This window comes from Rhinolophus sinicus, chromosome 12 (genome assembly GCF_057876585.1).
Source record: "Rhinolophus sinicus isolate RSI-liver-muscle chromosome 12, RSI-T2T, whole genome shotgun sequence".
Taxonomy (NCBI): domain Eukaryota; kingdom Metazoa; phylum Chordata; class Mammalia; order Chiroptera; family Rhinolophidae; genus Rhinolophus; species Rhinolophus sinicus.
The window spans coordinates 51,905,365-52,149,057 of NC_142512.1; the positions used below are offsets into that span (position 1 = coordinate 51,905,365).

A 243,693-nucleotide genomic window follows, 5' to 3' on the forward strand; every position below is an offset into this window, starting at 1 on the left:
ATACCCACATTCTATGGGGTTTTGCGTATGTCAGGGAGGAGTAAGCCCAGGCCCCTGCCCGAGGTGCGGTAAGAAACCTTCATTTTATTCCCTTTTTGCCCTCCCCTCCTTCAGCCTCACTGGCGTTTTTCATCCCCTTTAAATTATACAGAGATTTTCTCATATGAAAGCTAATTTAGGCGCCATAACAGAGACTATATTTAATGTAAATGGAAGAAGTAGAAGCAGAAGGATTTATGGTAACAATAAGCTGCTTGTAATAACATGGAGTGGGTCACCTGCTTAAGATACAGTGGATTAAAGAGAAAGGGAATTTACCTCCCCAAAGAACATGCTGTCACCGGAAAACTGCTAGAGCACCAAGTCATGGATGATCTTATTAAATCCCATAGATCTTACTACGTTTTCCTACGGGGAAGAGGGCTACTTCTTTCCTTGCTTCATACAACGGCCAACGTGAGACCTGATACAGAAATGGCCTAGAGTCAGGGCCTAGTGGATGGAGGGTCCTATCTGCACAGAGCTGCTGGGCATAGCACAGAGTCCTAAGGGTGGAAGGGGGATTCCTGGTTTGAGGAGCACGGGAGAGAACAATGCAGGAAGCAGGAAACAGGAAGCTGTCCCTTCTGAGGGATGGCTCTGACGTCATTCATCCAACCCCGGCCCAGGCGTGGAGCTGAAGCTGAAATATGAAGAGGGAGATTTCAGAAGCTGAGGGGCAACAAATGCCATGCCCCGATGGTGGTGACATGTAGCAGGAGACTGGTTAACCAGTGTGCACTGCACCTTTAAAAAGACTTCGGTTCAAATCCCAGCTCCATACTCCCGGCCTGCGTAATATTGAACAAATTGTAAAACTTGCTTCACCTGATCCCAGCACTGAGTCGGTTCTCCATCCAGGCTCCTTCCCCTTAGGAAACTGGCCCCAGGATCAGAGCTGCCCTAGCCTGGAGGAGGGCAGCCTCCTTGCTGCTGGCCAGTCAGAGACTGGATCTTTTCCCAGTGGTAGTAGCTACCTTCTTGCCTCATAAGGACCCTCAGCCCTCGCTTTCCCCCCCTCCATCCACACCTTGGAAAAGCAGGGGGGGATACTAAACTCTGTCTGCTGTTAGCCTGAGCTCTTCAGCTGGTTGTCCCATCCTCAGCTCCCACCCTCCCCCTTTCCCCTCCCCACCTCCTTTCTGTGTTAATGGTTTGTTAGGAAATGGGTAACCTGGGGAGGGTCATTAATGCAGTGAACAGAGCTATTGCACAAAAGGATATGGCAGCTTCCCTAGTGCTCTGCGGCTTTTTAATGTGTTTGCATGAAATCACCCCACTATGAGAATGTCCTCATGGGGGAAGATGGGGGGAAGAGGCTCCAGGCCTGGGGATGAAGGCAAAGCCATGTGTGCTGAAGGAAAGGGTTGGCTTCCAAGAGTCCCCAGGAACCCAGTCTGGGACCCCTTAAGTGACTGTGTCTCTGTCTGAGGTCTCAAACCAAGGTGGATGCTGTGACATTCTGGACAGGGGAAGGACCTGACCTGAGTTCCTTTCCCAGGGGGCTGGGGTGGGGGCATGAGGTATCATTTGCCCCGGGAAAAACAAAGCATGGGCCAGTGGGAAGCCACAAGTCCTCCAAGAATTGCTCCATATCTCAGCTGCCCAGCGAGCGCGTCCTCCCCTGAACACCTGATTTAATCTACAACCTCCCCATCTCCACCCGGTCGTCCCGTTCCTCTTTGTTCCTGTTCTTTCTTTCCATCAGCAGCACTCACGGCCTTCTGACATGCCACTAACTTACTAAGGTTTATGATCATTGTGTTCAGCTCCCCACTGGAACGTAAGCCCCACGAGGGCAGCGACTGTTATCTGTTGTGTTCACTGATATTTCCCAAACGACTAGAACAGTTGCTGGTAGTAAACGCTCATTAGCTCTTCTCAAATAATGCATGCATTGGGCCCCTAAGAGAAGAAGTGGGCTGTTCTCCCACCTCATTTAGTCCCATTCCACGTGCTGTTCCCACGGCTCCTGGAAATTTCTACCCAGGCGCAGAGTAACCCAAACCTAAACCTTAATCCCCAACCGACACAGCATAAGGCTTTTCCTAAAACTGGGTGGAACACCTGAGACAAGCCCACTGTTTTGCTTAGATTCAAAAGTCTGTCTCCTCAGAAGGTGATTGTGGGCTCCCACACTCTCAGAGGCCCTCTCAGGGTGCCTGTAGTTCTGGGGTGACCCTGCAGGAGGCCAGGCAGGCAGCCCCGCCCCGGTGCCACATTCCACTGACGGGTGCCCAGTTTCTCCTCCAGCAGGTTTCTCTTTATCCCAGATTTCTTTGCGCTTGTGAATTGCAATTAACATTAGCCTTGGAAGATCTCCTTTTCATTAGGGCTTCCTAATGAAGCCACTGTTGTCAGCACCACCACCCCCAGCCCCCACACCACCCGCCCTGTGCCGTGGGAATCGCTTTCTAGCTGGGCTCTCGGGCTGTGATGGAGTTCGTGCTGGAGCCGGAGAAAATGATCCAGAACTCCAGTGACCCAGTCACGTGGACAGGACTTCACATGTTCCCACGCTTGTCCAGGCCAGAGTGTTCCCTTCCTCCAGAGCCCTGCCTGGTCCAACTTCAAGTGGCCAGGTCGTGGGTCAGTCTCTGCCCCCCATGAGCTCAGGTCACCACCATATCCACTCTTCTTCCCCCTGCCCCAAAATAGAAGACGCCGGTAAGGTCACCCGCAGGTTTTGCCCGTTGCCAGCTGGAAGCTGCCAGCCAGCAGTGAGACCTGACCTGGGACCTCAAAATCTTATTTTCATGTTCCCCCTGGGGACCCTCTGAAATGTAGGTGTCTTAGCCTGGGTTCTCCCAAAAGCAGAGCCTGAGATGGAGACGTATGGTGGGGGGAGGTTACTTGGGAGGTGACCTCAGGGTGCAGGAATGAAAGAACCAGGAAGATGAGGCAGGGACAGAAGGAAGGCCATACAAGGCATGCTACTGAGACCGCCACTGTGAGCAGTGGAACGCATTTCCTCCAGGACCTCCTGACAACAGTGAAGAATGCCACCTGGGATGGCACCCTGGTGGCACTAGGGGCGGGAGCATTGGCCCATTGGCCCAGCCTTACCCCTGCACTTCCCAGCCGCACATGATGGTGGCCAAACAAGCACAGAGCTTCCTCTGGCATCCTGAATGCGAAGCAGCCCTGGGACAGAAATGAGGATGTGTGTGCCCCTGCTTTGGGCACTACCTTATCAACGCCGCGGGAGCCTGCAGGGAACGGTCTCCAGCTGGCCTAGATCACAGGGGGCAAGCGGATGTGGATCGGGCCACAGACTGGGGCTCAGTAGGTCAATTTCCCTGCAGACCTTTGAGGAATGACTCATCACGTCTACCCAGGTGGGGAGTTTGTCTTCTCCTTCCAGGTCTGGGTAAAGAAGGAAAGAGAGAGGGTGGAACATCTGAGAGCCTTTTTATGTTGTTTCCCCATGTTAGAAGCCCAAGGAAACCAGTGGCCAGAGGGCCTGCACAGGTACAGAGAAGGAGAGCAATTGGGAGACTTCCGGGGGCCTGGAGCAGAGCACTGAACGGCAGGGGTGGCTGGGAGAAGACAAGCCGTGCAGACACCCTCACTCACCTCTGCCCGTCTATTTGAGCCCAAAAGCCAGCACGGGCTGTCTGTCCCATGCCTGGAAATAGGCTGGGCTCCAAAAATGCTTTGGAAAATCTGCTGTTTGGAGCTGGAAAGCTTGGAGCACATCTTGCCACTGAAAAAATACTGTACATGGCTCCTCGGGCCTCAACCCAGCCCCCAGGAAGCCCAGTGAGCCAATGAGTGCTGGGCACCAAAGCACAGCATCCCGTGAGGACGTGGTCAACGTATCCTAGGGTCCAGGCAGAGAGCACGGTCCAGACTGCAACTCTGGGAGCCAGGAGCATAGAGTGCCCAGAGCAGGGAGGTCAGGGGGTTCTCCTCCCTCTCCCCCAAACACTGGGCAGTTTCCAAGCTCCAAATTTCAGACTGCCCCCATCCCATGCCAGCCCATCTGCTTGCCAAGAAGGGGAATAGGAGCTCGTGGTTATGGGGTAATGAAGGCTGCTCAACCTCTGCCTTGGGATGGTAGACGGGAGCATATCTTGGGGGAAATTACAGGTATCACTTTATTTTCCAGGGGAAAAAATAACCATGGAAAACATCTGCAATTACAGCTCATCACTGATGACTATGTAACTGCAGTCTAAGTACCTGGTAATCAGAAGACCGGAGACAATGAGATTTGGGCTTTATTTAGCACCTTTCCACCCCCCTACCTCAAGCCTTCCTGTGCGATGTGACAGAGGGAGCCGGGTTTGCAAACACTCAATGCAGGCATTTTCCCAGCCTTTCTATGTAAGGCCACTAGCCTCTGGCAGTCCAAAGAAATTTTGACTTATTTTCTTTCCCTAGAGGTCAGGCTGAGTGTCACTGGGCCATCTGGCCCTTCTCAGTCCCTCTCTTGTTCATTAATCTTGTCTTCGATATTTATTGAGTGTCACCTACATGTCACTCATGGAGAGAAGAGCAAATAGCACAGCAGTGGACAAGCCAGGCAATGCCCTGTCCTCAAGAGATTATAATCTATCTGAGAGATAGACAACAGAAAAGCCAATGTGTAACTAAAAGAATTACAGCATGTCACAGAGCATTGAAGAAACTTACAGGACAGGATAATAAGACAGAGGGCAACACTGGGAGAACATTTCAGGGTGGTCAGCGAAGGTGTCGCTGGAGAGGGGACATGGCAGATCCCAGATCCTCTCCCTCAGGTCCCTTCTTTGCTCTCTCTTGCTCCCTCCCTCTCCCTATCTCTCTTGCCCTCTTTTTCCATTCATTCATTCATTTAACAAATATGAGTCGAGACCCTACTATACACCAGGCCTTGGGGCTGCGACAGACCCAGCCCAGCTTCGTGAGCTCTCCATCCATATGAGGAAACCAGCATCCACCAGGTGCTCAGCCAATCCCCCAAGTCTTGCTTGATGCTCCTGTCCCTCACTCTCCACATCTAATCCATGAGCATGTCCATTCCCAAATCACCCTGAATCTGGCTTGTCCCTCCACTCCACCGATGACCGCAGACCCATCATCTATGACCTGGACTCTGCAGGGGTCTTCTAGATGGTCTCCCCCATCCCATCCTTCCCACCTAAAGCAGCCAAAGTAAGCCTCTTAAAAAGCCATTGTGAGTGAGGAAGGCAAATTAAACATCAGTGAACAAACGTAAAATAAACGCAAATCGGGTTACGTGTCCTGTGAGAAACAAATGAGGTGCTGAGACAGTGGATAATGCAGCGGACCACCTTGGAGACAGGTGGTCACAGAAGGTGTTTCTGGCACCTGCCTTGTACCAGTTTGGTCCTACTTCCTATTCCATCACCTGCTACGACAGCTGGTTCCACGCAGACCAGCCTCTTGCAGGTGTGATACGGATGCCTTACCTCAGCCAATGCTGTGACTCTTATCTTCCTGCTCCAAGGCTCCTGTGTCACTGGGGTGGGGACATCTGAGGACCCTCAGTCATGTGTAGTCCAGACAGCAGAGAACCAATGGGGACAGGAGCTAATGGACACCTTCCCTTCCATCCCCTTGGTGGACTAGTCTGAGACACACATCAAATGGTCCCGTGGGATCAAGGACCAGTGGCCTGTGGCTGTGACCAGACTCTTGTACTGGTTTTCCTTCTTCCCCACTTTACTCCATCTTCCTCACTCTCACTCAAGAGTCACATTCCCAAATAAACCATCTGCTCACAAGCCCTGTCAGGAGGATGAGAGGAGGGAGAAGAACATTCCATCATAGGGCTGAGCCAGGAGAAGTCACATGACCAAAGTTGTCTTTTGGTCAAGACCAAAAGGAAGACCGCTGCCTGCGTTCTTTCCGTTTAGTCTCTCTCTCTGGGTGTCTTGTATCCACCCCTTCTTGTCTTCTTTTCCCCTCTTCCTTTCTGAACCTGGCTCTCTTCCACTCTGCACGGTCTCTCTGCCTTCTGTGCCCGCCCCTCCCTCTTCTCTCTGTGCTCTCCCCAATCTCTCGCTCCTCTCACTGCGTGTCCCCAGCCTTCACCCTCAGTCAACAAGACAATGACGAGTGGAGCAATAACGCAAGGCAGTGGAGTGACGGTGACCGTATTTTTCTAAGCCAGTTCAGGACGGAGGGCTGAGAAATCAACTGCACTTGCAGGGGTGATGGGGCAATGTTTGAAATCAGAGCTGTTGGCAGAGTTCTCAGATAAATGTTTGACATGACTGCATCGTGCATCTGAATGAAGGTCAGATGAAGAAGAAATCACTCTCCTTGGGATGTGCCAAGGATTCCGAGATGAGCAGGGTGGGGAGAGATGGCAGCCAACAAGTCTGGCGTCTCTCCAAGGCCCACCACCACTCACTGAATGACCACCCGCAAGTTACTGAACCTCTCTGAAACGCAATTTCTCTATTTGGAAAAATAAGACCATAATACAAAATTCGTTAGGATTCTTGGTCACAAGTAACAGAAACACACACAAACGCATTTAAAACAAAGGGGAATTTACTCTCATAGAACATAAGGAGGGAGGTTTGAGCAGGCTTCCAGAAAGAGTAGGGCTCATTTCTCTTTTGCTCTTTGTCTCTCCAGAGCAGCATTTGTCTCCTTCCCAGCCAGGTTGGGGAAAGCCAGGACAAGGAGAGAGCTCCTGGGTTTATATGTTAAGACCTGGCTTCCTGGAGAGAGACTGATGGCTCTCCCGTCCCAATTACAAATTCCCAGGAGGTACCTGGCCTAGAGCAGGTCAGGTGACACTTGTGGGCCAGTCAGCTGTGGTTTAAAGTATCATCATGTAAGGAAAGAAGTCTGGCCTTCTGAATAAAATAAAATTTAAAAGATTCATCATCAGAACTCGTTATTGGGAAACCTTAGACCACTAAGGATAAAGAAAAGACCCTGAAAATTTCCAGAGAGAAGGGGAAAAGTTACCTACAAAGGAATGAGAAATTGCCCATGATTTCTCATCAGCAGTATTAAATTTATGAGATAGTAGCGAATGCCTTCAATATGCCAAGGGAAAACTCTTTTGAAACTAGAAATCTATGGCCAACCAAACTATTGATGAAAGAAAAATAAAGTCTCAGACACCCAAAAACTCAGAAAATTTACCTCCTGTACATCCATTCTAAAGAAATTACTAGAAGAGGTATTCTAACATAATGCACAAAGTACTGAGAAAGTGAAACTTGGATTCAAGAAAAAGCAGAACTCCCAGGATCATGGCTGGTTTGGACAGGAAGTCAGTGAAAAATGCAAATGACCAAGGTGATGGAATTCATGTGTGAGCTTAACAGTATGGAGAGCCTCTCACAAAATCCACCTGGCCACCACCTTTGCTGAATGCCCAAGCTAATAATAGCAGAGACCAATGCTGAGCCCTCAATATAGCACTACGATGGCCTGGGAGGGGCAGCCGGACGTGGGATGGCAGCTTGATTATATTGAAGGGGCAGCAATTTGCTCTCCGTAGAATAATATCTAGTCTGTATCTAGATTTGCCTTCCCTGCTTACAAGCTTCTGCTAACCCTATCATCCATGAATTCACAGAGTCTTATCCACCATCACGATACCCACATAACAACGCTTTGAGAAGTAAGGCAGTGGGCCCGTGCTAATCACTGGTGTTTGTTCCCACACACCCCATCACCCAGAAGCAGTTGGTCTGACAAAACAAGGAGATGGCTTACTGAAAACTCAGTTATGATGCCAGCAGGAAAACAACACCCCCAAAAGGTGGGTTTACAGGATGTAAGGATCTTGGGAATCAATGACCAACATACGGCAACATCTTCCCCAGAACACACAGGCCTGGGGCACAAGGAAGTGGGAGTGATTCCTCTCCCTGGTTTATCTAACAACTCTCAGAGAATTGTTGCCTCCTATCCACTCAACTTCAAACTCTGCTGGTTTCGTGTTCTTAGGAACCAAGAAAGGAAGGCTTCCACCAGAGACTCAGTAATGGTTCCACTGAAAGGGAAGCTGAGACTGACATCTGGTCACGTTAGGCCTTTTAGACGACTGAATAAACAGGCAAAGAGCGCACTCTCCTAATTACCAAGCAGAAACTAGGTTGGTGATACATGAGGGGGAACCCCGGAAATTCTCTGGTGAACCGTTTAGTACTTTCATGTCCAAGAGAAGGAAGTGCTGTGAATACAAGATGGGCAGCAGGCGAAGAAAATGCAAAATATCAACTATGGCCTCACAGAAACAAGAACTATAAAAACCATGAATATTTTCTTCCGTGCTTGTTATGTATATGTTATGTATATATACATGTATGTATTTGTGTGTAGAAGCTAACTTCTCTCTCCTTCCCCTTTCGATTTCATGTAAGGAAGGCAGTGGTTAACTTTATAATTTGGTCTTTAAGTTATAGAATATTCAGATGGGACTGTGATTAAAACTGAGGGGTGATCAACGTCACCCAGAAATGGTACCGTGACTGTCCCTCAAACACGGATATAGTGGCTGTTGGGATTTTGTCTACTGTTTTTGAGAACAAGGTGAGGGTTTTTGTACAAAGATAGTTGCACCTTGGCCGGTAAAACCATAAAACTGTTGTTATTATCTTCAGATGGAGTTCAGATACGTGTAGAAGGATGTGTGTGGATGCTGAGGGGCCAAAGGTGTGGACTGTGTCATTACTGTTCTCTCTCAACTCCAAGCCCGTCCTTCGAAACTCTTGTTTTCTGATGCTGGGGCTTGGACTCTGCAAATCACATTTCTCCTCTGCCAGCTGACTCCCTGTTAGCTTCTGTCAATAACAGGGCTAGAAGGCTGGAGGAAAGAGAAGGGACACGCTCTTTTTGTCCATGTCACTCTAGCCTTAGAGTTCTACCCCAGCAGTAGCAGCTCCTGCCAATATCCAGGTTTTTATGGCATAATATCGTCATGCTCCTCCAAACGTATCAGCACTAGTCGGCCGGCGCTGCCTGAGCCTAGCTCCATGCAGCCGCTTCTTCAAGCTTCTAGGGTCACGTAACCCCAGCCTCCCCCCTTTGCTGTGCCAGCCCTCAAAGGAATGGCTTCTTTCTGCAGCTACCACGTCCATGCGACTACAATGTTCTCTTTTTGCCCTTTTAGTCTCCCCATGCGTGTTCAGCCCCTTCTCTATATTACATTCTCTCTGTTAAAATAACTGATGCAGTTTCTATTTTCCTGACCAGACCTCGACTGATGCAGGCAGCAATTGTCATTTTTTATTTAAGCCTCCTATATAATTGGAATTTTTTAAAACTCTGAACATGTAGTACTTCTCATTAATCTCACAATTCTGTGATACAACCGTCATGCAGAACAGCAGCAGAACGCAGGACCGTCTAGAAGAAAAACCTCCTTCCGTGGGTCATGGAAGACACCCTGGAGGAAGTGACATCTGAGCTGAATTTGAATAATTAACTGGGATTTACCAGGCAGAGAGTGTGGGATAGTGAACGAGGAATAGAGGGTTGAGTGCAAGTGCAAAGGGGAGGGGGCGATAAGACCTCATTTCACACTCCAGGAAGAATTTGGCTGAAGAAGAGAGTGTCAAGGCCTGAGGATGGAGGGGTGAGAGGCCAAATCAGCAAGCACCTGTAACCTTGGTGAGGAGGTGGGACATTTTCCTGAGGAGATGGGGATCGTTAAGGAGTTTTCAACAAAAGGATCGTATTTACTGGCAGCAGGCACCCAATGCCTTTGTGCTGACCTTGAGCACACTGGCCCTTGCTCTTAGTCAAGTGACATCTTCCCCAGGCGCTTGCCCTCTGTCTCCCCAGGCACCTCCTCAGAACACATCTGTGCTGAGTCTCTTCCCCTCGGAAACCTTGTTAGGGCACTAGCTAGTGTGATCAACTAATTCACACTGAAGTGTTAGCAAACGAAATGGTTTATCCCTCCTCAGGGTGTTTTCATTTTAATAGAGACTCAGTTGACAAATATTTACTGAACGGTGCATTACATGCAAGAAACTAAAACTCCGAGGGGGCGTCCTGGCTTGACCGGAATAAATCAGTCTGTAGAGGTGGAATTTTAGGTTCATAGGGAACGTATTGGAGGCAGCAGATAACTTTCCTTATCTCTGGCTCAACCACATAAGCATCCACCTCAATCTGCCTTGAGGCACCCCAGCCCCCCTCACCCCTCTCCCCTTCCCTGGAGGTGAGCAGAGGCTGTTAACCATCACCCTAAGTGCGGTGGAGTGGTCGCTGTCCTGGGGGCTCAGGGACCAGTCCCTGCTGCATGTCCTGGCGTCCCCAGGTCTGCACCATGCACTGGAGCTCCACTTCCCATTCTTGGCCACCCTCTGCCTGCTCCTCTACCTCTCAGTCCCCATGACCTCCACCCAGGCACACTGATTGAGCACCTGGCACTGAGCCGTGTCTGAAGGACATGGGACCAGGGGCATGGAAGGGTGACGGCCAAAGAGGAACGGTGACAGTCTGCACTTCAGCGTCGGATGGACTCTCCTTTGAAAAGTGGGGCCTGTCAGCCTGGCTGGCCTCTTTTCTCTCCCGCTGCCCTCGTAGGCAGGCAGCAGGCTGAATCAGAGGCGGCCACGAGGCAGGAGAGAGAGGAGGAGGAAGGAGGACCTGCCAGGGAAGGAGGCCCGGAGCCCTCCCAGCTTTGGACCTCTCCAAGTCCTCCCTCTCACCCCGTCTTGGTGTCACGCCCTGAGACTCCCTCTGCCCTTACCCCTCCCCCCTCACCTGTGCACCACAGGTGAAGCAGATCCTGGAGGAAGAGGCTGAACTAAGGAACTGGGAGTCAGAAGCCCAGGCTCCTTCAACTGATTCACTGCATATTATCCAGGGGAATCCGTACCCAGGCCTCAGCTATGTTCCCCGATCTCATTCTTCCTATCTCTAGAATGGGCATGACCTGGAAACTTTTATCCCCCTAAAACGGTCCACAACTTCCCTCTCCACCATCCCTTCTCCAGAACCCCACTTTCCATCCATTAAGAAACACCGACATCTAGTGGTTCCGTTAGAGACCTGCAGCATAGACTCACCCTCCAAGAAGAGGGACTACAGAAGTATCTAGAAAGAGGGAGACCCCCACACACACACCCCGTGCTTCCCTCTGCTAGTTTCCTCTCTCCCCGTGCAATACCCTCCAAGCGCCAAGACAGCCTGGGAGTCAGGAACCACTGTTGAAATGGCCGCAAGTGCCTGATTCTTGCTAGAGATGTCCTGGAAGCATCCTGAATGGCGAGGGGAGAGACGTTGGATAAAACCTACCGGGGATAATCCACAAAGTGAATCATAGGAGCTGAGTACAAGCCCAGATTCCAGGAGCCACAGGGGGCCCCACCCCCACTGCCAGGGTAGGGAGGAGCGCAGACAGCAAGATAAATGGAGGAAGCTTTCTGCCAATCATTCATCTCCCAACTACTCTGTCATGTGGATCACAGATGCTTAGTCAGCATTCCAGGTGCCCAGCACCACACCAGGCAGCTGACAGTGAGTGTCTGTGTGTGTGTGTGTGCACGTGCACGTGTGTGTGCACACACACACCCATGCAGGCTTGGGGGCAGGTGTGCAAAGGAAGGAGAGGATATACACAGTGTGAATCATTGGCAGACACAAGCAGATGAACCGTAAAATAGTCTAAACTCATTTATTCAACAAATGCTTCCCAGACACCTGCTGTGCACCAAGCACAGGGAGCGGCCTCCCAAGCTGCAGGGGGCTCCCCACACCCTGCCACCTGACAGCTCCCTGAGCCTGTCCCCCCCTCCCTTCTACGCTCTAACTGACCTACTTCACGTAGATGCAGGGCAACTTCACCGTCTGTCATCTCTGCATCCCCAGGACCGAGCAGAGAGGAGGTGCCTAAGACATGCTTGTTGAAACCATTAGTCCAGTCCAGACCCCTGCCCAAAATGGGAATCCCTTCTAATGACGTCACCGACGGTTGCTCACCCAGCCCTCCATGATGCCACCGCTGACGGCTACTTACTATTTCATGTGCTGTTTATGAGTCGGGGCTCTGTGACAGGTGACGGAAATGAAAGAGGGTTAATGGCTCCCACAGCTATAGGGAAAGAGAAGGTGGAGTTGGGTGCGGGCAAGCCCGGATTCCAGGACGATGGCATCAGTTTTTCCCCATTTCTCTCATTCTGTCCTGCAATCCAGCTTCCTCCAGGCAGCAGGAGGGAGAGGCCAGAGCCCCTCCCCCACCAGGTGTGCGTGAGCCTCGCTCAGGGTCCCAGAGGGCTCTCTCTCCCTCTCCCACTGAAGATGCCCTGAGGAATACCTAGATCTCAGGGGTGCCTGTGATCGGGCTGCTCAGACGCCTTACCCCCCAGATCCATCAACCTAGCCTGGGAGACAGGTACGTTTGCCCAAATGAAGGAGGTGCATTACCAGGCAAAGGGAGGGGGAAATGCTGCAGAGGTGAGGTGAGTGGAATAGTGTCCCCAAACATTATGTCCACCCAGAACCTCAGAATGTGACCTTATTTGGAAATAGGGTCTTTGCAGATACAGGTAAGGTCAGCAGTGAGATGAGATCGTACCGGGTTAGGGTGGGGCCTAAATCAAATGACAGTGTCCCTTTAAGAGACAGAAAAGCACACACACACAGACACAGAGGGCCAGAGGTCATGTAGAGACAGAGGCAGAGATTGGAGTGATGTGGCCACAAGTCAAGAACTGCCAGGAGCCGCCAGTACCTGCAAGGGGCAAGGAAGGATTCTTCCAGAGAGCTTTCGGAGGGGGCGGGGCCTTTGGCCTGGAGAACTGGCAGAGAATCCATTTCCGTTGTTTTAAACCACCAGTCTGTGGTCATTTGTTATGGCAGCCATAGGGTGGTTAACTGAAACAAGAGGCAAGACCAACACATGCCATCTGCTGGGTGGCAGGTGGGGCTGGGGGCTGGAAAGCCCCTGCTGAGGAGCCCAGGTCCCCTCCTGACGCCGTACCCACTGGTTCCTGTTGTGCTGCTGGAGCCACAGCTTGGGGACCCCATCCTCAGCTGTGTGTCCAGGGTGTGCACACATGTGTGACACGTAGAGACGGAAGGGTCCTAGAGGTTTCCTAGTCTAAAGCCCCCACATCAACACCACCCCCTATGAATAAACTAAGGCCCAGGGAAGCTCAACGGCCTGCCCACCTCCAGGTTGTTTAAAGGATTTCTGAATAAAGGGACACATTGGAATTGTCAAGAAGCTAAAAGCTTCGGATAACATGGGAAGCACTGGAAATATAACTGCCAGTTTTTTGGCCTAAAATGATGGCAGGGTCAGGAGGATGTAAAACCTCTGCCAGGTCTTTACCCTCCTTGTTTGGTTTAATTATTGGGAAGTTAGAAAGTGTAGTCGCCCTGTGCTCTTCTCTTCTCCAGCCTGAAATTCCCTAGAAACATCCTTCTTTCCTTCATAAGGTTTCCAAAAACCTCCACACACTAGTTGACAATGTCTGCACGCCCTCACCGCAGCCTCCGTCCCTGCCACTAGCTAGCCAGCCAACCGGCCAGGAAACCAGGGCCAGGGGTAGGACAGCCCCTCAGGCACCTGCCGCCTCCATCTTCTCCCTCAGCCCCCCGCCCCAGGAGCAGACGTGAGCAGCCCAGCCCTCGCCCCTGCCAGCAGTACCACAGCCCTCCCGTCCCCCTCCCGGGAATTCAGAACCCCTGATCTACTCCAGGTCCCTAGTTCCTGGGACCCTGATGTGCTGACTCCTGCCTCCCACCAGGGAAGCTAAGAGGAGGGGTAACCCCTCAGAGTTGTCCCCCCTCCTTGCCCACAGACTTGGCAGAGTCCAGGGCTGTTTTGCAGGTGATTTGAGGGCCTTCCTGGGAAACCCTTTAAAGCTTCTTCAAAGCCTGTGGCATTGTGTACAGTCACCAATGACAGCAAGGCTCTCCCTGTACCCCACGCCACCTCCAGTTACCACGCCCCACCTATGGACTAGGGGCTGGCCCCACTCACCCCACCCTAACCCCATGATTACGAGGCTGGGGGCTGAAGTCCAAGTGCAGGGGCAGCCCCTCAGGGACAAAGCCAAGGCTGAGAGGCCACAGGCTCAGGAAAGCACATCCATGGACCTTCCTCTGTAGCCAAGCTCTCCATTGTCACCCCTTCCAGCCATCACCCCTCCAGAGCAAGAAGAAGGAAGGTGTTCTGTGCAGGGACCTTCTTTCAAATAACAACGAGCTTCCAAAAGAACTGCTCTGAGGAGTTCTGTCTGGAGCCACCCTGGAGCTTGGGGCCGAGAAAACCAATGCCGCTGACCTGGTATTTATTACGCACGGGTGATGACCACATGCTGCCCGTGCACCTAAAAACGTGGTGCAAGGTACAACCTTCCCTCTCCCCAGCTTCTCTCTTCTGTGCTTTGAGTGTGGCCGTTGAGCCCCCTCCCCACGCGGTCTCTGCTTCCTGCAGCCTGGAGAAGGGGCACAGCTCATTGATTCCGCCACAGCCAGGCCCCTCACGCGGCCTCTCCCCGTCTCTGCCTCATTCCCCCAGATCCTTAGTTAAGAAGATGCAAATGTTCCTTCTCCATTAGCAGGATAATTTCAACAGATGCCCGCAGAGCCAGGGACCCAAGCCTCCCCCACACCCCAGCCCCATGCCCTGTAGCTTTTACTCCCTCCCCCACTGCCCCAGTCCCCACGGCGAAGGCTGGTGTGAGGCTGGGACGCAAGGTTATCAAGGAGCCCAGCCCTGGAGAAATCACTCACCCACCTGCCCTCTTAAAAACCTGAGCCCCCTCCCCACCCCCGGCCTTGGCTTCAGAGTATGGGGCTGAATCTCATCAACAAGAAATTTGAAGCCATTAAAATATAATAAAAGAGAAATTAAATGTAATCACTCTGTAAATTATAACTAATTGAAACATCAATTGTAATGTTTATGATCTGCATTGGAGTGAGTGACGCCTTGGAGTCACAAAATGAAAGTTAAATGATGGTGGAGTGTCCTGGAATATCCTCTCCCACCCCCAGCCTCCATCCCTCTCCACTGCTTCCTTCCCTTCTCTTCCAGATCCTGCTCAAAAGCACTTGGGCAGGAAACTTCCCCCATGTCGCTGCTCCCCACGCCCTCTGAGGCCTCAGTTTGCCCTTGACTGGGATACTGTGTGTATATGGCCTCAGCATGCCCACCTGTCCTTGAAGCCCCAAGAAGAACTGCGTCTTCTATGTCTTTTCTGGTTCCCCACATTTGGACCAAGACCCCAGGGCCCACCTAATACATGCCCGGTATCCAGACCCCCAGCATGGAAAAGTTAAAAGAGAATGCCAGAAAGCTATGGTATCTTCCAGAACTTCCCTCAGGTCAGCCACACATCAGTAGACTCATGAGTCTGGAAGGACTGTAGCTCATCTGGTCCATCGTGTTGCTTCCCTCCCAGCTGGCCCTGGGATTGTACAGAACTGGTGCCAGCTTTCTTCCCATTGGTCTGTCCAAGCAGGGCCACGATAGGGAAACGTGAGTGTCCCTCCATTGGCATGGGAAGCCTATCCCATTCAGGTGGCTCTTCTGTCCTGTTTGCCTCTGTGGGCTTTGTTTCCCTCTATCAGCCCCGAGAGCTTCACTCTGTGTGTGGGCAGTGGGGAGGGCACAGGGTGTGTATTGGGTAAAGACAAGCAGACCTGCATTCAGAGCTTCACCGCAAGGGAGCTGTGGGACCCGGGCAAGCGACTTAGCTTCTGTTAAAGACTTGGTTTCCTCAGCTGTAACCCAGAAACAATAACAATACCCACCCAGAGGTTCGGGGGTAGTGACAGCGTTTGTAAAGTTCTTAGCATGGAGCTGAGCATGGAGTGGGTGCCCGTTCAACTCTAGTGATTCTCGTTGTTATGGTTGTCATTACTCACCCTGGCTGCAAACTGCTTGTTTCACTCTCAGACCAGCAGACCAGGTGCTTATCAGGCAGGTAGCCCTGACTGTTGGTGCTGCCCACACCTTCTCATGGCTGCAGGTCCCCCTGGATTTTGTGGGAATCAATGGAGGCCCCTCAGGGCAGGGAAAGAAGCCCCGGGTCTCCACTTCTGTGGGCAGAGGCAGACTGGTCCTAGCCCTGGGTCCCAGTAGCCCAGCACACCCTCTGCGTGATAGAGGGAACCCACTCTCTGGGGTGGTCATTCCCAGCTGAAGTGGAAGTAGAGACAAAGTCAGGGACGCCCGTCTACTCCTACCCTCTTCTAGAAAAAGTCTTTTCTTGGAGAAGTTTTATGTTGAGGTGTTTGGGGGAAGGTGAGGACACTTTCAGAGTTTTCCAGACACCCCCCAGTACCCCATTTCTCATGAGCTGGCTGATGTCAAGAACTGCCCGTCACAGAGCACAACAGACATTTGGCTGATTAACCTGAGGCTGAGTTTGCTGGCTGGAAGTGGGAGACCTGGGCCCTGGGCCCCCGGCCTTTATACCCACTGGAATGAACCTGGGTCACTCCTCCTCTGGCTAGAACTCAGTTTCCTCATCTGAAGGGGAACTGGGTCGATGTTTCTCAACTACCAGCCACGCATAACCACTGTTTTCTTTAGTTTCCAGTCAATGGGAGATCAGTACTTCTAAAAATTTGTTTCAGATCTAACTTACATACCATAAACTTCACTCTTTTAAGGTGCGCAAGTCCATGCTTTTTAGTATATTCACAAGGTTGTGCAACCATCATCTAATTCCAGAACATTTTCATCACCCCAAAAAGAAGTCTTGCAACCGTTAGCAGTCACTCCCCGTTCACTTTAAACATAGAGGCCACATGTTTAACATTTTTAGGAACTGCCCAACTGTTTTCCAAAGTGACTGTACCTTTAATACTCTATAAAGATGAATTATTAGAAAAAAATGAAATTTAAATAACTCACAAAAAGAAGCCTAATTTTGATTACTAATAAATCAACAGACATAAGATTACTTTGTCGATTGCTATGCTTCCTCTTATTTTCCGCACTTACCAGGTTGAGGACAGGTTAGGAACAGTTCTCCGACTGGCACGGGCCACAGACCACACCCTCCATCACAGTTTCCCCAATCTGGTTTCATGTCCATCCTGTCCCCCGCTGTCCTCATGGCCCCCTCCTGTGTAAGTTAAGGTCTACACCGGAACATTTTTTAGAGTGAAAAAATGGGGGGAACCATTAATTATGACACCAGGACACATAGGCATCAATCAGAACTGTCCTGGGCACATGAGGACATGTGGTCACTCTATGAAGGAACCTCAGTCACAGGAGAACCTATGGAAAGGACACAGGGACAGGAAGAGATGAGAAAATGGGGGGCACTGGCCAGGGCTAGAGCAATAGGTCTCCTGACTCAGAACCCAACAGGTCTTCAACAGGCCCTTGTCAGAGCATCCTCCTTGGAACTTGTCCTCCTGCCACTGTCTCTACAGGTGGAATGTGTCACCCCCACTGAGCAGTCTCATCAGGCCCCAGCTCCTGGGCAGATGACCTTCCCCGAGTCTCATCTACACAGCTGCTGTTGGCTTGATGTTGACCCTGGGCTCCAACCATCACAGCTGAGTTTTCCGAGTCATGGAGAGCCCAATATGAGACAAGAGGGCACCCCTCACTTCAGATGGAGGACTTGAGTGGGTCACGTACTTTCGAGTCTCACAGACTGTCTACTGGAGCTGACTGTTTCGTCTTTGTGGCCACAGCACCCTACCTGGTAGCAGGCCCTGAGCGTTGGTGAAATGAATAAAAAGACGTAAGCCTCAGGGCCCTGCAACAGCCGATTAGATTTCCCAGAAGCCAAAGATGCTTGGCTTCCCACAGGCTGGAGGCAGGCAGTCAGTCAGCCCGAGGGAGGGTCATCTTTCCCTGCTAAAAACTGGAGCAAAGAGCGATGAGACGCAAAAACTGTAAAGCCAGTGGCTCCCCATGTTCCTGGGCTAAGGAGCGGCAGGGTCTCCTGGGGCAGAGATTTGTGGTTCCTGGTTAAATGCCGGGTATAATGGGCTTGCTAGGGAAACTATTTTTTAGTGAGCAATAAATGGCTCTCTGGTGGCTGCAGCAGCAATTACTTTAGTGGGACAATCTCTCTTTAAGGTGCTCTTGGCCAACAGGTGGGGAGGGGCTCTGCACAGAGAAACCAGGTCTGGAAGCTGTGGCCGGCCGAGGGCATCTTTTTGAAGAAGTGGAGGGAAGGAAGGAGGGAGGGACACAGTGGAGGGAAGGAAGGAGGATGACAGTGGCCTGGGGAACCAGGGTACCGGGCAGCCAGAGCGGGGATGTGCTGACATGTGTGAACGCTTCAAGTTGGATTATTTAGTCACTCAACAAACCTTAACTCGGTCGCTAATAATAATACAGGTCAAGCCCTAGGTGTCAGGTGCTGTGCTAAGTGAACACTTCACAGGCATTGTTCAATACAAAAAGAAACATTTTAAAACTGTATGCAGCAGATATCATTATTATCATCCCCTTACAAAAGAAGGCACCTCGGGTCAAAGAATTCCACATTAACAACACCAATGACACAGAGATAAAGAAGACACACTTTCTACCTGGATGAGTTACAATCAAGGGCAGGGTGGGCCAGACCAAGCACAAACCAGGTGGTTTTTAAAAATACTTTTCATTGAATGATAACATATATGCATACAATGCACTCATCCAAAGTGTATAGCAGGGGACATTTTCACAAAGCAGACAAGATTATGAACCAGCTCCCAGGTCAAGAGCTAGAACAGGCCCCCAGAAGCCCAGAAGCCCCCTTCTCCTCCTTTCCTGTCACCACCCTTCCCAAAGGTGACCATTGTCGGACCTTTGTCATCATGTTTTGCCTGAACAACTAGATTATATCAGGGATGATAAATGCTAAGGGAACCACACGTAAGATTCTGGAGGGATGTGTTACGCAGCCCAGGGTGTGGAGATGACTCCAGGAGGAGGGGATAGCTCCTAACCAAGGTGACAAACCAAACTTTGAAGAGTGAACAGGAACAAAGGCAGAGATGGAGAAAGGAGTGTGTGTGTGTGTGTGTGTGTGTGTGTGTGTGTGTGTCATCATCCACATGTTTTGGTTTCAAATCTCTTACCTCTGATCTTCTTTCTGTTCTACAAAGAGAAATGAGTTCAAGAAGGAGTTAAGTTAGTGCCGAGTCTCTTAATCTCCACATTATTGACATTTTGGTCCTGGTCATTCTTTGCGGGGGGGCCCATTCTGTGCACTGAAGCGTGTTTAGCAGCTCCCCTGGCCTCCACCCGCTAGACGCCAGTGGAAACTCTCTTCCCAAGTCATAACACCCAAAACTGTCTCCAGCCGTTGCCCCGTGACCCGGGGGAGGGGGCAAGATCTGCCCACCCCCTCATGGAGAACCAGTGGGTTAGATGATAAGAGAATGGCCAGGTGGCCGGCAAGAGCAGCGAATAAAGGGCTTGTGTGTGCTCCCAGGGGCGTCCTGGCAGAGACTGGCCTAAATTGTGCCTGGAGGCAGGAGGATCAGGTTTAGCTCAGGAGGTTCCAGCACTGGTCAACATCTCCTACCTTAAGAGGGAAACTGGGGACTCCCGGCGGTCAGCCCCAAGCCAAGGGCAGGATCTGCTCCCCGCTCCTGGGAGGTAAGAGGAAGATGCCACTCAGCGGCTCCTTCCCGCTGCTGGGCTGGGAGTTCTATTAAAATGATTAGCACCGTTTATTTAGACTCTACAGTGGCCTGTAATCTACTGCGCGTTGTTGTGAGTTTAAAGAAATCAAGGAAGGGCGTGAGGGGAGGGGAGGCAATCAGCCCAAATTGAAAAAGTTGCTCCTGTAATTATGAGATTGGAGCATATCCACCGAGGGGATCAATAACCGGAAATCTAAGTGCCACTGTTGGCCGAGATTACAGTTTTTGAATCGCTCCATCTCGAAGTTTAATTTTCTCTCTCATTGTCGCGTTGCCTGCCACTCAGTGATCCAGCTCCAGCTCCGAGCTTGAGTGAGGCAGGCCGTGAGGCTGGCTCCGTGCAGGCACGTCCCACTTGCTGTACGAACTCTTTATTGCTTTGCAACAAATTACCAAAAATGTAGTGGCTTAGAACAACACACATTTATTATCTTACATTGTCTGTGGGTCAGGAGTCTGGTCACAGTTTATCTGGGGTCTGCTCGAGGTCTCACCAGCCTACATGCAAGGTATTGGCTAGGACTGGCGTCTCCTCTGGGGCTCAGGGTCCTCCTTCAGACACATGTGGTTCCTGGCAGAATTCATTTCCTTACAGCTGTAGCCTCCTGGCGCCTTGCTTCTTCGAGACCACCAGGAAGGAGAGTCTCTGATTCCCAATCCCTCTTTTAAACAGCTCCCCTGATTAGGTCAGGCCCACCAACATCGTCTCTCCTGTGATTAACTAACTTATAGTTAACTGTTTAGGGACCTTAATTACATCTGCAAAGTCCCTTTGCCTTTGCCCTATTCTACGGGTTAGACGCAAGTTACAGGTCTCACACTCAAAGAAAGGGAATTGTGCGAGGGTGGGGGACGTTGGAGGTCATTTTAGAGTTCTGCCCACCACACCCCCCATCAGAACTCACTCTCCAAGCTCTCCTCCCCAAATCCACAGAACCAGGTGTCCCTTCTGGAGCCATCCTCGGCCTGATTGCCTGCCCCAAAAAACAACCCAGCAGCAAGCTGCGATTGACTGAGAGCCTTCCCACATGAGACAGGAAATGGAGAAAACAACCAAGATCTGACACAATCTGACTCCCTGTCCAGTGCTCTTCCCTCCAGACCAGGTTTGTGCTCTTTGGTCTCTGGTCTTCTCTCTGCCCCAAGCCCCGCGAGGATTCCTGGCTGCACTGACCTCACAGCCTAGACCAGCTATACCTTCCTTTTCCCAGGATGCTGAGCAAGGGCAAGATGCAAGCAGCTCCTCCAGGCTGGATGAGGAGAGAAGCCCAAGATTGGGGAGCTCAGTTGCCCTTCTAACAATTACCCCAACACACTGCTCCTCATGCGCCTCCTCCCTCCTTCAAGACCTGCTTTAGAGGTCACCCCGGGTTAGCCTCAGGCAACCCTGCTCAGTGCTTCCCTGCTCAGCTTCCATGGGTTGCATTGTACTGATGGGCCCTTCACTCTTATGTTTGAGTCTGTCTCTCATGGTGGTTCATATATTACTTAGGATTAGGTTCTGCTGAGCACCAATGCCTAAAACAACAGGAAGCAAAGTTAATTTCTCTCCCCCATTGCAGGCTGGATGTTCGCAGCCCAGGGCTGGTCTAGAAGCTCGGTTCTGCACCGTCCTCAAAAGACTCACTCTTTTTCTACCATGTTCCTCCAAGTTGGCTGGCTGCCAAGTCTAAGATGGTTGCTTCAGCTCCAGCCATCAACCCCACTGTTCAGCCAACAGCCACAGGTAACTGCAAGGAATACTGGCATGTGTAGTTTTTATTCTGGATAGCCCTGTATCCTGGAAGAATGGGGGAGTAGATGTGGGAATTTCTGGAAATCTCTGTTCTAACCCTCTGTTCTGTCTGTCTTTTGTATGCAGCCTAAGGGATGGGATATTTCCAATATCCAATATTTGCAATCCCCAATTTCCTGGCCATGAATCTATATCCATTTTTGTTTCATTAAACACGTTATTCATGGATTCTTTCTCTCACTCTTCTATCTACTCCTCAACAAATTCTACGCCGATCCCTTGACAGGGCATGGGGTCAGCATTCAGGACATGGAGAGGATAACACTCAAGTTGCTTACAAACTAGTAGGAAAAATAGCCAAGGAAACGTAGCATTTTAGCACCTGACACAGTTGCTATGAGAATGTGCAAAGGTGCAATGCAGACGCCGTGGGCCCTAACCCATCCAGGGCTGTGTGCAAGGTTTCCAAGGGGAGGTGACGTCCCATTTGAGTCTTGGAAATATAAACATTATCAGGGAGCAAAAATTGCAGACAGGACGTTCCAGACTACGGGAAAGTAGAGCGAAGCTGTCCCCTGTCCGTGGTGCTGACCCACAGGCCCCCGCTAGGAGCCCCATTTGGCAGTGAGGTCAAGCCAGCCCCTGCTTCCCGCCTCCTACCCACTCTGGGTGGGCAGGTGGGATGGCAGTGGCATGGCATGTAGCTACCACTTCATTTTCTTAACGACCTTCCCGTCTCTCCCCCTCAGTCTCACTTGTCAGTCTGTGACCATTAAATTCCTCATTAGCAAATGAGATTTGGATGAGCTCATTAAGATGAGGGATGGCCCTAAGGTGCAGCTCGCTGGGGGTGAGTCAGGACTCCTCTTCTCCCTCTTTATTAGAAAATAATGCATCTCCCATTCTGTGCACCCCTCTCCAGGCTTGAATAGACACACCCCCGCCCCCCGGGTTATTCAGGGGGACCAGTGTAAAGGGAAGCCAAGCCACAGCGGACAACAAACAGCATACAGCTGTTGATCCACACACACCACCAAAATGGCCCTGGCAGGTCCCGGGCTTCTGCCACTGCGTACTGATGCTCGAACTCCGAATGTGACATTCACAATCCTTCCTGGCCATGACTCAGTCCACCTGTCCAGCGCCCTCTACTGTCCTCCCCACGTCCCCTGCATTTAGGCAACAGCAGGTGACCTGGTGTGTGTCCTAGTGGGACTGGTTCATCCCAGCTCATGAGAGCTGCTTGTTACATAGTCAAAAGTTGACATCACGTCAGCAGCTTCAGCTTGGCCATGGGAGTATTTATACCACAGGAATCGGCAAATGCTACAAATTAAGATTTTTTTTGTCAGAAAGCCAGATTTTTAACATTTGCCACCACACCCCAGGCAGGAGGTCCCTGAGCATGTCATGTACTTGGGTGTCTCCCCATCTCTGCTCCCTCTGCCAGGTTCATCTCCTACTCCCCGAAATGCCTCCTGTGTCTCTTTTCTCTGCCTGGTGAAATCCTGGTCATTTGTTGAGGTCCCTGGAAAGAGCCCAGTGCCCTCTTCTGTGTCCTGCCGTGTGGGGATCATAGGCCCAACCAGACTTCTACCTTAAGGATCATTCGGCTTCTAAAAATGGAAACCAACTCAAGCCAGTTACAGGAAAAGGCAGAAATATGGGGGCGTGGGGTGGAACCTCACAGTACCCAGGCACAGAAGGTTTAGCAGCTGTCACAGTCTCTAGAAAGTTGTCCGACAGGAGCCACCTAGTCTCAAACTCCTGCTTACACACACCCATTGTGACTTCCCAGAAAAAGATGCCCCTCGGCCCCAAGTTTGCGTGAAATCCAAGGCCAATTAGCCACAAGCCAGAGTCCCTAAGTTCCGGTTCCAAACCCAGGATTGTCCCAGGTTAGTCCAAACATCTAAGGCCATGGGATGTTATAGATCATGGAAGGGCTGGGGGCAGGGGGGGTGTCCCACAGCCACTGCCTCCTCAGAAAGAGCTGTGGGGCTGGCTCTGGAGGGGTGTCGGGCAGAGCTGGCCCATTTCCCAGGCTGAGGACAAGCTCCATGAGGACGGAAATTATGTTTATGAACCTCTAGACCCCCAATCCTAGAACAGAGGAGGTGCTTAATAAATATTTGTAGATTAAATAATCACCTCACAGTTTGGGTCCTTCTCTCAGCAACCCGTGACCCAGTTGGTCCCTGGAGAGGGAAGCAAAAGGCTTTGAGGAATTCAGTGAGGAAACACTCACTGCCCGAGTCGTGAAGTACCCTTTCCCCCCGGCTGCTAGCTGTGTGGCCTTGGGCAATTCGGGGCCTCAGCGGTAAAGATGGAGATTGCGATCTTGCCTAATTTAGGGCTGTGAGGATTACAGGAAATAATCCTCATGGAGCAGCTGGGGTGGCACCTGCCACGTAGTAAGTAGGCGATCAACACAGTGGCAGCTTTTGTGACTGTTCTATCCTGAAGTCACAGCACAGGGTCCCGCACTGCTCTCCCAGCAGCCTTCCTCTCCCGGTCTAATGTGACTCTGGTCAGACACACACAGTAACGCTCTTCCAATCCCACCTAGGCCCCTGCTCTTACAGGGTTAAATCCAAGTCTAGGGCTATGTTGACAAGCCGGCAGACACTTCTCCCCTGGCCTCCCAGGAGGTCTGGGCTGAAGACTTCATCTGATGTAATTAACAGGCCAACTGCATCTGTCGTGCTCCATTAATAGCACATCAGCCTGTCATGCGAGGGCTGAGAGGGAAATTATGAACAGGAAGGTGAGAAGCAAGTGGACAGGAGCAGGGCACCACCAGGCCAGCGTCCAGCCTGCCCCTCCACCTGCACCCCACTTTCTTTCTTTTCCTGTCCCTCAGCCCCTGGAGCTGTCTCCAAAGGCCACAGGCCCCATCTAAGGAGAGTATGACAGAGGAAGGCACCAGCCCATGTCACCTCACCAGATGTCACCACTCCAGAGAGCAGTGGGATTGAGAGGGGAAGCAGAGCCTTCACGTGGAGGAGCAGCCAGACCCCCTGTGGAAGCCCCCCTCCCCAAGACTCAGCCAGGCAGGAGGCTGGTGGGAGATGCGTCTGCCTCCCTCCCTCCTTCTCCAAAGATGCTGCGATCCCCGCGACATGGAGCCATACAGCTGCCCGTGAGCCTTCGCAGAGGAGGCGGTGGCAAAGGGACCCCGGCCAGTTTGCTCCTCCTTGCTCACAAGCAAGCAGCCTCCTTCCTGACCCCTGGGAGCGAGTCTAGATTCCTACAAATTGTTCCTCCCTGCTCGCATACACCAGAGAAGGAAACAGGGAGGACATGGGAACCGCACAGCCACTGGCCTCCACGGCTGTGCCTCCTCTGTAGTGCGCACGTGCTCAAAGGGAGGTACTTACGTATGCGCTCGGTGCCTCCCGCATTGGCAGCCCACAGACCCCGTGGGCCCCTGCTTCCGGCCATGTGGCAGCCACAAGCGTTCCCTTTAATCTCCTCACCTCAGGGGCCATTGCAGCACTTCGGTAATTGCTTATGGAAGCGCGGTCACCAACGTAATTGGTAGAAGTTGTCCTGGGCGATGGAGCACAATGAAGCCATCGCAACCTACCTGTTTCTCTGGAAGCACAGGCGGTGCGTGGTTGTGCATGCGTGCGGGCTCGCCTGGGTGCAGGCTCACCTTGGCTCAGGATGCCAGCCCACCAGAGTGCCTCTGTCCCCACTGACAGGCGTATCAGCCTGAAGACACGGCCTGAGTCTGGGGGACATTGGATGATGGACAAGACAAGAGAGCCCACTGAGCCCTGGGGGACTTCTCTGCCTTAGGACCACGAAAGGGACATGACACGGCCACATTAGGTAATAAGGCCACCCCAGAGTGGAGGGGGACCCACTGTGTGAAGGAGTGGGTGGACCGGATGTCTTCCATTGTCTCTAGGCTCACGCCTCCATCCTGCTCAGTGCTCCAGGGGTGACCCTCCTGAACCTGTTGGGTTCAGCCAGTGGGGTGCCCTGGCAGGAAATCAGAGGGATGGAGGGAGGGAGGGAAGCTCAAGATACTCGGTCCCAGCTCTGTCCCTGAGAGGTTGCTGCAGGCCAGGTGGGTCCTTTGGCTAAAGGTCTCAGTCAGGTGGCCTGCCCTCCACACAGCCTGGCTATCCCGGGTCAAGTGACACCCCTCCTGCCCTCAAGCCCAGTGGTAGGTCTCCCTTCTGGTTTCTTGCACCTGCCCATACCATCGCAACCAGTCCCTTTATTATATCGTCCTCCAGTCACCCACTCTTGCTTTGTCTGCTTCCTGTCAGGACCGGGAAGGGCCCCCAGGCTGGTTGGTGGGAAATGGAGTCTAGAACCAACACTTTCCTGCCTTCCTCACTCCAGTGTGGGGCTGGCTCTGTTTTTCCTCTCTGCTGGCCCACCCTGGGCAGGTGGGTCCTGTGGCAGGTGGGGACAGGCAGGATGGCAGGCACTTCACCCACCTGCACATGCCCTTCCCGGAGTCTCCATACCAGAGGGCCAACTCTGGGAAGGACACGGGGACCACTCAGCCTCCCCCACAGGGGTCACGGGCTCAAAGGAGCGGCTGAAGAAGACCGTCAGGCCACTGATAAGGGGGCAGAAGGCAAGAGTCTCTGGGGTTGAAGAAAAAGCAGAAGCCCAGTGGGCAGGTCGCAGATTCACAAACGTGGAGATCCAGAGAAGCAGAGAGGAGCAGACAGACAGACAGACAGACAGAGAGGAGAGGCAGGCAGGGCCCGGCTGGAAGAGGCTGAACTGGGCTGGTTCTCTGCGGGGATGACAGACGGATCAGGTACTCAAGAGCCTCGAGAGGCCAGAGCTTCATGGGAGGGAGCAAAGTGCCACCTCCCCACCCAAAGGACCCCGCTCACCTACATACTGCAGGTTATGAGGTTATCGTTCATTTCATCCGGCTCCTCCACCCCCACACCCCAGTTCAGCCCAACCCTCACCCCCATCCAGCATCAACACCATTAATACAAGAGGCCTGCGTATGCTCTCCCCTCCCTCCCGGGATGCCCACCTGGCAGAGGGAGCCCAGGAACCACGACACCACTGCTGCCGATCAGGGTCTCCTGTCACTCACACCCAGGATGCTCTCTGAGCCTCATGATTTATGGACTTTAATTTTCTCAGAGCCTCAGTCGTGTCCCTTCCTTTCCTCTGGTCTGTCAGGGTGTTTATCTCCCACCCCCTTCAGTTCCTCTCCCCCTCCCCTGTTTTTTAATTTGAAGCATCCGTCTGGAGCATCCTGAGATGAGGACGTCTGCAGTACTGAATGCATTAAACCACTGACAGCTCTATTGATTTCCTCTCCTCCACTGCATAATGCAAGACATATACAGGCCGGTAGGCTGGCCCCTGTCCCTTATTTAGAGGGACCATGTCCTTTTCCTCTCACTGTAACGTCCCTCACCCTGGCACACACTGATAGGAGGGGTGCTTGTCCCTTACCCAGGAAGAATTCTCGTCTGCTGGCCCCGCTGTGATTTCCCTTACTGCTAGAGGACACCGTCGATCTGTAGCAGGTTGGACACCATGACAGCAGCTCATCCGGTGAAAGGGGCCATGGAGGGAAGCCGGGGGTTTGAGGTGGTGTCATCTGTCAAAACGAACTGTGCTCCCGCTGGAGAAGACCAGGCAGGCTTTCTGAGGGGTCCCCTCTCCCTGCGTCACTGAGCTCTGGGGAAGGGGGACGCTCTGCTCTCCAACCCGCCTCCTCTTCTCCAGGTGGCAGGTATCCAAACCCATTGACAACTCTCACCCTGGACTCATATTCAATTAACAGTCTCAGAGGCAACTGCTGGGCTAAGCACTTTCTATTCCTTGTGTCTCCTGGTTTCTCAAAAGCAGGGCAGCCACAGACAGTTGGGCAGGCTACCCACAATTGGCACAGTGACCTGGAAGGCTGAAAGAAGGGATTAGCACTTCTCCACAGAGACTGAGGCTCAGAGATGCTGGAAGACTCGTTCCAGGTATCTTAACCAGACACAAGATTTGACCCCCAAGACTGGCTATCTCCTGGAACAGTTTTCTTCCCACCCTATCACAGTGCCTCCTCCAGGAAGACCTCCTGGATTGATGCCACCCAATCCGATTGCTTCTTCATTCTGGCCCTCCTGGAACATATTTGCTGTGAGGGTTTGCACGTTCAAGCAGGCTGCTCTAAGTGTGCTGCGTGGGTTCTCTCCCTTGTGAATCAGCACCATTGTTACTTTCTCCTGGAGGGTTTCCCTGGGCCCACCCCATCCCCAGCCTGGATCCGTCTCCCACAGCCCCCATCTGTTCTCACAGCGAGAAGCACTTTTTGCACATACGGCCCTGCGTTATCACTGCCTCCCCTGCTAGTCTGAGAGTTCCTTGAAAGGGACACAGAGATGCAGACAGGATCTTATCTCTGTGTCTTTACCACCTGCCCAGGGCCTGGAACAAAGCCAAGAGCGACAAAAAGGCGTGTGAAAGGATATTGCTGTGACAGGGAAATCACCTAGCACAGTGCCTGGCGGACAGAAGGAGCTCTCTAAAAATGGGTGGGAGCCGTTTAACCAGTCAGTGAGCTGTCTGGGCAGCTGTGTGTGCCCCTCAGGGGCAGCTGAGCTTCTCTCGGACACTGTGGACGCTAGAAAGGGGGGTAACCTCCTTCCTTTAGTCTCACTGCTCTTGGGTTCCCAAAAAAAGCGCCAGCCCCAATGCCCACACCCTGCCTTCTTCCTTCCTTCCCCATCTTTTTTCCAGCTTGCCGAGTTCAGCAAGAGGGACTCCAGACCCTCCCTCTGCTGAAAGCCTTCAAGGTTAAATAAACAACTCCCTTCCAAGATGATTAAAGGCAGCCCTGCTGACAGCCAAAGGCAGGGCCCTCTTGGGGGCCTCTTGGAGATTAAATGAGATGGTAGATATGAAAGCACCCCGTCAGGTATGAAATGCTATACAAATATTACTTCTCATTTATATAAGTACTCTAAGCCTGAGATTTTAGGATTCGAGGAGGAAAAGGCTGGTTCCTTTCTATTCCACTCACGGCTTTGGCGCCTCCGTGTGGCCATTATGGGACACTACACCCAGGGCTGGGTGTTGAGGGAGGTTATTTCCAGACGTCCTGGTGGAAGTCAGGATGGCACTGGCTTTGGCTTTTTAAATTATCCCATTTAGGCTTCACAGAAGCTCTGTGAAGAAAGAGAGGAGGTAGTATAACCCCACACACCGCGCTCTAGAAGACAGTAAGTGAAGGAGGCAACACTGGAACCAGCCACAGGCAATATTGCACAATGATGCCTTCAGTGGCCCAGCAGAAGGAGCCCAGACAGACCCACAGAGCAGGGGAACGTGGGAGAGGCAACTTGGGGTGCCGCTCCTCTCTACCCCTGCCTCCCGGTTCTCATTAGACAGTATCTGAATGAATGGAATAAATTGAAAGAGAGAAACCGTGGGGGCTGGGGAGGACTTCTCAGCCCCTTCAGACCATGCCATGTACCATACCACCCGTTTGCCCCCCTGTGGGTCAGGTGCTGGTTTGGGGGCCAGTTCTGGTGTCCTGGAAGCTGACGAGTACTCTAAACCAGTTAACCTTCAGGGGTGGCCGGGGCAGTGCCCGTGGGGGTGAGAGGGAGGCTGTGTGCCTCACCTGCTGTGGACCCAGCCAGGGGCATCCCTTTGCCCAGCAGGTTGGCGGAAGGGAAGGGAGAGGACTGGGTGGTTCCCACAGCCCCAAACATGCCCTCCATCCATCTCCAGCTCTCTGACCTCACTGCCCTCCATCCATCTCCAGCTCTCTGACCACACTGGCACTACCCTGGTTGAGACCCTCCTCCCTGGCCCTTGGACGATGACAGTAACCTTCACCATTCCCACGGCCACCAGTCTTGGACATTCCAACCCACCCTCCACACTTCAGAGGCGGAGTGACCTGTAACAGGCAAACTGGACCATGCTATGCCCAGCCCTCAAGTCTGGGACCTTCATCTCCTACAGGGTCCACCCTGGGCACCTGTTAGAATTTTCCATCTTGCGTGTGTATCAGCATCGCCAGGGATGCTTCTGTCAAATGCAGCAGCATCCTGGGCTCTGCGCTGAGTCACAGGCTCTTTCAGTCCAGCTTTGGCCCCCTGGTTGCCGGCAGTCCCTGGGGCTCGGCTTCCCCTGAAGCGAGGGAGGCACTCCCACCAGACTCCTTGTTTCGCCTTTCAGTAGCTGCCATTTATTTTGCTGTTTGTCCCCCTTGGGGAGCTGGAGAAAACCCTGGTACTTGAACAAATTTGCCTCTGTGTTTTGTTACTACACATCTATGTTCTCTTATAATACGATGCAAGAGGGTGAACATCTGTCTCTCTGGGATCGCTGCCAAAAGAGAGGTACAGCCCCTCCCGCTGTCCCCTGTCCCTGTCCTGTGGGTCCTGCAGTGGGGAGAGGCACCAGTCATTCACTCGACAAATATTTTTATGGACCTACTATGTGCCCAGCACTGCTTTGTCCAAATGAATCCCTCCACCCCTCACTCACTTCCTCCATTCATCCCTCCATCAATCCATCCACCCTTCGTGAGTGATCTCAGATACTGTGTCCAGCTTGAGAATCCTACAGTGTCAGCATTGAGCACCTACTGTGTGTGTGTGTGTGTGTGTGTGTGTGTGTGTGTGTACTGCATTTCAAGAGTTATCAACAGAATGTGGAACCCCATTCTTGCCTTCAAAGAAAAGTTGGTACAAATGTATGGAAAGTCCAACACTGCTGCATAGTCTACCAAAAGGTATGTGCAGGTAACCGCTGTGTGAGTGACAAGTGACAGGAGTTAGAGGTGAAGGGCCCTGCCTGAAGGAGAGGCGGGAGCTGAGCTCTGGAGGATGAGCAGGAATTGTAGCAAAGCGGGGAGAACGTGCCTGGCGGGAGTCAGGAAGTGCCCAGTGCATTAAGGCCGGTCGGTTGGCTAAACGGCTGATTTGTCTACGGTGGAGCCGTGGGACGGAAAACAGCAGAAAGGCATCAGCCTGAGATGGAGGGAGGCTGGCAAGGTCAGGCTAAGGGATTTGGCAATGTCCTTCTCGGGCCAGAATTCTCAGTTTGGACTCTGACCTTCAAACAGTCTAAAATTAAGCTCTTACCAATTAACTTTCCCACCGTTAACACCTGGATGCATTTGTCGTTACAGAAACATAGACTGGCTTCTTTTAAAAGGCTCGGTAGCACAGTTAGAGGAATTTATGATCTCTGTTGGTTTATTCTTCCCTGTATGCCCAGCACCCCTTGGAAGATGCCCAACCTGGGCTTGTCCAATGGGAGGGAGGAGAGTGAATTCAAAGTAAAGTTCATGGTAAAGTACTCTGTTCAAGTGTAATAATGCGCACAAGGCAATTACATTCCGTTGTGCAGTTATTACATTTGGGGAAAACAAATATAATAAAATGTAGACATTTGTAGAGAGGTTAAAAATAAGATAAAAGCGGAGGATAAAAATAAAATCGATAACCACAGGTTTCCCGGAGCCTGCCTGAAGAGACGTTATATAAGAACTGAGAGTAAATGCATGGGGGGAAAATTACATCAGGCCTGGAAGGGAGGCGGGAAGGAACCAGAGGCCCAGGAAACGCTGCCCTCCCAGAGCAGCCGGCCCGTTTTCGCTGCGCAGCCTCGTCCAGAAGTCAGGAGCCTGGGCTTGCGGAGCTGAGCCGTGCGGAGGCTGCAGGACCTAAGTGTTTGATAAAAATCAGCTACTGGAAGGACACACATACTTTTATTGTGCACCAATCCTTATAGGAATTGGAAGGGGCATGTGGAAAACCTTCCTTAAATGGAATAGAGGACCCTGCTCGTGACAGATTAGATATCCATGGAAAAGGAGACCAGAAGGAAATGTGAGGACCCCCCTAGAAAGAGGTTCTAAAATTTACATGGAGAGGTTCCTTCATTTAAATCAGAAAATCTCTACGTAGATGCCCAATGCACAGGTCTAATGAAAGTAATAGATATAAGTCTTAAGTCTTCAAACTAGATGTGAAATAAAGCCTATGAAAGCCAAGGGGTTTGGGGGGCATTGTGGGCGGAAAAGGAGAGAGACTGGAGGAGGGAGGCTGCCTATTACATTCGTGGAGCTGCTCTATTAATCTACGCCAGAAGGGGGCAGAACTGCTACAACGGAAGGACAAATGAGTACATGATTTTTGACCCTTTAAAGACACCGTACCCAGGTTCCCCTGGGGGAGGGTTTAACTGACCGGAAACGGAAGTGTCGTCCTTTCTCATCCTTCTTGCTTCTTGCCGCGCGCTGTGAGTGTCTCTCGGCAGGTTTGTGGGGATTGCAGGGGTAATCCGAGGTAATCCTTGGCCGGGTGAAATTTGCGGACCCTCATCCTGGGTCAAGGGTGCGGGTAAGGAGGATGGCGTGCGATGGGGCCGGCATTTCGGAAGGGGCGGGGAGGGGAAGCGGTGGTCGCCGCAGGTCCCCGCGCCCTGTCAGCGCTAACGTTTGTCTTCCCCGCAGGTGCCGGCCGCGCGTTCTCCGCGCCTCGTAGCCATGGTGAGTAGGGCCCCGGCCTGGGACCTTCCCGGGGAGGCGCTGGGCTGCTGGACTTGACCATCGGCAGAAAAGGTCTGTCTCCGTAATTCATTCCCCGTTTCTTTTGTGTTGCAGCCTCGCAAAATCGAAGAAATCAAGGACTTCCTGCTCACAGCCCGGCGAAAGGACGCCAAATGTAAGGAAGCGCTGTGACCTGCAAGACGAGGAAACGATAACGACCCGTGTGCGTGGAGCGGGCCCTGCGCTGGTGCCGCTCCTGGGGCGTCGCCCCCAAAGTGTCCGGCGGGAGGCGGGAGGCCGCTGAAGCGTGTGCCTGGCTGTCGGGAGAGCAGCGATTTTGTCCTCCTTCCCGGGAGACACTTCGGTGGCCAATGCCTTGTCTTCCTTAGCTCATTGTGAATATTTTAAAAACTGCCCCGGGTTCGTTGTGCTTTTGGTTTGGCGCTTTGGGAGAAGCCTTGACTGGGTGCAGGTCTGGAAAGGCGAGTCCCGTAAGCCCTGACTTAGCGCCGTGCGTTGGGTTCCGTTGTGTGCTGGCCCCAGGTGCCCCTGCAGGCTCGTTTTTCACACCAGCTGCAGCAGAGAGTTCTGTTACCCCTTTATTGTGGTTGAAGGAGGTTTGGGGGCTTAATACACGATAGAGCTGAATTCACACGTTGCGTTACTTACCTCAGTCATAGTCATCTTTTCTCTGCTACATCAAACACCCCGTGTAGCTTCCTGTCCCGCTCACAGATTTGTCCTAAAGAGAACAGCGGCTCATTTGTAAAAGTGGCAGGGTCTGGGTGACATTGCTTGGGCTGGGACACTGACCGTGTCAAATGCTCTCTGTCGGTCATAGAGGGGTGCGTGGGGAGAGCCTTTTAGAGGGTTCACGAGCCCAGGGAGGATCGTATTTGTGTCCCTGTGACTTGAAACAGGCTGTTGCCTTTGAGCCTCTGGTACTGGATGAACTGTTGACCACCTTTGGGAACAGGTAGCATCTGGTGAGCATGTCTGCCCTCCCTGGTGGTTGTGGGGACCACAGGTGACAGTGTGCGTGTGTTGGTGGCTGTCGTGCTACTCTAAAGAGATCTTCATGTCAGTTTGAGTTCAGACCAGGGAATTTGGGGTTGCTGCCTGGGTCGAGTCCTAGCTCTGTCAGTAGGGAGCTGTCAAGTTAGCTGACACCACCGATTAGTCCAGTTGAAGGGGTAGTAATAGGATCCGTCTCATGGGATTGGAGCAGGGATCGCACCAGGTGATCCATTAGAGACCTTAGTACGTTGAAGAAATGACATTGAATCCATCCAATCATTTGCGTTGTAATTCTGTTTGGGAGCCTGATTGGAGTCGGGGTGTCCTATGTGGGTGGGGGTCGTGGTCCCCTGGATGCAATAGGGTGTCCAGTAAGTGTTAATGTTTTTGATTCTAAAATATACCTAACAAAATTTACAGTTCTTGAGTTTACAGTTCACTGGTATTAAGTGCATTCACATCGCATCTCCAGAGCTCTTGATCTTGCAAAACTGAAACTACCCATTAAACAATAACTCCCCATCCCTTCCAACCCCTGGCAGCCACCCTGGTACTCAATCACTTTGACTACCCTAGGAACCTCATAAGTGAAATGATCAAGTATTTTGTGACGGGCTTACTTCATTTAGCATAATGTCTTCAAGGTTCACCCACGTTAGAGCATGTGTCAGAATCGCCTTTTCAAGGCTGAAGCCATTGCATGGAGGGAGAGACCTCATTTTGTGGATCTTTCATCTGTTGATGGACATTTGAGTGACTCACCCTTTGGCCATTGCAGATAACGTTGCTGTGAACATTGGTGTACACACATTTTCTGTCCCTGCTTTCAGTTCTTAGGGTGTATTCCATGCCCCTAAGTGGAATTAATCATTGTGTAACAATCTTCTATGCGATTCATATGCTTAGGAGTGTCTGGCTCGATTTATAGGTGTGTGACAGCTGCTGGGGACAGTGCAGCGTGCTTAGCTTCAAGAGGAATATTAAGAGAGCAAACTAGGTTGGTTTGAACGAATATCCAGGTTCAGGATTTATTAAAACACGAGCCAAGGCCGCCAGAGCTGCTGCTTCCTATCTCGTGCCTGTCCCTTTAACAGTTACTGGCAGAAATGGATCGTGGGTTGAGTACAGGTTAACCTTGCGCTGTTTCTGTGTCTGGTCAGGTAATTGGGCTGAGGCACTGGAGCCCCCTTAGCCACCCGACTCAGCTGGCACATCACTGCTTTTATGGTGTTTTTAAAGAGATTGGAATGAGGGGGTTGACAGGTGCATGAAATGACCGGCTTACGGAGAAGCACGTGACTCCAGTGGCCTGGAAATGCACTGACACTTGTCCGTAACCAGACTTGGAAAACTTCAAACCCTGCACTGCTGAGTTTGAGGTACACTTGGGGCTCTTTGTGAGCTGTGGTCCTGAGATAGAATTTGGCAGCAACAAAGAGCCCCAAAAAAGGATTCCATATACATTTTAGGAAGAGCTTCAGCGCGTACTCACTGCGCTTCACCATTGTCCCGGCATGTCATCTCACATGCAAAGAACTGCTTTCCAGAAAAGAATCAGTGGTGGAAAGTTCTTGATCCCGGCATATATCCCATCTCCTTACTTTATGAACTACTTCCATTCCTTTAAAAAAATAAAATGGGTACAGAATGTTCTCAGGTGTGTTCAGTGTACTGTAGACCTATGTTTTAAATGTAAACCAATTAAGAGTAAGCCCCAGGCTCCTGAGTGTCGATACAAGGGAAGTGTGGATTTCTGGCACTGATTATAAATACTGAGATTGTAGAGGGACAATCTGTTTGGAGGGACAGTACAGGGAGCCAACCATGTCAGTGGTTGCAGTTAGAAGTGCCACTCTACAGAAGTCTAAAGCAGGTGAGCTGTGTGGCATCTTTTCTGCGATACAGTTAAATTACTGATTCTGGTTTCTTTGGTAGCCGTCAAGATCAAGAAAAACAAGGATAATGTGAAGTTTAAAGTTCGATGCAGCAGATACCTTTACACCTTGGTCATCACAGACAAAGAGAAGGCAGAGAAACTGAAGCAGTCCCTGCCCCCAGGTGAGTGAGCCGGAAAGCAAGGGGGGGCCTAGAATGTACAGGGTGCGTGTGTCACCATCTTGTTTCTTGAGTTGTCCCCAAATTGAGGAAAGTCCATTTTGTGGTCTCAGTATGAGCTCTTGCTGTTAACAGAAGCAGTAATGTTCCTCAGAGGTCAGAGCCCACCCAGAAACGCTCCCTGGTCCAAGGGAAATTTGTTTCGCTCCCTTCCATGCTTTTGTTTGCAGAATAGTGACAGGTAACACTTAACTCCGTGTGTGCCAGGCTGATCCTGGTTTTGATGATCTTCATTTTTACTGACTATAATAGGCTATGAGCATAGGTTAAACAAAGGGCCCATCCTGGTGAGGGGGGGCAGCTGCCCATGGGGCACAAAGCGGAAGGCCACCTCTTTTGTAAAGGCTGAGAGGGGTATTTTTGTTTTGTTTCAATCACTAACAATATTTTAAGCAAAGCCTCCCTGATGGGCTTAAAATCTGACCTTTGTGAGATCTCTTCAGCTTCGGTACAAACTCCGGACAAGCAACAGTAACTCAAAATACATCTTCCGGTGACACACTTTTATATTTCTCTTCCTCTAGGTTTGGCAGTGAAGGAGCTGAAATGAAGCACACATGCTGATCTGAACTGTATTAAAATTTTAAAAATTCCTAAAGTGTCTTGTCTTTGAGTACCAGCGGGAAGGGAAATGTTACTTAGTGGTGGCTTCTGCTAAAAATAGGATAGGGGTCCTGGTTGCAGCCTCCTTGCATCCCCTATCTTGGGCTGTGGACAGATAAAGCCATCCTTTTCTTAGTCTAAGTTTGAAAATAGATGGAAATAGGCAGCTAGAAGAGCCAGATATTTGAGGACGTAAGCCAGTATGCACTCGGGAGATTTAAAAGTCACTTAGGTAAAATGAGCTCCCTGATAATGAAAATGATCGTTAAAAGGAGGAGTTGATTAGCCTTCTTGGCAGTGGCTGCAAGCTAAGCCGGCCACCGTGGAATGCAGCAGCCTTTCATGTCCCCGTCTTGAAGTATTGATGCAGAGGTAGGCGTAAGGGATTTTTAATACTAAACCACGTGTGTTTCCTAGATACGGGAGTTCAGGAACAGTAAGGGGTGCAGTGAGATTAATGCAGGTGAAAGGACAATTTAGATGGAGGGCTCAGAGAAGGAACCTTAAAAGCTGAGGACATAAGATGTAAGCCTAGCAAAGTGGGCCACGCGTTTCCAGGAAGAGGGAACATCCTGAAACAAACAGGAAAGGAGACAGACCTTGAAGACCAGCTATAAAATCCAAGTGACATTTAAAGGGAGGAGCTGGAGTCTCAAGGCCGTGGGATGGGGACTGAGTTCACTGGGGTGGGTGTGTGGATGGAGCTGCTACTAGAAGGGCCAGAAGGGCCCAGATCCTAGCTTGAGTGGCAGATTAGGTCCCGGCCAGGCCTGACTCCTTGGGGATAAAATCCTGGTTCTACCGCTCGCTACCCTGTGTGGTCCTGAGAAATGGCCTCACCTCTGCGTACCAGATAACAGTCCAGGGCAGGACCCTGAACACTTCTGTCCGCTGCGTCTTGGGAGTCACCGGGGAAACCAGTGCAGGCCCGTTGGGACAGTGCTTGCTTGGGTCAAAATCCGCGGCCAGCAGTGGGCTCCCTGCTCAGTGGCAGGGCAGTCCTACACACATACCTTGTTTCCCAGTGGAAAGACCCCTCCCCTCAGAGGGCAGGCCCAGGACTGTCCAGAGGGGTTGGCCAGGTGCCATGTGATGCACATGTTTGAAACAGACAAAAGGCTCATTGAGCCTAAACCAAGGGTCCTCCTGCCTGTGGCAAGCCTGGCACAGGCTGTGGGCTCCTAGGCCCTTGGCAAGTAAGTGTTCCAGGCCCAAGGCCCATTTTGTGGCTGACTGGGGGTTGCCTCCGGTTCCATATGGTTTTGGCAAATAACCATAATACCATGTTTCCCCTAAAATAAGACCTAGCCAGACAATCAGCTCAAATGCGTCTTGGAGCAAAAATTAATACAAGACCCAGTCTTATTTTACTATAAGACCAGGTCTTATATAATATAATACTGCGTCATATTAATTTTCGCTTCAAAAGACGCATTAGAGCTGATTGTCCGGCTAGGTCATATTTTCAGGGAAACACGGTGCATGGTTTGTTGTAAGGGTTAAATGAGCTATTTTTAAAGGTTGAGAAGGGCTCTTGGCCCCTAGCAAATTTGGGAAATGGGTATGGGGTCATGTCAGAACAGACCACAAGGTGGGGACATAGCACAACAAATGAACAGTCGACCAGGAGGGTCTGGAAATGGTTCGCAGGATAAAATCCAGCTAAGCGCCTGAAACCATTAGTTGACTTCCTTGTTCTATAAGAATTTTAAGGGTGAAGGTAGTTTTTGAATCTGGTCATGAGAGATGGTTTGGATTTTTTTTCCTCGCGGAGAGGGGCCTACGGGCTCCTAGTGACCGTTGACAGACCCAGATGGAGCACGTTCAGCCTTCCCCATTCTCTCTGCTCTATTCCCAGGAGCAGGGAGGGTTTACCGCTTGGGCCGCCTTTGTCCCAGCACATTGTCCAGAGACTAGCCCCAGCTCCTAGGAGACAAGCCCTCCGTGTCTAGAGAAGCATCCTTTGATGCCGAGGTTCTCAGCTCTGGCTTGTGCCTTGGAGTCTTTGGGACGCTTTAAAAATTGGTGATGGTAGCCAGAGATTGCATAGATTATGCTTAAGCTGGTCTAAGACAGGTCTGTTTTTAAGCCCGTTTCGTGGCCAGAGCCAACCGCTGCCTTGCTGAGGCAGGCCAGCTCGTCAGCTTGGGACAGCTTGTTCCCAGCTGCGCCAGGTGAGTGGCCACTTGTATGGGCCACAGCTGTTAGTTTGGGAAGGACAGGGGTGCTTTTCTCACATCGACTCCCTAACGAGTCCCTGGGAGGTCTCCTGTTCAGCCTCATCTCCACGGGCTCAACTGTCTAGGTCAGCAGGCCTCTGTGGAAACAGCTAGAACGCTCGGCTTGCAGTCTGCCTGGGTGCAGACCGGCCAAGCAGGTTTGAGTATTCCAAGCTGCACCCAGTGTGGCCCTGAGGGTGAGCTTTTGCAGTTGACGTCTTTGAGTGCGTGTACAGCCTTCCCCTATCCCCCACCCACTGCCTCTCTGGGGCCCAGCCCCAGCTCTGGCAAGGCTCCCCCCTACCACATTCAAGGTCAGTACTGCAGGCGTGACTCCCTACCATTTCCCAGGAGGTGGACCCCCCCATGTGGGGTCTCTGGTATTTCATCCTCCCTTCCCTCCTAAGGCACTGACAGTTCACAGTTGTAACTCTAATCTTCCTAGAAGAATGCCAAGTACTCATAACTTCCCAGGACTTTGGGAGGCCTTGTGGCAAGAACCAGCAGCTGTCACCTTCTGCGGTGTTGACGTGGAGAAGGAGGGGGAGGAATGACGTGGAGACGATGGGGGAGGAAGGAAACTATGCATGGGCCCTGTCCCGGAAGTTCCAGGGAGCACAGGGTACAGCTCCATGGTCATGCCTGTTATCAGTACCCACTGAGGGCCCCATAGAATTGCTTCAAGGCCATTTTCCTCTGCGACCGGCCGTGGCCGCTTCAAAGACCAAAACACTTACCAGGGTCTATGGGGCCATGTGTGATCTGGCTCTTACCCACTTTGCTTAAAGATCTGGCTCTTGCCTCTTCTCCTTAAAGAATGAAGGTATTTATTTTAAAGTAAGGCTTATTGAGGTGAAATTCACCCTTTTTGGTGTACAGCTCTATGAATTTGACCAAGATTCACAGTTGTGTAACCACCACTGCAATCGAGAGAGTATTTCATCACCCTGGAAAGTCCTCTTGCACCCCAGCCCCTGGCAGCCAGCTGCAGATCTGTGTTCTGTCTGCAGTTTTCCAGTCTCTCCTTGTCATTCGCACTCGGCTTCGCACCTGCCCACTGTGGTCCCTGATCTCACAGTTCCTGTCCCTTTGCTTAGAATGCTCCCCAGGACGACCGGAGTTATCTCCCCGTCATCCTCAGCTCTCACCTCATGCGTCATGTCCCGAGGCACCCCCGCCCCCCCACCCCCAGAATCCATCCCCCCTTCACATACCAACACTGGACCCTTAAAAGCAGTGAACAGGGTTAGTAGTTAACCACTGGGATAAAAGGCTGCTGCCGTCACCTTTGCGACTCTAGATGCCATGCAGACAGGAACCTGTATATTTTATTCATCACTGTATCCCCTAGAACAGAAAAGGTGCTCGATCAAAATTTCTTGAATGAAAGAAAACCCCTATGAGAGAACAGTGGTCTCCAGCCTTCTGTGTCCCGGCTGTGCCTCAGGTTTGGGCATGCGCAAATGAGACGGCCACAGGAAGACTCTGGGAACTAGGCCCTGGCCTGTGCAGACCCGGAGGAGAGGCCTGGAGCCCAGGACAAGACTCTATTCAGGCCCATTGGCCTCTCACAGCGCCTCCGTGGGCCGATGATGCGTTTTTGCAGGCCTTTTCAGGACTCCTACATTCACCCAATTCCTGGAGCCAGGAACCTGGGAGTCTCTCCCCATTTCCTATGTCACCCATGTCCCTGCCCCCTAAACCCCCCTTCTCCCCCGTGGCTACCACCCAGCGCTGCAGTCTCCACCCACGACCCCTTAACTCCTCCACTCCCACCTCCCCCCCACCCCCTGCATCCCTTAACTGCCCTCGACCTTCCCCCTCCCTGCCCAGTCCACGTCCTCCGGTCACACCACGCTATTTGCAGCGGCAGAACGGCGGCCCTCTGATGCCCGGAGGCCTCTGTAGGTGCTCAAAGAACTCAGGGAAAGCGCCTGCGAAGCTTTATCCGATTTGTCGCTGCCTTGCCCGGACCATGTCCTGTCCGCTGAGACTGCTCTGCTTTTCCTTCTTGCCAAAGCACCCCTAACATCGCTCGGTTTACGTCCTTGTATGTGGACTGTTGTCATCCGCCCACTGAAGTGCCATATCCTCTGGACAAGGGTTTCCGTCTGCTTTTGTTCACTGACACCAGTGGCTGGCACACAGTAGGTGCTCAGGAAATAGAGTATATTGCTGACGGCTCTTGCATCCCTCCCCCGCGCTCCAAGGGTCCTCATCCCCTCCTCTCTGGATAGCGAGCACAAGGGGCCCTTCCTCCAGGAGGCCCTCCCTGTCCACTTGTCCCTTATTCCACGATGGCTAGCTGCACTCATTGACACTATATCCTTGACTTGATAGCAAGTAATTAAGGAGAAGCCCGGGGATTTAGAGACTGCTATTAAGAAACAGATTTAGGAGCGTTCTGGGAGCTTTCACTTCTCCTTCCACCTCTCACCGGTGGAGCCAGGACAGATCCCAGACCACAAAAGGGCGTTGAGTTCTAGGGCGCAGCGCGTGGTAGCTAGTGGGTGTGTCCAAGGGGCGGGGGGTCTGGGGCGGGGCGAGGCCTGGGCGGGGCCTGGAGTGGGCGCGCGTCCTGGGCCAAGTGGCGGCGGCTGCAGCGGCCGCGGCGGGCGTGCTCACTCGAGCCGAGCAATGCCGGCCGCACGCGTGGAGTACATCGCGCCCTGGTGGGTGGTGTGGCTGCACAGCGTCCCGCACCTCGGCCTGCGTCTGCAGCGGGTGGACAGCACCTTCAACCCCCGCGAGGAGAGTTACCAGGAGGTTAGTCCGCGCCGCCCCAGACTCAGGCCACCCCTCTCCGGCTCCCCAGCCCGCCGCTCTCCGCACGCCTCTCGGACCTCCCCTCACCCCTCTTCCCTTTTTTCCCCGGGATCCTTAGCCCACGGCCATCCGGTCTGGGAACCGCATGGGCTGGGAAAACGGGAAAGATAGGAGTTGAGCCTGTGGTAGGAAGAGGAGGAGGGGCGCGGAGGCTGCCGGCGGGGGTGGGGCTGAGCGCCGGGGGGGAGGGCCGCGTGGGGCGGGGAGGGGACGTCTGTGCCTGCATCGGGGTAACTCCTGCGCTCCAGCGGAGGGGCTCCCGGCGTTTTCCTCCTTGTGCCGTTCCAAGACGAGCGCTCTCTTTACGGGGCTGGGCGTCCGGGGAGAAGTTTGGGCAGAAACTGACTGGAGTCTCCCGAGTTCGCCCCTCAGCACCCCTCCTCCCAGCCTCTGCCTGCAGGGTGGGAGCCGCTACCAACACCTCTTCCTGGGCTCCTCCTGGAAGGCTTCAGAGCTTGGGGAGGCGGCGAGGGGTGACTTCCCTCGTGTACGCTGAGAACCCACAGTCACGTGTGGGTGTTTGAAGAAGGAAGGTGGCCCCGGGTCAGCCCCATCTCACACCAGCGTCACCTTTCCAAGCACCCGCCCCACTACATACACACTTTCTAGACCCTGGAGTTTTGGGGTCTTGGTTTCTTGGCCAGCCACTCCCCTCCTTGCATTTCTACTCTTTCCCTGCTCTGCTGGCCTTTCCCTCTGTGGTCTCTGCACCCCAGGGGTGGAGGGTTTCTCCCCAGGCCTCCCAGCCCAGGCAGAGCTACAGAATCTCCCAGTCTTCTCAGTTCTGGCCAAGCCCCGGTGGCCCCACTGAGTCAGTTCTCTGCTTGGTCAAAGATTCAGGCGGGGCAGCCTGGGACAGGCCCATTTGTTCAGAGCTTTGCACCCATCAGGACTTTGACCCCGGCAGCCTCTGCCTGCAGTGTCAGATTCTCAGGCGCCATCTCCCAGTGTGGGGCTGGTGCGGCCCTTGGGGCAGAGTGAGAGGCTGAGCCAGGAGTCAGCTGGTCGCCTGGTCCCCTCTTCCGGGCCATGTCTTTTCTCCTGCAGGGCTGGTGTATCCTGATCCGGTAGGGTGTGCAGTGCACCCTTGATCAGTGGTCTAATAATAGCCTCTAGTGTCCCTGTTGCCCTCAGGCCCTAGGCAGATGGTGCCTGCCGTTCCAGAAGGAAGGAGAATCAGGACCCCTCCCTGCTTTTAGTCAGGGATGGAGGGTGCCTTTTGGAGGGTTTGTCTGGCTGAGCTCCCTCCTAATCTGGTTGCTCCTCCCTCTCCCAGAGCCCGGTCTGTGGAAGTGAGTGTCCGTGAGAATGCCGATGTCTGGGGACAGCTCCAGGGAATCTTCCGCTCCCTATGAAAGCATGAAGAGAGGAGGATATGATTTCATAGACAGCTGTGTTGTTATTGGCGTGTGTGTGTGTGTGTGTGTGTGTGCGCGTGTGTGTGTGGCGCGGCGCCCCAAACCCTCTGCCCAGATCCTGCACCTGGAGTCTCCAACCACAGTTTTCTCCTCTCCACCGGAGGAAATCTAAACTCCTGGCTGGGTCAAGAAGACTGCCAGGTTCAGGGAGTGGTGGTGGGGCCCTCCCCCCATGGCCCCCAGAGCCAGCACCTGTCTGGCCAGCAGCTGTGGCTGGTATGGCCTGAGCCCCTTAGTCCCATGGAGTGGTCCCATGAGCCAGAGGAACCACTCACAGCTCTACCCCTCTCCCAGGGTTTGGAGCCTGGCACACTGTGTTGGGCATCAAATGACTCCAGAGGGCATCCCCTTCCCGTGGGCCACTGCTCCTGGGCAGCGAGACATCCAGCTGCCCAGTAGGAGACGAATGCGGTGGCCCAGGCTGAGATGGGAAGTCTGGCTCTGGGTGTTATTTAAGGCAGCTCCTATTTTAGTAAGTTCCCCTGTTGTCTGACCCTGGGGTCTCTCATAGGCATCTGCTTTCTCCTGAGGGGCAGTCCCTGCCAGAGTCAGGTGGCAGGTTGGTTAACACCATGGATTGGGCACCTTCTGCTGTCGGGCATCTTAGTACCCAGCACACTTGATTGGAGACAAGCTCTGTGCCAGGCTTGGGTGACATGATGACCAAAGCAGCCAGGGCCTGGGTCTGGGGCTCTGCCATCCGGCTGTCTGGGTTAGAATGCTGGTTTTATCACTTACTGTGTGACCATGGCAGGTTTTTGTACCTCTCTGAGCCTCACTTCCCTTACCTGCAAGTATGAAATGAGATGTTCCATGTAACATGCTTAGTACGTAGAGGGTTCCATAGCACATAGTACATACGACCCCGTGATACGAATCATTACACAGACTGGCCTTGACGTTCAGCAACTTGTCCAAGCACATACACCATATGGGATAACAGAGGGAAGAAACCAACTGACACAGACCAGGGAAGACTGAAAACACACATGCAAAAATGAACAGTGCTGGCTTGTGGTAGTGTGTGTGTGTGTGTGGTGTGTGTGTGTACCAAAGACTAAGTGGCCATGGAAACAGGCAGGTACAGGCCTGCAGGAGCGTTCAGGGGAGGGGATGAGTTGTGCAAGGATCTAGAAAGCAAAGGAATCTTTGAAGAGTGGAGGTGACAGAAGAGCATGTCACCTGGTAAATGGAATAGCCTGAGCAAATTCAGTTCCCAAGCTGCCCTGAGGAAGCAGGGGCTCCCACGCACTTTCTGGGATCGTGGGGAGTAGTGGAAGCCCCCTAAGCATGTTTGCTTCTACCCTTCTCCCTCGGTGTACTTGACCCCTGAGTCCTTGCTCAGGTGCTGACGAGGTCTCTGAGGTCAGCAGAGGCAGGTGAGCTGAGTTCCCAGGTGGAGCAGGGCGCCCTGACCCCCTGGGCCCCCAGCTTCAGGCTGCCCGGTGGCTGTCCAGAGGGGAAGCAGCCCAGAACTCCCACCTGAGTCTTCTCCCCTTTGACGGGAGGAGTGGAGATGGAGATGATTCCTCCTTCAGAGAGGAGCCGAGAAGTCAGTGGATGTAAAGCATGTGGCCAGTGGCTGGCACGGGGTAAATTGCCACAGGTGCTGCTTGGGAAGGAGGTGACCCCAGCTGGCCCGGTGTCCAGAGTTGGGGACAACAGAAAGGGCGCTGGCACTGCCTCCGGCTGTGTCTACCAGAACAAGCCATTTCAGTGTCCTCCTGATGCCGCCGCCGCCATCCACCCCTCTCCTCGTGGGGAGACCAGACACTGATGAGCTAATGGCTGAGGTACTTGAAATGTCTTACTCAGCTCCAAGATGTGCAGATGTTAATTGTCGCTACTGTCAACATGCAGGAGCCACATGTGTGCTTCCTGTCCCGCCTCTTGCATCAGTAGACCAGCCATTCTTTTGGGACATGCGTGGAGCCACAGAGCTGGTGTTTGAACTTTTTGTATTTCGCCATGTGTTTTCATGTGTTAACTTTGAGTGGTTCAATTCCTAGATTCCCCAGAGATTCCCAAGTATGTGTGGAGAGGGGACAGAGGGGGGTTAGACCCGGTTAGACCCGGAACTACAGGCTCCCCCCACGCCCCTGACTTGGGGGCAGGCCTCAGGAGGAAAGACCAGGCAGGGAGCCCACAATCAGATCTGAGTCTGAGAGGAGCTGAGACCGAGATGAGGAAGCCTGAGGAAGCCCCATTCTCCCAGCCCCTGAGTCATGGTCATCAGACCATCACGCTGTCCCCCCCACCCCTGCCCTGCCCAGCCCCGGGAGGTCTGGGAGGTAGGTACTTAACCCTTCCCAATCCATCGGTTCCAGCTCCCCTCCCCCTGGCCTCACCCTTAGGCTGGCTCCCTGTCTCCTGCTGTCTTGGGGTGAGGGGGCTCAGGCTGTTACCCGCTCCTGCACCTATTGCAGAAGCCCCTTGGGGTTCAGCTGCAGCCTCTGGATTCCCAGAGTACGAATCGGTCACGGCTGCCCCCACCTTGGGTCCTGATTTTCTGCTCTGGGTTTCTCATCACAAAGTGAAAAACCAGAACTAACCAAAGTCACTTTGATGAGGAGAGAGGCTGGAGCTTGAGCTCTGATGTGGGGGCTGTGGGCACTGTCGGGGTGGAATGGGGGAAGGTGGTGGCTGCAGGGCCCTGGGGGTGTGGGGTGACATGGTAAACGTCCTTTCCAGGCTCTGTTAGAGCAGGAGGGTGTGTAAGCAGAGCTCCCCCCCCCGCTGGATGGGAGTTTCTTTCTCTTCCATCCTCCTCCCACCCCACGCACATGGGGATTTGCAGTGTTAATTAGAAGCAGGAAAATAATTGCCTATTAGAAGGTGGCAGGGGACACTAAGGTGGTGGCTGTGGGACATGGTTCTGCTGGTTAAGCCTCCGCTTCCTTCCCACTTCCTCCCCTCCCCCTCCTCACCTTCCTTCTTTCTTCTTCCCTTCCCATGTCCTCTCTCCCAGCCCCTCTGCCCCTATCCCAGCCTTCTCCTCCCAGCCCCTGGAGGGAGCCGTGGGAAGTCCCCAAGGTGAACAGCTAACAAAGTGCTCAGCATTGGGGTTTCCCGGAATGGCCTCCCGGGGCTGGACTGCAGCATCGGTAACCTCGTTGAGACCAGCTGCCCAGCTTGGAGGGGCCTGGGCTGCAGAATCCCAGGGCCCTGCCCGTGGGACTGGGCTCACAGGAGGCTGGAGTGGGCTTGGGACAGTGAAACAGGGGAGCCAGCACAGGGAGCAAGGGGGTGGCACAGGCTGTGCTTTGGAGAGACTGAAATGGCACCAGGTGCATCTTGACCTCGTCTTGGAGGCCCTTCCTTGCTGAGTGGGGACACGGGATAGAGTCAGCGGGGTTTCTGGTTTGGGACAGACTGAGAGAGGGGCTATCTGGGAGGCAAGCTAGAAGTCAAGGGTGGCTGGGAGGAGGTCTGCTTGTTTACCAGTCTCTAATCTATTCAAAAGGTCTGTCTGTGTTTTTGTTACTTTTTTTTTTTTCATTAGGCATAACGTGTAAGAAACTGCACAGTGCACCTCAGTACGTGTGTCTGTGACACCATCCCAATTATGTTCCTGGCTCCCAGGAGACTCCCTCGTGCTCCCTCCCCTACCAAAGGCAGCTACTATTCTGACCTCTCACTGCAGATAAGTTTCTCTGACTTTGTGCTTTACATAAATTAAACCTCACCATCTCTGCTGTTTAGTCTGATTTGTTTCCCCCAACATTACGTCTGTGAGATTCGTCAATATTGCCGTGTGTCGCTGAGACATGTAGCTGGAAAATTCTTTTCGTGGCTACATAGTATTCCATTTTGTGACTGTCGTCCATTTTCTGTATCCGTTCTCTTGTTGGTGGACACTTGGGTTGTTTTGAGTATTTAATATTACCTCTGTATTAAGCTGCTGTGAGCATGTGTGTATGTATCTTTTGGGGGCACACTGGCCCTCCTTTCTGTAAGGTAAACATTCAGGAGTGGCATTGCCAGGTCGTGGGATTGTTGCACAGTGGTTTGCAACTTGCTCAGGGGATTTCCTGGGTTTTCACAGAGGGGTCTCAGGCCTGCGCGGGGATGGCCAGGACAAAGCGTGGCATCTCCGCCCGCTCCCCTGTCAGAGCAGGCTCTGTGTATCAATCTATTTGAAGGAAAGCTTAAGGTGCTAGGAAAAGTTTGAGGTAGTGTGTTCGCACTAATCACTGCTTCCCAGACTCGAATGGCGTCCAGGTCGCGGGCGGTGTCCCTAGATGCAGTTCTGATTCATTAGGTCTAGGCTTGGGAGTCTGCGTTGCTAACAAGATTCTGCATTCCGTAAGACGTCGGTGCCAGGGACCGCAGGTCGGTGAACTTCAGTCACTTTGAGTAGCGAGGCTCTAACCCCCTGCCTGTTCTCAGCCTCCTTTCCCTTGGCCTGGGGGTGTTGGGCTGGGCGCGGGAAGGTGGCAGCTCTTCTGTACTGTCTCACAGAGCAGGGGCCTCCTGGGCCAGCCCCTGGGACAGGCCTGGTGGTCCAGGCTGGGGACCCAGCCCTTGCCACACCATGAGGACTTCAGCAGGCTGATGTGTTCAGGTCTCCTGGGCCTTTTCAGGTGCCTGGAGAAGGGCTTGCCATCCACTTTGGAGAGTCAGGAAGGTGAGTTCCTGGTCACACCTGTGACATATCTCTCCCAGGGGAAGGTGAAAGCCACACTTTAAGTCACGTTCACCTCCCCACTCCCGAATGAGCCATCTCTCCTGTCCTCTTCTGGGCTGTCCCCACCACTTTGGCCATTTGTTCCTGAGGCTCGGAAGCCTGTGGGTCCAGGTGACCAGCAGCGCAGGTCAAGTCGGGTCCGAAGGCCACCCTGAACCCTCACAGGGCCGAGCAGCTGAGAAGCTGGGGCAGGGCGGGGTGGACCCGACAGGGACCCTCACCACTGAAAAGGGCCCTGGGCCTTGGGCCTGCAGTCCCAGCCTCTGATTTTCAGAGTTGTCTCCCAATGTGTCTCCTGGCTGTCTCATGCACAAGGCGTGTCTCCCCCTTAGACCTGAAGGGTGCTGGAATCTCCCTCACTCTCCGATCGCCACCACCAGCATGCGGGTTCCCCGAAACAGGCTCCAGCCCTGACAGCCCAGACTGCAGCACCGAGGGTTCTGGACCAGTTGCCACTTGAGGGCACGTGGGGAGCTGGGTGAGGCTGCAGCTCAGGGGCCTGTCTTAGAGCCAGGTCCAGCCCTGGCGGGCGGCCACAAATCCTGGTGCCATCTGGTGCCCATCTGGCTAAATCAAGAGATTGGAGGGCATGCAGTGGGGCACGGGCCTTCTGACAGATAACAGCTCCCTTCACAGGACCATGAGGGCTTGGTGGGCCTGAGGTGCCTGCTGCCCCCTTCTACCATTGGCACCTGGGGGGTCACTGTCCTGTTCAGGATGCGGTGAAAGGGGCTCCAGGGGTGCACGTCCTAACAGCTCCCTCTCCCCTGGCACAGAGCTGGCTTCTCGTTTCTGTGGATGGACCCCAACGCCTAGGACCAGGCTTGGAGGAAGCAGATAGGCCAGGCCGTCCCTTCCTGACCCTGTCCTGGGTCCCACTTAGTTTCTGAGATGTCGTGCCCAAGCCCCGTGTCCTGCAGGAGACCCGATGCTCTGGTCCACGTGGATGCCCCTCTCCTCTGTGTCCCTCAGTCACGCAGCTCCTCCCCCACCGCCCTCAGGGTCAGCTGACAGCTCCCGCCTTATCTCTGGAGCAACTCTGAGCAGCTCATCAGTCTGGGTCTTCATCCAGGTGTGTCAGCCACACACTTGGGGGCGGGCCTTCAGCTGCTCCTCGTCCCTGATCCCCCTCAGCTGGCCACAGCCCGTTCACTTGTTCTTGAGTCCCCACTGCCACCCAGCCTGAGTGCCGGGCACGCTGTGTTCAGAGTAGGACCTTCAATCAGGAGGGATGACAGACGTACAACTCAGTCCTGGCTGCGGGCCTGGGGACAGGGCACCTTCCCAACCCTCCCCCTGCCCTCAGGGACCAGTGCTGACACCAAGCCTTTCCCTCTTCAGTCACTGCTGTTCCTGGGGCTGGTGGCCGCCGTCTGCCTGGGCCTGAACCTCATCTTCCTCGTGGTTTACCTGGTCTGCGTGTGCTGCTGCAGGCAGGATGACACGGTGCAGACCAAGCAGCGCAACTCCTGCTGTGTCACCTGGACGGCCGTGATGGCCGGGCTCATCTGCTGGTGAGTGCCCCTCGGCGCCGGGCCAGATGTGTGCAGCTCAGGGGCTTCTCAGTGTGCAGAGGAGTGAGGCGGACCCAGTGGATAAAAAGTGGGCCTGACCAGCTGTGTCTTGCCAATGGTTAGCCTATGACCGTGACCCCCCGCTCCTCACCCTCTGCCAGCAGCCCCCCAACAAACCATAGGTGGTTAATCAGCTTTCTGGCCACGTTCTCCTGACTGAGCTCTGGATACCTTGATGAGAGAGCCTGTCCCCAGGGTGAATGTTGTCCCTTTTCTTGCCAGGCAGTAGGAATCAGATGCCCTCCTGGAGGAGTAATGGGCGTCTCTGTAGTGTGCCCCATGCCCTTCCCGAGTGTGGGCCTGTCCAGCCCAGCAGCGCTGTGCCTGGCAGCCCCACAGCCCCTCCCTGAGCAGTGTTCCTGGCGGCATTCCCAGCCAGAGGGCATCTCTGCCCTCTGAGTCCCTGTCCCCTCCCAGCTGCTGCCTGGAGTCTGTGAGGTCAGAGAAGGTCAGACTCCATCCCAGATCAATTCCATCTTCTCGTAAGATCAGTAGCTGTTAGTACCACCAGCAGACTTCTTCACTTTGGACGAAGAAGTGAGGGTTTCTAAGCCCAGACAAGAGCCCTCACTGCCCGGGCAGAGGCCATGCACAGCCTGGCCCTGTTGTGAGGAGTTGTTGCATATTTCTTGTTTTTGTATGAACAGAGAGGTTTTCCCAAAAGCCTCAGGTCCACCCGGAGACCTCCTGGGGTAGTCACCCTTGGGGGCTAGAGTCCCTCATTGCTTAGGGTCTGTCGCATCCAAGAACCCACAGCACGAGTGACCCACTGTCTCAGCAGCAGGATGGTAGACAGACGGGACACGGTGAGCCTGGGAGGGAGGGGTCCTGGGTTCTCATCCCAGGAGGCTCACCTTGCCGCTGCAGTTTTCTTCTCCATTAGGGCACGTTCACACTCCCGCCCTGCCGACAATGTAGGGATAGTCTCAGCCAAAAGTTAGGCAAGCACCTGAGGCAGTGATACAGGGGTGACGAAACACTGAGCACATCGCGGGACCCCCAGGCTGGGTGAGACAGGCGGCTGGGCTCAAATCATAGGCTTCAAGGAAAGAGTTCTAGCCCAGGTCAGGAGTGCAGAGACCAGGATCGGTCCCTGCAGAGAGGAGCTCCTGGGAGGTAACCGAGGTTACCAGGGTCTTGAAAAGCCTTCTCCTGGGACTAAGCAGCACGAAGGTGGATGAGAGGGGCCGGGGGGTTATACAGACGCCTGAAGAAACCAGCAGTGCTGGCCACATGGGGAGCCCTGTCGCATGAACTCAGATTTGTTTTTTAAGACACGACAAATGACAAAAGAATACTATGGAATAGTAAGAATGACTTTGGAGGGTCAAATCTAATAAGGATTGTTTAAGGAAATTCAAAAAAGAAGGAGTGCGTTTGGCATGACTCATTGTACAAAATTCCAATGTTATTTGTGCCAGCCAAGAGGAAGCCAGAGATAAGAAAAAACAGGCACCCTTTCTGCCTCCTTGTAGCTCTTGATCTACTGGGGAAAGCACGTTCCCAGACGTGCACGGGTGGTCGCCCCTCACCTATGCTTTTAACAGGTATCCTAGGTGTTTCTGTCCTGTGGTCCGTGGACCACTTCTGGAGGAACACTAGACTAGGGGTCGAGAATACCTGGAAGGAGGTTTCCATAACGGTCTCCCAGGGAACTCCATCCAAGGTCCTATCCTATTTAAAGAAAAAGCGTAAGTGTATGTGTGTGTGCATTCATCTTTCCCCCCAGGATCAGTGTTTCAGAAAGCTGCTTAATGACTCTTCAGTGACCCCCCAATATAATGGGTCAGATAAAATATGAGAGATGACAGGCAAGATTTGAGATGATTTGTTCAGCCTGGAATGTTGGACTCAAACCAAGTAGATGAAATTTCACAGAGATAGATGTAAAGTTCTGCTTTTGGTTTAAAAAAAAAAAAAATCAAGACAACACTACAGGAGGAGAGACTGGCCTTCGTGGCAGTTCCTGTGAAGAAATCCAGGGTGTGTGTAGACCACGCGGTCGGTCAGTAGTGGGGAGAGCAGGATCTCAGGGCGTTGGCCCCCCACTGTGCTCGGAGCTGGATGGACAGCCTGGTCCTGGGCGCTTCACTCAGACGCCCCGTTGAAGGGCGACCCTGACCAGTTAGGCAGCATTGAGCCCAGAGGATGGCGATGATATAGTCACAGGTCTGTAGGACATGCGTCTGATTTGGAGAAAAGTAGTGACACGGAGCCACATGGAGATGTCTAGTGGGGTGTCTTGCAGAACTGGAGCTTATTTCGGGCTGCCCCAGAGGACAGCCAAGAACCAGTGGGTGTGTGATTTAAGGAAGTGGGCTTTGGCTCAGTCGAATAAGGAACTTTCTACAAGCTGGAAGTTTTCAGTGGGTCAGGCTGCCTTGTGAGGGTAGAGAATGGAGGGGCAGTCCTTCATTCCTGGAGGTGTCCGTCACTTGGGGAGCTGGCAGACATACGGGGCCCTGGGCCCTGCCCAGACCTACAGCATTAGAACCCCCGGGGCCGGGCCAGCAGTCCTCCACGTTCGTTGTCACAGGACGCGAGTGCAGGAGTACTTTCCTGCTGCCTAAATGAAGTGTGCGGTAGAGCTAGTCAGCCAGGCCAGAGCTAAGCAGGCCCTGACCAGTCACCTCCCACCCCCGCCTGCCCCCAGGAAAGCGCTCCCCAGCTAGAGTCAGAAGCCTGCTCTTCGCGGACATTTGACCCGCTTTATTCATAATCGCCAAAACCTAGAAGTAACCAAGATGTCCCTTAGCAGGTGAATGGGTAAATAAACTGGTCCATCCAGACAATGGAATATTATTCAACGCTAAACAGAAATGAAGTATCAATCCATGAAAAGGCAGGGAGCAAAGTTAAATGCATATTAGTAAGTGAAAGAAACCAATCGGAAAAGGCTCCATGCTGTATGATTTCAACCATAGGACATTCTGGAAAAGGCAAAACTATGGAGATAATAAAAAGATGAGTGGAGGGAGGGAAGGAGGGCTGAGCTCAGAGGATTTTTAGGACAATGAAAGAAACTACTCTGTATGATACTTAATGGTGGACGTTACACATTTGTCCAAACCCATAGGTTGTACAGCACCAAGAGTGAGCCCTGATGCAAGTTCTGGACTTTGGGTGATTATGAGGTGTCCACGTAGCTCATCCATTGTAACAAATGTCCCCCTCTGGCAGGGCCTATCGATAGTGGGAGGGGAGTCTGAGAGGGGGGCAGGGGGTATACAGGCGATCACTATATTTTCCATTCAATTTTACCTTGAACTTAAAACTGCTCTAAAAAAATAGCATATTAAAAAAAATTATCTTCGGGGTGTCACCTCTAACTTTGGGGTCTCTTGCCCGTAGTGCTGCGGTGGGCGTTGGTTTCTATGGAAACAGCGAGACCAATGATGGGGTGTACCAGCTGATCTACTCCGTGGAAAACGCGAACCACACCTTCTCTGCGATCGATGCACTGGTAAGACTCCTGGGCAGCTGGCCGGGCCACGCGCGGCCCGTGAGGTCCGTGTGGTCAGGTCCCAGCCAGCTCGGCTTCAAGGGGGTTGGACTCCCCTTGGGGCTGCAGTTGACCCTGCCAGGAGCGAACAGGCGATTTCTGCTCCCTGGGCGGGAGCGGTGGCAGGAGTGAGAGTGAGGCCCAAAGGAGAAAGGAGGATGGGTCCTGTGGGACGAGGGGTGGCCGTGGGGTCAATCCCTTTCATCTCTAGGAGAGCTGAATGCTTTCCCGTTTGTCTGAGGAGACGCTGAACATGGAAAGGGAGCCCTGTCCTCTGGTGCTTTCACGGTCATTTTATGTGCTGTGTATAGAGATTTGTGAGGTCCTGGAGGCGACCCGCGAAAAGCTCTTCAAAAATAAGTCAACGCCCCATGGGGTGGAGGGACTGCCCACTACCCCCTGAGGTGTCCTGCAGGCTCTGGCTTCTGGGTGCCCTGAGTCCAGCTGGGGGCCCAGGGTGAAGGATTGTGCTGGGCTGGCCAGAGAAGATGCTGGATTTTTAGGGAAGGAAAGAGCTACTCTGCTGAGCCTTCGGCCGAGTGACGGACACTGAGAGGGTGGGGAATTGGGGCTTTGTCAAGTGCTTGTCGCCTTCGCTGGAAGCACCAGATCTTTTCAGCTAATTTGCAAGGCAGCCCCATGGCAGCCCCGGTGCCCCTAGGAGGCTTTCAGGGAAACCAGTCCTTAGACGTCCACATCGTTCCCAATTCCTTCCCCTTCCCCCCACCAACCCCCCAGCCCCCCAGAGGGGTGACCTCGGTAAGTGGCTCTTTGTGGCAGACAGTCTCAACCACAAAATGCAGCCCCAACTGGACCCTTGGGCACTCGCTGGAAGAGGATTGCACCCCATTGCCCCTCCTCCTCCCTTAAGCTCCCCTAAGGCCTTAATCCCACAGCCCGTCAGGAGGGACTCACCTTAAAGAGACAGCTGTGCTGCTTGCTCATCAGTGCCCAGATGGCTGGGTGCAGTGGCTCTCGCCTCAGAGAGAGCCCTTCTGAGGAGCTGCGGGTCACATGCCAGACCAGGGCCCAGCTCCCCTGCAGACCTCATCCGTCCACCCCTTGTGTCCACTGGGACTCATCCCTGGGGACTGAGAGCTCTCTGGACACTGGGCTGGGTAGCTATGTGGGATAAGGGAGGGAAAGCTGAGGGCAGCTGTCACGTCCAGCGCAACACGGGCAGTGAGGGTGCGAGAAGGGGCGGCTTTGGGTTAAGTTTTAAGAAAGAAACATACAGAGACTTCACGCAGTTAAATCTCAGAAGGCCAGGGGTCTCACAGTTCTGAAAGACTGGAGCCCAGAATAAAGCCTCCTGGAGTTTTTTACTGATAAGTATACAAGGGAGTAGTAGTGTTTTTCTGGCACGGTCTGTGGGACTCATTTATCACGTTATAGAAACAACCCAAACCAATTATGTTGATCTTCAAACAGTCGAAGCAGAAAGTCCTTGAGGTGAGATATGCAACTCTTTTAAGGGACATATATAACATGTTGAAATTATTTCACAGAGCTGAGCAGAGCGAGCTTAATCTAGGTGAGAGGGAAAAGTCAGAGCCAGCAGCTGGTTTTCCCAAGCAGGGGAGACAAGGCCCCTTCCCAAGTCTTTCTAAGGCAGCTCATCGGGGCGTCTCCACGGGGTTCCGCCTGGCTTGAGTTGCCCCCCCCCCCCCCCGTGGGGAATCTTACTCGTCATTGGCCGCAAACCCTCTTTTGGAGACTGAATAGAGAGAAATATACAGTCCCAGAGATGCACAGTCTCACAGATTATTCTTTCCTTAAGGAAAGACACGGGGGTGGGGGGGAGGGCAGTCTGCTAGGCCGCTGTGTGACAACAGGCAGCCTGATCAGCCCATGGAGGCCCGGGGGGCGCTTACCCTCAGCACCCCCACCCTCACCTCTGCCCTGGTAGGGAAGGGGTCCCAAGGTTACTGCCTCTGGACTCTGCCTCCCCCTCTTCCTCCATCTGCCAGTACCAGCACCCCTGGAGGAGGAACCCAGCCCCAAATGGAGAATCCCCTACCCAGGGAAGCCCCAGAGCCATGACCTTCACTAGCTGACCTGTGACCATTATAAGGAATGGCCCTTGTCTCCCCGGGGGCTAAGGAAGGGAGAATGTCCCAGAGCTGTCCTGATGGCAACTCTGAGTTCCTCATGTCCTTATCCCATGGGAGGAGAGCTGTGCAGGGAGACGAGCTGGGAACAAGCCCCCGGCTGCATCCATCCACCTGAGCGAGGGCTGAGTGCCCCAGGGCCAGGTTTGGACGTTTCACAGCAGGCCGCATGTCTCTAAATTCCCCCATGTTCCCAAAGGGAAGGGTTCTGTGTGTCCCTGGAGTTCAGCCCCTCGTCGTCTCTCCACCACTTCTGAAAAGTGAGGACTGGAGCGCCAGGCTTTTGTGGAGTCCCCCCCAGGTCCCCCCAATGGAGCTGCTTCAATCCTGACAACCCCTTCCTGCCTCCTGAGTGAGCCCTGAGGGCCCTGGGGGCCCAAGCTCAGGCTGTATCCTCCAGGCTCTTGCGGGACCGACAGGGCTGGTTTGGGCCTTGGGGTGGGTACCCAGCAAACCCATCCCAAGGGCTCCAGGGGAGGCAGCAGATCTCAGAGGGCTCCCATATCCAGGGGGTGAAGGCTGCATAGCAGATAAATGATGTTAGATGAGACAGTGTCTGTGAAAGTCCTCAACATGGCGCTGGCCACAATAATGAGGGTCATTATTATAATTGCTATTATTATATGTATTAACTATAATCACCACGAAGGAGGGGATTCAGACCTGAAGCAGAGCGAGATGGACCCTCCCGGGGCTCTTTTCCTGGATCAGAGGCCTCATGCTTGCGCCTTAGTAAATGGGGGCTGCGGCTCAAGGCTCAGGCCTGGCTGGCAGGGTTCTGGGTTAGCTACACACTGTGATTTGGGGGGGTCAGAAAGGGTCACTTGGGAGTATGGGATGAGTCCTTTCTCTGGATCCAGTGCCCCAGTGAAGGGGGCCTGGCCTCCAGTTACCAGGGGACCAGGGACCAGGCGCACCTCTCACCCCTCAGGGTCTCAGTTTAACTTATGGGCCTCGGGCTTTACAGCTCCCAAGAGGTCGACCTACTCCAGCTTTCACGTTCCCTGGGCCCGTGTGGTTCCTCTGGGCTCTCATCTGGGCCAGCAGCAGCCTTTGGGTGGGGAAACGGGGGCTTAGGGAGGTTGTGTTCCTGTCCTGGGTTTGAAGCTAGTACATTTCAGAGCAAGAACTGGAACCAGAACCCAGGTGTCTGGGCTTGCCCTGCCCTTCAAGGATCTGAGATGGGGCTCCTCCCTTCAGCCTGCTGAGGCTCCACCCCTTTAACTCTAGGCGTGGCTGCCCTTCTAGAAAGCCTCATTAAGTGAAGCTTCTTCCCCCTCAGAGCGTTTCAGACTTGAGCTTGCGTCAGAGTCCCCTGGAGGGCTTGATGACCAGTTTCTGATTCCATAGGTGTGGGTGCAGGTCCCACCCCCCAGTTTCTGATTCCATAGGTGTGGGCGGGGCTGAGAACTTGCATTTATAATGAGTTCCCAGCTGATCGCCCAGGGACCAGCTGGAGAACCAGGGCTCCTTCCTAGGGAACAACAGCTTCCCCCACCTGCTAACTCGCCCCTAACCCTACCCCAGCCTGGGGAGCTGAGTTGCCCCTCTTGTTCACAGAGCTTCTTTTCCTGGTGGGAGAGCCCTGTTGCATCTCTGGGGCGTCCCTGCCTGGAGTTCTGTCTGTATTGAACCTCTAGGGAACTTGGGGAAACAGGGCTGTTAAGTAGGTCAACATTGTGCTTTTTATTTCTTTATTGTTTTGTTTCCTATGAGAAGATGTCAGGAGGAAAGAGAGGACCTGGCAGATGTTTACTGTCTTTTGTTTTTTCCGAGGAAGCGTTTAAGAAAATAGAGAAGTTAAAATTTTAGAGCTATGGAACGGGGAAAATGTGGGCTTACAGAAAGCGTTTGCAGATCATTTTTAAGAGCCATTGTGTCTCAAGTTTATTAGCTATGATAGAGGAATATGAAAATGTCACATGGTACAAGGTTTGCTCCCAATGTTAGCCATGAGTAATAGTGCCTTTTAGATAAAAGGCTACAAAGCACTTAGACATTGATCTAATTGAGTAGAAAAGGAAAGTTTATCAGGGTGATGTTGAGTTACTGAATTTACTTTTACATGGTTCCCAGCCTCCCCCCTCCCTTCCACCCCACCATGAGAAGCTACAAGCTGCCAAATCCATTAGGTACAGTGTATCTATATCTCACAGCCCTTAACCAGCTTGTAAGAACCAGGAGCAAGCCTGGAAAACGGAACAAACCAAGCTACAAGCTGCCAAATCCATTAGGTACAGTGTATCTATATCTCACAGCCTTTAACCCGCTTGTAAGAACCAGGAGGAAGCCTGGAAAACGGAACAAACTGCTGACATTGAAAAAAATAAAACAAAACGAAACAAAGAGGGCCATTCTGTTTTCTGGAACCAGGAACTCAGAGAGTGGTGCAGGCGTGAAAGCCCAGGAAGTTGCTGTCCCATCCCCCTAAACGAGGGGTGTCATCTCCTCTTCCTCTTGCTAAGCTCTGACTGTGGGAAAGCGCAGGCCCCTTCTCCTGTGTCGTGTTGTCTGCCTTCCAGGCCTCAGGGAGCTGAAGGCTGCCCAGAAGAGGATCAGCCACACACACCCCCTCCCAGCCAGTTGTGCTTGTGGATTTAGTGTGACAATTTCAGAACAGCAAAGCCCTTCTTCGCCCCCTCGCTGCCCACACACTGGCTCAGAGCTGGCTCGGAGGGACATGCTTGGGGCTCCTGGGCTGCATCCCTGTGTCCCCCGGGGACCCTGCATCTGGGCTGTTTGAGCGTCTTTCTCACCCCAAGCCCTGCTTGTGTGTTTGCAAGCCAACAACAGTCACTGCCGTCATTCTTCCCTCTCTGCCTTGGAAGAGCAAGTTGCTTCCTTCAGTCCCTTAAGGCTGGGACAGGATCCTGTCCGGACAAATGTGCAGGGCAGGGCACAAGCATTCCGACTCCCTCCTCCCATCAATGTCCAGGCTTTGGGGAGGCAGGATGGGGCTATTTCAAAGTTCCATTGTTCTGCCTTCACTCAGGCTCAGGCTCTGTGAGCTGTTGCTAGCTCCACAGCGAGGACTTTTCTCTTGTGAGGCATTTAGAGATCCTATTGTGGGAACAAAAGGTCAGGTAGCAGCGGAGGAACTCTTCGGCTTAAACGTCTTATTCCTCACTGTGAAAAAGAATCCGTAAACCACAGTGTTTAAAGTTTTAAGAGAATCTGCAAGGAAGAAACATGGGTGTTTGTTTGTTTCCCCATCTGGGTCTCTCTTTAGAATAAGTCACTGGATCTTGGACCCAGGTCCCGGTTCAGGCCAGATCAGGGCCTGCCCCCTGGATGGAGGGACATGAGGGCTAGGTGGGTATGGCGGGGCCTCTGTCTTTCATCCTTCCTCTGGGCAGCAGCCTCCTGAGATTTTCAGGGCTGGGGGCTGCGTGCGCAGTGTACTTGTTCAAGCCCGAGCAGCCGTCTTCTGCTGTTTGCAGACCTTCTCCTCCAGAGTCAGAGTCAGGAGCTGGGCTTCTGGCTTCCTCCACCCCAGGGTTAGACTCACAGCCCCAGCCCCTCCCCAGGTGTCCAGAACCACCCAGAAGATGAAGGTGGACCTAGAGCAGCACCTGGACCGGCTCAGTGAGATCTTCGCCACCCGGGGCGACTACATCCAGACACTGAAGTTCGTGCAACAGATGGCCAGCAGCATCATTGCCCAGCTGTCAGGGGTGCCCGTGTGGAGGGACGTCACAGCTCAGCTGACCGAGCTGGCTGACCAGACTGGCTACGTGGAGTACTACAGGTAAGGGGCTGGGCGGGGTGGGGGGGTGGGGGCGGCGTGCGGCACCAGCTTCCTTCATCCACGCCTGTATCTCCGGGCCTGGGCAGGGAAGTGCCACCCCAAGGCCTTCATAAGCCATTACCTGAAATCGGAAAACATGGGAGCTTGGGGGCCGAGTGGTAGGCATGTGGAACAGCCTCTTGATACAGGCAGGCACCAAGGCGCAGAGAGGGGGCAATGATGTACCAGGACCCCAGCACTGGACATGCTCGGGCCTCCCCCCAGAGCAGCATGTTCTGTGACTGGTGCTGGGTGAAGGGCGAGTGGTTTACGGGTTCCTCGCCTGCCGGGTTTATGGGGCAGGGCTCCCTGCACCTAAGACTCAGCGACAGGGGTGCAGGGGGTTGGGGAGATGGCAACCTCTTTGCCTGCACGGAACCTTCCCTAATGACAACTTCTTAGCAAGCCCAGAAATGCCTTCAGCGTGAGTGATGGAGCCTGCAGGACACTGTCCCCACCTTTGCCATATGTAGGTGTGCAAACTCATACCTATGTCATCTAACCTTTGGGAGTCCGTTTACGTGTCCACTACCTCCCCATTCCCCAGACCCCATCCTAGTTGAAGACACCGGACACAGGTCAGCTGACCAGGGACCGGCTGCCCTCCCTCCAAGTGCAGAGTCTAATGAAGGTCACTCAGGAGAGCCAAGGTGGGAGGCAGCAGTCTGGGCTCTGGGCGGTTCCTGGCTGCAGGGCGACATGACTTGTGAAGTAGCCATCACTGCACCCAGGGTGTAGGACACAACACGCAGAAGGTGTGAGGGATACATGAGTCCTGATGAATAAGTATGAGTGATTTGGACCTCACACACACACGCACACACACACACACACTCACACCAATTTGTTGGCTCCTCTTCAAGCCCTTTGCGAAGGTCAGAGCCACAATTTACTCTGCTGTTCTGAGTTCATTTCCCCTTTGTGAGAAAACCCCAGCCCAGGCTGAACAAATAACTGAATCCAGAAAAAATGTTCCTGGTGGCCTCTGGCCAGAGATCTCCTCGCCCTGGGCTCTCGTCTTCCCCACGAGAAGAGATGGCAGGGCCCTGACGAGGGGAAGCACGTGAGGTCCCCGGCTCTGGATAGCGCTCGCCGTCCTCCCCTCCGCAGCCCGTCCAGCCCCTGCATTGCCAGGATGACACGGGATTGAAAGGGACCTTGGTTCAACTTCCCATCAGATGGATGGCTGCACACGTGCAAAAGAGCCTTTCTCCTAAGTGACGGAAAGAAACTGCCAACTCGAAGGATGGGCTGTGACCTGTGACCCAAAACAGTGGCATTAATTAGTCCTGTGACATGAGGACCATTCATTGCCTGAGCCTTCAAAATCTTTTTGTCATGGGGGTTTAGGGCAGGTAGAAAGTGGGTGTCCATTTTGACCCTGCCGTTCTCTCCAAGTGGACCTAGGATAGGCCCATGTACACTTGGGGGCCTCACGTGGGCATTTTGATGATGACAATGATGGAATAAGTCAGAATTTACACATCAAAAGGGGCTTATTTGTAAGGTGATTTCATTAAAAATGGGGAGGAGGTGCCAACTACACAGCAGCTGTTTCAATCTGGGTGAGGGAAGGGGTCCCCTAAGACCTCCATCCCCAACTCACACCCCTTGTTCAGGTCAAGGCAAAAAAGGTCTCGTCCAAGGTTAACACCTGTGGTTCCTGAACATTGCCGGTGATGTGTCCCTTCCCCCCATGCTGTTTGCTCCCTCTCGCCTGAGCTGCTCTAGAGCAAGGCTTTATTTAATTCTTGAGCTAACCAGCTTTAGGGGCTGGGTCTCCTCTGGACAGCCTCCCCCCATCTTTGCTTTGCAGCATAGCCATCTAGAGCATAGCCATCCAGCTAAGCAAATGTTTTTAGCACTTTTGTACAAGGCCTGGCAATAAAAACCCAACAGACTACCCTCTTGGAAAGGTTTCTAAGGGACATAAGGGTTAACAGAGGCTGGGTAGGGGAGGAGCCGTGGGGGTACACCCCGGGAGCGGCTTCTGTGAGAGCCAAGTTCTTGGTTGGAAACACATCCCAGATCATCCCTGGGCTCCTCTGGGAAAACGCATCTGCCTTGCAGAGCTGTTTCCAGGAACCCTTCACAACATGAGGCTTGACTGCAGAAGGAGGCGTTGAAACACAATCCTGGAGAGTGAGTTAGAAGCAATTCTAACTCGATTTCCTGGTGATGTGTGGAGGAGAGGAGAGAAGTAACAAGAAACCTTTAGGTCTGAAACATGAAACCAGGACTTTGAGAGGTGCCTGGTGGTGGTCTGTGCGTCTTGTAGGAAGGCTAGAAGACACGGAGAGTCTGGAATTCCTGGGCCAGGCTCTCCTGCCACGGGCCTCAGTTTTCCAATCTGTGAATGGGATCCTAACCGCAGATGGTCCCTGCGGTTCCTTCCAGCTCTGACTGATTCTAAGAAAACTGACTCCTTGGTGGCCTGTCCTCGTGGCACTTTCCTCAGAGCCCCCAACTCCATTCCTGGGAACCTGAGAGTCCTCCAGTTGGGCTCTCTGCTGGGGTTGACGGTTTTGATCAGGCTCTTTTCGGGGGCGTCTATTCACAAAGGCAGAAAGAGCCTCACATGGCTGCCAGGTGGCCTCCAGCGTGCTCCCTCCCCTTCAGAGCCCCTCTGTCACTTTCTTCTGGCTCCATCTCACTTCCCACCCACACTCCATATTCTCCCTTACCTTCTTGATGGTGTCAGTGAAGCAGAAAAGCATTGCTAAGAGGAGGGGTCAATGAGTGTATTTGCTCCTGCATCGAGAAAAATAATGATCACAAACTTCTCTCTTGGGGGGACTGGGACCAGTCCCTCCTCTGCCCCTGCCTCCTCTGTCCACCAGCCCCCCACTGCTCAGACTGGTCCCCCAGCGCAGGACAAGTGGACGTGGCTGCTGGGTGAGGACTGCCTTGGGAGAGAAGGAGGTTGCTTTGTTTGGGGGTCTTCTCAGTGCCCGTGGAATTCAGGCAGTCCAGGTCCTGTGCTTTGGAGAGCCAGAAAGCAGGGACCTCGATCGCTGTCTGCCTGCCTTCTTCCCCTTGCATTCAATGAACGCTATCCTCCCCTCCCCCACATCCAGATATCAGCTTCAGCTTTTTTACGGATATGGAAACCAAGTCTCAAAGGAGTGAGGCAACTTGCCAAGGTCTCCCAGCTGCCTCCCTCCATCAGCTCAGCCTGGGGGGCAAAGGAGCTAGAGGAGTGAGGGGCTGGGAGCCTGAGGTGCATGGTGCCCTGGCATGTCCTCGGCTCCCTGCCCTGCCCTGAGCTCCCTGGTCCTCTGCAAATGAGCTCTCTCGTCCAGGCATCCCTGGCACTCAGCTCAGTGCCTGACACAAAAGCTGATTAAAATGAATCTAAATGTGCAAAGTGGTGGGTCCCAGGCGGCTGGTGGGAGCGAGATGGGAGGCCTTGGGGTGGGGACGCCCAGCCGAGAGTTCATCAAAGAAGTGGGCGTCTTAGGGGCTTTCTTCGATCTGTGGATATAAATGTCAGGCCTTGTCTGGTCTGATGCTGTGTGAGAGTTCTAGAAGCAATGGGAACCACGGTCCAAAGAGATGCTTGCTGGGAGGCTTCAGAGAGACCATTTAGACCTTCTCTGTGCAGTTTGTGGCCGCTAGCCATTAAGATTTAAATGAATCCAAATTAAATCATGTTAGAAATTCATTTCCTTAGTTGCACAAACCACATTCAAGTTCCCCATAGTCACATGTGGACAGGGGCAGATAGAGTGGGTGGCCCCGGGGTAGAACATTTCCATCACTGTAGAAAGTTCTAATGGACAGCCAGGACAGGGGGAGGGGGATTCCTTTGTCCAGGCCCCAGTAGGGGTGCAGGCCTCGGCTCCCTTGGACGGCCTCCCCACTGTGCCCACTGGGTTCTCCCAGCACAGGCAGGGACACACCTTCACAGAGGCTGCTTCGCTGCTGGCTCTGGGCAGTCGTTAATAAGGAGGGGCCAGTGGGCCTGGGGGCTGCTGGCAGGCCTCCCTGGTGGAGAGTTCTGCTCTCCTCCCTCTGACCGCCCCTCCCTCTCCACCCAGGTGGCTCTCCTACCTCCTGCTCTTCGTCCTCTACCTGGCCATCTGCCTCATTGCCTGCCTGGGACTGGCCAAGCGCTCCAAGTGTCTCCTGGCCTTGTGAGTAGCCCTGCCTATGGGTCTGGGACAAAGATCTGGGTAAGCATGTGGGGTGATGGTGCCCCCATCAGAGAGACATGAGGGCCTGGCTGGGCTGGGAGGATGTGGGGGGACAATGGCCCGAAGTCGCCTTCGACCCCCTCCTCAGCAGCCGACCAAGAAGGGACAGCAGCTAGCGATTCACCACCTGGATACCAAACAAGGACCGGCCTTTCCCCCACATGTCCCCTCCCTCCTGAGCCTGCCTCTGTTGAGCAGCTGAAGAAATGCTGCCCAAGCATTAGAGCTTCCTGCCGTCTCTAAGCAGCACCTCCTCCTTAGCTTGCGCCCTCCCAGCTGCGTCTCCTTGGCCCAGGGAGCTCTGCTCGAGGCACTGAGTGCCATCTCCCTGGCCTGGCACTCAGCTGGGCCAGTGTTAGGGCAGGGACCAAGCCTTCGGGGCTACTGCGAGAGTCTCGGGCCGGGGAGGGAAAGATTGTAGCTGAGAGAAAGGGCACTAAGGTTGGTGGGTGACAGCTGTCATGGGGTCCCCTGGGCCTGCCAGCCTTTGCTTGGATCCCACCAGAAGCTGCTCTCCCCTAGGATGCTGTGCTGTGGAATGCTGGCCCTGCTCCTCAGCTGGACGTCCCTGGCCGCTGACACCGCTGCAGCAGTGGTGAGTTGGGGGAGCGGGTTTTGTGGGGGCGGGGGGGTGCAGGTGGTGACCAGGACCATCTGTAGGTGGCATGTCGATGTGACTTGTCCATAGCCCCAGGGCAGGGTCAACTTCTAGTCTCAGTCCCAAATGCAGAATCACAGACCGAAGCGGCTTAGATCTTCTGCACCAGCCTCTCACCTTTCAAGTGGGGACACAGGCCCAGAGAACCAGGAGGCATTTAGGGCCAAAGCCAAGATAAAACACCTGAAGCCTCTCCCTTTCCTAGCCCACTGGCCCGTTCCTAGCCACCTGCTTAGTGCTTGTAAGGACATGCATGGATGACCAGGTGACTTCTGTGTGTGGGAAGTAACTGGGTCTGGGGGGATGGCTGAGGTCTGAACCTGGAGCCGTCTGGCATACTTCCTGGGCACTGGGAATGTGGGCTGTGGCATTTAGCTTACCTCTGACCCTTTGCCCTTTGACTCACACAGTCTGACACACTGGTGCACGTTCAACCTCAAAATGTTAAAAACAAAAACAAGGAAAAGCCACAAGGTGGGGGAGCTTTCCATGTAGGTGTTTGGTCCTTAATAGACCTAATACTTGTGTAAAGCTGTGTGCGTGAGTACATTCATTCATTCATTCATTCATTCTGCTGATGTTTGGCCCTATGGCACTCAGTGGTACCAGGTATCTGGGGATGTGAAAACCAGGACAAACGTAATGTTTGCTCTTGACCTAGTCGCAGCCTGCAGAACAAACACTTCTAGGCAGATCATTGCAACCCCATGTGAATCAGTACAGTGGAGGTGCCTGCCCTGTGTGTGTGTGTGTGTGTGTGTGTGTGTGTGTGTGTGTGAGCAGGGGCAGGATTTACCAGTGGATTTCAGGGACCCCCTAGCTGCTTCAAGAGCCACAAACTAACCCTTGCATCGGTTCTGCCCTAGCGACCTAGAGATAAAAGAATGGGACTCCTACTGGAAGCCCTCTACCCAAACCCGTGCCTTGTCCAGTGACCTTGGGGCTGGTCAGGAGCTCCGGCCCTGGGCAGTTTGCCCCCATGATGCCCACGGAATGAATGGACCCTGGTCTGCTTGGCTCATAGCAGCTTTTGGCAGAGCTTGTCCGGAAGGGAGAGGAGGTTGGCAGCTCCTGTTTTATTTCCCTTCCCCAACCGTGCAGTGTCCACTTTGGGCAGGAGGGAGAACTGGACAGGCATGAGCCTGCATCCCAAGGGTGGGGGCCCCTCTATATACAGGGAAGGGCAGGGTAGGAGGGCCCATGCTGTGCTCAAAAGCACCCTGATGTCATCAGGAGCTGGGTGGGCTGCATGTTGTCCAGGGGAGTGGCTGCTGGCCAGAGCAACACGCACAGCTGCCTGGCCAACAGCCTCTCCTCCAGGGACAAGTGTAAGCGCAGGGAGACTCACACATGGTGTGCTTTCCTGGGGCTTTGTCCTGCCCACCGCGAGCCTCTGCCTTCTGGAAGCAGCAGCAGCGTCCAGCTTGCCCCCATGAGCTGCCCTTCGGGAGACAGCCTCTTCCTGGCTCCTTCTCACCAGGCTTCAGTGTTCAAGGAAACCAGAGGCCATTTAATGTCCCAGCTGGGTGCCCTGGAACACGAGGGAGCCCCAGAGAAAGGCCATTTCCCTAATTCGTTTAGTCAGGCCCCCCTGTGACAGAATGAGTCTGAATGGGCCTTTGATTGGGCTGCAGATACTGCTGCATTTTAATAGGAAGTGGGGCTGGGAGGGGAGGGAGGCAGGCCTGCGAAGGCTACTGTGGGGAGCTTTTGTGTGGCTTCGCTGCCCCTGCCCTCTGAGACCTGGCTTGTTTTGAGAGCTGTGGGGCCACAGGACTAACACTGCCCTCTCCCCCCACCTGCCTTTAGTGTCCCCCAGAAAGGACCTCCCCGTGGAAGGAGCATTGCCCCTGAGTCTGCTATGAGTGGGAATTAAGGGGGCTGAGCTCTGGGCTTTGGGCAACACTCTGAGCCTCCTGGGACCCCCACAGCGGCTACCTACCTGCTTGACCCCCTGCCCCATGTGGTCAGGAGTATAAGGCCAGAGGGTGAAGGGGGGAGGGCAGAGAAGAGAGGAGGCACCCAAGAAGGAAGGGGGTAGTGGGGGGGGGGAGGAGAGAGGGGCATCCAGGTGTGTGGGCCGCACAGAGCGGTGCCCCCTATGGTCTGGTCATCCCTTCCCAGCAGGGCACCCCTGAGGAAGTCACTGACATTCTCAAGGCCTCGGCTTTCTCGGGTATAAAATGGAGAGAATAGCCCTTGCCTCCGAGAGTTGTCGATGGGATGACATGGGTTGGCTAATCCATGGAAGGCATATAGTACCTTCTCAGTGGACAGTAGCCATCACCGGTTTACCCCACTTATTATCATGTGAGAGTCCCAGGGTGACTCCTTCAGACCATCACCACGGCTGTCAGGAGCTGCCTGCAGGCTAGGCCGCCAGCTGGGAAGGGCACTGGGCAGCTTCTGCACCTGCTCCAACTGTGCTCGTTGTCCTCTGCCTCCCCACCTCCTCACCCTGCTCCCCATTGCGTGAATAATGCAATACAGGCCCTTATCCTCAGGACAGGAAAGTTGAGTCCTCATGGAAGAGTCTGAAAAGCAGGCCTGGCCTGAGGGGGCAGGAGGGGACAGGGTGGCCACATCCCTGGTGGAGCCTCTGACAGAGGCCTCCGTCCCTATTTGGATCCCAAACTTCTTGGGAGTAACCCAGACCAAGATGGCGGCCTCGTTCTTTATTTTCCCCAGGGCCTCCCCACCCCAACTCGAGCCTGGCTCCCTCTCTCTGCGCCTCCGGAGACATGCTGTGGGTGCACCTGGGCCTGCTGGTGCAGTTCTCCCAAGGTCCTGAGCGCGTGAGAGTATGTGTGTGTGCTGATAGGTCTCTGTGGAAGCTCTGTATCTAGAGGGGCATTTTATTCTCCTAACCCTATCCATTACGTACATTTTCTAGACTGGAAGGTGCCCCAACAGCTAGCCACTGTCTCCTGTGCCTAGGACAATGCATGGTGCCTCGTAGGTACTTAGTAAATATTTAGCGACTCAATGAATGAAGAGTGATGCACCAGTGTGGGCCCCTGAGCTAGCCATTCCCAAAGGAGGACAGGGCACTGGGGAGGGGTCCCCTGCTCGGGAGCATGCACTGGAGCAGGGGCAGCTCCCAGGAACCAGCCAGGGGACCAGAGTTCACCCTGGCTGCTCTGAGAGGTGGAGGCTCCCTTTACCCAGTACCCCTCTGCACTCCAGGCTGGATCTGGGGTGGGCCTAGCTCAGAGGATGGCATGCTTGCTGCGCCCTCTCCCAGGCCCGGACCTGCTCTCACTTAGCCCCATGGAGCCTTGGTGGTCACCTAGCCAGGTAGTGCTGCAGGGTCCAGGTCCCCCAGCTCAGTGGCAGAGGCTGGAGCTGGTGTCTTTTAACCTCCGGCCCTGTGCTCTACACAGCCCCCCATCTCTTTGTGAGCAGGACATGCCCCCAAAAGCTCAAAGATGGATTCAGCAGGAATATATTAATAATTCTTTAGAAAGAGAGTCCAGCAAGGCTTCATAGATTGATGTACCTCCAGAGCATGTAAATCTTGATAACAAGACAAAAAAGTAAAACAGAGCTGAGCCAATGAGGCCATGGTACACATAACTCCCCGACACCCGTCCTGCAGCTTCCCCATGGCCCAGGCCTGCCGAGGTCCGTCCCAGAAGAGGCATCAGAAACAAGAGTTAACAGTACATGGTGCTCGCTCTCTGCCAGTCATTTTCCTGGGTGCTTTACGTAGATTAATTCATAAGCTGCGAGTGTTTGTCTCTCCACGTTATAGATGAGGCAGCTGAGACACAGAAAGAATAAGGTATTTGTCCAGAGTTACAAAGCTAGGAACGGGGCAAAGCCAGGACTCGAACCCATGGAGGCTGGCTCCTGACTGTTCTTGCCTGCTTGGACTGAGCTGAGGGCTCCCAGTGGCTGGGGCCGAGGGCGCCTGGCTCCTCGCAGGGCCCTGGTGTGGTGACTTTCCTCCACCTCTGCCGTCTCTCCCTGGCTCAGGGCACCAGCGACTTCTGCGTGGCTCCTGATACCTTCATCCTGAACATGACAGAAGGCCAGCTCAGCACAGGTAATGAGCCCGCGCGTCTCTGTGTCAGCCAGACAGTGCCTCTACATACGTGTTTCAGCCCTGTAGTCACCCAGTCCCTCCCCACCCCACCACGTCAGGTCCAGCTGGACCCCCGGGGCACTTCTTAGAACCTGGAGGCTCAGGCAGTGGCTTGGCCACTGAGGGTGACTGAGCGTCTGGTCACTAGTGAGCTCCTGCCTGACGCCAATGTCTTTGCTTTGCAGAGGTGACCCGTTACTACCTGTATTGCAGTCAGAGCGTAAGCAGCCCATTCCAGCAGGTACAGCCCACCCAGCCCAGCCCTCACCCCGCCCACAGTCCCCTTCGTCAGCATGCTCCCTCTTCACCCCAGCACTGCACTGACCAGAAAGGTGGACGTGGCTGGTGTTCTTTGCTTCACTGTGGTCCTCTGAAGGGGGCGGGGCTCTTGGTCAGTGTCTTCAAGATCAGTGTTTCTCACACGCCAACGTGTGTACCCATCACCTAGGGAGTGTTAACACACAGGCGCTATGCAGTGGGTCTGGGGGGGGGGCCCGAGAGTCTGCATTTCTCACAAGCTCCCCAGCGAGGCCCAGGCTGCAGGACCATACTTTGCGTAGCAAGAAGCCTGAGGGGTGAGAGGAAGTCTTGCAAGCAGGAAGGGCCACAGTGAGGGATGTGACTGCAGCTGCAGCCACGGGGAGGGGCTGCAGGGGAACAGGCCCTCTGCATCTGAGGGGGCTCCTGGGAAGCTGCACCTGACGGCAGGGCTGTGGTCTCTCCTGGTCCAGGCGCTGACCACCTTCCAGCGCTCGCTGACCACTATGCAGATCCAAGTCACAGGCCTGCTGCAGTTTGCCGTGCCCCTCTTCCCCACGGCAGAGGTAAGGCGACCTCCCCCAGCATCCATGATGGAAGGGGGATCCCTGGGGTTTTGGAGACCCAGGCTCCCCATAGTCTGGCTCCTTCCTTTGGCTTTAAAGGCCTCTGTGCACCAGCTGCCGTTTGTGGTTTTATCCATAAGCCCTGCTCCCACCGCTCAGTCTGTCTGCGCATTTGCTTCTTTCCTTCTTCCTGCTCCAGAAAGATCTGCTCAGAATCCAGCTCCTGTTGAACTCTACAGAATCCAGCCTTCACCAGCTCACAGCCTTGTTGGATTGCCGAGGGCTGCACAAGGTGCTGGGCTTGCCCCGGGGGCTGAGTGGGGAGCCAGCAGAGGCTGGCCTGGGCGAGGATTGCCTGGGCTCCCTGCAGGCCCAGGGAATGGGGAGGAAGCTGACCACAGGAAGATGGAAGAGGTGCCTGGCTTCTTAATTCTCTCCAGTAGCTGAGACAGGGGGACAATAAAAGGTACCAGGCGGTGGGATAGCAGGATTGGATCCGGTTACCCCGAGAACACTGGAGACGCTGATTTATATAAGGAAGGCTGTTCCCCAGTGTCCAAACTCCCAGCCATCTGGTCAACCCATCCGTCTCCCTGGGTTGCCATCTCATTGCCAGCATCTTCTCTCCAGGAATGTGGACTATCAAACACCAATGCAGGGAACACACGAAGTATGTGAGCCTCCCACCCCATGCAATAAACCAACGTTTATCGACAGCTTTCACAGCCAGTCTGGATTTAGAGCAAATAATCATATTAACGATCGCTTAGTTTTGTGCTTGACCTTGTTCTGTGCACTTTATGTCCAATAGGTTATTTAGTCCTCACCGTTAAACTATGAAATGCATGTTAGTTCATTGGAAATTTTACAGATAAGGAAACTGTGTGTGTGTGTGTGTGTGTGTGTGTGTGTGTGTGTGTGGATGGATGTCTGTAGGTAGGTAGGTAGGTAGGTAGGTAGGTAGGTAGGTAGGTAGGTAGGTAGATAGATAGATAGATGATAGATAGATAGATAGATAGATAGATAGATAGATAGATAGATAGATAGATGATAGATAGATAGATAGATAGATAGATAGATAGATAGATAGATAGATAGATAGGCGTGTGTGTGTGTAAGATTCCAGAACTGGCAACTCAAAGCGTAGGCTTTGGGCCCTGGCAGTCTGATTTCAGGGCTGAGACCTTGGGTGTCAGCCTTGTATCCTCTCCCTTCCCCTTAGCAAGTCCTGGCAACTATACTCTCAGATGTGTCCTGAGTGTGTCCACTTCTCCCTCCACAGCTTCCACAGTGGTTCCAGCACCATCCTGAGACCTTGGGTGACAGCCCTGGCCTCCTAACTGTTCTCCCAATTTTTCTTGCCCCCTTACCACCCATGACCTTTCATATACAACAGCCAGAGAAGTCTTTTGAAAAACAAATTGGATCACATCCCTTCCATCCCAAACCCTCCAGTGTCTTCTTGTCAACTTACGATAAACTGCAAACTCCTCGCTTGCCCTGCAAGCCCCAGCGTGACCTGGTGCCATCTCATTCCATCTCCTACGGCCTTTTCTCTTTCCTGAACATGCCAAGCTTGTCCCTTTTGCCTCAAGGGTGCACTCCTGGCCTCAGAGTAAATTCCCCCTATGTTCTGCTCACGCCCCTCACGTAACTTTGTCTGTCATGTTCAGAGCCGAGCCTCCCATGCCTAGCACACAGCAGGTGTTCAGCAAATGCCTGTGTAGTGAAGCCAGGAAGCCCCATTGTGTTGGGCTCCAGAGCATGGACCCTTATGGTTGTACAAGGTGCTTGGGATGGGAAGGGAGGAAGATCCAGGTCCAGGCTGAGGGAGAGGGTCTTCCAGAGATGAGCTCAGACCCCAGGCTGTGCCCCACTCTCCTCCAACTGTGTGTCCCTCCTCCTCCAGGACTACCTGGACGCCCTCGCTGGCGTCTGCTATGACGGCATTGAAGGCTTGCTCTACCTTGGCCTCTTCTCCCTCCTGGCCGCCTTCGCCTTCTCCACCATGATTTGCGCGGGGCCTCGGGCCTGGAAGCATTTTACCGCCAGGTGGGCTGCCTGGAGGGGGTTCCTGGGAGAGCCGGTGGGAGGCTCTGCTCTGCCCGAGCTGAGAGCTGATAAGCCAGATGGACAAGGGCAGCAGAGGACCCAGGTATTCGGCCCCAATGGGCCACCTGGATGTCTGCAGAAGGTTCCCTGAGAGTCTAGACAGACGCCCAAAAGTAGGTTCCGTGGGGCCAGGGCCAGAGTGGAGCTGAGCATGGTGACCGCGTCTTGCCATGACCGGGCATCCCTTGCTTGTCCTCTCTTCCTTCACAGGACTCTGTGGCATGAGATGATGAGAGCTTTGGGTGCTGGGAGGGGTGCCCCCAGAATACTGAGAAGGACAGATTGTAGCGCTGTTATCAGGGCACCTGCAGTCTCATTGAGGAGAGAGACAGAGATGAGATGGTATTTCAGCATCTCAAGAATTGGACAAGAGGAAGCAGGGAAGGGAGAGTCAGTTTGCACATGGTCAGCGTGGTGGGCTGCCTGGAGGAGGTGGATGTGAAGTTGGGAATGGGGCTGAGTGATCTGTGCGAGGCAGGGCTGAGGACCATGTTTTAGAGGAAACTCAAGGACAGAGGGCGAGTCCTGGGAGCAAAGATTGGGAAGCAGGCTAGGACCCCGCTGCCTTGGAGCCTCCTTCACCCCTCGCAGTCAGCCGTACCCCCCGTGTCATTCTAGGGGCAGAGACTATGAGGACATCGATGATGATGACCCCTTCAATCCCCAAGCCCGGCGCATCGCTGTCCACAACCCACCGCGGGGGCCGCTTCACAGCTTCTGCAGCTACAGCAGTGGCCTGGGCAGCCAGACCAGCCTGCAGCCCCCGGCCCAAACCATCTCCAACGCCCCCGTCTCGGAGTACATGTACGGCAGGGGATCCCGGGGACTCCCCTCATAGTGCCTAGCCCTAAGGGAGATGGGTCTATGGGTAGCACGTTTGGGTCCAGAGAGCCAGGTGGGGAGGAAGGCATCAAAGGCCAGCTGTGGTCCCCTCCCTGCAGCCATGCCCTGGGAGGCCTGGCGGGAAGGCCCTGGGGAACATCTAGTCACCCCAGCCCATCCACGTGTGCAGGGGAAGAGCCCACTGTAAATGCCAGGCTTTTGGCCACAAGCCCGCAGGGTGGGTTTCAAGGCTGAGAAGCTGCATTTGTCCAAGCCTCCCTGCTCCTGGCCAGTCTCCTATCTACTGCTTCTTCCCTGGGCCACCCAGAGCCCTCTTTGCTTGTCTTCCCGCCCACACTCCCTCTGCTCTACCCATGGTCGGTTCCATCCCCCCACTTCCCTGTGTAGACCCACGGAACCCTCCTGTAGAAATCTGAGCGCCTTCCCCTCCTGAGCTCTCCTCTCGGCCCCGCAGGAACCAAGCCATGCTCTTCGGCGGGAACCCACGCTATGAGAACATGCCACTCATCGGAAGAGGCTCCCCTCCTCCCACGGTACCCTGGGCCCCCGCAGCAGGGTGGGCAGCAGAGTTCTTGAGCCAGGGTGTCTGTCGGGAAACTCTGCCCTTTCGTGTTGCACCTGCCCCATCCTGGTAGCTTGGAAGGGCTGAAGCTCGGAGCACTGAAGACCCGAGGACATGGGATCAGTGACTTAGGCCTGGGCCCTGAGGACCGTGGTGCACACGTACGCTCGTGGGTGTCCAGCAAGCGCTCTCTGTGAAAAGTGCCGGACCCTGGGGAAAGAGAGACGGGACCCAGTTCTGGTCTTCAGGAAATATGTAATCAGCAAGAGGGGAGACACAGGAAAACTGCTTGTAATAAGTGCCACATGGTCCTTTGGGACCTGGAGGGAGGAACTGTCCCCACTGCTCTGTGGGACCCAAGGAGGTCCTTTGGAGTAGGTGGCATTTGAGCCTTACCTCGGAGCAGTGGGTCTCGCCCTGGGCGATTTTGCCTCCCAGGGGATATTTGGCCACATCTGGAGGTAATTTTCGTTCTCACAACTGGAGGTAGTCACTGCTGGCATGTAGTGGGTGGGGCCCAGGGATGCTGCTCAGCCCCCTAGAGCACAGAGGACGGTCCCCATCTCAAAGAATGACCGGCCTCAAGTGTCCCTAGTAAGATGGTTGAAAAACTGCTCTGACCCATCCACGTCTTTCCCTGCCATGACCCCACCTTGCCGGTTTTGCCCAGACTCCCTGGCTGCCTTTTTACAAACAGCTCCAGACCCAGACCCAGCTCTTGTATCCAGTGCCCTCAGGTCCTCAGGTCGGGAGAGTGGTTGGGTCAAAGCCTGTGTTCAGAGTCGGTACCTTTTAAATCCCTGCCTGGCTTCTCTCTCTACCCGGAAGCCTCCCGGGTGCCTTTTCCTTGCCACTAGCTGCTGTGGACCCAGGAATGCAGATTGATTTTAACATTAATCTGAGCACAACATAATTAGGGGAAATCTGCTGTGAAAAACGAATTACTCAAAGCCTCGTGATGCCAACTGAAAATGATTTTTGGATTACCTTCTGTTGTGAAAAATCCAGGCCACTCTCCCTGCCACTAGCAGAGATAATCAAGAACTGACCTTATTTGCAAGGCTTAAGGACAGCATAAATCGTCCTCCCTAGAATTAAGACCTACCCAGAAACCCTAATTGCTTTGGCAGGGCTGACTGCCCCCTGTACCCAGGAAAGCGCCCCCTCCACCCCACCCTCCTACCATGGAGACAACTAACGCTGCTGACCCAGGAACCCCCAGCAGGGAGGTGTGGACATGTGCCCCAATGATGACCACACAGCTGGCCGCTCCCCACCCCCCCACCCCCACTTATGTCTGTTGAGCCCTCACTTTGAGTTAAGTCACTGCTTCACCAACTTGGCTGCCCTTGGAAGAGCTTCTAATGCACAGCCAAGTTTGAGAACCACTGTGTTAGGGGTCTTGCCTGCTTTGTATCATTTCAGCCTCCATGTAAGAGCTGAGTGCTCTTAGGTCCATTTTTCAGGCTTGGAGGGATTGGAGAACCTCAGCCAAGGTCATGGGATGAGTAAGATGCGCAGCTGGGATTTGAACCTGGCTTCTGAGTCAGTGGGCCTGCTGCCATTTGGGCCGAGTGCATTGGTGCCCCCTGACATGTCCCCAGTGTCGGTGTCTGCACCGAAGCGGATGTGGGGCCACAGTGGATGGAGAGGGGTGTGTCAGTGTATGCATCCTGCGCTTGAGGCTGGGAGCCAGGTGTCCTGATGGCCCTGGGGCGGGAAGCATCACCAGGAAGGAAGCCTGGCACAGACTAGAGTAGGTGCCACTCTAGTCTCCTCCAGTCCCCATGGTGCCCTGTCATTAAAACTTGGTGCAGCTGGCCCAGCTCTCGCTGAAAACGTCCCAGCACCGTTGCTAGTACAGGGTCCGGTTTGACTGGTAGCATGGTATGACCCTGTCCTGACTGTCCCCTGTCCTCTCTCCCACAGTACTCTCCCAGCATGAGGGCCACCTACCTGTCCGTGGCTGATGAACACCTGTGGCCCTACAGGAATGAGCTTCCCGCCTAACACACTTTCAGAGGTCCCTGCCTCCTTGATCCGTTTTGGTTTTTAATTAATCCAAATGAAAGCTGCGTTCCTTCCATGGAAACCAAAGGCATCTGGAGGCTGCATGCAGGACTGCAGGACTGGAAGGCTCCTGCTGCCACAGAGGACCGGCTGAGGTCCAGGAGAAACAGCCCGGGCCAGGCTGCGATTCCTGACCAAAGCCTCAGGCAGACCGAAGACCCACACCTGGAACCAGCCTCTCCTGCCTCGGGCCTCTCCACACCAGAAATGTCCCTCAGGTGCCTGGCCACCCCTAAGCTGGGAGCCTGGTTCAGCTCACCCCTACCTCCCACCCTAGCCAGGTGAGGAGGGGCCAGGTCAGGCTCCAGGGTCCCATTGCCAGGACTGTGCCTCCTGCTAGCACAGCCAGAAACCCAGGTGACCACTCTTTCTGAGGTACCTCTCTCCTCCTGGCTGCACAGATGGGTAGCATTTCCCTGCAGGTAAAGGTGGAAGGGCTGATCAGGAGATGCTTTTAAGGGAGGTGATATCCCTAAATGAGACCAGACACTGTCCAAATCAGTCTCCCGGGGCCAGATGGCCTCTTCCTGGGCCACAGAGGGAAGGTGTTGGAGGGCTCTGTCAGAGGCTGTGGTTCCAGGGCCGGGGGACTGCAGCCTCGTGCCTGGTGGGCGCCTGCAGTGAGACCCGTTGGGAACGTGGATGGAAGCCTGCCACGTTCTGCCTGCCTTTCTGCAACCCTCCTTACTGCAAACCTCCATTCCAAAATCCATGCTGTTTGTCCTCTGCAGATAAAGGCCATCTCAGGTATTAACAGACACTTGGAAAGCAACCTTAACTCTTTTTGTTCCAGTCTTTTAAGTATTTTGATTATCCAAAGAATTGAAACTCATAGCACATCCAGTCTTTACAGTGGATTTGGGGCTCCTTCCTTACACCTGATTTGTATCCTGTCCCTTTTCAGAATTTGCTGACACGGGCCAGTTCTTTCTGGATCTGGAGGTGGGAGAGGGGGGATTTTAAACAAAATAGACATCAGTGAGAGATCCTGTCCCAAGCTGCTGTTCAATGGGAATGTGGGTTCATCCCACTCGGAGGGAGGCCTGTTAAGAGAGGAAATGAGGGAAACCATGAACACAGTCCCATTCCAGGGGAATGGCTGAGGGCTCAGGTCAGCTTTCCCTTCCCTTTTGTCTTCAAGCAAGTTTGTCAGGAAAGCTTTTAGCAAAACTAAAAGGGACAGCTGTGTCTTGATGTGAAGGCAGGCATCTACCCAACCCCCCCGCCCTCCCTCCCCATCCCGACCCTATTGTCCCAGGGCCCCTGTGCTGTACCTGCTGGGTGAGAAGAGCTTGTTCAGCAGGAGAAAATAATGACCCATCCTTCTGCCCGCTGAGGATCCAGGGTTAGGGCATTTGGTGCTTCCAACATCCTGCCAACTCGGGGTGCATAGCACAGAAGCCCCCACAGCCTCTCACACCAAAGCAGGGACATAGGGTGGCATGGCTTTGGACAAAAGCTCCATTTCCGTTTCTGAAGAGCCACCTTTGCATCAAAACACTGACAGCAGAGTGATTCTCAGCCTCCAGCCAAGCCCCTGTGACAGAACAGGGCCACAGGGCAACCAGGACTCTCACCTGCATTAACCTGTATGTACCATGTACCATAAACACACCTTTCTATGACCACGTCGTGTGCAGGTAGGAGCTCTGCGATGTCAAGGTGTTGCTTCTTAACGTTTCCTTGTTGGTAACTAGGGAGTTGTTCTTAATGCATGTAAACTAAACTAGACCCCTTGGGTGGTTCCTGAGGGAGCCAGGTCGGCACACCTCTGCTTGGTCCAGGTGCGGCCTCACCTGGGGGGACAAATAAACACTTGTACTAAAATGTGCAGTCTGTCTCTAACTTCCTCAGCTGTGGGAGTAAGGAGGGGGCTGAACGGTCCCTTCCAGCTCGGTTGTGTGATGGGAGGGGTTCCAAGCAGATTTCAGTGTGAGGATTGAAAGATAAGGATACTAACTGAATGTCACAGGGCCTCTTGTGCGGCCACTAGCTACTCTTGCACTCAGACCTTGTTTCTACTCGTCTTTCTCCAAGTTCCCCCTAACGGGATGGTGGTCACACAGTAGACTGCCCCCCCCACCAGGTTTGCCATGGGTCCTTGCTGCACTGTCTTCCCAAACTGCACCTCCATGGGGTGCCATTCGGGGCAGGGGCACCTGAGATGCACTGTTCCCTTCATACTTTTTTTGCAGAGTCTCGTTTGTCTGGTGAACAACTGAGCCAGCCTGGGATGGCTTGGCAGGGCGGACTCCAGCTCTCTGCCCAAGGCCCTAAGCTACTGTTTTCCCTTCTGTGCAGCAGCTGTGCTCCCAGAATTGACCGTTTCAAGGAGCTTCCCAAAGGGAGCAGCTTATGCATCCTTTGGGGACATTTGAGAGGTGAGCGCAGAGGATAGGCTCATACCTGCGCGTCCCCCAGAGCTGAGATCAGAACGAGGGCATCCCGGGAGTGGAAATGTTTTCTCCACCCATCCTTGCCCTCATCTCAGGATAGCGAAAGCAGTGGGGAAAAGGCATGAAGCAATGAGAAACCTATGACCAATCTGATTTTTTTAAAATAAATTTTATTGGGGGACAGTGTGTTTCTCCAGGGCCCATCAACTCCAAGTTGTCTTTCAATCTAGGATGCAGCTCAGCTCCAAATCGAGTTGCTGTTTTCAATCTTTAGTTGCGGGGGACACAGCCCACCATCCGTGCAGGAATTGAACCAGCAACCTTGTTGAGAGCTCACGCTCTAACCAACTGAGCCATCCGGACACCCCTCCGGAAGCTCAGCGGTAGCTCATTGTCTTCAATTTAGTTGTGGAGGGCGCAGCTCCCTGGCCCATGCGGGAATCGAACTGGCAAACCTGTTCAAAGCCCACGCTATAACCAACTGAGCCATCCGGCCACCCTGATTTTTTAAAGGTAACTGCAGCTCAGTACCCAAATGAAATTCTTTTAGGGGGGCTTCCATTGTCTCTGGGAGCTGGAGTGAGGCCTGAGCTGCAGGCAGGCCCTGCATGAAGTAGGAAGGAGGCCCAATGGGAGTGCACAAGCTCAAGGCGGTTTGGATCATCACATGTGTCACCCCCTCCCTTTCCTATCTTTGCCTGCACCAATCTTTCACCCAAAGGAAAGGGGTGCGGTGGGTAGGCCTCCCAGCCAAGCATGCCACTGCCAGCCTGCCGGCCTTGCCATCCCCAAACATCTCTGAACAGCCCTGATTCCAGCCCCAGAAACCTGCTCCCAAAGAGAAATTCATTCCATCAGGCCCCCTTGTAAGCAGAGCCTTTGTCAGAACAGGTGTGTGTTTGAGTCTGTCACTCAGGACCCAGTTAGCCATTTTGAACAGTCGACAGAGTGGTCCCTTCAAAGCTGACTCATCTCCAGTTGTCCTAAGCCAAGCTCTGCTATGCTTTTTCCCTCCTCCAAAGCTTTGAGGTCTTATATTTCAAAGCAGCTGGGCAATATCACTGCCTCATGACTCATGAACATTCAAGAGGCCTTGTGTCCCCACTGACGGATATATCCAGATCAGAAGCACTTGCTGCCTGCCTTTCTTTCCCCTTTCATTCATTTAACTAAAAATGCGTTGATTGCTTAGCACAGGGGCCAGCAAACTGTGGCCTGTAAGCCCAGCTCCACCTGTTGCCTTGTACGGCTAGTGAGTATAGTTTTTATATTTTTTATGTTTTTTTAATCAAATATTTGCAACTGATTTTGATGGTAGAGAACACTAACTTTGAGCCTCAATTAAGCATAATGTTATCCTCCTAAAGATTTCCATTCTTCTCACTAATGGACCTGTGTTATCAAAAAATATACTCAATATCTTTAATTTTGTTCATGAAAAATGTATGAGAATTGGTTTTGTCTCTTATCATATAAATATCTACAAAATATCTCTGATTTTGCCTCTTAACCTGTAGCCTAAAGTATTATTATCTTTTATATTAGGTTGGTGCAAAGGTAATTGCAGTTTAAAGAGTTAAGAAATTGCAAAAACCGCAATTACTTTTGCACCAACCTAATAGCAGTTTACAGTTTGCTGGCCCTGGCCTAGCAAATCCCCTTCGCTAGGTCCTGGGACCACAGCAGCATCAAAGGCAATTGTGGTCTTTGACTTCATGAAGTTTACAAATAGGCAAGGAAGGCTTCCTGGTTCACAGACAGTACCTTTTCTCTGTGTTCTCACTTGGTGGGAAGGGTTAGGGAGCTCTCTGGAGCCCCCTTTATAAGAACACTAATCCCATTCAGAAGGCTCCACCCTTGTGGCCTAATGACCTCCCAAAGGCCCCGCCTCCAAATATAATCACTTTGGGGGTTAGTTTTCAACATACGGATTTTGGGAGCACATAGCATAAACATTCCAGCCATAGGAGGGGTATATGGGAACTATTTGTACTATCTTTACAACTTTTCTATAAATTGAAGACTGTTCTAAAACAAAAAGTTTATTTTAAAAGGGGGTAAGGCAGCAAGTGCTTTCACGACTTCCCTTCGATATAGTACTGGAAGTCCTCGCTAGGGCAATTAGACAAGAAAAATAAACACATGTTATTAAAATTGGAAAAGAAGTAAAATTATCTCTGTTCACTGATGATATAATTTTATATGTGGGAAACTCTAAAATACCACCAAAAATTATTAGAACTGGGTGGGGAGTGGGAGATAAGGGTAAGGGGGATCAAATATATGGTGATGGAAGTAGAACTGTCTCTGGGTGGTGAACACACAATGGGATTTATAGTTGATGTAATACAGAATTGTACACCTGAAATCTATGTAATTTTACTAACAATTGTCACCCCAAGAAATAAAAAAAAGAAAAAGAAACAAAGTGAATAAAAATGCAATAAATAAAAAAAATATTAGAACTAATAAATGAATCCAGAAAAGTAGCTGGATAGAAAATGAACATACAAACTAACAATGGACAATCAGAAAAGGAAATTTTAAAAAATTCTCTATGTAGAGAATATATATAGAGAGAATATATATAGTATATGTATATATATTCTATATAGAATATATATATTTTATAATAATATAAAAAATACTTATGAATTAACCAAGGAAATGAAAGAATTGGATAATGAAAACTACAAAACATAGCTGAAAAAAATTTAAAAAGACATAAATAAATGGGAGCACATGCCATGTTAATAAATTGGAAGACTTAATATTTTTAAGTTGAAAATACTACCCAAAGTGATTTACAGATTCAATGCAACCCCAATCAAAGGACCAATGACTTTTTTTTTCCAGAACTAGAAAAACCCACCCTAAAATTCACACAGAATCTCCAGGGACCCCAAATAGCCAAGACGATCTTGAAAAAGAGTGAATTTACAGGACTCACACCTCCTGATTTCAAAATTTACTACAAAGCTTCAGTAATCAGAAGACAGTTATGCTTGTTTAAAGTCAGTCATATAGACCGATGGAAAAAATAGAGCCCAGAAATAAACCTTCACATATACAGTCAAATGATTTTCAACAGGAGGCCAAAACTATTCAATGGGAAAAGGACAGTCTTGTCAATAAATAGTGCTAAGAAAACTGGATATACACATGCTAAAGAAGTACACTGGATGCTTACCTAATAGCAGATACAAAAATTAACTCAAAATGGGTCAATGACCTAAAATATAAAACTCTTAGTAGAAAACATAGGGCAAAAGCTTTACAACATTGGATTTGGCAATGACTTCTTGGCCATGATCCCAAAGACACAGTCAACAAAAGGAAATACAAACAAACTGGGTTTCATGAAAATTTAAAATATTTGTGCATCAAAAGACACTATCAACAGGGTAAAAAGGCAACCCATAAAATGGGAGAAACTATTTGTAAATCATATATATAATAAGGGGTTAGTATTCAGAATACATAGAAAATTCAACAATAAAAAATACGTGATTCAAAAATGGGCAGAGGACTTGAACAGCGATTTCTCCAAAGAGGATATACAAATGGCCAATAAGCATATGAAAATATGCTGAATATCACTAATCTTTGGGGAAATGCAAATCAAAACTATAATGAGATACCAGCTCACATCCATTAGGGTGGCTCCTATTAAACGAACAAACAGAAAACAAGTGTTGGCAAGGATATGCAGAAATTGGAACCCTTGTTCACCGTTGGTAGGGATGTAAACTAGTAGAGCTGCTGTGGAAAACAGTATGGTGGTTCTTCAAAAAATTAATAAGTTCTATTAAGCAAATAGAATTACCATATGAGCCAGCAATTCCATTTCCCAAAAGGATTGAAAGCAGGGTCTTGAAGAGAGATTTTTACACCCGTGTTCATAGCAGCATTACACACAAGAGTAAACGGTGGAAGCAGCGTAAGTGGCCATCAAGAGACTGAAAGGATACACAAAATGTGGTCTATGCATATGATGGACTATAGTATTATTCAGTCTTAAAGGGGAAGAAAATTCTGAACATGCTACAGCACAGATGAACCCTGAAGACATTATGCTAAATGGTAGAAGCCAATCACCAAAAGACAAATAATGTGTGATTCCACTTATATGAAGTGCTTAGTCAAATTTATAGAGACAGAGAGTAAGATTGTGGTTGCCAGGAGCTGAGGGAAGGTGAATGGGGAGTTAGTGTTCAATGGGTACAGAGTTTCAGTTTTGCAAGATGTAAAGAGTTCTGGAGATGGATGTCAGGATTGTTACACAATGATGTGAATGTACTGACTACCACTGAACGGTACACTTAAAAAGTGGTTAAGCCAGCCTGGTGGCTCAGGTGGTTGGTGCGCCGTGCTCCTAAGGCCGAGTTCCCGGGTTCGGTTCCAACACAGGCCAAACAGCCGCAAAAAAAAAAAAAAAAAAAAAAAAAAAAAAAGTAGTTAAGATGGTAAGTTTTGTGTTATGTGTATTTATAACCAAAAGAAAAAGGGGGGGGGGGGGGAGAGATGGACAGCAGTGCAATACATTGTGGACTGGCCTAGGGGGTGTCCAGGGCCAGTGGCTGCTCCCAGAAAAGAATTTCAGTTGCCAGTTCTGCTGTGATTGGGCAGAGAGCTGAGAGACACTGCATTTTTTTTTAACTGGATCCCTACGCATACTTCTAATTATATGACCTCATGCCGGCTTCCCAGGGCCACTGAGACAGGCCTGCCAAGAGGTGACGGCTGTTTTGCCAGTGAACAGAGCCGCCTTCAGTGGTTAGCAGCATGCAGGCTTTTTGAGTGAGGGTGGGGGCAGGGAGCCTGTAATAAGTCATTGCAATAATATGAGAAAGGTGGCTGCAGCTTTCTTTTCAACTTTCCCCCATTTGCCCCTCTTCTACCCATTCCCCCCACTTTCCCACCCAGGGAATAATGTGAGTGCAGAGGGCCTCGACTTCCCAGAGCTGGGGGTATGTATCTGTGATTGCAATCCCAACGCCCCACTGTGGGGCCTATCTCTTTCTTACTTCTGGATGCTTTGTCTGGATCTGATTCTCCTCGGACCATACAAAGCCAGTTCAGTGGGGCTTTCAGACTCTCCTCCGCCCATCCCCCATCCCCCCCTTAGCGCCCACCCCAAGGGATTCCTTTGCTCAGAGAAGCTGGTGGGAGTGGGAGCTGAGGGGGCAATGGTGGCAGCAGTCATTTAGGAGCTTTTCTTTGGTTAGTGTGCTTGGGCAAAGTGCCATCTCATTGGGAATTTTGTTCCCCCTGCCCAGTTCAAGCTAGTGGGTAGAAGTGAAGACATGTTTATGGAGAAGTTGGGGAGATGCAGAGGAGGGAAATAGTTGCCTTCTTCCTGTATTTTCACAGTTCCAAAAACTTCTAGGGCCCGGAGCCTGCCTCCGTAGACCCCCCACAAACTGGCCCCAGCTGACCTTTGCAAATTTCCTCTTATTTTCTCCCTTCACAGACTGTCAATTCCAGCCAGACTGATGCACCCACCATCCCCCCGCATGCCTTTCTTCCATGACAACCACCCCTTCTTTGCTCACACCATGCCCTCCCCCCAATCTAGAATGCTCTTCCCACTCCTTTCCCTGCAACTCACAGCCAGTTTTCAAGGCCCATTTCCAGCCCCAAATCCCACTTCTTGGATGACACATCCCTTGTCCGCCCCAGCCCAGGACTCCAGTGCCCAGGCCTGAATTCGGGTTTGCCTGAGCCCTTTCGGTGGGATGTACAGAGCTGACATTCCACGCGGCCATCAGCGCGAGGCTGGGAACTCTGCAGTCATTTCAGTTGATCCTCCCAATTATACTAAGTAATAACTCCCCACCCACCACACACACACACACACACACACACACACACACACACACACTTTGCAGACCAGGAAGTTTGAGTCTTAGAAAGGGAAAGTAACTTGCCCAAGGTCATGCGATTGATCAATGGCCGAGCTGGGATTCAAACCCATGTCTTCTAGCCTCAAATCCCCGTATTCTAGTTTACATTATCAAACTTCATTGCCTGAACCCCATGAGAAATTTAATTGTATTCATTCATTCATTCATTCATTCATTCATTCATTGAACACTTAATACATGTTTACAATGTGCCAGCCAAACCCCCAGCCCCTGCTCTGCAGCCCCTACTCTCCATTGCCGCGGTTCGGTCAGACAAGGTTCTTATATGATGTGCGGGGGATAAGGCAGCAGAGGGGAAGCTGGAGTTAAAATTCCCATTTAGTGAACGAGAATACTGAAGGAAGGAGTAAACGACCTGCCAGATCACAAGCAAACACGTCGCAAAGCCCCGCGTCACCAACCAGGGCTCAGGACTTCCCAGGCGCTGACTGCAATTTGCATTTTCTTCGGATCTTGCCCAGTGCATGTTTGTAGACTTGGATACGCGCCTTGGCAAAGGCCGGAGAAACGTTCATCATTACCGGTGTTTGGCTAACTTGTTGGTTAACTTTCCTCCTAATTCCAGAGACCTTCAGCAGAGGGAGGAGGGACTCGCGGCGCTCCCCAATTGTCAGAATGGGAGGTCACGTGCTCCGGGTCGCCTCCGCGTCCCTGGTCCCCCACCCCCCGCCAGAGTTGCTAGGCAACGGGCAAACTCCGCGGTGGGAGCCGTTTGAGAAACGCTAGAGCCGGCACCGCGGCTCCGGCGCTACCCCAGCGGCCCAGAGCAGGAGCGGACCCAGAGTAAGGGCGGGCGCCGGAGGACGTCCGCGGCTGAAGAGGAGAGAGGAGAGTAAAGGCGAGAGCCCCCAAGGGTAATAATAACCACCGATAGTGCAAGAAATTCCTGGTGGGGGCGTCCTTCGGTGATAGCTCTGCTGGGTGGTGGATGCCAGAACCAGCGGTCTTAGGGTCCCTGCCCCATTGGTCCCCGCTGTTCTCAATACCCCCGAGTCACAGGACCCTGCAAGTTCTATCTAAACACTTTTGCCGCCTGCACCCCGGTCAGTCGGGTCCTGATACGGGTCCTAATACGCTCTGTTTCCTGGAGGGGAAGGGACACCTCTAAAAAAGGGTTTACAGCTGAATGGATGGGAAATACAGCCTGGGCTGGGGTGGTGGGAGGATGGGCACGTGAAGAGAGTTTGCTGATGAGAATGGAGGGATGGGAACTAATAGTGACTGAGCACCTACTAGGTGGCAGGTCCTTGTAAATGCACCATTTCGTCTATTCTTCCTCCCAGGAGCTGCGGGCATTCTTATGCCTATTAGTGTATCACGCTCAAGTTCACACGGGTAGTTCTTCTTTCCAGCAACAACCTCAAAGTTTATCACATTCTCTTGAACCACAGAAATGCGTTTTTCTCCCAGCTTTCAGACCCGGTATTTTCTCCTCTCAAATGACCTTGCTGGGTTTTGTTTTTCAAGTCAGAAAAGGAAGAGGAGGACTGGGGAGAGAGCTCTAGGGGAGAGCCCTGGGAGAGGGTTGGCGTCACATTCACACACTCAGCATGTGACAAAGGGAGTACTGGGCCGTTGGCTGTGCCAGGCACTGGGAGTGGGGGTGAATAAAAAGACCACAGTCTTCGCTCAAAGGGACAGCGTTGTGGTGGGGTGAGCAGGTAAACACCACTCACAGACCAAAATAACCCTGCAGTGCTGGGGACATCTTCCCACCCTCCCTCCACAACCTCATCCTCCACCTGCTTGGAGCTCATCCCAGGTTGACCCCAGTGGGCTCAGCATGCCCTGGGGGGAAGCTCTGATGGGCGGTGGATTCCTGGGGACAACAGCCTCTTTTGAAGTGAATTCCAGAAGGTGCTTAAAGACTTAAGAAGGAGGGAAGGAAGCACTCCCCCTGCATCCCTGTCCTTCCAGGTGCCACAGAGAGCCCATCAGTCCATGGCACAAAGACCGGGCTGTCCCAGGGACCCGAGGAAAAGTTCTCATCTGTATACCACCATAGAGTCCGGTGGGGAGGGAAGGCAGCAACCCTGCACCTGCCTCCCTGCTAAGCTCTCGCGCGGAACTCCTGGTTCCCAGCACTCCCTTGCCTCACACCCAGCTTGGAATGTGGTTTTCATAATTGGTGAACATTTCCATCTGCCCACCCTGGGATGCTGTGTTTTTGATGTTTGGACTGGCTCATCTCTGGTTCTGGTATTCTTGTGTTTGAGTCTCACTGCAAAGTTCCTCACACGTCTGGGTCTCGAGGTTCCCACGGATAAACAATCTTCTCCCCAAACTCCCAGAGGGCAGCGGTACTGCTCCTGCCTCCCTCCGATGGCGCTTTGCAGACAGCACTGCTTGGGGAAGCCCAGTCTGCACCACGGGTCTCATCACCATGGGGAGAGATCCCTGCTCTGACTGACCTTGCTATTCATCTTCGCACCATGCTAGCTTGTGAGAAAGTGCCCACCCTGGGTCCTTGAATGAGCTGTCTTCCCGTCACCAAGCCAGCCTTTAAATGTCCCCTCTGTCTGCCTCCAGCTAGAAAACAATGCCTCTGTTCTGTTCTCGCTCCTGGGTTGGCTGCCTTGGGAAGCACCAAGAAGGAAAGCAAAGCTGTTAAAAATATGATCTGGGCTAAAAAGGCTATCTTTGTCTTCCTGGAGTTTCCTCATGCTCTTAATCTTCCTTGTATCCTCTAGGAGCCGGCCGTCTCATAGCAGTTGTCGTGTGTGTGTGTGTGTGTGTGTGTGTGTGTGTGTGTGTTAAGCAATTGTCTTTAACAGAGAAATAGGCAGCCCATAATGGCCTGAATCTGGCAGTTCTGTGGGAGCCCAGGTGCAGCCCCCTTGTACCTCAACAATGTGCTGGCAGGGGGGAGAATTTAATTGAATGTGATTCTGTCTCCCAAGGCCCTGCACTTGTCCATGTAGAATAAACAATCTGTACTTCTGCAATCTGTGCTTCTGTGCCCACCCTTTATCCTCCAATCCGTTGCGTCAACCCTTCCTGGATAGAAGAGTTTCCAAACTCCAAGAAAGAGGGGGAAATACTGCTTTCTGTGGTCTGGTTTGGGTTGAGTTGTTCTAGGGCTGGGAGTGGGATGGGGCGGTGTGGTCTTCAAGGAACAATATATGTGGATGTGAAGGGACCTAGGAGTTAACCCTCCCACCCTCACCCCTTCACCCCCGGCCCCAGCTGCTCCAGGACCCAAGACCACCCCAGGCACATGCTTCCAAGCTGTCCCACAGCTCTTGGCCCTATATCTCAGGGGTCAGCAGCCAGGAACACTGGTTCCCTGCAGCCCTGGAGGTAGAGCACTCATATGTCTCATCCGAATATTTATCTGGGGAGATTGTGAAAGACAGATTGCTAGGCCCTACCCCAGACATATCGCTCAGCATTTATGGGCGGGGGGCGGGGGGAGGCTAGGAATCTCTGCATGTTGAATGAACATCCAGGTTTGAGAAGCAGCACCTAAGAGATTAAGAGTCCTCACTGTAAACCCACAGTTCTCAGCCTTGGCTGGACACTGGAATCACCCTGGGGAGTTTTAAAAATACGGCTGAGAGATTCTGATTTTGTTAGTCTGTGGTTCAACCTGAGCCTCGTGATTTGATAAAGCCCGTCAGGTGTTTCTAAACGTATAGCCAAGGTTAAGAATCTCTGCCTTAGAGCCAGAGGTGTCCGGGCCCTGACTGCCTGCACTTAAGGACTGTGACCTTTGACAAGGTACTTGATCTCTCCGGGCCTCAGTTTCTTCACCTATGGAATGAAAATGGTGATGACTGTTTGGGGAGCTGTGGTGGACGTGCACTCAGAGTGCCCGTAAACTGCGTTCACAGCGCTGGGGACCCAGCAGCTCTTTCTAGATTCTGGATACAAGTCTTTTATCAGATATGTAAGTTGCAAACGTTTTCTCCAAGTCTGTGGCTTGTCTTTTCATTTTCTTAATCTTGCAAAAGTTTTCAATTCTAATGAAGTCCAAGTTAAAAGTGTTTTTTTGTTTTTTTCTTTTGTGGATCATGCTTTTGATGCTGTATTTAAGAAATCTTTTCCTAATCAAGGTCATGAAGATTTCCCTTTATGTTCTTCCCCCGAAATTTTATAATTTTAGCTCTTATATTTATGCTATTTAAAGTTAGTTTTGTGTATGGTGTGAGGTCGGGGGAGGGGGCGATGGTCATTCTGTTCCATGTGAATGTCCAGTTGTCCGGCACCATTTATTGAAAAGACCATCCTTTCTCCATTGAGCTGCCGTAGTACTTTTTATCAAAAAGCAGTTGACTGTAAATATAAAGGTTTATTTCTGAATTCTCAATTCCATTCTATTGACATATACGTCTATCCTTATACCAGTTCCACACTATCTTGATTATTTATCGTTTTAATAAATGTTTGCTGAATGAGTAAGTGAAATAATGAAACTATAATCAGGACAAATATAAAGCATGGAGTTGGCACTCATAAAACCTGCGAGTTTCTAGAGAAGTCTATGTAATTAGACTTTTGAAAAAATAGAATCATTTTGGGTGCCCCAGAGGCTATTCTTAGGCACAAACTACAGTACAAAATTGCTTGGTAAAGTGAATTATCACTGTAGCATTTCTGTTGCCCTTCTTTATCTGTTTCCTAAGTTTGGATATTTGTGTTTGGGTTTTACTTAAAGCAGGGGACACGTCCCCCAAGCATTTTCCTACCAGGTCTCCTTTTCATTCAAAGATAGCAACACCCACTTAGAGGCAAGAACCTAAGCCCTCAGACGTTGAAAGGCCTTCAGGTGTACGTCCTGTCACCTGAGGCTCTTGCAGTTACCTTCACCACATCACCTGCAGCCTCTTATCCAACAGCTTTTTTTCCTAGGGCTCCACGTAGGCCCAGGAGCCTACAGACCCACAACTCGAGCCCTTGGGAACTACCAAAGGCACATTTTCTGAGAGTTACAAGTGGGCAGCCCATGGACAGCTCTGCTCAGCTCCACAGTTGACAGACCCCATCAGATGACCAGCCATTTAAGCTACTGAAAAGCATTCAGATCCCACAGGGTCTATTGATGTGGCTAGGGTCAGAGGGGTCAAGGTCTCTTTGAGGGTAAGTTGAAGAGCAATCTGTGGGACCTTCCCACTGCATTTCTAAGACTTCCGGTTAGCACAGGTGAGAAACCAGTTCCTTGCGCTGCATTCAAACCCTGGCTCTGCGGCTGCCGGACAACTTGCATTTCACCTTCTCAGCTTCCTGAGTGTGTCAGGTCTCAGAACGACCGAGTGGCCAAGCCAAGGTCAAGCAGCTGGTGAGTGGCAGGGCCAGAATCCAGCCTGTTTTTCCATTCCCCACTGTGCCTTTCATGACCAGTAGCACAAATCAGAGGGTTTCTCAAAGGCTGAACTATTCCGCCCATTGAGGAAGTGGTCTGGCCGTCTCTCTTTCTTACTGGACTCCCAGCCCTGTCCTGGGATGCAGAGGGAGGAGTCTCAAGTGGGACCCCCAGACAGTGGTGGGGAGTAGAGTCCGGTAAACTAGAACTCTGGGAATGGGTGCCTTTGGACAATCAGGGGGCTGGGTGGGACAGTTTTCAGAGAGGCCTGGGGCTCTCAAATCTGCAGTATGATGAGGTGTAGTGCATGGCAAGGAACTGAGCCCAACATAATTGCCATTAGTACTTCCTCCTGCCTCACAATAAACATATTAGCTCAGTAAAAGCTGTATCATTTGGTGAGTAAGAGCTTTAGAGCCAGGCAGACCAGCTGTACCACTTATTAGCTATGTCATTGGGGCAAGGCACTCAGGGCATCTCCGAGCATCAGATTTCTCCAAAGTAAAACGCAGATTTTACCGTCCACCTCAGAGAGCAATTGCAAGAACTGAACAAGATAATGTTTAGTACGTAGTCATTACTCAATAAATGATTTTTTTAATGCACTCTCAGCTTCTGAACAAATCCCCTAGGACCCCTCCCCCCAACCAGACTGGGCACCTGGAGCCACCCCCGGGGAGGCCCACAGGGACCCAGAAGAAGCCAGGCAGGGCCCCTCACCACACGCCCGCACCCCGATTCTGCCCCTGCAGCAGCCGGTACCATGGAGATCGTGTATGTATACGTCAAGAAGCGAAGCGAGTTTGGGAAGCAATGCAACTTCTCCGACCGCCAAGCGGAACTGAATATCGACATCCCACCCAACCCCCAGCTGGCAGAGCAGTTCATGGAGCGGAACCCCGTGGACAAGGGCATCCAGTGCTCCGTCAGCATGTCGGAACACGAGGTGGGTCTCTGTCCCGGGCCAGGCCGGTGAAGTGTGGCCTGGGCGGCTTTATCCACCTGGAAGCCAGTTCGATGCTGGAAGTGTGAGGGCAGACTCGCCCCCAAGACCCACCGAGTCACCCCGGGGTCAGGAGGACGCCCCGCACCAACCAGTCCCTGGGCCCGGTGAATGTAAATCAAGATGATCTCTCTCCCAGGGGTTCCGGCCTCACCTCTGAGATTCTTCTTAGAGTCATTTTAGGCACTTGGTACAGGTGGGAGGAGTATTCCAAGGGAACAGAGGTTTCATACCTACATGCACCTGCCCAGCTGTGCAAAGGGAAGGGTGCTGTTGGCAGTTCTGGTCAGAGGGGCCTCGGAGGTAAGAGAACTGAGGGGTCATGTTATTGTGCGAACTGCCAGGGAGCTCCCTGCCTGTCTGTCCCAGGTGGTCAGCTCCTGACTACGCCAGGAACTGCGGAGAGAAAATTAGCTTGAAGGAGATAACCCCGCTGATCACATCCCAAATCAACAAAGTGAAAACCACATTTGATTTAACCAAAACTATTTGTGGATTGTCCTGATCACTCATAGTTCAAACGAACAGCGTGTCTTGCTTTCCCAGGACAAATTACTGTCACGGGGACCAGGGCAATTTGTCCATGGTGTAGCCAACTAAACAAGATGACCGCCATGAAGGCCACACCATGTTAGGGTCTCCTGTCATAACTCCTCCCTGTTAAGACTTCTGACTTTTGTGAGAGCTGGCTTATAAATGGAATGGAGAAGGGGGTGGTGACTGCTTAATGGGTACGGGGTCTCCATTGGGGTGGTGAAAAAATTCGAGACCTAGACAGTGATGATGGTGGCATGACTTTGTGACTGTCCATAATGCCCCTGAGTTGTACACTTTAAAATATTTGAAGTAGTAAAATTTATGTCGTGTATTTTACAACAATTTTAAAAATGGGAAAAACATTTAAGGGGTAAAACTTCACCTATGCCATCCTCCCTGTGACAGAGAATGGTCAAGGCACATCCAAACTCTTAATTGTTTCTGTGTTTCGATTCCTGTGACATTGTAAATGATCGGGAGGACAAGGATTGTGCCCTTATTTTTCCTCTGGGATCTCACAGAACAGATGGACGGCCCCTCTGGTCCATTAGGATTCACATAAGGTCAGAAGTAGATTTTCCATGACCACAAAGCAGCTAGCTCCACACGGTGGCACTTCCATGCCCAACTGTGACTTCTGAAGCCCATGACCCCCTTTCTGGTGCCTGAAAATATTGTGGCTATGGCCAAGGGCATCTCGTTGGTCCGTCCCTGAAGGCGCAGCACCCGGGATCCTGGTTTGCAGAAGTGGCTGAATGCTTCCACCCGGGGCGTGTCTTCTTACCTGGGGCTCTCTGTTCAGGCCAACACAGAGCGGTTCGAGATGGAGACCCGGGGGGTCAACCACATCGAGGGGGGCTGGCCCAAGGATGTAAACCCCTTGGAGCTGGAGCAGACAATCCGCTTCCGGAAGAAGGTGGAGAAGGATGAGAACTACATGAATGCTGTCATGCAGCTGGGCTCGGTGAGGCTTCCTTCAGCTCCAGCCACCACTCTGGTCCCCCAACTGCAGGGCAACCCCTGGTTGTGCCTGGCCCTGTGCTCAGCGGCTGTGGCTATTCGGGGGAAGAACACCAGCTACCTTAAGGAAACTTCTGTCTGCGAGCAGGCAGACAGGTCCACCACAGCAGACCAAAGGGGAAGGTGGGGTGGTGCAGGGGCTGGACAGGCTTTAGGAGGAGACTGAAAAGTGGCCCCTTTGGGCAAAGAGAACCCCAAAGAACCCCACCCAGCAGCTACCTGCCAATGGCGAAGATTCATTCATTCAATACATTTGGGTCAAGCCTCTGCCAGGCACAGTACAGATTGCAAAAAGTGAAATTCACATACATCTGCCCCAGAGAGTTTATAATCTATCAGAGGTCAAAGACAGATACAGAGATACCACCATATAATGTAGAAAGGGATGCTCTAAGAGAAGAGATGACATACCATTTGCCTTATAAGGAGGGAGAGTCAATTTCCTGCTGAAGGGATCAGGGAAGGCTTCCTGGAAGAGGTGGCACTTGAGCTTGGGCTTTTCCAGGCTGAACATTTGGAATAATGGGGAGGACTCCTTGGGGAGAGGAACCAGGAGATGGGTGTGGTATATGAAGTCATTAATACTTCTGTTTGGCTAGAGCAGTGTTTCTTCACCTTTTCTTCATTGTTGTTCCCCAATGAGCCTTTTTAGACAGTCTCTTATTAATTGCCCCATGAAATTTTAATGTCTCAGGCAGGTATACCGTATATCTGTTTGTGTACTGTATGTATATCTGTGCTTTATTTATAAAAAGGAATCTTATTTTACCAGTAAGAACCAATTCCCACCCCCTTTGAGGGCCATGTTGTCCCCATTGAAAATGCATGGGCTGGAAAGATGGGAAAAGACCACTAGATATTTCTTGTCCCTCCCAGACTCCGTTTCCGCCCTGGTCAGTCTGAAAGGACGTCCCTTTACTGCTAAGAACTCCCGATGTGTCCTCCTCAGATCATGGAACATTGCATCAAGCAGAATAATGCCATCGACATATACCAGGAGTATTTCGATGATGAGGAAGTGGTAGAAGTGACAGAAGAGGCGCCTTCAGCTAAAACCATCAATGTTTTCAGGTATTTCTATAGCTAAGCAAATGCTGGCCAGTCTCTGTCGCCTCTGTGGGCAGCCCAAACATGACTCCTTGCCCATCCCTCTGTGCTCCAGGCTTGATAAGGGAGAGCAATAAAGCATCCAGCAGACAAGTGGGCCCCACCCTGGGGACAGGCCTGGTTAGTGGAAAGGGAGGACTCTGGGGAAAGACGAAGCGAATTTGCAAAGCTGTGTAGGATCACTCCACACAATGTAGGGTGAGTACACAGTGCAGACCATCAGTGATCCAGCAGCCCTGTGGGCTCCAGGACCCTTATCCCCCACCCTCGGGAGGAGCGTACCTGGGAGTGACCTCTATAGATAGCAGTTTGATAACAGGAATGTATCGCACAGGTATGTGCGTGAAATCACTATGTGCCTGGATATTCACTGCAGCAGGGTGTGTACGAGTCCAAGACTGGAATCAAGTTAAATCCACCGGTAGGGGGCTGGTTCTAGCAATACTGGGACGCCCACACAGTGGAAAACCATGCAGCTGTCAAAAGGAAAGAAAGAGGCAGCTCCTCATAAGCCTAAAGGGAGTGTTTCCGAGATTTACTTTGTGAAACCAAAGCAAAACAAACAAGCTGTGTAGAGAGCACTGCTTCTTGTTTGAAATACATCTATGTATATGTGCATGGGTATGTATATGTGTATGTGTATGTGGGTACTGTACGTATATCTGTGCTTTGCATATAAAAAGGAATGCACGTGTATGTGCTTGAATATGGAGAGGATACCTGTGATTTTGAGTGTCTAGCCTCAAATGCCAAGCCTGGAGGTTCATTTTGCTACCATAACCCATTAAAGGTCCTGGGAAGTGCTTGGCCCAGTTCCAGAATGATCAAAAAGACCCTTTTCTGAACCCCGGCTTAGTCATGGTGTGTAGAGCAGGACCAATGGCTGCCAGTAGGGGGCGTGCAGGAGAGGGGCCAGGGTGGGGCAGGGGTTGACCTTCCTGCAGCTCCAGCCCTGCTGGGGTCTGACCTTACATATGGACATCTGAGCAGAATGATGTACTAGAAATCATCCCATCCAACCTCCACGTTTAACAGATAAGGAAACTGACCCCAGGAACAGGAAGTGCTCAGGGCACACAGAGAGTGGGTGACCCAACTAAAGATGGAACTCTGGTCTCCTGGATCCCAGCCCAAGCTCTTTCTCCTATAATAATGCTCCCAGGGAGGAGTGAAGGGGATGAATCATACAGTGAGAGAATTATTTTGTTTCCACTTTCATTCATTCCTTCTGATTACTTCAAGGAGAAAGTTTCAGTTTGGGGCCATTAAGTCTTTAATGCTTTCCTAACTTTTGCTCATTCTACCTCCCCTCCTCATTTTTAAAATTAATAGTTCATTTTTCAGAGCAGTTTTAGGTCCACAGTAAAATTAATCGGAAAGAACAGGGAGTTCCCACATACCCCACTCCCCCCCCCACCAGCCCCACTGTCATCATCCCTCCGTGCAGTGGGACATTTGTCACAATCGATGAGCCAACACCGGCACCTCATTATCACCTGGTCTTAGTCTGTTAGAGCTGCTGTAATAAAATACCACCAACTAGGTAGCTTATAAACAGCAGATACCTGTTTCTCACAGTTCTGGACGCTGGAAGTCTGAAATCAGGCTGCCAGCACGACTTGAGTCTGGTGAGGACCCACTTCCTAATTCACTGGTAGCTATCTCCTGCCTGTGAACTCGCTTGGTGGAAGGGGTGTGGGAGCTCTCTGGAACCCCATTCATAAAGGTGTCAATCCCATTCATGAGGGCTCTATCCTCATGACCTAATCACCTCCCAACTAACACCATCACATTGGGGGTTAGGTTTCAACATACATATCTGGGGCGGTGTGTGTGCTGGATGGGGGGGACAGCCTGTAGCACACCCCAAGTCCATAGTTTACATTATGGCTTACTCTGTGTCATACAGTCCGTGGGTTTTGACAGAATTACCATACAGAATAGTTTCACTACCCTAAACGTCCCCTATGTTCCACCTATTTATCCCTTTCTCTACCCAGACCTTTGGCGATGACTGATCTCTGGGCTGTCTCTGTGGTTTTGCCTTTTGCAGAATGTCATACAGTTGGAATCAGGATGTAGCCTTTTCAGATCGATTTCTTTCACCTAGGAATGTGCGTTGTTTCTACCGCGTCTTTTCATGGCTTGAGAATTCATTTCTTTTTAGTGCTGAATAATATTCTGAAGTATGGATGGATCATAATTTGTCCATTCAACTACTGAAGGACATTTTGGTTGGTTCCAAGTTTTAGCAATTAGGAATAAAGCTGCTGTAAACATCTACGTGCAGGTTTAGGTGTGGACATAAGTTTTTGACTCATTTGGGCAAACACCAAGGAGGATGATTGCTGAATTCTCCACCCACCTTTTTTATTTCAATAATAATGGGAAATCAAGCCTCAGGCTCAAAACTTTCAGCAAATGAAAACAGTAGACTGGAATTTACTGTTTTGTTTTCATTGTTTTAATTTTTATTATTAGCTTTTAGTTATGGCTGGTGAGATTGGTTTTCCAACTAAGGCAGTCCTGTCAACTTCATTTTAAAAATAAATTTCTCTGCATGAATGTTTAAGTATGCTTAAATATATTTGAATATTTAAAAGAAAAAATTTAGTAAATGAGAAATGTGGGAAGCCTTGCACCCCAGGCTTCTGCCTCTTGCTCTCCCCTTAAAGGGATCCCCAGGAAATCAAGCGATCAGCCACACACCTCTCCTGGCACCCCGATGGCAACAGAAAGTTGGCAGTGGCATATTCTTGCTTGAATTTTCAAGGGGCACCTGAAGGCATGAGCCATGAGTCGTACATCTGGGATCTGGGTGAGAAGCAGAGGGGCCCCCTGTGGCCAAGGAGGGCTGTGGGAGCAGGGCGGAGGCGAGCAAAGCATGAAGGCAGGGGAGAGGATGGTAGTAGCAGCAGGCAGGGGACTCTCAGGGGGGAGACCGGGGACCCAGGAGGAAGCCCGTCATCCCTTTCCTGTCTGGGTTTAGGCGCAGCCAAGCAGAGTCAAATTAGGGAAGCAGGAAACTCCATAATCAAGGCATTCGAGACCAGACCCCACCATGTCCCAATTCTGGGCCTCTGCAGAGCGAATTAGAGTCCCCCGCAGACTGAGAGGGGACCCAAGAGGGAGGGGAGGGGACTCACCTCTGCCTCCACCCTTTCCTGGTTCTTGTCTTTAATTCATGGCCAGTAGGGGCGGTGTGTCCCCCTGAGAGCACAGACCATTGTTGACAGAGGGGCTCAATCCAGGTAGCAGGTGATGGTGGACATTAGTCGCTCAGGCGTCCCTCATTATTGTCATTGTGAAAATAGACGTAAACCCGTGTTCACAGGTGCAGGTGCCAGGCACAGAACTAAGCACTCTACACTCTTGAGCAGCTCGAAGAGTTCTCACAGCCACCTCATGGGGTGGGCTCCGTCATTATCCCCAGTATATAGACAAAGAAACTGGTGCGCAGAAGTCAGGGGAGAGTGACTTTATGTAAAACCCTGAGGACCAAAACTTCATTCCATGCCAAACCTGGGAACTGGGCTAGAATTACAATTAAATACGTGCGCGCGCACACACATGCACACTCACTCCTGATTCCCCCAAATTAAGCCATTAGAAGAATAGATTCCAGCCACCGAGGACCAGAGATTGCAACCTAGAGAAAGGCTTCCGGGTCCCCCCAACTGTAGAAGGGGTTACATTGTTTGGCCCTGTCCTTTTCTTTCCAGGCCTGATGGGATATTTTTCTTTCCACCCCACCCCCACCCCCACCCCCCCACTTTATAGAAAACCCTAACAAGCCTGAGATTGTCCTGAAGCCGTCTTCTCCTCTTGTCACCTTGGAGTACAACCCCAAAGATTCCCACGTGCTCCTGGGAGGCTGCTACAACGGGCAGATTGGTAAGCGGGACAAAGGGACTTAGCCAGCAATTGCCTTGATGGAAAGACATTTCTCGCTGGGCAAGCTCTGAGTGAAGTCAAGTACAGACAACCTCGCAAGTGGGGTCTTCCAGGGAACCACCAGACAGGTCAAATAATGACAGTTCTTTGGACAGGAAACTGAAAGAGCTCCGGCCCCACTCCGCCCCCTCCTGTGGCTACCAGCTTACTGGTGTTCACTGGGAATGCAGGATGTCATTTTCCAAGGCCACCACAGAAGTGGAGAGTGTAGGATCTTAAGTAGGGCAAGTTACAATGCAACAAAACTCACTGTCCGAACTAAGATTTGGCTGTTTTTCTTGAATCAGCACTCTCCGGATTACTGCAAGAACTTTGGCTAATTTCCACAGTTCAGAAAAAGTTGACTCTGACCATTTTTGCCAGTTTGCTCATTGTGTTTATGGAGGAAGAGATTTTCAGAGGTCCTTACTCCTCTGTTTTTGCTGATGGCACACCCAGAAAACAGTGTTTTGATCACTAGTGAGCTTGGAAGAAACCTGCCCACATGGGCTCTGAAGGTCTCTGCCTGCCCTCCCCCTCAGGCCCCAAGGCAGCCAGATACACACCCCCTGTCTGCACCCCAGCCCAGGAAAGGGCTCCCACCCTCCTACCTTCACAGGCTCTCTTACCTCCCCTCCTTCCTCCAGGGCTGGGGGCCAGGATGGCTGGGTAACTTCTCTTCAGGAACGCTCTGTGGCCAGGCTGCTTCCTGGCTCTCTGAGGCCTCTCGTCTCCCTCTCAGACCTGCTGCCTCCTTCCTGGGGAAGCTGCCAGATTATGGAATAGATGTGGGCTCCATAAATCTCCCTGCCAAATTACCTGGGTGCTAGGGCTCTAAAAGACTGAAGCAGGATTTTCCATGATTTATTCAGGAGCCCTGCCTCACTCATTATTCATAACCCCTTTCGGTGGCTTTTCATGCCAGCTCAGACCAGCCCAGGCTCTGGTTTTCTGCTGCCTGTAAAGAGGATCACAGTGGGACCAACCCTTGAGCACTGCTTTGTGCAAGGAGAGCAAAGCTTAGCTAAGAAATTTCTGGGCCAGGCTGGTCCAGGGCAAATGCTTTAGTCTTGGAGTCCATAAATCACCATTTAATGGTCAAGCACTTTTGTTGTTGTTTCACAAAATCAGCTCTCCTAGGAACAGCTTTGAGTAACAGGATGGATCCTCGCTGTGCACTCGTGGGAAAATGAAAGCAAAATCTATCAGGACAAAGAGTAGATAAGCTTCAAGTCTTTCTTGGTAAAACAGGAGAGGTGAGGCACCAATGATGGGTCGGAGGAAAAAAAACGTGAATTTTTTTGTTTTTGTTTTTGTTTTTTCCCATCAGAAGCAGCAAAAATACAGAGGATAAAGGGGAATAGGTTTATGCAACACAGAGATTCACCTAAATGCTCTTACTTCCCGGAGACTTTCCCTGTGGTGGAAGCGCTCCTCTCTGCCTGGCTTACTCCATCCCAGAGTCATCCTCAGTCTTAGTTCCCTCTCACTTCTTCCAGGAAGCTTTCCCTGACCACCCCCTTGTGTCCCCCACTGAAGCAATCACAACACGGGCTGTACTTGCAGGTCCCCTCCTTGCCTCCCAGGGACCGTGACTCTCAGTGGCTTCCCCTGGGCCCAGGGAGGTGCTCCGCACGTGGTAGGGGTGCAAAGAATGAATGAAGCGTGCTCTCTGGGAGTCTTTCCGTGGAGGGGCTTGGAGGGCCGGTAGGAAACTCAGGCTGGTTTGAACCTAGCCCTGATTCTAAAAAACCACATACCTGCCAAATCAAGAGAAGCAGATCCCTTCTCTCCCCTGCTCCCTGCACTGGGGAATGAGCCTGTGCCCCCATTCACCTCCCTCTCATCTTCCTCCCTGCCAGCCTGTTGGGACACCCGGAAGGGCAGCCTGGTGGCGGAGCTGTCCACCATTGAGTTCAGCCACCGAGACCCCGTGTATGGCTCCATCTGGCTGCAGTCAAAGACGGGCACTGAGTGCTTCTCGGCGTCCACCGATGGGCAGGTACCCAACGTCCAGGTGCTGTAAGGGAGGGGGGAAGATGGGGAGCAGCAGCGGTTCCCTGGTTTCCCACCAGAATCACCTGGGAACATTTCCTTTTGCATCTTATTTGTAAATTGCAAAATAAGTAATACACGCACCTGGAACAAAATCCGAAAGGTACAAGAGGGCAGACAGTAGAGTGCCTTCCTCCCACCTCTGCCCGCAGGCCTCGCAGTCACCCTCCCCGCAGGCATTCACCCACATCGCCTTGCCTTCTTCCATTTGCCCTCAGGGATCGTCTCTGCACACAGAAGCAAACACATCTGTCTTCTTGGCTCTCTTTTTGCTCATTGACATGTTGCTCTGCACTTGTTTTTCATTTAGCATGTCATGAAGATGATTTCATATTTCACGAAGCACTGCCCCATGTCGGTTACGGACCGCATTGGGTATGCTATAATTTATTTAAGTGGATTTTAATATTTTGTTGTTTCCCCAAAAAATATAGCAGAGAGTGTGCGTGCATGCAGATTGTTGCACACATACATTCAAGCATACATTTCTGGGATTTCTGGATCAACGTGTATGTGTATTTATAGCATCTCTATATATTGCCATATTGTGGGGAGCATTTGAGAATACAGAGTCCAGGGCCCACAACTGGTGATTTTGATTCAGTAGGCCTAGGGTGAGGCTCTGGTTTTTATGCTGCTTCCCCGTGACTCTGATGGCCAGGAGGTTTGGAACTGTGGACCAGAGCCGTCATTCTCAAAGCCTGTGTGTTCCGCAGGTTGCTGGTATCCTCTGTCAGGCACCCTTTTGTGCCCTAGGAGCTGGCCCCTAGGAGTTGGAGGGGTGAGGGAGGCAAAGGCCAGGAGAATCGAGGGACCTCAGAGTCTCCTGCTCCTTCCATCAGGTCATGTGGTGGGATATTCGAAAGCTGAGTGAGCCCACCGAGGTGGTGATCATGGATATTACCAGAAAGGAGCAATTGGAAAACGCCTTGGGGGCCATCTCCTTGGAATTCGAGTCTACTTTGGTAAGCGTCCCTTCTCTCCTTCCCTGACTTCCATTACCGGGACAGATCGAGCCAAGGGCAGGCGGTGGCTGGTGGATCAGATGCTTATGGAGCCCAAGCTGCTGCTTACCTTGTGCACTGCTCCAGGGACCATTATCCTAGACCTGTGCGGTCTTTACAAGAACGGTCCAGCAGGTGGCAGCAGAGCTTCTTGAGGAAAGAAGCCATTCTAATTCTCAGGAGGTCACTATTTGGCCAGTGGCTGGGCTGAATAGAAGAGAAGGCAAGCTTTCAGACAGGACTAGATTCCAGAAAAGCCCCATTCTATGTAAGAGGCCTTCGCAGGACCAACATCAGGAAGCTAAGCTCTGCCTCTGCCTTGCGTGGGATCCTGGGCTGGTTATATCACTACCTGTAGGGAAGAAAAAGGTGTTGGAGAGGGAAATGAGATCAGAGGAGTCTCCTAGGAAAACCACATCATAGGCATAATTACGGCATTTAGTAACTGAGAAGGAACAGTAAACAAATATCAGAGTTGAGTAGTAATGTGAATGTGTCAGAGGAGGGAAGCTTCTAGAAGCGGCAAATTAAGATTCCCTCCAAAGCAAGAAAACAACTTTCTCAGATGGCTCTTGGCTTGGGCTGGTTCCTGGTTTATGTCTCACTGAAGCCCAGGCCTGGCTTTCTCTTGGGATTGTCACCGGTTTGCCTTCAGGTCATGCGACGTCATTCCTAGGCCTTTAAGAGGTGGAGATGCTCGGGCCTCACCCCTGTCCTGGGAGACCTCACCCAAGGCTGGTGGATGAATGCTGATGGGGTGAGGTAGAAGACAATTTAACTGGCCCTCAATCCTGGACATAGAAGGCAGGGTCAGAAGGACTCAGAAAAACATTCTATCCTGGAATCGGGGGGTTTTAGGCCGAGTGCTAGATGTCATGACCATGCCGCCACTAGTCCCTGCCTCCCCATGCCTGTCACTGAGTGCACACTGTGTGCTGGACGCTTGTAACTGCCTTACGTGATGAGCTTATGTAATCGCCCATGACGATCTTATGAGGTAATGTTATTATCCCTACTTTACTCAGATGAACACAATGAGTCTTAGTGAGGTTAAGTCACGTGCTCTAGAACTTGAAGCTGGGGCTCAAACCAGGGCTCTGAGTCTAAGGCCCAGGCTCTCCACCCCGACCCCACCAAGAAGTCTGAGGCCGGAGGCACGATGGGCCATTTGAATCTGGGTAGCTGATCTGCTTCATAGCTGGCAGGAGCCCTGCAGTTTACTTTATTTCTTACTTTTCTGGGCCTCTTAAGCTGCATCTCTTCACTTACCTTTGTCCTCTAACTTGTAGTTCAGTTATTTTTTTTTTTAATTGTAGTGAAAAACACATAACATAAAATTTACCATCTTAACCATTTTTAAGTATACAGCTTAGTAGGGTTAAGTATATTCACGCTGTTGTGCTACGGGTCACCAGAATGTTTTCATCTTGCAAATCTGAAACTACCCCCTACCTATGAAACAATGACTCCGCATTTCTCCCTCCCCCCCCCAGACCCTGCTACTTCCTGTCTCTATGAATTTGACTCCTCCAGGTACTTCATTTAAGTGGACTTTTAACAGTATTTGCCTTTTTGTGGCTGGCTTATTTCACTTAGCATGCTGTCCTCAAGGGTCATCCACATTGTAGCTTGAATCAGAATTTCTTTCCTTTTTCAGGCTGAACCATATTCCACCATATGGATAGGCCACATTTTGTTTATCCATTCCTATGTCGATGGACATTTGGGTTGCTTTCACCTGTTAGCTGTGGTGAAGAATGCTGCTATGAACACGGTGTACAACGTAACCCAATTTTGTAGGTAGTAGCTGGAGATGGTCTCTTCTAGACTTACGGTTTACATTATTCATTCAGTCATTTATTTTATCTGTAAACAGACATTCAGGATCTTTATGGCAAAACACGTATTGGCTGCAGCGGTGCTACATGAAGTGGGCTGGTGATGAGTCTCCCCAGGGACTAGAAGAGTTTGGGGAGGGAACTTCTTTAAACATGGAGCCCTTGAGCAGGTTCTAAAAAAGGGTGGGATCTGAGGGGGCTGGGAAGGGGGGGCAACTCTCTAGGAGCAGGTGGACACAGCCTGAGCAGGGGCTTAAACCAAAGGCCCAACCCAGAACGCTGCTCGCCATGGCAGTTAAGCCCCAAGCTAATGTTTCATGAACATTCTGGCTCCTGTGTCACCCCCTCTCCACAGCCAACCAAGTTCATGGTGGGCACTGAGCAAGGCATTGTCATCTCCTGCAACCGCAAGGCCAAGACATCGGCCGAGAAGATCGTGGGCACTTTCTCCGGCCACCACGGCCCCATCTACGCCCTCCAGAGAAACCCGTTCTACCCGAAGAATTTCCTGACCGTTGGCGACTGGACTGCCCGCATCTGGTCAGAGGACAGCCGGGAGTCGTCCATCATGTGGACCAAGTAAGGGGGGAGGGTGCGGGTGGGAGAGGGATGCAGGAGGGTGGAGGAGACAGAGGGGACCAAGCCCAGCCCAGGAGTGACCTGAGCCTTTGTGTGTCCACCCATAAAACAGAGAAAACCACCCTTCCGCAAACACCTGAGCTTATACTAGCAAGTGGCCTGATTCAGCCACTTCACAAAGGAATGCGTTTCAGACCTCTTGGATCAGTAGGAAAACAGCCATGTGTTAATATTCATGACCCTCAAGACAACCGAAGAGTGGGTAGCGTTATTATTCTGTCACCTCATTGTGTGAGGGAACCGAGCTACAGGGAAGCAAAGCCGCTTGCTCCTGCTCTCCCAGCTGGTGATTACATTTTGTTTATCCATTCAGAGGTCAATGGACACTTGGGTTGGTTTCACCTCTTAGCTCTGATGAAGAAGGCGGCTATGGACACAGGTGTACAATGTAGCCTAGTTTTTCAGGGAGTAGCTGGAGGTGGCGGGGGCTCTTCTAGACGCATGTTGTACATTATTCAATCAATCATGTACTTTATTTGTAAACAGGCATCCAGGATTTTTATGGCAAAATGCCTAGTGGATATATTTTTTTGAGGAACCTCCATACTGTTTTCCATAGTCACTGCACCAATTTACATCCCCACCAAGAGTGCATAAGGGTCCCCTTTTCTCCACAGGCTCACCAACACTTGTTACCTTTTGCTTTTCTAATAATAGCCATTATAACCGGCAAGGTACTATTTCATTGTGGTTTTGAGTTGCATTTCCCAGGTGATTAGTGATGTTGCGAATCTTTTCATGTACCTGTTGGCCATCTGTATGTCTTTTTTGGAGGAATGTCTATTCAAGTCATTTGCCCATTTTTAAATTGAGTTCTTTGGTTTGGGATTTTTTTTTTTTTTTTTTGCCACTGAGTTGTATGAGTTTCTTATATATTTTGGATATATTAACCCCTTATCAGATATATTGTTTGCCAATATTATCTCCCATTCTATAGGTTGTCTTTTCATTTTGTTGATTGTTTCCTTTGCTGTGCAGAAGCTTTTTATTGGTCGTAGTCCCACTTGTTTATTTTTACCTCTGTTGCCTGTGTTCTTGGTGTCATATCCAAAAACTCATTGCCAAGACCAGTGTCAAGGAGCTTTTTCGTATGTTCTCTTCTAGGAGTTTTACGGTTTCAGGTCGTACATTTAAGTCTTTAATCCATTTTGAGTTGATTCTTGTATATGGTGTAAGATAAGTTTCATTCTTCACTGCAGAAATCTTTGAAAATCTAGATTGAACCATGTAGGAAGTATAACCCTCTCCTAACCTCAATATTATGAACTTTTCTGGGGACATCCTTCCTGTAACTCCTTTCAATGAGTCCCACGACTGGGGCACTGGGCCCTGCTCCAGAGCACATGCCTGTTCCCGGGAGTTGGCTGTGGAGAAAAGCCAGTGGCCGGCCCATGGGAAGTACCAACCCACAGCCCTTTAAAGCCCAGCCCGTGAGCTGTGGGTGGGTGAGATTGGCATGGCTAGAAGTCAAACATGAGGAAGAACTTCCTGTTCAGCCACGAGAGCCCGGAGCCCAGGAGGGGCTGGGTGAGCAGAGCTGAGGCTCAGTAGCCTCGCTGTCCCTGTCAACCATAGCGGTCCCTGACTGGTGGCGTCCTGCTCCCCACAGGTACCACATGGCCTACCTCACTGATGGCGCCTGGAGCCCAGTGAGACCGGCAGTTTTCTTCACCACCAAGATGGACGGGACCCTGGATATCTGGGACTTTGTGTTCAAGCAGTGCGACCCCGCCCTCAGCCTGAAGGTCATGTATACCCCCTGCCATGCTTCTAGGTCCTCAGGCCCTGCTGGCACAGCAGACTCACCTGAGGGAAATTTTAAAAGGGAAAAAAAGCAGATGCCTAGCTTCTCCTCCCCCCAGGCCTAGTCCTTCAGAAGCCCTGGGCGTGGGGCCCTGGCAGCGGACTCTTCCAGCCTGGGCTAATGTTACCATATTAACACAGTCAGAGCTGAGACCTGCTGGCTGGGGCCATGGATGGGCTTAGGGTTTGGGAGCCTGCAGGATGAATGTGAGGCTTGACTGGAGGGGTAGCGTGGGGTGGGGGTGAGGTGAGAGATGAAGCCGGGGACGAAGGGTCTTGACAGCCAATCTCAGAGTGTGAACATCATCCTGAGGGTCCGGGGGACTTACCATGAGTGTCTGAATGGGGCCCCTTGGCTAAGCCTCCCCAGGAACCAGATATTCAGACAAACGAAGGGTTACTTTGCTCCTCCCTCCTCTCCCACCTGGGTCTGTCTGGAACCTCCAACAGGTGTGTGATGAGGCACTCTTCTGCCTCCGGGTGCAAGACAATGGGTGTTTCATCGCCTGTGGCTCCCAGCTGGGGACAACCACACTGCTGGAGGTATCGAATGGGCTGTATACCCTCCAGAGAAATGAGAAGAACATGGCTTCTTCCGTAAGTGCCCCATGCCAGGGACGAGGTACGCTCCAGCTCCTGTGTTGACCTGGCCCCTGACAGAGCAGGCTCGTCAGAGAAACACATGGCCCCTCCCTCTTACCTCCTGGGAAATGGGTTGATATTTTGGGGGAGGCAGCGTTGTGTCCTTAAGTGAGCACTGTAAATGGGTGTTGGGGTGTCCGAATCCTCCCTGGCTTAACGATGAAGCAGCTAAGTGGCCTTGGGCAAGTCATTTTACCTCTCCAGACTTCAATTTTTCAGCCGTCCATCAGAGTGATTTGACTAGGTCAGTTTGTCCAGTGTCAAACAATTTATTTTTTGGCAGTGGAATCTGTCAGATGGAGGCCAAGGAGACTGCCCGTAGAGGAGACAGATAGAGGGGGATTGCCCTGGGGGAGGGGAGCTGGGGAGCCAGGGGGCTGCAATTCCTCACTACACATCAGCCCGGTGGATCGCCCTGGAGGCACCTGCCCAGAACAGTGGGGCACACTGTGGAAATGAAAACCCCTGATGCTGAGGCCGGGGAGACCCTCCTGGCTCTGTGTGACACTGTGGTCCCACCTTGAGCCGGTCCCTCCTGGGCCCAGGGCCGCCATGTTGCGTTCTTCAGGCTGTTGTCTATGTTCTTGGAACTCCTTGGAACCGAGTAACCTGTCACCCTGTTCCCACCTCCTGACTGCAATGTGTAGCCTCCCTTTCTTGCCATTCGCCTTGAGTACAGGCCTCTTTGGGGGCTGCTGTGAGTAGCGTGGGGCGGGGGTGAGGTGAGAGATGCAGAGGGAGAAGCCAGTTTGGGCCCTGCGCTGGGAGCCCTGGCCCCTTCCCACAGGCCTCTCTGTCCCTGTGTGCCCCAGATATTTGAGCGTGAGACCCGTCGGGAGAAGATTCTGGAGGCGAGGCACCGAGAGATGCGGCTGAAGGAGAAAAGCAAAACGGAGGGCAAGGATGAGGAGCCGAGGGAGGAGGTGCCCTCCATAAACCTGGAAGAGCTGGTCACCAAGGCCGAGGAAGAGTTTTTCAACATCATCTTCACGGAGCTGAAGAAGAAGGAGGCGGCAGCCATGAAGCCCAAACCTGTAGGGGCCTCGAGCGGGGCCCGGTGGGTGGGGTGGGGGCCCCAGCACCTGGGTTCTGCCTGTTTGCTGACCTCCTCGAGGAAGTGGCCTTGCCAGGTGGACATAAATTTGTCCATCTGGCAAATGGAAGCAATTACTCCCATCCTCCCAAGGGATCCTGAGTCTCCAAACGGACTTCAAACTCCTTGGGGGCAGGAGCCGTGCTCCGGGCTTCCCAGAGTCCTCTCCCTCCCACGCATGTGACCAACTGAGTGAGATGGGGGCTAAGGGAGGTGTCAGATAAGAGTGAGCCTTGAGGCCTGGGGAGGAGGTGGCTGTGACGTCGTGACGTGGAGGGTCTTCTGCTCACCCCACCTGGGGTTAGGGGGTGGGCTCTGCGCTGAGCTCATGTGTCCATGGAACCGTCGAGCTGTAACAAACGGGCCAGTCACTTTACTTCTTGGTTCCTCAATTTTCATCCAGAAAATGAGGAGATCAGCTAGAAAGATGGTGTCTGGTCACCTTCCAGGCCCTTTTCTGCATCAGGGGACTGAGAAAGAAGAAGATATTGTCAGTCTGGGTCATTGCCTTTAGGGACCCACAGATAGGATGCCCAGGTGGGAAAGAAGGAAAAGAGCAGCTTGGAAAGGAAAAGAACAAGCGAGCACGCACCCATGTCCGCTCTTGCGAGCAAGCCCAGCTGTATTATTTGGGGGCGTGGCCCAGTGCAAAATGAACATGGGGGGGGGGTCCATTGTTCAAAAAGTCTTGAGACTTGCAAGACAATGACAGCAGAACATGAAAGCCAGTGTGAGGCCCTTGGAAGCACCCCGTGGGTCCGTGCAGGGCGCCTGCTCAGGAAGCTGGCCTTGCTTGAAAGAGCTGTGTGGCAAATTCTTGGGCACTAATGGAGAGGCCAGGGCGAAGCAGGATGGGTGAGCACACAGAGAGGATAACTGGTTCCACCTCTGACGTCTTCCCTCTTCGGTCTCCCTCTCACCGAGCCTAGGGACAGGCGATGATTTCACAGGCACAGTTTGCATTTGGAAGTCCTCAGATATGAGTGGCTTTATTCTCACACTATCTGTGTGGAATAGGTGGGGCAGAGCACTCTCTCCATTTACGGCAGAGGCGAGACTGGACCCACAGCCCTGGGCTGCCCCACCCATGACCCCGGGGCCCTCCAGCCTTCCAGAAGGCACTGCCAGCATTGGCCACCTTCCACAGAAAGGCAGCTCCCAGACACCGTTCTTGGTGCTGAGGTTCCGACAGGTGCCCTTCACAGCGGCTCGAGCACACTAGATGAGGAAACTGGGCCTCAGAAGGGTTCCGGTTCACAGGACTCGGCCCCCTCCCTCTTCTGCCCCCACACACTTCCTGCCTCTCTCTTAGTCTCTGCATTTGGCCAGCAATTCTGGGGTCAGAGCTTAGGAAGCACTGTTATGTTCTTACACCCATTATTTCTAATCCCAGTCACACCCCCCTGAGCAGTCATGCCCACTTTACAGGCGAGGGGACCAAGAAGACTCAGAGGAGCTAGCCGAGTTCACCAGGCAGCAAGTGGCAGAAACAGGACTTGTGCCTGAGTCTGTGGGACGCCTCTGCATGCCCGCTGTCCACACCTACCAGGCCCTCGGCCATCTGGCTGCTTTTGGCCTCCGAGGGTTAACTTCCCAGGGTGCAGGGGAGACCTGCCCCCCACCAACAACTCAATGCTGTCTTTCCTTAGCAGAAACAACGGAAGATGCAGGGAGATGAGGAGGTGGAGGGAGAGGACGAGGAAGAAGAAAGGGCCTCTGAAGAGACTCCAACCTAGAAGGTCAGCCTTGCCTACCGCCCCCTCAAACATGTGCCTCCATCTCCCACCTCTTGGCACTGCCCTGGTTTTACAAGTGGGAGGCTGAACTCCTCCCTTAAAGTGTTACTGGGATGAGGGCAGGGGGGGCAAAGGGGCCCCGACCCAGCCCCCACGACCCACAGATCATCGCTGGCCCACACTAACTCACTGAGCCCTGTCCTCAGCAACCCCTTGGAGGGAGGGCAGGGGCAGGGCATCCCTGAGATGGGTGCCCCTGTCTCAGCCACCCCGGCCAGCTCCACCTCAGGTCCCACACAGCCTTTCAGCCTGGCCCTGCACGTTCCTTTGATTCAGCTTCTCAAGGGCTTTCCCTCCATCACTTTCCTTCACAAGCTTGCAAAGCCTCACTGGGCTTGTCGCAGACAAGGCAGGGCCTTGGACAGAGCTGGGGGTGAGGTCTCTCCTCCCTTCCTGACCCTCCCTGTCCACAGACAACCCAAGGAACAGAAAGATGTCTTTCCAAGCAACTCCCCCAGCCATGTTTACCTCCAAGAACGTGAGAGTAGCTCAATGAATCGAGCTTGGTTATTCTTGTGCTCTGCAAGCTTTCTATTATCTTAATTCTCGTAAAATTAAATTAATAATAACAAGGCTAACCATTAGTCTTATTATGTATCCTGCACTGACAGCCTTTCATGTTATCTCGTGTAATTCCTTTTAAAAGTCCCTGAATGTTTGTACTCCGGTTACCCTCACTCCGCAGAGGAAGAAACAGGTTCCGGGAGAGGTATGGGGACCTTCCCAGGCCACGGGGTGGGTGAGGGCAGAGCAGGGCAGGAGGCCAGGCAGCTCACTCACAACCCTGAACGTCAGTCACCTGTAGCCAGGCTCTGGGTAGGTCCCACGGGGGCCCCCATGGACTGGCCTGAAATCAGGGCACAACAGCATTTGGGGACCATTGCCAGAAATGTCATAGGCAAGAGGGCATCTCAGAGCCAGCTTTGCTCCAGGAGACGTCCCAACCACCATTCATTCTGTGGGTGTCCGGTGGTCCTGACAGGGACCCAAAATACCCTTTTTAAATGCCTGTGTTAAGAATCTTATTGGGGAGGGACCCGGGGCCAGCTGTCCCTTGTGCCACCCCCCCCCAAAAATTGAGTGTCCATTGTGACTAGACCTTGATAAAATAATCACCACGGTCACATTGATTGGGCACTTGATCTTCAAAATAGCCCCCAGAAGGAGTGCTTTCATCATCTTCCATCCCTGAGTCACGGATGTGCCAAGTGAGACACAGAGAGGGAGCGAGCTGCCTGAGTCTCATGGGAGCGAGTGGGAGAGCTGACGGGCAGCCCACAGGCCCAGCCTGGTGCAAACGCCTGTCCACACTCCAGTCTCAGGTCTCCCAGGAAGAGGCTTCTGTGTGCAGGGTGTCCACATGTCATGTGTCCCTCTTTGTTCAGTTTCCTGTGATGGGCGCCTCCCTGTGCAGGGACGCAGGGAGCCCTGGACTGACCATAGAACAGTGGTTTCCACCAGGGTGATTTTGTCCCCGATGGGACACTTGGCAATGTCTGGGCACATGTTGGATTTGCATAAGTTGTTGGAGGATGCTCCTGGCGTCTGGTGGGAAGAGGCCAGGGAAGCTGCCCAATATCCTGCAGTGCAGGGACCGCCCGCACCACAAATGGTCTGGCCTGAATGTCAGTGGAGTCAAGGCGGAGAAACCCTGGCTTAAAAAAACCTGTCCCAGTGAAATGTCCCAGGAGAAAGTTACAGCTCCCTGTTGCATTAGCCTGGGCACACTGATGGACCCCTCGGTGAGCTGCTGGGGTCATAAGTTCCAGTGTTCTCCAAAGGAGAATATTCTTTTGCTGCAGTAGACTTTTGGCTTTTGGCTTGTGCTGGTAAATGTGGGCCACCGGCTGGGGTCTGCAAACCTTTCACTATGGGTACAGAGGCCACCACTGTGCCAGGATGGCACTTGAGGAATGGGTGTGGGAGAGAAGAGGAGGGCCCCACAGACATCACTGGGCAAGGGGCAGTGTGAACTCTGTGAATTCAACACCCATCACTGCCTGTCCTTAGGGCCATGACCTTCACCTCCTCGTTTCACCAGCCTCACACGGAACCTGTTGCTTAGTTTCTCCCAAGGGGCACAAAACCAAACCACAAGGCCTCATCGGAGAACCGGAGGCTGCTGGAAGAAACCGCCACCGTGGGTGTGGAATGTGGCATGTGGAACGTGGATGACAGGGCCTGGGAGCAGGGACACATCCCAGCAGGGTCGGAAAGTGGCAGAAGCAGGGGCCGGTCCCAAGTGTCTGCAGCACAGTTAGGTCCCCCCTCTCCATGCACACCTGGGGAGAGCGTGCCCCTTCTCTTGGACCTGTTCTACTCAGCCGACTCCATTGCTAAGCACGCCACTTGACTGATGATGCCTCAGTTTGCAGCCATGACAGCCCAGTGGGCTACGAGGAAATCAATCACTGTCCCACACTCCCTCTGGGTGGCAGCTGGGTACAATGCGCCCCAGGGCAGGACTCTTAGAAACAAAAAAAAGTGCCCCACCCCCCACCAGGATCCAGAGGCCCCTAGAGGGGGGCAAAGGTGGCTGCTGGGTCAGATCGTACCCCGCCTCGGCTCTCCCCTGGCTCCCAGAACCAGAGCCCTGGGGGCTAGCTCCTCTGAGTGCCAAAGGGCCTGTGGGATGGAAATGGGAATGGTGGACAGTGGAGGTGTGTTATGGAGATTACAGGCAGGCAGAGGGGTCTGGCCTTTGAAATCTGCATCTAGCTCAGGCACTTGCCGTCTAGGAAACATGTTTTTGCTCAGCACTGTATCTGGCACTGGGAACAGAGCGACCGTTAAGCTCTGCCGTCCCAGAGCTTGTACGCTAATGGGAGGCAGAGAGAGAGAGCTGACGGTTGTGCAAAGCGATGTCCTAAGGGGAAGGACGGGTGCTAAGAGAAGGATACCAGGAGGGACTGACCTAGACTCTAGGGGGGACACAGCTGTCAGGGAGGCCTCCCTGAGAAAGTGACGATGAAGCTGAGAACTCAGTGTGACGGAAGTGTGGTCAGCAAGGACGGGAAGGGCGGGGACGAGCCTAGAGAACACGCAGGGGCCAGGAGGGCGGGGCCTCCAAGGTCCAGTTAAGGATTTCACCCTTTCTCCTAAGGTCACTGAGAAGCAGGGGAAAGGTGCGGTCGGTCAGATTTACACTTTTACAAAATGACTGGGCAGCTCATGGGTGATGGGCTGGAGGGAGGCAGCCTGGAGGCAGGTTGGGAGGACATCGGGGTGTCAGGTGACAGAAGATGGCAGCTTGGATGGGGGTGATGGCCGCAGAGTCTCTTACCTGTCTGCACCTGTTACCTACCTTGCGGTGGGGGTGAGGGGGTGGGAGAGAGCTATTTGGGAGTGTAAATGAAATACGTGTCAACATAACACTGCAACTAGGTTCAAAGTGAACGCTCAGTCAGTTTCTATTACCTCCCTCACATCCAAGACAGCCTTCCCCAGGGACATCAAGTTCAAGGTCAGCAGGAGGAGCTACGAGGATGGTGTGTGAACTGGTTACTTGGGATCCCTGCAGCATGTGAACGCCAGACCTGGAGGGATACTGGCTTCTTCAGAGAAAAATGCTCAGTGCATGTTTGTTTCCTACTCACTCTTTCATGTCACCTCCCAAGCTCTAAGTAGTCATCTCCAGCTTACAAGCCAGGGGCTCCTTGGTCCCTTGGGCCCCAGAGGGTCACAGGACTTTAGGAAGTACTCAGAGTTCATGGAAACTAATGGATTCCGACTGCAGGTGGGTTTGGAGGGAACGGGATAGCATCACACGTCTCTAACGGAAAATAGCGTTGCTACGTGGGAATCAAGGTCACTGATGCTATCAACACTCGGGGGGCAGCAGTGACCTTTTCATTAGGTGAGGGAGCTTTTGCCCCTTGGACACTTCAGGGAAACGGATGAAGAGCTCAGTGAGCTCAGAAAGAGGTGAGGGGACATGTAAGATGAGCTCTGAAGAAGGACTTAGCCAGTCTAATAAGTGGAAGATGGAACTCCAGGGATAAGAGGCAGGGACAAGGAGAGAGCAGCACATCGAGACTGCTGCACGTGGATGAGCACGGCCAGAGCAGAGGTGGGAGCACGGGAACAGGCCAAAGGGAAGGCAGGGAAGGCAGGGGCTCCAGGCTATAGGCAGACTCCACCTGGGAGGCAGTGGGGAGCCCTGGCAGCCTCTCAGTGAGGTGACGGCACCCATCTGCCTTTCAGAACGACAACGGGTGGAAGTGGATAGGAAGGTAGAACATGCAGGCTGCTGTGGTCATCCAGATGGGACACTGTGAGGTCCCAGCCTTTGGGCAGTGGCAGCGGAGACGTGGAGGAGGGACCGAAGCGATGGGGTTGAATGAGTGATCCGATTGCAGGGCAGTGCCTGTATGTGGAGGGCAGGTACCGAGCACAGACCCAGTGCCCAGGAGCTCACTCTGAGGGGCCTTGAAGAGCAAAAGTAAGAGTTTGGTGGAAAAGGAGGGAGGGGTCCCGACCTCGTGATGGGCATGTAAGATGGGCTGGGACCACCTGCTTAGAAGCTTCTCTTATTTTGACCACAGGGGCCATCCTGGGTGGGTTTGTGCCTGTGGAGGAACAGAAAAAGAAAAGTAGCTCTGGTCCAATTGACCGGGGCGTTCTGCGACTGACCGTAATAGATTAGATTCAGGGGTCTGAAATGTAAGCCAGGAGGGCATTTTCGACCCTTCAGATTTACCGATTCTCATTGCAGCACGCCAGCCCCAGGGTGAGCCTCAGGGCAGCCCGGGCCAGAGGGCAGGACACAACCTTGGGACCGCCAGCAGGAGTGTTTGGTTCCTGCCAAACTTCTCTTGGTTTATCTATTTATCAAGCCCGCGGCTTCCTGCTTATTAATAACTATAAAACACAAGCTCCTTGGGGAAGCCAGTCCCCGGGTACGGGCTGGCTCTGCTCTGCTCTGCCTCTGGATGTGCGCCAGGCCATCCGAGACAGCGCCCGGGGAGGAGCTTCCTGACCCAGCTCCTTCCGTGGGAAGTGAACCCCCTGGCTCCCGTTGCCCAGCCTCTGCAGGAGGGCTGTCCTGCTCAGCTTCAGTGGGCGCAGGAGAAGGCAAGAAAGATGGACTCAGAAGCGGGAGGAGCTCCACCATCACCCAGAAAACCAAGGCCCAGTGCGGGCAGGAAACACCGGCTCCTGGTGGTTTGGCAAGTTGGATGCAGAGCTGGGACTAGATTCCTGTTTTCCAGGGGCCTCCTGAGACCAGGAATCTTTCCACTGTGCTCCCAGAGTGTGTAATTGCTGTTATTCTCGCCAACCACAGAGACTGCGGTGTTTGGCCTACACTTTCTTGCACAGTATTGTGGCCCTTCCAGCAGGCAGAGAGCCAGAAGGGCACTCAGACATGTCTGAACCATCTTGACCTAGATTCTGGGTTTCCCGATAGGGCTATTTGCCAGTGGGGTACGCTGAGGTGGGCTCTTCTGTGACACACCCCAAGTAATGCAAGTGCTCTCCTGCACCACTCCGGTAGGTGGCCTGGGCAAAAGGACACCTCTTTACCCGCTCTGTCATTGGAGACAGAGACTAGACACGCCAGAGCCACCAGCCACAGCCATGATGCACGCAGCGCCCATGGAAACACCAGGCAGCCAGCTGCCGCCCTGGAGATGCTGAGAGAGAGAGAGGCAGGCAGGCAGGCAGACAGGCGGCAGGTGCGCGAGGCCAGAAGGGCAGGGAGGGCCGCTGTCCAGTGAGCGGCGTGGCCGCAGGGCGCCCCCTGCAGGGCAGTGAGAAAGGGGTCCGGGGCGCGAGCCGTGGGGCGCGGGGAGGCACCCACAGCTACCAAACGGACGCGGCGGCGCCGGGCGGACGCAGGGCCGCGCCGAGGGCCGGAGGGACGCACAGGCGGGCATTCGCCAGAAAAGCGGCGCAGGCTCGGGCGCCTCCTTGGCGGAGGCAGCCAATTCTCGGCTGCAGCACGGGAGGGGCGGGAGAGCAGGAGGCAGGAGGTGCCGTCGGGGCCCTCCCCTTGCCCCGCCTCCCGGTCAGAGCGCTTTGCCGCGGGCGCGTTGTTGGTTTCGGGTTGTCAGGCAGCCGCAGCTTAGGCGAGGCTGCGGGGGACCCAGAGGCGGTGGGGGTTTGGCTCGGCCATGCCCGCTGTCGCGGCCTGAGCCCCTCCATCCCCGCAAGCATGAAGGACAGTGGGGACTCCAAAGACCAGCAACTCATGGTGAGACCCCATCAACCTCCTCGATTCCATCCGCAGCCCAGACTCCCAGTCGGCCTCCTGGCTCCCCGCCCCCCCCGCCCCCCAAAAAGGACATTCAAGATCAGGGCATGGGACTATCCAGCGCAACTTTCCCTAAGTCCTGGATGTCACGAAGGAAGGCATCATGGCCATCCTGCTGAGGCCTGAAAAATTAGCCCAGCTTCAACCCCGGCCCCCTTTACTCCTTCCCACCAGGGGACCCCTCCCTCCCCCAAACCCTGTGCAGATGGGTCTCCTGGGGCACGACTGATCTCTGATCCAGAAACGCCAAGGGCAGGGTGGGCTGGACCTACCTGGGAGTTTCCTGGTGAACCAGCCTGATGGGGTCAGGAGTTTAAAGGGACTGGGGGTCACAGGTAGGCGGACAAGAGCCCTCAAGTGCCAGAGGAGCTGACATGTGTCGGGGACTGGCTGGTTATTGGGTTGCAGTACAGATGCTGCCCCAAGTCAGGGCCAAGTATTTCAGAAGAGTGCTGGAACTGACTAAGGGGGGCCCCCAGAGCCCGAGGGTCTGGTGCAGATGAAGAGGTGTGAATGGGGGGCAGGGTGGGAGCAGGTAGAGACTGAAGACAGATTCCTGATTATCAGTGATGTTGGGTCAGAGTGATGAGGGAGAAGGCTCAAGTGACCCCCAGGCCACCACCCCCTCTATAACGTCTGACAGATGGGAGTGGGCCTTTGTCACCAGCAGGTGGGTGGTGAGGTAACTGGAGGATAATGCTGTCCCCAGCCCCCAGCCCCCAAGCAAGCCCCAGACTCTGGAATAACTTCTCTGGCTGTTTAGAATGTGTCTCTTTGAAAATGGCTTGCCTTTTTCAAGCCATTTGAAAAAGGCTTGATGCTGTGCGCCCCCACACCAGGACAGGGACAGAGGGTCCTCGCCTCCCATCAGTGGAGTTTGGCTGAGGAGGCTGGTACAGGAGATCCGACAGGCAGTGGAAGCCCCTCTGAAAGTGGAGTTCTCTACTCAGTGGAAGGGCCCACACCCCCCATTGTTTTGGGGAGGCCCAAGCACATGGTGAAAATCCGCCAACTCTCACTGGCTGGAGAATAGAGAAAGGAGGGGCCCCGATGACACTGACCCCCAGTAGGTGTGTGGTCACAGATTGTTAGGATAAGGAGGGGAAGTTCCCCAGGCCCCCAACCCCCTCCTCCCACTCTCAGTGCGTGTACCATTGGTTGCAGTGCATCATTCACAGATGCACAGACAGGTTGCTCTAGTCCCAAAGGCTCCAAGTTCAAAGCCCACAGGAGCTGCCAGTGCTTAATTTGGATGTGTGACTGATGCAGACCAGAGGAGCAAGCAGCTCTCTCCCCTGGGGCTCTCCCTGAGCTACAGGCTCCTGGGGAAATTCATAAACTCAGATATAGCCCACAATCTGTGGACTTGCTACCTTTGACACAGTCAGTGGCCGTAAACCACTGAGTTTTACTTAAGACAAAGAAGGCCTGGGATGGCTGGACGCAGGAGAACCCATGGGTCTTTGTCTAATCTCAGGTGTCTGGCCTTCCCTCCCAGGTGGCGCTCCGGGTTCGGCCCATCAACGTGGCGGAACTGGAGGAAGGAGCCACCCTCATCGCCCATAAAGTAGACGAGCAGGTACGGGGTGCTGTGTCTGGGAGCTACAGGGCAGGGCAGGACAGAAGTCTGTTCACACCTGATGAGGGCAGGTACCTGCTCACCTGATATGGACAGGAAGGGCCCCTGTGGCTTGCAGCACCATTCTTCCTCTACCCACCAGACTCTTGGCTGACCTTGAACTGGCAACATTGTCAAGGAAACCAGGGTTTTTCTTCCAGGAAGCCTTCCTAGATTGATCCAAAGAGCTGAAAGCTTCCCTGGTCTGAGTGGTTCCTGATCCCCTCAGTCCAGCCCTAAAAGTTTCACATACCTTCCATGTGCTCATGACATGACTTTCCCACCGTAATATGTTTACTACCTAGAGAGCACGTATTTATATGGTCTAGAGTTGGAGCCCATCTCCAGAGGGTTCATGTTTTGCAAAGTCGTAGGATGTATGTTTGCTCTCTTAATCCTCATGTCACCATGATGAGGTGGGCAGGGCAAGTCCCACCTCTGTTTACACAGGAGGCAATAAATCAAGTACCCACAACATACTGGGGACACTGCTAGGAGCCGGGAAACTATGGTGAACAGAAAAGACCCTGACCTCCCTTCGTTACCTTAGAGTCCAGTGTGGGAGGACAAGACATTAATCAAAGAACCGAAGCACAAACAGATGTAAGTTTGCAGCCAGCAAGGCTTACAAAGAAAAGTGCAGTGCTATGCGATTATGCAAGAGAGGGACTTGACCTAGCCCGCAGGTCAGGGAGGGCTCCCTAAAGGAACGGTGCTGGAGCTGGAACAGGAGGGCTGAAGGAGAGGTCATCAGGAGTGTGTGTGAAGGGAGAAATTTAAACCAGAGGAACTTGCATGTGCAAAGGGCCAGTGGTGAGAGGGATTGTGAAGCACTCAGGTAATGTGGCTGCAGCAGGAGGGAGACAGGGCGAGAGGTGCGAGAGGAGGCTGCAGGCGTGGGGAGGCACCAGACCACACACGCTGTAGACCACAGCCAGGATGCTTCCGTAGGTAGCTAGCTGAGGACTCAGGTGCTGGGGTGGGGATGGTGGGGCAGGTTTGGTGTCCGGGTAGGAGCCTCACGGTGGCATGGCCTATGGTGAGTCCGAGAGTGACCACTTGCCTCTGCTCAGTGGCTGCTGCCACTCGCTTCTCCTGAGTGCCACTGCTCAAGGCAGCACGAAGTGCTGGTGAAGTGGGCATGGCACTGTGCCATGAAGAGAAAGGCACAGGTGGGCACCTGCTAAGCCTGGGCCTGGCACGCTGGACTCAGGAAGCCCAGGGTCCATGGGAAGCAAATCAGAGGTGGACAGCGTAGTGTGCCGTGCCTGCCTGCCTCTGGGCTCCCTGAGGGGCAGGTGCCCTCTCCAGCCTCTCCTTCAGCTCAGATGGTGGAGCTGCGGGCATGGCAGGGACAGGTGGTACCAGCCTCCTGATTGCTCTGCCTCTGTTCCCTCTTGGGAAGAGTAGCCTTTCTCAAACACTTTGGGGAAAGTAGGGCATGACTGGGAGGAGCCCATGTAACCTGGCTCGGTCAGCAGGAGCAGGAGGGATGCACGGAGCTCCGTGTGCGCTGCCATTTGTTGGCAGTGTGGCCTTGGGCAGGCTGCTTCTAGGACCCTCAGTTGCCTCCTCTGTAAGTGGGGATGGTGACTGTGATGCCTCTTCCAGAAGGTCTCTGTGGGCTAATGTAGGTACAGTGCTTCCCCAGTGCACGGCACATAGTAGGAGTCTAATAGACGTGAGTTATTGTTGTCTATTAGTGACTGAAAGTCCCCAGGTTGCTGGATTGGCTGATGAGAGGGGCCAGCCATAAAGAGCCAGAGAACACAGGAGGAGAAATGTTCCAGGCGAGGCCACTCCCTGTTTGTCTAATTTGTCCCCAAGGATCTCAGGTCCTCAGGGTTGGGACAATGATGGCTCTCTCTCGCGGCTGCTCTTGGCTCCCAGCTGGAATGGGGGCTGATAGATATGAACTGATGCTGATGGAAATGCTCCAGTCTGGGGACAGCCCATTATATGCCCACACGTGGTGCACACTGGTTCCTTTCTGTCCCTGCCAGTGGAGAGGGAGGGTCTGGCCTGATTGAACCGAGCTACGCCTCCAGGACGGACCCGGCTGGGCAGTCCCAACAGGGCTGCTCCTTTGTCAGCTCAGGGTGCGAGGAAGGTTGTCTGAGTAGCGTGGGCTCAGGCGGTCAGCATCGACCCCGAGCTCCCTCTGTCCCCACTGGATTCAAAGATGCGCTGGCCTGGCCTGCAGCTGGGGAGCAGCCACAGCAAATGGCAGGCTGGGAACCTCTGGAAAACCAGCCGTCCCCCAGTTGCTCTGTCCCTCTGACCAGTAAGGCTCTGACGAGCAGGGGTCCGAGAAGCAAAACGGACGACTGACTTCCCTTGCTTCCCACTCTGAGCAGTCCCCACCCCGGACCTCCATCCTTCTCCAGTGACCCCCACAGCTTGTCTATGGCGCTGGTCCTGAGGAAGGCTGGGTGTACAGGCTGGGTCAGCCTCACTGATGGGCCAGCTGGCTTGTTGTAGATCCTTGTTCCTTTCCTCCTGCGGTCCGGAGCCCTGTGGGCTGCTGGGATGAGTCTGGGAGCGTCCCCAGGACAACATGGCCGTGGAGTCTTTCCAGCACAGGTGCAGGTGGGCCTGATCAGCGGACACAGTACCCTGCCACTCTAAAGAGACATCTGGTTGGGATGTGGAATTACCCACCTGCTTTCCTTTGCTGCCTTGGTTGTGGCCATCTGGCCTGTGTGGCCCAGCCCCACAGGGGGCTCCCCAACCCAGCTTCTTCCGGCCTGGGCTTCTGGGCTCTGCCTCTTGCCTCCAATCTCCCCTCTGTGATGTGTGTTCCTTTGCCCCTGCTGGGGACATCCCAGGCCTAGCGGTGGGAAGCCACTGAGCAGAGAAGCCCAGAGGTCACTATTGGGGGCCCAGACCCTTGGTGGTCAGCAGGGAGGCAGGTGCTACCAAAGCCCACCAGTTGGGGGTCCTGAATGGGGAGATGTGGACCAAGGACTCCGTCACCCACTATCTTGGGCCACTGCAATGGGTCCTAGGGACAGCTTTCCTTAGAGCTAGGCATGATTCTTCTGGGGACGCTGGAGATTGTAGCAACAGTCTGTGCAGAGGTGGACACTGCCACAGGCAAAGTGTCCTCTGGGGACAAGAGGCCAGTGTGGCTGGATTCCGGGGAAGCTGGAGTTAGGGTTTGGATTTGTAGAAGGGACGGTTCAGGTGCCTTGGCTGGCCTGTGGTCCTGGGACCCCACTTTTTAATTCAGGACAGGAATCATACGGCCTTCTTTAAAGGTCTGTGTGAGCTAATGTATGCACATGCTTACCCAGTGCCTGGCACACAGTAGGGGTTTAATAGATGTTAGTCTATCTCAAGGGCTGAAATACACGATGGTTTTAGGCCCTAGAGGTAAGTGAAACAGGGCCCTCCTGCTGCCTCCCTACTGCCTGTGTCAGAGCTCTCAGGCTGGGGTCCCCAGATGGTCACCTCCACACGTCTGTGTTCCTGGATGAGTGTGGTAGGAGCTCAGTCTCCTAGTAGCATCTGGGCTGGGACAGGCCCTGACACCAGACCTCTCAGGGATGCCATTCTGGGGGGCAGGCAGCCTGAGAGGCTGGTGGGGCCCAGGGGGTCCTGGCTGGAAGCAGAAGCTCCAGAACAAACAGCTACCTTCTTCCTCCTCCTCTCCCCCCCACCCTCCCACGCACAAAGCCCACAGCCTGCTGACCCTCCTCCCAGCTTTCTAGACTGTTTATTGACAGGATTTAAGTCACCTGACAATATGTATAATCCCATAATTAGCCTTCATCTGCTCAAAGCCCAACTGTCACCCGCTCTGCCTCTGGGGTCCTGTCTGAGGAGCCATGCAAGGGCCCTCCAGCTCGTGGTTGGGTCTCCATTTCCTCATCAGAGGACAGGAATTAACCCACTCCACCCAGCTGCTGAGAGGATTATAGGAGCTCCTGCATGGGGGAGCTGTGGCCACACGAACGGAAGGCTATTGTGAAACATAAATAAAGTATAAGGTGACAGACGCCGAGTGTGGAGACGGTGGGTGCTGTGGGGGGCAGCCGCCTGGAGCCCTTGTGCCTGCCTGGGGGAGGGGCTCCCTCCACACCCACCACCTGGATGCTTCTTGGCCCCATTGCCCAAGAGCTGAGCTGTGGAGAGTGACGGGGAGAGGACGGGAAGGTTCTTTACCTTGCGCCCTTAGTTATCACCCCACAGATCCCCCCAGCCCCAGACAACCCTAACCTGCTTTCCATCTCTATAGATTCACTTATTTTTGACATTTCATATAAATGGAATCATACAATGTGTGGTCTTTTTGTCGAGCTTCTTTCACTGCCCAATGTTTTCAGGGGTCATTAGTGTTGTAGCACGTGTCTGTGCTTCCTTCCTTTTTTGTGGCTGAATACTATTCCATGCTGTGGATACACCACATTTGTTTATCCGTTCATTAGTTGATGGGCATTTGGGTTTCCTACCTTGGGGCTATTGTCAATAATGCTGCGAGGATGCAAGGATTCTTACACTTAGTGTCTGGATGGCTAAGAGGCAAGAGTGCTGGTTAAAAAGGCAGCTTTGTGGGCCCACTTCCCCAGAGATTCAGTGAAGCTGGGCAGTGCCTGGGAATCTGCCTTTCACAAGCTCCTTGGGGGACTCTGATGAAGACATCTGTAGACCCGTGAAAGACACAGCCCTAGACTATCTTGTAGGTCACACCTCCCCTCATTCTGGGCCTCGGGGTCCTCGGAGTCCTGTAGGCAGGTGGGGACTTGGCCAGGACATCAGTCAGGTTTGGCTCCCTCCTAAGCAACCAGCAGGGGCCTGGTGGCTTTACAAGCTCAGTGGGCTCCTTTCTGGTCTTTTCTATTTAGCCTGAAGGCTGACAGGGCCCAGGGATGCCCCTCCTGGATCAAAGTCTCCTTTCTTGAGCACTCACAGGATGGCACATTTACAACTAGAAATAAGACCAGCAACAAGTTCTCCTTAAAGAAAAAACAAAACAATGAAAAGCCTTCCAGGGGTGATATCTACCTGGAATCAGGCCTTTGCTTTGCCTTGTCTTATTTTCACCCTGAGAATAAAGGGACTTTGGGCCTGGCTCCCTGGACTGGTCCCCCAGGTTCTGATTCTTGGCTGGGGCTCCCTGAGTAAGCTAGGGGTGTTGGTGTGATTTCTTCTCTCAAGACTATGGCCCTGTTGGTCCTCCCTGACTTCCAACCTGGAAGAACGTGAGGCTCAGAGAGGTGATGCAGCTTCCTCTAGGCCACACAGCAGTGTTGGGCCGGAACCCCATTGGCGGCACCTACTCCCTCGGGGAATCTTTGCTGCCAATCTTGGAGGTTTCAGAAGGCATAGTCTAGGTGAGAGGTTCTCAACCAGGGGGCGATTTTGCTCCTGGGGACATTTGGCAATGTCATGACCAGGAGGAGGTTGTGCTACTGGCATCTGGTGGGTAAAAGGCGCTAAACGTTCTACAGTACACAGGACACCTCCTGACAACAATGGTCCAGCCCAAAGTGTCAGTAGTGCCAAGACTGAGAAAGCCTGGCCTAGGTTTAGCCACCTCAAGACCAAAAAGAAGCCAGTTCAAACTGCAGAGTTGCCCAGGGCACCGGCAGCTTAGGGGGTGCAGCTGGAAGGACTCCTGACATGCTTTCTTCATGATACTTCTCACCTAGGAGATGCTGGCGACCAGCCTGGTCCCTAATGGGGACACAGTTTACAGATTAGACACCCTCCTGCTGGCCTAGTGGATCTCGGGTTTCTGGGCTCAAAGTCTGGAACTGTGGAAACACTGAATTAAGAGCAGGTCTGGGAGAGGAGGCAGTGGGGGTGGGGAGAGGTCACCGTGGGGCCTCTGCTGAGTTAGGAAGCCTGGGACTGCAGGGCAGAGTGCCCCCTCCCGGGTGAAGCTGTCCACCTCTCTGCTCCTGGCCCTGCCGGCCACCCCCTCACCTGCGCTGGGAGGCCCTATGCGACCTGTGTGAGCACATCCCCACTGAAACCTCCCAGAGGCAGGTGCCCAGCGTGCCACGGGCATGAGTGTTGTGAAAGAGAAGGCCAGTGCTGAGCCCACCACCTTAGGGCTGGGGGATGGGCCGGCTGAGGGCCCACCTGGGGTAGTGGCAACCCACGTCCCCCTCCCTGCAGCAGGTGAGCGTGCCGAGGTGCTACAGCAGCTCTCGAGGCTGCTGTAACGGAGTCCCATAGACTGGGTAACTTCAGCAACAGAAGTTTATTCTGCCATGGTTCTGGAGGCCGGAAGTCTAAAGGGTCGGTTCCTTCTGAGGCTGTGAGGGAGAATCTGTTCCAGGCCCCTCTCCTTGGCTTGCAGATGCCACCATCTTCTCCCGGTGTGTCTTCATATAGTCTTCCCTCGATGAGTGCCTGTGTCCAAGCTTCCCCTCTTTGTAAGGACACCAGTCATACTCCTGTATGACCATATCCTACCAGAACTATTTACTTCCGGAATGATACTGTTTCCCAAATAGATCACGTTTTGAGGTCCTGAAGGTTAGGATTTCAAACAGTTGGATTTGGGAGAGGACACATTTCAGCCCATAAGAGATGGGCATTTGCCCGGCCAGGCCATGTTGGGCCACACGTCCACTCGAGAGGCAGGGGTGGGCGGCCTGGTGGTTAGGAGTCTGGGCTCTAGAACCCAACAGCTGTGAGTCAGAGCAGCTCTGGCTACATTACCAATCCAATTCCTCCTTAACGTCCAGAGATAATGTAAGTGTTACTCTAAGTTATCAGAGAAAATGAGAACATGTTTGCAAAGCGTTTAGCACTGCGCCTGGCACACTCAAAGCTCCCCCAAAGGCAGCTTTATTCAGCAAGCATTCCTCGGGCATATTTGAGTGCCAGCCAGGGTGACATTTAGGGGGAGTCTTGGAGGATGTACAGGAGCCTCCCAGAGCGGGGGCCAGCATGTCTCACAGAGGGGCCCAGACGTCTCGCCTCTGTGGCCATCTTGGGTCTATGCTCTGGAGATTCCTGGCTGTGAGGACAGGAAGGGAAATTCCTCGGCTCTCTTCCCAACTCTGCATTTCTCACAAGAATCCCCAGTGATTCGGAGCTGAGACCCGCTGCCCACAGCCTGCCTCTCCCCGCATGGCCTTGCGCATGCTTTTCTCCAGAAGGCTCTCCTCACCTCACATCTCTCGGCCAACTCCTGTTCAAAGACTCAGTGCTGGTGCCGCCTCTTCCAGGAAGCCTTGCTCTAGTGGGAAAGCTAGATCAGGTGCCTCTCCTCTATGTTCCGATTGCCTCCTGCAGCCCAGCACTTGGTATTAAAATGATCTGTTCTCTGTTCACCTGTGAGTGTCAGAAGCAGGAAACCAACGTCACTCTCTTTCCCTGGGGCCTCGCTTAATGCCTGGTCCATAAAAGGTACCCAGCAAATATGCTCACCTGGCCTGATTCCCTGTGCTGCTCTCTCTGGCAGCCCAGAGCACCCCTGCCCAGCCCTCCATGGCTCGTCTCCAGTTCACCTGGCCGAGGGCACAAGGGCTCCATTGTATGCCAGAGTGGCCAGGGAAGGGGGAGATGCTCTGGATGGTGGGGTGCAGGCTGGGGCCCAGACAGATGGAGACCCAGACAAAGCCCTCTTTTAGAGGGGATCATGGCAGCCGTGCTGACAATGCACTGATTCAGGAGCCTGGATATCAAAGGAACAAAATGCCCAGGCGGCCATGAACTGGGCAGTGCCGGAAGGTCGTTTGAAGGTGATCAGTGGGTGAGGGGAATCAGTGCATGCTGTTCCCCTTCTCCTGCACCAAAGGCCCCCAGAGGGTACCTCTCAGGCCCTGACTGTGTCCACACTGGCACCCGAGAGGTGAGAACAGGTATGGCTGGTCAGGTTCCCGTTACATCCCTCTGGGACCCACGCCGGGGACTTGTCAGCGGGTTTATCTTCAGTTCGGTCTGAAACTTGATCAGGGCTCATGCTGCTGCCTTTAGGGCCTGAGACAGGAACTGGATCCTGGAAGAGGTTTACAGGGCAGCAGGACTGGAGCCCGGAGGAGGTGGCTGGGGACAGGTGGGCACCCCAGGTAACAGCGCAGGCCCAGACGACCTGTGCTCAGTACACTGACCACCTAGCCTTCGGCAAGCTGTGTGTATGTGTGTGTGGGGGGGTGGGAGTGGCGGGTGGGGGCCCAAAGTCAGTGCTTCCCCTGCACAAAGCCCCAGCCCAGCCTGTCTGGAGCTGTCCCCTCCAACTGGCTTACCTGGAATCCCATCTGATTGGATGAGACTTCTGGGAAAGGCTCCCAGGGTCGGGTCTCCTGGGGAGCTGCCTCACCCCTCCCACTCCCCTCCCTCCATGGAGAATCCCAAAAGAGGGCCATGCTCGGCTGCTGAGGGTCTTAGGCCAGTTTTGATGCAGTGAGGCCAGGTGTGTACCTACTGCAGGAGTCCAGGTGGTGAAGGGCGCATGTAGGATGCTGAGGGGAGTCTGGTGGCAGTCCCAAGGCTGTGGTCCTCCCGCCTGAGCCTCCTGCTCCCTCACCTGTCACTCAGCCACCAGTGGCTCTTTGCCCAACCCCTGGGTTTACCCACTGGCTGAAGGGGTGTGTGGAGGGGTGAGGCAGGGCAGGCCAGGCAGGGTCCCAGGTGCCTCACGGCTGCAGTGAGATAGTAAAGGGTCTGCAGCCTTTGAACCCAGATCCTGATGTGGAGTCCTGTTCCCCCACTTGCTAGCATGTGAGCTTAGACAGGTCACTGCTTTGGGCCCCCATTTCCTCACCTGTAAAGTGGAAATAACAATAAGCCTCACTGCCTGGCCTGTGCGGGGATTAAAGGAGTCCATACGTTAAGTGCTCAAAATAGGTCCTGACACAAATTAAATGCTTAACAAATGTGAACCATTGTTACAGTCGCTCCTCCTTTGGGGAGGTGCATGGGGCATGGTGTTGCAGTTAGAAGTGGATGCGAATCTGGTGCCTCCCGGGGCCTGGGGCACCATGGCACTCTCAGCTCCTTTGGGGCATTGTCAGGTTGAAGGGGGACGTCCCCTTTAGGCATCCAGGCCCAAGCGCCCAGACCGGACCCCTGAGAACTGATGAGGGCAGGGCTGGGCCGAGGCTCGGGCCTAGGGCTGCCTGGCTCCAGGACCTCCAGCAAGACCCGGCCGTGGACCCCTGGCTCTGGCTCCCCCACCCCTTGCCCGCACCCCGAGTGAGGAGGGGAGAGGTCAGTGTGGGCCTGGAGATCCTGGGTGACTGCCGGCTGCCTCGGGTACCTTTGCAGATGGTGGTTCTCATGGACCCAATGGAGGACCCTGACGACATCCTGCGGGCTCATCGGTCAAGGGAGAAGTCCTACCTGTTTGACGTGGCCTTTGACTTCACTGCTACTCAGGTGACAGGGGGCCTGGGTCAGGGACACCGGGGCCTGGAGACAACCTTTGCCCCACTAGGAAGGGAGCCCTCCGGGGACCTGCCACTGACCCTCAGCCTTCCCTCTCCCACTCGCTCTCTGGCTTTCACCCTGCTGTGTCCCCACGCACCCTGCTGTGTCCCCACGCACACAAGTGTGCACGTGCCTGCATGGCGCATACACAGCCTCCCACATGGACACACCCAGGTCGATGTGCAGACCCCACCCTACACGGGTACCCACACGGCACACCCTGCAGTTGGCCCTTATGGGGAAGGTGCTTGAAGCCCATCTGGTGTGGGGAGGAGCGCCTCGGGGAAGCTGACACCCTCCCAGGGACCCCCATCTTGCCCATCTGCAGGATGATCCCAGGAGCAGATGTAATGCGTCCTTGGGGCGGGGGGCCAGGAGCCAGCTGTGGAGGGAGGTGTCTCAGGTGTCCTGAGCTCTCTTTCAGGCTGGCATCCCCCCATGGGGTGAAAGCAGAGACATCCATCCCCCACTCCCCACCCCCAATTCTCTGAGCCAAGGGCTCCAGGGACAGAAACCCTCCTGTTGGGGGCCAGCACATGCCAGTGGGCGTGTGTGCGCTGCCCTGCCAATGTTCCAGGCCCCTAATGGGTCTCCTCTTGCGTACAGGAGATGGTGTATCAGGCCACCACCAAGAGCCTCATCAAAGGTGTCATTTCAGGCTATAATGCCACCGTCTTTGCCTATGGCCCCACAGGTGAGGAGCTCAGACCATGGGCGAGGACTGGATGCCCACTGTCCCCCTGAGGGACAAGCCCCCTCGTTCTCCATCAGAGAACTAGTCTGGCCCCAGCGGGTGCAGGAATCAAGGATATGGCTGACCTACCCCGCCCCCCAGGGCCCTCAGGCCCCAGAGGCCCCATCCCCAGCCAATGACGCTGTCTTCCCTGCTCCCCACCTCTCTACCATCTGGGGGGCTCAGCCTTGGGACAGACCCAGGGTGCCAGGAGGCCCTGCCCAGTAAGGTCATGCTACAAGCTCACCCTGCTCACCCACCCACCTCTTCTGCCCCAGGCTGCGGGAAAACCTACACCATGCTGGGCACCGACCATGAGCCCGGCATCTATGTTCGGACCCTCAATGACCTCTTCCGCGCCATTGAGGAGACCAGCAATGACATGGAATATGACGTGTCCATGTCCTACCTGGAGGTGAGCCCTCCCCCCACACCAGCTTGGACAAGCAGCCCTGGGGCCAGGTCACTGGGCAGCTTCCTGGGGTGCTTATTGCTGTTGCTCTCCCACACACACTGTTGACTTCACTTTACAAAAATCTAAGGCTCAGAGAAGTTAGGCAACTAGGTCAACATCACACCGTAAATGAGGAAGCAGGGATTCAAACTCAGGACCCCATGGCTTTAAAGCCAAGCCCTGCTCGTTGTCCCACGCTCCAAAATAGCCTTGTCACTGAGCACAGGCTCAGCTGCCCTCCCAGATGGCTCACCATGTCGCCATCCTCACAGATCCATTCCTTAAAGCCAACCCTGTCTGCCCTGCCAAGCTACCTTCAGGCGCTCCCTGTACGTGGGGGCAGGTGAGAACTGTACATACATGGACAGGCTTGAACCTGCTGGCCTCTGCTACCTACGCACAGACCCCGGCGCTCACCTGTGGGACTGCTACCACCAGGCAGCACTGAGTCAGCGGGGGCGGGAGCACGTAGAGCCCAGAAGAGGCGGGAGAGCCAGGGGCTGGACTCCATCTGGTCCCTTGCTCCTTTGGCCCCCTCCAGGAGCTGATAATCTCCTGGGTGACAGCTCAGGAAGGGCAGTGAGGCATGGCTGCCAGAAGCTGCTTCTCCAGCATGCTTTTGACCCTACCAGCAAGCTGCACTGGGTGTGGGCAGCGGGGAGAAGTGGTGTAAGGGTTACCTAGCAACAAGCAGGGCTGGCCATCAGTCAGGTCCCCGTCCTCTGCCCAGTGCCCAGCCTGGCCGCAAAGGGAGTCCCACTTGGCTTTGCTGCCTGGCATCCTTGGCTCTGGCAGCCTGACATTCCCCTGTGGATGCTGAAGTCTTCACCTCCATCCCGCAGACAGGAAGGGGCCTGTGGGCTCCTGTGCCCTTCTCACTCGGGAGGAATGGGGACCCTGAGCCTTGCCTGGACCGCCTGCCCTTAGTCTCCCATTGACACGGGTCACCCACCTGTCCCATCAGATCTACAATGAGATGATCCGGGACCTGCTGAACCCCGCCCTGGGGTACCTGGAGCTGAGGGAGGACTCCAAAGGAGTGATCCAGGTGGCAGGAATCACGGAGGTCTCCACCATCAATGCCAAAGAGGCGAGTCTTATGCAGCCAGTCGGGGCAGTGGAAAAGGCCCCTGACCCCAGAGGGCGCGGGAGGGGTTAGAGGACTGGAGCCAGAGAGCAGCTGCTCAGCTGGGGCCAGGACAGACACAGAGAATCCTGTATGACCGCAAGCAGGGGACTGTCACCTGCGCCCATGCCCCCAGCCCGTGCTGACCCTGGGGGACTGACCCAGCGACCGGCCTCCCCGTTTACACACAGACGCTACACTACCTTCCCCAGGCTTCACACATAAGGGCTGACCCACCCCTTCCTGGGCCCCTGCCCAACTTGTGGGAGCTTCACCCAAGAGTGGCTCCCCTCCCTCCCTCCCACCCAGATAATGCAGCTGCTGATGAAGGGGAACCGGCAGAGGACCCAGGAGCCCACGGCAGCCAACCAGACGTCCTCGCGCTCCCACGCCGTGCTCCAGGTGGTCGTGCGTCAGCGCAGCCGCGTCAAGAACGTCCTGCAGGAGGTGCGGCTGGGCCGGCTGTTCATGATTGACCTGGCGGGATCTGAGCGGGCGTCCCAGGTAAGGCCCGAGCCCCTGCAGGCTGGGGGAGAGGATGTCAGTGGGGAATGTTGGCCTGCAAGGTGAGGTCGGCTCCCATGGGACTGGGGAGAACAGTTTTGGGTGGGGGAGGGCAAGGATGCTGGCTTCCCAGCTCCCTAGGCGATGGGGGAGGGGTGAAAAGCCCCCCGGGGGAGGGTGGGGATAAGGGGTTCCCCAGAGTAAGGGACTGGGGGGTGTTACCGAGGAGCAGGATGGGAGTGTGGGGTGGGGTGTCCTGAGGAAGCACCCCGGGGCTTTTTGTGGAAAGAGGCTTGGGAGGATGGGGGTTTCTCCAGGGAGGGAGACTGACTGCCCTGGAGGAGGTTCAGACAGGGCAAGAAAATGAATGGACCCAGGTTAGGAGCTGGTTATGGGGGAACAAATATCCCCTGACTAGGGGGCCCTGGGCAGAGCCTGGGAGAGGGCCCTGCCAACCACATCAAGTAGAGAAAAAGGTCTGTCACCCATTTCTCACAGCATTTGCCCCCTACCACTAACCCCTGCTTGTCTGGCTTTTCAGCCCTGCGCCAACAGCGCCACCCAGCAAGTGTAGGCCCAGGACCCCCTCCTGTGGGCAAATGGAACTTCATGTTCACCTGACCCCCGAGGCTGGGTGATGTCACTGTTAGCACTCAAGCAAATGTAAGGGACAGGACATCGGCCAGGAAGAATTAACAGGGTTTTGTGTCTGAACGTGTGGGGTTGGGTTTGAACAGGGTGAGGTTCGGGATACAGACCCCCCTCTTCCAGCAAGGCCCCAGGGCTTCCTGGAGGGGCACCGGGGAGCAGCCAGTGGGAGAGAGTGCGCTCTGCCGCCATTGGAACGAGTCCCAGCTTTGGAAGGCTGGGCGGATACGCCTCCTGTGGGCAGCTGTGGGCACAGCCTCCCTGGCCTGACACTGCCCTGCAGGTCTAGGGGAGAGGAATCTACCCTCCAACACACACGCTCACACACATCCATGCACACTCACAGATACACACCCTGTCTCACCCACATGCTGTCACACTCACTACACGCACATCCACACCTTTCCCTCCTGCCCCCCTGAAGCCTGGGACGCCCTCTAGAGCCAGGTGCCTGTGGGCCCGCTGCCTGGAAAGCCACCACCTCCCTCCATCTCATTCTCCCCCGTGCACTAAGGTGCGAGGGTGCCAGCCTCGGGGACACAAAGAAGCAGGCTGTCTCAGCCCTACTCGGAAGCCCCCAGTCTGTCACTTGTCGTTCAGAGGCCTCCTTGTTCTCTTCCCTTCTCAAATGCTTGGAAGGAGGGTGGGGCAAGACCCGGGTCATCTCTACATTTCAGAGCCCTGAGGGAGAGGGAGGGGTTTATAACCCAGGATCCCCAGGGTGTTGGTAGTGACACCTGTCCTCTGCCACAGAAGGCCACAATTATGCCCCCTGCTCGCCCCCAGACACAGAACCGTGGGCAGCGCATGAAAGAGGGGGCCCACATCAACCGCTCCCTGCTGGCCCTGGGCAACTGTATCAACGCACTGAGTGACAAGAGCGGCAACAAATACATCAACTATCGCGACAGCAAGCTCACCCGGCTCCTGAAGGTACCAGCTGCAGCCGGGCCTAGGCGCTGGGCACCAAGGGCGGGGTGCCAGACTTAGCAAATAAAAACACAGGATGCCCAGCCACATTGGAATTTCAGATAAACAACAAAATTTGTTTTAGAATAAGTATGTCACATGCACTATTTGGGACATACTTATACTAAAAAAAGAAATCATTTGTTGTTTATCTGAAATTCAAATGTAACTGGGTGTCCTATATTTTACCTGGTGACCCTCACCAAAGAGTGGGCAACAGGGAGGGAAAGGAGCTGCACCGGGGCTGTGGGTGTGAGAGAACTAAGAGCCGTCTGGATTTGGGGTTTAGGTAGATAGATGGGCTTGTGGCTCACAAGTCTGCTATTTGGGGGCCCACTCCTGGCGGGGCTCTGTGTTCAGTGCTTCACCCACTGGCTCCTTTCATGCTGTCAACTACTCTTTGAATTAGAGGGATTAGTATTTCCATTTGCAGGTGGAGAAACTGAGGCACAAAGAGGCTAAGTAGCTTTCCCAAGGGGTCTCACTAGTGGGAGTGCTGGAGGCAGGATCCAAACAGGTCTGTCGGGTCTGATGTCACAGCTGCAGTTTGCTTAACGCCCACCCGCCATCGTACTGCATCCACAAGCTGGGAGGTGGGGACAGCTGCATAATGACTGCCAATTTTAGAAAGCGTGGAAGCCAGGGGTTAGACAGGTGAGGCGCTTGCCTGAGGTCCCTCAGCTGCATCACTCTCCAGGACACGGTCAAGCCCAGGGCAAAGGAGGGGGTGGCCACAGGCCATGTTCAACCTTCATACAGAAGTCCCCGTCCCTCACTCCAGCCAAAACAGCAGTGTCATCAGCAGTCAGAAAAGGGGTCCGTGGGGGCCAGAGGTGATGGGATGGAGGAGGGAAGAGCCCCCTCTGATTCCCAGGCAACCATGGCTGCTGCTTGGAAGGAAAGGGAAAGCCAGAAGACCCTGATCGGGATACTCGAAATTTTCAAATTAGAATTTGGAGAAGGAACTGGAAGCGGGATGGGAGGGTATGGGAGAGGAGGAGAGGAAACCTGGGCTCAGGACCTGTGAGTGTGTGTGTGAGTGTGTGTATGTGTGAGAGAGTGAGAGACAGAGCGAGAAGGAAGGCACCCACGACAGGTGCCGGCGGGGGGGTGTCCCCAGCGTACCACAGCCCCCCCCCTCTCACCCAGGATTCCCTCGGGGGGAACAGCCGCACCGTGATGATTGCGCACATCAGCCCAGCGAGCAGTGCCTTCGAGGAGTCCCGGAACACCCTGACCTACGCCGGCCGGGCCAAGAACATCAAGACCAGGGTGAGGGCCCCTGCTCTGTCCCCCAGGGCACACCTTCCTGGGCCGAGATTCAAGCCCGGGACCCTGCCACTCCTGCCCCACTCTCTCTGGAACCAGCCACCATTTCACTAGCTTCATTCCCCAGTTGAATTTCACCCCAGGTCCCCTCCCTGCACCTTGAACACCTGCTCGCCTGCCAGGAAGCCCACAGCTCCCGAGGGTTCCCTTCTTCTTGTTCAAGGTCTGTGCTCCCCTGGCCCAGACGCTGACATTCTCAAAGTACCTCTTCATCGTCCTCGTCAATGCTGAGCCCTCTAACATACCATCTCATATGCTCCTCCAATGAGGCAGGAGTTATCACTATCCCCACTTTACAGTTTAGGACAATGGAGCTGAGGGAAGTTATGTGACTTCCCCGGTGGGCAGTGATGGCGCTGAGATTATCCCCGCTGCCTGTTAGGAACTCTGTTCCGACCTGTGTGTGTAGAGGGGCAGGAATGGATAAATATAAGATAGGAATATTCTCCCGACCCTACAATTTTCCAGCCACTCTTCCAGGTGCTTTTATGTTCTAGTCCAACGCTCAAGGAACTTAATAGGGGAGGAGACATGTCCTTAAAACAGTTCATTGATAGTTCAGAATATTATTAATAGCAGGTAAGTGATGCCAGCAGTCCGTGGGTGCTGGGATCCCGTGGAGCTCTTTGGAGACTAGGGGCGGGACTCTGAGGGATGGGGGGACTTTCCAGAAGAGAGGGAGCACTGGGGATAGAGGTTCCAGAGGCAGGAAGGAGATGGTGTCTGTGGCGTGGGGGTGGGGAAAGCAGGATGATTCCTTGGCTAGAGCAGAATGTTCATGATGGAGCAGTGAATCCAGAGAAAATCCAGAGAGACAGGGCTGGGCCTTCAACACCAGGTGAAGGAATGAGGGCGTCCCCCAAGCAGCAAGAAAAGCATTTTAGGAGCATGGCTCTGTCAGGCAGGTAGTGTGACATGTTGTGGGGTTGCAAGCAAGGAGGCCATTACTTTCATCCAGAAAGACGGGAAGGTGGGGGAAAGAGAAAGGAAGACCCCGCAGCCAGGCCCTGGCACCTGGTGACTGTCCCTGCTCTGCCCCCATCCCGTGCTCCCTATAGGTGAAGCAGAATCTGCTCAGTGTTTCCTACCACATTGCCCAGTACACCAGCATCATCGCCGACCTGCGGGGCGAGATCCAGCGACTCAAGTGCAAGATCGACGAGCAGGGTGGGCGAGGCCACACCAGGGGACGGCTGGAGCGGGGTGACATTCGCCACATCCAAGGTATGTGCGTCTATGCTAGTGGGAGCCCGTCTCCTGCAGCCTTTCCAAGCTGTCTCAAATTGCTCTGGGGTCAGGCAGTGCTGGGTTCAAATCCAGACTCTGCCCTGGTAGCCTTAGGCTAGTCACTCAACTGCTCTGAGCCTTCTATCAACTGTCATCTCTGAAGATTAGGTGGGGTCACAGGAGTGAGAGACCCCTGAGCATTTAGCTGTGTAGGACGTGACCCTCAGGGTGGCAATGTAGGTCTGTGAGGCTATGCCCAGCAAAAACCAGAAGGGGTACAGTCTACAAGAGACTGTATTTGCAATGTATACTTGCAATGATGGTTTTCCAACAGATGGCAGCAAAGTATCTAAGGGACGCCTTTTTATAGTTGACATAGGGGTGCTGTAAGGGCTAGCAGAAGCCCAGTTCATGCGCAGGAGCTGGGGATCACCTTGAGGCCACAGCCTGAGGGCTTAATGTGGAAGTGGGGTGTGGGAGGAGGTAGTAATCTAGGAGGTCTTTTTAGTGGAGGTGATGGACAGGAAGTAGTTTGGGAAGAAAGGGAGGGGAGGGCCCCAGGTGGGACTAGACTTTCCTGGCCTGAAGCTTCCTTCTTCACTGAGCCCCCCCACACCTCTGATGGGCAGCCGAGGTCCAACAGCACAGCGGGCAGGATGAGCAGGCCGACATGGGACAGCTGCGGGAGCAGCTCATCAGCGCTTTCCAGGAGCAGATGGACGTGCGGAGACGCCTGCTGGAGCTGGAGAACCATGCCATGGAGGTCCAGATAGACACTTCCCGCCACCTGCTCACCATCGCTGGGTAAGCAGCCCCTGCCTGCCCCAGGACCTGGGCTGGGGACGGAGGGGCTGGAAGCTGTAGCTACTCATTGTGCCCTGTGCCCCATGGCCTAAATCCTGTGTCTCCCCCGGGGGGGTGGGGCTGTGGCAGCTGGGAGCACGAGAAGTCTCGCAGGGCCCTCAAATGGAGGGAGGAGCAGCGGAAAGAATCCTACACCAAGGACGACAGCGAGAAGGACTCGGACACGGGTGATGACCAGCCAGACATCCTTGAGCCGCCAGAGGTGGCCTCAGCGCGGGAGAGGATTGCTGCCCTGGTGGGCGAGCAGAAGAAACTGCGCAAGCAGAAGGTACCCATGATTTGGGGACAGGGAGAGGGGGTTTGAGAGGCTAGAGCCAGAAGGGGCCGAGGGCAGGACCAGAGGAATGAGACCTGGTCGTTCAGGCCACAAACTCTGTGTGACCTTGCTAAGTTCCTTAGTAACCTCTTTGCACCTCAGGTTCCTCACTTGTAAAGTGTGAGGAGTCACGGTGCAGCCTAGTGGAGTTTTTGGGAGGATTAAATAAATGCCTTTCGCATACCAAGGACTCAAACAATGGTAGTCACTATTGTAATTAGGGTTTTCCAAATAACGGATCTTTGCCTTCTGTTCTGGAGCATAACCAAACCAGGGGGCTTCAGGGTACGTGAGCCGTGAGAACATGAGCTGGGCTGGGGTTGATGGGTGGGTTGTGGTCAGGGCGTCCAGAAGGTGGGCACAGAGAGGCCACACAGGAACAGCCCCTGGTTGCAAGGCCCAAGATAGAGCTTCAAGAGTGGGCCTCAGAGTGGAGCTTCAGCCGGGAGCTCGGAGTCTGGGGGCTGGAGAGACATGGACAAGCTGGACGACCCCTTGCCCACTGCCTGGCGCTGACCTCGCGCTGTCCCCAGCTGGCGCTGGAGCAGCGCTGCCGCGAGCTGCGCACACGCGGTCGGCGCCTGGAGGAGACGCTGCCGCGGCGCATTGGCTCCGAAGAGCAGCGCGAGGTGCTTAGCCTGCTGTGCCGCGTGCACGAGCTCGAGGTAGAGAACACCGAGATGCAGTCGCACGCGCTGCTCCGCGACGGAGCGCTCCGCCACCGCCGCGAGGCTGTGCGCCGCCTGGAGCAGCACCGCAGCCTCTGCGAAGAGATCATCCAGGGCCAGCGGCAGATCATCGATGGTAGGCCCCGCGCCTTGGAGCCACCCACGGGCCCCACTGACCCGCAGAGGGTCCGAGGGCACGCCTGAGCCCTGCCCCTCCCCCAGCAGACTACAACCTGGCCGTCCCCCAACACCTGGAGGAGCTCTACGAAGTGTACCTGCGGGAGCTGGAAGAGGGCAGCCTGGAGCGGGCCACCGTCATGGACCGGGTGGCCTCCAGGGCCCTGCAGGTGGGTGCCTGGGCATGTGCTGATGCCCATGGCAATGCCTGCAGGGAGCTGGGATGCCCATGGGACCAGGCTAGCTGGTACCCCAGGGAGCTGACTCCCTTTCCTTCTTACCCCATCCAAAGTCTGGCCAAGCCTGAGGAAGGTCCCCTTCCTGGGGTATTCTTCTCTGGCACTTGTCCCCACCCAGGGTCTGAAGGGCAGGGCTGGCTAGCCAAGATATCACAAATGGCCCCGGATGCCCTCCCAGGAGACTAAGCCATCAGGTGGTGACGCTGGGGATGCTTAGCAGCCACAGCTTATTCTTTGGGACCCAGAACACAAACCCACTGCCTTCTGGGGCCCCCAGCCCACGTTTTGGCCCTGGTCTCCCTGTGTGCCTTTGCCACCCTGTGCCGATATCTGGGCCAGGACCAAGTCTTCTGACGGTCCATCCCTGTCCCCTCCAGGATGGCTCCTTGCCCAGAATTACCCCAGCAGGAGCCACGCTGACCCCTGACTCTGACCCGGAGAGTGTGAATATGCTGAGCTCTGAAGCCCAGCGCCTGCAGAACAGCGTCCTCCCTCCCCTCAGCACGGAGAGGTGAGACCAGGACGCACTTCCCGCCTGTCCCACAGGCTGTGGCATGTCCCAGGGATGCCAACCCAGATTAGGGCCTCCTGGGGAAGATGGCGCAGGAGCAAAAGGGAGGATGCGGCATAGGTCTAGAGCCAGGACTCCTGAGTTCTCTCTCGCTTCACGAAATAGCTCTTCCCTGGACTGGGGGTGGGACCTCTCTGGGACCAGCCTGGTCAACAAATACTCATCCTCTCTGCCAATTCCAGTGAAACCAACCGTGTATTCAAGGCCAGTCCCCGGGCCTGGCAGGTGAAGAGCTCCTCTGTGACCACGCCCCCTCCCATCCAGATCGGCGGCCTGGTGACCCAGGAGGTGAGCCCAGAGCACCTGCTGGGCCTGTGGGCTTCACTGCTGAGGGTGGGGGCACAGGGGTGCACAGCCAGCTGTTGGGATGGGGCCTGTCCAAAACAGACACCACCCGTGAGGCCCTGCTGTCTCTGTGAGTGGGTCCTGGGGTCCCTGCCATGTTCAATGCCTTTCTCTTCCCAACCACTTTCCCTGCAGGCCCCCACTCAGGACGGCCTGGTCAGCCTGAGCAGCCGAATCAACTCTTCCCCCGACAGCAGCGAGACCCTGTCGGAGATCCCTTTATCCTACAAAGGTGTGCCCCCTGCCTGTCATCCTGAGCCTGGCATCATCTAAACTGCTCAGATCACCCAGCTTATAGCCCTTTCCAGCCCTCTGCACTGCTGAACACACCCCTGCTACTCATTCTATGAAAGGGAGTCACCAATGTCCAGACAGGATTAACCACCTGCCCAAAGACACACAGACCTGGGTGCACAATCAGAAATCAGATTGGGTAACACATGACACGTAGGATCATAGCACCCCTTCCCACGCAGTAATAATTGTAATGGCAAATATAGCTGGAACCCATACCCCCCGGCCATAGACTAAGCCTGTTATCTCAGTTAATCTCATGATAACCCTACGGGGTTAGTTTTACCACCCCCAGTTTACAGATGAAAGTGAGTTCTTCAATGGCAAGCAAGTGGGGCGTGCAGGGGTTGAAACCAGGCATTCTGCTTCCTATTCATTTCTGCTGAGGCAGAGGAAGGGTGTTGAGGTGCAGGAGGGAGACAACTATGTGGCTTTGATCCCAGGCTGGGTGTCCCCTCTGTCTTGCTCCAGAAAAGAAGGCGATCCTGACAGGTACCAAGTGCATCTCAGTGAAGGCTGCCCGGAGTCGTTCGAGGACCCTGGGCACTGAGGGGCGCCACCTGCTGGCACCTTCCACGGAGTGCAGCAGCCTATCCCTGCGCTCGCTGAGTGAGGCAGAGGATTCGCGGCCACCCGGCCAACTGGCCTGCAAGCGGCCACCCAGCCCCACGCTGCAGCACGCTGCCAGCGAGGACAACCTGTCCAGCAGCACGGGCGAGGCCCCGTCCCAGGGGGTTGAGCATCGTGGCAACAACCCTGGGCCTTGGCTGCGAGGCCAGAAGAAAAGCCTGGGCAAGAAACGGGAGGAGTCACTGGAGGCAAAAAGGAGGAAGCGGAGGTCCCGGTCCTTCGAGGTCACGGGGCAAGGGGTGAGGCCAGGGATCTGGGCGCCTTCCTTGCAGGTGGGGGATGGAGGACTGGATTCCTCCAGAGGCTCCAGGGCACCTGCACCAGCCCTGCACCACTCCCCATGCCTCTGTCTCCAGGCTGACATAGAAGCTGGAGCAGATCCCTGTAGCAGATCCTCACGTAGCCCCTCCTCACCTCACTTGTTCTCCAACCAACGCAGCTCACCCGTCCCAAGACACACCTCCTGGGCCCTCGTCTCTTGGAGAACATCTCGGACCACAGGATGCCAGTGTGTGGGCACCCAGCCTCTGGTATCCGGCATCTGGGAAAAGTCATGCTGCCTTTGGCCAAAGTCAAACTCCCTCCAAGACAGAGGATCGGTCAGTACCAGCAAGGGAGGGACTGGGGAAGGGGAGCCCTTGATCAGCCCAGGGAGGACGCATGTTGAGCTGCCTGCCTACGTCTATGGCTGCCCCTTGCTAGAAACAGGGTTCTTGCAGAATATTCTGGGACCAGCATGTTGGGGTTGTGCCCTGAGGGAGTTCAAGGCCACTGGGTGATCAGAGAGGAGAGGGAGACATCCTAATCCCTGCTCCTGGCCCTTCCCCTGTTGCAGGCCCTAGGGACTCCTCCCCTCTTGCTGTTCCCTCCAACCCAGCTGGTGTTTCCCGACGGGCTGCACAAGGGCCCCGCCTGCCCCATGGCAGCGCAAGCACCCACGGCAAAGATGGACGCTTCCGGCATAACTGAGGGGCCGTGCCCGGAACTCTCCCTCCTGCCCCTAAGACTGAATGGGGTATAGCAGGAAATGGGAGATGGAGGCTGGGCAGATGGGGTGACCTGGGAACAAGAGCTCAGGGTCTCAGAAGGCTGGGGCTCCTGAGGCCCAGGAATTGTGCGGGTGCCTGTCCACCCCTTCCATGCGTGCAGTGCCACTGGGGAAAGAAGGTGAGCTCAGGAGGCATGGCCAGGATGACAGGGCTCCCTGGCCTCCCAGCCCTGGACAGAACCCTGTTGCCAAAACCCTGCACAGACCTGTGGCCAGACTTGGCCTCGGAAATGGGGGTGGGGGCAGAGTTGGTAGTGGGACAGGGCTCCTCGGCCCACACCTGGGATGAAGGATCCTGGATGGTGGGGAAGGGGCCAACCAGCATTTCACATACTGCAGGGTGCGATGGGGGGCGGGGGGAGGGAGGACAGAGTCTGGTTTTGTTACTTGGCAGTGGATTTTTCTCCCCTCCTTTTAAACAGTAAAATCCCATGTTGGTCTTGACAGCTGTGTGAGAAACTAGACCTTGTCTGGAATGTGGTAGCCATGACTGATTTGAGATTCAACTCAACTCCCTTGCCCCTCCCTCCCCCCAAACCCCAGCTCCCTCTGGCTGGTTGCATAGCACCAATCTACAAACACCCGGGGGAAAGGGTTTTTCTCTGGACCCTGAGGCCACTCCCCAGGAAGGGCGGGGCTAGCGAGTCCCATTCATGCCCCATCACACCTGCCCGGGGCCCCTCCTCCGAGAGGTCAGAAGGGGGGGGGGTGGCCCAGACCACAGGAAGCCGCAGAACTCAAATGAAATTGCCCAGCTAAGCTCCTAAGCTTCAAGGTGAGAAAACTCCTCAGACTGGACTTGCTGAGGCTACCCAGGCTGGCAGTAGCCCTGACCATTCAGCTGTTCTATCTGCCCTTGTTCTGTGTGGGGGTAGGAGGCCTTCAAAAAAAACGAATGAAAGATGAGGAACCCCTAGACTTGTGGGATCCCCCTTGGGCTGATTTTTTCCCCCCTGGGATTCAGCGGTTCAATCATCCCATCGCCTCTCTGAGCATCGGTTTATTCAACCAAGAGTGTTGCCTTCAAGTCAGCTGTAAAAGCAACTCCTGAAACCTGGCATCTGGTCTACCGCCCTCACCTAGACTCCACCCACCTCCGAAGTCACCACTTTCTGGCCAGCCAAGGGGGCCAGTGTAGGCACCTCCCCTTGCAAGGCCCCTCCCAGTTCCTCTGAGCTATCTATGCCAGGCCTTTATTTCCCAATGCGGAGGCTTCCGGGACCCAGGGTTCCCCGCTCCAGCCCCGCGTAGCTACTTGGGGGTCCGGATGAGGGTGTGATAGACGGGCTTGATGATGAGGTGGAGATGCAGGGCATTCTCCACCAGGTACTCGGAGTTGCGCCGCTGGAGGTCGGCATGAGCCAGGAAGTCGCCCGCCTCCTCGCTGCTCTGGTGGAAGCTGTAGGCGTGGCGGACCAGCAGGCGGCCGTGCTGGCGGGCCCCCACCAGCACCGTCTTCTGGAAGCTCACACCGGCCGCTTCGCCGCTGCTGCTGGCCGGCGTGACCACTAGCCGCGGACGGCCGTCCTCCGGGCGCGCGGCTGGCAGTGCGGTGCCCGCGGCGTCCGCGTAGACAGGCCTCAGGCTGATGGGCAGCCAGCGCGGTGAGAAGAGCACGTTCCACGTGACGCGGCGGCCCAAGTCGTGGCCACTCGGGCCCAACTGTGTCTGGAAGCTGGTGCTGCGGTCGTCGCGGGCCGGGTTGTTGATGACCCACGGGGCGCCCCAGGCGGGCGCGAGGTAGTTGCGGGGCAGGAAGGCGCTGCTGTTGACATCGAAGAATTTGGCGTAGTGCAGTGGCGAGGCGGCGTGGAACTGGTAGGCCTGCAGCAGAAGGTCGGCCACAGCCTGGCCGTAGCGCGCCAGGACCGTCGAGCGCGCTTGCAGCTGGAACAGCTGCGCGGGCGGGATCATGGGGTAGCGGATGGCACGTAGAGCCCACTCGGCCACCTCGGGTGATGGCCGCGCGCGGCTCAGCCACGCCTCCAGCGCTTGGAACAGCTCCAGTTCATCCTGTAACACCAGGTCCGAGCGCGGCAAGAGCTGTGCCAGCAGCTCGGGGCTCACGGCGCCCCACTCGGCGCTCCCCACCACGGCCGACAGGTTCCAGGCCAGAAACTGCAGGCAGCTCTGGCGCAGGGCTTCGTCCCCCATGCTCACCGCGTAGTGGTACCAGCCCACCGCTGGGCCTGCGCCCCCCGCCAGGTGCCCGCGCATGTAGTCGGCCACGCCCCGTTGCAGAGAGGCCACGCGGTACTTGGTGGCCAACCTGTGCAGAGGGATGGCCTGGGCCAGCAGCACCGTCAGCTCACCACAGTAGAGGTACCTGTGGGAGAAATGCAGATATGGGGCAGGGGCAGGGCGGAGCCACCCCCACAACACACACCTCCGCCCCCACCCTGTGACGATTTCTGAGTAGGAGGGGACCCGGCCATAGGGGGAGTGCTTCGTAGTAGGGACACAAACAGAGCAGTGGGCCTTGAGGGTTTGCCATGGGGACATGGAAATAGTATGTATTTACTGAGCATCTACTAGGTCCTGAGCTCTATGCTAGACTAAGACAGACGTGGCTCCTGCCATGGCCGGTTTACTTGGATCTACGTTCAGATCCAAGTTCTACCACCTACTTACTATGAGTGAGCAAATAGTTTAACTTCATTTATCTGCCTTCTGTTAACCGTCTAGGAAATGGGGAGTAACATCCACCCCCTCAGGGTTATTGAGACAACTGGAGAATGAACTGCACTTGCTACAAAGCAGGTGGCCACAGGTTAATTCCCATTCTCCCATCCCTCTTTTCTAGCAATCCCATCTTTCTCACTGTGTCTTCCCCCTCATTATGCGTGTGCCTCTGGGAATAAAAGATGTTTCCCAGGTTCCCTCATGTGAGTGTGACCATGTGACTAAATTCTAGCCAGGAAAACGTTAGCAGAGGCACAGTATGGGGTTGGGAAAAGTCTGGTGAAGTAGAAACTACTGGGGTGGGGGAAAGACCCTCTTTACCCTTCTGTGTTATCCCTCTTCCTGTTGTCTGGAACTTGGATGTGATGCTGGAGCTCTTGCAACTGTTTTGTCTAAGCCATTAGCACAGGCTTACTTTCTGAGACTACAGCACGCATGGCACCTCCTCTGCCGTGCACCGGCAGTGGGCAGGAGCAGAAGAGAGCTGGCTAATGTTTTCAGCTCCCTAGCCCTGTGGTTTAAAGCCTGGCCAGACACCAAATCACACAGAGGCTTTAAAAATTTTTTTAAATGCCTGCTAAACCCAACCCCAGACCTGAAGCCAATATTCCAGGGTGGAGCCCAGGAATCTGTAGTTTTAAAAAGCTCTCCTGGCCAGGTTTGGAAACAGCTCTGGGGGGTAACTGACATCAAACCACAGAGCTTACAGGCAGGGACGGAGAGTCACGCTGCATTTGCAAGAAAGAGAGCAGTGGGAGACGGGATGGAGGAGGTGGTGGCCTCATTGTCCTAATGGACACAAGGACCTAAGCGGCTAGGGCTTCCATGACCCTGTGAGTAGAAGAGTTGCGGGCTTGGGAAGGGGTGAAGCTTCCCCCCCCCCAGTCCTTCCCCTCCCTACCTGATGAACTTGTCAAAGATGGCGGCACAGTCCCTGGGCTCCAGCAGCATCACCTCGCTCTGGTTACTCAGCAGCTCCCGGAACAGCTCGCTGTGCAGTCCTAGTAGCAGGCGGTGGGCGTGGAAGACTCGGACCTCATCCGTGCCTGCAGCCTGCACCCGCAGAACCACGTCGCTGGCGTTGCCCTGCCTCAGAAGCTCCTGCAGGCGCTGGAGCAGCATCTGGGAGTGGTTGATGGAGGTGCCTGCTGCCTCACCACTGACGTCGGCTCTCTGGGCTGCAGCGGGAAGGAACACAGCATCACCTGAGAAGACCCCCGAGCCTGGGACGGTGATCTCAGGGTGCAGAGGGACCCGCTGGAGACACCTGTGCCTGGGTGTGGAAAGAGGCTGGATGGGCCTGGGGAGGTCATGTGCACACCTGTTTGTGCTCATGAAGTGCATGGATTCCTGTGTCTGCACACAAGCCCATCCTGAGTGGGGAAGGTGGTGAACCTGACCCTGAGCAGACCCTGAGAGGATGCTCTTGGAAGGGAGATGGATTCCTGGCAGGCAGAAGACATAAATCAGTGTGGGGCAAAATGCCCAGAACTGGTCTCCATAATGCCAGACCCCCAGGCAAGGGGTGAGGAATCTCTTGATACCCACCCTTCACTTCCTGAAGAATTGTCCTTGAAGTTATGTGTTCACTAACCAGTATTTATTGAGCACCTTCTACATGCCAGACACTCTCCTAGGAGCTCAAAATAGGGCAGTGAACAAAACAAGGGCGGTCCTTACGCTCAGGAAAGTCACAGTAAGTACACAAATAAGCACTCTGGTTTTAGATTGTGACAAATAAGGGAGGTGACAGTAGTGGGAGTGAGGTTACTTTAGGTACCGGAACCAGAGATGGGCTCCCTGAGGAAGAGATGAGAAGGAGCCAGCCGGAGGGTGAGTGTCCGGGCTGAGGACCAGCCCTGCAGAGACTGAAGAGAATGGGCCTGCGGTGCTCAGAGAGGGGAGGGGGTGAGGGGGCTGGAGACCGAGTGGGAGAGGAAGGGTGGAGCATGAGAAGAGATTGTGGGCATGGCAGGGAGCTGTTTCCAGGCCCAGCCACCTTCTTGGGACCCCATCTGTGAGATAGAGTCCACTCTCAGCCAGTGGCCTAGCCAGTGCTGGAATGGGACTCATGGTACCTGCGTGTCGGGGCTGGCATCCCCCTTCCAGGCTGGCCACCTGGGGCCTGTCAATGTTTCTAGGGATGCCATGAGGTCAGATGGGGACATGCACTCAGATACAGAAGGTGACAGAAAACGCTGCCAGCAGCTTCCCCAAGCAGAGAGTGGTGTGAGGAGCCTCACAGGGCAGCAAGGAGGGCATCTGACAGCAGATGGGCACCCATTCCCCTCCCCCCACCACATTGAGGCCTGTTTGGTTATTAGAAGAGAAGGTTCACATGAGAGCAGAGTATCTGTATGTAAGAGACAGGGAGAAAGGGAGGGTGAGAGAGGAGTAGGTGGTTAATTTCCCAGCCCCACCTTCCCAAGCTGTCACTTTAAAGGACCTGAATGCAGATAATATCCCATCAGCCTCTGCTTGGAGCCAGCTGCCTGGACAATGGACAGTGAAAGGGCCTTCTTGTCATTAGGACTCCCGCCCATCGTCCCAGACCCTCCTCCCCTCTGAGGCAGGCTGCCCTCCTCCCAGATTGAATGGACTCTGCTTGCCCTGGCCGCTAAACACCGCCCCCTCCCTGTGTGCAGCTAGGGCCGGAAGGTCCTGCCCCACCTCCCTGACCCCTACTCCCACACCACCCACTGCCCACTCACCTGCACGAGTGGCCAGGCCCACCAAGGTCAGGATGGCCCAGAAGCTGCCCCAGGACACAGGCTTAGCACAGCCCAGCCTAAGCATCTTGTGCCCAGCCCCAAGTCCCCTGGAGGGACAGTGAAGCCCAGACCACGGTGCTCACATCCCTCCTCCTTATATAGGATCCAGCACAAGGGGATAGCACCCCCTTCCAGGCCAGCCTCCCTCCCCCCACCCAGCCTCTGCCATGGATTGGTGGAAACTGGCCCCAGCTGTTGCCCAGGCAACCTCTTTAGCCAGAGAGTGGCAGCCCCAGGGGCTATTGTGCTGCCTGTGGGCCCTGAGGGGGACAGATCCGGCACCCTCCCCCATACCTCCTACCCAGCAGAGTTAGCCGGTCCTCTCCTGGGAAATTTTAGGCTCTCCAAAGGGCAGGCAAGGGTCTCCAGGACAGCTGGCAGCACTGGTCTAGAGGGTCCCCAGCCCCCTCCCCCAAGCTCCAAGCACAGCCTCCACCCTGGCACAGAGCACACTTGGCAGTGTCTTGGCTGGAGTACCACAGTGAGCAGGCTGCAAGGACGGAAGGGCCTGGAAGAGGAGAGAGACAAGGCAGCTCAGGCTCCCACCCCTCCCCCTCTCCCATTTTGGGGTGAGCTAGCTCTCCAGAGAGGAGGGCAAGTGTCTCGAATAAGGGCCCATGGGTAACTGGTATCAGTTTCATGTTCTTTGTTGAAGAATGTCCCTGGCATGCTCTGGGATGGATGGTGGGCTATGACCATCGACCCCTCCCCCAGGGTCAAGGTGAGCCAAGATGGTAAGACCAGGTATACAGGAGATGCACCCTACCCCATGTACGACTGCATGGGGGCACTCCTGCCCAGAGCAGGAGGCTGGCCCTTGACGGGCAGCCCAGCCCCTACCGGGGCAGCACACCCCTGCCCAGCCAACCCAAACCTGGGCATGGGGACTGGAGATGCTGAAGTGGGCACCTGTCTGCCCCATCACCTCCTTCCTTTAATTCACCTTCCCAAGTGGCTTCAGGTCTCTAGGTTCACCTCCTTGTAAGGTTTATTTTATCTGCTCTATCCAACTTCCAACTATAATTTTTCCCTTCCCAGAGTTTGAAGGAGACACACAGCAGACCCCACCCCGCTTTAGGCACACCACCACCACCACTACCACCGTGGGGAGACTGAGGCAGAGCTAGGTTGCAGACTCTTGCTATTATGTAAGTACAGGGGAGAGCTCTACTGAAAACAAAGGAACAGAGAGAGGAGGATGGAGTCTAGAACCTGGGGCAGTGTGTGGGCGGGTGTTGGGGCCTCACCTTTTCAGGGAGTAAGGCTTGGCTCAGTCTTCATGGGAAGAACTCCTTCAAGGTTGATAAATTGAAGTGGGGGCTTCTGAGAGAGCCAGCGCAGAATTTCTCCCGATGCCAGGTCCTTGACTGGTGGGGGGTCGGTCAGAGCCTGCCCTCCCTGCTCTCTGGATCCCAAGGACCAGCTCGATGCACTGATTTCTTCTGCCCATGGCTGGCACAGAGAGACCCAATAGCTGCAGCCCCTCTCTGGAGCCTCAGACAGAGCAGGAATTGGGTCTGGCACCTGCCTGTCCGGGTTGGCAGAGATGGAGCTGTACAGCGCAGCAGAAAACCCTCCTGGCTGCCCTGACCTTCATGCTTGGTCCCCCTCATCCAAATCCATTATCCCTTTCCCCCTGGCTGCCCGCCTGCCCTTCCCATGGGCTGTACCACCTCCCCAGCCCAGCGCGGCAAGACAGAGCCTCAGTGTGATGGGAGTCCGAGCTTCTGAGGGCGTCCAGCTTCCATGCGCAATACTTCTCAATAGGAATGTTATTGATGAGAAAGAGATGATGTTAAGAGAACCTACTACTCAGAAAATGGTATTTTGGTAAACACACTTTTTAACTCCAGCCTCCTTAAGGCTTTCCATTAGTCTTTCTTGAAATGTCGCCTTTCTAGAAGTGTAACCCACCTTCCCCAGTATTTTCAAAGCATCCTGGGTGATTGTCATGTACACCCCAGCTAAAAGCTACCTACCTAGTTAGATGGATGGCATTTCAAGTGTGCAGGAATGAGGGAGGCCCCAGGTTACCAAGAAAACCCAGGAGGGTCCTCTCTGACCCCCCATCGCTGAGAGACCTCACCGTCTACTATTTCTAACTTCCATTATCTCTAAAACTCCTCTAATAATTTAGAAACTGGCTTTCCAGGAATAGGCATTCTCTCTCCTCGTTTTCTTAGTCTGAGTATTGTTGGAATGTGTGCTTGCATGCGTGTGTGTGCACGTGTGTGTATGCGTGCATGTGTATGTCTCGTGTGAGCACCTTGGAGTGGGAGAAAGGAAGGAGGGTGTTTGCCCTGCCCAGTCTTGGCGATAGAGGGACTGAGACAGTTTTCTTTTGCCCTGAGGAGCTGGAAGCTCCATGATTCCTGGAGAGCAAGTCTGATGAGCTCACAAGCTAGAACAATTCTTAGAGAAGAGTGTGACTTCCTGACCGAGATGAGAGTGTTTATAAGCTACGTGACTTGGTCTCCCGGCCAGGATGGGGCAGAGCCAGGACTCCAGTGCCGCTTTTCTGCTCCACTTTTATTTCCACAACCCTGTGCTGTCTTTTCTGGCTATTTAAGTAGCCATGAATGACCCCCCTGGGCAAGGACTCTCTTAATTGTTGTAAACGCAGTTGAAAATCTTGCAAGCGTGGGGCAGGATGGAGGGTTTCTGGACCTGCAGAGTGGGTGATCAGACCCTGGAGTGTGATGATACCCACCCCAGAGGGTGCGCCCCAGGCCCAGCCCTGCCCAGACCGCACGCAGCCTCCCTTGCATTGTAACGTCTCCCTTCCTGATCTAGGGTGCCCTCACACACTTAGCTTGGGGATCAGGGAGTTATGAGTTTAGGTTCCAGGCCCTGTATACTCAGGGGTACACTAATAATAAACAACAGGACTCTTTCCCTGAAGTAACTGGTACACTATTGAAAGCATCCCCTGAAGCCAGGCTGCCCTGTCAAGGTTGCATATTGCTTTCCTGCCTCAGCACCCTCCATCATGCTGTCCCCCAACTGGAATGCCCTTCCCCATCTGCAGGCCATCCATCTGAGCCACGTCCCCCTCCTCCTTAAAGCCTGAGTTCGCTCTGTGGTCTTAGCCTAGTTGCTGAGCTTCTCTGAGCCTCAGTCTCCTCTTGTGTGAAAGGCAGGTAACCCGAGTTAGCTTGTGGGGCTACGTACCATGAGGGTGGCAAGTGTTGGGGCAGGGTGGGTGTTCAAGAAATGTTGGTGGGGCCCCTCACACATAGCGGGACTTTACAACTCATCCATAAGCAGCTCCTGGCTCACGAACAGCTTCGTGGTACACACAGGTGGTGGCCTGGGGAATTCTCTGTGCTGCTTGCACTCTCTGGGGCTGGGGTTCCAGTTACAGCCTCGGGACCTGAGTGGGTCGTTTCTACTCTGGTCCCACTGTGCCACCCAGGGGACCTGGCCAAAGCCAGTGGACTCTCGAAGGCCTGCAGGGTCAGAACTTGCCACCAGGGGGCAGCAAGGCCTCTGTGATTGCCCTGCTTTGGCCCTGGAGGTGGGGATGCGAGAGGGGGTCAAGGTAGCCCCAGCCCTAGATGTGGAATCTAACTTAGATAGCCCAGAAGCCAGACTGCTCCATTCTCAGAGGGCAGGTGTGGGAAGCGATGCCAGGCTGGGCATCAGCTTTCCTAATCAATGCACACGCTGTCCCGGGCACCCACTGTGGGCTGCACTGGTCACTCTTCCCTGAAGTGGCGGGGAGCCAGCCGGGTACAGATTCCAGCCTCTCCAGAGTGCTCACACACCGGCTGGTGTTTATTTGCCAGTGACTGATATTCCTTGAGGGATGGTCCATTTCACCAGCACCAGGAAAACAACAGCTTGCAGGGGGCCACTGGGTCCTGGTTTCCCAGCGCTGCTGGCAGCCAGCTCAGGCTTCTCTCAGTGGTCACCGCCACCACTGCGCACGGCTCCCTGCCACCCTTCCAAGCCAGCAGCCCGTCGGGTAGCCTCCTGCTGGTCACATTATCGGCAGCTGCTGCAGGACTGACTCCTTCAAACCTGGCTGATGAGACCTCTCCAGATTTGGGCCCTGCCCGTAGGGGCCTCACCTCTCCCTCCCCAGCACTGGTTTTCCTCACCCGTCTCTGCAGACCTGCCCTTCTCTCCTTGATGCTGGTAAAGTCAGCTCCCCAAATCCTTCTGCCTTTTCCCAAAGTCCTCCCCTCAGGGTGAGCCCAGGCCAGTTCCCAGAGTGCCATGGGGCATGAAGTCGTCCATCCAGAGCCCCGATCCTGCCCTCTCCCTAAGGTCTCCCTCCCAGCCTGCCCCCTGCCCTGCCCCTGTACCCTTGGGGATCCTGGCTTGCTCCAGGCAGCATCTACTGTATAGACGGACTCTTCCCCTGAGGCCCAGCCCCACCCTTTCCTTCCTCCTCCTCCCTCCTCCCCACTACCCCTCCTCTCTGCACTAACAGGGCTCAGTGTGGCTGGAAGACCGCTGGGCAAACAACTACTTGGAAAGCTGGTAATGCTGGGAGGGAGCTACAGGGACCCCAAGAAAAAGCCACAAGGTGACCCCAGACTCAGGCCCCAGGAGCATGAGGCTCGAGGGACAAGAGACAGGTAAAGTACCTAGAACTGGGTGGGTGGGTGGGGAGAGTCAAGTGGAAGGATGGGTAAGGAATCCAGAAGCCAGGGCTGGAGAGCTTGAACTTGAAAATGAATGGGCAGTGGGATGGGGGAACTAGGTTTAGCAGAGGGCTGGGAGTGGGGTGGGGGGAGACCTTCAGCAGAAAATAAAAGCTGGAAGGTAACACCTAAAGACCTAAAGTGTCGACTAAGGAAGGAGGACAGGGACCAGAGCATGTGGCCGCTTCTCATCGCAGACTGGCCACAGCCCGCTGTGTGATTGTGGGCAAGTCACCTTACCCTCTGGACTGAATTTCTCCATCCGAAACCCGGGGCCATTACAGCTTCAATAGTGCTAACCTATGAAGAGGGATGCGCTGTAGCCAAGAAAAGAGGGGGACCTAGTAGCATCTCTCCTTGAAGAGGGGCAGCTGTTGAGTAGAGCCGTGCAGCTGCTGTGGGGCGCTGTGGGGCAGGATCGCCCAGGATGCTTATGAACAACACAGCTGCTCAAGCCCCTCCAGACCCTCTGGCTTAGACTGCCTAGAGCGAGGCTCAGGAGCCTGTATTTTCATAAGTGTGTGCTGTGCAGCCTGTTTGGGGGCCCCGCTTTCCAGGCTGAAGACCCACCAGGAGAAATGCAATAGAGAAATAGTCTCCATGGCAGCAACAAATGCCACTGAGAGCTTCTTCCCATTATTAGGGAAGCAAGGCCCCTGAGGGGCTGGGGGTATGGACTTGGCCATAGGGATTGTCATTTGGGTGGGCCTGATCAGGTGTCTGCACAAAGCAAGGGTGAATAAAGACCTCAGGGTCAGGGTGAGGGTCAGGGTCAGGGTGGGGCTGCTGCCGGGCCAGGCTGGAAAGAAACTAAATGTTCTAACCCCGTGCCCTTCCGCCCTCTTTAGCTGGCCAGACACGAGTGACCCTGCTTCCCATGCCCAATGGCAGTGGGCCGAGCCAGGAGTTTGAAGGCCATTGGCCAGAGATCCCAGGGAGGTCCCCGTGTGTGGCTGGTGTCATTCCTGTCATCTACTACAGCATCCTGCTGGGCCTAGGGCTGCCTGGTGAGTGCAGATCTGGGGTCTGGGGTCTTGCGGATGGCCAGAAATTGGGGTCCTTTTATGGATTCCAATGCTCTATGCTGACCCCTGAGGATCATAGACAAAACACCCTAGGCTCCCCTTGACTTTATGGGGGTGACCTAGGTCACTGGGGAGCAAAGCGTAGTAGGGAGTAAATCCCAGGATTCGGGATACTCACACTAAACCCGAGGTTTCACCAGAGCAGACAGCCACCTTTTACCCTCAGCAGTGGGCACTCTGCTAGGACGTCTGAGTTCATGTAAGATTGCCCTCATCTCAGTCAAAAGCTTCCTGTGCCATCCACTGCCTTGTGGGGGTTGGAGCGAGGGTGTAGATGCAGGGAAGAATAGGGGGGTCTCAGCCTTGGGGGATCACCCATCCCTGCCTGTCTCCAGGGAAGCCTGTTTGTAAGGCAAAGACCTCCCCGGGTGAAGTCAGTGGCTGGCAGAATGTGGATGGACGAGGAGGGCTGATCTGGTTAGCCTTCCAACAAAATGAGTTTTAAGAAGAGTCTGGAAAGAGGAAAAGAGAAGCCAGAACAAGCAGGTGGGAAGGGACGATAATGACACCTTGAAAAACTCAGTCTGAGCTGCCTTTCTAACGCCTCTGACCTCTCTCCCCTCTGTGACCTTGATTGCCATCAGTCAACCTCCTGACCGCCGTGGCCCTGGCCCGCCTTGCTGCCAGGACCAGGAAGGCCTCCTACTACTACCTTCTGGCGCTCACAGCCTCGGATATTGTCACCCAGGTGGTCATCGTGTTCGTGGGCTTCCTCCTGCAGGGAGCTGTGCTGGCCCGAGAGGTGCCCCAGGCTGTGGTACGTACGGCGAACATCCTGGAGTTTGCTGCCAACCACGCCTCAGTCTGGATCGCTGTCCTACTCACGATTGACCGGTACGATGCCCTGTGCCACCCCCTGCACCATCGTGCTGCCTCGTCCCCAGGCCGGACCCGCCGGGCCATCACCATCGTCCTTGGTGCTGCCCTGCTGACTGGCATCCCCTTCTACTGGTGGCTGGATGTGTGGAGGGATGCGGACCCCCCCAGCACACTGGACGAGGTCCTTAAGTGGGCGCATTGCCTCATTGTCTATTTCATCCCTTGTGGAATTTTCCTGGTCACCAATTCAGCCATCATCTGTAGGCTACGGAGGAGGGGCCAGAGTGGGTTGAGGCCCCGGGTGGGCAAGAGCACAGCCATCCTCCTGGGCGTCACCACGCTCTTCACCTTCCTCTGGGCACCCCGGATCTTTGTCATGCTCTTCCACCTGTATGTGGCCCCCGTTCACCGGGACTGGAGGGTCCACCTGGCCTTGGACGTGGCCAACATGGCAGCCATGCTCAATACAGCAGTCAACTTTGGTCTTTACTGTTTTGTCAGCAAGACTTTCCGGGTCACCATCCAAGAGGTCATCCACAGTGCCCACCTGCCCTGCAGCCTGGGGTCACGGCCAGAGGGCACGGGGGTGGAGCCTATGCTGAAGCCTCCAGGACTCACCAAAGGGGCAGAATTGTAGAGAAGGGGTCCAGCCAGAGCGCTTGGGGTGGCTCAGAGCCAGATGTACTGGGACTTCGTGGTTGTGCCCACAAAACTTCATCAAACCCCAACTTTGCAGTCTGGGGGTAAGGAGAGAGGTTCCTTCCTTCAGCAGTGGTCCCCCCCCCAGGTAAAGGGGGACACTTTATCCAACTTTTACGTTAGCTTCACCAGCAATTCCCATTTCCTGGGGCAAGGAAAGGGCTCTGCCAGGCACAGCCTAATAATGTCAGCTGCTATGGGCATTCCTTTGTGAGGGACATTTCACCAGTCACTTTATGAAGGCTAAATTAATGTTGGTTGAATGAGTGAGTGAATGAATGAATGAAACGATAAGTGTGGATGTGAATTGTTTCCAGTCCACCTGCTTTTCCTAGCGCCCACCTCTCATTCCCTGAATTTATCTCCTCTGGCTTCCAGTGGCAATGCCGGGGTGAAAAGGAAGGTATCTCAGGAGTCCTGGGCTGGGGGAACCAAATGTGCTAGGCCGAGCACTGGGAGGGAGGCTGCTTGGGGAAGGCAGTGGTCTTGAAGCAGATTTGACACCCCAGCCCTGGGGAGACACAACCCCTTGGGTCTCAAACATGCTGGTTTGATTCCGTGTAACTCCCTGCCCTGGAACCAGAGTAGTTCAGGAGCCTGCACGTTTCCTGGGGCTGCGCTTTTCATTGTTGCCATGACTGTGTAGAGAAGGAAATGCCCTCTTAGCCCAGGGGCCAGGGAAGGGAGAGCAGGAAGGGAGGACCTAGCCCAGCCCTCCGAGACCACTCCACTTGGGGAAAGGCCTCAGTCTCCACTGCAAGAGGAAAGCGATGGCTCCGCTCAGCCGAGCCGGAGGCTGAGGGGCTCTGCTGAGGGGCTCTGCTCATCCCCTCCCAGCTTCTCCAGGGCCCCCTCTCTCCTTTCAGCCCTGTCAGCCTGGAGTGGCAGCTGGGAGAGATTAGCAGATGGACCTCCCACCTGCTCAGGGCGTTGGGTAAACACATTAGCGGGCCTGCTTTCTGCTTTCTGGTCAGACTCACCTGACCTTTCCCCTGAAGGGAGGGTCCAACCCAGCCCCTTAATGGGGTTACATGGACAAGAGAGCCTGATGTATGCGGTGCACACAGTCAGTGCACAATAAATGCTTGGCTTTCCTACTTTCCTCTCTCCTCCCCAGAGCAGGGCCATCCAGGAAGGGACTTTCAGCCACGCCCAAAAGGAAGAAAAACCAGGTCCCCATTCCTTTATCCACAATTCTAAATTCCAAAAAGCTCTGAAAACCGAGCTATTTTTCCTGAGTTTGCCACTAACACTTAGTAACAAAATCTGATCTGAACTGATGGGAGAAGACGTATTCTTGATACAAACCGGCTGCCTAGGTTCCGCTGGGTGTGGTTCCGCCTGCAGCCCCACCCGCGGCTAGAATCAATACCGAACACTTACAATAGGCCACACATAACCTTTTTCTAGTCTGAAAAATTCTGAATTCTGAGACACATCTGGTCCCAGGAGTTCAGAGAAAGGAATGAGGACCTATAAGTCCTGCCATTTCTGCCACAGTGTGGTCTCTGCTGACCCTGAGTGGATTTGGGGCACGGGGTTCCCCAAGGAGCACACAGATGTGGGTGAGAGTTCATGCGCCGGGCCTTCATTAAATGCCTAAGGAGAAGGGGGTGCAAGTGCAGGCACCTCGGGGGAAGACGGGGGCCCTGGAGGGTGAGACAGACTATCCCCCCCCCCCCCCAGCCCAGCCCCCGGGCCCAAGTCCACCCTACAGAAGGAGGCTCTGGGAGGAAAGGCGCCTTTCTGATGCAGAGCCAAATGGAACACGGGCGGGAGGGATCTTCTTTCTATCCGCTCTGTACGTAACCTGTGGGACCCTGCAGCAGAGACGTCCTGAATCAGGAGAGACCCCTGTCATGGAAGTCTTCTGTGGAGGGGGCAAGACCATTGACAGGTTGTCTCTGTCAGCTGGTTAGTGGACTGCCCTCAAGGAGACAGAAAGATTCACTCACTTGTCCCCGACACCGGTGAAACCAGAAACTTCCTGAAATAGATGGGGAGGTTTTATGGAGGCAGGTCAAGTTTGGCACAGGTTGGGGCTTCAAGCCACCAGAACCTGGGTGTCACTGTGACCTCACTGTACCCACAGGCTGGGGCACCAACAGTGTTTTCAAACAATCCCGTATCCTGAGTATTGTAACCATTTTACAGACTGGGGAAAGAGAGGCAGAGAGATTAGATGATACACACATGGCTCTGAGCTGGTCCAGAGCAACAGAGACTCAAACCCCAAGGCTGTGGGTTCCTGGTCTGTTCCCCTGTCACCTGTCACCTATCAGGAGCAGAAGGGCAGCTTCAGGGACACTTTGCATCGCTTATAACCTTTTGGTCCTGGACTTCCCGGATTTGGGAACCAATATCATATTTTCCTAATAAGCTGTATTAGGTAACATTTCCGTTTTCAACATGTTGGTAACCTTTAATGAAATGAAGAGATCCTAGCTTTGATAAGCCTCTCACAGAAATGTAAATGAAAAGTATTATTAAAACTGTTTTTCTTTCCCTTATGCATTTTTATCTTGATTTGTTTTTTGTTTTGTTTTTGTGGGTTTTTAAAAATCTTTAAGCTCTCAATGTCTCCTAGGGAAGAATGAGGCTGCAGTGGCGTGGATCCCCCTTCTCTCCTTCCCCAACCCATCTGCTCAGATATCCTGGCGAACAGAAACCCTTTGTGAAATTCTGTCTCTTCCTTACAGTACCCCCCACATATTGTGCAATCTGTCAGTGGATCTTATGTTTTGTCATTAACACTTTGTTAATATTGGAGGACAGTTATTTTTAAAGGGTCTTTTACTTCTTCCCAAGTCTGTATATGATTTTTGCTGGTTTGGAAGTTGGCTGACAAATTGTTTTCTGGTCTCTGTATCTATGTGTAGTCATTTTCTAGGGCTGCCATAACAAAGCCCCACAGTCTGGGTGGCTTACCCAATGGAAATTTATTTTCTTACAGTTCTGGAGGCTGGAAGGCCAAGATCAAGGTGTGGACAGGTTTGGTTTCTCCTGAGTCCTCTCTCCTTGGCTTGCAGATGGCTGCTTTCTCCCTGTGTCCTCACATGGTCCTTCCTCTGTGTGGGCTCACTCTGCCATCTCTCTGGGTCCAAATTTCCTCTTCTTATAAGGACATCTGTCAGATCAGATTAGCACCCACCCTAATAGCCTCATTTTAATGACCTCTTTAATGACCTCTTTAAATTCACATTCTGAGGTACAGGGAGTTAGGGCTTCAACGTATGAATTTGGGCCGGACACAATCAACCCGTAACGCTATGGTTATTTTAAAGAGAAATGTCAGTTTGGCTGCATATCCCGTTTCTCTTAGCCTTAAGTGAAATATCCCTCCACCTTTCTCTTTCTGGTTGGTGTAGCAGGATTCAGCCTCAGTCTTGTGTCTTTAAACGTGACCTCTCTTCCTGGAAGATGTCAAAACTCCCAGGCACCCTTCAGGGCGTGTCCTCACTCTCCCAGCCCTGCCTCTTCCCACGGCTCACTTCCAGCTCATTTGAGTTTTCCCCTTGAGGGGCTTCCCTGTCTCTTTTTGTCTGGGAAAAGAGGTAGGCTGGTTGGGTAAAAGGGGCCCACAACTGTCCGGTCCTCCCGGGATGGGGGGGTGGGAGGGGACGTGATGGGGACAGGGAGGCAGGTTTCTGGATGACCTCCTGCCCAGGGAAGGAGCTGCCACAGGGCAGGACCACACTTTCTAATTAAACATTGAGCTCTTTGGCCGGCCAGGTTATAGATGTGCTGGCAGGGACGACGGAACAGTCTTTGACATGGCGCGGTCTGGGGAATATTGGCTTCCCCAGATCCCCCAGGCCCTGCCTCCTTTGTCAATGGGGAAGCTGGAACGGCTCAGTGTGGCCCGACTGCGCCTTTTGCCTGTCACTATCAACTCAGACAGCAGGGGGCGCTGCAGGACTGGCTGGATGGACAGACGGGACTGGGAGGCGTGGCCGGCTTTAAGGCAGATTTGTGAGAGATCTAAGTTACCGCACAGAAAGTGTGTCAGCCCTGGGGCCCACGGTCAGCGGGGAGTAGTTGGGTGGCAGAGCTCAGCTGTTCCCCTAGTCACTCTCCTCCGCCCTCAAGCCACGAAGCCACGTCCATCTGCCAGGCTGTGGCTGTAGTTTTCTCAGATCATTCTAGTGGTTGGAAAGTTTTCCTGTACTAGAACTGTGTGAAGGGCCCTTTCATGGCCCTCCTCCCTCCATCCTCCATTGGCAGGGTCCAGCCACCCTTCCCACCGGCCTGCCTTCCCCACTGTGGGGAGCTCCGCCTGCCTGGGCTCAGAGCCCGAGGCCTCTGTCAGTGCCTCCGGGGTCCCACTCGCCCCACCCAGTCCAGTTCCACCTGGACCCAGCCCCTGGCCAGCAGGTCCATCCATAGCAGACACCTGGGCATCCTGCCCTCTAAGGGAGCTTGAGCCTTGGCAGCAGCCTCACAGGACAGGGATGGAGAGAAAGAGGCCGGGAAGGTGAGGGAGGGAGACTGCCAAACCCCACAGTGAGTCACACGCCTGCCGCTGCTTCTGGAGATGTCCCCTGAGCTGCTGCTGAGTTCGTCCCTCTGGTCACAAAGCAGGAGGGACAGTCTTTTGCCTGCCCCACCTTTGTCCCCCCAGACAACTCCCCTCAAGCCCTCCCCTGCCCTTGCCAGCCTGCAGCCTGAGAGGGTGCAGGAAGGTGGGCCTTGTCCTGGGCCATTTGGGGAAGAAGGAAAGGTAGAGGGTTAAGTGCATCCTGGGACTCCCACCTCCTCCAGTCTGAGGCCTGCTCCCCAGATTTCACACCTCGATTCAAGAAGCCTGGAAAGGGGACCCACCCTGGGGAGAAGGTGGGCCGCCTGCCCGGCACTCCCTCACCTTCTCATGAAAGGAGAGCTGAGGCTTTCCTTCAGTTCTTTCTGAAGAAAGTGGGTTAGGGCCTGACTTAGCCTCACTGCTGCCACGAGATTTGAGCAACAGACCCCCACCTGCCCTCCTTTACCTCAGCTTCCTCCTTCTGGGCAGGAGTGGGGTTGGGGGGAGTGTGGTGAGGGCACAGTTGGTCTCCTCCTCACAAGTCATCCCCAGCAGGGACCCCAAGACCTGTCCTCCTGGCCTGGTGTGATGGACTGGGCAGAGGCTCCAGATTGCCAGCCCCCCTCCCTTCTTATCTGCCCTCTTTATGGCTGCTGGAGGTGAAAGAGTTAACGAGGTCTGGGTGTTTCCATCCCGGATTCCTCCAAGATGTATATTTAGCAGGCAGGGCAAGAGGGAGAGGAATGCCAAGATGCCCTGGCACCATAGCCTCTGATTTGCCACACCACTCACAGGAGGGGGGGCGGGCGGTGCTGGAGATGGGATATGGGGAACGGGTGCCACGAGAAAGTGGGATGGTGGAAAGGGAGAATATCCAGTGGAGGGAAGGGGGCAGGGCATGTGTGACTCAGCTTTAAACGGAAGGTTGTGGTGTCAGAACAGCAGGCCATGGTATGGGGAGAGCATTGCTCTTTCGCCATGAGAGAAGGACCGAGTGGCCCAGTCTCCCAGGGACGTGGATGGATGTGGAAAAGACGGGCTTACTGGTGAGGGGCGATGGCGCAGAGCTCCTACCACCTACTAGAATGGCTGTGCTGCTTCCCCGTCTCCTCCTCTGCTGCTCGCCGTGAACCTTTCCACCTCGAATCTTCCTACCTTCCATTTCTAGAGCTCTGGGCTCTTAACCAGCTCTCCCACATCCCTTACTCCTTTGACCCCAATGTGGGAATGAATGAAGGCCACCCAGAGGTAAACAAGCAAAGGTTCTGAGCTTGCTGTACCAGGGGTCCGCCACCAGCACCTGCCTTTGACAGGGACCCCAAGTGGGAGAGCTTTCCAGTGGAACGAAGAGAAGGCCCTCTGTGTGCCCTGATGGGAGGTTATCAGCCAGGGGAAGCTGTAGGGCATCCTACGTGATCGGTTAGAGGTGCATATTTGGTTTTAATTGGCCCTAAGTTGGAATCAGGGATAAGAATTAGAGAAGCTGTCAGACATCAATCAAGTCCTGGCCACTGGGGCTGACTGCTACAGGGGTTATTATTTGGTCACCTGGACCAGTCATTAGGGATAGAGGTCTGACTCCCTACAAGTCTGACTTAGAGAGATAATAGGCTTTCTGGGCAGGTTCCCGCAGATTCTGGGTCAGAGTTCTATTTGTGTAGAGAGAGGGTCTGGCCACTGTCCGCCTGTGTAGTTAGTCTCTCACCAGCAACCTGTGTCACCCCAGTATTTCAGGCAAGCAAACTAGGACTCAGGAAGGATCGCTGACTTAGCTAAGTCACAGAGCCAGTTTCGGAACTTGGATGGGAACCCACTGGGTTTGTGCACAGACCTCTCCTTTCAGTCTCCTGAAGGTGAGGTTCCTGTCATCTTGCCTCCAGCTCCTCCACCAGTACTTTGAGCAATCTCTCAATACATACTTATTACAAAAATGAATACTAATTTTTATGATGCCCATGAGGTTACCAGGTAAAAATGCAAAAAGACAGTGTAGGATCCTGGCTCATGGGCTGTTGTAGGTTGCACTGCCAAGCTCTTGGCTGTCTCCTCTCTGCCATCCTGTGACCATCTCTGTGCTCCTCAGGTGGACCCTGAAACCACAGGCTGAGACTGTCTGGGCCAGTTGGGCTGGGAGGGAACCGGCCTCCAGAGGGCAAGAACAGTGTACCCGAGGGCCTGTCACCCCACTGTCCGTCCCACTGTTATAATAGATGTATTGGGGATTCTGATCTGGCCTCACTGAGTGACAGGGGCCGCCAGCCAATGGCAGAGGACACTTCTTCCCAGGAGCTGGCCTGGCGTGCAGCCAGGTAGGGATACAGCAGCCTCAGGCCCCGTGGAAGGCAGAATTCTAAGGTGGTCCCGTGATAACCATCTGTGTCCTCATGAGTTACTCTGCAATTTTACTACATTACACTCTAACAGGGATTTTCAATGTGGGAAGAGCTCCACTGATGGGAAAAGGCGGTGGCCTGAGAAGAGTCAGGTGACCTGGCTGCCTGTGTGTGTCCTGTACTGGCCCCATAGCCCTGGGCCTCCGAAGCCCCAGTTTCTACATCTGTGAAGTGAGGCACTGGCTCAGTAATCTAACACTACCTATTGTGGTCCACATTGTTTTGAGCCCAAGAGAAGCCAGGATTAAGGCCAGCTCCCCTGGGTGACGCTGGTCAGGTGGGTGTAGGTGGCTCCTTGGTCCCATGGAAAGGAAGACACAGAAGAAATCGTTTCTGAATGTGGGTGTTGTGTGGGTGGGCCCCTCTCCGTTCCCCCTCCCCCCCTTCCTCTTCTCCCCCCTCCTCCCTCCCTCTCAGTTCTTCTCTGACCTCAGGCGGAAGGGTTAGACCTATGAAGGAACAATTTCAGGTGAGTACCAGGTGTGGCTGTTGGTCTTTACGAGGGCTTGGTTCTGCTTGCTGATGAGTGAACACTTCCTGGGGCCACAGAGGAGGGAGGGGTGCGATCACAGCCTGATAGAGACTGGGGACAACCTGCTCATTTTACACAAGGTTGTGCTTCAGGAGTCCGAGCCCCTGCAAGGAGGTGACTGGCCCATGTCTCTGCCCTCAGTCACAACCCTCTGACTTGTGTGGGGGAGGGGAGTGGGCCGAGGCCACCACTCGGCCTTGAGACATTTCCGTCGCTCTGCCCTTCGGCCTTCAGCCTCCTCTTCTTTCTTCAGAAAGGTGTCTAGCAGGGGTACTTGGTACTTCAAAAAATGAAAGGCGGGGGGGGGGAGTATAATATGGGCTTGGGCAGAAGAGGAGAGAGAGACAGGAAAAAAACCCCAGAAGTTTGAGGGTTTGAAGAGGAAGGAGTCCCAGCAGGAAAGAGGAAAGGGAGCAGTAATCTGTTCAGAAGCCAGAGGGGCTAAGAGGAGACAGGATGAGAAAATGCAAAAAGAAACGGGACTTGTAAGCCTACCCTCTCCTTTGGCAGAGCTGTTTGGTGCCAAATCAGATTTGGCCAAGGGCACACTTAGTTTTCATTATAGACTCAATTGTGGGTTATTGGTGCTTATGGGAGGAGGAGCTTTGGTCCCCGGGCCGCTCACGTCTCCAGGATTCCAGCAGCGGGTTCCTACTTCACGCCACCACCTCTCTCCTCCAGGCTTGTCCCCTCCTCGTCTCAAAGCAGTCCTGACCCTGTCACTGCATGAAGCCAACCAGGGGTGTCCCACGCCCCAGGAGGAAGTCCTGACTCCCACACATGGCAGCCCTTGTGGACTCGATTCCCGGCCTCTCAGCCCTGGCTCTCCCCAGGTCACCTCCCAACCATGCTCCGGCCAAGCTGTCCGGTTGACCATCAGACTCCCAACACCCTCTCAGTGCGGACGACAAATGGACATTTTTATGCATTCCCGCAATAAATGTGTTCTGGGTGCATGAATGGAACAAACAATCTGGCCAATCGGAAACACTCCTTTCAGCTTTGAAACTCCGAGCAGGACAAACATCAATCACATCCTTGCTCACCAGCCAGGCCCTTGCCGTGCTCATACTGTCCAGTGGCTCTGCAGTGGGAGCCTGCGCCCCGAACAACTAGAGGGCTGCCTGGCCCTTTACCACCCACACTCCCTGTTGCCTGCAGGGAACCATGCTGTGCCACCAGCTGCCTTCTGTGGGTCCCAGGGGAAAGGAAAGGCCAAAAGCCCCGTCACATAGCTTCACAAGGGGCCTTTGGATTAAGCTGTTTGACTACCAAGAAAGGTGCCCTCTTCAAGTTCTGCAGATCCTGAAACTTGCCAACAAGAGGGGAGACCAAGGTTGAGTCTGAGGTGGGGCCAGCTCCGGGGGTGGGGTGGGGAGAGGGGGGGATTGCACAAAGGGTAGTTCTGCTCCTTGGGGCCCAGGGGAGAGGCCTGCAGCTAGGAAAACATTTTCAGTGGTTTTTGCTGCAGGCACCTGCATTCCTGAGTAACTGAAGGGGAGAAGGCCCCAGGTGGGGGGAGAGGAGCCTCCCCACCTGCCCTTGCTACAAGAAGCAGGCATTGAAAGAAATTAGAAACACGTTCCAGGAAGTGCTGGGAGCATGGTAAGGGCAGACCCTCAAGGAAGTCTGGAGCCAACAGGCGGGTGGAGGCAGGGATGAGGAGGTAAGGTGGGGAGAGGGGGTTGCAGGAGGCTCATTGGGCAGGGCCTCCCCACTCCTCTCTTCCCTGCCCTCCCCAATGGCAGGCCATCTGCGGGGGCTAAACCAGGAGCTGCCTCTCTGGCCTGGTACCATCTGGGTGGCCAGGAGGTGGGCCAGGGAATGCCAGGGGAGCTGCCAAGTCCTGAAGTCACTGTGCCCAGGCCTGCCCTTCCCTCAGAGAGGGTGTGAGGGAGGGTGAGGCAAGAGGGTGGGGAGGCTGGAGAACTCTGGGGCTCCGTTCAGGGCATGAGGCCTGAGGGCGAGGGTGAGGGGTATTAGGGAAGCAAGTCGGGCCATTAGTGGGTGAGCTCCCAGCTTTATTTCTCTGGGGTGCAGAGTGTTCTACGCAGTGTTGAGCTTCTCCTTGGACAGAGGCAGGGTGTGTGTGTGTGGGGGGGGTGAGGGATCCAGTCTCCATGAGGCTTTGAGAAAAAGGAACTTTGCGGGGTAGGGTGCATTTCCCCTCTGTTCCTAGATCTCCCATGTATATTCTAAGAGCTGGGGCCAAGCCAGTTGGTCACCCCATCACCATGACTGGGGGGAACCAAACAGGGCAGCTCTTTGCTTAGAAGACAAAGGACACCACTCTGGGTCCCAGACACCAAGCCTCAGGCCCCAGGAAGGCAGAATTCTAAGATGGCCCCTGATCTCTGCCTGTAGGTGTCACTTCTGTGATTATTTTACATTATATGGCAAGAGGGATTTGCAGTGGAATTAAAGTTACTAAGCAGTTCACCTTCAAATAGAGTGGTTATCTGGGTGGGCCTGACCTAATCCCACAAGCCTTTTAAAAGCAGAGTTTCTCTGGGGCAGAGGAAAATCAGAGATTCCAAGGATAAGAATTTGATGCACCATCACTGGCTTTGAAGAGGGGAGATTGCATGGAAAGGACTTGAAAGGAAAGTAGCTTGTAGGAACTGAGACGAACCACCAGCCAACATCCAACAGAAAATGGGGACCTCAGTCCTGCAACCGCAAGGAACTAGTTCTGCTAACAACCTAAATGAACTCGGGGGCAGATTCTTCCCCAGAGCCTCCGATAAGAGCTCAGCCTAGCCAATACCTTGATTTCGGCCTTGAGACCCAGAGTCAAACCCAGTGAAGCCCCCCTCAGACTTCTGACCTACAAAACTGAGCTAACAAGTGGGTATTGTTAAGCCTCTAAGTGTGTGGTGGTTTGTTACTCCGCAGTAGAGAACTAATACAGGTGCCTGCACAATGAAGGTTCCAGGTGCTGTACGTTGACTCTAGGTGAGAAGGACAAGGAAGCATTCTGATTTCACCCACAACCTGGGGTTGCAGCCTCATCCTGCTCTCTGGCCCCTCCTCCGTACAGAGGCGTCCAAATCTTTGTCCACGCAGCTTCTGCCAGAGGCCCAAGCTCCAAACACTGGGCTGGGAAATTTGGACACAAACTTTTTATAGATAGACCAATTGCAGGTGAAGAGCACAGCTTCTTAGCCCTAAACACCCACTTTTGCTTCTCTGCTAGCTTTCCCCTGTGTTTCTGCCCAGTTCTGATGCTGTGGGATCTTTGAGTCCTTGGCAAAAGCAAAATCCTCTCTAGCAAGTTATCTAAAAAGAACTCCCCCATTGTGAGCGGCCGGCAGCTGGCGAGAGCTGCCATGAGCTGCTGTGAGCGGCCACTGACCACCGATGGACTGCCTCAGCGGTGGGGGGTGGGGGGAGCAGAGCGCAAGGCTCATAATACCAGCATGGGCCAGGGAGCTGTGTCTTACACAACTAGACTGAGAAACAATGGCTTGAACCAGAGTTGGAGGGTGCGGAGGGAGGCGAAAGAAGGGGGAATAAAAAGAACTCTCTAGTTTAAGACCCAGTTTATTCTTCCAGATAGTCCCCTAAAACTTGGAATGAATTGCTTTCTTTCTTGGTCCCATGACCTAAATGCCTTGATCGCATCCTGTTGTAGAGATGGTTAGCTGTCCACCAAAATCCTTGCTCCCCTTTCATAGTATAGCGTTGTCACTAAGGAACAGTGACTATACTTCCCAGGTGCTTTTGCAACTCAGGGTGGTCATGTGACTAGTTCCCACCAATAGAATCTGAGCAGAAGAGACGTACGCCACTTCTAAGCCAAAGCAGTAAGACGTGGGTGGGCCTCCCTCATACTTCCTTTCTTCTTCTGCCAGCTGGGTGTAGGTGACAATGAGACCCTGGGGAATGGCAGAGCCCTGAGGTGCCAAGAGCCTCCGTCCCTGAGTCACCATGTGGAGGAAAGCCACTGGCCAACGAAGAACGCCTGTCCTGCTGTGTTACACGAGTAAGAAACAAATTTCTAAGGTATTTGAACCATTCTACATTTTGAGGTCTACTTGTTACTGCCTTTTAGCCTACCCTTTATAATACTCGTTCCTGTGCTTGGCCTTCAACCTGAATCAAGTTGCACAAGGTGCTGACTGAACGCCTACGAAGAAAGCCTCCCAATCTCCCTGTATTTCGCTTTCCTTGGCTGGCTCCCATCCCGTCTTGGTTCACACTGTCTGCCTGCTCCAAAGTCTGGCTGACTCAGCTGGCCTGGGCCACCATCCATCTGCTGTCAATGAGCTCCTGGCTCAGAGAAAAATGCACATTTATTCCCCAAAAACATAGGGTTCTTTTTTTCAGCAAAGGTGCTGCAGCAATATATTTGGAGAAGGGAGCTGCTATTCAGCACACGGCTCCTGGTTACTTTGAGACACAGCCAGGGAGCACAGGTCGTTAGCCCCAATTCTCTAAGCAAGAGCCTCCAGTGGTTGGGGAAGAGGTGCAGCGGTGTAATGGAGAGGGGGAGGAAACCAGAAGGAGGTGACAATTCTCTCAGAAAGCAATTAAGCATTTCTTGGTGGCCTCAGGGACAACCTCAACTTTTTGTACTTTTCCCCCAAGGAGGCCGAGGCGTGGGGGAGGGGAACATCTATAGCTGCAGTTCTTGAAAACTGCTTTGTGACATGCAGTTTTGAAGGCTCTGAGAAGCTCACAGCAGAGAGGCAGCCCATCCTGCCCCATACCCGGGGCAGCTCCCTCCTGCACCAGCAGTAGCATGGCGAGCCCTGCAATGGACCGTAGTGGGGTCAAGATACCAGGGAACCCCTCCCACTGTCCACTGTTGAAGTACAGCTCTGGATCCCAGGCCAGCAGAAAGGAGAGGCTGAACTGTGGATGGGGGTGCAGCCTAGAACAGGCCTGGGGATCTCCTGTAGCTCACTGATGCCAGAGCCCAGCTCCCCTGTGGGGTGAGAGGCCCCGGAGGTCATAACATTACATAGCATCCCCTGCTGCAAAGGGCTCCAGGATGACTCTGCCTCAGCAATTTCCAGTGCAAATTTGCTTTTTGTTTGAATCTGGAGATAATGGCATCAGGTTCCCCAGGGCCCAGGAATCCAGCCACTGGCTCCTCTTGGCTTCTGTCTGTGAGCAAGATGCTGCCCGATATATAGGGTGACACTGGGGTTAAATGACAACAGTTTGACCTGGCTGCCCCGCACATGCTGAGACCCCACTCAGACAGGTCAGCAGGGGTCACCCGGCCTCTCCATACCTCTCGCTGGTCGCATGAGTGGCCTGGTCCTCCATGGGCAGCTGAGGGGGCATTTCCACTTCCAACTCCAGGCAGCTCTTAGCACTAACCCTGAAGTGACGGTGAGCTGAGGAGCCGGGAGCAGGTGTATCTCATGCAACGCGAATTTAGAGAATGTTCCCCCAGCTACCGGATCCCTTCGCTGTGGCTCACCATCCTGCCTACCCAAGTCCTTTCCAACAGCTGAAATCCTCCCTCCTCTACACACTGCCTGCTTCCTCTCATTCTGCCACTTAGAGCAGACCTTGCTCACTAGTTCCTTCCAAGGGTTCCCTCTCCAAATCTAGCTGAGTCCTTTCCACGCCTAGTTTGCAAATATATCTGGCCCGATCCCTACCTGCAAGCCCCATTTCTCCCAGGGGGACCAGGCAGCCCGGGTTTGACAGGTGCAGTGATCTAGCACGACGGTGCTGAGCACCCACAGGGAATGCCAGAGACCAAGGTCTCCCCAGGACTGGCAGCTCGGATGGCTCCCGGGGCAGAAATAACCTGAGCCTGCTGCCCTTTCCTTTTTGAGAGTGACTCAGCAAGAAGCTGGCAGATAGAAACGCAAATCTAGACCTGGATCTCGCAGAGGGGATAATGAGCAAGGTCGCGGCCTTCGTCTGCCTATGGAAACAGGCTAGCCGTAGGGCTGGGTGCTGAAAAGATGCTCCACCTCACTTAGCATAAGCGAAGTCAAACGAAAAGTACACCCAGACGCCATTTTCCACCCAGCAGATTGGCAAAGATCAAAGGTTTCACAACTCTCTGAGTTGGCAAGGATGGGGAAAACACTCTCACGCTTTGCTGGCAGGACTGTAAACCCACAGCTTCCATGGAGGGCAGTTTGGCAGTGTCTACTAAACGTACAAAGTCTCTTACCCAGCAGTCCCACTTCTAGAAATGTAACGTCCAGCAGGGCACTGTTCATAAGAATGACGAGGGAATGGAAGGGCCCTCCATCGGGGACTAATTCCACACTTACATTAGGCCCCACGGCAGGAACAGAGAATTGGAACCCGGGATGTACGGCAACAGAAACATGTCCCAGAGACACTGCAAAGTGGAAAAATCAAAGCAGAGTAAAGCAGGCGCGGAACAGCTGTGCGGCGGGCTGGTTTCAGTTCCCCATGAATGAATGAACTGGCATGCTACTGTTTGGGTGAAAAGAGGTGAATGGAAAACAGTACGAATGCTTGTCTGCTTATATGGGCTGCTGAAGACTATCTCTGCATGGAGACCCAAGAAACTGGTTTCACTGATTACACAGAAGGGAGCATTTTCGTTATGTGCCTTTTTTTGCAACTTTACATTTTTGAACTGTGCGAATATATTACCTAGTGAAAAAGAAAATACAGTTTAAAATATGTGCCCCTGTGTACCTGATCTCCATAATGGAATGGAATGACCCCAAACGTGAGGGGCCAATAAGTTCCAGGGAGAGATCATTCTGTCTCACATTCACACGGTGTGTTACATTTTACAAAGCGCTTCATTTGTGTTGCCCCATACAAGGCTCAGAACAGACCCCTTTCTTTCAGATGAAGAAATGGAGGCTCAGACAGGTAAAGTGATTTCTCAGAAGTCACACAGCAAATGGTTGAGCCAGGATTTGTGTCCAGGTTTTCTGGCTTCCTTTCTCATGCTTTTTGCTACCCCACCCTGTGGCTGGAGAGTCCTGGGGACTCATGCCCCTGCTGTCCCCATTTCCACCTAGAACATGATCCAGGCCACAATGCACACTGGTTCAGTCACCAGCAGTGATGTCGGAGCGTGGCATCAAATTCTGGGTCAGCTGCATCCTACCTGCATGACTTTGGGAAAGTTACTTATTGGGCCTACTCAGTCGCTTCACCTATAAAGCAAGGAGAGTAATACTACCCACTTCAGAGGGTTGTTACGAGGATTAACTGAGCTAAGTGCCCAGAAAGCGGCAGCCAAGGAGTACAAACAGGCCTGGCTTCCTGCAGCCTGGAGCGGCCCTCTGACAGGGCCCCTCTGAGGGCGGCCCACTTCCTAGGAATCTTGCATGAATCCTAAGAGAAGTGTTTTGCATTCACTCCAGGGCACATTCTGCACCATCGGGCCGCTGGGCATTCTGGGCATTCTTTCTGATGTTCTTCTCCCCATATTGTATCTCCTTCTCTTACTCCTGCTGTCTTCCGTTCTGCTCCTGCACTGGCTCTCAGCAGCCTGAATAATAGACCTGGGATTCTGCATAGCGATCCAGGTCAGCAAGGCCAGCAGAGAAAGGTGTCGGTGGCTCTCCCAGCAAGAGCCAGGCTCCACCCCTTCTCACTCCTACCCCCTACTCTGCGAAAATATCCAAGATTTGTTTTCTTTGGAAACTACAATCAGAAAGAAACAATGGAAGGGAAAAGACAAAAGACAGTTTTTGCTCTCTCTTTCCCCCTATATAGGTTTGAACGCTAAGCCTTTAGCTAGATGTCATCCTTTTTTGCTTAGTAAGATCAACGTTTTTCTCTCCCATACAGTGGTCTGGAGGGGGGAGGTTGCGTGTGTCAGGGTTGCTCTGCTCCACAAAACCTTTCAGAGAAGCAGGTCAGATCCAGCTTGTCGCACTGCCATTCTCTACGATATCCTCAGCTGCACGGCGGAAGCAGACGTACTGCCAGGTTGTCTCTGTGCCTTTTATGCAACTGTACAGTTTTACAGCCCAAAGGACCTTTTTGCAAATGTCAAAGGGGGTCTCCTTCAGGCAAGTACAAGTCTTGATCAAACGGAAGGTAGCTTTGCACAAAAGAGGGGTACCCACTCTAGACAGACAAATTAGAGAAAGGCACTCTGTGATGAAGGAGGCTACTCCATGGGACAGTAGCTAGGGGAAGAAAAAGGTATCCTTCCTTCTGGGCAGACAGAGCCCATGGTTTGGTGGGTGGAGTGAGGAATTCACCACACTGGGTTCCTGCTGTTCTGGAGATGGGAAGTCCAAGGTCAAAGTGCCAGCATGGTTACCTTCTGGTGAGAGCTCTCCTCCTGGTTCAAAGCAGGTGCCTTGTGGCTGTGTCTTCCCATGGTGGAAGGGGGATATCCTCCTTTAAAGAAAGAAAATATTGACAAGAAGAACCCATGTATGTCTTAATTCAGTCTCCCCTTCCTTGTCCATACTTTATTTTTTAAATTAACATATAATCAAAGTGACTTTTATCTTTTTTTGGCTTTTTTGGCATTCAGATTTGTGTATCCACCACTACAGTGGGGATACAGAACAGTTCCACTGCCCCAAAACCTCCCTCATGCTTCTCGTTGGGGAGCCACACCCTCACCCCATCCCTGACCCCTGCCTGGCAGCCCCTGATGTGCTCTCTATCACTGTAGTTTGTCTTCTCGGGAATGTCATTCAACAGTAAATACCCTTTGGCCTGGCTTTTCTCACTCAGAATAATGCCTTTGAGATTCATCTCAATGGTTGCATGTATCAATGGGCTGTTCCTTTTATTACTAAGCAGTATTGTTGTACGGGTGTACCATACTTTGTTTATCCATTCATTTGTTGAAGTACGTTTGGGTTGTTTCCAGTTTGGGGTGATGATGAATAGAACTGCTATAAACACTGGTGCGCAGGTTTTTGTGTGAACAAAATTTGTCATTTCTCTAGGGCGGTGGTTCGCAACTGGAGGCAATTTTGCCCTCCAGGGGACATTTGGCAACAATGACTGGAGGTATTTTTGATTGTCACAAGTAGGGAGTGTTCCCAGCACCCAATGGGCAGAGGCCAGGGGTGCAGCTAAGCATCCCACCGTGAACAGGACAGCCCCCCCACCCCAAACGATCTGGCCCCAAATGCCAACAGTGCTGTGGTTGAGATCCCGGCTCCACTGTAACTGCTAAGAACTGAGATGGCTGGGTCATATGGGACATGTATGTTTAGCTTCAGCAGAAATTGCCAAACTGTTTTCCAGAATGACTTCACTGTTTTGCATTCCCACCAACAATGCATGAGAGTCCTAGGTGCTTGGTGTCTATGCCTTGATTCCAGTCTTTTACATTTTAGCCATTATGTGTGAGGTGGTATCTCATTACGCCTTTAATTTGTGTTTCCTTAGTGGCCAATGATGTCGAACATCTTTGCATTTTTTCCATCTGTCTGTGCGTATTTTCCATCTGTCTGTCCTCTTTGGTGGAGTGTCTGTTCAAGTCTTTTGCCTGTCTTTTAATTGGATTGTTTGTTTTTTACTGCTGAGTTTTGAGAGCTCTTTATATATTATGGATACACGTCTTTTGTCACATATGTGACTTGTCTCTTCTCCCAATCTATGGCTCATCTTTCCATTCTCTACACCATGTCTTTAACAGAGCAAAATTTTTTTAATTTTGACGAGATCCAATTTGCCCCCCCCTTTTTTTCTTTTATGGATTATGCTTTTGGTGTCATATCTAAGAACTGCCTAACTCTAGGTCATGAAGATTTTCTCCTAAAAGTTTTACATTTAGAGCGATGATCCATTTTGAGTCAGTATTTTACAGGGTATAAAGTTTAAGTCTCCCCCTTTTTAACATATGGAAGTCTAATTATTCCAGCATCCTGTGTTGAAAAGACCATCCTCTCCATGACTTTTGCCCTTTCGTCATAAATCCGTTGTGCCTATTTGTGTTTCGTTTATTTCTGGGTTCTCTGTTCTGTCCCACTGACTGATGATATTACCTACCTACCCTTTGACAACACCACACTGCCTTGATTACTATAGCGTCATAATAAGTCCTAAAGACGGGTAGGATGATTTTAAGTCCTACCACTTTTCTCTTCTTTTTCAACATCATTTTAGCTATTCCCATCTCGTTGCCCTTCCGTATGAATTTTAGAATCATCTTGTCTATATATTAGGTTGGTGCCAAAGTAATTGCGGTTTAAAAGGTTCAAAATAAATGCAAAAACCACAATTACTTTGGCACCAACCTCATACAACCTGTCCTTGCTTTTACAAGGCTGGAGTTTTTTTTCCAACACCACCCTGCAAATCTCCAGTTCTTAGAGGACACCAAATGGATGTCCTACAAATTTAACTCAATTCTGACGCTATCTACCTGAAGATAGCACCAGATCCCACAGGCTAAGGGTTCAGGCCCACTAGCTACCGCCTCCCTCCCACTGCTTCTTCCTCCCACCACCACTTCAGACACCAATCACAAGTCCTGTGCATTTGACTGACAGGGTATAAATCATAGCCTCCCATGACTCCCTCCTCGGGTTTGATTAGTTGGCTAAAGCTGTTCACAAAACTCAGGAAAATCGTTTGCTTACTAGAATACTGGTTTATTACAAAGGATATTATAAAGGCTACAGATGAACAACTAGATAAAGAGGTACATAAGGCAAGGTCCAGGAGGGTCCCAAGCGCTGGAGCTTCGGTCCTGGTGGAACTGGCGTGTGCCAAAATCTTGGCGTAAGGAAGCACCAGCCTGGAAGCTCATCAAATCCTGTTGTTCAAGAGTTTTTATATGGCTTACCTGACAGCGCTGCCCCATCAATGGATGGGGCTGAAAGCTCCAACCATCCTATTTATTACTCGGTCTTCCTACTGACCAACCCCAGCCAGAGGCTACATAGGGCCCCCACCCTAAGTTACCTCATTAGCATAAACTAGTGCCATCAGAAGGGCTTGTTATGAATAACAATTCATATCCTATCACGTAGGAAATTAGAAGAGTTTGATGAGCTCTGTGCCTGAACCAGAGGACAAAGACAAAGCACATTTCTTCTTATACCACAAGGTGTATAGACTTATGATGCCCCAACTTTCTTTGTTCTAGATCGGACTTCGACACTCAGATCAGACTTTGGGTAGGTTCTAAGGGAGGGAGAAATGCTGATTTTATAGAAAACTCAAAACAGCCATTCACCTGCTTCCTGGGAGAACAGACTGTATTTTGCCTGAGGAATAGGAAAAATGCAAATTTACTTTCTCTGACTCACACAGAGTTGGTGTTTGTAAAAAGATTCATGGACTAATGAACACTCTCTACTACCTCGCAAGACCAAGTTGTATTCACTCTTTAACAGCAAAATGGTCACTACACTTCTGACTTGCCCTGCAAGAAATACTTATCCATTTAAGATGTGTTTTTCTTCGGGTCAAATAACTTGCCAGAAACTTCACATATAATTTTTTGTATAGGTGGAATGGGGATTCAGCTTGTCAGTTCTGGGATTGTTGGGTCTGAATAGATCTCCCTCCAATTCTCTGGTTTCTAGAACAGATGAGGCTGTGGCTCAACACCAAAGCCAAGGTCAGAGTAGAAGTGGGAGTGGGTTCCCCTCGTTCTGCTGGCCCCACCAGAGCCCTCTTCCCACTGGCCTCCTTCCTGAGACTGAAGACGTCTCTGTCCTTCTAACCCTCCACTCCCAGGTCCTTTATTCTTGCAGCTGCTAGACTTGGGGCAAGGAATTTCACATCCTCGGGCCCCATTTGGCTTGCCTATAAACTGGCAACTATGCTACTGACCTGTGCGACTCATGAATTGTTGCAAGACTCAAATGATCAAGCATAGAAATGTCTGAAAGCTTCAGCCTACACCGGTTAGCGTGGCTTCTCCAGGGAATGGAACGGGGGAAGTAGAGAAGGGGGGACATGGGGACGTCTTCATCTTCAAACAACTCTGATCTTTTTTCAAATTTTTTAACAAGTATGAATTTCTTTTGTGATTAAAAAAAAAAAGTTTGTAAGTAAACATGTTAATGTAACAATGCATTTTGTAGTCTTCAAAATGTTTCCAGCCCTGCTAAGCCACAGGCTACTCTTCTGTGTGTGTGTGTGTGTGTGTGTGTGTGTGTGTGTGTGTGTGTGTGTGTGTGAGTCTCTTGGTCCAGCGAGGACACTTTCAGTCTGAGGGTGCCAATGAGATCAGCTAAGACAGGGACCTGGGTGCCAGGGCAGGTGGGAGAAAGAGAAGGCGGGCTCCATATTTGCTGTGAGGGCTGCTCCTCCCTCCTCCCTCTGAGCCCCCAGGAATGCGACATATGTTTCTCCCTGGCTACCTGGCTGGCCAGACCAGCCAGCAGGCAGGAGCTGTGGTGCCAGGGGGAGGGACGACAGAGAACAGAATGGAGTCAGCACAGAACGCATTTTCAAAAATCAATGCTTGGGGCAGCGGCGCAGCAGAGTGAGGGGGCTGGGAGCCGAGGCCACCCTCCCAAGGAGCCAGCTTGCAGCTAGGGGTTCTGGGTGTGCTGATGGCTTAGCAGGCACTGAGGCCAGCCTGGGCCAACTGAATGTAGTGCCCGAGACCAAGAGCACAGCCAGGGGCTGGCACACCCTCACTGGGCAGTGAGGAGGAATGGGGCCGTGTGCATTTGTGCTTGTTTATTTGCTGTTTGAAGTTCCTTACATGTTGGTTGGGTGCTGATTCCCCCTGCGGCTGGAGCCTGCCCAGGACAACCCCTCCCTTGCTCACAGCCCCTCCCAAGCCTGGGAAAGCAGCTGGGGGTGCAGTATTTGAGGAACCTAGGATACCCCAGGAGCACATAAGGAGACTACTGTTGTTTTTGATGGGGGATGTCCCCACAGACTGGGACCCAGTGATAGGAGGCAGGTCCCCAGGATGTCTCCCTGGAAGGGGGAGAAAGGGTGCCGGGGAGCCCAGGCCCCTCCAGCTAGACGCATAAAGCAGCTAGCTCTCTTTAACAACTGAGATCAAGTTACAGTGGCGTCAGCCCCTCAGGAATTTACCTCCTGCCCCAGGCCCCTCAGTCATTTTTGGGTGTGTGGGGGGAATTCCTCGAGTACTGAGAACAAGTTCTGTCCTGTCTTCCTGGGCTGCCCAAGACTTGGAGGGTCTGGGGGACCTAGGGGACAGAGGGAACCTGTGGTTCCCTGCTGGGGACTGCGGCTGCTCAGTGGCCAATGAGACTCAGGGTGGGGGTGAAGAATACCCAGCATCTGAGTCAGCTCCATTTCAGACTCCAACCTGCTCTCATCCTGAACAAGTCCAGCCCGGCAGGTTGGAAGAGACCCAACACATCCCCTCCAACAGACTGTCTCTTACTGAAAACACACAGCTCTTCCCTCCTCTGTCAGCCCAAACAGAAGCCCAGACAGAAGTCACCTGGTGCAGAGAGCAGCCTGAGGACTTCTCCCTAATTCAGGGCTCGGCAGTTTCTCTGAAGGGCCAGAGAGCAGATATTCTTTACTTCCTGGCCAGTGGTCTCCATCACAACTGCTCAACTCTGCCATTGTGGCGTGAAAGCAGACGTACAGAATGTCAACAAATGGGTGTGGCTCTGTTCCAATAACGTTTTATTTCTAAAACCAGGAGGAGGGCCGGATTTGGCCTGGGGAGTGTAGTTTTCTGACCCCTGCTAGGGCAGGTCTGAGCAGCCATTAGGATCGGCCATCTTCCTTAAACTCTTCTGGACCTGCAGTAGCCATCCCAGGTCCCCCAAGGCCCAGCTGTCCACCACTGCAGAGAGGAGGAGAGTTTGTATGGGGGGAGAGGAAGCAGACGTTTGCTGAACTGACCTCCCCCCACCCCTGTAACTCACTTCACCTTCACCTGACGTAATTAAACCTGAACAGATACCTCCCAGTGAACACGTTTGTGGCCACTTACAGAGACGAACAAGGAGTGATCCATCGCCAACCAGTATGCGAGTCCAGAGAACAAGCTGGAAGCCTGAGGAGGGGCTCCCATCAGGCAGCAGAAGCAGAGATATGTTTATTCTTACTCACATCACCTTGGGCTTAGGACCAGGCTACAGAGGGGAAAACTGGGTTCAAGTCTCACAACTGCTGTCACTTACTAACCGAATGACCTTGGGCAAGTTACTTAATCTTTCCAACCTTTAATTTCCTTGTTTTACAAAACAGAGATAAAAATATCACTTGGTTCCTGGAGCCCTGAGGTTTCTATCAGATAACCCATGGGAAGCATTTAATGCATTACCTAACATAAACAGGCATGGCCAGACTTGAGGCTATGACTGCTGGCTTATTCACCGGGCACCTTCCGTGTGTCAGACCTGTGCCAGAAACTGCTAAGATAGACCTTGTTAAATACTCATAACAACAACTATGAATCGCTCTTATTACCCCCATGTTATAGGTGGGGGAACTGAGGCTCAGAGAAACAATACCTTACCCCCGGGCACACAGATTTGCTCTAGTCCAAAGGAAACCATAAAAGTGAATGTATAGGAAGGAAAAGATGGGAGGGAGTGAGGAAGCTTGGACCCTCCGTCGACGAAGGGGCAAAGGGGCAGCCCAGTTGGAATAACAGAGTTTTCACTGTCTGGAGAGGAAGAGGGCAGTTGCCTTTCAGCCAGCAGGAGCTCAGCTGGGGGCCTGTCTCTTGGACACTTCCCCGTGTTTCCCAGGAAAGCTGACTGACCTGGGTGGAAAGGTTTTTTGGGGGTTGTTGAGTGAACATCCCGTGTCCCCATGTACTGGGTTGAATGGTGTCACTCAAAAATTCATGTCAGAATGTGACCTTATATAATTATGGTCAGGATTGAGATAAGCTCATACTGGATTAAGATGGGGCCTAAATCGAATGAGAGTGTTCCTATAAAAACCAGAAAAGATGACATAGTGACTTCAAGAAGAAAGCCATGTGAAGACGGTGGCAGAGACTGGAATGATGTGTGTACAAGTCAAGGATTGTAGACACCAGAAGCTGGAGGGAGGCCTGGAATGGATTCTCCCTCACGGCCCTCACAAGGCACCAGCTCTGCCGACACCTTGATTTTGGACTTCTAGCCTCCAGAATTGTGAGACAATAAAGTTCTGTTATTTGAAGCCACCAGCTTGTGACAATTCGTTAAGGCAGCTAGAGGAAATTAATACGCCATGTATGTACTTTTGAGGGTGACTCCCAGTGTCCCCTGGTGCCTGGCACACTCTGAAGACCCTTCTAGGCTATAGGAGGAGAGCAGGGACAGGGAACTGATACAGGAAGGGGGAAGTCAGCTGGGGGGTCAGGGCTGGTTTGGAAAGCCAGGGAGTGGAGTACAGGTTTAAGGGAAGCCACAGGTAAGAGCCAGGAATGGGGGAAGTCAGGAAATCAATAGGAATGGTGAGGCTGGCAGAGCAAGGCTCTGTCTCCTCTATGCCTGAGAACTGCAAATAAACGGGCTGGTGACAAGTTCTTTGTTAAAGAGACAGAACCAAGCCAATGAAAGGGCTGCTTGGTTGGCTGCCCTCCCCCTCTTCTGGCTGTCCTCCCCACCCCCACATCGGGGCTTGTGCCTGCACAGCTGTCTAGCAGACAGACACCACTCCCACAAAGCCATCCAACTGCTCGGGCAGAGCTGTGGTCAGGATGTGGGAGTGAAGCCAGGCTGGACAGTGGCCATGTATAGCCTCTATATCGTGGCTCTGACCTTGGAGCCCCAGGGTCTGTGCCAGCCCCATTCCCATTGCTCAGGGCCACCAGCAGCAGCAGCAGCAGCAGCACCTGGGCGATGGGGGAGGGGACTAAGGCTGCCCAGTGGCTTCTCTGTGGAGGGGTTTCTTCCTGGCCTCACATTCCTGCCAAAGCCAGGCTCCCCGTGTTATACAAGCAACAGTCCTTCTAAGCTGGGAAGCACAGGAGCTTGAGGGGTGGGGGCTGTCCCTTGTTCTGGGTGGTAGCTTACCTCCAAAGGTGGTGGCCATCAGTTCCTGCCCTCCTTGTACGTGCACACCACTGCCCCGTTGAGAGGCAGAGTCCATTCCCCCACCCCGTTGGATCCAGGCTGCCTTGTGACTCTTTGACCAATAGAATTAGGCTGAAGTGATGCTGAGCCAGAGCAGCCCCCAGCCCTTCAGAGGACTGGCCATTGCTACTTCCCCTTGGAGCCCTGAGCTGCCATCTGGGACATCCAGCCCAGCTGGGCCTTCAGATGACCAGAGCCCCAGCTGCTCTCTGCAACTGTATTGAAGTTCCACCCCCCTCACTGAGGAAGAACAGGCCAGCTAAGCCCTGCCAACCCACACAGCCATGAGAGATAAAACTGAATTATTGTGTTAAGCACTGAGTTGGGGGGTAGTTTGTTTACACAGCCCTCTGTGACAGGAATGCTCGGAAATAGTCATCCCTTCACCCCCTCCCCCATCTTATGCACTGGCTACTTTGGAGCAAGAAGGACCCCCAAGCTCTAAAGTCCATAGACCCTCATTGGGGATTTACCCAGGGGTCTCCCTGGTAACTGGTCCTGGTTACAGCACAGGTTGCTGGGAGGTGCTGCTCCTTCTGAAGTTGGTAGGAAACCTTTAAATTAAAATCAACAAAAATCTGTACAGCAGCTAGGATGTTCGTGACACTCTGAGCAACTCAGAGTCATACGATGCCTTTTATTTGAAGAGCATTACACAGCTTAGAGCACTCAAACATACGGAACCTCCTCTTACCCATGGCAACCACGGAAGGTAGCGGGGGCAGGCATGGTTCCTTTTGCTGTAATAGAGGAAACCACATAAGATCACACGAGGGGGGTGGCAGAGCCAGGGCTGGAAGCCAGGTCACCCAGCTACCTGTCCACAGGCCTCCTTCACACTGCACGCTGTTGTCCCCAAACCATCCTGGATAGCACATTGGGGCTGAGTCAGGCCCATTTTCCTAGGTTGAAGGAACAGAGAATTGGGGAAGAGAAACTGACCACAGTTGTAGTTATGGGCCCAGAGTGGCCTTCCTGGGTTTAGGCGTGGCTCTGCCCTTAGTTGAAATAACTTGGCAATTACTTACCTTGCGCCTGCATCTGTAAAGGGAGATGCACTACTGCAGAGAACTGCTGTGAACCTAGGGGGAGGGGAGGGCTTTTGTGACTGCCTTGAATGACAGAGCACAGTGCGGGTGACCCTCAGAGATTCTGGAAGCCAGATCACAAAATATGAGCTCTCTGTCTTATTCTTCATGAAGCCGGCTGACCTGCCCAGGCTGCCATGCTGTGAGGAAGCCCAACTAGCCCACAAAGGGGAAGCCACATGGAGAGGCCCTGAGGCCACATGAGGAGAGAGAGATGCCTACCCAGCTCCCAGCTCCCTCAGCTCCAGGCTGTTCCAGCACCATCCACTGTCTGACTGCAATTAAATGGAAGACTGGGAGCCAGAACCACCCAAAGTAACCATGAGAGATAAGAAAGTGGTGATTGCTGTTTGAAGCCACTAAGTTCTAGACAATTTGCTACACAGCAATAGGTAACTGGAGCAGAGTTGGTTGGGGGTTTAGTGTATTGAATGGTGTCTCTCTCTTCCTCCCCCCTGACTCCCAGAAAAAAAGATATATTCATCTGGAACCTCAGAACATGACCTCTGGAATAATGGTCTTGAAATAAGGATCTTGAGATGAAACCATCTAAGGTGGGCCCTACATCCAATGACAAGTGTCCTTATAAGAAACAGAAAAGAAGACACAGCAATGACAGAGAAAACGGCCATGCGATGACAGAGGCAGAGATGGAGTGACGTGATCACAAGCCAAGGAAGCCTAGAGTCACCAGAGGCTATAAAAGGCAAGGAAAGATTCCCCCTCAGAGCCTTCAGAGGGACGGGCGTGACCCTGCTGTCACCTTCATTTGGGACTTTTCATCTCCTGAACTGTGACACAGTAAAATTTCTGTCAATGTAAGCCAAGAAGTTTGAGGCAGTTTGTTATGGCAGCCCTAGGAAACTAATCCAGGGGCTAGAGGCAGTTCAGGACTGGCAGCTATCACGAAAAGAACGGCATTTTATGGCTCCTGAATCAGATGCAGAGCTGACAAAACAGAAGTGCCCCTCAGGGAACAAGAGGACAGAAGTTCTGTGATCAGAACTTCTTGAGTGATGAGCATGCTTCTTTGCCACAGTCAGACTGAGGCCCAGAGCAGACAGAAGGACCAGGGCCGGAAGCAGAGAGGAGTGGCTTGCCCTCGGCTGTCTGTCTCTTGTAGTTCCTTATGGCGAACAGAAAAGCTCACATAAAACAAAAATCGGAACAACAAAGAATATGTCCAGGCTCTCCGTTTCTTGATCCTAAAGTTCAGGTTACTTCTCTCCATTCCTCTTAAGTCAACTTTTTGGCAGAGTGTGGCCAAAAATCCTTTCCTCAAAAATGTTGTGTGGATGGGGGATGAAATCACCACCCAGGTGGAGTTGGCGTAATCTTAACAGGATGCTTCAAAAAGCATGGACACCTGCATGCAACAGGTTTTCAAAAGGAGGCTGCAAACCTCAGCGTAGACGGGGCCAGGCAGGCAGCCTTGATGAGACGGCTGGGGGTAAGAGACAATAGGGAGCTGTGAGGAGTGGGGCAAACTGAGGTGCCCCAGCTAATGGTTGTGTCGGAATGTGGACCCGGAGCAGCCACATCTTAGTATTCTAAGAGGAGCTAAAAATCCATAGTTTTATGTAAAATCTGATTTGTAAATTCTAGCAATCAATTCAAATTTAAAACATTGGGTGGATAAAACAAAACATGGCTGCAGGCTGAGTTGGGCCTGAGAGCTGTTTGTGACATCTGCATTTGTGGCCATCTCACACAGCCTGGCGCTTAGATGCCTTTCATGTCTGTCCTCACACCCATCACGATTGTTCAGCCCTCAGTTCTAGACGTTCTGACTCCACCACAGGAAAGGCCTTGCATCTGACTTCTCCCCATCATCATTGCCTTCAGCTCCCACCCTCCTTCATCTGAACCACCCACCCTGGGTCCCTTGAGGCACCCTCTTCAGGGGCCAGGTTAGGGCCTTCGTGGCCTACCCCATCCTCACCAGCCTGCAGCCCTCCTCTCTCACTCCCAGGCCCCTTTCAGAAGCCACATTAGGTTACTCATTGCTTTCTGAACTCAAGACCCCACAGCCTCCAGGTCTCCTTCCACGCCTTTCCCTCTGCTTACAATTCCTTTTCCTCCTGCCTTTGAATTCCTGCCAATCATTCCTGGCCCAACCCACAGTTCTCCTCTTTTCTCCTCTCCTAGATTCTGTCACCTTCATTCCCCACTCACACGGAGTTCCCTGTCTTTGTTCCATGGCACCTTGTGTACTTCTCCTGTAACTGCTATCACCCCGTATCTCAGCGACTGGTTGACATTAGTCTCTGATCAGATTATGAGTCTCTGGAGGCAGGGACCATGAGTCGGTTTCCTTTGTACCTCACACCTGGCACGTTGAGGGTACGTACTCAGTAAGGATTCAAAGAAGGAAACCCGACAAATCAGCATGCCAAGGTGGGAAGGGGCGAAGGAACTTGCCAGAGGTCACCCAGCTCATTGGAGGCAGAGCTGGGACGGGAAGCCACTTCCCAGCGGCATGTTTTGGGTACACATGGCTGAGTGGCTGGCGGGGCTGAGCAGTCGGTGAGCGCCAGGAACAAGGGGCTGAGCGGCGTTTCTTGGAGGGGTGCCAGGACTCTGCCAAGAAATAACTTTTAGAGGAAGGTGGCTTCAGAACATAGGAAACATGGGCCAGAGATGTTTGGAGCAGTCAGTTGAGAAAGTTCTGGAGCAGAATCAGCCTCAGGGCGAGGAACTGTCCAAGGAGGAAATTGATAGAAACAAATTCTGGGGCCAGAATTCAGAATCCACTGGAAACCATGAAGTTCCGGTGAGAGAGAACAGCCTGAGCTTAGGAAAATCGCTGAGACATCAAGGATTTTCAAAGTGACCTAAAGAACTACCTGCCTGTGCTGCCATCAGGATGACAATGGCATTGACGAGTCTGGGCCATTCTGACCATCAGCCCCCGTTATCACTATTTCCACCAGTTCCACTGTGATCTGAGACAATACTGACTCTTATTATTGCAGGGTTTCCACATCACGCAGGACGCGTGTGGGTTGAATTGTGCACCCTGCCTCCCCACCCAAGATATGTTGAAGTCCTCATGCCAGGTATCTGAGCATGTGCCTTTTTTGGAAATAGGGTCTTTGCAGATGACCAAGTTAAGATGAGGTCATACTAGACTAGAGTAGACCCTGAATCCACTGTTATTGGTGTCCTTATAAGAAAGCCCTGTGAAGGGCCGGCCCGGTGGCTCAGGCGGTTGGAGCTCCATGCTCTTAACTCCGAAGGCTGCCTCTTAAATTCCCACATGCTCCAGTGGGTTCTCAACCACAAGGTTGCCAGTTCAATTCCTCGAGTCCTACAATGGATGGTGGGCTCTACGCCCTGCAACTAAGATTGAACACGGCACCTTGAGCTGAGCTGCCTCCTAGATGGCTCAGTTGGTTGGAGCGCATTTTCTCAACCACAAGGTTGCCGGTTCGACTCCCACAAGGGATGGTGGGCTGCGTCCCTGCAACTAGCAACGGCAACTGGACCTGGAGCTGAGCTGAGCCCTCCACAACTAAGACTGAAAGGACAACAACTTGACTTGCAAAAAAGCTCTGGAAGTACACACTGTTCCCCAATAAAATCTTTAAAAAAAAACCAAAAAACAAAAAACACATAGCCACATTAAAAAAAAAAGAAAACAAGGCCATGTGAAGAGACACAGACACTCAGGGAGAAGGCCATGTGATAACAAAACACAGATTGGAGTGACGCAGCTGCAAACCAAAAAACGCCAAGGAGTGCCAGCAGCTACCAGAAGCTGGACAAGACAAGGAAGGATTCTTTTTTCCCCTTTTTTTTTTCAAATGCAAAGAAAGATTTATTTGTATGAACAATGAGAATTAGGATACTAGATAAGAAGCAAAGCAGTCTTCTGTCAAATGGAGAAGCTCAAATTCTTAAGTAATTGACTTTGGGACATAAAACAATGGGAAGGCTTGCTGTGTTGCCTTCAGATGTTAAGTCTCTTTATCCAGCAGGCTTTTTAAATGTGTCTTCCTCCTGGGCCTGCTTTTCTAATTTCCTATGATATAAAAGCTGGTGTTCCAGATAGCCTATGTTCCTCTTCTGTTTACGTTTCCCATGAAACGTAAGAGATCAGTTTCACTGTTCACAGAAGCCAAGGTCTTCAGGTCTTGCAGGAGCTTGGATAACTTGTTCTCCAACTCCGGAGCAGACTCTAGAGCTTGTACACCAGTTCCCCAGTTATCTAGACCCGGCCTTGGAATGACTGGAAGGCAGATTTTACCCTCATGTCTTCTTAGGTATCTTTGCGTGTTCCCTCTTCACCTCAACTTGGTCTTTGAAGAATGAAGCAAAAAGAGGTGCGCCCATGTCTACATTGTAATAACAGGCCATAGATACATAAGCATCACTGACGTGAAGCTGAAAAGATGCCACTTGATTACTAGCAAGCCTACAGTCTTCAGAGATGACGCTCTGGAGCTGGGATGCCACCTCAGCTTTAGAGAAAACCAGGCATAAGAAGTGCTCGGAAGGCTTCTTCCCCAGAGCCTTCAGGAGGAGTGTAGCCCTGTTGACACTTCCCTTTCAGACTTCTGGCCCCCAGAATTGTGAGACAATACATCTCTGTTGTGTTAAGCCAGCTGCTTTGTGGTGTGGCAGACCCTGCAAACTCATTCATCATGGTTACATCTGTTCTCTGATTTCATCCTCTCAACTACCTTATTAGTTGCTATATGTTTCTACCTGTGATAGACAGCCTCCAAGATAGCGCCTGTGGTCCCATCTCCTGGTATTCACTTCTCTGCGTAGTTTCCTTCCACACTGAATAGGGCTGCCCTGTAACCGATGAGATATTGTAAAAATAACAGCATGTGCCTTCCATGGCTTAGGCACTATGTTTCAGTTCTGCCTTACTCTGTTGGAACACTCACACTGGAGAAAGCTCACAACCATGTCCTAGGGCCACTCCAACAGCCCGTAGGGAGTCTACTGCTGAGGAACCGAGGCTTCCAGCCAACAACCAGCTCACGTGAGGGCCCCATCTTGGAAGCAGAATCTGCAGCCCCAGTCCAGCCTTCAGATGGCAGCAGCCCTGGCCAACTTCACAGCTGCAGCTTCATGAGAGACTTCACACCAGACCTCCCAGCTAATCCATTCCAACTCCTGATCCACAGAAACTGTGTGTCATAATAAATGTTTATTGCTTTGTGCTGCTAAATTTCATGGTAATTTGTTACACAGCACTGGACAGCAAATACATTTTTTCCTATCTCAACAGAAGCAGCATGCATAGCAGTTAAGAACACAAGTTCTGGAGTCAACTCACATCACTTACTAGCTATGGACCTTGAAAAAGTTACTCCAGCCTCTCTGAGTTTCTTCATTTATAAGCACATAGAATCACTGTCCCCATCTTATAGACCATTGGGTGGAGCACAGGAGTTAATACAGAATATATAACAGTCCCTGGCATCTAGTAAACATTAGTTATTGTTATTATGTGGGCGGGAAAACAGCTCCAGAGAGGTGAAGAGACATTTCCATGACTATACATCTCCATGGCTACTCAGCAGTTGGGCTGAGGGATGAACCCAGGTCTCCTGACTCCCTGTACAGTGCTCCTGGTTTCATTGAATGACTTCACTTCTAGCATCCCCCCACCTGCCGCAGGCCTTTTTAGTGGTGAAGCACTGTCAACAGCTGGCTGTGCATATTGCCCTGGGGTCAGGGGGACAGCCAGTCAGATCAGACTGTGGCCCTGGCCCTGGAAGGAGAACCCCTCAGCCCCTGCAGCAGAGATGTTAGACAGGCATGAAGGGCAGGCAGCAGCAGGCTGGGTACCCCCTGAGGGGGCTTTTCTGGATCACATTTCATTGCCAGAGCAGGTCCAAGGACGCAATGAGCCATTTCCAGCCATGGTTAGGAAATGGCTGGGAGAGCAGGACAACTGTTTTGAAATGTAATCCAGTATTAGAGTGAAAGGGTTGTTGGGAGTAAGTCTCTACTGCACGAGCTGCTTTGGTTTAAGCAGATCAAGATGACCTTGAATAAGCAGAGGCCCAGGAACCAAGGGCCCCCTAGAAAAAGCACCCACTTCCCTGTTTTCTCCGAGACTGCAGCTCAGCCCCACATCTGATAGCAGGAGGCAGCTAATGGGTGCAAGTGAGTGAGGCAACGGAAAAAAGAGCAGAAAGAAGAGAAGGCAGTGGCATTTGAATTTTACCTTTGAAAGAGCAACATCACCTATGAAAATTGGATGCAAAAACCTGCAGGTGTGCTTGTCACTTTCTAATGAAGCCTCATGGCCAGGTGTAACCCTTGTAAAACACCAAGGGAGGTTACTGGGTGTGATTTTCCCTAAATTGTCACGAAAGAGTGGCAGAATACGGCAGTCCCAAAATATGCCTCTTTAGCATAAGGATGATTTTGAGCTGATTATTTTGAGAAACAGCCTACTCAGGAGAAGCTCTGAAAGTAGTCAGTTACCCTTTTGTAAGGGAAATTCACATTTATAAAGGAAATCTCCATTTGTAAGTGTGTCTCCCTCTCAGTACCAGGAAGGATGGCTGTAAATCTTGAGACTCTTATCCAGGAAGAAGGCACTGATGTAAATCTTCGTAACAAATCTTATCGGTTTTACAATACTTTTCCTGGTCACCTCCCCTATACCTTTCCTTCCGTTGTCTTTAGCTGAAGGTGGTATTTAAGCCTGAGTTCTAAGCCATCTCTTTGAGTTACTCATTTTCCCCAGGGCCTTCAAATCCTGTGCGTCCAGCCAGTGCTTCTCAGGGCAGCGCTACCGACCCCCTCAGGACTCCACCCTCTGATTTACTCTTCTACTTGTCTCCCCCTCAAAACCTGTTCCCAGGAGTGCATGCATTTGATCAGACTGCTCTCCCACCACACACCCTCTGGTCCACCGCAGCTCCTCAGCCCATAGTTCCGCCCATCACTGTAGCCTCCTATGAAGCATCTGCTTGTAAATCACAAGAGATTTGTATTTCAGTGGCTCTCAAACGTTCTCAGACACAAGCATTACCTGGAGCAGTTGTGCATCTATAGAGTCTGGGTGGGTTCAGAAACCTAGAGTAATAATGAGCTCTTGGCGACTGTGATGGTGGTGAGCCTTGAAATCCAAGGAAACATACCCTCACTGGGATGATTTCAGACAGGGCTAGCAGATACTTGAGAAAGGGGCCGGAGAGCAAGACACGAGAGGGGCCTAACAGCCACTCCCTGATACTATCATCCCTTCAGCACAGGGCATGGGAGGGCGTGGGGAGGAACAGAGAAAGCTGCAGGCCCTCGGTTCCTGCAACACTTCCTCGTAGATCTCTGTGTGCCTCCTCACCCTGGCTCCACCCTTACGCCATCCTTCAAAGTCTTTCATTCTTGGAGAAGCAGGGAACCTGCCCACCACCTGTGACGACAGAATCCTTCACGGGGCATCCATGTTGTTTGTGTATTGCCTCTGATTCTGCTTTTTTCCTCTGAGCTGACTTGAACAATTCTTCGTTTAACCTTGCCTCACTCGTTCTCAAGGTCAGTGGACATCATGCCTCACATTTGGGGGTGGGGCGGGCAAGGATTTTGTAAAATAGGCTCTTAAGCTTCTTGGGGAGAGACTTGGGTTCAATAGTCCACAATAGGATCCAGAAATCTGCTTTTTAAACAAACAACTCTGAAACGGTGACTTAAGTTTGAGAAGGCCTAAGGATCAGCTTCTCCACCCTTTCTACGAGCTGCCTTCTCCCTACACAGACCGGGCAGCGGACGGAGATGAGGCTGGGCCAGGAGGTTTTGAATCACCAGGCACTTGGGCCAGGGGCTCTCAGATCTATGGTTTCAAGTAATCTCTACAGCAATCATGTGGCAGCCAATTATTATCCCATTTTACAGATAAGGAAGTTCTGTGCTCTTTGAACCACTCTGTGGCTCCTTTCAGTTCTAAAACGATAGGAAGTTAGAGCACCAGGCTTAACCTTTATATCCATCACTGTGTTACCTTGGGTAGGCTCTCTTCCCATCCTGGCGCCGTCCTGTTCCCACATGAGGCCAGCCACATCATCTCGGGACCAACTCTGAGGGCTCTCCAAAACCGGGCTAACCACAGGGCTTAATTTTGTTGTGAGGTGGGTTTGATTATGACTTGAATCTTTTGTCACCTAAACTCAGTCTTGACACTTTATTGTTTACACTGCAGAATCAAATCATGCAGTTTCAATTTAAAAAGAGAGAAAAGAGGCCCTCAGAGGAAACCCATCACTGGCTTTTACTGGAGGGACTGTGCCAGAACGCCTGCGAATGGGTTAATTTAGCAGGAGGGTATGAGGGCAAATTGTAAGACTAAAGGAAAATGACTATGGGCCACACGAGTGACAGCAAGAACCAAGGCTGTTGCATCAGAGAGCTGAAGTATAGACTATTTATGGCCAGGTCCCACTTTAGCCTAACCACAGCTGCTATTAAGACCCTCAAACACGCCATCAGTGGTTCTGGACTTTACATAATGACTGAACTCTGCCTTTTCATCAGAGGGGAGAAGATCAGCGTGGAAACCAAAAGGGCTGAAATTTCAGCTGCTGCCAGGCGTCCCGGGGCTCCAACACGCTCCCAGAATAGCACGGCTAGGTTCCCGGCAGCCTCGGGCTACTCCACAGCTGGGCTTCCGGTGAGGGAGCCGAGTCAAGCCCCAAGCAGAGCAGGGAACAGCTGGGACGGGGTACAACCCAGAAGCCAGCTGGCTGGCTGGCCCTGCCCTGCTGGAGGCACCATCCCTGGTGAGTGTGGGCACGTCTGGCTCTCCCGTGGCACCCTGGCTCTCCCCCCATCTCCTCGGTATCCAGGCTGAGTTCGAGAGTCAGGGGCACCCTCAAATCTCAGGGGAGGGGGGGTCTTCTGAATGCTGTTGAGTGAACTATGTTGGTGTCTGGCAAGGCTGGTGAAGGACTGAGTGGCCCGGAAGGCAGGGCAGTTTATAGTGTGTGCAGAGGGGAGGTGCTCATAGGGGCTGGTGGCCACCAGAACAGGGCTGGAGAAGGAAGAAGGGACAGAAAGGGAGACACACAGCCCTGCCACAGGCAGGACAACTGCCCAGCACGGCGCTGTCTTCCGAAGGTAAAGGGCTTGCTGGGAGAAGGGAGGGCAGCTGAGAAGGGAGGTTGCCCGCTTGACACCAGCCCTGCTGCGAGCATCCTCTTGTGCTGGCCTGTGCAAAGCCTTCATCTATTTACTCCTTCATAGATATTCCCTGAGGCCCCACTATGGGCGAGGCACCAAGGCAGCACAAAGAGGGATCAGGCACACGTTTTTCCTTCAAAGAGCTTATACCCGGGCTGGGGACATAAGACATGTACCTGAACAAACATAAGGCAGAAAACGAAGAGCTAGCCAAGAGATGAGCGAGCGCTCTGGGGTGTAGCACAGTGATATGCAAGTCCAACCGAGTTCAAATAAATGGGCTCTGATCCATGGCAAGTCACTTAGCCTTTATGAACCTCAGTTTTTACATCTATAAAATAGAGATAAGACTATCTGCCTTATTGAACTCATAGGGTTGTAAAGATCAAATATATATAAAAGCCACTTTGAAAATTGTACAGTGCTACAGAGGTAAGCTGTTACGGGTATGCATTATCAGACTAGCCAGCGTTGCCCTGAACTTCTTGGCCTGGGGTTCTGGGAGCCAGCGGGAGCCAGGAGCTGAGTGCTGGGCTCAGGACAGCAGCAAGGCCAAACCTACACCTTCCCCCGAGGGAAGGCTGATGGCCTCTCCCACTGCTTGGCCAGTCATTCCACTGATACTTACTGCCGACTTTCATTAATATGTATATTAATACAATATTGTAGGGGCTGCCAGGAAGAATAGACATAAAATCTAGAGTCCATTCTCCACTGAGCCTATCACAGAATTAGGGAGACAAGAGATCTATGCATGAGATATAACTAACAGTGCAAAGCAGTGCCAGGCGGAGGCTGAGGGAGAGCAGAGGGAGGACTACCGGGTGGGGTCACCAGCAAAAGTTTCTGGCTGGAGTCAAAGGTTTCAAAGGGGGATTGATTCAGAGAGGCAGGAAGGTGGGGGCCTCCTGGATTGAGTGGCAACAGTGAGTGAAGCAACAGGAAGGCAAGTGTGGTGGTCTGACTCAGAGCTGACCTCAGGCCCAAGTGGCCACTTCCTGTGGGGGAGAGGAGGAAGATGAGGCTGGAGCCCAGGTCGATGCAGGTTGCAGAGGCCTTGAATGCCGGGCCAGGGAGTTTGGTCTTTTCACTTAAAGGCAGTGGGAGCCAGGGAAGGTGTTGTGAGCAGAGTGCTGGGTTAAGTCGGGGAGTGTCCCACCATGTATGGGGGTTTCAGGGTGGCTGCAGGTGTTGGGGAGTGGTAGGAAGTCTGCACGCAGGGGTTATCAGTTTGGGTGTGTGTAGCTAGCTACTGGGATGAGGTAGAGGGTACACCCTGAAATGTTCTCAGATCTGGGGTAAGACTCTACATGAAGGTATGGGGGAACTAAACACAGCACTGTTTGCACATTTCTTTTTTGGTTTCGGAAGGGGAGGGTGGGTTGAGGGGCCTGAATCCTGGACTTTCAGCTTTGACCCTGGTTCCTAGATTCACTCAGTCTGTTGGTGGAGATTGCCCAGACCTGGGCAGCTCAGAAAATCCAGCCCTCTTCTTCCACAGGGAGTTGGTCAGTGGCCACTGAGCCATGGACAGGAGGGGGGACAGGGAAAGGATTTTGTGGCCACTGTGGGGGCTCAGGATCAGGTGACATTCCCGCAGGCTCTGCCCAAGGCCCACTTCCGGGTACATTTCCAGAAGGATCACCCATGGGCAACTGGTTGTGGTGAATGAGCATTACATTCACCTGTGCCCTGCCCCTGGCTTCCTGCTTCTTAAGGGGTCATGTTGGTACCTGGCTCCTCTCAGAAACCCAGGTGGCACCTGCTGCTCCAAGCAGGTAGTCCTAGGAGCCCAAGAGAAAAGGACACATATCCAGACACAGAAGCCTGGGCAGTAACCAGTTAATACAGGGGCCGGGGCAAGCAGAGGGCAAATGCAAAATCTGTTTACCAGCTGGTGGTGGGGTAGTCGGGGCCTGGCACTAGATTCCAGGCACCCACCTGTCAGGTAGCCAAGAGCCCCACCCTCAGCTCAGTGAGCAACTATTCTCGGAACTAGAACTATTCTCGCTCCACTGGCTGCAAGACCAGGGGTACTCCACCCCCTGGAAGGGGGAGCAGGCCTCCCACAGCCAGAGGAGGAAATGGCACCTGAAAGAGATTCTGCAAGCTGAAACTGCACTCCAGGACTCCTGCTCCCCAGGCAAAAGGGAAGTCCCTCTAGGGAGCAGAACTGACCCCTAGTGCTCCAGGACCCCAGGGAAGGCCCCACCCTGGATTCCGGACGCAGAGCTCTGCTGGCCCAGAAAGGTGGACTTCTTCACCAGGCACTGGGGCTTGCCTGCTTCCCAGGAAGGCTTGGCCCCCGTGGGCAGGGCAGATGCGAGCAGGTGCAGGGCTGTTTGCAAGGCCCCTGATGTGAGGGGAAGGTCTGCAGCGGGCTGCCCTCCAGGGGCTGTATCTCAACCCTTGCTGCTATTGTTTGGGTCATAGAATAATGGATCTGCTGTGGGCCAAGCTCTGGGCCAGATGCCAGGGACAACAAGATGTGAGACATGTCCCTGCTCTTGAGAAGGGCACAGTCTAATTGGGGAGACAATTTAGAAAGCTGATTACGATACACTAGGATCAATGAAAAATAAACAAATGTATAATCAGCCGTGGGTAAACAGGGCAGGTCACATAGTTCTTTCCGGGGAAGGGAAAGAAAGCTTCGCAGAGAAGGGGCACTGGAGCTGAGCTTTGATGTAGAGTTTAAAATTTTGGTCCAAGAAAGGGAGGTGGGAGGGAAAGGATGTTGGAGGTAGAAGGAACAACACAGATGAAGACCTAGAGCATGGCATGCCGAGGCTATTCTGATAAATAATAAGACAGAATCAAAAGGCTGTCAGAGAAGCAGCTTTTACAAGTTTGGGTGAAAAACTGTTAGGCCTTTTTAACTGACAGGACTAAGGCTCAGAGGGGAAGGACTAGGAAAGGAGAGTCTCACCCCTGGGCATCTGTAAGTGCCAGGTTTGTTTGAGGAACCTTTAAACACAGCTTCATCTAGATGTTACAACAAGATGTGGGGGTGGCGTTATACAGGTTTTAGAGGAAACTGGGGCTCAGATGAAGTGACTTGCTCAGGTCACACAGCTGGCAGGCGGCAGAGCTGCTCTTGACCCCTGGGCCTGGTCAGTACCTTAGACTCTTGCAGCTCAAAGAAGGAAGCAGTCCAATGAATGAAAGTGGTTTCAGTGGGCCAGCAGGAACTCAAGCACCATATTAGAGAAGCGAGGGAGAGAGGAAGATACTCCTTTCCAATTCATTCATCCCGGCTCTCTCTGAGCAGTGGGTGGGCAGTACCCATACGGGTCCACTTCTCCAAGTATTATTAGGTGAAAATGACATTCATAAAGGCTTATATGCCTGTGGGTTATTAAATTGGGTGAGGGGCATTTGGGGGCAAAGATGACCCTTTTCTTGGAAAGCCACATCACCTCCCACAGAACTTCCCTTCTAGTCACTCCAGGCCTGCTGTGCCCAGCAGCACCCACCACCCTCTGAATCACGGGGTGAGGCTCTCACCATGTCCACTTCCAGTCTCCCCACCTCTCACGGATCACAGGCTGGGGGAATAAAGCTGAGGGTGCGGGGATCCTGGAGACCTAGAGGCCCAGGCCATCCGCCCCAAGGGCCTGGCTTTGTTTTGAAGACAGATCCTGTTCCGCTGTGAGATGGGGAGAAAAGGGAACAAGCAAACAGTTCTCAGAAAACTGCCCTACATTTCCACTGCTATCTGCCGCTCAGGGCTGGCTGAGGGCAGAGCTCAGCCGCTTGGGTGTCCAGGCTTCTGTCCAAATGACTCCCAGTGGGTGGCCAGGCACTGGGTACCCCTACCTTCCCCCTTTCTGGGGCCAGAGTGAGGGGGAAGACTTGCCTCTTGGGAAAGGTCTCTGTAGAGTGAAGGGGTTCACAAAGTTTGAATGTAAACTGAGACAGATCTGCAATTCATCTGTCTCCGAGAGGTCTCTCTCAGACCAGTTCCCTCATCCCTTTCCCAGGGCTCTCTGAATTGGCTTGTCACTCTCATAAGCGACCCCTCCCAGCAAACTGATTTCAGCACTGGAAGCCTTTTTAATAAAGCCAGAGTGACTTATCCATTTCACCAGGTCTGACCAGCTGCTCGCCTTTTCGTGGTGGGCACCCAGCTGCCTGGACCTTACAAGCGTCTGCACACCCTCGCATGGGGGGGACCTGAGTTGTGGGGTGGGTGCTGTTGCTAGGGGAGGGAGAGCAAACGCACAACTGCCCCAGAAAGATGCTTTTCCTCTTCATATTGAAAAGAACTGAAACAATTCAGTCTTCGCCACGTTTCCGAGACCAGCCGGCGAGGGCAAGGCACAGAAAGGGAGAGACAAGGTTCTAGAAAACCTGGGCCCCACCGCCAGCTCCAGCCGCTAAGCAAACACTCCCTGCTGGCGTCCGAAAAGCCGGTGTGCGACGGCAGGAGCCGGCCAGAGGTTTATCGCTTCGGCAGCTCAGGGTGATTCGCGGAATTAGGCTGCGGGTTGTCAGAGACTGAGGCACTCAAACACCCTGGCAGGGACCCCTCCCCCATCCCTGCCACCCCCACCCCACCCCCAGCCGTGACCCGCTGCCCCCCTCTTCCCACCTCCGCTCCCCCCCCCCCCCACCGCCCTAGCCCGGCGCTACAGGCTGAGCAAACACGTCCCGCCACCGGCTGGCTCCGACCGCGCGCCGCTGGCTATCCCCCAGGCAACTCGGCGTCACGAGAACCAGCACCCCGGAGACCCGGCGCCTTGCCCTCCCTCTGCGTCCCCTGGGCCCCGGCCAGGCCCAACAATCTCTCCCTTCCCCGTGCGCCGCGGCCCCGCCGGGCCTCCAGCGCGTGCTAACTAGGCCCCGCTGGGCGCCGGGGACTGCGCAGCCCACCTCGCGCAGAGCCCGCAGCCCCGGGGGAGGGCAGCTGAAAAATCTCCTGTTTACTGGGCCGGGGAAGTCCCAGCTTGGATTCGCTTCCCCATTTCTGCGGTTCCCTTTCTGCTGGTTATTCGGGCCGGAGGGGAAAGGGTGGCAACCGGCTGATCCACCCCGCGGCACGGATTAGGGGTGGGGCGTGGAGAAAGCTAGGGAGAGCCGAACTCGTGGAAAAGTCCCGGGGCCGCGGGAGGGGCAGGTCTCGGAGGCACGGCCCACGCGTCCCGCAGCGCAGAGACCGCAGGGGCCGGGTTAAATACTGTACCTCGGGGAACAGGAGCGTGAAGGCTAATTAGGACAAGTCAGAACAAAAAACAGGGACACGGAAAGGGGAGCGCGCGCTCAGAGTTGGGCCGACTCTGGGGGGAGGGTCGCAGGAAACCCAGGCGCTGGGTAGTCGGGCCCAGGGCGACATTTGCCCACCGTCCTGAGTGGTTCTGAGCTCAGCCCATCGCATTAGGGGCGCGCACTGTGGTGTTCCCACGCATACTTGGTGGCCTGGGTGCTGGGGAAGGACCACGCGTGCAAGAGCGGACACTCGGTGTGTGGTGTGTCCACGTGTGCAAGCTCGGGGAGGGGAGGGAGCGCAGCAGGCGTGACAAAGGCGGACTTTGTGTCTGAGAGTGCGCCTCGCTCCAGCCGGGAGCTGCGAACTGTGTCCGGTGGGTGTCTCACGGGAGAGCCAGGACGAAGGTGACAAAGGCTAGATGTACGCCACCGAGAGACGCACCAAGGCGGCCCCCGCGCGCGCGTGTGCGCCCGCGCTCTAGAAAATGCGAGGAGGGAGAGTCCGGCCCGCAAGGTGCGCTGGGTTGCACCCCAAACTGCTTTCGGGAGAGAAAGCTGAGTCCAGAAAGTGAGTGCGCGTGAGTGTGCGCGCGCCCGCATGCGGGGGCGTGGCAGTAAACAGCAACAACTCACTTGCCAGCTCCGCCAGAAACTCCGATCTCCCTCCCCGACCGGAAAGTGCGACTTGCCGGAGCCTGGAGGTGAGTCGAAGGGGGAGGGATGGGAGGGCTTTGTTACAGTGTAAACCGATTGCACATACCTGGAGCTGCGGTCGCCCGATAAGCGCCTGAATGGAGGTGATGTCACGGTGATGCAGGCGCGGGCCCACCCTCGCCGAGAGAAAGGAATCGAGCGCGGGGAGAGGCCAGCGCTAGAGCTAGCGACCGAGCTCCGCCAGCACAGCCACGGTCCGGGGAGAGGCAGGCCCCGCGCCCCGAGCCCCCGCCTGGGCCCCGCCACCCCAGGCCAGGGCTGGGCCTGGCCCTGCGTTCTGAGCCGAGTCCCTCCTACCTCCGCCCGCGCCCCGCCTGGGGCAGGAGTTGGCCCCAAACGCCGCGCCGTAGCCCGGCCGGCTGCGCGTCCCAGGTAAGGGCTGCTGCCTTCCCTCTCCGTCCTCCCCTCGGCCGCCCGGAAGAGTCGGGTCAGTCTGGCCCGGAGTGGGCGAGGGCTTAGCCCGGGGGGTGGAGAGCCCAGGGGCGGAGGACGCCACGCCAACAGTGTTCAGTTACAGAAACTTTCCAAACCGGACCCCGCTGGGGACTGCGGGTGCGGGAAGTCCGGCGCGGCGCTCCGAGGGAGGCGCGGGGGAGAACTCCCGGATGAGGGTCTCCAAGGGGTGCTCCCTCCAAACCCGCTGCCGCTCTGTGCGAATCCACAGTCAATAGTGACTTTGGGCAGCTGTCCTTTCCGCCGCCCGCTACCGTGGATGGGGAGGGCCGGTTTCTGTGGCCAGAGGAAATGGGGGAGAGCGGCTGGCTGGCTGCCCTGCGCCTTCTGTCCCGATGTCCGGGGGAGCGTCGGTGTAGACCCCAGTGGAGGACGGGAGGAGTGAAGAGGGCAACCCTCAGAATCTTCCTGCCACAAGTTTGGGGTTTCAGACAATCAAAGAGACTCTACTTCTGGCAGCGTGGCTTCTGGATCCCCTGCCCTCCCACCCCCAATGGCTTTTCCAGCCTCAGGTTGAGTAGCGCCCCTTCATCCCCAGGCCTGCAGTTTCATATCCAGGAAAACCCAGTCACTTAAGAACGCCAGAGTCTTGATCCTTAAAGCACAGGGACCAGAATATGTGGAAATATGGTTTTGTGCTCCTGAAGCCGCCCCCCGCCCCGCCATGAGCCATGATGTGTGGCTGGGGGTGGAGGAGGGAGTGCTAGTGGGGAACATTCCAGAACAGACCCTTGGTTTGGGACATCCAAGTTTCAGAATGCTCATGGAATTTTGGCCCAGGAGCCCACCCTTGGTGTGGAGGGCCAGGCTTGGGTTCCAGGGTGCCTCCCAGCCCCTCAACCTGGGCACTGAGGTGGCTCCCTACAGGCACAGGCATCTCAGGTCCTAGAGGAAGGAGGAGGAGGGGAAGAGGTGGGAAGGCTGTCATTGGGTCCATCCATCTCTCCTGACAGGCTGCTGAGTGGTGACAGACAGGGAGGAAGGAGGATTCCTGGGTGAGCATAGGTGCGTCCAAGAGGGAGCTCTCAAGGGTCATGGCACCCTTGAAGGTAACCACTGGCTGTGGTCTGTGTCTTACTCTGTGCCCCTAAGCCTGGAAGACTGACCAGGGCAGCAATGTGAAGCCCAGTGTGCTCTTTTCAGTATGGTTCTCAGGCCTTTGTGTGAATTGGGGGTGGGGGGTGAGGAAGTTGGTTGCTCTGGAAAGGTGAGAGGGCCTGGCTGCCTCATCCTCTCTGGATGCAGCCAGTCAGGGCTGGCTGGGCCTTGAACCCACCGGCACCCCTGAGGCCTCTCTGCTGCCCTGGAGAGGGAAAGAGGGCGGAAGGGGGTTCTGGAACTGGATTGGGCTGAGTGGCTGAGCCTGGGGAAAGGCTGGTTTCAGAGGTGATTAAAAATATTTGTTTGACTGATTCCAGGGAGGTAGGCAAAAGGGCCCTTTTGTCCAGAAGATAATCTGCCGCTGGGGCTGGGCTACAGCCATGTCAGAGGGAAACTGGTGGGACAGAAGGAGGGCCACCTCCCACTCCCACTGAGAACTGTAAAGCAGAAGATGTGACTCCAAAATGAAGGAGGCAGACCTGGGGTGGGGATAAGGGGGCACTGAGCGTGGTTAGGGAATGATTTTCAGATGCCTGCTGTGTTCAAGGCAAGGCTCTCAGTCCTGCAGGGGACGCGTCTTCTTCTCTATCCTCAGACCTAAGAGCCTGGTAGGGGAAGACACGTGCAAACGTGCTTCTAATGTTCAGGTCTCAGGAGACTCAGCCTAGAGGTTCAGGCTCTAAGGACCCATGGGAGGCAGAGTCTCCAGGCAGAGCTGGGTCCATTTTGTTGAAATCCTTTTCCCCTTCATCTTAAAAGGTAGCATCCGCAGACTGGCTGAATCTGGACTCCTGGAGTCATATTCTTCCGAGCTTCCTTCACTAAGTCTGCTGCTGGCTTCCAGGGGTCACTGTCCTAGGCAGTGGACAAGAGCCAGGTCCAACTGGCCTAATTTCTCCAGCCGAGCTGGTATATTCTTGCCCTTCCATTTACCAGGGATCAGAGAAGTGAGACATATTGGGGTGGGAATGGTTTGTTTCATGGGGCTGGTAAGTTTCAGGGCAACTGAGCAGCATGGTACCTGGATGGGGGAGCAGAGGCAATTTCTGGTTTCCTTCCTTGGAAGTTCCCTTGTTGGTGGGGCCGACAGACGGGAGACTTGCAGGGTAAGGTTCAGGACCAATGGCAAAGTTAAGAGGAAATCGGGGTGAGAGCTGTGAAGCTTCTCTGGCCCTGGCCTAGTGCGTGGCTTCCTGCAGGGTTAGGTGGGTGTGGGTCTAAGAGCAAGGTGGATCAAGGAGTGACCAGGGTAACCGGGTTAAATGGAACCTGGTGTATGGGTCCAGAAGGAGTCACCCCAAGATGTGCCTCTGTGGTGTGCAGATTTTTTTGAGCTAAAGGCAACTGTAGCCTAGCCACAGACTCAAGAGACACTTCTGCCCGCCCCTACCTTAACTACCTAAGAGAACTTGAATTAGGGGCCTCGTCCATAATAAATTATCAGAGATAACCTCTTTTGACCTATCTGTAGGGCAGGGCAAACCTCTGTTTGCTAAAGGTCTGCTCTTCTAATCATCCTGTGAATGAACTTTTGAAACCCTCGAGGCACCTTACCTCATTAGCTCAGAATGTCTTAAGTGCCGTGTTCCCTTTCTAACTCTGAGTCTCTTGTGCTTGGGAGTGGGGGTGGGAGGGATGGGGGGAGGGTCTCTGACTGTCATGTATACGGGGGTTCCCATATATATGTATATATTCAATTTGGTCCTTTCGCCAATCTGTCTCACGTCTATTTATTTGATTATTAGACCAGCCAGAAGAACCTTGAGGGTAGAGGAAAGTTTGTTCCTTCCCCACACTGGCTTGGGGTTTTGTAAGACGTGGCTGTTAACAGAAAAGAACTTGTATCATGGGTTTATTAGCATCCTTTCCCCCTATATCCAACCAGGCCTTAGATTTTATTTTGGAAAGGATCTTTCAGGTAACCCATTATGGCTTACCTTTGGTCTCGATCTTTAAACCGGGTGAATGTGCCCTCAACAAATTGGTTGCCTGGGCTCTTTGTGCCAGAGTCAAATCTTAAAGCCCAACCCTGGTTATGCCCCCACTGTACGAAAGACAGCCTTCAGTGGTTCCCCATCGCCTTCGTATAATGCCCCATGCTCCTTCCCTGTGGCATTTCTAATCTGACGTCAGCCAGCGATTTAGTTTATACTTGGTGAACTTGAGGGAAGGTGTTCATTCTGTCTTTTCTGAGCCCCTCAGCTGGAAGAGCCTCTTGTGTTCCTGTAGCACCTTTCTGTCCCCTAGAGATAAATTCTGTTGTGCAGCACTTATCTTACTCTTCCTAGTGTAATTTTCCTGTAGACCTATCTTATCTTTCCTATTAGATTTTTAAATACCGGCAAGTCAGGGACTGTGTTTATTCCTCTTTATATTTCCAAAGCTCTGAGAACAACTGGGCCTTGTCTCACAGATGCACAGTAAATATTTGCAGGTTTGGAATTATTGCCTGTTCTAAACCGGAACCTGGAAGAAGGAGGTAGGATGAAAAGCACTTGAAGATGTGCGGGTTCCCAGAGGCCAAGTCTGGGTGGCCATTCTCAGCATTCAGTGCCACAGCTCCCAACGTCACCTCGAGTTCTGGCTGCTTTACTGTGAGCCAGAGACGCCCAAGATGGGGTTGAGTGCATAGAATCTCATAACATATTACCTGTGAATTACCTCCTGGAGTCGTTCAATATTCTTTCTTACCCATTAGCCCTTCCTGACTCCTCTTTTCTCTTTCCAGCACTTGCAAATACTGTGTGTGCTTTATTGGTTTACGATTACACAAAGTCTCCCACAAAAGCTAATTTAAGTCATGACATAGGGGAAACTCGCTTTTACATTGGAAGTCAAGAGAGACTAGCTCTGTTACAGTGCCAGTTGTTTAGGAAAACAATAGTAAAATTCACATAAGAATGTTAATTTATTAAGAGTTAACGGTGATCACTGCGTAAAGTGTATAAATTTCTAATGACTCTGTTGTATACCTGAAACTAACATAATACTAGTCTATGTCAACTGTAATTGAAATTAATTTAGGAAAAAAATACCGTTAATGGGAAAAGCAAGCTTAATTGAAAGATGTGGCAGTAGCTGAGAAGACTGAGATACCTGAAATATTTTCAAGGGGCATGTAGGTTATCTTAAAGGACGTTGAAAATTGTTGATCTTTATTATTACATCAGTTTCACTTCATTTGTGAGTTTTATTTTCCCTGACTTAGTAGCAGTGTCCTTCCACTTATCAATTACAGAGAGACAATTTTTATCGACTGAGATTTAGGATTTTTGTTTGCCTATTAGAAATTAAGTAACCAGGAATGGTGAAAACATCAGGGAGTAAAACCTTCCCTCCACCCCACCCCCCAAAAAAAAACACCCAAAAACACACAAAGAGGAAGAGGTGGTAGGGAGGATAGAGCTGGATCATGCCATTCCCTTGCCAACCACTTGTGGTTGCTACCAGCCCAGGAAAGCTTGGGTGCTGTCTTTCTGGACAGTTCTAGGCCCAAGAGGTGAGAGGAAGAGGCAGGGTCATAACTAGTTAGTTGAACATACGGGATGATTTAAATGTGGAGTACCTGCATTTCATAGAATTTTGGAATTTATAACTTGCATTTTAGAGCATTTAAATGTTCTCTTCTCCAAGTAAATGTAAAGCCTTTGATTGGGAAAGACTGATTTGGTCTTTAATTTCTCTTCACCTGCCACATTCTTTATCTCCACTTCACACAGGAAATATCCAGTTGGTATTGAGAGAGGGTTGGTTTTCTTTGGTAAAGCTGACACCCGGGACAGGTCGATGAGCAGCTGGAGTAACAAGTTAGCTCCCTAGTGTGAGTAAAAGACGTCTTTCTTGCCTTCCAGCTACAATCCTTGAAAGTCTTCCATTATAGATTCATTCCTTTGGGTTTTACATTGCTCTTGCCTGGTTGTCGTTTTTTTAAAATGTTAGTGCCTCAGAGGAGAAGTTTTGCATTAAGTCATTAACGCCCTAGCTGGAAAATTAGTTTATTCTGAGACTTCAGCAATTGAGCTAGACAAAGAACTTTGGATTCTGAAGAGAAGCCTTGGCACTAAAAGTGGGGAAATGAAGGGCAGCAAAGGGGAGCGGTAGGGAGGACTCGGGGAAGTGCTGATAAACACAGCTTTTCCGCTGTCTTCATTTTCTCTGACTGCAGGGCAGGCCTGTCACAGGTACTTGTTAAATATTTGTGGAATGAATGATGGAATGAGTGAACCTATGGCTGATTCATCACAGGGAAGGAGTTTAGGGGCGTAGTATGTGGCCGATTGAACTCTGGAAGTACCAGGGCGAGAGAGGAAGTGCTGAATGGGTGGCATAAGCTTGCTCATAAACCCCCTCACTCCCCACCCCCGCAGCTGCCAGCGCTCAGGGGATATTTGGACTCAGGTTATGGTTGGTGGAAGGAGGGACCTGAAAATTCAGTGACAGTTTTGTCCTCTTCCGTGACTGGGAATAGGGAGGACAAATGGGCTTCATCTCATTTGCCTCTCTGGTCAGTTGCTATGCCTCCCAGGAGTTCTGGGTTAAGAAGGATTCTGAAGCCCAGAGGAACAATCTTATGGTCAACTTGCGCTGCCTGCCCCACTTCAGGGTGGGAGAATGAGCACCTTGGGTGTCAGAGTCTGACTTTGGAGGACTGATCTTGCCTTTCTCCTTGTGTCTTTAGGGACCCAGTGGGAGCCTGGCCTGGGAGCCAGGATGGCCATCCACAAAGCCTTGCTGACATGCTTGGGACTGCCTCTCCTCCTGTTCCCAGGGGCCCAGGCCCAGAACCATGCCCCACCTGGCTGCAGCCCGGACCTCAACCCCCTCTACTACAACCTATGTGACCGCTCCGGGGCTTGGGGCATCATTTTGGAGGCCGTAGCTGGGGCGGGCGTCGTCACGACCTTTGTCCTCACCATCATCCTCGTGGCCAGCCTCCCCTTTGTGCAGGACACCAAGAAGCGGAGCCTTCTGGGGACCCAAGTGTTCTTCCTGCTGGGAACCCTGGGTCTCTTCTGCCTCGTGTTTGCCTGCGTGGTGAAGCCTGATTTCTCCACCTGTGCCTCTCGGCGGTTCCTCTTTGGGGTCCTATTCGCCATCTGCTTCTCCTGCCTGGTGGCCCACGTCTTTGCCCTCAACTTCCTGGCCCGGAAGAACCATGGGCCCCGGGGCTGGGTCATCTTCATCGTGGCTCTGCTGCTGACCCTAGTGGAGGTCATCATCAACACGGAGTGGCTGGTCATTACCCTGGTCCGGGGAGGCGGCGAGCACGGGCCTCTGGGCAACGGCAGTGCCGGCAGGGCCGCGGCCTCCCCGTGCGCCATCGCCAACATGGATTTTGTCATGGCGCTGATCTACGTCATGCTGCTGCTGCTGGGCGCCTTCACGGGGGCCTGGCCCACCCTGTGTGGCCGCTTCAAGCGCTGGCGTAAGCACGGGGTCTTCGTGCTGCTCACCACGGCCATGTCCATCGCCATCTGGGTGGTGTGGATTGTCATGTACACCTACGGCAACCAGCAGCACAACAGCCCCACCTGGGACGACCCCACGCTGGCCATTGCCCTCGCTGCCAATGCTTGGGCCTTTGTGCTCTTCTACGTCATCCCCGAGGTATCCCAGGTGACCAAGGCCAGCCCGGAGCAAAGCTACCAAGGGGACCTATACCCCACCCGGGGCGTGGGCTATGACACCATCCTGAAAGAGCAGAAGGGCCAGAGTATGTTTGTGGAGAACAAGGCATTTTCCATGGACGAGCCAGCCTCAGGTAGGTCGCGGGACACCCTCCCCATGACCCCTTCTTTTGTTCCACATCGTTTACTGCAGGACAGGGGCTGGTCTCGAGCAAAATGGAAGGTTCTGGAGATTCATCTACAGTGTTCTGCCTTAAAGTCCCTAAATTCCATTTTTTGAAAGTTTTTTTTTTTTCTATACTCCTGTAATGCATGAATATATTTTCGCCAAAAAATTTGAAACGTTACAGATAAAACAAATTTCTCCCAATTTTTTCCACAATTCTACCCCATTTCTTCCTGTTCATCCCAGAACTGACCAGTGTTGATTGGTATTGTACCGTCACGTGCCTCGGTTTCCTTATTTGTAACATGGAGATAATAATGGCTCCTGTTTCATAGGAGTTAATTCATGGATGTACTTGGCACTTGGAAGGTACTCTAAAAGTATTAGCCATTAGCTGTGTGTAATACTGTTATTTTACTATTGTTATCAGTATCCTTCATTAATGTACATATCCACAGTTGTCTTAGTTTCCTTTAAAAATCTTTTCAGTTATATTTTTTTCTTTTTAATGAAAGCGCTCATGCCATGCACTGATCTAATAAGCAGCGCCCACTATCCAGCCGGCTTGTCCCCAGGCTCCTGCCCCAGCTCTTTGTTAATGGGACAGACTTTCTTGGCAGAGTCCAGCACTCCATGGTGGTCAGCGCTCCCCTCCCCACCCTTGCCCCTGGGGGTGGAAGAGGCAGGAGGGGGTGTGGAGCCTCTGCAGCCTGTGCCAAGCCCCCCTGGGGAGGCAGGAATGGGGGTGGCCTTTCTCCGGGACACTTGGCCAGATGAGCTCCCAGTTCCCCAAAGAAGGAGTATTTCTCTGGCACTTGTGAACTGCGAGGACCGCTGGCATTTCTTGAGTACTTGCTGTGTGCCACGTGCCTTTCCTGATGTGTCCTGTTGCTTGTGTTGTGCATGCTTTCTTAGCAGCCTCTTAGCAGGCTGGCTACAGTCTCTTTATCTGACATGACTTGGAAATCGAGAGGTGCAGCCTCAGAGCCCTGCCCCCGACTCCAGACTGCTGACTAAGCTGTTCAGGGGCTTAAGACTTTACCTGCCTGATTGTCAAGTGCCAGCTCTGAGGCCTCTGCCAGAGGTCAGAGTCAGAAGCAGGGAAAGTTCCTGAATCGGAGAACTGTCTCCCTGCCTCTTCTCTACAAACTGAGATCTCCGTAATCTCTGCTTTGAGGAGAGTAGTGACCCTTGTCCTACCAGGCACTTGCTCTTTGATCTGCCCCCCAGGGTGGCCCCTGGCACGCACAGTGGGCCAGTTGAGGGTGTGTGAGGTGGGGGACAATTGATGAGGCTGGCAGGAGAGAGGGGCTTGTGAACAGTGTTGGGAGGAGCTTCTGCCGCCCCTACCTCTGATCTCACCCCGTGCCTATTTGTCAGGGCCAAATAGTTCCCAGCCTTTGTCCTCTCAAGGCAAACACTTCTGGGGCCGTGAGGGTTTTTTTCCCCGAATGGAAAAATCAATCCAGTGAACCCGGCACTTAGAAGCCCAATATAGTTGTGGTCCCTCAGAGCTGTGGGGCCATCAGCCTGCAGGAGACAGACATCCGCTGCCCCTGCCCTCGCAGCCCAGCCTGCTCCTGGGTCCCAGGGTTGGTCAGCAGTTTTCCTCAGACACCCTGGGAGCGCCCAGCAGGGTGGAATACATCAGGAAACCAACACACCGAAGGCTCCTGGAGCTGAAAATAGTTCTGGAGACTTGCCCAGGGGCCGCAGGACAGGATGTGCATACAGTGCCCCTGGGGGACTCTGGACTGTGGGTCCTGGGAACTCAGCACCAGCTGTGCCCTGAAGACATAAGGAGTCTTGGGCTATGGGGTCTCTGCTGTTTATGTCCCAGCGCCTGGCAGCTGGCCCACAGCCGTAGAGGCCAGAGCTGGAGGCTGGCCATCTTGGAAGGTGGCCGAAGGCCCATGTGCCCCTTGTGGCCTCTGGCCCCCAGGGCGGATGGAGTATGAAGGTTGCTGACAGGAACAGTTTTCTGAGCTGACTGGTGAAGGGGGGGAGTCCCACACTACAGGAAAGCCCGAGGGAAAGACAAGCAGCATCGTGCTCCCCATGCACCTGAGCAAAGGGGTGCTGAATTCTGGAGGGGCCCCACACCTACGGCCTCACCCCCAAGCTGGCCACCCCTGGCCAGGCTCCCTCCCTGGGTTAGATGTTACCCCTGGGGGTCCTAGTCCCCTCTTTTGTCTCCCTGTCCCCCGTGGAGCCTTGCTCGAGTGTGTGAAAGGGCGCTGAGAGCCCAGCCCCCAACCATTCCTGTTTCCTTGCAGCCAAGAGACCAGTATCACCATATAGTGGGTACAACGGGCAGCTGCTGACCAGTGTGTACCAGCCCACTGAGATGGCCCTGATGCACAAAGGCCCGGTGAGTGGGGTCCCGGGGTCCCCATGGCCCTGCTGGGGCCACAGAGCCCAGCCTCAGTGGGTGGGTAGAGAGGGCCATGTGGCCAGTGCAGGGTGGGGTAGAGGTGTAGGGACAAGGCAGGTGTCTCCATTTAGTACGGCAGACTCGGGGACCCCAGAGCCCCGGCTCTGATGCCCTTTTGCTGGAGTTGATGCATTCACGGCCTTCAGTTACACCTTGTCATTGGGGCGTCACACTGACTGGGGTTGCATGCTGTGGAGAGTGCTGGACGGGCTCTTTGAGCTGGTGGCAGCTACTCGCTTCACCCTTAGCAGTTTAAGGTAGGTGTCATTCTTGGTGGCCCCAAAGGGACGGAGGGCCAAGTAGCAGGTCTGGGAAGGTATTTACTCTTCAACCACAGCTGTCCCAAGAGGGCCTCAGCTCCCCTCCCCCTACCAGCAGGCAGCCGCTCTCGACCTCACACCTCCCCTGGGTTCTGGAAACCAGATGCTCCATTAGGCAGGGAGGGGGTGGGAACAGGAAGATGGTGAGTTAAATGCACTCACTCCATATATGTTCCTCCTCCGGGCCTGGCAGTCGCTCTGGGGAGAGGTCAGTGACCTGCCTTGGCAGGATGCTGGGAACAGGAAGCAGGGAGGTCAGCAGGGTGGTGTTCTCATCCCTTCCCCCTGTGAGCTCCGGGGGCCGGTGAAGCAAAAGTCTCTGAAACTGCCAACCCCAGCCCTTCTATCTCCCTAAGCCTGAACCTGCCACCAGCCAGGAGCCGGGATGGGCAAAGGAGTGTCTGAAACATGAGGGAGTCCTCCAGGCCCGAGCCACCCAGAGTGCCCTCACCTTACCACCCCTCACTAACAGGAAGGGGCTGGGAGAGCTGGACCAGCAGTATCACAGTGATTCTGAAAATGCGGTCCCCAGACACTCAGCATTACCATCACCTGGGATCTTGCTAAAAATGCAGATCGGGTGGGGCTAGTGGTGTGAGGGAGCCATGGTTAGCATCTCTTCGGTGACATCACCTTGATGACTTAGAATCTGCCGTGATGGGCGTAACCACGTACAAAGACCTGCAAACACTGCAGATCGGGCTTCCTCCCTCCCCACCCCAGTTGTTAAACATTTACCAGCCCCCACAACTAGGTGTGGATGTGGCTTGACAAATAGTCCAGATGATTCTGGTTCAGACCAGGTTTCAGAATGCCCATCTGGACGTTCCAGGAGCTACAAGGGGAGGGGGAGTTGGAGACCACTGGGACAGATCCAAGGCCACTTGGCGCCCTGGAGCTGCAGGGGGTTGGTGGCAGCTCTTTCCCTCCAGATAAGGCAGGTTGGGGCCAGGAGTTCACCTTCTCTCCAGGGTGGCAGCTGGGATAGGTGCCTCTGCACCTGATAGCTCTGTCTCAGCCACATAAGAACAGGACCAGTGCAGCTCTAACCACGTTTCAGGCAGAGAATTTGGGTCTCCAAAACCTTAAAACTCTCAAACGCAAAACCATTCGGGATTTAAGTCGCAAATCAGATGGGCCGGCCCAGACTCCTGGATAAGAAAGAAATGTGTGGGCATTTCCAGGGCCTGACAGAAGCGCGTGTCCTTCACCAGGCACACCAGCAGCTATGATGCTGTTGGGTATTATCGTGCTGTTGGGGGGACTCAGGTAAGAGAGTCTTGGAGGAAGGGAGTCTGGGAGTTCCAGACAAGTGACAGCAGCTCAGTGTGGTTCACCTTCCATTGGACCCCAAGGTTTGAGGAGACGGAGGGGGCTTGAGAAGAGGCTTCATCTGAAAGGGTCAGTCTCTGAGTGAAACCCCAGGAAATGGAGGGGAGGGGAGGGAGGGGAAAGGAGTGGAGGGGAGGGCGCCTCGTTCGAATGCTCAGAGGCCTGGCCCTCTGCTGGGTGAGATAAGGGACTCAGGTCAGAGGTCAGGCCCTCCACTTCCAGAGGTGGAGTTATCCATCCAAGCCTGACCCTGGGGCCTGTCTGTGGAGGACGGGGAAAGGGGAGCTGGCAGGCACAGCCCTGCAGGAAGCGGCGTGTTTGTGCATCCGCCCTGGCGGAACCTGGCTGTGAGACCGCCTGTTCTTCCTTCCAGTCCGAAGGAGCTTACGACGTCATCCTCCCACGGGCCACCGCCAACAGCCAGGTGATGGGCAGTGCCAACTCAACCCTGCGGGCTGAAGACATGTATGCGGCCCAGAGCCACCAGGTGGCCACACCGCCAAAAGATGACAAGAACTCTCAGGTCTTTAGAAACCCCTACGTGTGGGACTGAGTGGGCGCCAGGAGGCGACAGGCAGATGTGGGAAGGGCCCTCGGGACCTGGCCTGGGCCAGGTCCCCTCTTGCTGGCTCAGGGCAGCTTGTGCCTCAGCCGTGGGGCCCTCCCTGTCGGCCAATGTTTGGGTGGGTGACCTGGGTACCCCCACCCACTCCTCAGTGTTTGTGGAGTTGAGGAACCAACCCCAGCTTCATGCCAGGGTCCCCTCCAGTGGTCATGCTCCAGCCAAATAGTGTTCTTGGGGTGGTGGCCTGCCAGCGCCCACATTCTCTAGAGTCTTCGTGGAGATTCCTGCAACCTCGAGAAATTTCACAGGCGCTTTCTGTCCGGGGTCTTGCTCCTCTGTGAGGAACAAGGTGCCTAATAAACACATTTCTGCTTTAGTAACCCTTCCTCTGGGAATGTCGTTTCTGACCCAGGCTCTTGGTTTCTGGTGAACTGCTCCTCCGTGAATCTGCTGTGAGTTTTCCTTCTGTGCAGTTAAGTGGCTGACGCCTCTACCCAGTGAAGGAATCTCCAGCTGAGCCACTGTCCCTGTCTGTCCTGTGTGCCCACAATGAACTTCTGGGCCAGTTCCCGTCTGGGGTCTAGTCCAGCATCTGAGCTTGTCTGAAAGCAGGCAGCTTTGCTCTGGGTTCCCCTCCACTGGCCATATGTGGGGACCCCCCCAGTAGGCAGTCCAGTCAGTGGAAGGCGTGTGTAAGGGGATACAGGCTAACTTCAGCCCTTCTCGGCGGGAACGGTGGTTAAGATCCTTTAGGAGACGAGATGGAAGGATCGCTGTGCTCCGTGCTCTTAAATCACATTACGAAGTGGGTTTATAAAGTGGAAAGGACCAGGCCAGGCTGTGGTTGGTTTCACTCCTGGGAAGGATTTAAAATGCTCCTTTGCCCAGGATAAAACCTTTTCACATTAGCTCATTGTCGGTCTCCCGACTGCTCGGAAAGGTGGACTGGACAGTATTCTCCTTTCCAGATTCGAGAATCCCAGAACTGTATCATTTTAGGGTAAGAAGAGGCCTTGGGGTAAGTTAGGGGTATTGTTTTCCTGCCCCCTCTTTCAGGTCAGCAGACTGACCCAGAGTCCACACAGCCTTTAGAAGTGGCCACACTCAGACTGGCCAGGTTTTCTCAAGACCCTGACATCCAGTGGTCCTGGGACAGTCTGTGGGCCCCAGTGGCCTGGTCGTGCGTGATTGGCAGTGTCCTGACCCTTGGACACTGGCTCCAGGCTGCAAAGCCCGCCCCTCCCAGGCTTGGGAATGTTTCTCCCTAACTAACCAGAAGCTATTTTCTGACACCGGTTGTAGGAAAAAATGTTTCTGTTGGAAAGGAGAGAAAGGTTGCTGGAGAAAAAAAAAAATCAAACTTCACCCAAGCTTTTCCTTCTATGTCAGATTGCACCAGCCCCCCGGGGACTCCAGCGCTGTTTTTAGTATAAACTAGTCCTTGGGCCCCGAGCGGTAGGGTCCCCTTTGACTCTTGTTCTTTCTGGTTACTTTAGGCTCAATCCCCACAAAATAGAACGAGATGGTAGACGCCCTGTTCCCTGGACTACACATCATCCTGATGTCCTCATTCCTGTGTCCAGGCTGGGCAGGGCCCAGCACCTTTCCTGCCCTTGTCATTGGAGCTGGGAGGGTCCGGAGGCCACCGACCTGGAGCAGTGGACTGAGGGGGGATGGTCCTGTGAAACCCCGAGGCATATGGCTGGGGCTGTAGGACCACCCCCCTTCCTGCCCTGCCCAGCCTCTCCTGGTCCCCAAGTGACTGAGGCCACAGGGAGCTGCCTGCATACCAGCCTGCCTCCAGCCCCCTGGTGACACCCTCCTCCCACATCACAGTCCCGGTGTCCTCATGCTGTGGCTTCCCAGACGGCCATCCACAGATGCTCTTGTCTTCATACCGCGGGCCTTGCTGGCCGTCTTTTGGTGTCCAGCATCAGCTTGCCCCTCTCTGCGCCTCGGTGAATCCAGGTGAACCTCCTCTACGAATCTTTGGAGCCACACCGTGGAGGAATTTGGTCCTGGGCCTTCTGCCACCACTTGGACTGTGGAAGGCCACTGAGCTGGGGCAGAGCTCATTGGAGGCCTGGACAGACAGCACTCCACTTCATGGCCTGTGGGTCTGGGATCTGAGCCCCAGTGGTGCTTCACTCCGTGCCCCGTGACCCCCCTCCCCATGCCTTCCCCACCTTCGATGAACTGGGTCCCATGAAGACACAGGATGGGGGTTGGGCTGCATTCTCAGGGACCAGCTGAGTGTCTAGGACCACGAGCCCTGGAGTCTAGGCCTCTTCTAGGACAGACCTGTGGGGTTTAGGACTGAACATTGTACCTTTTCTGGATGGGCAGAAATACAGGTTTCTACCTCACCTTGGGCACCTGTACATGCTGCCGCTGCTCCCCTTGCCGAGGATGTGCTCCGGAGGGTCCTGACGGCCACCAGGGAAGTAAGGGACATCTGTGGGACCTGCTTGTTGCTGGCACCAAGGACAGATGTGCACAGCTCCAGACTCGGGAACCTCTCTAGATGGGTCTCCCTGGCTTTTCCCTGTCCTCTGGTACCAGGCAGAGCAGGCTCGTCTTGGGGGGGCTCCCAGGTGTGCCCCTGGTGCTCAGGTCTCGGCCCAGCACCTCGGTGCCAAGATGAGGGCGAGGACAAGAGAAGTGGAGGTGAGCTGGCTTGTGCCCAACCGCACCCTGTAGTCAGTCCCAGCTCCAGTGCCACCCTCCTGCCCCCAGCAGCCTGTGCCTTAGTCACTGGAGTATTTCTCCAGAGCTAGATGGGTGAACAGGCCCCGTAGATAGAAGTAGGGCTATACATCCACGTAAGACAATCCCCCATTGTACAGGGCTGCTCAGTTCCAAGAATGGAGTATAACTTCCCTCTGATGGAAGGGAAGGGGAAGCTCGGTGCACCTCAGACGTCTCTTGATCTAGGCTAGTGGCCCCAAGATCCCTTACGGTGAATAAAGGCACTACCTTGCTTTTTGAGGTGATAGTCTCACGTGAGTTGTTGCAGCGCCAAGCGGCCACGGAAGTGGCCTGCAGTGAATGTAGGTTTGTTCATAGTCTGCGTCGCCTGGGGTCCTGCTGGGGAGGCTCCTAAAAGATGCAGGCCTGCCCGGATTCAGGTATACCTCATGCCCCTGCTCACTCCAGCCCTTCCCAAGTGGAGAAGACAGAGAAGTGGTCCAGCTGCATCACAAACAAGCTTTGAATGGACGAAAATCAGAATAGGCCAGAACCTGTTGCAGGTAAGGTCAGGCCAAGACCTTGGTGAATTTCACGCCCACTCTGTCAAACCGTGTAGCTCAAAGCAGAGTCGTTTGGACTTCATAAATGCTAGGAATTAAATGACCTTGTCCTCCATTGGTGAGGAATTACTACCCCTGAATCTCTGTGTCCATTAAGAATTTTTCTGGGCTTTATTAATAATATATATTTTTAACTCTTATTCCTTGGCCTTCTAGACCAAGAAAGGCTGTTTGATTCCAATTAACCGTTTTCTGGGTTGGGAATTTATTCTAAGAGGGGGAGCCAGGTCTCCCAAACCAGCCAAGCCTCAGAGCAGTGCCGCAGCCCCCACTCCCACCCCAACACACAAAGCCTGGGGATGAGCAGAAGAGGGGACAACCCTTATAGTCCTGCGGCCTGGCATTCTGGGGGGACACTGGGGTGAAATGCCGGGCTCATGGGAAGATACACTGGGGCCAGGGGATGGTCTGTAGCTTCCCTGGGTCAGGAGGGCTGACAAGTACCACACCCAGCATTCAGTTTGCACATGTGGTTCCAACACTTGTTCAGGGCCCCTCACCGCTCATATAAGAGCAAGAAACAGGTTAAATGACTTGCTCTGGTCACGCATCTAGTGAGGGCAGCTGTAAGGTATCGTCAGCTCTCCAACCCATTCTCACCGAGCCTAAGCATTTTCTCTAGCCCCACGGGGATGTGGTCAGGCGCAGGTGCTGGTGACCAGACTTTGTTTCCTGTCTGCTGTCTGCACTCTGGGCTATCCGGAAGCTGCAAACCCCACTCACAGCAGCCCATGAATTATTTAGCATCTGCGCCAGCCTGGTAATGCTCTGACCTCATCCTCCTTGGGCTCAGGGCGCGGCTCTGACCTTGGTCTCCTTGCAAGGATGCTGATAGGAGGAGGCTGGAGCAGTGCGTCCCTCTGTGGAATGCTGGTGACTGAAGGAGGGGACAGCAGTACCCTTGGGAGGAGGCGGGGGCCAGAGACCAGCTACCCTTGTAGCATGAGGCAGGTCTGCAGAGGAGAGAATATGACTCAGAAATCTGTTGGCCATGGACTCAGATCTCAGCTCTTGCTTACTAACTTTGTGACCTCCGGCAGCTCTCTTGACCAGTCCTCAGTTTCCTCCTCTGTAAAATGGAAGTACTAACACTGAGTTTGTGTTTAGTGTTCCAGCCCCTCAAGGTCACTCCTGAAAGTCATGGCCACGGCAGAGCATCCAGGATCTAGCTGCCCTGTGTCCAGATCTCTAGTTGGTCTCTAGTCCAGTTCCCACCAGTTGTCATCCCTCTGGAGGTGCCACATCTTCCCTTTTCTGTCCCTTAGGCATCGGGTCCCCAGAGTGGGTGGGATGGCAGGTTGCTGCGATTGGAAGGGGGATGCTAAGGAGAGGGAAAGCCCTTTGGCAGTGCCAAGGCAGTGAATAACAGGGATAAACAAATTGTTAAGAGGATCACCTGGGACACAGGAAGTCAAGAAGCCAGGTTGAAGAGCTAGGATTGAACTGCTTTCTGTCGGTCAGCAAATGTTTATTGAGTGCTGATTCTGGGGACATAGAGATGAGCAAGAGCTGGTCCCTGCTCTCTGGGGCTCACAGCCTTACTCCTCTGCCAGGTCAGGCCCAAGGGCTGAAGTGGGACTGGGTTCCATCCAGGTTCCATCCTGGATCCATGTTAGCATTAGGCAGGCACATCCTGCTTCCAACAGGCACCCTTTCCCAAGGGCACCTTTGCTGTCAACAGGGCTCCTTGTGCGGGACCTGGTTCTTACTAGCTCCCTGACCTTGGGCAGCTCCCTGACTCTGCCTCGGTTTCCTCATCTGTGAAATGGACCTCAAGCTCCAGTTCTGCCTAAGCCTTGCAGTTGGGGCCCCCAGGAGATGGGAGGGACCCCAACCCACAGGGCTGTACTGAGGGTGTGTCCCAGTGGCGTGACTCAAAGCCTGGAGTGGAGCTAGGTGGATGCAATGCCAATGCCTGGTTGTGCCTGGGACAGAGGTGCTGGGTCCTCGTGAGCAAGGGGGCCAAATCCCAGTGACTCTCCGCTCGCTCCCCTAGGCCTCTCCAAGCCAGGGACCTGTGGAGGAGCCCTGTGTTGATTCTAAAGGCGCAATCGGGGCGCACAAAGGTGACAGCTGCTCCTTCATTGTCCCACCGAACCAGAGGACCAGTGGGGACCAGAGGCCACAGAAGGTTTTATGGTTCCTTGACAGAGCGTCACAGCGGCGGCCCGGCCCTGCCCTGAGTGGGTGTAGGGAGGGCACAGCCTCCCGAATCCCTTTGGCTGCACCCTAGACACCCCACTCTCCCCCACACACCTGCAGTGGTGGCTGGTGGGGGTGGGGATCCAGCCTCCGGCGCTCTCACTTCATTCTCCAGCGAGGGCCCGCCCCCGACCCCAGCCAACCCGAGGCCGCCTCTTGCTCCCCACCCCAAGCCCCGCCCGACGTCCCTGCAACTTGATCCCAGCCACCGGACCAGCAGGGCAGGGACCGGCTGTTCAGTGGGCTCCCGCCGCGCTCCCCACTCCTGCCTGGGTCCCTCCACTCAGCCTCGCTTCCCGGATTGCAGCCTTGTGGGCTTTTTCCTCTCCCCTCCCAGGCTGCAAGCCGCGGATCCTGGCCGGTACCTACAGCCGGTACCTACAGCATACATCCCTGTATCTCTGGGCCTAGCACATAGCAGGTCCCGGTTCCCAAGAGAAGGAATCTCTCGGGAGGCCCACTGGGCTCTTTACATTACATGGGTGGGTGTAATGCGACGAGGTGCCCAGGGAGCCCCACCTCTGTCTTGGATCTGGCTCTAGAGCGGGGTTCTCAGCCTCGCTCTAATGACACTGGGACCAGATCATTCTTTGTGGTGGGGCCACATCCTGTGTATTGTAGGATGCTAAACAGCATCCTGGCCTGGATGCCAGTAGTACCACCACCTTCTTAATTGTGACAACCAGAAATATCTCCAGACTTTGCCCAGTGTCACCTGGGGGCAAACTCTCTTGTGGTTGAGAACCACTTCTGTGGGGTATGAAGTGGGTGCTGAGCCAGCACCCAGGGCCCTCCCTGGGCCTGGAACTGTAGGTCCCCACCATCCCAGGAGTCTGTGAGGGTATTTTACCACCCCCCACCCCCCCAGGCTAGTTCACAGACATCTCAGTCCAGCCTGGGGACTGAGACCCTTAGCCTGACAACATCTGGGCAGGATGTGACCAGCCAGCTCCTCTCACTGTGCAAACACCTTCTCAGTCCCTGCTCTAACTAAGGTGGGTGCTGAGCAGGCCTTGGGATGGGATGAGGGCCACTCAGATGTTTTCCTGTCACTAGCAGTCAGAGTAGTTGTGGCACCACAAAGAGACTCACACAGTATGTCCATCAGGCACCCTTGGGGTTCTTGGAGAGAAGCTGGGGGAGGGGGCCTGGGGGGCTGAGACCACCAACTGAGGCTGTTAGAACTGAGGCGCAGGGGAGCATCCCGGCCAGCGGGGCTCAGCTACGGACCCCAGTCCTTGGAGTTCACTAGACGTGGCAGGGGCTCAGCCTGTTCTCTCGATAGGGAAGGCAAAAACCTTACACACACACATTACATACACACACACATGCACACACATGCTCGCAACACGTGCTTGCACATACACACTCAAAGGTAAGGAGTGGGGTTTTAGGGAAGGACAAAAAACGAATCAGTCCCAGCTGGGGAAGATTCCTTCCAGGCTCTTGACCAGGCCCACGTGGGGGTGGTCATCATAGCCAAGCGGAGGGCACAGAGAGGGTGGGGGCAGGATACTGTTGGCACCAACCCCTCCTCCCCACATGCAAAGTAGGATTTTCTTTTTTTCTTTTCTTTTTTTTAGATGTCTGTGCCTTTATGGCCAGGCAGGCTACTTGGGGGGAATGAAGGAGGAGGAATGGGTGGCCCCATACCAGGCTGGCTGTGCTTCACCGGCTTGTAAGTTATGGAGAACTTGCCCAGACACTGTGTTTCCTAAAAATAAGACCGGGTTTCGTATTAATTTTTGCTTCACAAGACACATTCGGGCTTATTTTCAGGGGATGTCTTATTTTTTTCATGTACCACAGCCTGCATTTATTTGAATAACAGTCATGTCATCTTCTTCTGGAACATCGTCATAACGTACTAAATGCGTCTGTCTGGCTGACGATCTGAACTGGGGTTTATTTTCGGGGAAACACAGGTAGTAGCCAATCAGCTTAGGCTTGATTTCCACCTGGTTGAAGGTCTTGCCCTTGTAGATACTGATGGTGCATCCACCATCTCAGGCAGGATGATCGTGTCCCACAGGTGCATCTTCACCCCTCGGGCTTCTCCAGGGGTGGAGCCTCTTTCTTGACCTTGCGCAGGCGCGTCAGCAGCGAGTGCGGCTTCCTCCGCAGGCCCAGGTCTGCCACCCGCAGCTGGCGCTGTCCAGCTGCATCAGCTGCTCATAGGCCGTGTCCAGCCACTGGTCGAGGTCCACGCCGCGGTAGGTGAACTTGGGAAAGATCCGCTTTTTCTTTTGCTCCAAGTCCGCCATCTTGCCGGTTCTTCAGAAAGAAAGTAGGATTTTTCAAAAGGATTCACTCCCACACTTACAGGGAAAGTTTTAATAGTCCCCCACCTCCAGACACATATTTACCTGTATTTGCATAGAGAATCAAAAGGCACCATAACAGGTAAAAGTGGAGGGGGTGGGTCACTGGGACCTGGCAGTTAAGGACATTAACTGGGGGACATTTTACTATTTTTTTCCTCCCTTCCTTCTTTCCTTCCTCTCTTCCTCCCTTCCTCTCATTCTTTCCTTCTCCATGAAAATAAATTACGTATTTAAAAATAATTGATCTGAAAGAAAGAAACGAAGCCCCAAAGTTCACCCTGTAGCAGCGCCCCAGGCTTCACGAAGGCCAGACTCGCAGCAGTGCTCGGCCACATTTCTCATTCCTCATCCTCCACGAAAGACAGGCGGCTTGTGTCCTGCCTAGTTTTCCCAGTGCGTTCTCCCCTTGGGAGGGTTTTTGGGGAGGCTCAGGATGGGGGGCCTGGAGAAGGCAGAGTATGTTCATTGCATGAAGGTGGATGAGGCCCCCACACCCACCCCTACCCCACCCTTGTTAAATAATTGCCATTCTGAGAAGACTGAGTTAGACCTACGTTCATGGAGCAGATGGGCATGCTGACGCCATTTGCAGTTTCTCTGTGTGTAGTTCATCATTATAAAACATGGCCGTGTCCCATCAGGCAGACAATACAGACATGGGAATAACATTTGGCTCATTCATTCATCAGTTAGTTCATCAATATTTATTAAAGGCTGTTCGCTGCCATCATTCTAATTGACATCAATTCCCACACTGAACTCGCGCCTAGCACCCAAGTCTGTCTGGCACACAGTTCTACCTCCTCAAATCCGGGAACTCCATCTCTCCTCATCAGTTCAGCCACATGTCAGATGTCAGAGCCACCTACATTACTGTCTCCGTGAATTCTACAGCTACTTTACCATATCAATAAGGTGCTGCCATATGGGCTGCGGGAACAGAGCCACCCCTATGTGTGCATGTGTCCATGACTTGTGTTGGGGGGTGAGGTTGTCTCAGATGGGAAAATGGGGCCAAAGGGGACAGACTGAGCTGGGATGAGAGTGTCTCTACCTTGGTCATAATCATGAAGGTCAAGAGAGGAGCTTGAGTCATTACAAGGTCCATTTCCAGAGGGACCAGTGAGTGAGTAGGGGCCTGGTGTATTGGTTTGCTAGGGCTGCCTGACAAAGGGCCCCCAACACTTCCCATGACTCAGGTTCCATTTACATCAGGCCATATATCCTTCTGGAATTTTCAAGGGCTCTGTCTCTCCTGCCAGAATTCCTCAAGGAGGATCATGTGAGACTAGGATGAGGGGTGGGGACACAGGGCTGGGATCCAGGACCCTGGGCCACTTGTCTGCACCATTTCCTGTCTGATGGAGGGACCCTCTTTCACCCAGGCCCCTGGGATTTTTGCTTTCACCTGAGTAGCCCTTCTACCTTTTAAGGTAATCCTTTGTTTTCCCATCTTTGTTTTTACATGCTTCCCACTAAACCACAAACTCCTGGAAAGGAGAATTGTTTTGGGCTGGCTGGGTGGCTCAGGTGGTTGGAGCGCCAGGCTCCTAACGCCCAGGTGGTGGGTTCGATTGCCACATGGGCCATGAGCGGCGCCCTCTACAGCTAAGATTGTGAACAACAGCTTTCTCTGGAGCTGTGCTGCCTTGAGCAGCCAGAGGTTGGCATGAGCTGCCCTAGGCTTCTGAGTGCTGCAGCTTCTGAGTGCTGCCGCGGGCTACCGTGTGCCACCGTGACTGGCAAGCGACTGTCTCAGCCAGGGGGAGCGCAAGGCTCATAATACCAGGATGGGCCAGGGAGCTGTGTCCTACACAATTAGACTGAGAAGCAACGGCTTGAACCGGAGTTGGGGAGAGGCAGCAGAAGGGAGTGGGGGAAAGGAGTATTGTTTTATTTTTAATCTTCATGTCTCATCTTTGGGCCCAGTACTTGGCACAACACAGGCAGCCATCAAATATTTGTCAAGCAAATAAATGGGGTCTGGACATAGAGTGCCCCCTGGTGGAATCAGAGAGCATGGCAGTGTCTTAGATCTTGGCTTCAACAGTCTACTTGGAGGAAGAAGGAAGAGGAGGGAAGAATTGAATGAAGTCTGAGTTGACATGCAGAAGAGGGAGGGCTGGGATTCAAAACCAGGCAGTAAGACCCAGAGTCCATGTTCTTAATCACTGTCAGCATCCACCCATCCATTCATTCATTTTCAGAGCCAACTTTACGGATCTGACTCTATAGAAGGGTTAGGGCTGAGACACCAGGTCTCACAGCCACCGGCTTTGTCGAGTAGCCCCCTCCTTCTCTGGGGAGAGTTTCTGTTGTCCAGGGGTTGGAGAGTGTGTCCCTGAAATCGAGTCCCCCGCTGACCTCTGTGCATCCTCCACCTATTCTTGGGTGTGTCCAGGGTCTGTCAGAAACCTCTTTTCTGCACCCTGAAGCATCGTCCAGCCTCCCTCTTCCTCAGGGCGTGGGTGCCGTGCCAGGGCTCCACCCAGATCAGCCGAATCAGAATCTCAGGGCTCAGTTGGGTAAGAAAAGGGGAAACAGCTTGGGGAGGTGGCTCAGGAACGGGTATTTTTAAAAAGCTCCCCAGGAGAGCCTAATACACATGCGGGGTGGGGACCCCTGGCAGCTTCTGTGTAAACAAAGGCGGTCAGCGCAACTAGGAAGCATGCTAGGACTATGCCTTTCTCTGCTGCTTCACCCCACAGCCCTGCAGTGCTGTGCTAGCTCTTCTAACCCCCCATCCCACACACATACACACGTGTATTCTGATCCCTGAAACTGCCCACGTCAAAGCTGAGCCTCCCATTCTCTAGAGCTGGAAACCTCAGCAGCACTTAAGTTCTCACCCTCAGGTCGCTTCCCCTGTGGCCCACACACACGTTCAGAAAGGGGTTCCTGTCTGCAGGGAGCCTTGGGGTGGTGCAGTCTCCAGCCCCAGTCTTGCTGGAGAACTTAACCGGGAGGGGAGGGCAGGGAAGTGTGAGGTTGGCTTGCCTGTCTGCCTTCTCAGTCCCCAAAGTGAGGCTGATGCCCTCCCACCCCCACCTGCAGCCTCAGCACCGCCCCTCTTCTAGGACCGGCCAACGGAGGCAGGAAGTTGAACAGCAGCCTGCCGCCCTAATGAGGCAGCTGGCCAGTCCAGGTTGACCTCAGAACTAGTGGTCTGGTTGGGCATCTGAGCACCCACTGGGTTTCATGGGCTTCGAACCAGGGTCCCAAGAGACCCCGAAGCTGAGCTCCAGAGTCCCCCATCCCTCCTGGGTAGCCTGGTCCGAGGGCTGGCCACTGTCCTGTTTCTTTCTCTATCACTTCTACCCTTTTTTTCACCTGCTCCTTCACCACGCAGGGCCAGCCTGCCTCTCTGAAGCCCCCAGGCCCCTTTCCCGAGAGGCTGGAGGCTTCCCCTTGTTCCCAGTCTACTGGCTGGGGATCTGGAAGGATTAGTGCCACACACCTGGATACCTGTACAGAAAGAAGCCTCTCCACTTCCTGACTTGCAGAGACAGGAACAAAGTTACCTGCTTAAGAAAGCTGGCAGTTCTGGCAACGACCAACAGATGGCACTGGAGCTGCTCCTGGCTGGCCAGGTCAGACTTTACCTGAGTTCTAAGAAGAGCAGTGTCTCTGTAAGTGCAGACTTCACTGCTTCTTGGCTGCTGGGTCCCACTGCCTGATTTGTATTCCTTGGTTCTGACCACTTGAGGAACTAGGACCAGGAACTGTTGCACTTCCTAGCATGCCCCACAACCTGCCTGCTGCAGGGCTGGGTTTGGCCATCTGGTCCCCGCCCCCAGCTCCACTGTCCAGTCCCTGTTCACTCCCTCCCCACCACCCTGAATCTCTGGGCCCCTTACGTGTCCGCTTGGGGCCAAGCAGAGATGGGACAGACAAGCAGGGATGAGCTGGGATGGAGTCCAGGTGGAACGAGGTGTCTGGAGCCAGGCAGGAAGTCGGGAATTAGAGCAGGGAAGGTGCTGGAATTCAGACTGTGATGGAATGAGTTGGGAACACCGGCATCCAGGCCAGGCCAGGCCAGAGTATAAGTACATTTTGCCTTTAGCTCCACTGGCCAGCAGCACCTACACCACTGCACTGACTCCTCACTCCCTAGGGAGAGGTAGGACACCCAGCCCCTCTGTTGGAATCTTTGAACCACATACTGTGGTTCTTGGTTTGTAGACAGACTTCCCTGGTTTTACCTGCTGCCTCGGAACAGGGAGGGAGACACAGCCTCACCTACAGTTAGGGCTCACCTCTTACAAGCACGAATACCTCTTGACTTGCCTCGAGTAGCCCTTGGAAACACACATATTCTACCAGCTTCTGGAAGTGTCTGTGGGGAGACCACCGTGGTTCTGGGACAGAGGTGCAGCGGGGTCACGATGGTTGTAGGGGTGTGTGGGGAGGGGTGGGGAGGAAATGTCTGACCTTGCCGAGGCCTTGGGAGTTGGTGTCATCCTCACAAAATCAGAAAGGCACACATTCAAGTTCCAGGGCAAATGTATCTCCTGAAGCCAAATATTAGAGGTTTTTGAACTGACCCCTTGCTGGTTCACCCCACCTTTGGTCAGCACAGTGGCAGGAGCCTACAGGCTGTGTTTTGTGTTCCTCTGGCCTGGACCATCCCCTGGGTGAGGAGGGAGGAGGAAGTGGAGATGGTTGTGGTGCAGGCAGGTGGGGTGGGGAAAGGAAACTCCCAGGCAAGCCTGTCAGTGTAGGTTCTCATGGCCATAATTGCTCAACATCCTCTTCCCCTGCTGTTCCTGGGTCAGCAGTTTGCGGGCCGTCCACTGCTTCTCACAGCCACGCTCTCCCGCCCCTGTGCAGTCACTCCCCACTGCACCCCGAGAGCCGTGGTATGGTGGACGAAAGTTTGGGGGTTAATACCTACACACGTATTAAACGTGATTTTCAGGTTGGTTATCATATCTCTCTGAGTCGTGAGGCGTTGAGGTTGACACATGCACATGGTGGGAGCTCAGTAAACCACATGTAAGTGACAGATGAGTGAATTCACATCTCTATTCTCATTTTCAGCCTCTTTTGAAGTGGGCAGGGTGAGTAGCAGTGTTCCCATTTCACAGAAGGGGAAACTGACTGGACAAGGACGCACAAGCAGCCAGGATGCAGCTCAGGGCCAGGCCACAAGGGCGCCGGCCCCCACTGATCTGCTGTCCCCATTGTCACAGTCAGGGAGCCTCGAGGGCCAGCCCCCCTCAATAACCTCCTGCCCCAGTCCTGTTCCCTGGAAGGACCCAGGTTATTACCTGTGATTCAGGAGACACTAGAGGCCAGTGCCGGGAGGAGGTGGCCCTCTTAGAAGCCACCATCTCTGCGTGTCCCTGAGGAGCTGGAGAGGGGGCTGTGGGTAGATGAGCATTGATGCTGCCACTATTCCCCCTTCCGGATGTGTAGACTGCTGGCCTCTGCTGGAACCTGGTTTTTGCTGTGGTTTATGAATCTTAAGTGCATGAATCTTAAATGCTCAGTTGGATGGATTTTAACCTGCTCTCACCATTTTAAGTCCTATCTGTTTCTTCTCCCTGGGGACGGAGTTTGGCAAGAAGACGAGAGAGGCCTCGATGTCCTGGCTTTGTCTGTGTTTATCCCCAATTCCAGTTTCCCTTCCGTGGGAAGTGCAGTAGGCATGTGAGCCTGGGGCTGTGGCGGCCCATGTGGTCCTGCTTTTGTGAAGTCCATGAAAAGGGGGGCCTGCAGTGATATCCCTGAATACAGAAATAGGCATTGCAGGGCACAAGGCTGCAGGGCGGGGAGCGGGGCTGAGAGGGGCTTGCAGAAGGCAGGGGAGGCTTCCGAGGAGATGGCTTAACACTGTGGATTCCCTGTCCCCGTGCCTGTGACACTGATGAGCCCCAAGACAGTCTCTCCGGTGGAGCCAGGAGCAGGCCCCTGGCTGGTGGGGTGCTCCCCTCCTGAGCAGCCCCCGGGGTGCCCTGCTGAGCTCCACAGGCCCCTGTCAGAGCAGGTCTCAATCCTCCCCTCTCCAGGTCCGGGAACCTGTGAGGTGGGACAGGGCCTGCTGGGAGCCGGGCTCTGTGGATGGAGAGGACTCTCAGGCCTCTGGCTGGACGGCCACCCGTCTGCTCACCCACAACTTCCTCTTCCTCTGTCTGCACTAAGCAGCAGAGCACGTTACCGCCATCACGAAGGGCTGCTTGGACTATGGGTTGTTTGAGCTGCTTCCGCAGCTCTGGCCAGCTGGGGCAGCTTCCCCCGAGGTGGGCAGGAGGGCGGGGCGTGAGAAGTCCCTGGGAGTTGAGATGGGGCGGGGCCAGGCCATCATGCTGGTCTCTCTCACCCAGGCTCCTGGGGAAGGGAAACCAGATGCTCCCAGTCCGTCCTCCTTCCTTCCTGCTGTCTCTCCCCCAACTGCCTCTCATTCAGCCGGTCCGTTTGCCTCATGGATCTGCAGGTATTAAACCCCGAGCTAGGTCCATTCAACCATGACCAAAGTACCTGGCAGGTAGTAGGTACTCAGTGGCTGTCCATCCCCTCCCTGCCCCTCTCAGCACCAGCTCACCCAACTGTCAAACTCTTCTTCCCATTGCAGCCACGTCGTGTGGTCACTTCCGCTCTACTCCTAGGGCTGGGTAACCTCTTGGTCTCTAGGCCGCACTTGAGCCCCCCAGCCCCCTCCAGCCCACACTGAGCTTGTGGAGGAAGAGGCAGAGTGGCTGGGGAGCCACAGACTGCCTTGGGCAGAAGGAGGCTCTGATTGTGCTGCCTGGCAGAGGGAAGTTCTGCTGAGAAGCCCCACAACTCAGTCACCCCCAAATCTTTTCTGGGGCCCCTATAGTGAAAAAAACCTCAATGCTGGCACTGCAAGTGTGCCTGGAGCGCCCCCACCCAGCAGCACCAACGCCCTCCCCACTGGCCCCCAAGCCCATGTGTCCCAACCCAGTGAGAGGCCCTGTGGGTGAAAGACCCCGCCTGAGAAAGGGGGCGCTGGCCTGCGGCCCCAGGCTTGGCCTTCCCTTGGTCTGCTAATCGTTAGTAGGCAGCAGCAGGGGAAGTGCCATTTCCTTACTTTTCTGGCATCATGTGGCGGGGATCAGTTCCCCGGGCCCTTTCCTCTCGCGATAGTTTCAGTGTTTCTTTATGTCCTAAGGAGAATCAAATCCCTTAGATTATTATTATTTTTAAAGATTTTATTGGGGGAGGGGAACAGGACCTTACTGGGGAACAGTGTGTACTTCCAGGACTTTTTTTCCAAGTCAAGTTGTTGTCCTTTCAGTCTTAGTTGTGGAGGGCGCAGCTCAGCTCCAGGTCCAGTTGCCGTTGCTAGTTGCAGGGGGCACAGCCCACGTGCTCCAACCGCCTGAGCCACCGGGCTGGCCCCTCCCATAGATTACTTGTAAAGCATAGTCTCCCTATCAAATCCTATTTTCCTATTGCTTTTCATTAAAGAGGTATTCCCTTGGGAAAAAACTGGCCTAAGGATATTATGTCACATTTGAGTATTTAATTCATTATTATATTATACTATTTATTCCCATTGATTAGCTTTTACTATCGACATTTTATAGAAGCCACGGGTTTCGCTCAAGATCACACCGGCAGCAAGTGGATGAGTTAACGAGAACCCAGCCTCCAGCTTCTCAGTCTGGTTCTTCCCCCGCTTAACCTTGACATTCAGACCGTAGCATGCCTTTTGGTGGTTGAGTTGGACAATACGTATTTCTGGGGAAACCTGACAAGTATTTGACAAGTAAACCGACAAGTGTGATGCCTGCCCTACGTGTTCCTGTTTCGTTCAAGATCTTAATCTTGAGCTTCATCAGTGTGAGTTCATCTGTGACTGTAGTGTTATAGAAATTCTCCCAATGCCTACCAAACTGTCTTCAGAAAGTTCCAGAAAGTGAACCAGCAAGTCTCCTTGGTTCCCTTGCACTCGCTTCTGGGGAAGGTGCTCCTGTGGGCTAAAGAGCTTGCTGAGTCCCTGCGCTGGGCCCAGCCCTGAGCTGGGTCCAGTAGGGGCCATACCGGGAGGTCGCAGCCTGAGGACCTTTGGGCCAAGTTCAGGACACGTTTCCAAGACTAGTTCCCTGACCACCAGCCCACAGGTAACGGGGGTAGGGTTGGGGGGGCGGGTGTTTCTGGGCCCGACTGGAAGGAAAGCTGGCCCTGTGGTCTTGGGGGATGTGATGGGGGTGGGGTGGGGGGTGTGCAGGACTGTGAGCTGGGGGGGGGTGTTTCCTCACTGGAAATAATATACAGAAACTGCAACTCAAATGGGATTAAGTAGGAAAGTGCACAGTTCCTGGGGTGTCTCAGCCAGCCACCCCAGCTTTGCTCCCTCAGGGTCCTCCATTTTCTTACCAGCTCTAGGAACAGAACCAAAAGGAAGCTGAACAAGGAAGCAGCAGCAGAAAGGAAAGCAGAAGTGGGAGCCTTGGAGACTTGGCCCTCCCCTTTGAGGAAGATCGAAGCCCCGGGTCCAGCTGGGACCTGATGCTGCTGCAGGCGACCTCTGTGCTGGAGAGATGACCCAGCAGGATCGAGCACTGTGGCTGCCTTCTGCTCTGGCTCTGCTGCTTCTCTGGGTCCCAGGTGAGGGGCTGCGGGGGAGGGTCAGCGGGAGGGAGGGAGGGAGGGCAGAAGGGGGAGGGCTGCAGGAGCTGTTACCGAAAGCACCCTGAGTCTGGACTCCATACTGAACTCAGAATGGGATGTACTCTAACCACCATGCAAGGTGGACAGATGGAAGGACCGCACCCTGGGAGGGAAAGGGGCGAGGGTTTGTCTCTCCTTAGGCATCCATCTGACCTTGGATGAGCCATGGTGGGGCAAAGGGGTTGGCACAGAGGAGGGGCTTTGCGGGAGGTGTTCAGATGAATTAATACAGGAAGAAGGAGGGCGAGAGGCAGGAAGGAAGCAGCCAGCGGAGTGGGTGGAAGAGTGGCTGCCCTAAGCGCACCCGAGGGGCTGTGTTTTGACGGGAGGCGCCCTCCTGGTTCACCACTTCCAGGGGCTGGAGGAAGTGTGGGGACTGGGCAGGAAGGGTCATGTCTCAGGGAGGTGGGAGTGCATAGCCAGGGCCGCTGGAGGGCTGGGGCCTAAGGGCCAGCGGGGGGAGGGGGCAGAGGGGAGAAGGACAGCAGGGAGGGAGAGAAACTGTGGGAAGGGAAGGGAGGAGACTTTCTCCACTAAGAAGAACAGGGCCTCCTTCCCACAATTTATCTTCTGTGCCTCTCAGTAGCTTACAGCTCTTCTCAAACAGGTTCTATTTCTATTTCTGTCGGAAAGCTATGACTTTTTGTGAATTAATTTGGAAATGGTCATCCTCTTACCACTATTTTGTCTACTGACCTTCTCAGTGTTCTTGTGTTCTCACGGGATCTGCCTGCACCGAGAGCTCGTGGTTCCTTCCTGATATCTGTGTCACTCACACCCTTTTTTCACTCAATGTCCCCAAATGCCACGTGAGGCCTACCACTTATCACCACTTGACAGATCAAGCATCTGAAGCTCAGAGAGGTTAAGTAACGTGCCTCAGAACACACAGCTGCTATACCATAGAGCAGAGACATAAACCCAGATTCTTCTGATGCCCTTTCCACTACACCTTGGCAATCGCTACTGAGCATGTCAGTAAATGTCACACCTATGACAGGGCTTGGGGTAGCCGTCTCTGCAGGGCATCTGCTTATCCAGGCCAGGAGAGGAGGTCCTGACAGGCCCCCTGTGGAGTGACTGACAGGAACTAGTGGTCAGTTTTGGCACCAGGGACATAGAGCAGTGATGGGGATTTGAGAACCTGAAAAAGCAAGTAAATTTAAGGAGTTCTAACTTTAAGAAAAGAGAGCAAGCCCCTCCCTCACCCCCATTTGGGGGCCTGATCACAGAATTACAAAGGTGACAAGTAGTTGCACACACAAGTGCCCAGGGTCGGGGACGAGTCCTCCGTGAGGTGGCCAGCGTCGGTGTCACACGCCTCACCTTACTCTCCCAGCTCTGTCTCTGAGAGCAGTTTGGGAAAATGCAGACATAACTCTTGGAAACAAAAAATGAGCTTCCTTGGAAATTAAGTCTATAAGAGCTGGGCGAACTGAAGTCAGACAGGATGAAATGAAGGGCGTCATCAGTAAACTTTTCGTGTGTGTGAATGATTTTTATACGTGAGATTTCCCGAGCATGGCCAGTGTTTGGGGACTGTTTGGCAGCCCTCTCTCTATCCTTGGTCATAGTTCCTTCGTGGGCACAGAGATGCATGCGAGCAGTTCTTCAAATCCCTGAAGTGCTCAGGGCGGGAGTGGGCCTCCAGGGAGAGCAGGGTACTTGGGGTGAGTTCTTGTGGTCCTGACAAGTTTGGAAGTGAGGGATGGGAAAGACAGCAAGAAATAGGGCAGGGTCTGGAGGAAGGGGCTGCTGTGATCAAAATCTTGGGGTGACAGAGAGGAAGGGGGGACACTCAAGATGTGATCTGGATGATAGGGGATAACTGATGTGAAAGGGGGAAACCTGTGGGGGTGACTCAGAGCACCCCGACCCTGGCCCATCTGGTGAGGATCTGGGATGTGGCTGTGTCTTCCAGGCTCTTTGTCTCTGAGTGGCCCCCGCACCGTGACGGGCACTGTGGGGGGATCCCTGAGCGTGCAGTGTCGGTACGAGGAGCAATTCAGAAAACATATCAAATACTGGTGTGACAACTCATGCTCGTCACTGACATCGAAGAAGATTGTGGAGACGACAAGGTCAGAGAGAGAAGTGAGGAGAGGCCACGTGTCCATCAGGGATGATCCAGCAAACCTCACCTTCACAGTGACCTTGGACAGCCTCACAGAGGAAGATGGAGGCACGTACATGTGTGGGATTGATATATCATTGGGTCTGGACCCCATGTTCAAGATTAAGGTGTCTGTGTTCCCAGGTGAGCCGCACACCCTCCCATTGTACCAGCTCCGGGGCACCTGAAGGGTCTCAGGTCGGAGTAGCCCAGGCAGGAATCAGATCAGAGACTCGGGGCAAACCAGGAGTGGGGGTGAGGGGAGGGGAGAGAGACAGAGAGACAGAGAGAGTGTCAGAGAGGCTTCCTGGAAGAGCTGGCGTCTGTACCCAATCTTGAGGAATGGTAAGGTGCTTATCAGGTGAAAGGGAGGCCAAGAGAGCAGGTGTGGAGGAGAGCTTGTCAGGAGAGGAGGGGAGGGGAGGGGATGGGAAAGGAGGGGAGGGGACGGGAGGAGAGGAGAGGAGACGCTGTGGGTCAGCCCCGCAGGAGCCCAGAGCTGTGTGGGGAAAGGCTGGGAGCTGAACCCAGAGGCAGACAGGGGAGCTCTAATAAGTGACTCGTCAGATTTGTAGTTTACACAGACGTTTCTGGAAGCAGCATGTGGCTGTGGCTGGAGGGGGACAAGACTGGGTGTGGAGGTGACTTAGGGGTTCTCTGGAAGGCTGTGACCCCCTCAGCAGGATGGATTCAGGATTCTTGGGGGTGGTACCCGCATCCTGTTAGATGCTCAGTTGTCCCAGGACAATCCTGGGGAGAGTTTGGGCCCACGCTCCTCCATGCTGTCCCCTTCCTGAGTGAGCATTTTCTGTGAAATCCAACACAAAGGTATTGGCAAGTGGTGGGAGAGTCAGAAGAAAGGTCCCTGGGTCTGATTTGTGTTTCTGCACCAGCATCAACATCAACGTCACCTACAAGTATCATTAGAGCCACAACCTCGACAGTCACAGCCCAGATCCCAACTGTGTGCACAGTTTGTCCTGCCGTGAATGCCACCCACAGCGCGAACAGCCAGGAGCACGTCCTGCCACCGAGCCAGGGCTGGGGGTAAGGCACCTTGTCCCCGTGTCCTGGAGGGGCGGAGCTCAGGGCACCACCTCCTCCCTGGCCATGTGGTCCTAGAGGATGGGGGAGGGGGGAGAGGGGAATGGGGGTGGAGGAGGGGAGCTGGGGGGTGGAGGAATGGAGGGGATGGAGGGGGTGAGGGTGGGAGTCACGCCCCTGCTGGCTGGGGTCGCTGACTCCCTTTGCACCAGACCCAGGCTGGAAGCCACAGTCTGTACATCCCGGCTTGGACTGTTAAGGCCACGCTGGACCTGCCCTGAGCTCCGAGAGAAGCTTCTTGGGGAGGAGCTGGGAGGTGAATGGGAGGAAAGTAACATTTAATGAGCTGATGACATCCCACCAGGCACGTGCTGAATGCCTTACGTGAGCGTTCTCATATGCTCCTCACTGCAACTCTGTACCCTTATCACCCTCATTTACAGATGGGGAAACTCAGGCTCGGACAGGTTAAGCGGTTTGCCGGGTCCTGTAGCTACAAGAGGCAGGCTGGGCTTCCACCCCAGCGTTATGTGATTCCAAAGTCTTAGGTTATCCCCATGTGAACTAGTGATTCTTGACCTTGTTTGGGTTTCTCAAAGCCGAGGAGAATCTGACAACTCTTATAGACTGTCTCCCTAGAGAAATGCATGCTGTCCTAACCCATGTCTGGGGTTCCCAGCCTCCCTATCCTGACACCACCTGGTGTCATGCAATTCCGTGCTAGCACTGACCCGTGGAGTTAGCGCAGACTCCACAGCTTAAGGGCTCCGTCCCATAAAACGACCTGACCTTAGATGCCAGAGCATCACACTGCTGACCAACTGGATATACATTTGGGGGTTCCCACTGGAGTCAGGGCGCATCACTCACGTGGGATACAGATGTGTTCACCAGCCAGGAAGCTCCTTCACGCTCTGGTGTCCAGAGTTTTCATTTGGGTTTCATCACATAGGCACAACTGATTGAATCACTGGCCACGTGACTGAACTCAATCCCCAGCCCCCTCCGCTCCCTGAAGGTGAGGCTGACTCAGAGCCCTAACCATGTGGTGGGTCCTTCTGGTGACCAGCCCGCATTCTGAGTCACCTCATCTCTTGGCATAATCTCGGATGTGATGCAAGGGAGTTCCAATAAGAGGGAAATCCCCAGGGTTTAGGGCCTCCCACCCAGGAGCCAGGATCAGAGGCCACTTAGATTCTTCACTACACGACAGCCTTTCCACAGGCTTCCTACCAACCCAAGTGACAATATCAGGCAAGGTGAAATTCAGACCCCAAGCAGACCGCTTCCAGGAACTGACTCTGCAGATACACACATGGGGGACAGAGCTGGGTTTTGTGGGGCCTTAAGCCTGTGCCGTGTGGGGGGAGGGGCGGTGCATCTTTAAGACAAAGACAAGAACTTTAGAATGCAAGGTAGGCGTGAAAGGAGGGGCCCAAGCAAGTGAGGGGCCCGAACCCTAACTGGCTTCCGGGTAAGTCTGTGGCTGCTGGTCCACAGGTGCAATGGTAGAGCTACAAGGTGGTTCTTTGCTGCAATGTTTGTAATTGTGAGACTTGGTGAAATGCCCATTGAGAGGGAAGGGTTAAATAAATGATGGCCCACCCATGCAATGGGTGTGAAAAGAGTGATGGACTTCTATACGCAGTGACATGGAAAGACCTCCAAGGTGTATTGTTAGGTGAAAAACTGGTATTTGTACTATGCCTCCTTTGTGTGAGAAAAGGAGGAAATAATGTGCATTCATATTTTCTTGTCTGGAAGTTTCTTAAGTATGCTGTGTGTTGGGGTGCGGGAATTGGGTAGGTGGGGTGTGTGTAGAAAGGGGACTTTATGCTTTTTTTTTAATTAGATATATTGGGGTAACATTGGTTAACATTATCTACAAATTTCAGGTGTACAACTTTATAATTCGACATCTGTATACTTTATTGTGTGCTCACTGCCCAATGTGTAGTCTCCTTCTGTCACCATGTATTTGACCCCCTTTACCTTGTTCATTCCCCACCCCCACCCCTCCCCACACACACCCTCTTCCCCTCTGGTAACCACCATTCTGTTGTCTGTATCTATGAGTTTGGTTTTTTTGTGTGTGTGTTTATATATGTGTTTTGTTTGTTCATCTGTTGCTTTCTATTTTATATCCCACATACGAGTGAAATCATATGGCTCTTGTCCTTTTCTGTCTGAATTATTTCACTTAGCGTAATACTCTCAAGATCCATTCGTGTTGTCACAAAAGGCAATATTTCATCTTTCTTTTATTGCCAAGCAGTATTCAATTGTATGTATGTCCCACATCTTTTTTATCCCGTCATCCGTCAAAGGTCCCTTGGGTTGTTTCCATGTCTTGGCTGTTGTGAATAATGCTGCAATGAACACAGGGGTGCAGATATCTTTACAAATAAGTGTTTTCAATTTGGGGGGGAAGCTACCCAGAAGAGGAATTGCTGGGTCACATGGTAGCTCTATTCTTAATTTTTGAGGAACTGCCATACTGTTTTCCATAGTGGCTGCACCAGTTTACATTCCCACTAGCACTGCGTGAGGGTTCCCTTTTCTCCACATCCTCACCAGCACTTGTTTGTTGATTTATTGATGAGAGCCGTTCTGACCGGAATGAGGTGGTTTTGATTTGCATTTCCTGTGTAACTAGTGATGTTGAGTACCTTTTCATATATCTGTTGGCCATCTGTATGTCTTCCTTTGAATCTTTTTTTTTTTTTTAATATGACCTTATCTATCTATGGAAACAAAGGAGGGAAGGCACACTCCCTGCCCCTCCTAGACCATTCTGTGTCTCTCCTCCAGGCTCCACGTGCTGCTCTCCTTCTTAGGAGTTCTGCTGCTGCTTTTGGGAGGAACCTCACTGCTGGCCTGGAGAATGGTTCGGAGACGGAGCAAAGGTGAGTTTGATCAGGGTGGACAGGACCTGACCTTACCCTCTTGTCTCCAAGTCTCTTAGTCCTTGTTCCCAGATGGGCATTGAATATATGCCCTCAGACTGTATATGCTGGGTGACCCTAGAGGGCAGACCCGAAGCAGGTGACACTAGTACGGTGGAGACGGGCTGTGGGAGGTGGTTCCCCAGATGGAGGCCTTTCCGTGAAGCACTGTCCCTCTTCTGTTTAAAACCCTCGCATGACCTCCCACGTCCTCCAAAGTCCAGGCCCCTCCAGGACAGTCACTGTCCTCCAGTCTGGCCCTGCCCACCCCTCCGCCCATCCTTACACCCCAAAAGGCAGCTATTCCCAAGTTCTTGTCACCTGCCAAGAGCTATGACTTGTCTCACCTTCTGGGTTTTCTCTGGGCACCTGGAAAGAGAGCCTCTCCTGCCCCCTTTCTCTGCCTCACTCCTGGTGGGCCCTGAGGGCTGCCCTCAGAATTCCTTTCCTCTAGGACCTTTTCCTGGTCCCCAAAGAACAGGGTGGGGGCCCTTCTTGGGTGTACCTCTACCATCATACCGTGTCTCCCTGAAAATAAGACCTCACCAGAAAATCAGCCCTAGCATGACTTTTCAGGATGACATCCCCTGGACATAAGCCCTAAAGCGTCTTTTGGAGCAAACCTTAATATAAGACCCGGTCTCATTTTCGGGGAAACACGGTAGCCCTTTTTCCACCAGATGGTCACCACTTGCTTCCTTGCCAGCCTCCCACCAGCCCATGCGACTCCTTAAGATCAGGGACCATGACTTGAGAAGGCACACAATCAGTTGAGTGAATGTATTGTTTAATATCTCCAGCCGCAATGGGCAGCCCAGGAACCTCCTGGCATCTGTGGTCCAGTTGCTCTGCTCTGAGCTCAGATTAAAAGAGAGAACATGTGTGGTGCACCCAGCACCCAGTAAGGGTCTGGCACTCAGTAAGTAGGTACTCAATAAACACTCGATGAGTGAATTAAGTAAACAGAAGAACACACAAAAATGGATGATGTTGCCCCTTCTTGGTGCTGGCTGGAGGCTGACAGTCTCCTGTAGGAGCACAGATTTCTGCCTGAGCTGAAGTGTGAGCCGATAGTTCCCTCCTGTGCTCAGAGTTCTTGATTCCACGAGCAGAGGGTTCTCTGGGGAATCTTTGTCCTGACTTTCAAAGGCTGCAGTGAGATTGGGTGAGCGGGTAGGGGATTATTCTCTCCACACCGCAGTGCTGCTTGGGAGCTGGTATACGCTGGGGGCAAGGGCAGGGGGCTGGGGGACGGGTGACCACTGCCTTACGCTCTCACCTCCAGCCCTTCCACCCCTCCACGGGGCCCAGGCTGTCACCCTATCAGGGCTCATGTCTTTAGGAGAGGAATTTGTGTCAGCACAGAGTCCTTCCAGTAAGCAAAGAAAACCACTTCCGCTTCCCATCTCCTTCCCCACATCATTTTCGGGTGCCCTCCTTTTAAACTCCAGCCAACATGTAGGCACTGCCTACCACATGGGGACTTTCCCAGCCTGGATTGCTTCAAATCTGTGGGTCCCAGGGATTCCCGCAGTACCCTTTCACCTAGAAAGGATCCTCTTTTAAAAAAGGGCTGTGTGATGGTTGTAGAAAACTCAAAAGTAAGTAAAAGCACAAAGGAGGAAATAAATCCCTGTGATAAATAAAAACGAAAACTCCCATCACTGAGAAAACCAACCACTGACATTTGAGGTATGTCCTTCCAGTCATTTCGATGCCATCTATGCACATATGATTTCTTAAAATGTTTGCTTCATACCTTTATTCCTCTCTTAAACCTATTTTTCCTGCGCTTAAGGCATTGTGTCATTTTCCCTGCTATTAAATGTTCTTCTAAAAATCCCTGACGGCAGAGTTCATAGGTGTGTGCGTGGATTACACCTTTTTACCTGATGCTCTGAGGAGACAGGCTTTCTGTTCAAATATCCTGACTCTCCCTCCCCTGCTTTGCAAGCCTCAGCTCCTGTCTCCTGGTCACATCTGGGCTGTCTTGCTGTTGTCCCCTGTCCCTTTGCCGTCCCCACCCCCACTCGCCATACCCACTCACAGTTCTCCTCACTCACTCACTCACTTACTCACATAGCAAAGTTGTCCTGGGCACCTACTGCGCACCAGGCCCTGTGCTGGGTTCTGGGGGGCCACTGGGGGCCACTGTCTTTACCAGGGTAGACTGGACCTATCCAGGTGGTTATGGCCGAACTTTCTCAATGCCACCTTCCCACCCCAGCGATGTGACCCCATCTCTTCCCCACCTGCCCTTTCAATCCTCCCCATCAGAGCGCCTGTCCCAGTTGAGGGGGTGGGTGGTGTGGAGCCCGACGCAGCACTTGGAACAGAATGTGTTCACAACTCAGAGCCTGGTTGCGTGTTTGTTAAGTCAGTTGAGCGGGCTCAGCAAACACTTCTGTCATACGTGGTCTGGTGTCTCCGACTGTAGGTATCATCTCACCTTTGACTTTGAGGGTCCCTAAGGGGTGGACACTGCCTCTCCCTGTGGCATCTAGGGCAGCGAGCCCGGGGCATTCTGGCTGGGTGTGCATGCCCACCAGCTCCTGGGTCCCGGGTTGGAAGAGCCAGGGTGCACAGAGCTGTGCTCAGAGGCAGAAGCAACACTGCAGGTGACAGAAGGGAAAGGTTGTGTGCCCTGAGCTGTGATCCCTCCGAGCTCTGGGCTTTCTATGTGTGAGGATCCGGCCCCCAGGTCAGGGGGACAGAGCAGACGAGCCCAGTGACTTTTCATGGTTTGGTGCAGTTCCAGGTCTTTACAAGGACAGCTCATTTTAGTTTAGTTTAGTTTTAAATTTTTTAGGGCTTGTTAAAGCAGATTGTGGAACCCATCCTCAGCGTTTCTGATTCACTATGTCTGGGCCGGGGCCTACGGATCTGCTTTTTTTTTTTTTTTTTTTTTTTTGTGTGGTAAAAAGCACATGACATAACATTTGCCATCCTAACCACTTTTAAATTGACAGAACAGTAGTGTTAAATATATTCACACTGTTGTGAAAGACATCTCCCAAGCTTTTTCATCTTCCACAGGTCCTCTTCACGGGCATCCTTCCTTCCTGTCTTCTCCCCCACCCCCGGGCATTCTCTGTGAGTGACTGTTTTGAGAACTGGTTCTGTTTGCCACCCTCCCCAAGCTACAGCTGGCCCGTTAGTTCATTCACTTACTCATTCATTCACTCACTCTTTCTTCACTCATTCATTTCCTCATTCACTAATTCACCCTGTCAACAAACCCTTGAGTTCCAGCCGTGCTGCAGACCTGAAGTGAGAGGTCCCTAGGGCCAACGTGTGTAGGCAAAGGCCTTTCTCCAGGTGGATCATAGGTAGCGCCATCCCTGCCTTGTTCTGGATTCAACCTCCTCGCTCTCCCCCATTCCTTGTCTCTAGCTCATGAGAATCTGGAGCCCCTGCAGGACCCCAGCCAGGTAAGAAATGCTACCAGGAGTGTCAGTGGCTGGGTGGTGACACAGGGTGCTGGGGGTTGGACTGTCCCATCGCTAGTGGAGGTCTAGATGGATCGTTGATGGACAGAGTGGGATCCTCACCTGGCAGATCTGGTCACTGGGTCTTGTCTCCAGCTTTGGCCAGTCTGTCCCCTTCCCCGAGGGCAAGTGAATGAGGCAGGGTCCTTCCAGCCCAGCTGTTGACCTGAGGAGCGTTCAAATACTGGCCAGAGAGGACCAGAGCGGGGGAGTGGGGAGGCGGGGTGGGAAGGCTGGGGCACCTAGAGCATGCAGGGAGGAGCAGATGTCTGCAGAGAAGCAGGACAGAGGCTCCCCTGGGCTCAGCCACCAAGCCCCGCCTCCCTTCCCCACCCCACCCCAGGATGCCCAGCTGAGTGAGCCTTGCTATGCCGATCTGGAACTGCTGCCGTGGCCTGTTCTGGAAGAGCCCGTGCAACCGAGGCAGACAGAGGTGGAATACAGCACAGTGGTGAGTGCCAGGGCCCAGCTTCCAGCATGGGGACCCTGGGCGATGTGTGCCAGGGGCATCACTGTAGGGTGTGGCAGCAGGCAGAGGGATGAGGGGCTGGGTTGGTGGTCTTATGTCCCTCCAGGGCACAGCCACACAGAGAATAGGGCAGGTGCAGATTGTGGCAGAGCTCGGTGTCATTGTGGCTGGGGGTGGGGGTAGGCTGGGAGCCAGAGGGGCTGTCAGGATGGCCAGTGAGTACAGCCCTGACAGCCAATAAAGTACAGCTTTTGTGAAGCACCTACTATGTACCATAGACCCAGTGTTAAAGCCTGTGATTTCTTACTGTTTGGGTCCTAACATTTCTTTGGTATCGACTCTGCTTTTCAGGTTTTTATCAACGATCCGTTGCAGGTCAACCCCTAGGCAGAGCCACTGACACATAAAATAATGGAAAAGGCTGCCCTTCAGGGTCATGGAAGAATTCAGACAGAGGCTGGGGGTCCATTTGGTGGAGAAGACGGGGGGATAGATTTAAGCATCAGACACGAGGCCCTGAGACTAGCAACAGGGCCTTGTTTTTCTACTTGGGAGCTGATGACCTCAGAGTGGATCTCAGGGACCCCCTGCTCTTATGCCTGGGACTTTGTGCTGTGGTTTGACCAGGCGGGGTAGTGCAGGCGGGTGGACAGGGTCTCAGAGCCCAGTCCTTATGGGAGAAAGAGGCAGGACAGGGGGGAAGGCTGGAGCACCCCCGTGGAGCCTCCCCAAGGCCCCCTCAGGTGTCCCCCTCCTAAGCGGAGGGTCCATGCTTCCCCCACCTCTCACTGAGTCTTGGGTCTCTTTCTCTCTGCAGGGGCCCTGCAAGGACAATCTTCATTACAGCTCGGTGGTATTCAACCACCAGAGTCAGGATTCTAAGGACAACCCTCCCTCCCAGAAGCCCCAGCTGGAGGAAACGGAGTACAGCGTGATTAGGGCATAAGCCTACGTCTCTGGCCTCACCACCTGGCGGTCTCTGTGGACCACAGAAGCCCACGGCCGGCTCCCTCACCTTCACTCACGTGCCCCTCAGGCTGCTCCCCTCATTGTTGACCCACAAGGCAGCTGGGCTCCTGTGGGCTGTCCCTCTTGCACCATCAGCCATGTGGCTTCACGGAGGACAAGTGGGGAACTGTGGGAAACACTGCCATCCAGCTGACTCTTGTCACACCTTTTCTCTTTTTCTCTACTTCATACCAGCTCTGTGTTAGAAGCCAGGGGCCCAGTCCAGTGTGACTCCAGGCATTGACGTGGCTCACATAGGATGTTACCTCTGAATAGCTTTGTAAATCCAGCGCCAGGAAAGTGTCCGGGTTTGCTGGGGAGGGGGACAACTGGCAGAGAGCCAGGAGAATGCAAAGGCACCAACATGGGGTCCCCTCATCTCACAGACAAGGAGACTGAGGTCAGAGGGAGGCAAGGCTTGCCTGTGGCTCCGGAATCAGCCGTGGGCAGGGTCCTCGGTTCCTCTGGATTCTTACATGAGGTTTATTTTTTATGAGTGACCAGTAAAGTTTAAAATAGCGTAAGAGAGAAGAAAGTTATTTAAACAATGCCTTCTAAGTGTCTGCAATCCTGTATTAAAGAAAGCTCCTAGCTTTGACCTCAAACGAGCACAGAGAAGCTTGGAGGATCCAAGGGGTTGGGGACATCCTGAGAGATGTCTTCTTTGGAGGTAGAGGGACAGTCACAGCTGATTCTCTCCATTCTGGAAAATGCTGCAGGGGGATTTCAAGCTTGCGGCAGACAGTCCCGGGGCTCTCAGAACCTCACCTGCCACCCTTCGCCCCTCGGCTGTGCGAAGTCTCCCGGGTTTTCTTTCAACTCAACAAAATTTTGACCCATTTAAAGTAAATAATAGTGAAAAGCAAGGGATGTGTTTCATTTAAGTCAAAGCTTTTTGTTTTTATCCATTGACATTACAATCAAATTGTACCCTTTGAGCAGTTTTCTCTGAGATGTGGGCCCATGGCTTTCAGAAGATTCTTCAAGGGGTAAGTGGGCCCCCAGAGGGTGGAGAGACACTGCTCTGGTTGGTGTCGTCTTTAGATTTTTCATTATTTGTGCATGTGTGAGTCACCATCAACACTTCCTCTCTCCTTTTACTACTGTTCTGAGGTACCATAGGGGAAATACACACACGCAGACACACACATAAGCATATGCACAGACACATACACACCGAATGGATTGTCCTGGATTACGTGGGGCCAACGAAATCACAAGGGGCTTTATAGGAGGAAGCATGAGGGTCAGAGTTAGAGAAGACAACGTGATGAGAAAAGCAGAGGAGAGAGAGAGAGATTGAGAGAGAGAAAAAGAGAGAGAGAGAGAGAGAGAGAGAGAGAGAGAGATGCTACACTGGTTTTGAAGATGGAGGACAGGGCCACAAGCCAAAGAGTATGTGCAGCCTCTAGAAACTGAAAAAGGCAAGGAAACACATACTCCCCTGCAGCCTCCAGGAGCACAGCCCTGCTGCCACCTTGTTTTTAGGACTTTGGACCTCCAGAACTGAAAGAGAATAAATCAGTGTTGCTTAACGCCACCAATTGTGTGGTAACTTGTTACAACAGCAGGAGGAAACTAACACAGCTGTTCTAGCTTGAATAGCCGGGTCGCTGGTCAACGCGCCCTGCCAGAGAGTGTTGCACAGACGGTGCTGGCGGCACCCCTGAGCACAGTGGGGGGCAGGATTCGGCACTGGGGAGTGGGCAGTGGGCTTCAGTGATGAGGAGGGAGTCAAGCCTCCAAGTAGAAGCAAGGAGATGCCTTGGATTTAACTTCTGTCTTTTTCCTGGTGCTCTGGGGACAGTTATATGGAGGATGGAGTTTTCATATGTCTCTCCACTGTTTTTAATTCCACCCATATTGCCAACTCTTCAGTCATGTGTACAGCCCTGGCCAGGGTGGTGTGGTCATGGGAATTAAGAGGCACGAGGGTAGCAGAAGTGTGGCCTGGTCCAAACCACCCAGTGGTCCCTGAGTCTGCTGGGCAGCAGTGGCAGCAGAGGGTCTCCGAGCTGCAGGAGGTGACTAGGGGGAGCCTGTCAGAGGGGTAGATGTGAGATGAGCCCCTTTGCCCCTAAGTACAGGGGAGGAATGGGGCCCGGGGAGTGGGAGGTGCTGACTCAGGTCACAGGTGAATGAACAGATATTATGTGGTGACTAAGTGAGTTGAAGAGGATGGATACAGAGGACAGAGTGTGCATTTGTGTGGTAGGTGAGTCTGAAGTCCACAGGGAAGGGCTTGTGGAGGATGAGGGAAGCTGGGTGAGGTGACGGGGTGCAGAACACGGGCTGTGGGCAGCGTGTCCAATGAGTTTCAGTCCAAATCTTGCAGCAGACACTGTATATGGCTGAGCAACCCCCATCTCTGCTTCCTTCTCTGTAGGCACCTTTTACCTAGGAGTGGCCATGGGTCATTGGGACCTAGCTCAGGCCAGTGAGATGTAAGCTGGTGTGGCTGGGTGGGCTTCCAGGAAACTCCTTTAAAAGGAATGCTCTTGGTTGGCATGCTGTTTTCCCCTTCCAATTTAAAAAATATAGGAAGTGCATATAAAAAATACACATAAGATAAAATTTACCATCTTAACCATTTTAAGTGTACAGTTTAGTGGTATTAAATACATTCATAATGTTGTGTAACCATCACCACCATTTATCTCCGTAACTCTTTTCACCTTGTAAAACTGAAACTCTATACCCATTAAACAATAACACCCCTCACCCCACCCATACCCCAGCCCCTGGCAAGCCGAGGATGGCTGCTGCAAGTACCAGGCCTGGGGTAACTGCAAAAAGCCAGGATACCCTGAGGCCTGCTGCCACCTACTGGCTCCCTTAAGGTTCAGCCACTGGTAAAGGCTCATACAGTATATGAGTTAGATGAGGCAGGGTCTCAGGGAGTCACTAGAGGGGGAAGATTTGTGGTCACCAGGCTAATGCAGACTCTGGTTTAGTGCCAGTGCTGAGCCTGGAGTGACTCAGCAAAAGTCTCAGAACACACTGAGGCCAGTCACCACCCGCCTGGGGTCCATGGATTCTAATAGTTTTCCAAGAAAGAGTGCAATGAGAAAGAGTCTCCAGCTGCGCTCGAGTTGGATGGGGCGGGTTCCCAGCTGAGTCAGCAGGGCAGAGCAGTGGAGCTCATCAGGCCAATCAGAATCCGATTTAGCCTGTGGGGGCGGGCTCAACATAGGAAAGATGGCGCCCGCCTGCCAGCTTCACAGGAGGAAGACTTCGCACCAGAAAAATGCGGACTATCCTCCAGTTTCCCCCTGAAGCTGCACTCCTCAGTCTGTCATCCATATGTCTCTGAGGCCCCCCGAGTCACCGTCCCTCCGCTGGAGCCTGCGAACAAGTGAGTTTGTGCGTGGGCTGTTTAAGAGGACGCCTGGGTTTCCTGTAGCTTTCCGTGCCACCTGAATGGTTGGAATCCCCACTGGTTTTCACAGCTAGATGTGATGGGGACTCCTCTTGCTGGCACCAGTACTCCAAGCTGGGGAGCCTGGTGTGGGGGGCTGGGGTCTCTCGCCCCTCCAGGGGGAACCTCTGTGGCTGAGATATCCCTCCTGATTCTCAATTGCCATGGGAGGTTTGAGGCTCGTTCCACATCTCTGCCCCTCCTACTAGTCTTGACATGGCTTCTTTTTACAGGTAACCCCTGTGTAACACGGTTGTTAGGTTCCTAAAAAGTGCCATGTTATGCGAATCTGCATTATACAAAACAAAGAACTTGTACAAAAAAGGGGGTTGCTTCCAAAAATTTAAAAAATCCCATACTATTATGTTTTTATAATTAAGAGAAATATCTTTATTAAAGCAATTTTCACCAAAAGTGTAACATATCAATATGTATTAAATAATGTTTTATTCATCATCACTACTAAGCTTTTATTACGTTCCCTGTTGTACGGGGAGTTCCCTAATTTCGAATGATGTGTTTTTTGCTCTTAAAAGTTCTTTTTATGCTCTGTGTTGTTCGGGGATTTCTCTAATTCTCAAACTGTGTTAGAGTGAAACTGTGTTATAGAAGTGTCGTGTTATAAGGGGGTTACCTGTATATTTTTTAGTTATATGACTTCAGTTCAGCTAGACTTCAGATGGTTCTCCAGGTTGATTGTTCTATAATTTAGTTGTAATTTTAATGTGTTCATGGAAGGAAGCAGCCACGGTGTTTATCTGCTCTGCCATCTTGGATCTCCCATGTCTAAGTATTTTTAAATTCCCTGTATGATTTCTTCTTTGATCTACTGGTTGTGAAGAGTGTGTTGTTTAGTTTCCACAAATTTGTGATTTTTCCAGTTTTACTTTTGTTATTGATTTCTAAATTCATCCTGTTGTGGTCAGAGAGGATACTTTTTATGATACCTATCTTTCTAAATCTACTGAGACTTAATTGTGGCTTGACATACGGTCTGTCCTGGAAAATATCCCATATGTACTTGAGAACAATATGTATGCTGTTGTTGTTGGGTGGAGTGTTCTGTATCTGCCTATTACATTTAGTTGAGTTGTTGCATCATTTGTGTCCTCTGTTTCCTTACCTAGCTTCTGTCTGGCTGTTCTATCCACGATTAAGAATAGGGTATCGAGGTCTCCAACTATTATTGTAGAATTGTCTATTTCTCCCTTCCACGCTGGCAGTTTTTACCTCCTATATTTTGATCGTCTGTTGTTAGGCGTGTAAATACATATCATTGTTATAACTTCTTGCTGTTATATCTAATCTACTCCAAGTTCATGTTGTAGGAGACAAATAAACCTAAACATCTTTAAGTCACTGTTTGTTGGGGTTTCTGCTATTTAAAGGAAATTACATTAAAAAACTGAGGTAGTTCCCTACCTAACCCAACCTCTGTTCCTATATTGTCAGGGATATTTACTAAAATGTCACAGTCCACCCAGATGGAGGAAACATTGGTTTGGAGTTCCCTCGATATGTTCTAATCACGACAGTATTCATTCATTTACTCATTCAGCCAGCTAGTCGTTTGTTCAACAAATATTATTTGGACAATCATGGGTACTGTTAAATTCAGCAGTAAAAACACAGCAGTGACTATAACAGTGAAAACGACACACCATCCCTGTCCTCAAGGAACTTACAGTTTAGTGGGAGGGATGATGTTAAATTATGAAATAGCTGGAGCAATCGCAAGCAGGAGTGCTCACACAGCTGTGAAGCCTGAGCACGGCAAAACTGTAGGTGGCATCTTTCACTCAACACAGGTGGTCCCTGGAGCAGTGCAATTTGGAGTCCTGGCCATGCGGGTTTGAAAGATGGATGTAAGTGGTATTGTGGAACCCTATAATGTGGACAGAGGCTTAGTCATGTACAGTAGTCCCCCCTTATCCAAGGTTTTTCTTTCTGTCATCTCAGTTACCTGCAGTCACATGCTGCTGAAAATATTAAATGGAAAATTCTAAAATAAACAGTTTATAAGTTTTAAATTGCCTGCCACTCTGAGTATCGTGATGAAATCTTGCTCTGTCCCACTCCATCCTACCCACGGTCCCTTTGTCCAGCATGTCAACGCTGTGTGTGTGCACTACCGGCCGGTTAATCACTTAGTAGCCATCTTGGTCATCAGATTGAGTTGGTGGTATTGTAGTGCTTGTGTTCCAGGAACCCTTATGTGACTTAATAATGGCCCCAAAGTGCAAGAGTAATGATGCTGCCAATTCGCATATGCCAAAGGGAAGCTGTAAAGTGCTTCCTTTAAGTGAAAAGGTACGTGTGTGTAGGAAAAAAGCAGTATCTATAGGGTTGGGTACTGTCTGGTTTCAGACACCCACTGGGGTCTTGGAACATATCCCTACCTCTGCCCACAGAGACTTTGCAGTCTGTCCCCCGGTCCCCCTTTACTCCCCCATCCTCCAAGCCAAACCATCATTTCCTAAACCGACCTCTGCTAATCCTTCTTACATTCAAGCAATGCTTGAATCGTGATGCTGACGATGCTGAAGGATCAGACAGAGCCTTGATCCGAAAAGAGAACAAAAATATCTTATTGCTAATTAGCACAATGATTACATGTTGGAATGATAGTATTTTGGATATATTGGGGCAAATAAAATATATTACTAAAATCAACTTCCCTTGCTCCCTTTCTTCATTCTTTTTCTTGTTAGGGCAATGGGTGAGCTGAGGTTTCTTCATACAGGGAATACTTTACAGGAGTGAAAATAGATTGCCTTCTTTGTTTCATAGAAGAAGAGCCACAGGCCAGAGAGGTTACCTGAAATGATGCGTGCCATTTAATGGAAAATCAGAATTTTGCATCCCGGACTCCTGGACCTTAGTGCTTTCTTTATAAAACGCTTTATTTTGAAATAATTTCAAACTTACAGAAAAATTATGAAAACGGTACAAAGAACTCCCATATATCCTTTATCCAGATTCACCTATTTTTTAAACATTTTGCCACATCCGTTTTGTTGTTTATATCTATGCATAATTTTTTCTGAACCATCTGTGCATAGGTTGCTCACGTGATCTCTATTCCAGGAAGGCCGATACACCCAGGTGCTATACATCCTGGTGTGGGTTCCACTGGTGTCTGATAAAGTCCTCCCGTAGTTGTGTCTTGCCTGAGTTTACAATCCAAGTCCCCCTTCAAAATACAGCACTGTGCTTGGCACAGAATGCCCACATGACAAATATTTGCAAGATTAAATAATGTTAGGTTAATCAGCATATTTACAACTGGTCCAAGAAAGTGGAAGGTATTTCTAAATTAACCTGAGTCCTTTAGAAAGGTAACCCAGGGCTGACTTACCCGTGGTTTAGAAAGTGACCACAAGACTACGTGTTTGTTTTGTTTTTCATTAGTTTCAGGTGCACAAAACAATGTAATAGCTAGACATTTATCATTTATATCCCTCACACTGTTTGTTTTTAAATCTTACACCCCAGCAAGTCTCCGGTTTGGGTAAACCCCTTGATATGGCTCAGCCTTGGAGCAACACGTAGGGATTGGACAATTGTATGTCTCCACCTTGTGGCCATGTGTGGAGTCACACATCCTGGATCCCAAGCTGGTAGTATTTGTTCCAGCTGGTGGGACAAAGCAGAAGGAATTCTGTATTTTCTAGGTCAATGCAGCTGAGAAGGGGAATGGCCTGACATAGGAGAAAGGTCATTAGGGTGAACCCTCATCTAGTTTGACTGGGGTCCTTATAAAAAGGGGAAATTGGACATAGAGACAAAGAAAGATAGTGCAAATACACACAAGGAGAAGAAGGTGTCCATGTGAGTGGAATGGTGCCCCTATACCCACCCACCCCCTGGATGTCATCGTGTTGAAGGAACACTCAATTCCTCCCCAAACTTGAGCTCCCTTATTTTGTGCCCAGTTGTCTCTTCCCAATGCCTGGATTTTACCACTCTGGCTTCAGAATGTCAAAGGGAAGGGCAGTCGCCCCGCCTGTGGTTGGCAGAATAAATTTGGGGTCAGACAGAGCAAGTTTTAAATCTTACATCTGCCCTTACCAGTTTCAGGGGCTGTGGCCATCATTCGAGACTCATAACCAGCAGTGGCCCAGTGGCCCTTCAATGATTTCTCTCTCTCGAGGTTCGGAAACAAGCTCTTTAAAAAGGCTCTCGCCACCCCACCCCTCACCCTCCATGCTGTTTTATTATCTCTGAGTCTCTTTCTAGGCATCCAGACCCAGATTCTCACTATCTTCAAGTTCTTTGCTGCCAACTCTTTATTGCTCTTCCCAGATCCTTTGAATTTGACCCTTTGGACTCCCCACCTCTGCCCTCCATGCTGCAAATCTGGTCCACCAATCGCAGACAAACCTACAACATCCTGACACCCAGGCCACGGGCAAACCCTGAGGGAGTGTAACTAGTCACTTTCTACCAGTAAAACCCTATAGCACGTGTTGGTTGATTGCAGAGATGACCTCAGCTGCTTTGTGCTGTAATCGCCAGTGTTTCATAGCAACATACACATAAGTAACTGTTTAATAAGTAGAGCATGAGCGATGGCATCCACTAGTGGCTGTGTTCAAGTGGATGAATTAGGAAGCGGAGTGAACAGAAGGGATGACGGGTTGCAAAAAAGGAACAGGGAGCTTTAATTGACAATGGTTTACGATCGCCTAACTCTCAGTGACCCGAGTGCAAGATCAAAGTCACCTGCTGAACATCAGTTGGGCAAGTGGCTCTTCACTTGCATAGAAGCAGAACCTAGCGTGGGATTGGTCTGAGCCTTCCACACGTTGGTCAGGGAGCAGATCAAACGTGTCCTGAGTTTGTCAGCTTATCAACTTCATGGGCCATCACCCGATCAAAAGGGTAGCGGTCAGGAGGCTCAGGATCAGCTGGGAGTGGGGGAGGGGACACCCTTGGGCTTAAGTGGGACTTTGTGACCTTCCTCTTGACAAGGACTTCTTATTCTCTCATCTACTCTAATGCAGCCAGCAGTGGGAGTGGGAAAAAAGGCTCTGAAGGGAGAGAACAGGGGTCCAGGAAGCAATCTAGGATTCTCCCAAAATCCTAGAGAAGTGGAGCGGGGAGTGGACAAGAGTCCAGAATCTTCTGACCCCAGAACCAGGAAACTCCCGCTCCACGACAGTGCCACCACAGCGCTGATCCACCTTAGTAAGTGTTGGCAACCTTCCCGGTCACTGTGAATGTGCAGTCTCCATGAAGTCCCCGAGGGCACATGGCTGCTCGTCACTTCCGGCACTGATCCTGTGGCTTGAGCCACATTTCAGCTGAAGTCCCAGGTTGTTCCTAACAACCCCACTCCCTGGAAGTCTCCCACCTGGTTAGAGTAACACTGCTCGGCCCACGGAATCCCATCCATTGAGTGCAGGGACTCCGTCCATAGAAGCAGAGATGCTCCATGCTCCAGAACCTGGATGAGAAATAGCCTGGAGAATGGAGGTGGTACAGCCACTTCCCACTCTGCTCCAGGGCCGCACACCCAGCATGGAGCCTGGCAGAGTCTATGTGCCCGAGGGAACAGTCCCAAGTCAGGAGCTCCCTGTGAAACCTGGCCTGGAAGGTGTGTAAACGGCAGGACTTGACTTCCTGCCTTCCTGAGGCTCTGGCTTTGGGTCCAACACCTGTCCCCAGCCTGGTCATTGCAAGCATCTTTCTCCCTGGAGACAGAGCTTTAGGGATTTGACTTCGGAAGGAACCACTCTCTACCTACAGATATTTGAGGCAACAAGCCCTATCATTTCAAATCCTCTGTTGGCAGAGGCAGCACAGCCTTAGAGAGGCCTGGACTAGGTGTCAGGAAACAGGCATCCTGTCCCAGCTCAGAGTCATGGGAAGTCGGGCTGGAAGGGTCAGAGGAGGTCATGCATCACCCATTTCACAGATGTGAAAACTGAGGCCCAGGGAGGTGAGGGGATGTGCCCGAGTTTACACCGCTTGTACAGAGCTGGGATTCTGGACCAGGCTCTAAATAAACCTGAGTCACCTTCTTTGAGCTGAATTATTTCCCTGGTAAAGTGGGCTTGAGACTGACCTTGTCCATCAACCAGAGTCTGCAGAAGATGGGGGTGATGGAAAGTGGGACGCAAGTTGTTGAATCATAACACGCATGCACATTATGCAATGTTACCATGGAAGCATGGTGTAAGTTCCCTTTTCTCCCCTGTCTGCCCGCAGTGCAGTTGATTCTTTCTGACCTTCCTCTCGTGGGCTTTTCTCCTTTTTGGTGAATTCTAGGCTCAGCACAGCAACTTAGTGAGGTCATGTGGGAGTCACCATGGCACTGAGGTGGGAGTAAAGGAAAATGCATAAAAACATGAGGGTTGGGGGCCCAGCAGGTGCTCGGATGTACCTGTCCCCTCGGGTGGGCCATGGAGACCCTGGCTTCATCTGGTTGGACCAATCTCTTCAGTGCTTCTAAGGTTGATGGATTTAGGAGATGATGCAGAGGTCACCTCGTGGGATGACACTTTGGAGAACTCACCCAGGTCTGGTCCTTAGCCTTGCAAATCTAGAACTTGAACTCCATCCAGATGAGCAGAGATGCTCAGACTCTACAATAACTCAAGTGATTTATTTTGGGGACATTCCTTTCTGGACCTGAATACCTGTGACCCATGCTGGGCAGGTTTCAGCGCCGCTCTTGTTTTCTGATGTCAGCTCCCCGGGAATTTGCCCGAGTCTGCTCAGGAGCACGGACTGGAATTGGTGTCCCTATACCGGGGATATCGTCTTCCACAGCCAGGCTGCCCTCTAATGGCCCGCCTTGCCTCTACCTTTTTTTGTGTTCCCTCACCAAACAGTCTACTTTTGCGTCATATTCTTTATTCAAAACAGAATTTCTCAACCTTGGCACTATTCAATTTTTTAAGTGATTTTTTTAAAAAATGACATAATTCACATATTATAAAATTTGCCCCTTTAAAGTGTGTACGATTCAGTGGTTCTTAGAACAGTCACAAAGTTGTGCTACTACCAGTCCCTTATCTAATTCCAGAACATTTTTGTTATTCCAAAAAAACAAAACCCTGTTCCCATTAGCAGTAATTCCCCACATCCCCCTTTCCCACCTCAAGCCCCTGCAACCACTAATCTACTTTCTGTCTCTGTAGACTGACCTATTCTGGACACTTTGTATAAATGGAATTGTACCATATGTGGCCTTCTGTGTATCTGACTTCTTTCACTTAGCATCATGTTTTCAAGGTTGATTCACGATGTAGGGTATATCAGTCCTTTGTTCCTTTTTACGCATGAACAATATTCCATTGTGTGGATATACCATGTTTTGTTTATCCATTTATAAATTGATGGACATTTGGGTTGCTTCTACCTTTGGACTACTGTGACGAATGCTGCTGGGCGTTCATGTGCAAGTTTTCACATAGACATCTATTTTCTCTCTCTTGGAGAAGTGAAAATACCCCTAGGAGTGGAATCACTGGCTCCTATGGTAACTTATTGTTTGATTTTGTTTAACTATTGACCTTTTGGATGAGATCATTCTTTGCTATGGAGAACTATCCTGACCATTGCAGAGTGTTTAGCAGAATCCCTGGCCTCTCCTAGCACATGCCAGTAGCAACGCTTCCCCTCCCAGGCAAACACCAACTGCGTCAACCAAAATGGTCTCAGATATTGCCAGATGTCCTCTGGGGGACAAAAAACACCGCTGGTTGAGAACCTCTGGTTTAGCGGATTTGTTTGGCTTATTAAGGTAAAGTCAAGTCATGACACTGGTCCTTTGGACCTGGAAATCATTCTGTGTGTCTTTTCTAAACTTTAAATTCCCTTGTCCTACTTGCAGAGTTAGGCGCCCACTCTCATACTCACAGCCAAGCCCATTTCATGCCATTTCCTCATTCCCTTACTTATCATCTATTTGTTAGCTCTCTATTGGTACCAGGGTTGTCTGCACGCGAGGATGGGGAAATAAACAAGATAAGCAAGGTTCCTGCTTCACAGCTTTCCTCTTCCTCCTTCTGCTCATCACCAACAATAATAAACATTTGTTGGTGCCGGCCGTGAGCACACGATCGATATTTTGTTCACTCTTGCATCCCCAGGGCCCGGCTCAGTGCCGGGCACACGGGAGACCTTGGTGCCTACGTGTGCACAGGGGTGAGTTGCTGTGTTGCTGATTTTCCGCAACACCTTTCCACTTGGGAATAGGACAGTCCCTTCCATCCCATCCCGCCAGCTCCAGGAGGCTGAGAAGGAGAGGGCGGGGGCAGCCACGGAATGCTCCCTCGCCAGCTCCTGCCTCTCCTGACATACAAAAAGCAGCAAATCCCAACCCTGTGTGGTTTTACCCCAGTGCTGTCCAATAGAAATAGAATGGGAGCCACACGTGTAATTTAACCTTTTCTAGTAGCCATATTAAAAACATTTTTTAAAAAGTGAAATTAATTTTAGTAGTGTATCAGATTGAACCCAATACACTCAAAATATTATTTCAGTGATATTGGAGACATTTTAAGTTCTTCTTTTCATAAGAAGTCTTCCCCACTAAGTGTGTATTTGACACTTACAATGCACCTCAATGCAGAGCACACACGTCTTCAAGTGCTCAATGTCACGTGTGGCCTGTGGGTACCATATTGGGGTTGACGCTGGTTACCCAGCTCCCAATCTCCAGCCCAGACCTCCTTGGCCTTTCTCTTCCGTCTGCCTTCTCCTCGCAGTGCCCTCCAGCTGTGTCTTCAGTTCAAGGATTAGAAGAAGCATTGGTGACAGAAAACAGAGCTGGGTTGAGAGAGCGGTGACCGCTTGACCATGAGCTTTATCTTGGTAACATAATAAGCAGATGCATGCAAAGTTCTCATGTAAAAACTATAGGATGTGACAATCCATCTCACACCATCGTTCCCGATTTCCCGTCACAGCTTCCTCCTGCTTCTGGCCAGATACCCTTGCTCTCCAAGGTTCTCGTTTTTTCTTCTTGTGGTCAAGTCTTCAAGGTGAAGATTCTGCCCATTTCTCCTGTTTTATTAGTTAGGGTTTGTTAGCAGTGGATCTTTTTTCCTTCCCATATTTGCTTCTTACCTTCGGAACATTGATTTCATGTGATGGGTAGTGGAGTCACGTTTGGATCTGGGGAAGAGTCTGCGGCACCAAGATGGGGAAAGGCAGTCAGTTCTCTATTTTCCTGGTCATACAATCTATAGGTTTTCTTTCCCAGTACTGGATGGTATGGGTGGCAACTCATGGCACATCAAAAGCCCACAACAGGAACACATCACCAAATGAGACACCAGAAGACACATCCAAAAGTCCCCCAATTCCTGCATAAACTTGAGAGTCCAATGTCTCAGGGCATCTTATGCCATCTCTGGCCCTCTGTATAAACAGGTGATCACTAATGAGCAATGATGTCTCTGAGGCTCAGTCAGGTGTCTCGGTCAAAGGGACCAACTGGATTCTACCACCACATACAGAGGACCTCCTGAGCCGGCAGTCTCACTGTGCCCTATAGAGTTTCTGTGTCTTCCTGCTCCTATGCCTGTGCAGCAATGCCCCATCTTTCTTTGGCTGATGCCACCTGAGACTGCCTTGGGATAAGGACATATCCTCCCTAGGAACAGCGGGGAGAGCTGAGCTATAGCCCATTGGCACTTGAGGGCCAGCCAGGTGTTCCCCAATAAATCTAGAAGATTTAGGAGAGAAATTGGCAGCTGAATAGTCTACATGCTCTTTCCCCCCCCCCCCCCCCCTTTTTTTATGTCCAGGGCTACAGTCACTGGGGTTTATCCCTAGAACCTGGAAAGGGATGATAGCTTATGCAAGACCATCTGAGCTGTGAGGAGCTTAGCATGGAGCCTTCTGTCTGCAAAAAGGAAGTTGCTGTTGCCCTGGAGGAGAATGACCTGGGACGCTGAGGAGAGGAGGAAAGGGTCAAGTTCCCGAGGTTGCAGCCAGAGAGCCCTAGGCCTCGAGAGAAGGGTGTAAGAGCAAGGAACTTGTGTGTTCACATGGACCAAGGCGAGGGATCCAGGAAGACACTAGATGAGTCAAAGAACAGAGAGGACTGCTAGGATGGCTTCTGTAGTAGATGTCTGTCTTGGTCTCCTCCTACCCAACGTCTGCTCTCCCAAGATGGAGCCACTGTCTTGTCTTGTATCCTCTTTTCCCCCTGTGAAGCGGGAGGATGTCCCAGCTGCAAGGTGGTCCCAATCACCCTGTCAGTGATTGGTTTAAAGGTGGTCACCTGAGTCTGAACCAGCCAATCAGAGAGGAGGGAAGAGCTAGGCAGTTTCTCAGGAGAGATGGCCTGATTTTCTTTCTCTGAAGTCCTGTATCTGAGTGAGAACACTGTTGGCTACATATTCCCTGCAGTGAACCAGCCACAGGATGAAAACAACGGCTGAGATAATGATGCAAAGAGTAGAAAGGAACTTGCATAAACGAGCCTAAGGGTAACCCCAAAGGCCAAACAAACCAACTAAAACCCAAATGAATGGTTAACAGTAAAACCAGAGCGGAAGCTGTGGCTACTCTGGAGACAAATGCCCTACAGGGAGGGAGGCCAGTGTTCTGGGATGAACTGCAGGGTTTGGGGGAACAATAGACTCAGGCCATTGAACGTGAGGAGGGCACCTGAAACACCACTTTAGAGCAGGATTCTGAAAGGCACTACGTCCTCAGTAAAATGGCAGGCTGGGAATTACTTGTGAGCGAAGGGAAATAATTAAAAATAATAATAATAAAAACTTGTCTCCACTGCAGTTTCAGGTAGAAAAAGCTGTTAACGTTCATGATACTATTAATAAGTTCCCTTTGAGAATTGTAAGTACAGGGCTGGGATTCAAATTTATACATAGTTAAGGAAACCCTAGGCAGAAAAACGTAAAGTGGTGCCATGTGATTATCACCACCCCTTGACAACCAGCAGAAGCAAACACAAATGCTTCCTGGAGAGAAGCAGTCCCAATCCACAGATTACATTTAGCTAAATGCAAGCTCCTAGCAGAATATTATCAAGTATAGAAGAAATAAGTCACCATAAGGGAGAGTCAGCGGAACCAAACAATAGATTTAATTCTCCAAAGGTTTCTGATGTTGAAGTGATTTGATGAAGAATGTAAAGTATATTTAATAGACTTAAAGAAACAAAAGGGGCATTGGAAATATGACAAAGCAAGCGGACACTATTCAAAATTGACCCGGCAGATTAAAAAAATACACACACACACACACACACACACACACACACACACACATACACACACATATATAAAACATCTGGAAATGAAAAAATAAAACAATTGAAATTAAGAGCATAACGGTGGTACTAGCCTGCAGATTAGTGACTGCAAGGGAAGTTATGACCTGTGCAAATTCCCAGAAACAGATGGAACACAGGAAAGGGAGGTTAGGACTATGGGAGACAGAACAGAAAACCTACTATTTGTCTAGTCCCGTGATTCTCCACCAGGATAATTTTGACCCCCAAGAAGATTTGACAATGGTGGGGGACATTTTTTGGTTGTCACATTTGGTGGCTACTAGCCCGGAACTGAATGGGCCCAACCATTTTTCTTCCCAGCCTTTTTTTTTGGTAACTTAAAAAAAATCAGCTCTGTTGAGGTATAATTTATAACAAAATGAAATTCATTGATTATAATATACAACTTGATGAGTTTTGGTAAAGGTACACAGCCATGAAGCCACCATCACACTCATGCTATGGGAATCTTCCATCACTCTGGAAAGTTCCCTGTTCCGTTTGCAGTCAGTACACGTCCCCACCTCTAGTTTCTGGCAACATCTGAGCTGCTTTCTGTCACGATAGATTTTGTTTTCCTTCTTTTAAAGATGTGCAATTCACCAAAAACCTAAAATTTACATTTTAGGTGAAATTCACATGACAAAAAAGTAACCGTTTTGAAGTGACAGTCACAAGGTAGTGCCACCACCACCTCTGTCTTGTTCCAGAACATTGTGAGTCTGGCTTCTTACACTGCGCACAATTCTTTTTCATCCATTCCTGCCCTTGAACGTCTCAGCAGGTTGTTTCTTTTTATTGCTGAACAGTCTTCCGTAGGGTAAATACACCACTTGTTTATCTGCTCACCAGGGGATAAGTGTTTGGGTTGTTTCCTTGGTATCTTTCTAACCTGGGGTCCCCCATAGTGTCCCCTGCAGTGCTTTGTGCCTTCTAGGTGATCAATACCGGTTTGCAGAACAAAGGAATGAGATAATAAAGAGTCCAGTGAGTCAAAAGGGAGGTGGGAGAAAGACTGAGGGAGGGAAGAGACACAGGAGGACAAGCTGTGGTGGCCACGTGGGACGCTTGAGCCATCCCCCCTGGGTGTGGCTGGAATGAGGGACAGAGACCAGGGGATGGCTCCGTGGCTGGGTGAGGGCCCCCGGGCTCAGCTTCCGGGAGGAAGCATTGGCTCGGTGTGCTTTATTCTTCTGCAGCTGCCGCCGCTCACGGCTGATGGTGGGCAAGTCTGATTGCCATAGAGGCCATCTTTCTGTTTATTGCTAAGCGCAGAGACAGCTCACATGGAACTCTTGGTTCCCAGCTCTGAGTGTGGACCCAGGTGACTCACGGGGGCTGTCACCACTGAGCATTTCTACCTGAGGGATCTAGAAGCTTCTCTTTGACCTCAGCTTAGCCCTCACCCCGCTATGTCTAGTGAGTCATCCAAATCTTAAAGAGAAAGTGGCTTGTTCCTCAGCACTGAGACATAAACTAGGTGGGGAGCTAATTCCCATGAGTTCACCTTTGTCTTGGGGACCCACTTAGCTCATAAGCATATTGTTTTCCTGCACTTTCTGTTGACCAGCCAAACCAGACAAACACCTGAGACTGTGTTTGACCCCAGATCCCTCCGGGTTCGCCTTCAGGTAACTTTAAGTTAATTTGTGTCCTCTGCAGGAAGCCAATGCCTGAGCAAGCTGCCCCTTTATCCAGAATTCCTGGGTCTCCTTTCTCCTCTCTCTTGGGAAGAGCTTTTAAGGGCCGGTGTGGGCCTGGCCCCTCACAGACTTCATCAGGCATTTCCTAGGAGAGAATGGCGAGCTCTCACATTCCACCAGCGGGATCTTACTTAATCCCACGTCGCTCCACGTGACAGGCCCTGTGATCATCTCCCTTTACAGACGAGGGCACTGAGGTTCGGAGTTCAGCCGTTCTCATGGGTGTGTAGTGGTGTCTCGTTACTGTTTTCATCCCAAGCTGTGCTTTCTAAGCCATCTGCGAAGGTGGCTGCCAGGGGAGCCTGTGATCTCCCGCCTCAGCGGCAACCTTCCTCTTCAGTGATAAAAGGAGAGCAGTTGAAATGCGAACAGCCTCTTGTATTCCAAGCCAAATGTATAGAAGGAGACAGCAAGCGGCTCCCCTCGTTCATTACGTAGTCAGTGTGCACCCGAAACGGCACCTGGACATAGCAAGTCCTTGACTAGTTACATTTGTTGAATGAATGCATGAACAGAGGAGCAAGGGAGATGGATCTTCCCGGGGCCCAACCCCATGTTTTCAATGGGAACAGCAGCCTCAGTCTTAACTCCCCAAAAGTTCCTGCTTGGAGCTCTCCACTGCACAGGGATCACACCTGCGGAGGACTGACGCTGGCCTCCATACTCAGGACACCTCCTGTCCTGGCCATGCTGAGCTGCCCCCAGTCACGGAGCTGCACTGACACAGGGTGATTCATGAGCCTGGGTGGGGGCTGGCAGGAGGTGGCCAGGGGCCTGACCACGGATCTCAGGTTCCTAAGCTCAGAAAGGGTTTGAGGAAAGGTGACCACAGATGAGGAGATGGGGTGGAGATGGCCCCGGGCAACAGATGGCATCCTTCCCTCAAGGGGATGGAAGAGTGGTGCTCAAAGGGAGCCCCAGGCCCCTCTCCTGTTAACCCTCACACTATGAATTTACAGGGAGCCCAGGAGGGCCACCAGAGCTGCAGCTGGACCCTCATTCTAAG

At 53.0% G+C, this 243,693-nt stretch overlaps 8 protein-coding genes and 2 pseudogenes across 30 annotated transcripts; 7 read left to right on the plus strand and 3 right to left on the minus strand.

Moving 5' to 3' along the window:
- Window positions 1–31,546: 31,546 nt before the first annotated feature.
- Window positions 31,547–35,565, plus strand: RPL38 (ribosomal protein L38). Its single transcript, XM_074319858.2, has 5 exons — window positions 31,547–31,603; window positions 31,800–31,835; window positions 31,950–32,010; window positions 34,788–34,910; window positions 35,492–35,565. The coding sequence occupies exons 2-5, from the start codon at window positions 31,833–31,835 to the stop codon at window positions 35,515–35,517; spliced, it is 213 nt and encodes a 70-aa protein (XP_074175959.1). The 5' UTR covers window positions 31,547–31,603; window positions 31,800–31,832; the 3' UTR covers window positions 35,518–35,565.
- A 4,786-nt stretch (window positions 35,566–40,351) lies between these two features.
- TTYH2 (tweety family member 2) lies at window positions 40,352–74,873 on the plus strand. Of its 2 annotated transcripts, none has more exons than XM_019740450.3 (14): window positions 40,352–40,555; window positions 48,062–48,234; window positions 51,646–51,757; window positions 57,435–57,655; window positions 61,735–61,830; window positions 62,413–62,485; window positions 66,527–66,596; window positions 66,821–66,876; window positions 67,367–67,459; window positions 67,659–67,751; window positions 69,369–69,511; window positions 70,190–70,375; window positions 70,869–70,947; window positions 72,906–74,873. In XM_019740450.3, exons 1-14 carry the CDS (start codon window positions 40,427–40,429, stop codon window positions 72,984–72,986), a joined length of 1,605 nt encoding a protein of 534 aa, XP_019596009.3. In that variant the 5' UTR covers window positions 40,352–40,426; the 3' UTR covers window positions 72,987–74,873. The 2 variants fall into 2 exon arrangements, with proteins under 2 accessions (XP_019596009.3, XP_019596008.3); XM_019740449.3 differs by lacking the exon at window positions 40,352–40,555 and adding an exon at window positions 46,725–47,792.
- Window positions 74,874–82,040: 7,167 nt separating this feature from the next.
- DNAI2 (dynein axonemal intermediate chain 2) lies at window positions 82,041–112,973 on the plus strand. Of its 8 annotated transcripts, none has more exons than XM_088802362.1 (14): window positions 82,041–82,223; window positions 87,424–87,617; window positions 89,014–89,175; window positions 90,181–90,302; window positions 93,014–93,156; window positions 94,119–94,232; window positions 96,134–96,273; window positions 97,169–97,291; window positions 99,524–99,747; window positions 101,417–101,552; window positions 102,061–102,207; window positions 103,065–103,286; window positions 104,998–105,084; window positions 105,457–105,719. In XM_088802362.1, the coding sequence occupies exons 2-13, from the start codon at window positions 87,435–87,437 to the stop codon at window positions 105,079–105,081; spliced, it is 1,800 nt and encodes a 599-aa protein (XP_088658488.1). In that variant the 5' UTR covers window positions 82,041–82,223; window positions 87,424–87,434; the 3' UTR covers window positions 105,082–105,084; window positions 105,457–105,719. The 8 variants fall into 8 exon arrangements, with proteins under 8 accessions (XP_088658488.1, XP_074176040.2, XP_019595995.3 ...); XM_074319939.2 differs by having other exon boundaries at window positions 105,555–105,719; XM_088802361.1 differs by lacking the exon at window positions 105,457–105,719 and adding an exon at window positions 112,893–112,973 and having other exon boundaries at window positions 82,042–82,223; window positions 104,995–105,084.
- On the plus strand, window positions 111,008–137,428 carry KIF19 (kinesin family member 19). Of its 4 annotated transcripts, none has more exons than XM_088802360.1 (20): window positions 111,008–111,334; window positions 112,893–112,973; window positions 122,241–122,351; window positions 123,009–123,096; window positions 123,414–123,550; window positions 124,554–124,679; window positions 125,025–125,219; window positions 126,621–126,800; window positions 127,986–128,108; window positions 129,224–129,389; window positions 130,022–130,196; window positions 130,326–130,524; window positions 131,106–131,376; window positions 131,463–131,587; window positions 132,034–132,167; window positions 132,410–132,515; window positions 132,708–132,804; window positions 133,338–133,735; window positions 133,936–134,095; window positions 134,332–137,428. In XM_088802360.1, the coding sequence occupies exons 1-20, from the start codon at window positions 111,296–111,298 to the stop codon at window positions 134,463–134,465; spliced, it is 3,045 nt and encodes a 1,014-aa protein (XP_088658486.1). In that variant the 5' UTR covers window positions 111,008–111,295; the 3' UTR covers window positions 134,466–137,428. The 4 variants fall into 4 exon arrangements, with proteins under 4 accessions (XP_088658486.1, XP_088658484.1, XP_088658485.1 ...); XM_088802358.1 differs by having other exon boundaries at window positions 111,158–111,334; window positions 131,466–131,587; XM_088802359.1 differs by having other exon boundaries at window positions 111,158–111,334; window positions 126,654–126,800.
- On the minus strand, window positions 135,532–186,947 carry BTBD17 (BTB domain containing 17). 2 transcript variants are annotated; one of them, XM_074319943.1, is made up of 3 exons: window positions 186,814–186,947; window positions 138,128–138,404; window positions 135,532–136,870 (listed from the first exon to the last, which is right to left on the minus strand). In XM_074319943.1, the coding sequence occupies exons 2-3, from the start codon at window positions 138,346–138,348 to the stop codon at window positions 135,796–135,798; spliced, it is 1,296 nt and encodes a 431-aa protein (XP_074176044.1). In that variant the 5' UTR covers window positions 138,349–138,404; window positions 186,814–186,947; the 3' UTR covers window positions 135,532–135,795. The 2 variants fall into 2 exon arrangements, with proteins under 2 accessions (XP_074176044.1, XP_019596006.2); XM_019740447.3 differs by lacking the exon at window positions 186,814–186,947 and adding an exon at window positions 139,938–140,252.
- On the plus strand, window positions 138,403–149,762 carry GPR142 (G protein-coupled receptor 142). 3 transcript variants are annotated; one of them, XM_074319944.2, is made up of 5 exons: window positions 138,403–138,922; window positions 141,036–141,145; window positions 144,436–144,583; window positions 145,498–145,656; window positions 146,319–149,762. In XM_074319944.2, exons 3-5 carry the CDS (start codon window positions 144,559–144,561, stop codon window positions 147,188–147,190), a joined length of 1,056 nt encoding a protein of 351 aa, XP_074176045.1. In that variant the 5' UTR covers window positions 138,403–138,922; window positions 141,036–141,145; window positions 144,436–144,558; the 3' UTR covers window positions 147,191–149,762. The 3 variants fall into 3 exon arrangements, with proteins under 3 accessions (XP_074176045.1, XP_074176047.1, XP_019596007.2); XM_074319946.2 differs by lacking the exons at window positions 138,403–138,922; window positions 141,036–141,145 and adding an exon at window positions 142,926–144,137; XM_019740448.3 differs by lacking the exons at window positions 138,403–138,922; window positions 141,036–141,145 and having other exon boundaries at window positions 142,926–144,583.
- On the minus strand, window positions 158,222–176,249 carry LOC148756587 (ferritin, heavy subunit-like; annotated as a pseudogene). The gene is made up of 2 exons (XR_016022821.1): window positions 168,528–176,249; window positions 158,222–163,015 (listed from the first exon to the last, which is right to left on the minus strand). The product of XR_016022821.1 is annotated as a ferritin, heavy subunit-like (transcript).
- On the plus strand, window positions 179,073–201,753 carry GPRC5C (G protein-coupled receptor class C group 5 member C). Of its 7 annotated transcripts, none has more exons than XM_074319942.2 (5): window positions 179,073–179,207; window positions 193,000–194,082; window positions 196,391–196,485; window positions 198,574–198,723; window positions 200,262–201,753. In XM_074319942.2, exons 2-5 carry the CDS (start codon window positions 193,032–193,034, stop codon window positions 200,292–200,294), a joined length of 1,329 nt encoding a protein of 442 aa, XP_074176043.1. In that variant the 5' UTR covers window positions 179,073–179,207; window positions 193,000–193,031; the 3' UTR covers window positions 200,295–201,753. The 7 variants fall into 7 exon arrangements, with proteins under 7 accessions (XP_074176043.1, XP_019596004.2, XP_088658489.1 ...); XM_019740445.3 differs by lacking the exon at window positions 179,073–179,207 and adding an exon at window positions 180,318–180,445; XM_019740439.3 differs by lacking the exon at window positions 179,073–179,207 and adding an exon at window positions 185,584–186,754.
- A 3,333-nt stretch (window positions 201,754–205,086) lies between these two features.
- LOC109451895 (small ribosomal subunit protein uS19 pseudogene) lies at window positions 205,087–206,548 on the minus strand (annotated as a pseudogene).
- Window positions 206,549–214,129: 7,581 nt separating this feature from the next.
- CD300A (CD300a molecule) lies at window positions 214,130–231,083 on the plus strand. 2 transcript variants are annotated; one of them, XM_019740463.3, is made up of 8 exons: window positions 214,130–214,689; window positions 214,949–215,176; window positions 217,161–217,496; window positions 218,246–218,399; window positions 221,208–221,302; window positions 224,735–224,772; window positions 225,173–225,280; window positions 226,116–231,083. In XM_019740463.3, exons 2-8 carry the CDS (start codon window positions 215,110–215,112, stop codon window positions 226,242–226,244), a joined length of 927 nt encoding a protein of 308 aa, XP_019596022.3. In that variant the 5' UTR covers window positions 214,130–214,689; window positions 214,949–215,109; the 3' UTR covers window positions 226,245–231,083. The 2 variants fall into 2 exon arrangements, with proteins under 2 accessions (XP_019596022.3, XP_074176049.2); XM_074319948.2 differs by having other exon boundaries at window positions 214,153–214,689; window positions 217,161–217,421.
- The last annotated feature ends 12,610 nt before the right edge of the window (window positions 231,084–243,693 follow it).

Excerpts from the sequence above, each read along its gene's own strand:
- KIF19 (XM_088802360.1), top strand. The coding sequence starts at position 111,296 with ATGAAGGACAGTGGGGACTCCAAAGACCAGCAACTCATG. Across the intron at positions 131,377-131,462 it reads CCAGCGGCAGATCATCGATG|CAGACTACAACCTGGCCGTC; the intron begins GTAGGCCCCGCG and ends CCCCTCCCCCAG. Across the intron at positions 132,168-132,409 it reads CCTCCCCTCAGCACGGAGAG|TGAAACCAACCGTGTATTCA; the intron begins GTGAGACCAGGA and ends TGCCAATTCCAG.
- RPL38 (XM_074319858.2), top strand. Across the intron at positions 32,011-34,787 it reads CCGGCGAAAGGACGCCAAAT|CCGTCAAGATCAAGAAAAAC; the intron begins GTAAGGAAGCGC and ends TTTCTTTGGTAG. Across the intron at positions 34,911-35,491 it reads GAAGCAGTCCCTGCCCCCAG|GTTTGGCAGTGAAGGAGCTG; the intron begins GTGAGTGAGCCG and ends CTCTTCCTCTAG.
- BTBD17 (XM_019740447.3), bottom strand. The coding sequence starts at position 140,022 with ATGCTTAGGCTGGGCTGTGCTAAGCCTGTGTCCTGGGGCAGCTTCTGG. Across the intron at positions 138,405-139,937 it reads GGGCCTGGCCACTCGTGCAG|CCCAGAGAGCCGACGTCAGT; the intron begins GTGAGTGGGCAG and ends TTCCCGCTGCAG. Across the intron at positions 136,871-138,127 it reads ATCTTTGACAAGTTCATCAG|GTACCTCTACTGTGGTGAGC; the intron begins GTAGGGAGGGGA and ends TTTCTCCCACAG.
- DNAI2 (XM_088802361.1), top strand. The coding sequence starts at position 87,435 with ATGGAGATCGTGTATGTATACGTCAAGAAGCGAAGCGAGTTTGGGAAG. Across the intron at positions 96,274-97,168 it reads CGGCGTCCACCGATGGGCAG|GTCATGTGGTGGGATATTCG; the intron begins GTACCCAACGTC and ends TCCTTCCATCAG. Across the intron at positions 99,748-101,416 it reads TCGTCCATCATGTGGACCAA|GTACCACATGGCCTACCTCA; the intron begins GTAAGGGGGGAG and ends TGCTCCCCACAG.
- GPRC5C (XM_019740439.3), top strand. The coding sequence starts at position 186,652 with ATGCGGGGGCGTGGCAGTAAACAGCAACAACTCACTTGCCAGCTCCGC. Across the intron at positions 194,083-196,390 it reads CATGGACGAGCCAGCCTCAG|CCAAGAGACCAGTATCACCA; the intron begins GTAGGTCGCGGG and ends GTTTCCTTGCAG. Across the intron at positions 196,486-198,573 it reads CCCTGATGCACAAAGGCCCG|TCCGAAGGAGCTTACGACGT; the intron begins GTGAGTGGGGTC and ends TCTTCCTTCCAG.
- CD300A (XM_019740463.3), top strand. The coding sequence starts at position 215,110 with ATGACCCAGCAGGATCGAGCACTGTGGCTGCCTTCTGCTCTGGCTCTG. Across the intron at positions 215,177-217,160 it reads GCTGCTTCTCTGGGTCCCAG|GCTCTTTGTCTCTGAGTGGC; the intron begins GTGAGGGGCTGC and ends TGTGTCTTCCAG. Across the intron at positions 224,773-225,172 it reads CCCTGCAGGACCCCAGCCAG|GATGCCCAGCTGAGTGAGCC; the intron begins GTAAGAAATGCT and ends ACCCCACCCCAG.
- GPR142 (XM_074319944.2), top strand. The coding sequence starts at position 144,559 with ATGAGGCTCGAGGGACAAGAGACAG. Across the intron at positions 144,584-145,497 it reads GCTCGAGGGACAAGAGACAG|CTGGCCAGACACGAGTGACC; the intron begins GTAAAGTACCTA and ends CGCCCTCTTTAG. Across the intron at positions 145,657-146,318 it reads GCTGGGCCTAGGGCTGCCTG|TCAACCTCCTGACCGCCGTG; the intron begins GTGAGTGCAGAT and ends GATTGCCATCAG.
- TTYH2 (XM_019740449.3), top strand. The coding sequence starts at position 47,649 with ATGCTCTGGTCCACGTGGATGCCCCTCTCCTCTGTGTCCCTCAGTCAC. Across the intron at positions 61,831-62,412 it reads TCCAAGTGTCTCCTGGCCTT|GATGCTGTGCTGTGGAATGC; the intron begins GTGAGTAGCCCT and ends GCTCTCCCCTAG. Across the intron at positions 69,512-70,189 it reads TGGAAGCATTTTACCGCCAG|GGGCAGAGACTATGAGGACA; the intron begins GTGGGCTGCCTG and ends GTGTCATTCTAG.